The following is a 239,518-nucleotide window of genomic DNA, read 5'->3' on the forward strand; positions in this document are numbered from 1 at the left end:
GCTTGCCTGGAAAATCCCACGGAGGAGCCTAGTGGGCTGCAGCCCATGGGGTCGCAAAGAGTCGGACACGGCCGAGCGATAGGTTCTAAACCAGCTTTACCACAAAAGCTAAAGGAACTTGTCTAGGTGGAGAAGAAAAGGCCACAACTAGAAACAAAATTATGAGAGGGAAAAGTTTATATTCTTGCTTTGCTGGTAGAAAAAGGTGGGGAAGGGGGCCTTACACGGTAAATCACAGAGTGATGCAAAGGCGAGCTGGTAATCTTACTTATGAGGGTAATCAAAACATAGAAGAGGGTTCAGTGCGAAAAGCAGTAAGGCCTGGTGATTGCAACGATAGCAGGAGGCGATGCGAGGAGAAAGAGCTAGGCGAGCTGTGTCGCGCTGTGCTGCAACTACTGGGGGCCATCCGGGAGGTGAAGCCGGTGAGCTTGATTAGGCTACGACCTCCTCTTCTTCTTGGCTGTCTTGAGCCGGGGGCGTCATACTCGCCGAATGCAGGTCTACTTCGAAGCCTCGGTCTAGCCAACTGATAACCATGCTCCAAACTCACCTCTCTGGGGTGCCCACCGAAACCACGCAGTCCCGTACTTCAGGCAGGACTTCCAGCGCGCAGGTCCAGAGCTTAACACTGCCACCGCTTTCCGGAGCGCTGCGTCCTGCGCATGCGCAGCCCCTCGACACCACCCCCCCCCCCCCGACCCCGCGCCCTTCCCTACGACCTACCCCGCCCCCTCTCCGCCCTATGCCCCGCCCCGCGGCCTCCCGGCCGCGCCACGCTTCCCTTGCGAGAAAGGAGGGAAGCCGGCCTCCCGCGTTGCGTATTTTGGCCGGCGACCGCGTCGCGCCCTCTGACGCGCATGTCGCGTCATTTCCGCCCCCTCACGGGAGGCGGCGCTGGGCCGGTGGCAAGCCCCCGGAGGGAGCCGCAGGAGTACGACGGAAGATGGCGACGAGCGGCGGCGAAGAGGCGGCGGCTGTGGCGCCGGCGGTTGGCGCCCCAGCCCCGGCGGGAGACACGACCCCGGGCTGGGAGGTGGCGGTGCGGCCCTTGCTGTCCGCGTCCTATTCCGCCTTCGAGATGAAGGAGTTGCCGCAGCTGGTGGCCTCAGTCATCGAGAGGTACCGGGCGGCGGCGCCGGCGGGGCGGGTGCCGGGAGGGGGATGGGAGGTCGTGCCGGAGGGTGCGTGCCCCCCGCTTCCCGACTGCCTCCTGCGGCTCCGGGACGCCCCGGCCGCGGCCCCGACATCCGGGCTCCCCGGCCCCGCGAGTCGAAGGCTTGTCTGGCCTTCCTTCCGCCAGCCCGGGCGAGTACTCCGTGCCTCAGTTTCCCCCCCCGAGCAAAACTTCTGAGGACGACTTCTCGGGAGGGCGCGGCCGGCCGGGCTGGGAGTAATTTTGCGGGACGCGTCTCCCTGGGAGGGGTCTGCCTTCGGGGCTGCCCGCTCTGTTAAGGTCAAAGCTCCGATGAGTTTGCATTTCTCGTCCGCGCTCATCCCCCTGGCCTGGGCTGGAGCGGAGCCGCGGGGTTTAAATCTGGGACCTACCACACAATTTAGTAACGGTCTCCGTGCTGCAGTAATCACTCGGGGCACGTGCTGTTTGTGCTCTAGGTATTGATGACTCTTTTTTTTTTTTTTCCAGGTTGCATTTATGGTATATTATTACTGTAACGGTCTTTGATTAAAACCATGTTAGTGTTATTCTCAGAGGTCATTTCCTCCCTGACACCGCATACTCTCACTGCCTCTCAACTAAAGGATGTTCAGGCTCTTACCATCAGGACTGTTTATTGGTTAGCTGTTAACATGTTTGCCCTTTTGAGAGTCTTAGATTATGCGAGTTGTGTCATACAAGGCCAGGAATAACCAGAGTGCCTGGCTTTTCCTTTCTTAACCTTGCTCAGAGCGGTCTCTCGTTAGTTTAGTAGTAGACCTGCCTTTAAAGCCAGTCTCACTTTCATTTTTCTAGCCAAATGTGACTTCAGCAACTTTCCGCAGTTGCTTACTGGCTCATTTTAGCTTCCTGCCAACAAGAGGATTACCTACATGTTATCCAGAAGGTTAGAAATTGCTGTTTGTTTCTCAAGGGAGGCCCATGATTTGACAGGTGGTCTACTGCAGTGTTTATTGTTACCTTTGTGCTACTTTGGATGCGGTTTAAAAAATAAATTAGATTAAAATAATGGTTTGGTTTAGTAACTTCACAGTTACCTTTCAGATGGATTTTCCTGTCTAATTATTAAGCCAGGAAGGTTCAGAAGATGTAAACAGATATCAAAAATACTGCTCTCAAATTATGTAGCCTCTTTATATAACTGTTGTCAACATTTGGATTAATGGTATTTTCACAAATTATACTTGCCATGTTACTTAAAATGGACAGTGTTCCACTCTTTTTAGAGCACTTACTCTTATGTTTTTATGGACATAAGCTGTAAGTTATAAAGTCATTTGTTGACACACTCCCATACATCCAGTATTCGGGGCCTGTGTCTTTTAAACTGTAATAGTTAAGCAGCTCCCTTCCACCTGTAGAAGAAGCCAAAACGAAATACATCAAGGTAGGTTTGAATTTTGCCAAATAAGTGATAGGGGTCTCTCTTGCACTCTGTGTAGCTAAGATAATCAAGAGTTGCCTGTGTTTGCAGATGCTAGTGAGACCTCTCTTCATGGTTTAGAAGAGAAGTCCAAACTGATTGCTGTTGAGTAGCACATCTTTTTATTGGAAGGTGAGACCCTTGAAGTCTCTGTGCTGGTTTTTGTGGCTCAGTCAGCTTTGGAACACAGCAGTGTGTCCTCTTCAGGCTCTCTCAGAGCAATATGATCTTAAGGTTGCACTTATTGTCTGAGAGGTCCTTTTTCCACAGAAAGCAGCTACTCTCTCTCTTCCCCTCCCTCCCTCCATCTTTTCAGACTCTTGCACATGGGAGTGTCGATTGGTTTGCTGTCACGTGGTTCTGTAATTTCCAGAAGAAATATCTGGCTCACACGTTCTTTACGGTTAAACACAGCCTAAACGTATCAAGTGCTCAGTTTGGTGTAGAGCAGAGACCAGCACACTTCTTCTGTAAAGAGTCAGGGTAGATTTAATTTGTGGGCCGTAAGAGGGATGTATGCACTAGTCCACTGAGTCATTGTGTGACGAAGCTGCCATATGCGTTATGTAAATAAATGGGCGTGGCTGTGTCCAAAGTTTTATTTATGGGCTCACCTGTGAATTTCATATGACATGTACATATCACAAAATATTCTTTTCATCCCCCCCCCTCCCCGCCCCCAGCCATAAAGACACATGTAAAACTATTCTTAAATATGGCCTGAACAGAGCGGGGTGACTGGCTAGATTTGACCTGTGGGTGATAGTTTGCCAACCCCTGGTTTAGAGCATAACGATTAATACCCTGCTATCAATATCCTGTTTCTCAAAGGTTTTATTTGCCTTTCCAAAAAAAAAAAAAAAGGTCAGAATTGAGGAATTATTTCTTGAATGCCAAAGTACGGCTACTGAGTGTAGGACTAGGTCAGAGCCAGCCCTGCGCAGACACCGTGGGGCCCTTCCCTGGCTGCCTGGAGGTTTTGGAGCTTTTCTGCGCCGGTTGCTGCTTTGCTTTCACATCTGTGGTCCCTGCTCCCCCACAGTCCTGTGTTCCTTTCTATTGTTATGCCTCCCGAGTTTTTCTTCGTTGCCTCCAGGGACCTTCTATTTTCTGTTACAGCCTACTGCTCTCTGCTTCTCTCTCCACACCCCGCCCCCACCCCCTTTTGGTGTCCTAGCTCCATCATGTCAGCTCTTACTTCCTATCTGGTGGCTTGCTCATTCACTGAATTCCTCCCTTTTTAACTTTTGGGGATGATGAAACATGCTCTGAGATTCCTCAGTACTCCGCCATTCTACTATCTGTCTCTTTTTTCATACCTTTATTGTTGGAATTGGAGAAGGCAATGGCACCCCACTCCAGTACTCTTGCCTGGAAAATCCCATGGACGGAGGAGCCTGGTAGGCTGCAGACCATGGGGTCGAGAAGAGTCGGACATGACTAAGCAACTTCACTTTCACCTTTCCCTTTCATGCATTGGAGAAGGAAATGGCAGCCCACTCTAGTGTTCTTGCCTGAAGAATCCCAGGGACAGGGGAGCCTGGTGGGCCGCCGTCTATGGGGTCGCACAGAGTTGGACACGACTGAAGAGACTTAGCATAGTTGGAATTGACCTTTGGTTTGAAGAGAAGGCAGATGAAATATTCTGAGGTCCAGACCCTGTTTCGTTTTTGTTGTTTGGCTACACCACACGAGAGAACCTGGGTCCTTGGCGGTGAAATCACAGAGTCCTAACCACTGGACCTCCAGGGAATTCCCTGAACCCTGTTTGTTAAGTTTGACTTTGTAACCAAACTGAAACAAAGGAGGGATTAGCATGGATAAATTGGGAGGCATCAGTTCATTGCAAATAGATGGGGAAACGATGGAAACAGTGACAGACTTTATTTTCTTAGGTTCCAAAATCACTGCAGATGGTGACTGCAGCCATGAAATTAAAGGAGCTTGCTCCTTGGAAGTAAAGCTATGACAAACCTAGATAGTCGGTTATAAAGCTGAGACATTACTTTGCCAACAAAGGTCTGTCTGGTCAAAGCTATGGTTTTTCCAGTAGTCATGTATGGATGTGAGAGTTGGACTATGAAGAAAACTGAGCACCAAAGAATTGATTCTTTTGAACCGTGGTGTTTGAGAAGACTCTTGAGAGTCCCTTGGACTGCAAGGAGATCAAACCAGTCAATCCTAAAGGAAATCAGTCCTGAATATTCATTGCAAGGTCTGATGCTGAAGCTGAAGCTCTGATACTTTGGCCACCTGATGCAAAGAGCTGATTCATTAGAAAAGACCCTGAAGCTGGAAAAGACTGAAGGCAGGAGGAGCAGGGGACAACAGAGGATGAGATGGTTGGATGGCATCACCAATTCAATGGACCTGAGTTTGAGCAAACTCGTGGTGATGATGATGGACAGGGTGATGGTGATGGACAGGGAAGGCTGGCCTGCTACAGTCCGTGGGGTCACAAAGAGTCGGACAAGACTGAGCGACTGAACAACAACTCTCAAAAGTAGTTTTTTAAAAGAAAAAGATAATCTGAGTTTACTTAAAGCGGACTTCATTTCTGCTGCTTGTTGATAGCATGTCTTTTAGTAGTAAAGATTAAAAATCTTTTAAATACCTTTACTTTTCTAGACCAGAAATGAAACTAAAACTAGCTTAATGGAGCACATGCTGTATGTAGGCTTAATTAGTGTAATTAAAAATGTAACTGTTCAGTTCAGTCGCTCAGTCGTGTCCGACTCTTTGCGACTCCATGACTCGCAGCACACCAGGCCTCCCTGTCCATCATCAACTCCCGGACTTCACTCAGACTCAAGTCCATTGAGTCAGTGATGCCATCCAGCCATCTCATCCTCTGTCGTCCCCTTTTCCTGCCCCCAATCCCTCCCAGCATCAGAGTCTTTTCCAATGAGTCAACTCTTCACATGAGGTGGCCAAAGTACTGGAGTTTCAGCTTTAGCATCATTCCCTCCAAAGAAATCCCAGGGCTGATCTCCTTCAGAATGGACTGGTTGGATCTCCTTGCAGTCCAAGGGACTCTCAAGAGTCTTCTCCAACACCACAGTTCAAAAGCATCAGTTCTTCGGTGCTCAGCCTTCTTCACAGTCCAACTCTCACATCCATACATGACCACAGGAAAAACCATAGCCTTGACTAGATGAACCTTTGTTGGCAAAGTAATGTCTCTGCTTTTCAATATGCTATCTAGGTTGGTCATGACTTCCCTTCCAAGGAGTAAGCGTCTTTTAATTTCATGGCTGCAATAACCATCTGCAGTGATTTTGGAGCCCCCAAAAATAAAGTCTGACACTGTTTCCACTGTTTCCCCATCTATTTCCCATAAAGTGATGGGACCGGATGACAAGATCTTAGTTTTCTGAATGTTGAGCTTTAAGGCAACTTTTTCACTCTCCACTTTCACTTTCATCAAGAGGCTTTTGAGTTCCTCTTCACTTTCTGCCATAAGGGTGGTGTCATCTGCATATCTGAGGTTAATGATATTTCTCCCGGAAATCTTGATTCCAGCTTATGTTTCTTGCAGTCCAGCGTTTCTCATGATGTACTCTGCATATAAGTTAAATAAGCAGGGTAACAATATACAGCCTTGATGTACTCCTTTTCCTATTTGGAACCAGTCTGTTGTTCCATGTCCAGTTCTAACTGTTGCTTCCTGACCTTCATACAGATTTCTCAAGAGGCAGGTCAGGTGGTCTGGTATTCCCATCTCTTTTAGAATTTTCCACAGTTTATTGTGATCCACACAGTCAAAGGCTTTGGCATAGTCAATAAAGCAGAAATAGATGTTTTTCTGGAACTCTTGCTTTTTCCATGATCCAGCGGATGTTGGCAATTTGATCTCTGGTTCCTCTGCCTCTTCCAAAACCATCTTGAACATCAGGAAGTTCACGGTTCACGTATTGCTGAAGCCTGGCTTGGAGAATTTTGAGCACTATTTTGCTAGTATGTGAGATGATCGTAATTGTATGGCAGTTTGAACATTCTTTGGCATTGCCTTTCTTATGGATTGGAATGAAAACTGACCTTTTCCAGTCCTGTGACCACTGCTGAGTTTTCCAAATTTGCTGGCATATTGAGTACAGCACTTTCACAGCATCATCTTTCAGGATTTGAAATAGCTCAACTGGAATTCCATCACCTTCACCAGCTTTGTTCATAGTGATGCTTTCTAAGGCCCACTTGACTTCACATTCCAGGATGTCTGGCTCTAGGTGAGTGATCACACCATTGTGATTACCTGGGCCATGAAGATCTTTTTTGTACAGTTCTTCTGTGTATTCTTGCCACCTCTTCTTAATATCTTCTGCTTCTGTTCGGTCCCTACCATTTCTGACCTTTATTGAGCCTATCCTTGCATGAAGTGTTCCCTTTGTATCTCTAATTTTCCTGAAGAGATCTCTAGTCTTTCCCATTCTGTTGTTTTCCTCTATTTCTTTGCATTGATTGCTGAGGAAGGCTTTCTTATCTCTTCTTGATATTCTCTGGAACTCTGCATTCAGATGCTTATATCTTTCCTTTTCTCCTTTGCTTTTCACTTCTCTTCTTTTCACAGCTATTTGTAAGGCCTCCCCAGACAGCCATTTTGCTTTTTTGTAACTGTATGTGCTATCAAATACAGAATTCCTTTCTTAACTCTGTGCAGGATATGCTGGTGAGCATGGTTGTCATTGAATAATTTTATGAATCTTTGTAAATTTAAAAAGAAAAGTCCCTTTCTCTTGGGCTTCCCTTGTGGCTCAGCTGGTAAAGAATATGCCTTCAATGCGGGAGACCTGGGTTTGATCCCAGGGTTGGGAAATCCCCCGGAGAAGGGAAAGGCTACCCACTTCGATATTCTGGCCTGGAGCATTCCATGGACTGTACAGTCCATGGCGATGCAGAGAGTCAGACATGAATTAGCGACTTTCACTCACTGCCCTGAGCCAGTCCTTCCTAGGCTGTCCTGCCTTTCTTAATGATAAGCCTCCTCGAGTCTCTGCCTCCCAGCTATTTGATGAAACTTAGACCAAGAAGACCTACTTGGGAAGGCAGAAGCTGTTAGTAACATCCCCATTAGATAATGCACAGTCATTTTCTAAAAATCTTGAGAGGGAGAAAGGGGTACCTTGGTGCCATCATCAGCTGAGTTTGTGAATGACCTACAGAAGAGAAGCCAGCTCCCGAGTGAGAAGCCTGTAGTTAGTTGTGAGATTAGGTCATGTTTCCACGTCTCAGTATCCCGTTCGCTACAGGTTTGCTGAGAGTGTGAGAGAGGCATGTGAAAGTTTTCACTTGTGTGACACACAGTAGATGTTCATTAAACCTATATTTAAAAAAATGTTTCCTGTATCTCATTAATTTGTTGTGCTTGTTTATAAGTGTGTCTTGAAACAAACCCAGTGGACTCTATGCTTGGGAGTTGGTGATTCTGGTGAGGGGAAAGGGCTCCGAGTGTCCCCCGTTGACGGCAGAGACACAGCTAGCAGTGGCTCAGTGGTGAGGAGCCCGCCTGCCGGTGCGGGGGCGTGGGGAAGGTCCCCGGGAAGGAGATGGCAGCCGTTCCAGTAGTCTTGCCTGGGAAAATCCCAGAGGAGCCTGACAGGCTACAGTCCTTGGGGTCACAGAGTCAGACACAGCTTAGTGACGAGACAGCAAGAGGGAGAGCGGCAGTGAGCCTGCAGTCTGTATTTTGCCCATCACGCTTTTTCACTCTTCCTGGACCCTGGCTAGTTCTTTTTCACTTACATGTCAAGTTGGGTTTTTCCGACCCGGCTGCTTAAGTGCTATTTTCCTTTGTACTCTGCATTGCATTTATTTTTAATTGGTATGTAATTTTACTTTAAAATGGAATATAATTGCTTCAGATTCCTTGTCCTTTCAGCAGTTTTCAGGCTCTGTGGTACTTTGTTGCAGAGTTTGTTAGGCGAGGTACATGTTTAAGGAAAGTAGCATGACTGCCTGGAGGAGAAATATTTTCACCTTCATGTCCCTTGATTTTCTTTTGTGTCATAGTTGCCTTCAATTTCTGCATTCTTCGCCTTTCTTCTTAATGTCTTGCTCTCTGTTCCATTTTTACATTTCTTTGTCTCCTCTGGTGACCTGGTGTCTGTCAGGCTCTCAGGGAATGAGGGTGGGGTCAAAAAGGGAGACGACACTTCTTTGCTAGGTTCCTCACACACACACATTTCTTCAGGATCAGAAGATAGGACGTTGTCCTTTGGGCCACATGGCCACCTACCTACTCTCCCCTTTAAGTCTTTTAAAAACGAGTTTTCCCAGGTTTATCCTTCCTTGCCCTAAGCACATTGTGAGTGGAGCTCAAGAGCCCTCTGCTCATTTTTTCTCCTTTTGTCCACCTCCATCTTTCCCTAGAGGGTATTATTGTTTCTTGATTGGAATAAGGCAGTTGTATAACTAGGGCAGGAAGAAGTGAAGTGAAGTCGCTCAGCCATGTCCAACTCTTTTCGACCCTGTGGACTGTAGCCTGCCAGGCTCCTCTGTCCATGGGATTCTCCAGGCAAGAATACTGGAGTGGGTTACCATTTCCTTCTCCAGGGGATCTTCCCGACCCAGGGATCGAACCCGGGTCTCCCGCATTGCAGGCAGACGCTTTAACCTCTGAGCCACCAGGGAAACCCCTGGTGGCAAGAAGAAGGGTTTGTTTAATCATAATGTGGCAGCCTTGAACCACGCAATTAATGTGTTGACTCCTGTGTTTTGGATGTGTTTTATCATCAGAATGAGAAGGGAAGCGGCAGAGTGAGTTCCTTCTTTGGCTCAGCAGTGATTCTCTTGGTCGTGGTAAACCTGTCCAGTTGAAAAACATGGGGGGCGGGGGGTGGCAGTAAGCAGCTCTGAAGTTCTGAAGTAAAGCAGAGAAGGGAAGTTCTTCATAAAATCCATCAAATTACAGGGTGGGGGAACCTTAGAACTATGAATGCAGGGTGTCAGGATGGGAGTGAAGGAACAGCTCTTCCTAGGAGGTAGAAGCAGGGGTGGGGAGCTCTCTCTTCTGGGTGTGGTGGGACTCCCCCTGCTCCCACCAGTGTGATGGCCCCGTGAACTTTGAGGGTTGCTTGATGTTTTAAGGATTTTGTTTCCTTTCTTTTGTCCATCTGACAAGTAGGGAGAAATGATCCTTGCTGGGCAGGAAGATTCTTGCACATCATAGGTACGCCATAAATGTTTTTCTTAGTGAGGGAGTTATTCCAAGATAAGGAACCGATCTTTGATAATACCTATTTTTCCTTGATGAATTCCCAAATAGGGAAGTGCTGTTTGAGGTGATTCATCACTCACGTTAGCACCTTCAAGACATGGAACTTGCTTTTTGGCCCCCATGTCGATTTGGCAAGTGAACTGAGTCTAGACTCTGTTTACGTTTCCCTTCCTAGGCTGATAGTTCTTGTTGGAGAATTAACTGTGGAAGCTTTTAAAGCACATTGCTCTCTTTTTTCCATTTAAGAACATACATTTTAGTGTTTTTCTTTGCCGCCTTGTTTCATGGGTTGTGATTAGCATCTAATGCAGTAAAGAGAATGACATTAACGTATCCAGCTTTTAGACATAGCTGGGCTCCAGATTTTCACTGAAGAGGCCATTTCTTCTGGTAAAGATAAGGGAGTGGTTAAAAATCACTTTGTCGTGATCTAACTATATATCCTGTGGATGTGGCGAGTGGGGTGGAGGACTCTGGTACCTGAAGAATTTTGGATTTTAGCACCCATCAGATGATTTCTTCCCTTGAAATGTTTATTCTTTTTAAGTTGCTGTGTTGTGGACTGGCCTTGTTTGGTCTTCAAAAGGCGTTATTCCCACTAACAGTGTTTTGAGTACCCTGCCCTACCCTCTTTTGACCGGCTTGTGGCATTGTTAGCTTTTGGTCTTTGTTAAGTATCAATACAGGACACAATGGTATCCTATTGGATTTTTACTTGTATTTCTTTAATTCTAAGTGAGTGTAATGTGTTTCCTGTTTGTTAGCCTTTGCCACTTACTAAGTCTGGTACCTCTAAGCTCCACTTTCTCAGTTTGAATATAGGGATGGTAACAGGGCCTACCAAGTAGCATTGCTACGAGGAGTAAGTAAGGCCTGTAGAGGGGTGGAGCACCTGGCCTGTAGTAAGCACTGAGTAAATGTTGGTTTCGTTGCAGCGAATCCGAAATCCTGCAGCACGAGAAGCAGTACGAGCCCTTCTACTCCTCCTTTGTCGCGCTTTCCACACACTATATCACGACAGTTTGTAGCCTCAGTAAGTATTGCGCTCTTGCCATCCCCTTTTAAGGGCTGGTGAACGGGGAATTGTGTGTCCTCTTGCCTGAACAAGCTGTTAATGACGCCTGTATTTCCGTTCTAACCTGTTCATCCAAGAGTGGAGACAACTGTCAGTTTGATAAGGCTTTGGAAGGTCCTTTACCGAGGCCAGCCAAAAGGGATTTAAAAACTGTTTGGTTTGGACTTCTATTTCATAACCATTAAGTTAACTTCCCTTGCCTTCTTATCGATTTTACACATGTAATTACTAATGTGCTAATTTCGGGGGGATGGATGGGATTGGAAGGTTAGGTGGGGATGCTGAGCTGGGGTTAGCAGCCACTGACCAAGGCTGTCTTCCTTATTTGGTTTTGGTGAGGGATTAAATTCTCCTTTTGTGTTCTCTGGTATATGAAGGGATTTCAACTTCAGTTCCCCATCTTTTAAGCTTTTCTCCCCCTAAAGTAACCAGTCTCTTACTTTCCAATATTTCTGATACTTAGCATTTTCATTTTCTCCCCCAAGCCTGATTCATGTAGTTCTGAAGAATTCGAATTATTTGTTTACTTAAATAATCTGCTAAGCAAGCAAAGTGAAAGGAAGTTGGAGGGTTGCTGAGTAGTCTTTCGGTGTCCAGTGCTGTTTATTCTAGGCATTGGCCACCAGTGTAAGAGTCACTTCTAGCTTGGAGCACCTTTGAATGGGAAGCCCACTGCAGAAACAGAAAGGAGAGGTAGTATATTCTAGTGGGTAACAGCATGAACTTTAGAGCCAGACATCTGGATTTGATTCTAGCTGCATGACTTAGGCAAATCATTTAACCTTTCTATGGTTTACTTTTCCTATTTCTTTTTTTTAAAGAGAAGAGGTTAACAATATCTATCTCATAGCATCAGTTTGAGGATTAAATGGATTAACATATTTGAAGTGCTTGTTACTTCCTGTGATGTATTTCCTATTATAATTGTCTTAATTTCTAGTAAATACAGGATAAATGGATCTAGAAACGATTCATGATCATCAGTGCCAAGTTGCCTTTGTTTGCCTGATGGATTGTTGATTCTGAGAAAGATACTGGGAATGTTGGACATACGGAGCTCAAAACTTACTTGGTTCATTGACTGTGAGGCTGAAGTGCACTATAGCAGTCTGAGGTTAAGTAAAGCTTATTCCTTTCTCAGTTCCCCGGAATCAACTTCAGTCTGTGGCAGCAGCCTGTAAAGTCCTGATTGAATTTTCTCTCCTGCGTTTGGAGAATCCAGATGAGGCGTGCGCTGTGTCCCAGGTAAGAGTGGTGGGCCTGTTTCTGGCCCTTATTTTGAGGTAGGCTCGTGACTGACCCGTGGAATGATGGAGAAGGGATGGCATAGAGCAGGGATTGGTGACTTTCTCTGTAACAGGCTACACAGGAGATAATTTGCTGACCATCCAGGCTCTGTTAAACTCTGACTTTGCACTGTGAAAGCAGCCACAGACAGTATGTGAATGGATGCGCACAGCTGTGGTCCAGTCAGATTTATTCACAAATACAGTGGGCTGAATTGGGGCTATGGTTTATCAGCCTCTCGTATAGAGAGCTGCAGAGGTCTTTTCTAGGATTACAAAGATACATGACCATGGGGGCCAGGCAAGTAACATAAAATGAGTCAAGTATGCTGGTTGAGAAGGGTGTGTGACCCAGCTATAAAGGGATCAATCACTGGCTCCAGCTGATCTTGTGAATTATTGAAAGAGGTAGGAAATCTGGATTTGTATGATAAAGGGTCCGTGTTTTAAAAAGTTAGCCATGACTTCAAATGTAAACAACGACATCGCTGTGAGACCTGTGAGACGCCTGCAAGCAGGTGTGGCCTGAGGACCATCAGCTTGTGATCTCTGCTTCCTGAGTTTGCCGTTCTTGCTTTGAACCTAAATTTGGTTTTGTGCCTGCTACTGCTGCTGCTAAGTCGCTTCAGTCGTGTCCGACTCTGTGCGACCCCGTAGACGGCAGCCCATCAGGCTGCCCTGTCCCTGGGATTCTCCAGGCAAGAACACTGGAGTGGGTGCCATTTCCTTCTGCAATAAAAGTGGAAAGTGAAAGTGAAGTCGCTCAGTCGTGCCCGACTCCTAGCGACCCCATGGACTGCAGCCCACCAGGCTCCTCCGTCCGTGGGATTTTCCAGGCAGGAGTACTGGAGTGGGGTGCCATTGCCTTCTCCGTTGTGCCAGCTAGAAGTCCCTAAAGAATAGAACCCCTAAAAGGCATATTTGATGTAATCCAGAGGAGGCCTCTCTAAAAGGCATATTGGAATTTGTTTTCTTTGCAGAAACACTTGATTCTCCTCATCAAGGGCCTGTGCACTGGCTGCAGCCGACTAGACAGGACTGAAATCATCACGTTCACAGCGATGATGAAGTCGGCCAAGCTGCCCCAGACAGTGAAGACGCTCTCAGATGGTGAGCGCGCCTTCACCAGACTTGGTTTCTTGGCCACTCCCCTTGCCAGCTGTTTCCTCTTTTGTCCGCTAGTGACATTGCCCTCACCGCTCTCTTGTTTCATATTTTATAGTGGAAGATCAGAAAGAACTGGCCTCACCAGTAAGCCCAGAGCTGAAGCAGAAGGAGGTCCAGATGAATTTTTTGAACCAGCTAACGTCAGTTTTCAACCCTAGAACTGTAGCATCATCACCTGTAGGTCCACAGACTCAGGTGAGTTACTTCAGTCAAAGGACCTCGTCCTGTAGGATTTGTTAAGATGATAATACTAGAAAAAACAGCTAACAAATGCATTTTATATTTGTGATATAAAATGATGTACCTGCCAAGGGTAGAAAAAAAGTTGAAGAATACTAACTGAAAATGAGTAGCATTCACCCCAATTCCTTCTGTTCACAGTTATTACTATTTGTTTTAATAATACATTTATTTATATTTATATTTTTGACCACGCCTAATAGCATGTGGAATCTTAGTTCCCTGACCAGGGATCGAACCCGTGCCCCTTGCATTGGAAGCATGGAATCTTAATCACTGGACCACCAGGGAAGTCTCTAGTGGTTACTATTTTGATGACCATTCTTCTGACAGTTTCTCAGTGCAAGTAGACACAGAGCCTGTACTCCTACTGTAAAAGGCATCGCTCTGTGCTGGTTACAGAATATATTTAAAGCTGTGTATCCCACCACCTCCCACCCCCGCTGGGAGTCTGACGAGCATCCTCGGAGCAGCTCTAGTTTGTACAGTTGGTTCTACTCTGCACTTGAGGACGACAATCAGCAGATGACAGTATCTTTTTGTTTTTTAATTTATTTTTTGGTCACATCACCCATGGCATGTGGGATCTTAGTTCCCTGAATAGGGATTGAACTTGGGGCCCTTGCCTTGGGAACATGGAGTCTTAACCACTGGACCACCAGGTCGGTTCCAAGGTGCTAGTATCTTCAGAGGCTTTTCACAGCCTTTGTTTCTCTTCAGGCGGAAGGAGAAAGTGAAGAGCAGTCATCCACAGATCAAGCTTCTGCTATCAAAACCAAGAATGTGTTCATAGCTCAGAATGTGGCTAGTCTTCAGGAACTTGGTAAGACTCTGTTGTCAAAAAGCTAGTTTCTCTGCTTTCAGAAATTCCTTAAGTGGAAAAGAATCAAGCAGCAGAAGCCTGTTTGTATGGCTGAGCCTTTTCATTAATTCAGGTGGCTCAGAGAAGCTACTGCGTGTGTGTCTGAACCTGCCCTATTTCCTGCGCTACATCAATCGGTTTCAAGATGCAGTGCTGGCCAATTCTTTCTTTATCATGCCTGCCACAGTAGCAGATGCCACCGCTGTTCGTAATGGGTAAGGTGCTCCAGGGTGCGTATGCTCTATGTTTTAAAACTGTTCTCCAAAAGAGAGAACCCGGTTAGTTTTTATGGCCTGCCCGCTTTCTTTAACAGATTACAGAAGCAAGTGAATCAGAGACACTTGTGTTAATCTTGTTATGTTCCAGTTTTCATTCTTTGGTGATTGACGTAACCATGGCATTGGACACCCTTTCGCTACCTGTGCTGGAGCCTCTCAACCCTTCCCGTCTGCAGGACGTGACAGTGCTCAGCCTGAGCTGTCTGTATGCAGGTGAGACGTTGCATCTGATCATTTCCTCAGCCACACAGACTTCCTGGAAACTGTGAGACCCTTCTGCGTGCTCTCTCCCTCTTTGCTTAGTTCCTTCCCCAGGGGCCATCTAGCGTCTCATCTAGATGGAACGAGATCTAAGTAGGAGTTCTGTAAATTCCCTTATTGCTCAACTGCTGCTGTTGTGTTATGTGGATATTTGATTTCATAGTGTGTGCACATGTGAGTAAGTGTCTGCTGTGTGAGAAGCAAAATGCTAAGTGCTTTGGGGATATTGCAATGAGCAATATGTAATCCTTGCTCTCAAGGAGCCTATACCTGAGCAGTGAAGGACAGATTGGACCACAGAGTGTATGTAATGTGAAACAGGAGATGCTAAAGGCAGTAGAGATTCTAGGATATTACGGGCATACAGAGAAGGGAGCGATGGCGCTTTGCTGTGGGAGCAGATTTGAGGAAGCCTTCTGGAACAGGTGGTATCTTTATATTGATAAATACAATGAGTGTTTTTCTCCATGCTCCCACAAAATCCCCTCCCTTCCTGTTGATTATGCTGCCTTAGAAGTGAGGCCTGACAGCTGGTGTTTATGCTTTTTTAAGTTATTGTTTCGGTGACTTTTTAACCCAAATCACTGATCCTGGTTTTAAATACCATAGTCCTGGTATGTCTTGGGAGGCCTAACAATTTCCGATGTTTACTGGGTTCTGTGAGTGAGGGTTTGAACAGTCTTAGAAACCTGACCTTGGGAGCATGAAGAAATTGCTGAGGTTATCTCCCTACATTCTTTGAATGGCTTTATTATAAACATCTCTGTGTAAATAGGCATGTAAAGATAAAGGCACTTTTCATTGGGGAAGGCAGTAGTCACAAAGGGGTTCTGTCGACGTATCTTGCAGGGCAGGTAGGATTTCAGCTTGGCTATCCCTCGGCCAGAGGCAAAAGCAGGACCAAAAGTATCCTGGTATTTGGGGGAACATTTTGAGAGAGAGAGAGAGTGTGTGTGTGTGTGTGTGTGTGTGACTAGTTGGTGTTGTACAGCCAGAAAGAAGGTACAGCCTCCTCAAAGAGGGCTTCAAAATGCAGTCTCAGTCATTTGCACCATATCCTACAGACAGTGGAGGCCGTTGGAGATTTGAAGAGTGGCATGGTCTGAGCTGTGCTCTGGAAAGCACACTGGAGCCGTAGTGCACAGTGTCTGCTGTGGGGAGACCGGGGGGGCTGGGAGATCTGCTGGGAGGAAGTTTCGGTCGTTTGGGCCTGAGCGAGAGCAGAGCTGTGGGGGGAGCACCAAGGCTGCTGGGAGCAGGTGTGCTCTCCAAGCCCATTCGCAGTGTTCACTCTCAGTTCTCAGGCTTTGATTTTTGCATTTTTAAGTTTGGGGTTCATGAAGTTCAATTTTCAAGGAGTTTCTGAATATTCTATGCATCTCATTATGCTTCGTCGATAAGAATTAAGAGTCCTTAAAAATTCTTAGTTGTTAAGGGAACTCCCCGGTGGTCTAGTGGTTAAGACTCTGCTTTCACTGTCCGGGTGCTGGTTCAGTCGCTGGTTGGGGAACTATCCCACATGCCTTGTGGGCATGGCCAAAAAAAGTTCTTCATTGTTTTAAAGAGCCCCCAGATTTGGTTTGTTACTGAAATTTGATCACTTAGAATTTGAAATAAAGAAAGGGATTTGGCCTAGATGTTTTTGAGAAATACTAAGTGTGAGATTATTTTTTTAATCATTGTAAAGTTTTAAAAAAATATTTTAAAAGTAATTTCAGTTTTAAAAACTTACTTGTTTATTCACTTTTGACTGTGCTGGGTTTTGCTGCTCTGCAGGCTTTTTCTCTAGTTGTGGGGAGCGTGCTTCTCCTGGTGTCTCATGGAGCACGGCTTCAATAGCTGTGGCTCCTGGGCTCAGTAGTTGCAGCTCCCAGGCTCTTAGAGAGCAGGCTCGGTACCTGTGGTGCACAAGCTTAGTTGCTCTGCAGCATGTGGGATCTTCCGGACCAGGGATTGAGCCCGGGAACCTGCACTGGAAGGCAGATTCTTAACCACTGAGACACGAGCGACGTCCTAGATTTCATTTTTAAAGCAGCTTTAGGTTTGCAGAAAAATGCAGCGTTCCCAGACTCTGCATCTGGAACAGTACAGAGTTCTGTCCCCGTACGCTCTCACCCCTGTGTACAGTGCCCTTGTTAACATACTGCATTCATGGGTTGCCTTTGTTGTAATTGATGATCCAGTACTGACACATAATTAACTGAAGTCTGTGGTTCACTACATTAGGGCTCCTTTCTCACATATAGCTCTATGGTTTTTGGCGTTGATACAGAATCTTTTCACTGCCTTCCAGATCCCCGATGTTCCACCTGGAAGTCCCTCCCTCTACCTCGCCCGTAACCCCGGCCCCTAGAAACCACTGATCTTTTACTGTCTCCATAGTTCCCTTTTCCAGAAAGTCTATTGTTAGAATCATCACCTTTTCAGACTGGCTTCTTTTGCTTGTGGGTGGAGCAGGGGGTTTCAGGACCTCCCCGTGGGTACCAAAATCCATGAATGCTCAAGTCCCATGTGTGAAATGGTGTATACAGTTGGCCTTAGCATCTGCAGATGGCCCATGCACAGATTCTGCCAGCTGCGTCTCCGGATGCAGGACCTGTAGGTGTGGAGGGCCTGCTGTGTGCAGTTAAGCTTCCTCTTTGTCTTTTTGTGCCTTGATAGCAATCGCTTGAACTGTTGTTCAGTCGATAAGTCATGTCTGACTCTGCGACCCCATGGACTGCAGCATGCCAGGCCTCCCTGTCCTTCCCTGTCTCTTGGAGTTTGCTCAAACTCTTGTCCATTGAGTCAGTGATGCCATTCCTTGTATGGATACACCCCGGTTTATTGATTGATTTATTGATTTATTATTGAATATTAGAGGACATCTTGATTGTTTCCATCTGTTGGCAGTTGTGACTAAAGGTACCATAAATATTTGTGTACAGGTGTTTGGGTGGATGGAAGTTTTCAGCTCATTTGGGTAAATATATCTAGGAGTGTGCTTGTTGGATCATATGGTCACACATTTTTTTGTTGTTTAGTTGCACAGTCGTGTCCGACTCTTTGTGACCCCATGTCCTTCACTGTCTCCTGGAATTCGCTCAAAACTCATGTGCATTGAGTCGACCCCTGTTGGGATTTCAGTCACCAGATCCTGGAATTGCTTGTGGGTGGGTTATGTTTCTGAGTTCAGTCTCTTGGAGTGTGTGTCTCTTGTTTCCTCAGGTGTGAGTGTGGCAACTTGCACGGCCATCCTGCACGTGGGTGGTGCCCAGCAAGCGCGGACGGGCTGCACGAGCTCCAAAGAGGAGGACCACGAGGGTGACGCTGCCACGATCGTCCAGAAATGCGTAAGCTCTGCCTCTGCGACGGGAGCCCCGAGGATTCGCTTGAGGGAACATGGCGGCTTCCGCCTTGTTGCTCGTTAGAGGGAAGGCCATGGAGTGCTCTCCACACCCTCCCCCTTGAGAGCTTGGCCTGGGACGTAGGCGTCTTGCTCGCTTGGCGGTTTGGTTAGCTGCCGGAAGCACTGTGACTCTGTGGTGGTGGTGGACGTGGTGAAGGATGCGTCGTGCAGTCAGCACACGCACCGGAGGCTTACCGTAGGCGTCAGTGTGCTCTCAGCGCAGGCACACGTTGGAGACGAGGGCTTCTGAAGTGGCAAGTGCATTGGATGAACGGGTGTGATAGTGATTTGAGGTGTCCTGGGTATGTTGCTTTAGATGGGGTGGAGGGGACATGTTTCAGAAGCTGTCGTGAGCTGAGTGAAAAGACAGAGTCAGCGTCACGTGAGGATCAAGGAAATTGTGATGAATCGTACCATTGGAAGTGGCTTGAGGACATTGAAGTCTTCAAGCTAAATTGTTTTGGGTCGGATTTAGCGCTTATAATGAACTATGTCACTTTGCTCAGATTTTTGTGCATGTTTACTTTTGGACAGCTTGAAATCTATGACATGATTGGTCAAGCGATCAGCAGTTCCCGCCGCGCGGGTGGTGAGGTAAGACGTCGCTGCCTCCGTTTTGCCTGTAGTCTCTAAGACGTGTAGCCTGTAGACTCTCTGTCTGTATATTTACATTTCATGCCTTTTTCAACAGCACTATCAGAACTTCCAGTTGCTGGGTGCCTGGTGTTTGTTGAACAGCCTTTTCCTCATACTGAACCTCAGTCCTACTGCCTTGGCTGATAAGGGGAAAGAGAAAGATCCACTGGCCGCTCTCCGAGTCAGAGACATCCTTTCTCGCACCAAAGAGGGAGTGGGCTCTCCGAAGCTGGGGCCTGGAAAAGGGTATGTGTCCATTCGATGCTGTTCGTGCTGGTTTTCCTGCTGTTTCCTATTGATGGGGAGCTGGTGTCACGCCTCTCGTCTCCATAGCAGTAGCAAAGCTTGCCTCTATCCAGTACCTGTGAACAACGAAGATGGTGACCGTAGCTCACTGTCGCTGTATTGTAGCTATGTGGTTTTGGGTAATCGCTCATTCTTTCCAATCTTGTTTCCTTCTCTGTAAGAGGGAGAAAATACCTGTGTAATACACACGTTAGGCCTTCTGTGAGGTTCAAGTTAGGGAAGAAAAGGGCTTCTGTTTTGTAAAATGGACTCATTTGACTTGGAGTCGGTTATGCACTTGCACACTTAACCTGTAACATAAGGGTTCTGTCTGGGCTCATGGCTTGCTTCCTGAAACATTTGCTGCTGTTTTGATGAAGTCTGGACAGAAAGCCTTGCTTGTCAGGAAAAAGTTAGAAATGTGATTTCTGTGTTGTTGAGGTTTTATTTTTGAAGCCCAGGCTTATTTCTGGATTTCATTTATTTTTTTCAGTGCTCTTTCCAGGCATTGAGGTACTAATCAAAGCAATCTCCTTGACTTTATAGAATTTGTATTCTTTTTTTAAAAAATAATGTTATTTATCTGAGGCTGCGCTGGGTCTCCGCTGCTGTGGTGCGCAGGGTTCTCATTGCTGTGGCTTCTCTTTTTGCAGAGCACAGGCTCAGGAGTTGTGGTGCATGGGCTTAGTTGCCCCCCGGCATGTGGGATCTTCCTGAATCAGAAATCAAACCCGTGTCTCCTGCACTGGCAGGCACATTCTTTACCACTGAGTCACCAGGGAAGCCCTGGAGTTTATTCTTTAACTGGAGCAACAGTGAGCAAACAGTAGTTTTATAACAAACAGCAGGTTTATAATCGATTATCGTGTATGAGTGCTGGGAAGAAAAATAAGCCAGAACAGGGGGTTAGAGACTGTCAGGGCCTGTTAGTTTAGTTAGCATAGTCGGGAAAGGGCTCTAAAAACAAGATGTAGATGTGAAGTGACAGATAAACCTCGAAAATATTTGAGGTAGAATTATTCAGGTCTCGAGGTGCAAGTATGATTGGCATGTTTAAGGATCAGCAAGGTCATTGTGTCTAGAGCAGAGAAATTGAGGAGGAGAGTGGTAGAAAATCCAGTCAGAGAGGTTGCCAGGGCCAGATCACCTTGGGCCAAGTGTAAGCTGAAGATATCTGAGGGTTTGCAAGAGCGGAGTGATAAGATCTGAATTGTTAGTGACAGAGAACCCAGCCCCCTGTGGAGAATAGTCTGTATGTAGGGTTGTAAGGCAAGAAGAGGGAGCGAGAACAGGTGGGAGGCTCACGCCTTCCTCTGAGCGATCGATCGAGGCGGGGTTTGGAGTCTGGCGGTGCTGGGAAAGGCAGGGAGAACGAGTCATGTTGGAAAATGATAGGAGTAATCCAAGTCTGTGCCCCAGCCAGCAACGCTGAAGAAGTGGAAGCTGAATGGTTCTGTGAAGACCTACAAGACCGTCTAGAACTAACACCCAAAAAAAGATGTCCTTTTCATTATACGGGACTGGAATGCAAAAGTAGGAAGTCAAGAAACCCCTGGAGTAACAGGCAAATTTGGCCTTGGAGTACGGAATGAAGCAGGGCAAAGGCTAATAGAGTTTTGCCAAGAGAACGCACTGGTCATAGCAGACACCCTTTTCCAACAACACAAGAGAAGACTCTCCACATGGACATCACCAGATGGTCAGCACCGAAATCAGATTGATTATATTCTTTGCAGCCAAAGATGGAGAAGTTCTATACAGTCAGCAAAAACAAGACCGGGAGCTGACTGTGGCTCAGATCATGAACTCCTATTGCCAAGTTCAGACTTAAATTGAAGAAAGTAGGGAAAACCACTAGACCATTCAGGTATGACCTTAATCAAATCCCTTATGATTATTATACAGTGGAAGTGAGAAATAGATTTAAGGGCGTAGATCTGATACACAGAGTGCCTGATGAACTATGGAAAGAGGTTCGTGACATTGTGTAGGAGACAGGGATCAAGACCATCCCCATGGAAAAGAAATACAAAAAAGCAAAATGGCTGTCTGAGGAGGTCTTACAAATAGCTGTAAAAAGAAGAGAAGCGAAAAGCAAAGGAGAAGAGGAACGATATAAGCATCTGAATGCAGAGTTCCAAAGAATACCAAGGAGAGATAAGAAAGCCTTCCTCAGCAATCAATGCAAAGAAATAGAGGAAAACAACAGAATGGGAAAGACTAGAGATCTCTTCAAGAAAATTAGAGATACAAAGGGAACACTTCATGCAAGGATGGGCTTGATAAAGGACAGAAATGGTATGGACCTAACAGAAGCAGAAGATATTAAGAAGAGATGGCAAGAATACACAGAACTGTACAAAAAAGATCTTCACGACCCAGGTAATCACGATGGTGTGATCACTCACCTAGAGCCAGGCATCCTGGAATGTGAAGTCAAGTGGGCCTCAGAAAGCATCACTATGAACAAAGCTAGTGGACGTGATGGAATTGCAGTTGAGCTATTTCAAATCCTGAAAGATGATGCTGTGAAAGTGCTGTACTCAATATGCCAGCAAATTTGGAAGACTCAGCAGTGGCCACAGGACTGGAAAAGGTCAGTTTTCATTCCAATCCCAAAGAAAGGCAATGCCAAAGAATGCGGAAACTACCGCACAATTGCACTCATCTCACATGCTAGTAAAGTAATGCTCAAAATTCTCCAAGCCAGGCTTCAGCAATACGTGAACCGTGAACTTCCTGATGTTCAAGATGGTTTTGGAAGAGGCAGAGGAACCAGGGATCAAATTGCCAACATCCGCTGGATCATGGAAAAAGCAAGAGAGTTCTAGAAAAACATCTATTTCTGCTTTATTGACATGCCAAAGCCTTTGACTGTGTGGATCACAATAAACTATGGAAAATTCTGAAAGAGATGGGAATACCAGACCACCTGACCTGCCTCTTGAGAAACCTGTATGCAGGTCAGGAAGCAACAGTTAGAACTGGACACGGAACAACAGACTGGTTCCAAAAGGAGTACCTCAAGGCTGTATATCGTCACCCTGCTTATTTAACTTCTATGCAGAGTACATCATGAGAAACGCTGGACTGGAAGAAGCACAAGCTGGAATCAAGATTTCCGGGAGAAATATCATTAACCTCAGATATCCAGATGACACCACCCTTATGGCAGAAATTGAAGAAGAACTAGAGCCTCTTGATGAAAGTGAAAGAGGAGAGTGAAAAAGTTGGCTTAAAGCTCAACATTCAGAAAACTAAGATCATGGCATCTGGTCCCATCACTTCGTGGGAAATAGATGGGGAAACAGTGGAAACAGTGTCAGACTTTATTTTTCTGGGCTCCAAAATCAGTGCAGATGGTGACTGCAGCCATGAAATTAAAAGACGCTTACTCCTTGGAAGGAAAGTTATAACCAACCTAGTTAGCATATTGAAAAGCAGAGACATTACTTTGCCTTCAAAGATCTGTCTAGTCAAGGCTATGGTTTTTCCTGTGGTCATATATGGATGTGAGAGTTGGACTATAAAGAAAGCTGAGCGCAGAAGAATTGATGCTTTTGAACTGTGGTGTTGGAAAAGACTCTTGAGAGTCCCTTGGACTGCAAGGAGATCCAACCAGTACATCCCAAAGAAGATCAGTCCTGGGTGTTCATTGGAAGACTGATGTTGAAGCTGAAACTCCAATACTTTGGCCATCTTATGCGAAGAGCTGACTCATTTGAAAAGACCCTGATGCTGGGAAAGATTGGGGGCAGGAGGAGAAGAGGACGACAGAGGATGAGATGGCTGGATGGCATCACTGACTCGATGGACGTGACTCGGAGTGAACTCCGGGAGTTGGTGATGGACAGGGAGGCCTGGCGTGCTGCGATTCATGGGGTCGCAAAGAGTCGGACATGACTGAGCGACTGAACTGAACTGAAGTGAATGTTGAGTGTGAAAAATATATCAGAAGTTTCTGGCATGAGCATCTGGAATTGCGTAACTTACTGAGAGAGGGCACACTAGTTTTAGGAATAGATTGAGTGACAGGAAGGGGAAGAAATGAAGGATTTCGTCTGGGCCACGCTGCTTTTGAGAGGACCGGTAGGCCCCCTGTGAGAGCTGGGTAGGCACTTGGGTGTGTGCGTCTCAAGTTCAAGGAGAAGTCGAATTGTGGACCTTAGCAAATTATTCACTGCCTTCTGTCCCAGGCTCTGTATGAGTTGTGGAATGCTGCAGTGGAGAAACAAAATAGACGTTCTGAAGAGAGAAGAAGTTGATATTCATGCAAATATATGTCAGATTGTGTCTAGAGAATATTATAATAAGGGCATTTGACCTGGCTAGAGATATCAAGGCAGGCTTCCCCGAGGACGTGTACTGAGCTGAGATCTGAAATAGGCATTGAGGTAGTAGGCCATAGACACTAGGCAACGTAGGGAGGTAAGCATGTTCAGAGAGAACAACGGTTTGTCGTTTTTGAGTGTCTGTTGTTATAGTTGACATTGTAAAGGGAATAGATTGCCAATAGGTATATCCTTTGAAGTTGAAGAAACATATAAAAAGTAGTTGTAGTTTCCTGAGATTTAAAAGGAATGTATATACATTGTGTAGGTAGAAAGTCATGAGAAAGCAAAAAAAAGAAATCATCAAAAAATCATCTACCACCCAAATTGGTAAACATTCTTCCAGACATTTTTTTGTGCACATATGTTAAATAGATATCTTTAAGAAAATAGGATCACTCTTATTACATATTGTAGACATTTTCAGTGACACAATTACAGGTCTGTGTTTTAATGACTGATAGTATACCATTATATAAATATGCCATAGTTAACTGATTAACTTTTCAAACACTTGTTTAGGTTGTTCTGTATAGCTTGTTTTGATAAAGTGCACTTCAATAATCCTTCTGAAACAAATCTCTGTGCACTTGTCTAGTTGTCCCCTTGGGGTCAGTTTCTAAAAGTGTAATTGTGCGGACAAAGGACATGCTTACTTGGTAACTGCACTCTGCCATGCGCCCCTGGCTGTGGTGCGCTGTGCCGCCCTCCCCGTCCTCGCTGCTGGCGGGTGGCTTTGCTCTTCCCGTGCTGGTCTCACAGGAGCGAGGCTCCTGCAGCGCCCTCACTTGTGTTGCGCTGAGCCCTCCTGTGACTGTGGTCGTTTCCATACTGCCTGGGTCATTTGCCCCAGTTTTTCCTTGGTGTTTGTACTTTCTTCTCACTGATTTACCCGAGCTCTTTGTATATTAGGTATACTGACCCTTTGTCGTGTGGTCATTTGGACAGAGAGAGTAAGTTCTACTCAGATTTAATGTAAACCTTTGTTTTTATTCTCTCCTGTCCAGATATTTTGTAAGAATTGCTACTTTTTAGCCTTTTGTTCTCAAAAGAATGAGTTTGTAAAAAAGACTCCGTTATGTGTTTATTTTTGGCTGTGCTGGATCTCCTTGCTGCGTGGGCTTCGTCTGGCTGCGGCAGCCAGGGGCTCCTCATTGGTGGCGTCTCTTGTTGCAGAGCTTGGGCTCTAGGGCACAGGCTCACTAGTGGCACACAGACTCAGCTGCCCTTCGGCATATGGGGTCTTCCTGGACCAGGGATCTAACACGTGTCCCCTGCTTTGGCAGGTGGATTCTTATCCACTGTACCACCAGAGAAGTTCCCAAAAGAATGGCTTTTAAATGTCAGTGCTTTTTCACATGACCCAGTAGCTTTGAATTGACAGTTTAAATTCCAGAGTTTCTTCTAGTCCAGGAGTTCTTAGCCAGAGGCTCCCTAGGCAGTCTGTAGGTGGGCTTCCGGGAGAGTGAACTTCTGAAATTATATACAGATTTTATGTTTTTGCAATTTTTTCACCCCCTGGGGAAAGGTCAGTAGAATCTTAAAGGGCCTCAAAATGGCAAAATCCATGATTGTAATTTGTTGTGAGTTGTCTTAAAGTTTGTGTTTCCCTTTGGCTTTGTAGGCATCAGGGCTTTGGGGTACTCTCAGTGATACTGGCAAACCATGCCGTCAAGCTGTTGACATCTCTTTTTCAAGACCTGCAAGTGGAGGCTCTGCATAAGGTGAGGGCTGGTCCTCAGAATCAGCACGGTGGCTGCGGGCCCTTCTTCTGGCTTACGTGTGCTTGAACCATCAGACTGGGTGCTTACTTCCTGTTGAGACCTAACGTTAACTCTCTCTTTACCGTCAGGGTTGGGAAGCAGATGGTCCCCCTGCAGTCCTGAGCATCATGGCCCAGAGTACCTCCATACAGAGGATTCAGCGGCTGATCGACTCTGTCCCACTGACGAACCTGCTGTTGACACTGCTCTCAACGTCCTACAGAAAGGTGAGTGGGGTCACGCCGCTGAGAATCTGTAAGGTCTTCTTATGTAGCCTTCTTAAAACAAATGGGACGGACTGCATGCCTTACTCTTTGTAAACGTATCATTTGTGGTAATGGTTTTGAAGATGAGGAAAGCTCTTAATGATTCCAGAGATTTGAATTAGCTATTGATTATCAGGACTTTCCTGGTGGCTCAGACAGTAAAGCGTCTGTCTACAATGCGGGAGACCTGGGTTCAATCCCTGGGTTGGGAAGATCCCCTGGAGAAGGAAATGGCAATCCAGTACTATTGCCTGGAAAATCCCATGGTGGGCACTGGGCACTTTGTGACAATTGGCGTGCTGAAGCCTTTCCAGCTCTTGTCCAGAGTTAGGGTTTTGGAGTGCTTTCATAGCAGTGGTGCCCAGACTTTTTGTCACCAGGGGCCTGTTTTGTGGAAGACAGTTTTTCCACAGATCAGCGCTGGTGTTGAGGGTGGGGTGGGATCTTAGTTTGGGGATGATTCAAGCGCGTTACAGTTACTGTGCATTTTATTTCTATTACTATTACGTCACCTCCATCTCAGAGCATCAGGCTTTTAGATCCTGGGGGTTGGAGACTCCTGTTTTAGGATAAAGCTATGAGAGTCCTGAAGGGAAGCTATTAGGAGGAATACTTCACTTGGATTTAGAAAAAAGAGACGCAGAGAAGACCGTTCACGTGGTAAAAGGGCCGAAGTAGGATGGCTCATTTGGGGGTCACTGACTACAGACGCCTCGCTGTTTCCCCAGGCATGTGTCCTGCAGCGTCAGAGGAAGGGCTCCATGAGCAGCGACGCCAGCGCCTCTACTGACTCCAACACCTACTACGAGGACGACTTCAGCAGCACGGAGGAGGACAGCAGCCAAGGTAGGCACCCTGCCCTCTCCCGGGGGCCCAGAGCACGGCAGGGCACGCCCCCAGGAGCTGCCTGGCCACCGTCTTCTCTCACTGGCCCAGCCTGGGTCTTGACCGCATGTGCCCTTAAAGGTGACCTGGTGGAATAAGTGGCGGTTGACGACTGAGTGAGTGAAGCCACTGTCAGCAAAGCTCGGATGCTTTGGTTTCTTTTCCTCCACAATCAGGGTGCTTATCACTTGTTTTTTGTTTCTTTCTACACTGACTCATGTGGGGAACTCCCTCCTGCTTTCTGGGTCCTAGTAACAGGCCATTCAGCTCAGTTCTGCTCAGTCACTCAGTCGTGTCCGACTCTGTGACCCCATGGACTGCAGCACGCCAGGCCTCCCTGTGCATCACCAGCTCCCGGAGTTCACTCAAGCTCACGTCCGTCGAGTCGGTGATGCCATCCAGCCATCTCACCCTCTGTCGACCCCTTCTCCTTCTACCCTCAAACTTTCTCAACATTGGGGTCTTTTCCAATGACTCAGTTCTTTGCATCAGGTGGCCAGAGTATTGGAGCTTCAGCTTTAGCATCATTCCTTCCAAAGGACACCCAGGGCTGATCTCCTTCAGAATGGACTGGTTGCATCTCCTGGCTATTCGTAACTAGTAATTAGACCAGATTACTAGTAACATTCCCTCCTGCCTTGGTTTGGAGAGAGAGTAAAGAGAATAACCACATCAGATTGTTTCTATCCAGGTGTATCTAGTAGTGCAAAAAAGTGCGATTCTTATCTGGGAGCTTACAATTGATGACAAGTAAAAGTTTGCACTTGAGAACATTTGGCTTGTTGCCAGTAAAATAAAGTGAGGTGATTTCTATTCCTTCCTGGGGTTCTTTTAAAAAACTGTTGGTCTTGTCGATGTGTAACTTTACACACAATAAGGCACTCCATGTGCTGGCTGTGTACTTTTGTATGAGTTTTGACAAGTTTAGGCCACTGTGTATCTTCCACCATAATTTGGATACCTTGTATTCTTTTTGACTCAGGCACTTTTCCAAGGCAGATGTACAGAAACAATTTGAAAAGTGGGTAACTTCTGTTACTTTGTTAACTTTTCTCTTTCCCTGTTAGATGAGGACAGTGAACCTATCTTGGGGCAGTGGTTTGAAGAGACCATCTCCCCCAGCAAAGAGAAGGTGGCTCCTCCGCCTCCTCCCCCGTCTCCTCCCCTGGAAAGCTCACCTCGCGTCAAGAGCCCCAGCAAGCAGGCTCCTGGCGAGAAGGGCAACATCTTGGCCAGTCGCAAAGATCCTGAGTTGGTAAGAGTGCATTTCTGAGTGGGGAAGGAGAAATGGTTTGAAGGCATGTGAAAAGCAGATCATTGGAATAAAACCATTTTGTATGTTGAATCATTAATTTTCTGAAATTAATTTATTTTAATTGCAGGATAATTGCTTTACAATATTGTGATGGTTTTTGCCATTCATCGGCGTGGATCATTAATGTTTAAAGACATTTTTACTTAGGGCTTAAGTATATTGATTACGTTTCATTAATTAACTCTTGTACTCCTGATGATGTTTCTCTGATTGAGGGTTAGTAACATAGTGTTTAGGATTAGATAGGAGTGAATTGAATCCTACTTCTGCATTTACTGACTTTATGACTTCAGGCAAGAACCTGAATTTCTCTGAGCCTGTTTTGTCTCCTGTTGTGTGGGAGTGGTTGTGCCTCCTGAGAGTGTTGTGAAGAATTAACGGGCCCGTTGCCTACGTCCAGTATGTCATGATTGGTTGCTAACTATCCGTGCAGCCAGTATTTGTGGGTGGCACACTGCGTGTTATTCTCTCTCCCAAAGCCCTATCGGTTCAGATACGATCTTGGCTTTTATGCAGCTTAGTGTAGTCAAGGATATGGATTTAAAACATTTACATAATAATTCAGCTTGATTCAGTTCACTCTAGTTAAGTTATTACTATTCTTTTGGTCACTGCTGTGCAGCTTATTGGAGAAGGCAGTGGCACCCCACTCCAGTACTCTTGCCTGGAAAATCCCATGGACGGAGGAGCCTGGTGGGCTGCAGTCCATGGGGTCGCTAAGAGTCGGACACGACTGAGCAACTTCATTTTCACTTTTCACTTTTCACTTTCATGCATTGGAGGAGGAAACTGCAGCCCATTCCAGTGTTCTTGCCTGGAGAATCCCAGGGACGGGGGAGGCGGGTGGGCTGCCGTATATGGGGTCACACAGAGTCAGACACGACTGAAGAGACTTAGCAGTGCAGCTATGGTATCTTAGTTCCCTGACCAGGGATAGAACCCAGGCCCTTGGCAGTGAAAGTGCACAGTCCTCACCACTGGACCGTCAGGCAATTCCCCAACTGAATTTTAATAGAGAAGTGAAGAACTGGGCATTCCAAATGTGTATAGTGATAATATAGGCTTCAGAATTGAATATATCAGTTATATCTTAGAGCTGGACAAATACAGGACCTTAGAGGAATGAAGGAAATGAGTCTGTCTGTTTGCAAATCCTGTCTTCGTACAGTACTCTGTGAGGTCTGTTGTATTAAATTGATCCACCGTTGTTTGTAATTGGTACAATCACGTGAGAAAGGCTGTCATAATTAAACTTAGTCATACTGTCGGTGATTGAAAGTCTGAGTCTGAGTCACTGTGTTTTTCTCACGAGATCAACGGACATATTTTACTTGGTGTTTGCATTTAGGGTTTGTGGGAGCTCTGGGCTTATGAACCTGGTATAACCTTTATGTGTTCTTTTTAGTTCTTAGGCCTGGCTTCCAACATTTTGAACTTCATCACCTCTTCCATGCTGAACTCCCGGAGCAATTTTATCCGAAACTATCTGAGTGTCTCTCTTTCAGAGCACCATATGGCCACGTTGGCCAGTATCATTAAGGAGGTGGACAAGGATGGGCTCAAGGGTCAGTAGACAGGATATGTGCCTGGCGGGTGTTTTTCTAGCAGCATTTGGCTGCTGGCAGGGTGGTGCACTGCATCAGGCAGGTGCTTGAGTAATTGGTTTTCCCGCGTGTCTTCAAGGTGCGTCAGATGAGGAGTTCGCGGCCGCCCTCTACCACTTCAACCACTCCCTGGTGACCTCGGACCTCCAGCCGCCTAACCTGCAGGTGCGCGAGGCGACTGTTCTAGCCGGGAGCTCTCTGCGTCTGCACTCAGTAGGCTGCGCTTGTTTCTGTAGCTAGGGAACAGTTTGTCTTGGGATCCCCTCCCTGGAAAGAGTGTTGAGAGACTACTTTAGGATGTCCCTCTGCCTGAATTAAGATCATTTCAAGAATATGAGTCCTTGAGCCCCAACTCACTTAGTAAGTTTAAAGAAAAGCAAAAGCCACAAAACCCACTCCTGACAACTAAATAGACAAGGGGGCGTTTTATTACAAAATAAGAAACGGCCAACAATGTAGGAGATGTTGAGCGCCGTTAGTGATCTGAGAGATAAATTAAGGTGCTTGTCTTAAAAGAGGCCGGTTATAGGAGGTGGGTGTTCTTTTAGTTCTTAGGCCTAGCGTCCAGCATGTTGAACTTTATCACCTCTTCCATGCTAAACTCTCGGCACAGTTTTGTCTGAAACTATGCAAGTGTATCCTTTTCAGAGCACTGTATGGCCGTGTTGGCCAGTATCATCCAGGAGGTGAACAAGGATGGAATCAAGGTCCATGATATGCTCCCATAGACAACCCACCACTGAAATCAAGTCTAGGATCTTGATTGTGGACTTCTAAACCTTGTAGCTTTCTTTCCTCAGTGAAGTAGCTGATATCTGGAATCCTAAATCTTAAATTCCTCATTTCATTAGTTTCATATATGTATTTGCTTTTGGATTTAAGGAATATTTTAAAATTTAAAATTATTTGATTGCTTTTAGCAATGACATCACATTCTGTGCAGTTTTGTAGGCATTTTCCACTTAACATTATTTAGTCCTTTACTATCAGAATTCATTTCTGTAGCTTTTGTTTTGACTGCTGTGTGTATTTCACTGTGTTTGTGACTGCACCAGTTTATTTGTGTCCCTTCTGCTCCAACTGATGAACATTTGGGTTGTGTCAATCAGATACCATTGTTATTCCAGGTGTTATATGGTCTCTTTTTAAAAAGGTTAATTGCTTTGGCTGCACTGACTCTTGCTGAGTGGGGGCTGCTCTGGGTGCCTCACAGGCTGCTCATGGTGACCGCTTCTGTGGTGGAGCAAGCGCTCCCGGCGCGCGGGCCTAGTTGCTGTGCAGCACGTGGATCTTCCTGGACCAGGGATCGAACCCATGTCCCCTGCACCGGCAGGAGGATTCTCAGCCACTGGACCCCCAGGTGTCCTGCTGTCCTTGTGGGTGTCCCCTGTGTGTCCCCTGTTGCAAGTGAGTCTCTTGGGAATATAAGCTGAAGTAGGATCAACAGGCTATGGAGCCTGTGACCTTGAGCAGATAATGCAGTGCTCTGTGTTGTGGCACCGAGGTCTGCTCTCACCAACAGTGTGCCAGGGGCATGGGGATTCACATTCTCTCCCAAGATTTGGCAATGTCATGTCCTGATAATAACTTTATTAGCATAGTTAGAGTTAGTGTTTCTCAGTCTTAAGTGTGCATAAGGTTTCCTGGGGAATTTATTAAAAATTCAGATTCTCAGTTAATGTGACCCCCCTGAATATTCGCCCCCAACTTTCCCCAACCAGCCCCAGTAGAATTTCATTTAGGAGATCTCCAATAATTAGTTCTAAGGTTGTTTTTTTTTTTTATCACTCAGAATTTTATTTTTTAACTTTACAATATTGTATTGGTTTTGCCATATATCAACATGAATCCACCACAGGTATACATGTGTTCCCCATCCTGAACCCTCCTCCCTCCTCCCTCCGTGTACCATCCCTCTGGGTCGTCCCAGTGCACCAGCCCCAAGCATCCAGCATCGTGCATCGAACCTGGACTGGCAACTCGTTCCATATATGATATTATACATGTTTCAATGCCATTCTCCCAAATCATCCCACCCTCTCCCTCTCCCACAGAGTCCAAAAGACTCTTCTATACATCAGTGTCTCTTTTGCTGTCTTGTATACAGGGTTACTGTTACCATCTTTCTAAATTCCATATATACACGTTAGTATACTGTATTGGTGTTTTTCTTCCAACACCAAAAAAATTTCTTCTTTTTTTCTGGCTTACTTCGTTGTGTATAATAGGCTCCAGTTTCATCCACCTCAGAACTGATTCAAATGTATTCTTTTTAATGGCTGAGTAATACTCCATTGTGTATATGTACCATAGCTTTCTTATCCATTCATCTGCTGATGGACATCTAGGTTGCTTCCATGTCCTGGCTTCTAAGGTTGTTAATGAAAATATTTTTATTTCAGTGGTTTCTCAGAATCAAAACACAATTTAAGGACTTGTACTTGTCCCCAAAGGGGCAAAATCCAGGAACCTATTTCATGAAGTTAAAAAATTGATTCTCACAGGGAATTGGTCCAGTGGCTAGGACTCCGCGCTTGCCCTGCAAGGGGCATGGGTTCCCTGATCGGGGAACTCAGATGCCGCATTGTGCAGCCAAAAAAACAAAACAAAAAAATTCTCACAATCCCAAGCTATTTGAGAAATCCTGAAGCATTTCTTTTGTTGTTTAAAAAGGTAATTGTAAAACCTATTTACGCTTACTTACTGGTACATGGGAAAAAATTTTTTAGCGGGAAAGAGACTATATCAGTAAATAGAGTAGAAAAGCTATTGACCTGTTTAAGGTAAAGAGCAGAAAATGCTTCAGTTATGATATTGCCTGCAGTAACTTCTCAGAGTGAAGTTATTGCCAAAATTATCAGTGAAGTTATTGCCAAAATTATCAGCTCCTTGCCCAGATCTGACTTTATCAAGAGGTTTCAAAGGTCATAGATTTGCACTTTTCTTGGCTAAACTTTTATGTCCAAATAATGGGGAAGAAATATTTTTCTTTAGAGAATATGGGTTCTTAAGACTCCTGTGATGATACTGCTCTCTTAGCATTTTAAAAATAATTACAGACCTCGTGTGGATGTGTAGCTGGGCTGCCCATAGCTGCTGACGCTGCAGAGGAAGCCCTCAGATCTCCATTTTTCATTCCAGCGCCAGGCATGGAACTGTAAACTGTTTCCCATATTTCACTACTTGGAAGGATAGTCATTGTAGTCTGTCTGCTGTTGAGTCCCCTTCCCTTGGATATTATTTCTTTGGAGTAATGTGCAAAGTTCTCTTACTCAAGATGCCTGATTTAAGTTGCCAGATACACAGTGTCTTGTAAGGGACGTTAATAAAATGTATTGTTACTGTTACTGTCTAATACTATATTTAATATTGCATGTAAAATTATCATAACTGAATAATACTGTTACTATGGTGATCTAGGTTCATTTATAAGTATTCATTGAAAGTTATCCATGTTTCAGGTACTGTTACAGGAACTGAAGAAATAAAAATGACTTGAGTTAGTGTGGCTTCATGAGAAAGGGGAGACAGGGTAATTAAAGGACCTAGTGTAGAGATCCGGAGAAGGCAGTGGCACTCCACTCCAGTACTCTTGCCTGGAAAGTCCCATGGATGGAGGAGCCTGGTAGGCTGCAGTCATGGGGTCACTAAGAGTCGGACACGACTGAGCAACTTCACTTTCACTTTTCACTTTCATGAATTGGAGAAGAAAATGGCAACCCACTCCAGTGTTCTTGCCTGGAGGATCCCAGGGACGGGGCAGCCTGGTGGGCTGCCATCTATGGGGTCACACAGGGTTGGACATGACTGAAGCAACTTAGCAGTGTAGAGATCGTGGGAAATTGTTTGAATGAGGTGAAAGACAAGGAGAGTTTAAGAATTTAAGATGCTGCCAAATTTAAAATCCTTAAACCCCAAATGAGACCAGCAGGATGCTCTTGTCTTAATAGAAATAGGGAAATCAGGAAAGAGAGTTGGTTTGGGGATAAAAGGAGTGATATTGAGAACTCCGTGGCACGTTCTTTGGGTTTAAGTCGACTCAGATTGTGTTTCCTCACGCGTCACTTGTTTCTCCAGATTTCTGTTAAACGTTTTTTTATTGAGGTGCAGTTGGTTTACAGTGTTGTGTTAAGTACTGCTGTACAGCCGAGTGGTTCAGTCTTGCGTATACATTCTTTTTTAGTGTGTTCTTTTCCGTAACAGTTTATCACAGGATGTTGAGGATAGTTTCCTGTTCTGTACAGTTGGACCTTGTCTGTCCATCCTCTGTTAAAGCTCGCGTCCGGCAGCCCCGGCCTCGTGCTCCACCCGTCCTCCAGCCCTCTCCACCTTGGCAACCGCCAGTCTTTCTGCTGTGTCATGATTCTGTTTCTGCTTCATAGACAGGTTCATTTTTGTCGTATTTTAGGGTCTCCGTGAAAGTGGTGCCGTGGGGCATTGGCCGCTCTCTTTCTGGCCTCGCTTGGCACGGTGATCCCTGGTTGCGCCCCTGTCGCTGCAGGTGGCGCTGCTCCGTTCCTGCTTGCGGCTGAGCAGCGCCCCGCGCATGCGCACTGCTCTTGTTTTAGCCATCTGCCGACGGGTGTTGAGGTTGCTTCCATGTCTTGGCTGCTGTGATGCTGCTGCTGGGAGCCTAGGGCTGCGTGCGTCTTTTTGAGTTGTGTTTTGTCTGGATGTATGTGCAGGAGTGGGGCTGTTGGGTCCTAGTTCTGCTTGTAGTGTCCTGGGAAGCTCCATCCCGTTTCCCACAGTGACCGCACCAACTTACACGCTCACGGGTCACTTAGTCACAGTTACTCGGAATGAGCCTTTGGGTTCTTTAGGTGCAGGAGGCACGATTTGCCATTTTCTGTTTTTAAAAATGAGTCATGTCAGCCCTCCAAAGTGACTTTTAGGTCCTTGCAGTCGGCGAGCCTTGGAGTTGTTTGCAGTCAAGAAAATTGAATAGCTGAAGGTGAAGCTCTCCTTTACTAAAGGAGTAAGCTGAAGACAGCTAGCGGAGGCATCGTCTATGTGGTTGTATTATTTCCTTTGTCAGTATGTTAGATTCTGTAGTCCTCAATCAAATGAGAAAAACTGTATTATCAGTATTATAAATTTGAATAAAATAGTCACCATTACTGCTTTTGAAAAAAAAACCACCACTTTAAATAGTGAAATTTTGAGGTGCCAGAGGGATGATGATGTCTTAGAAAATAGTGGGAAATGTGAGTCTGAAATTCAGGAGTTAGAAACTGAAGACGGATGCTGCAGCTTTGGGGATGGCCCACTGGGCGGCCATCAGTGAAGTGTGAGAAACAGGGAGACGGTGGGCCCAGCAGGAGCGGTGAGGCCGAGGGTCCCCTCGGGTGCGGCGGGAGCGGCGGGGAAGGGCGCTTGGAAGGTGTCCAGGGGTGCGTCGGGCCGGGCTCCGCTCCGTCCTGACTCAGACTTGCTCCTTAGGAAGTCAGGTCTTCCTTGGAGCTCGTCAATGCGAGGGGTGGGGAAAGCCGGTTCCTGAGGAGCGTCGGCTTGTTTGTCACGGCTCTGAGCCCTAACCCATCTGACACGAGGCAGACAAGCTCCCTTAGCGGTGGTGAGTGGCAGAGTAGACGCAGCCACAGTCCTCTCGCCGAGCTCCTGGTTTCAGTGTTGCCGTGCTTCCTCTTGTTGCCGTCCACAGAGGCACAGCTTTACAGTCATCAGAACGTCGATGTGTCCCTTGTTTCTGCTTTTTCAACTTTATGATTTTGTATCTGTGTGTGACATAACATATACAGAGCATGTTTTTATGTTCACTGGTCTCTGTGGTTGCCACCACCATGGCTGCATGTGCCTTGATTTTACTTTTTATTACCAGTGGTGCTCCAGTGAAGACTTTGGCCATAGATCAGACATGTTTATTTATTTTTTGAATTGTTTTCTTGAGTCAGGAATGGAGAAGTTAGTCATCATGTCTTTGTTGAGCATAAGGATTAAGAATGTGGGTTTTAGAGAGAAACTTGGCTTGTCGCTTGGTGATCCTTTGGCTTTGGTCATGTTGCTAAGCCACCCTGAGCTCTGGCCCTGAGCAGTGCAGCGGAACACACTGCGTCTGACGTCACAGCTCGAGTGTTTAGTGTCACAGTCTCCATACAGCACTTACCCACGTAACCCGCCAGTACATGGGAGCTACGCTCGATATCCATGACTTTTTGAACATTATCGAGGGATAGGGTCCTCTCGGATGTTTTTTTACAAGAGTATAATTTAGTTTGGCAGACTTCAAAATTTATCCTGTGTCCTGAGGTAACCATGATTTGTGTTTTCTAAAGCCAAATGAGAAAGCAGGCATTTGTCTGGTTTTTCCACTGGCATCCTGCTCAGTTTGTGTGTGTGTTTGAGGAGATAAATTGCAGCTTAGATAACTGAGCTGAAAGTAAAGCTCATTTGAAAGCATGCTACAAGCTACAACTGGAGGCAGAGACAACGACCTGATTAATTCTAGATGCCGTGACATCTTAGAGGCAGAATTTCTCTGCTAATGCTATTAATACAAGTTGTTGGCCCTCTTAAGTTGTTGAAGCTCCCCCTTTGGAGTGTTATTTGTAGTACATAAGTGACTTGAAAGGAGAACTGTTAGCCATTACAGTTGAAGTTTTCTTTCAAAGACACTGCCCGTTGAAACTGACCCTGGCTCTGCTGTCTCGCGCGCGTCTCCTTTCGGGGACCTGGTTGCTGGCGCTAGTGACTGTCTTCGTCAGTGGGTTAGATAGTACTTTTGCCTGTGTATTTTTCTCATGTGTGGAATGACCTTTTGGGGCTGCTTCTGAATCTGAATTTCTGTGTCCTCCTTTCTCTAAAGGACTCTTTGTCAGTGTTAAAAAGCAACCTCCTTCCCTGCCTTTTCCCCTAATGGCCTCTTGTATGTCTTTCATGTTAGAACACACTGCTGCAGCAGCTGGGAGTTGCTCCTTTCTCTGAGGGCCCGTGGCCCTTGTACATTCACCCTCAGAGCCTCTCTGTGCTTTCACGCCTCCTGCTCATCTGGCAACATAAAGCCAGCGCTCAGGGTGACCCTGACGTCCCTGAATGCCTCAAAGTTTGGGACAGGTAAGATGACTCCAACAGAAGCCCTACAGAGAAGGCTGCTATTTAAAATTTGTTTGACTGATTTGTAGTTCATCTGCGGCCCTGAGATGGTACTCTGATGATAGGCTTAAAGTGGCAAGGGTGGAGGGGTATGTTTCCGATGGGGGGATTGGGGAGGAGCTGGGGGCTATTTAAAAAACAGATGTACGTAGACTAGGGTCTGGAAACAGAATCTTCCCTTCAGCACATGGAGGGTTTGATTGCAGTTATGAGAGAGAGCCTGAATCCGGAACATAAACAAGTTTCATCCTGACCTGGTTTTTTGGAAAGAGAGGGAGCAGGGACGCCAACTCTGTCTTGGTTATTTTGCTTTCGACACAAAACCACTTAGAGAGACTTGCAGTCTTTTTTGGACAACTTTTAAAGAATATTTTTACTTGGGGGAAGCTCAGATTAATCATCTAAATCCTCTTTAGATGGACCTGTATTTGCCGTTTTTGTTTACATGGTTGGGAGTCTTCAAAGCAGTTAGCTTTCCTAAAAGGCTTTGTTTTCCTCTTTCCCAGTCCATGATCAAATAGCTCTACTGCTGGATTTGAGAAATCATAAACCCCCGTGAATGCCAGACATGCACTCTATTTTTCCTGGTGGGATCTGGCAAGAAGGCCAGAAGGTGGAGGGTAGGGAAGTGCTGAGGGAGACCCTTATTAGAATACAAGCCTATCTCCTGGTGGCCAAAGGCAGGGAAAATAGCTGGCACATTTATTCCTTTTTTGCATGAAAGGTTTTCTCACAAGTTCTCTAAATAGTGTAAATTATGTGTTGCTTTTTAATGCATTGAGTTATTTTCAACTATTACCATGTTGTGATTTTTAACCTGTAGTATGAATTCTCAAAATGAGAAATAATCTGTAGAATCAGATGACAGAGAAAAAGGTAGTTGAAATGTTTCTGTCTACCTGGACTTATTAATTAAAGAAAAAAAAAAGCCACCTTTTGGAGAGCTTGTAGTTCTTTTTCATTGCCAGAAATGGCAGCGTGGGAGTTAACACTGCTGTGGCCACAGTTAATGTTGTTGAAGGGTTGTTGAAAATGCTTTTGTGGCCAAATCTAGCCTTTTTGTAGCCAAGATTTAATTTTTATCTTCACATTACATGTAGCTTCTTGTCTCCCTTAATTTGTTCTCTTCATGCCTAGGTTTAAGAAATCTGCCTTTTCTGGCACTGGACACTGTAACTCTTGGGGGGTGTTCTGACTTTTCCCTACCAGACATATTCTCCTCTCCTCTGTGGTAGGTTTTTGTCGACCATGAAGCAGAATGCCCTGCAAGGGGTGGTGCCCGCTGAGACGGAGGATTTGAACGTGGAGCACTTGCAGCTGCTGCTGCTCATTTTCCACAACTTCTCTGAGAAGGGCCGGCGGGACATCCTGACGCTCTTTGTGCAGATCACCCAGGAGCTGAGTGCCAGCATGGATGCCCAGATGCGCTCTGTGCCTCTCATCCTGGCTCGCCTGCTTTTGATCTTTGATTATCTGCTTCATCAGTACTCCAAAGCCCCCATGTATCTATTTGAGCAGGTACAGAGGAACACGTTCTTTTTGCTTTACAGCTGTTCCTGAGATCTTTGTTATTCTCAAATTATCACGTCCCAAACCAAAGTGACCTGTTCACTTGCGGTTTCGGGTGTCCATTGTGGTGTGTTTAAGCACCCTGAGGAGGACGCCTGGGACTTTGTCTCTCTAAACACTTTATGTTCAGCCAGAAGCGATACACGTGCATTTATTTCATTGGTTGTGTTTGCTGAGATTGGATCATAGGTTCTGTTCACAGGTGTCCTTCTTTGAACTGCCCCACTGTACGTGTGTCGAGCACAGCGCTGTGAGTGTCAGGCCTCAGTTAGTTTACTAGTGGTTCAGTGATGGTCGAGCAGTACATTTTATGGATTAGTAAATTGCTTTGTTTCAGGGAACCAAAATGAGAATGGGAGGGCCGTTTAAGGATTATTACAGGCAGTGTTTCTGACCGTGCTTCATTACACACTGTTCCCTTTATACTCTGGCAAAAAGGTGCTTCCCAAAAGAAGTCACAGAAAAATCTAAAATTTTATTTTGGTTAAGTTTCCCAGACTTTGCTGTGTCAATCTGATATCATGCCTGGAGTGAGAAGCAGAATGTTGACTGTGTCTCTTTCTTAATTTGAATCTTTGTGTTTTAAAAGGTGCAGCATAACCTGCTTAGTCCTCCTTTTGGGTGGGCAAGTGGATCCCAGGACAGCAGCAGCCGCCGGACGACCACCCCTCTCTATCATGGGTTCAAAGAAGTAGAAGAAAACTGGTCTAAGCATTTTTCATCAGGTCAGAAAGAAGACTGTCGATAAGAAACTTCCTGATTCTCATGGGAGGGGCTGAATTTGGAGGTTGGGGCATCCTTGAGAACTTTTGGTCATTGGTGTAGTCTGAGATACCTATGGATTCAAAACTCTTGGTGGAAACAGACCCTCACATATCCCACGTTTTTTTAAAAGCAAAAAAACATCTGAGATGTGAGGAGTTGGAATCCTCTGCTCCTAGTGTGCCGTATGTATATTCTTGCCACTCTGGGTGACAGCGTTCAGATTTCTCTTAGGGACATGGTTCTCACCGAGAGGCTGGTTTCTTTGGGTCATGGTCTTCAGACAGCGGGAGCTGTGGTTTCTCCCCAGTGTTTCGCACATGGCAGTGGTCCATGCTTTTAATAAGGCTCCTCTCACGCGCATTGCACGTGTTTGCTGCATCTGAGGGTCATTAAATGTAAAGTGTATTTGGTGGACGTGCTCATCAAGCCCTAACTGAGTTATCGTCTCTGGGGTCTCTTAGTGGTTGGCCCCTTTGATACGGGGAGGCAGCATTTAAGACTACCAGTCTCATGATAGTTCTGTCGATTCGTGTGATGATCATAGAACGGAAGTTAACTCCTGGAACAGAAGTTGTCAACTGGGGGAGACGTATTTGGTTGTCACAGCTGGGAGGCCGCTGCTGGCCATCGGGGGATGGGAGCCGGGATGGTGCTCAGCATCGTGTTGTGCAGAGGGTAGTTCCCCTCAGCAGAGAGTCCTCTGGCCCAGAGTGTCAGTGGGTCATGCCAAGCGTGGGAAACCCTGGTCCAAAGTGTCTTTTTGCTTTTCGTACTTGTTTGACTTGAGAGTGGAACCGTTCTTTCAGTAAGCACATTGCTTTTCAGATGCCGTCCCGCAACCCAGATTCTACTGTGTCCTGTCCCCAGAAGCCTCAGAGGATGATTTGAACCGACTTGATTCTGTGGTACCCAGAATTTAAAAATCCCATTTTGCATGTGGGTTAGGTGGTGTCCACCAAAATCAGGCTATTAGGAGGAAAGGGAATGATGTAACTTTCTGTAAGGAGTGAATTTAGTCTGTATTAGGATTTGAGCTTTTTCTAAAAGGAAAATGTTTTGAGATTTATTTGCTGGGCTCCAATTTGGCAGTAGGGGATGTCCTTCCTGGCAATTGACATCTCTGACAGATTATTTCTAAAGCTATCTGTGTTAGCGTTTTCACAGGCAGCTATTTTAATGGACAAAATAGTTGTTTCAGTCTAATGCCTGCACTTGTGTGCTCACAATATAATCCATAAGCTGAGTTGGTCCATGAGGGGGACTCTAGCTGCAGTGAGACATCAATAACTGTTTGGAACAAGCTGTTTGTCAGTCCTGAGGTTAAGTGGTAGTGTATGGGTAGTAGGAAAAAATATTTCACAAAATAAGAGAAAACGATTGTCTGTCTTGATATTAGGCCTGTGATGTCCTCTTCTCCAAGCTCGTCAAGTATGATGAGCTGTACACTGCATTGACGTCCCTGCTGGCAGCTGGGTCCCAGCTTGATACAGTCAGGAGGAAGGAAAACAAGAATGTAACAGCCCTGGTAAGACCATGGCAGCCTGGGCTAATTATGAAGGGTTTGGCATGTGTCTGACTATTGGGGAGCAGTCTACCAGGAATTTCCTTCTGGGATCTAGTCAGCCTTTTTGGCTTTTCTTTTTGGTTAACATTGAGAGGAATGTGACTTTGAGAGGAAGGGTCACCTCAGTTCTTATCTCCTGATGTACCGCCTGAGTGCTGGTTGATATATGATATTGGAAGTGGCCCCATGAATGTGTCTCGTACCTGTAGGATTCATAACAGCAGTTAAGACCACAGAAAGGGCCTGCTGAAGGCAGTGTCTTGCTCTCTTTCAGTCACTTGGTAAATTACTGGGGAGCCAGGGACTGAGAATTGCTTACTTGGCCTGTGAAATGTACAGAATGTGGGACAGATTTTATATGTATGTAAAAAGTGTGTTTTACCCTTTTCTGCTTTGGGTATATTCCCTGGGAAGACCCAGTGAGCTGACTTAAGAGCCAAATCTCAGTTGAAAATTGGGACTGCACCCTGTTCTGCTTTAAAAATTATATTGATATTTGGATCAGTTTTTATTGTTAGGGAGATCTTGAAAGAGTAAAGTCGCTTAGTGGTGTCCGCATCTTTGCAACCCCGTGGACTGTAGCCTACCAGGCTCCTCCATCCATGGGATCTCCATGGGAGATCTTGAGGCAGTACCAAAAGCTCCTGCCTCTGAGATTGCTGTTTTTGCTTCTTGTAGGAAGCCTGTGCCCTTCAATATTACTTCTTGATACTGTGGAGGATCCTGGGCATTTTGCCACCATCGAAAACTTACATGAACCAGTTGGCCATGAACTCGCCAGAGATGAGTGAATGTGACATCCTGCACACCCTGCGGTGGTCGTCCCGCCTCCGGATCAGTTCCTATGTCAACTGGATAAAGGTACCGCTGAGCCTGCTGCTGTGGGGTAGTCAGTCAGCAGGGTCTAATTCGGGAAACTTAATTTAAGTTTAAGGCTGAGGGGGACGCCTCAGACCCTGCCTGTTTTGCTCTCCTGAACACTTTTTTCTTGCTGTAAATAGGACCACCTTATCAAACAGGGAATGAAGGCTGAACATGCTGGTTCTCTCCTAGAACTGGCATCTAGCAAGTGCAGCTCCGTGAAATATGACGTTGACATTGTAGAGGAGTACTTTGCCCGACAGGTATGTGAGTTTGGGGTCCGTAACGACAGAACTTGGCTTATGCTGCAGGGTTTTTTTTTGCCACAACTAACTAAGATCTTGGGTATCTTTTAAAGATCTCGTCCTTCTGTAGCATCGACTGTACCACCATCTTGCAGCTGCATGAAATTCCCAGCCTGCAGTCCATCTACACCCTGGACGCTGCTGTCTCCAAGGTCCAGGTCTCTCTGGACGAGCACTTCTCTAAGGTGGCCGCCGAGACCGACCCGCAGAAGTCCTCTGAGGTCACCAAGAACCTGCTGCCCGCCACGCTGCAGCTCATTGACACCTACGCCTCTTTCACCAGGTGGGCGGGCCATCTGCCCAGAGATGTCGGAGATGGGGAAAGTAAATGCTTGGGTGGTTTACTTTCCTGTGTAAATATTTTCTAGCATTTTTCTTGTATGGTGCAGAGAGGTAATGCAGTTTTTCCAAACACTATATTTCCCGTTATTCACTGAGGTGAAGCTCTTTAAACCTCACGGGACATAGGCAGAGAAGACATTTTCTTACTATTTATCTGTTTGGCTGGGTCGGGTCGGGTCTTAGTTGCAGCCCTCGGGGTCGTCCTGTGTCATGGGGGGTCTTTTGCTGCAGCCTGCGGGCTCCCCACTTGCAGCGTGTGGGCTCTCTGGTTGTGGTGCAGGGCTTAGTTGCCCTTTGCCACGTGGGGTCTTAGTTCCCTGACCAGGGATCAAACCCTCGTCTCTTGCATTGCCAGGCAGATTCTTAACCACTAGACCACCAGGGACTTTGAAATCTTGAGAAAAACCTTTTCTTAATGAGTTAGAGAGTATTTTGAAACCCAGTCCTTCTATAATAAACATTGCAAATTGCACACCCTGTGGACTTCCTTTGTTTGTTTTGCGTAGTGTTTAAATATTTTAGAATTCACTTTCAGTGCATAAAAATCGGTAGTTTATTCTCCATTCACAAGACGTCTGGCTTTTCTTCCATTGGAAGGACTGGCAAAACTGCCTGTCTCCGTGTGATGGAGCACGCCGCTGCTGAGGACTGGCTCCTCCTCTGCTGTTCTGACCCGGCCCCTTTGCGCTCGCTTACTTTTTCTGGTCCCTGGAGGATTTCACTCTTCAGTTCCTGTTTTATGGGACGTTGTTGCTGAAAGGGACTTGGATCTTTGTAAAACTTAACGTGTCTTTTAGTGTGAATGCCTTGCAGTAGACAGAAGACTGTTGCTTGAGGCAAAATTTTTGGACGGATGTGAGCAGTAAACTTGAGTAGCAGCAATGCGTGCGCACTATGGGCCAGTTAGGTTTTCGGGCGTGGTGGGTTCAGCAGTTAGCAACGCTGTGAGTCACTGGCCTTTGAGAGTGTCTAGGCTGTAATCGGCCCATTCCTGATATTACACGTTCCCGGGCAGATAACTTTGGGAAGTGTTGTTTGTTTGTTTAAGAAAAAATAATACTTCTCAGAGCCTGTGATATGTACAGTGCCTGAGGCCAGGACAAGTAGGGTAGATAATGTTTTGTGAGCATTTCCAAGGATGGCATGTTCTTTGGGAAGTAATTACCCTTTGGCATTCTTAGGAGACCCAAAGGGGCAGGCACTGGCAGCTGCACTTAGAGGATCAGGAAACGGAGCTGCAGGTCTTCCATTTGCCTGGGGTTGCTTTTTTTCCCTAACCAGAATGTCACTAGGTTCCTTCAGCTTTGACATAGTTCCTTCTTTTTTTCTCCAGAGCCTATTTGCTACAGAACTTTAATGAGGAGGGATCCACTGAAAAGCCTTCCCAGGAGAAGTTGCACGGCTTTGCTGCTGTTTTGGCCATTGGCTCTAGTAGGTGCAAGGCGAACACTCTGGGTAAGTGAGCGAGCTTCTGAATAAGACTGCAGACCGCTGTGGCTGGCAGTGCTGTTTCTCCCTTGCTGCCTGTTGACTGCATCTACCATTTATTGGGATCTTCCTGTGTGTCGAGCACTGACATAGGTTTATCTGTTCTGATCTTTGCAGTAATCCTGTGAGGTAAGTTTTATCATCATCCTCCATTACTCATTAGGAAACTGAGACTTAGGTTATTTGCCCATATCCTACATTTTGCAAGTGGCAGAGCTGGAATCCAAGCCAAGATTAGTTGGTTCCAAGGTGTTAAGCTCTTTGACTGTTGGAAAGATCTTTGTTCTCCTTTCCATTTATAGAGATTAGGAAGACTATTGAGCTACTGCTTCATGCTTGGGAAAACTTCTTCCTTGTGTTAGGAATGGTCTGGTAGAAATTTGGGATGGGAAATCAGAAGGACTTGAGCGGGATTGGCGTTAAGTGTAATAGTTATCCTTTAAAATGTACAGGCATTTGTATATTCCTGCATTTCACGGTTTAAGTACCCTTTTAATGTTCAGATAGTCTCACTTGTAGAAATTTAATTTCATTACTTCGTTGACTACTGTTCTTGATGTGCATTAATGTTCCCTGCCCTCAATATCTGTTTCGGAGAAAAGAGATGGAAGTGCTGCCTGTCCGTAGAGGGTCTAGATGTTGAATAGTGACTTGCAGTGACTTGCTGTCCCTTTGCATCTTTTTTCAGTTGTCTTCTTTACTCGCAAGGTTAGAAAGTGAATATGATGGGGAGTGAAAATCTTATAATTGAGATCGTTAGTTGTTAAGCAGTTAGTAGTTTCTTGGACATGGTGCTGCTATTCAAATATGCTTCTAAGCTCTCTTACTAATTATTTTGACAACCTGGGCTGTAGTGTGTTTCTCTCTGCATTGGGGTTGGCTTTTAAAATGCTGTGTGGTGTTCTCTCTCTCTCTCTCTTGTGGTGATTCCTTGTCCTTTCTGTTGCCTCCAGGTCCAACGCTGGTTCAGAATCTACCATCATCAGTTCAGACTGTGTGTGAATCCTGGAACAACATCAGCACCAACGAGTTTCCCAACATTGGGTCCTGGGTGAGTGTCCATCTGCCCGGGAGTAGAACTTCGGAGCCCTGTTTGGTTTCTGTGTTCTGTTCGTATTCTTTAGGCTTAACTGGCTGCCAGGAGATCTTAACCTGCTGCAGTATTTTCTGTGGCTGAACCCGTAGTCAAGTCCTTGAATTACCCAAATGCTACTCGTGATCATTTTGCCAAGAATAAGAAGTATGTTATTGTGTTATAGGATAACCACTTCATCACAGTGGAGTCTTGAGCAGTACCGGGCTGTGAACGGCGTGTGCCCATGTACACACTGTTGTTTTCACTACGTCTGGGCTGCAGTACTGAATGATCTGTGGGTGGTTGAATCCACGGATGTGGAACTGCACGTATGGAGGGCTGACTGGAACGTTATACATGGATTTTTGACTGCATGGACGGTCAACACCCCAACCCCTGTGGTATTCGAGGGTCAACTGCTAGGACCTTCAGGTTCTTCATCTGTTAAATACTGGGAGGTGAAGATCAAGGATATTAAATATAAAGTGCCTAGCACATTCTCTGGCACGTGAATTGTCAGTAAATGTTAACTGTTTCCTTTCCCTTTTAGGTTATATGTCAAGAACCTGCTCCTTCTGTCATCATTTTATGGGGTAGCATTTAAGTTCTCTAGGCTTTCAGAAGACTGTTGTGTCTTCTGTCAGTTCCCTTGATCTTCCTGTGTGCTGCCCTCAGGTTAACCTCTGTTAACAGATTATTGTCTTATTACAGTTCTTGGGAAAAACAAGTGTTATAATCTTATTATCCTTGCTTTGTAATTGTGACCTTTATTTACATCACCCGGAGCTGTAGTGCAAGGATAATTAAGATATTTGTAATGGGGAACCAGATACATTGTGAAATCCTGATCTTTCCCAGTTATTAGAGGCAAACAAGCATAGTTTTAATATTAAATATAATATATCCTAATTATTTGACAAGTGGTATTGGGTGTCTTAAACTTTGTAGTAACTAAATTTTAGCTCAACTTTAACTTTTCTGTTTAAAAGACCTTATCTCCTTGTGGCCGTGCCGGCTGCCCCTTGCTGTGTGGGCTTCCTTCTAGTTGCAGCGAGGGGGACGGCCCTTTGTTGCGGCGCGCAGACTCCTCATTGCGGTCACTTTGATGGAGTGATGGAGCGGGCTCTAGGGCACGCGGGCCTCAGGAGCTGGGGTTCCCAGGCCCTCGAGCACAGGCTCAGTAGTGGCACCGCACGGGCCGAGCTGCTCCAGGGCGTGTGGGGCCCTCCTGGACTAGGGGTCGAACCAGTGTGCGCTGTACCGCGAGGCAGACACTAAGCCGCTGAGCCGCCAGTGGTTTAAGATTTTAACTCAACTTGTACTAACTAAAATTTGCTAACTGCTTCCTTCACTCCACTCCACTCTCCTTCCCGGGGTGACTCAGTGTATACTGAATAGAGTCCTAGTCTATGAACCCCAGTGGGGCCTTGGATTTTCTCTTTGCTCGTGTAAGCATCTGGAGACGGGTGGTCTCTCCATTTATGTCTGCTTTGCCTCCTTGCAGCGCAACGCCTTCGCCAATGACACCGTCCCTTCCGAGAGCTACATCAGTGCTGTGCAGGCTGCCCACCTGGGGACGCTCTGTGGCCAGAGTCTGCCCCTGGCTGCGTCCCTGAAGCACACGCTCCTCTCCCTGGTCAGGCTGACTGGAGACCTCATCGTGTGAGTACCAGCTGCATAGCCCTGCATGCTCTCCAGGCCTGTGCTCTGTCATAGCCGCAGGAAGACGGTGAGAGTTAGGTTAACTGCAGGATAGTGCTGCTTGTGCCTGCTTCTGCAGCAGAGAGCGCCTGGGCTTTAGAGTGTGAGTGTCTCCGTGGAAGGGTTTTGAACGTAGATGTGGAGGGCTCCAGAGGACCTCCCCCTCTTTATGTGTAGTGTGTTTCAGAAAAAGCACGCTGGCTTTAAATCATATTGTGACGTGGAGGTGCTCTGGGTTTAAGTTTCCAGATGACGGTGACGTATTTGAAGTCATGCTTCTCCAGGTTCATGTGGAACTTAGATACTGCCGCCGTGGGGACTAGGGCAGGCTTCCGGTACATAGATCACGAGTAAAGTCCTGTATCTCATTGCCTTAAAAGTGATCCAGATTCCTGCCAGTTCTTCTAGAAAGGTTGTCTTAGAGGGTTACTAGCTTAGGTTGCAGTAAATTTTCTTTTCTGAATATTACAGAATACATCTTATGTAATTAATTTAACATTTTAATAAGTTGATTTTGCAAATGGAAATGATTTTAACTTCTGATACAGTGATGAGAAAGGAGACCTTGAAGTTGCATGACTGTGCCTGTTTGAAAAACAACTGTCCAAGGAAAAAAGCCCTTCCCAATACATGATTGGCTTGCCCTCTCCGCCCCTTGCAGCTGTTCAGAGGAGTATATTCACTGATTTGATTCTGTTTTCTTTGCTGAAGTTGGTCCGATGAGATGAACCCGCCACAGGTAATCCGGACACTGCTCCCCCTTCTTCTGGAGTCGAGCACTGAGAGTGTGGCTGAGATCAGTAGCAACTCCCTGGAGCGTGTCCTGGGCCCCGCGGAGTCTGATGAGTTCTTGGCTCGTGTGTATGAGAAGCTCATCACTGGCTGCTACAACATTCTGGCCAACCACGCGGATCCCAATAGGTGAGCCCGCCTGGGGAGCAGCGTCCGCTTCCTGTGACCGCCTGCTGCTCTCAGTGAGATACACCAGCACTCGCTTCTCTCTCATTCATTAACAGCCTACGATTGTGCCTTTTTAAAAATTTAATTCTGGTTCTGCTGGTTGCACTGGGTCTTCGCTGCTGCGCATGGGCTTTGGTGTGAGGACTTCTGTTGCGGTGACGTCTCGCTGTGGAGCGCGGGGATTTCAGGAGCTGTGTCTCTCAGGCTTAGTTGGCCCGAGGGATGTGGGACCTTAGTGCCCAGACCAGGGACTGAGCACGTGCCCCCTGCGTTGGCAGGTGCCTCCTTACCCCGGGGCCACCAGCGAGGTCCCTGTTGTGCTTTTTAACAGAAAGTTCTGTGCTTGTGTGCGTCTTGCATTCTTGAGGACACATAGGAAGACTTGTTTGGAATCCTCTTCTGTGATTCATTCTTAGGGATGAGCGTGCTGTCCTGGATGTGGTACTGTCTGCAAAGGAGCTTGATGCAGTTTCTAACATTTTTGTGACTGTGCGTGTGAGATAGGTGTTCTGTGGCGTAAAGGTGATCTCATTGCGTTGTTTGACCATGCTGGCCATGTTGATGTAGGCGAGTCTTAAAAGAGCAGTTGAGTAAGTTAGTTTTATCCCACTGAGAACTATAAAGATGAAGGGTGCCAGGAATTGTGATTTCCCGCCTTCTTCTTGTCCAGCAGTCCAGGTTTTCGTGAGGGACTGTTTTTTTTTCTCTCTCCCCACTTCTCTTTTGTCACCCCTCCCCGCCTGCCAAGGCAGGAGATGTGGATTCGATCCCTGGGTCAGGAAGATCCCCTGGAGGAGGACATGGCAACCCACTCCAGTGCTCTTGCCTGGAGAATCCCCTGGACAGAGGAGCCCAGCGGGCTGCAGCCCATGGGCTCGCAGAGAAAAGTGACGTAGCATGCCTGCACGTCGCACTTCCTTTACGCCCTCTCTCCACCTCCAGTCCTCCCCTCCTTTCCCTCCTCTTCCTGATAGTTTGAGATAACAGCTCTGCTTCTTTGAACTCTTAGCTACTGACTACATCACTTATTTTAGATTTTAGGAATTTTTTGTTTTATTGCAGTTTTAATTCCTCATTTATTTAGCACCTGCTGTATGCTTACTCCTTGGAAGGAAAGTTATGACCAACCTAGATAGCATATTCAAAAGCAGAGACTACTTTGTCAACAAAGGTCCGTCTAGTCAAGGCTATGGTTTTTCCAGTAGTCATGTATGGATGTGAGAGTTGGACTATGAAGAAGGCTGAGCGCCGAAGAATTGATGCTTTTGAACTGTGGTGTTGGAGAAGACCCTTGAGAATCCCTTGGACTGCAAGGAGATCCAACCAGTCCATTCTGAAGGAGATCAGCCCTGGGATTTCTTTGGAAGGAATGATGCTAAAGCTGAAACTCCAGTACTTTGGCCACCTCATGCGAAGAGTTGACTCATTGGAAAAGACTCTGATGCTGGGAGGGATTGGGGGCAGGAGGAGAAGGGGACGACAGAGGATGAGATGGCTGGATGCCATCACCTACTCGATGGACCTGAGTTTGAGTGAACTCCGGGAGTTGGTGATGGACAGGGAGGCCTGGCGTGCTGCGGTTCATGGGGTCGCAAAGAATTGGACACGACTGAGCAACTGAACTGAACTGTATGCCAGGGTTTATGCCAAGCTTTGACAAAACAAAACTAAATATTGCCCTCAAGGTGTAGCCGTAAATAGACTTAGGACTTTTTTTTAATAGTTTAAAATTGGGTTTTTAAAAATACATTTTAAAACTGTATTTTCGGCTCTGCTGGGTCTTCACCGCTGCGTGGACTTCTCTGGTTGCGGGGGCAGGGCTGCTCCCTGCTTGTGGTGCGTGGGCTCCTCCGTGTGGCGGCTTCTCCTGTTGGGGCACAGGATCCAGGGTGCTCGGGCTTCAGCACTTGCGGCCTGTGGGCTTAGGAGTCGCAGCTGCTGGGCTCCAGAGCACAAGCTCAATGGTTGTTGCTCATGGGCTGAGTTGTCCCGTGGCAGGTGGGGTCTTCCCGGACCAGGGATTGAACCCGTGTCCCCTGCATCGGCAGGCAGGTTCTTTATCACTAAGCCACCAGGGAAAGCCGTAGACTTCTGAATTGTTAAAGGTAGTATTAGGACTTCGAAACAGCCCTTGTTTCTATAGTTGATTTTTCTTTTGGATTTTCAGTGGACTTGATGAATCCATCTTAGAGGAATGTCTCCAGTATTTGGAAAAGCAACTGGAAAGTAGCCAGGCTCGGAAAGCTATGGAGGACTTTTTCTCTGACAGGTGAGCTATGTTGCGTTCTCCTCAGTGCGGATTTCTGAATGCCTTCCAGAAGCAAGGACTGTGTTGACCTGGTTGTTCTCTCAGGAAATACAAAAGCTTGCTTAGATGTTTGTACTTCCAGGAGGACTGGTTAACTGCTGGCGCCTTGAGGTTATTGGTGAAGGGGGTTGGTTTTGATTCACTGGCATTGTTGACTCACAGGTGATCCGTTCTCCTAGAGGGGATGAGATTGTGAGGAAATAGAAAAGGACGCTTTTTATGTGACACTTAACATGATTCTTCGATTTTTGTCCCCTCCTGCCTTTCAGTGGAGAACTCGTGCAGATCATGATGGCAACAGCCAATGAGAACCTCTCTGCTAAATTCTGTAACCGAGTTTTGAAATTCTTCACCAAACTCTTCCAGCTGAGTGAGTGACAGCTTTTAATAATCTTCTTAGGGGAACTTTGATGTCCAGTTAATGACTGTGCCTATCTTCTTCCCGAGTGTAACTACAGCAGAGGAATGCTAACAAGTGGAGAGAATTCCTCAGAGAAAGTTTGGAAGGAAGTCGAAGGCTTGCTTGGAGCCTTTCCCCCTTCCCTGGCTCATGGTCTGGGCCTCTTGCCTCCCCTCGCCCTCCTTCACTGACCGTCGCCTCTCGCTCTGTCCCCAGCTGAGAAGAGCCCTAACCCAAGCCTTCTGCATCTCTGCGGCTCCCTGGCCCAGCTGGCTTGCGTGGAGCCTGCGCGTCTCCAGGCATGGCTCACCCGCATGACTGCATCGCCCCCCAAAGATTCCGATCAGCTGGACGTGATCCAAGAGAACAGGCAGCTGCTGCAGTTGCTGACCACCTACATTGTTCGGGAAAACAGGTAGAGCACCTGTGTTCATATCACGCGTTCCGACAGCCCCAGCAACAGGGCAAGAGCGTTTGCAGCTGTGTTTCCTTCAGCCTCAGTCCTGAAGCATTTGCAGCGATCCCGTAGCTCCCTCTCAGTAGACTTAAGGAATCTAGCATATCTCCTTGATTTTTCCCCTGAAAAAACTTTTGCAGTGGCTTCGTCTGTCAGTTGTAACACGTGTGATCGTTTTATGGTCTAGTAGTCCAAGTGCACAACTTGGCTTAGTGTGTATGATCATGCATTTAATGTTTAATTTTAAACGCCTCTTAGAAATTCTGAATTCTTACAAATTTAATACTGCTGATTCTTACTGAATATTTACCAGTGTGATGTTTCTTTTCTACCAGTCAAGTTGGGGAAGGTGTGTGTGCTGTGCTTTTGGGCACCTTGATCCCCATGGCAACAGAGATGCTGGCCAACGGTGATGGGACCGGTTTCCCTGAACTCATGGTTGTCATGGCCACCCTGGCCGGTGCAGGTCAAGGTGCTGGCCATCTTCAGCTTCATAATGCTGCTGTGGACTGGCTGAGTAGATGGTAAGAGGATGAAATGGGAGGATCGCATCTGTAGTTTACACCATTGCTCTTAAGGGGGATAATTAATTGCAGGCTATTTTTTTGTAGCTCAGAGTAAGTTTAAAAGAAACTTGAAGCTCTGTCTTTTTATTGGGATTATTCACTGTAGATTCAGTCAGTTCAAGTTCAGTTTGGATTTAATCTCTACTCTTTTATTAGTAGAGTTTCTTGTTCATTATTCCTAGGACAAGTCTTGGGAAAGTCTACCAACTATCTCTGATAGGAACAGAACCCCTTAATCACTGATGACCCACATAATTTCCAAAGAATGCCTTTTGTTCACTTTGTCTACAAATTGATGCAAGATACATGGAAATGCTTCCCTTCTTTGGTTCCTTAGATGATTTTGTGTCCCATCCCCCCCCTTTTTTATTTGACAGCAAGAAATATCTGTCACAGAAGAATGTGGTTGAAAAACTGAATGCCAATGTAATGCACGGAAAGGTAAGGAGAGTGAGGGGAGCGATGGGTCCTGTCTTGGTGGCCGGGTGGAGGGAAGTCCCTTTCCTGTTGGTTTCTGTCCCTGGCTCCCCTGCAGAGGGGAAGGCCTAGGATCTCAAAGACCTCGAAGCGTGTCATCACCAAGTGCACGCCCACAGGCCTCTTCCTGGGGGCAAGAAGTGGTCTGGAGGAAATGTTCTGCGAAACAGACATCCAACAGAATCCTTCTGAAAACAGTGAATTACTGCTGTGTTTAGCTATTGGTATTCTCTGGGAAATTGTCTGCTGCTCCTGCATTGGGATTGTGTGCTCTGAGTGTCAGACACAGGTTCCCGTTTACTTCCTCAGCGCCAGTCCAGATGCTAGAATCGTTTATGTTATTTGGAGGTTCAGGCCACTGTGCTGAGAAAAAGGGTGGCAACTGGCAGAAATCTTGCATTTGAACATTTTCTCCCTCTACCCAACCTGCGAGCCCGTCATTGTCGCTAATTTAAATGTTTTTCACTAATGGTTAAAAAAATGATTATGGCAGGGAAAAAAGCCAATGAGAGGTTACTCATACTTTAATACAATCTTTTTATCTTTTTTCTTGAGGTATAATTGACACAGATATTAGTTTCAGGTTTACAGCATAGTGATCTGACATTTGTCTGTATTGCAAAATGATCACAGTCTAGTTAATATCCATCACCATACATAGTTAAGTTTTTTTTCTTGTAATGAGGACTTTTAAGACCTGCTCTCTTGGCGACTTTCAGATGTGCATACATTAGTATTAACTCTGGTCACCATGCTTGACATTTCATCTCCATGGCTTACTTATTTTATAAGTGGAAGTTTGTATCTTTTGACTCACATCACCCACTTCACTGAATCACCCTCCTACCCCCTGCCTCTGGTACCACCACTCTGTTCTCTGTATCACTCTAGTTTTTTCTTGAGTGATTTTTGTGTCTATCTCAACTTTATTTTCCTGGTTTACACTGTACTTCATTTTCTAAGGTTTTTAAATATATACACATTTATTTCGCTGTGCTGGGCCCTTGCAGCTGCTTGGGCGTTCTCTCGTCACTGCGAGCAGGGGCTGTGCTCTAGTGCCGTTGGGCTCTCTTGTTGTGGAACCTGGGCCCCAGGGCTCGAGCTCTTCAGTAACTGCAGCTCCCAGGCTCTAGAGCGCAGGCTCAGTAGTTGTGGCCCATGGGCTTCATTGCCCCGTGGCTTGTGGGATCTTCCTGGATCAGGGATCAAACCCACGTCTGTTGTGTTGGCAGGTGGATTCTTTACCACTGAACCACCAGGGAAGCCCTATTTTATGATTTTTTAAAGAGTTGTCTTTAAAGGATGTCTTTAAAGTTGTGCTTAAAGGATGAATCATACTGATTCAGTACAGTTTCTTTAATTTTTAAAGTTTTTAAATTTTTTGGTTACCCCATGCAGCATATAGACTCTTAGTTCCCTGACCAGAGATCAGACCTGCATCCTTTGCATTGGAAGTGCTGAATCCTAAACCACTGGCCCCCAGGGAAGTCCCCATGCAGTTTATTGGCCAGCCACTTGCTGTTGTAGTGCGAAGAGCTAAGGAAATAGATAATTAAAACATGTTATTTTTCTTCTCTGCTTTTTGTGCTGTTCCTTTGATCTTGAGCTTTATCGGAAAAAGCGTGAGAAAACACAATTTGCATGATAATGGAATGTGGAGAACTGACCTTTCATGGTGTGGTGGTCTTCTTTATAGCACGTGATGGTCCTAGAGTGCACCTGCCATATTATGTCTTACTTGGCTGATGTCACCAATGCCCTGAGCCAGAGTAACGGGCAAGGCCCGAGTCACCTGTCTGTGGATGGGGAAGAGCGGGCGATCGAGGTGGACTCTGACTGGGTGGAGGAGCTGGCGGTGGAAGAGGAAGACTCCCAGGCCGAGGATTCAGTAAGTGAGGTCACCACCACAGTCATGGCTGACCGCCACTTGCAGAGCTCACGTTAACAGGCCTTTGGCCTTCTTTTTTAGCTCCTGTGAGCTTCAGGACTTTGCCCAGTCCTTGTTGCTTATTCATAGCTTTCATGATTAATGCCAGGCTGATTCTCCAGGCCTGCAGAACAAGTGGTAGGACTCTACCTCCTAGAGGAAGGACCCTTAAATAAGCCTGGGCCTTCTCCCATCTGGAGGCACGTGTCCTGCAGTTCCAACTGGCTGTTGCATCCAAAATGGAGTTTCAGAGACGAGAGTTTTTCAGGGGGATGGTGTGAGCTGCGTTGTAGAGAAAGCATAAGGTTTATTTTTTTTCTTAGCCACAAAACCTTAAGGTCTTATCTGAAATTACATCACATTTATAGCCTGCAAGCTCTCTCCAACTGGAATAGGTTTCTCCTAGTCATTTATGAAGTCAGTGGTTTATTTTCCATAGAGTGTGTTTTTGTGGGTGCCTGTGTGGAAGGATGTATTTCTGATTAAAAAAAATTTATTATCTTTGAAGGATGAAGATTCCCTTTGCAATAAACTCTGCACTTTTACCATCACTCAGAAAGAATTCATGAACCAGCATTGGTAAGAGGAGTTTTTCCTTTTTGGTGGGGCTTTCCAGGTTGGTGTTGGGGACTTCCGGACTCACTGCCTGGCTCTTATTCTTTCCAGGTACCACTGTCACACTTGCAAAATGGTCGATGGGGTGGGCGTGTGCACGGTATGTGCCAAGGTGTGCCACAAGGATCATGAGATTTCCTACGCCAAGTATGGATCTTTCTTCTGTGACTGTGGAGCCAAAGAAGATGGCAGCTGTTTGGTGAGAGATTAGGACATTCTCTTGGCTCTAAAGGGTGACTTGTTAGGGATACAGATGTGTAAGCCAAACTGGGAACTTCCCACGTCACCCTCATGGTGTCCTGGGTCAAGGACCAAGTTCTGATTCTGTCAATGATAGTTGCATAGTCATGGCCTAAACACTTCACTTAGAACTGGAACTTGCAGTATCCTTAGAGATCTTGCAGTTTTTTCAAAGACCTTACCCCTACCCCAATTTTAAGACCTGTCGTTAGGAGTGGGTGAAGTGTTAGCTATTAGGTGAATACCACAAAGATTAGAATTCAGGCTTTTGGATATTCTTTAAATGGTTAGCCAGTCTCCCCTCTGAGTCAGATTTTTCCTCTGAGATCTTAGGCAGTATTTCATCTGCGCTTGTGACAAGAAAGTGGGGGCCTGTGACATTTCCTGTCCCTAGGCTTTGGTGAAGCGAACTCCCAGCAGTGGCATGAGCTCCACCATGAAGGAGTCAGCATTTCAGACTGAACCCAGGGTTTCAGAGAGTCTCGTGCGCCACACCAGCACCTCCCCGGCGGACAAGGCCAAGGTCACCATCAGCGACGGAAAGGTTGCTGACGAAGAGAAGCCCAAGAAGAGCAGCCTGTGCCGCACTGTGGAGGGCTGCCGGGAGGAGCTGCAGAACCAGGTGGGCCCTGGTGGGAGGAGCTGCAGAACCAGGTGGGCCCTGGTGGAGGAGCCGCAGAGCTGGGTGGGCTCCGGTGGCGCACAGCGTGGGAGCAGAGCGTGGAGCCTGGCACGGCGCCCTCCTTCCCGCCCCACCAGTGGTGGCTTTGTCCTCCAAGGTTGCTGATGTCCAGCACGTGAATAGCAGGCGTGTGTGTGGTCCCTCCCTGCGTCATAGGGAGTGTGTGGCTGAGGAGTGTTTGGGGCTTTGTGTGAAGGTGGGTTTTAGTTGTGTGATGCCCCGGGGCAGCCTTTCTTGGTGCAGGCCCCTCATCTGCAGCACAGGGCACAGAAAGCGGTGGGTGGTTGTTGGGTGGGGGTCGTCTCAGCCTCCCGAGGGGTGCATGCCTGTACGCGCTCTGGATGTCTCACTGCGCTGTGGGTGTGTGGAAGCAGTGCTCATCAGCAGGGGGCCCCTGGTGTAGTGACCCAGTCTCATGCTGACTGGAACCAAATCCAGCGCTCGGACAGAGTGAAGTGAGGGCTGGAACACACACTTGCAGTGAGGAAGCCGGGTCCTGGGTTCTGTAGGTTGCTACTGGCAACATGATGATGAGTGTGACCCGTTCTTTTTCTTTTTTTTTCACTTGTGTATTTGGATTTTTCTCAGGCCAATTTCTCCTTCGCTCCTCTCGTGTTAGACATGCTCAGTTTCCTCATGGATGCCATTCAGACCAACTTCCAGCAGGCGTCCGCAGTGGGGAGTAGCAGCCGGGCCCAGCAGGCCCTCCGGGAGCTGCACACAGTGGACAAGGCGGTCGAGATGACGGACCAGCTGATGGTGAGTGGTCAGCGTCGGGGCCAGGGGCACGCGGGAGCCAGCACATCCGCTGGGAAGCCAGAGGCGCTCGATGCTCCAAGATGCATCCTTAGAAAGTCACCTGTGGGCGTTCAGAGCCTAGACTGTAAGAACCTGTGACATCCAATGTGAAAAACAGCATGTGGGGTACGTCTTCTCACGGAGGGAATCGGAGGTCACTTGGACCAACAGCGAATAAGTCTCCTTTTCAGTTCACGTAAATCTGTGAACCCCTGTGGGTGAGGAGTGACGTTTGGGGGCAATTTTAATAGCTAGGAATGTCTTCTGTATGTAAAATAGAAGACCTCCTTGTTGTGTCTTCTCCCTCGAGATTGACATTGCATGCAGAAGTGATGCTGTCCTCTTGGGCTTGGAGCCTGTTAGGTGTCTTCCTTTAGTTCTTGCTGTGACGTGGGTGCTGCATTCTAAGGCGTTGTCCACTGTACGCCTGCTGCCCGGCACTGACTGTAGGACTCCTGGGGTGGTCTGCTCGGCCTCTCAAGCAGCTGTGTAAAATCAGACGCTGGGACTTCTCTGGTGGACCAGTGAGTGAGAACCCGCCTGCCGAGGCAGTGAGCGTGGCTTTCATCTCTGGTCTGGGAACTGCCATCCCCCATGTGGGAGCTACTAAGCCCATGTGCTGCAGTTACCAAAGCCTGCAAGCCTAGAGCCCATGGTCTAGAACAGGAGAAGCCCTGTGGTGAGAAGCCCGAGCGCCGCAGTGGGAAGTAGCCCCTGTTCACAACTGGAGAAAGCCTGTGTGTGGCAGAGAAGATCCAGGGCAGCCAGCGTTAAAGGAGAAAGGAAACTTGCGCACTTCTGGAAGGATAGTATAACAATGAGTGAGGTGCACGGATGGATCTCACAGGGTGACTGCTTCTCAGGGAGACACGGGCACTTGGTAGCACACACACAGACAGACACACAGATATTATGACGTTTTACCGAAAATCAGTCACCGTTGGGAATTCCCTAGGTTCCAGTCATTCGGACTCTGTGCTTCCACTGCAGGGGGCCTGCGTTTAATCCCTGGTCAGGGAGCTAAGATTCTGCAGTGGCCAACCTCCCTCCCCTAAAAATCAGTCACAGTTTTAGAGCAGTGGTTTTAGACTTGCAGATATTAAAGATGAAGCTAGAAAAATATTGGGATGGTGTTGGTGATCCATAAGGTTGCTGACTTTTAATTTTATTGGGGTAAATCAATGAAAAAAAACACTATCATCATTATCATTTTATTTTTTGAAGGGCATTTTGGAATTCGTGGTGGTCCAGTGGTGAGGGTTCAGTGCTTTCCCTGTTGAGGGCCTGGGTTCCATCCCCGGTTGGGAAACCGAGATCCCACAAACTGTGTGGCTTGGCCTAAAAAGAAAGACAGAGGCGCTTGTTAACACTTAAAAAAACCCAGCACTCACGTTAATTTAGTTCTGTGCAGCACTTACTGCATTGTTCTTATTGCACTGACGGTAATTTTGATGAATTAACTCTCCATGGATTACGAATCGGAAACTATTGCTCTTTAGTGAGTAAATTGCACATTATTTCAGTCATATGAACAGTGTGTGTATGAATCCACTTGGTCTATTTTGCCTTACTACTGCCTACTCTCTCTGCGTCCGTCTTTGCCAGGTTCCCACGTTAGGCTCCCAGGAAGGTGCCTTTGAGAACGTTCGGATGAATTACAGCGGAGACCAGGGTCAGACCATTCGCCAGCTGATTAGCGCCCACGTGCTCAGGAGGGTGGCTATGTGTGTGCTCTCCTCCCCTCACGGGCGCCGCCAGCACTTGGCTGTCAGCCACGAGAAAGGCAAGGTGGGTCCTCCAGTCCCCTCCCTCTCGTTTGAGATCGTGCTTGTCTGAGGTGCCGAGCAGAACACATAGGGGACAACACTCAGATTGGCCCGCCAGGAAAACGTCTATTTTTCTGAATTCTAGCAAAGCTTCAGGGACAGATCTCAACAAGCTTTTCTGCTAGAACCCTGAGTTACTTTATTAGACTCAGAACTAGTATGACTGGAACAGAGACTAAAGAGTCAATTCCCACTCTGTGAGTCAAACCCCTAGGCAAGGTACGGACTGGAGGTTTCCTAGGACAGTGTGGCTTGCAGTCTTTCTCAGGTTAGCCACGCTGGAGGACACAGTGGAGAGAGGAGAGTCTTCCTAGGAGGGCTCAGTGGTCCTTATTTAGTTCTTCCCTGCGCTCCCAGCCCTCCTGAAGACCCAAGGAAGTTTATGGAATTTTATAGAACAGGAGAAGTTAGAGTGTCTTAAGCTGTTCTGTTTTCCAGCGTCTTCATTTGTTTTATCTTTACATTAAGTGAAAAAGAAACTAGAGATAAAAGTAGCTCTAACAGACTTTCAAAAACATTTTCGTAGAAAAACAAGAAGGGACAGTAGTATACGGGACCGTTGAGTGTCTTATGGACAGACTATGGAGTTGGCTTCTTTGGTCACCTCTAGAAAGAAGAAATGAAGGCATGCCATTCTTTAAGCCAGAGAAAATAGAGGCTGATACTGGTCTTGGGTTTTTGAAGAGACTTGCTCACAAAAACAGCCTCCAGATCAGTAGCTCTAGTGAAGGAGCTTTTGTTACTGCTGGTGTTCTCTGAGAGGAAGAGGGTTGAGAATAAATCGGTAATTATTCCCTGGCAGATCACTGTCCTCCAGCTCTCAGCTCTCCTGAAGCAAGCAGATTCCAGCAAAAGGAAGCTGACTCTGACCCGCCTGGCTTCTGCCCCGGTGCCCTTCACTGTGCTGAGCCTCACAGGGAATCCTTGCAAAGAGGACTACCTGGCCGTTTGTGGGCTGAAGGTAATCCTGATCCAGTTTGGTTCTGTTGAGCTATAGGTCACTGTGACCTTCTCTCCTGTTCTTAGCTCCACTTTCTCTTACTCATTGTTGAGATTGGAACTTAAAAGCCATTGGGAACACGAAAGAAGTCTCTTGAATTTCTTCCACGTCATCCAGATTTCTCTTCTATTGGAAATAAGCTTTGTGTGTTGACAGCTGAATGTGTTACTCGACAGTCTGAGTACTGTCTGGAGGCGGGGAATGCCGGGGAAGAAAAGGCAGTGTCAGACTCTGAAGTGAGTTAGCCTACTTTCCAGATCGCCTTTTAACCATTCTGTTCCTCCACCCATGTCCAGGACTGCCACGTGCTGACCTTCAGTAGCTCAGGCTCCGTTTCGGATCACTTGGTTTTGCACCCCCAGTTGGCCACAGGGAACTTCATCATCAAAGCCGTGTGGTTACCTGGTTCACAGACCGAGTTAGCGATCGTCACCGCAGACTTTGTCAAGGTATAGGTACAGCTCTTTGATTGTCTGGTCTTACGGTGGTTTTGCTTTTAAATTCAGAATGCATGGTCTCCATTACGTGTGCCAGCTTCTTTTAGACATGAAAAATTAAAAAACCCTAACGTTTCGTTACTTTCTGTCCTGTTGCTGAGCAGGAGCTGTGCGTGTATAGGTGATAGAGAATTGATTCTGGTTCAGTCTCTGCTGTACTCAGAACACCGCTCCTCATTGCTGTTCTCGGTATAGCGTTTGTTTATGTGTCTCCTCTGCTCATTCCTTAAGAGAGAGTGGAGAGAGACCTTGTTTATCTTTGTGTGCTCAGCGCCTAGCACTGACGGGCGTGTGCTGAGTGGAGGAGCGCCCTCCCTCAGCCCTGCCGCTCCCTGCACGCACCGGGAGCGTGTGGGCCTGGGGCTGAGGTCGACCTCCCTCATCTGACCTCTCTTCTCTCGCAGGTTTATGACCTGTCGGTGGATGCCTTGAGTCCAGCCTTCTACTTTCTCCTGCCTAGCTCAAAGATAAGAGACGTTACCTTCCTCTTCAACGAGGAGGGGAAGAACATCATTGTTATAATGTCCTCGGCGGGGTACATCTATACGCAGCTCATGGAGGAGGCCAGCAGTGCCCAGCAGGGGCCCTTCTATGTCACCAACGTGCTGGAAGTCAACCACGAGGACCTGAAGGTTAGGGCACGCGGCGCCGCTTCCCCCCGGGCCGGGGCTCATCAGCCAGCGGCTCTCTTAGTGTCTCTCCTTTAACTTCTACGTGACCGCAAAGCTCTAGTTCTTAAGGGTTAGACTTGACGCTCCTTTATTCTCATAGTGTTTTTAGGATTTACCACGGGGGTCTCACGCTTAGAGAATGAGAGCCCTTAATTACGGTCTAGAGTGAATGACCAGGGGCGTCCTGGTGGTCCAGTGGTTGAGAATCCACCTGCCTGTGCAGGGGGCGTGGGTTTGATCCCCGTCTGGAAAGATTCACACGCCGTGGGGGCGCCAAGCCCACGAGCTGCAGTACTGAGCCTGCCGCTGCAGCTACTGAAGCCCGAGTGTCCAGAGCCTGTGGTCTGCAGCGAGACCTCACACTGCAGCTAGAGAGCAGCCCGTGTTCACAGTTAGAGGAAGCCTGCATGTATCGTTGAGGACCCAGTGCAGCCGGAAATCAAGCAAAGCACCCGAGTACATTAAAAACAAACAAAATGAACGGCCGGCCGCAGTGAGCGCCAGCGCCCAGGCGGCCCGAGGACTTAACGCGAGTGTTGTGTCTGTTGTGACAGGACAGTAACAGCCAGGTGGCAGGCGGCGGCGTGTCCGTCTACTACTCGCACGTGTTGCAGATGCTGTTCTTCAGCTACTGCCAAGGCAGGTCGTTTGCGGCCACGGTCAGCAGGACGACTCTGGAGGTGTTGCAGCTCTTCTCCATCAACATCAAAAGGTGGGGCTCAGCACTTACCCTTGAACTTCCACAGCGCCCCTTGTTCAACAGGGGAGCTCGCCCTTCCCGGGGACTCTCCCCTCCCTGCCTGGGATCTCTAAACTGGGCAGCATCCGGCGTCGCTGGGTTGGCCAGTCTGCATGGTTTGTCCCCCCAAGCTGCTGGAGGTAGTTTGTGGGGGCCACTGTCACTCAGAAGGAAAAGCTGTACTCAAGGTAGCAAATGCGATTTTAATTTGATGAGAGAGTTTTCTCCTGGACATTCCTGCTGCCCTTGAAGTTTCCCTTCTGGTTGGGGTTGGGGTGGGGGTTGATCAGTAAATAGAACGTGACGTCAGAGCACAGGGCATGGTGGCAGTTTGGGGAAGCGGGGGCTGCCATCAGGCTTCCAGAAGATAGGGGTATGTGAGGTAGAGGGTGTTTTATTTAAGGAGGAGGCAGAAAAGGTTTACGGTTTCTTCCCCTCTTTTTCTTTTCTGCCACCGAAAAGCCATTACAGCACTTTCTCTCTGCTGTCTATTTTGTGAATCAGCCGGTTTGGGGTGAAATAAAATGGATGCCATTCATTCATAGCTTGATGTGCTTGGAAATTCTTAGAAGGACAATGGGTTGTCAGCCTTTGGCACCTCCGTGGGCCTGTGCACTTGTTAGCCTTAGGCCCGCAGGGCCACCGATCCCCTCAGACAGGGGAGAGCCTGAACCAGGACTCCCGCTGGGGCATGCATTGTGTGTGAGACTGCATGTGGCTCAGACTAAAACTGGGGCTCCTGGGTAATTTGAGTCCTCGGGTGGGTATATTTCTCTGAGAGTCCAGTAGTAGTGAGGGTGTCCTTCACTACTAACGAAAGTGCTGTTAGACGGTGAGTGACACCCTGCCCGGCCACTTCTGTCGTCCGCAGTCCCAACGGTGGTAGCAAGGCGCCTCCCGCTCTGTGTCAGTGGTCTGAGGTGATGAACCACCCTGGCCTGGTGTGCTGTGTCCAGCAGACTACAGGCGTGCCCCTGGTGGTGATGGTGAAACCAGACACTTTTCTCATCCAGGAGATTAAGACTCTTCCTGCCAAAGCAAAGGTGAGTGCCATGTTCCCCCGTCGCTTGAGTAGACCGTGACCCTGCCCTGTTTTTGTACGTGTATATCCCGTCCTTTCCCAGCTCTCCTGACAAGAGACCTGTAGAAGAATCTGCTCCTAGACGCCTTTTCTTTGCCAGCCTTTTGCACTCCCCCCGTTGACCGTGAAGCCAGTGGCTTCTCTGCCTCGTCTGTGTAGGTCTTGGGAACTTCGTTCCGTAGGTGTGGGAACTAACACGGCCTGTCCCCGCCTCCTAGATCCAGGACATGGTGGCCATCAGGCACACGGCCTGCAACGAGCAGCAGCGGACGACGATGATCCTGCTGTGTGAGGACGGCAGCCTGCGCATCTACATGGCCAACGTGGAGAACACCTCCTACTGGCTGCAGCCCTCCCTGCAGCCCAGCAGCGTCATCAGCATCATGAAGCCCGTCCGCAAGCGCAAGACAGCCACCATCAGTAAGGCCCCGCCGCCGCCGAGGCGTGCCCGGGGAGGGGACTCGGGGTAGACGGTCATGGTACCTGTGAGCAGTGGGGCTGGGCCTTCTTCAGTGCTAAGGGTCTGCACTTCCAGGGCAGGGGGCGTGAGTTCAGTCTCTGGTCGGCTCAGATCGCAGATGCCTTGTGGCGTGACAGAAGAAAGAAACGGGGACTGCCTTGCTTGTGTGGCTCATAAAGGTAGAGCTGGTGCCGGCTAGCTCGCCAGAAGCAGCGTCGAGGCTCCTGCAGCCGCCCCCTTTCTGTGCAGGCGAGCATTTGTTGGCACTCCTCTGCAGACAGCAGTTCCTAGGTGCCCAGGAAAGGATGCTCTCTTGGATCTGGTTTCAGATAGTTTTCTCTGGGTTTAGGGAAAGTGGCTTACTTGATGCAGCGGGCAGGACGGAACTGGCGGAGGAGTAGATCCTTCAGTTGGTTCATTCTCACCAAGTAGTGTGGAAGCCAGGTCTTCCCTGGTGGCTCAGCTTAAGAATCCACCTGCAGTGCAGGAGACATCAGTTCGATCCCTGGATTGAGAAGATCCCCTGGAGGGGAGGGCATGGCAACCCACTCCAGTACTCTTGCCAGAAAAATCCCATGGACAGAGCCTGGCGGGCTAGAGTCCACAGGGTCGCAGAGCGAAGAGACTGAGAGACGCGACTGAAGAGACTGAGCACGCACGCACGCCGTGCGGAAGCCGTCATAGGTGTCCGAGCTGGGAGTCTTGCTCCTGAGTGGTGAAGCAGGACTCTTCCAGGAGTGAACGCTTGAATTTAGGTCTGAGCGAAAAGATCATTACAGTGTTCTTCCCACTCCCTGGAGTCTGTTCTAGAGCCTGTGTTTTAGAAAATTGTGCAGCTCATCCTTTATAAAGAAATAGTTTCTCTTGTTTATTTTGGATAGGCCAGCTCTGAGAGAGCCTGTTGTGAGTGAGTGTTCCGGATCCTGACCCCAGATCTCTTTGCCCTGCAGGGTCATGTTGTGGTTGCGGGTGGTGACTGTTGGGCCGCTGACCATGTGTAGGCATCATAGTGATGCCAACTGTGTAATCCCGAGTTGGCCTAAGGTTGGAACGCACGTGTGTGAGCTCGGGCAGAGTTGGTGGGGCCGCACTAATGATGGTGCTCTCTGGCCCCCGGCACTGCCCTCCACAGCAGCCCGCACCTCCAGCCAGGTGGCCTTCCCCATCGACTTCTTCGAGCACAACCAGCAGCTGAGCGACGTGGAGTTCGGTGGGAATGACCTCCTGCAGGTGTACAACGCGCAGCAGATAAAGCACCGGCTGAATTCCACTGGCATGTATGTGGCCAACACCAAGGTGAGGCCCGGCTGCACAGCCCTGGGTGCAGTCCCTGGGAGGCAGGGCTCGCGAGCAGTATGGTTTGAGGAACACATCTCCTGTCAGGGTGCAAGACTCACAGTCACTAACCCTTGACCCTAGTCTAACGATCCCAGAATAAACAGATACTCTCAGCTCCATGCAGAAGGGGTCCTGCTCCCATGTTACCAGCAGGGTTACCGTGCACAGGGCTCAGGAGGCGGTTAATGCCGGGGAGAAAAGGAGCCTGAAATGGAAGGGTCTCCTCCCTGCCTGTGTTTCCTGTCCTTGGAAGCAAGGGAGTCATTGCCAAGGAACTAAAGGATAAAGGTCTTGTGTAGGGTCGCACGTGTGTCGCTGTCTTAGGGAGGCCCAGAAGTTGGCCCTTCAGAGCTTGTGTTCCTTTTGCCATGTGCGCCTCTCCCCCTCCAGCCCGGTGGCTTCACCATTGAGATCAGTAACAACAACAGCACCATGGTGATGACAGGCATGCGCATCCAGATTGGGACCCAGGCAATTGAGCGGGCCCCGTCGTACATTGAGATCTTCGGCAGAACCATGCAGCTTAACCTCAGTCGCTCACGCTGGTTCGACTTCCCCTTCACCAGAGAAGAAGCCCTGCAGGCTGATAAGAAGCTGAACCTCTTCAGTGAGTCCCCAGCTCCTGGCACAGATTGTATCCGTCTCTCGATTAATTCTGACCAAGGGGCCACTTCTCTGTGGCTCTCCAGGATTCTGGGGTCCCCCTGCTCTACTGATAGCTCTGTGATCTCTGCCATCAGGAAGCGTTGAGCTTCATTTGAGATATAAAGGAGGCAAGGGACATACTTGAGAATAGGAGGGGTAGAGACGGGGCAGCTACTTCAGGGCTCGTTTCTATAGGCTTGAGTGACCTTGCCGATGTGGCTGCCTGCCTGTCTAGGCAGAAAGGTGGCGAGACTAACGCTTGACATCACAAAGCGCTCTGAAAGTGCAGTTGAGGGCCTCAGGGCACACGTCACCGAGAGGTGTTTAGCAGTGCCCTTAAAGCCTCAGAGTAGACATCTCGGGGCCTTCCATGAGGTTGACAACTTTCCCTACCATTTACTGACTGGCCACCTGTCTCTTTCTTCCAGAAACAGTTACTGTTAGTAGGAATGAGGATGATCTGTGCTTTGAACAAAAGGAGTGTTCCCTGGGGGTAGAGTTGGGAAACATGGTATTCTGATAGCACCAGAGGATCCCTGCACTGGTATTTGGGGTCTCTTCTTCTGAGAGACTTCGCAGACTTTTGGTTCATGGAACTGTGTCTACACGTATTCAGCATCTGTACCAGGTGAAAGTGCTGCTGAAGTCTCAGGAGATAAAGTTCCTTTCTGACCGTGAACTGTATGTGGCTCACCACGTGGTCCACACCAGTCTGGTCTGCTCTGGAGGGGGTGGTGTCACCCGTCAGAGATCATGCTTCCTAATGGCTTCTCGTGCCTGTTGTAGTTGGGGCCTCGGTGGATCCAGCAGGCGTCACCATGATCGATGCTGTGAAAATCTATGGCAAGACTAAGGAGCAGTTTGGCTGGCCTGATGAGCCTCCGGAAGAATTCCCTGCTGCCTCCGTCAGCAACATCTGTCCTTCGAACCTGACCCAGAGCAACGGCACTGGAGACAGCGACTCGGCGGCCCCGGCCGTCACGGGTGGCACCGTCCTGGAGAGGTACCGTGCTGGCGGGGCAGCCCTTTGTTCTCGCCAGCTCCGCTCTCCCGGCGGAACCTGAGTCTTGAGAGACCCAGCCCCTCCTAAGTGTCCCAGGCCTGGCCTGTGATTTTCAGGATTTCAAACCGCCCGCACACACAGGGTCTCCTGATGAGCAGACAGGGCTTGGCGGTGTGCTCAGAGCCGGCTAACTCCCAGGGCTCTGCCCAGGGGCTGCTGTCCCTTCCCTTCTCTTACTGCTCAGGTGCCCTTGGGAGCAGTCAGAGGCTGTTGACCAGACTATGCTTGAGCCAGAATTAGAGATTAGGATCCAGTCTTGCTGAAATTATAGGGGAAAATCTTCCCTTTCATTGTGATCTCATCATCTTTTCATCTTTCTCTGCAGCAGTTACTTCTTGTGGTAATAACACTGCTGCCAAGAGGCTGTCCCAGGCTTCTTGTAGCAGAGTTCAGAGCCCCCTGGGGCTCCCCCCAGTGGCCTTCTTAAGCACTGCGCTTGGCTTCTCTGTGCTGGGGAGCTGCTGGTTTGCCGCTGTAGATGCGGTGACTCAGAATGTAAGATGTTCATTTCTTACATTGAAGGTATAAGAGTAGCCTGGCTTGGAAGCACTGCCTCCCACCAGCAGCCTCCCTGCCCCTCCTTTTCTCTGTCTCCCCACGCCCTTCCCACTCTATTCTTATATTGTTTGCTTAGGATGTGTTTCCAGGTTTCTCTGAGCTTCACATTTTTTTCCTTTTTTTTTCTTTTGCTTCTCCCCCAAGTTCTGAAACTGAGTCCCTAACCAAGCTGGACCGGTTAGTATGCCCTCTTTCATTTCTTTGCACGAGCGAGTGTGTGTTAGAGAGCCGTGTAACTGATGGCGTGGCTTTGCGTTGATTCTGCTTCTGTGGACGAGTCCTGCTGCTGCTTTCTGTCTCCATCGTTGCATGGCTGCAGAGCTGTCCCGCGTCCCCGTGGAGAATGCGGGGGGCTGGACGTGCGCGCCTGGTGTCGGCCGCCCCGCCTTCCCCCACCGCCTCTGCAGGGGTGAGGAGGGCGTGGGGCGCCGAGTCAGTGGAGAAGGCCGGTCGTCGGAACAGCCAGGGAGCTTGTTCTGCTCCTGGGTCTTGTGCCCCAGGTCCCTTCCTCCTGCTGCCCTCTGCCCCTGGACCTTTTTCTCACCAGCTGCCTTCTCCACACTTGGCCCTGTCTGTCCAGAGCCTCAGCCCTCCCGACGGTGGTCTTTTTCCTGTGCTGCCTTAAACGCACACGAGGGGCCCTGGGCAGTGTTTCCTTTGGTACCCTTCAGTGGTTGGGTTTCTCATCCTTCCCTGAGAGAAAATTGCCCAGTTTTCTAAAGGGGCTTCATCGTACCCTTTGAATGTTCGTGATTGGCATAAACCTAAAAATCCAGTTGGTTCTCTTCCCCATACTGGGCGACTCCTAGGAAGTGCTTTTGTGCATTTTCTTGGAGGTGTAAGTCAAGTATAGCTCTCCCAGTGTAGGAAGATGGCTTGAACCTCTCCCTTTGTGTATCCCCTTTGCCCACTGATCTCGGGGCACCTGAGCTTCGGGTCCTGTCACATCGAGACTGTTAAGCCTGTCTCCGTGATCCCTGCCACAGGCAGCAGAAGGAAGCGCCCTTATCCTCTTTGAGGAAGGAAAGCCCTGTCTTTGAGTAACGGATTATGCGCGTGGCCTCAGGTTGATCTGCAAGCAGGAGCCAGGCTCCTTCCGGCCTGTGACACAGGGAACCCCACGCGTGGTGCCGGTGGCAGGTCTTACCGTGCTTTGATTTCGTATTTGGCATCCACTAGCTGTCCCTGAGGGCCTCGGGACTAGTCTGCGCAGGCTAAAGCACCAGGCGGAGGGAAGGGGGGCTCTCGTACTCAAGCCAGCTTTTCTGTCTCCCCAGGCTGGTTGTGAGTTCTTTAGAAGCCCTGGAAAGCTGCTTTGCTGTTGGCCCAATCATCGAGAAGGCAAGTTACTTTTTTAAAGCACATGGAAGCTTTCTGAAGAGGCAGGAGGTCAGTGGAGTGGTCAGAGGCCCCAAAGCCTTTCAGCTCAAGTACATTTATAGCATGATCTTGATTTGCAAAGGTGATCCAGTGGAGTCTTCAGCTTAAGGCTTTATGTCCTACTTCCAGGGCCCCATGGAGGAGTGTTCTGTAAAACAGGACGAGTGCTAATTAAAGAGCACTGTTGCAGGAGTCCTGATCTTGGTCTCGATTGCTGGCGATGTCGTGGGAGGGTTGTGATCTCGAAGTTCTTTGTTTTGTTCCCTGCGGCCCATGGAGCCCACGCTAGTCCTGGTAGCCGGGAAGGGGGAGGGCAGAGTGTGGGCAGCTCATCCTGCATGGACGGTGTGGGGTCAGTGGCAACCCTGCTGTCTTCTGCATCAGGAGAGAAACAAGAACGCAGCTCAGGAGCTGGCCACGCTGCTGCTGTCCCTGCCAGCCCCTGCCAGCGTCCAGCAGCAGTCCAAGAGCCTTCTGGCGAGCCTGCATACCAGCCGCTCAGCCTACCACAGCCACAAGGTAATCAGGGGCGTCTCCTGTCAAGGCGGACGTGGTGGCACTGACGGGAGAGCAAGTAAGTTGGCCTTTTGGATGCCAGCAAGGGTGTCACGTAGTCAGGCGGAGAGAGGAGAGCATTGAGGTCAGACCCACGTAGCCTCTAGGTTCTCCTGAGAAAGGAGTACCACTCAGAATGAGGACAGGCCTCTAACAGGCCCCTGGTTTGCGTTTTTTTTTTTTTTTTTTCCCCTGTTATATCAGTAGAATCGACAAGATCTAAGGAAGGGAGGGGAGGGACATTTGAGTCGGGCTTCTCGCTGGAGGACGGGGAGGGATGTCTCTCGGGTCAGGACTGCTGGTGCTGTCACTCCTGGGGTCCCGTGCAGGCCTCAGGGAGGAGGGCTTACTTGTTTGGGAAGAATTTGGTGAGTGGGTGAAAGAGACTCCGGGAAGTCTGGGGAGAGGGAGTCTCACCTATTAAAGTAAGTAGCAATGGAAGACAGTAAGTTTGGCCAGTTTCTATGAATAGAAAAGAGTGTCAACATTTCAGATCCATGAGGAGGGAGCCACCAGCCTGAATGCCTTGGTTAGCTTTTCTGCCTCCAATGCAGAGAATTGAGAAACGCGAGTTTAACTTGCTGAACCTCTCAAGGAAAGGCAGTTTTGGAAACAGCTTTGGTATGAATCTGTAGAGAAATTACTTTGTAGGAAAGAAACCTGGGATGTTGCCATTCTGGAGAATTGGCTGGTTCTGGTTTTCCAATCAGACTTTGATACTGATTTCATGGCTTTCAAGTATTTTTAAGTGGCTTTAGCATTTTATGTTTAAGAAGTAGAACCGTGTTGGGCTGCCCTGAAGGTTTCTTTCAGGTAGTCGGTGGTAATTAACCTGTTCCCTTGAGAGGAAGTCGCCAGCCTGACAATCTGCCAGTTCCTCTCTCCTCTGGGCTTTAGTACCCAGGCCTTCTTTGCCTTTGGCTCATCCTCTGTGATTCTTTGGTTGTAGGATCAGGCCTTGCTGAGCAAAGCTGTGCAGTGTCTCAACACATCGAGCAAAGAAGGCAAGGATCTGGACCCTGAGGTCTTCCAGAGGCTGGTGGTCACGGCGCGCTCCATCGCCGTCACGCGCCCTAACAACCTGGTGCACTTCACGGAGTCCAGGCTGCCCCAGACGGAAACAGGTGAACTTGGCCTGTGTGGCCGCGGCCCTGAAGCCTGCCTGCTCATCTTCTTCACTCTCTCATCTTCTCGTAGTTCTCTCTGGCCTCTGATGGACTTCGTGCTCTGAGATAGGGATCTCACTGGCTCGTCTTTATAGCTTGTAGGGCTTCTGACATTAGAGTTGTACCATTTTAATAAATAGATACTGTTTCCAGTGCTTACCCCTTGGGTTACTCTTGAGTTTACTTAGTGTTCTGGACATCAGATGTAATCGGGCTCTGAAGTTACTGTCTCTTTAAAATCTTCAGGGGAAGGTTAAGCTTGTGCCCTGGTTGCTTTAAAGTAAGAGAATCAATCATATCTTCTGCTTTGGCGCTGTTCTTTTGCCAGTATTTTATGAACATGAGTAGCAGCCTGTCTCAGCGCTTGATGCTGTTTCCTCCTCTCCTCGTGCTGGCTGGGTACCGTACCTGCTTGGCTTTCATCAAATAGAGCTTATCAATGCCTTTACGGTTCTGTTATTCACATGCTCCCACAGGTTGTCGTCATCCTGTTCCTCCTCTAATACTATAATCCAGGAATCTTTTTAGAAAGTCTAAGATGTTCCCCTAGGTTTTAGAAGTCGAACAGTTGGACCTCAGATCTCTGACTCTGCTGTAAGATCCTGAATGCTCCCCCTGTTACTTAATTCTAACATCACTGTTTTCTGTGATATTCCTTTCCCAGACTGTTTTTTTCCTAGATGTGCCTGCTGGAATCTAGGGATAGTTGGCATATTGATTGGGGCCCCACTTGAAACTCCCTCCCCAGGCAAGCTTCCTTGACCTGAGTTAACCTTAAAACAAATTAAATTCCATCTTCAATTTACCGTCGTTAATAATTTTTTTTTCTCCTGCTTAGAAGGAGCAGATGAGGGGCGAGAACCTCAGAAGCAGTTGGAGGGAGACTCCTGTAGTTTCATCACGCAGCTGGTGAACCACTTCTGGAAACTCCATGCCTCCAAACCCAAGAATGCCTTCTTGGCGCCTGCCTGCCTGCCAGGTATCAAGTTAAAAGGGACATTTGATAGTGAAACCTGATGTAAGTTCTTTCTTTGAACAGATTGTACTCTTCACCTTGAGCCTTCATCATCCATCTCTTCCAGACTGAATATTTAGGAAATACAAGTCTGTGAGATCAATGTTCCTGATGGAGGAATTTAGCAGTGTAGCAGAGGGATGGAACTTTCTTGATCTCTCCATGTCGGGTTGCATACTTCACATAAAGATGTGTGTGTGTGTGTGTGTGCGCGCGCGCGTGCACGCATGCATGCCTCCTTAGTGGTGTTTATGATTGTTTTAAAAAATCTTGGAAAGCTTGATTCAAAGCCAGTTAAAAAGGTAAAAGTTAAACATCATCCTAGAGAATTACTGTATTTCTAAGCTATTGCTGCCTTTAGTGTCTAACTCTTCATACTGTCCAAGGGTTAGGTGGAAGAGCCAGCTCTGAAGAGCTGGAAGAGGAGAAGGGCCCCTGCTGCTCACTTGTGTTTGGGTGTTGCTTGGGCAGTAAACCCCAAACGCGTGTTCAGGACGTCTTATCATCTGAGGTCTGGGGATCATTGGGAACATTTGGACTCTGCTCACCTCTTCACACTTGTCTGCTCTGTATTTTGATATCTATAGAGAGTAGGTCTATTTATTTCTGTGATTCAGGGTATCTGGAAAAGCTTTTGGGGCAATTGGAGAGACTTAGGAGACTGTTAATGGAATAGATCATAAATAATGCTGACGGCCTGCATTCTGCGTGTGTGTGTTTCGTTTGTTTCTCCCTGTATGTGCTCTCCTTTAGGCCTGACTCACATTGAAGCTACCGTCAACGCTCTGGTGGACATTATCCACGGCTACTGTACCTGTGAGCTGGACTGCATTAACACAGCATCCAGGATCTACATGCAGATGCTCTTGTGTCCCGTACGTATCCTTACCACCCCGATAATCGTAACTATCCAGCCTAACATCTGGAAAAAAATTTTTTTATAACTTTGCTATCTAATGAAATAAAATAGACTTAAGGGAAGGCAGTGGGAATTAAGAATTTGCGGATCAGTAAACCCTGTAGCATCTTACTCATTCCACGGAAAGAAAGGTTGGAAAAGGGAATGGACTTGGTCTTGCTCATCCAGTTGCTGAGGAGTGTACTGATGGTTGTTTCACAGTTCATGCTAAGTAAGTATTGATTAAATGACCACCTGGATGAACACCATCAGGGTCTGCTTGCAGCGACTCTAGCGCAGAAGCGAGTGTTGAAAGGACTGGTTTTAGCACAGAGTTACGATGAGCCTGGTCCTCTGAGGAAAAGGCAAACCCCGTGTGTACAGAGCCGAGGGACTTCAGGGACAAGTGACCTGCCAGTCTCTTACCAGGAGCTAAGAGCAGGATGCAGTGTACAGGTCTTCTCTGTGCCAGGTCGGGGAGTGGACTTGGCTGCTGACCTGATGCAGCAGGTTACAGGTGAGAGTAGGCAGATTTTCCACAGGCGTGTAAGCAATGGTCCAAGAATGCAAAGTGTTTTATACAAGTGTCATAAATAACATTAAAACCTAAGAATGATGGTTTTTTTCAACCTCAGGATCCTGCTGTGAGCTTCTCTTGTAAACAAGCTCTAATTCGCGTCCTCAGGCCAAGGAACAAAAGGAGACACGTGACATTGCCCTCCTCCCCTCGAAGCAACACTCCAATGGGTAATGTGAGGTCTGAGTTTGGGCTCGTGTGAGCGTGGTGGGTAGGGGAGAAGGCAGACACAGCTTTAGGACATGCTGCTTGTGTGACCGAGGTCCTGGAGACTTCTGTTTCCGAGTCCATGGGCGCACTCTGCCTTATGCCTTGAAGGATTAAAGGTGGCATGGAAAAAGCTTACGGCAAGAAGAATGAGAGAAAGGCGAGTTGAAGCCGAGGGAGGATAAGGGTGCAACAATAAAATCAAGCCGAGGACATCAGACCTACACCACGGAGTCCCGCGTGGTAGTTAATGAGGCACTTGTGTTTGGCAGAAAGCTTCTAAAAAGCCATAGCAAAAACGAAATGAGAACAGTTCAAAAACCATAGTGACTAAAAAAACCCTCCATTTTTCAGGAACTGAAAAATTTCCTGGTATGAATACTCTTACGTTAAGGGTCCATTTTGTTGCCTAATGGGTAGTATGCTCAATGGTTTTGCCTCCAGTAAGACTGAAGGTAAATTTCACAAGAAAGTTCCCTCTTCATACACTTGGATACAAGTCAAGGACATACATTTAACATTTTTTAGTAAAAGCAGTTCTAAAAATTGTCCGAATCGTAGCCTTAGTATCTTGTGTAACTCTGGTTACTTGGTTTGGCTCAGGAGTAAAACTCCAATGAGAGTCACATAGGCAGTTTAAGGTTTTCTATTAGGCACTTGATAAAGAGTAAAAAGGAATACATGACATGAACTTACTAATAATCCAGTATATAAAAAATATCATTTTAACGTGTTAATCTAAAAAATAGTAGTAGTAAAACATTCTCCTTTCCTGAAACAATTTTCTGGAAGAGTTTTAAGCTTCTGGTGTGTGCTGTGTCCATCAGCACCCCTTCCCACGGGGACGTGCCGCACTGTAGCTCGTGGCTGTGGCTGTTTATGGTGCAGTGCAGGCCTGGAGGCGCTCGTGCAGCTTCATGACCTTCAGGTGACCCTCCTTGACCGTCATTCACCTTATCTAAGTCTTTGCTGCGTCAGGCAACGATTTGTGCATCTTTTGTCTGAGGAGAATCTCGAGTGCGTCAACAGTTTGTTTCCAATTAAGGCACATCCACGTGTGTTTTCAGCCCTTCAAGCAGAAGGCGAGGTCTCCGTCCTCTTCCGACAGTTAGGGGTCTAACCTAGGCGTCTCCGTTTCCAGGAGGCCTCTCCCCTCCACACCGGAGCTGGCCAGGGCAGTGCTGTCCTCAGTCTCATCCAGTGGTTTCACAGTTCAGTTGGCTCTTATAAGAATTATGCAGTGTGAAAACCTGACGGATGCAATTGTTTCTGGGGAGGAAAAAAGTATAACACTCCAAGCTGCCATGAGCGATAGCAGATAGGCAATCTCAATTGTAGTATTTTCCCTGTCTTGCCCAAGGACTCCTGAGGGTTGATGGGAGCTCTTGGGGTCTGCTGGTCTTAGATTTTTCTGCTTTATGGAATCCAAAATTCCACAAAGGATTTTGTTTTCCTTCATCGGCCAGAAAAGACTTATCCTAAGTGGGCCAGCTGTCACTGCCAGCCCCCGCTTCCCAGATCCTGCCGGGTCCAGGAAGCAAGAGGACAAGGCCAGACACGGCCCCCGGAGTTACCCTCGCGGCACAGGCCGCTAGCTGGTGGCTCGTGTCGGCTTCTGTTTGCTCTGTAGCTTGTTTTCCCACGCCCCGGGGGAGGGTCGAGCAGGCGCCTTCCGGTGACGGGGGTTTCTCTGACTCAGGAGACAAGGACGACGACGACGATGATGACGCAGATGAGAAAATGCAGTCATCGGGGATCCCGAATGGTGGTCACATCCGTCAGGAAAGCCAGGAGCAGAGTGAGGTGGACCACGGAGATTTTGAGATGGTGGTGAGTCTGGCAGCAGGCGGGCAGGAGGAGCCTCGGCACACTCCTCCAGCTCTTGTTTGGGGGCTTCCACGAGCTCCCGTAGCCACAGGACACTGACGGAGCTCTCTCTCTGCAGTCTGAGTCGATGGTCCTGGAGACGGCGGAAAATGTCAACAATGGCAACCCCTCTCCCCTGGAGGCCCTGCTGGCAGGTGCAGAGGGCTTCCCCCCCATGCTGGACATCCCGCCGGACGCAGACGACGAGACCATGGTTGAGCTAGCCATTGCCCTGAGCCTGCAGCAGGACCAGCAAGGTAGAAGGCAGTGTCAGGAACACAGCGGCCCCTTGGCCTGGCACAGGAAAGAGGGTCTGGCAGTTACTGATAACCAGCTGACTTAGCTTATCCCCAGACGTGGGGAGAGGGCGATCTGGGTGAGAGCTGTGCAGAGACACAGGTGGAGAGTGAGAGGGACTGAGCCGGGCTTCTCAGTGTGGGGGCCGATCTCATAGTGCTGGTGGTTTGGTCTTTAGGCTTGTTTCCTCCTGAATTGGATAGATTCCTCCAGCCTGTGTCCTGCCTGAGCTGAAGGAAGCTTCCGCCATCTCTGTAACTGGATTTGGTGGGTGGACAGCAGTGGCTGTTGAGTAGCTTCCTCTAGGCCAGAGTGGGTCACACGCTGGCGAGTGAAGGCTCTGAGGGCGGCAGGCGGCCGAGGCAGCGCTGTGGACGGGGTGTGGCGGGGACGCCGTGCTCACTCTCCACTTGTTTCCCAGGCAGCAGCAGCAGTGCCCTGGGCCTGCAGAGCCTGGGGCTGTCCGGCCAGGCACCCAGCTCTTCCTCTCTGGACGCAGGAACCCTCTCTGACACCACAGCATCAGGTAACTGTCCGCAGCAAGGAGCGCGGCTCAGGGCCCCAGGACCCTCGGGCCTCGTCTCCAGTGCTGTGAGAGTGTCACGGGCAGCTGCTTTGACAGGCCATTCTGGACTTCCTGCTTCTGCCTTGGCTTTAGAAATGCGGGCGCGGAAGGCCCAGCGCTGCGGCTCGGCAAAGTCGCTATGGCTCCGCTTCCCTCCACTTTGCATGCTGCCTGGCTTCAGCTGATTCCCCCAGAAAGGCCAGGAGCAGCTTGCAGGTTAACCAGCTTTAGGGCTGAAATCACAGCTTTCAGGCTTCTTCACCAGAGTTCTAACATTTTAGACGAGATCAAGAGGGAGACAAGAAACAGAGCGCATACCTTTTAACTTCTTTCTCTTGAACTACAAGAAGCAGAGTGAACGCTTCAGGTCAGCGTGGGTCACCACCAGGGATCTGAGCTTGGGGGTAGGGTTTTTATGGACAATTCAAACGCATAGGAAATCTTCAGACTTCATTTTGTGTTTACTTTCAATGTCTTTCCTAATTTGATTAAAAAAACCCTCAACATCCTGAGTGGAGAGTTGGACCGAATAGAGGAGGATGGAGCATCTCAACAGTCTCCTGGAAAGTCAGCCCCTGAGTAATCGAAGGGTTGATGGAGAGTCTTCAGACTGATGTGTCCCGTGTGTGTGTGTGTGTGTGTGTGTGTGTGTGTGTGTGTGTGTGTGTGTGTGTGTGTGTGTGTGTGTGTGTGTGTGTCTGTGTGTGTGTGTGTCTGTGTGTGTGTGTGTGTGTGTGTCTGTGTGTGTGTGTGTGTGTGTGTGTGTGTCTGTGTGTCTGTGTGTGTGTGTTTTCCTTTCTTTCCTGTTTGGCCTCTCATCCTCCGTAGCTGAGACAGGGAGAAGCTGGCTGCCCCTCACCTGCTGCCGTGCCTTGCTGCTTCCCTTGGGGCTCTTGAGTTGCTGTCACTTCAGGCTTGGCGGTCGCTGTGGTGCGGTGCGGTTGTGTTCCTGCTGTGCTCTGTGGCTGTCTTGGCTTTCCTCCCCCGTGTATCTCATCCAGCATTATCCTCCTGTCTCAGCTCCGCCCTGATCCTGGATGCTGTGGCTGTCTCTGGGGAATTTCCTTGCTTCATTATTAGCATCTGATGAGGAAGTTTGAAATTTCCCAGTGAGCTCCCCTCTGGACCGTCTGATTGAAAAAAAACAACCAGGGTTGATTCAAGAGCTCATGATAAGTGATTTCCTAGCATTAGCGTAAATTGATTACAAAACAAATCTCCTGAAAATTCAGAATCTGTGCTTTTGAGTGGTACTGGCTAGTTTCTGATCTCAGCAGGTGTCAGTAACACCTAGACGATGGTGACCGTGAAGCATTTTAGCTAGAACACTGTCCGTGTCACAGATTCTTGAATCTTGGCGCGGTTTCACTTACACTGTGCCGTGGCAGCGAAGGAAATGCCCAGTGAGCTGGGTTTCGCGTCTGTCTCAGTGCCGTGTGCGACACTCCATGTAGTGTCTGTTCCTGTTATGAGTAACCAGCAAAGCAGACCTTTCCCTTTTTCCTCGGACGACAGGGTGTCTAAACTGCATTGTGTCCACCACGCTGTGTGGTCTGCTGCCTTCGCCCTGAGAAGGGTTTTCCCTGTAACAGCTCTCGTTACTCTCTCAGCTCCAGCCTCAGACGATGAGGGCAGCACGGCCGCGACGGACGGCTCCACCCTGCGGACCTCCCCTGCCGACCATGGGGGCAGTGTGGGCTCGGAGAGCGGGGGCAGTGCCGTGGACTCGGTGGCTGGCGAGCACAGCGGTAATGTGGCTGGAGGCCCTGACCTCCTTGGGCAGAGGGTGGGGGCAAAGTAGGCATCCTGCCTGGGCCCTGGGGTTGGTCTCGGCAGAGGGAAGTTTAACAGTCTGTTAGTGGAAGAAAAAAATGATGTACGTAATTCCAAATCATGATTCATTTAAGACAACTATGGTATGACTTAGAAAGCAGTCATGCTGTGGTCTTTGCTTCTCTCGTTGTGGGGAGAGATTTGGGGCAGTCCTGCTGTTCACAGCCTGGTGTATCAGTAGAGCAGGCCATCTGTGCTCGCTGGTGGGGGCGGGGCTCTAAAATGAGGAAGCATGACAGAGCCATTTTGGTTTGTTCTTAAAAAATCAGTCTTTGTTTAAAAATTGGATATGAACTTTTTTTTGTGAAAGAGATACAGAGTAGCTGATAATTCTCTAGAGTCCCAAATCAGTATAGGCTTCCTCTGAAATACGAGATGGAAATACATCAGCAGCTGAGATTAAGATTAGTCTTATGGGTGGATCTTACATTCTTTGGGTACCCAGAAAGTCATTTTAGTCATCAGGTGTCACAGGGCTGAAATCGTGAATTCAATCCTTATTGAGCTTTACGTAAAAGAAAGCATTTTTCTAAAGCTATCACTCAGATAGCTTCAGAATGCATTGGATTTCACCAGGCTCTGCGAGTTTATTAGCCGTTTCTAAACCATTTCCCTCTAGTGTCTGGCCGGAGCAGTGCTTATGGTGATGCCACGGCGGAGGGGCATCCGGCTGGACCAGGAAGCGTCAGTTCAAGCACTGGCGCCATCAGCACCACCACCGGGCACCAGGAAGGAGACGGCTCCGAGGGCGAAGGAGAGGGGGATGGGGAAGCAGACGTCCACGCTAGCAACAGGTCAGGGCCGGGCCGCCGGCACGCGGGGTCTTTCCTGGGGGGCGTGTTTGGGGGTGAGGTTGATACATCAGTTGCTGGAGGTGGAGAGGTGACAGCAGTGTATTTCTTTTGAAATGTAAAGTTATAGACTCAGAAACAGTTTAAAAATGGGAAGAAGCGTGCTAGGTCTATCTCCTGGTCCTAACTGCAATTGGATCAAGTCAGTTGCAGACAAAGTATAAAGTGGTTTTTCTCGTAAGGCGTGCCTGTGTCCCTTAAAGTGATTGTCATAAAACCGTGTGTCCTTACTCAAATCTTTCTTCTTCCGTCATTAACCATAGACTCATCTTGTACCATTCTCCTTATAAGTGGCACTGTTCTGGGCTCAACAGTGACAGGTATGAGGTGATGCTAGCAGTGAGTCCTTGTTCAGTGTGTTAGGTGAGAGAATTAAGACAGCAAATACGTCTAGAAATACCCCTGGTGAGGCATTTGGCAATTGGAAAGTAATCCATAGAGTTCCTAATCCAGCCCCTTTAGAAAATTTTCGTGGATTTTGGTACTGGGTTGGTGGAGTGAATGTATTCTTAACCAAGAGGAGATTAGAGAAATAGAAGAGAAGGAAGGAAAAAACCCCAAGAACATACCCAGGTGGCACTAGTGGTAAAGAATCCACCCTCCAGGGCAGGGGGTGCAGGAGATGTGGTTTGGTCTCTGGTGAGGAAGATCTCCGGGAGGAGGAAATGGCAACCCGCTCCAGTATTCTCGTCTGGAAAACTGCAGGGACAGGGGAGCCCGGCTGGCTACAGTCCCTGGATTTGCAGAGTTGGATCCAACTGAGCACACACACTCGTGACACGGTGTTCGTTAGCTGCTGCTGCGGCCCATGGTGACCACCTTAGTGCGGGAATCAGCATTCTGAACTGAATGATTTCTATCAGGAAAAGAGTAACTGGAGCAGTCAGGTGTTGGAGGCATTTTGAGAGGGCATCAAAGAGTATCTCCTCCCTCCCTGTGTCCTGCGCTTCCACTTAACTCCTGCAGCACCCGTTTGGGGACGATGACCTCTAGTGGTTAACTGGGGTTAACCCCATCCCAGCCCTCGAGGCTGTTGCAGAGCCCCAGTGTGAGTTCCCTGAGTCATGCAGCAGATCCCCACCGGCTGGCTGTTTCACACAAGGTGGTGTGTGTGTCTCCATGTTACTCTGCATCCGCCCCACCCTCTCCCCCACTCCCACCCCTGCCTCCACAATCTTCTCTGCGTCTCCACTGCTGCCCCGCACGTAGGTTCATCGGTACTGTCTTTCTAGCTGCCATATATAAGTGTTAATAGATGATATTTGTTTTTCTTTTTCTGACTTACTCACTCTGTATAAGAGGCTCTAGGTTCAGCCACCTCATTAAAGCTGACTCAGTTGCGTTCATTTTTATGGCCGAGTAATACTCCATTGTATTTATGTACGCAGCTTCTTCGTCTGTTCATCTGCCAGTGTACATCTAGGTTGCGTCCGAGTCCTAGCTGTTGTAACCTGTGCTGCAGTGAACATTGGGATACGTGTGTCTTTTTCAGTTACGGTTCTCGCAGGCTGTATGCCTCATAGTGGGATTACCGTGTTGTATGGTGGTAGTATTCCTACTTTTTTAAGGAGTCTCCACTCTGTCTTCCACAGTGGCTGTATCAATTTACATTCCCACCAACAGTGCAGGAGAGTTCCCTTTTCCCCACATCCTCTCCAGCATTTATTGTTTATAGATTTTTTCTGATGAGGGCCATTCTGACTGGTGTGAGGTGATAGCTCACTGGTTTTGACTTGCGTTTCTCTAATAACGAGTGATGTTGAGCATCTTTTCACGTGTTTATTAGCCGTGTGTATTCTTCTTTGAAGAAGTGTCTGTTTGGATTTTTTGCCCACTTTTTGATTGGATTGTTTGTTTTCCGGGATTTGTTTTTTAACTGCTTCACCTAAAAGGCGTTTTCTATTTAATCTTTTGTTTTCCTCTTAATGTGATTTCTAGGTTAATTACGTGTGTTTAGATAATGTAATCTTTGTGATTTTTGGTTCTTTGAAGTTTATTTCTTTGAAGTCTTTTAAATCTCGGCTGTTGTTGCTTTTTATCGCTGCTTCACTTGTGAACAGCTAAGCTCGCTTCTAACTAACATTCGTCACTGATGTATTTGCGTTTGTTCTGCGCTTGTTTCTGAGTCTCTCTTTGTGGTCTTTGTAGGCCTCTTCTGCTTAATTTGCTCTCCAGCCCCACCTCCCCGCCTCTGCAAGTCTGAAAGTTGTTCGCTCAGTTTCCAGTCGTGTAATAGTTGTGCTAGTCATTTCAATATGCATACTTAACCCAAAACTCAAGTTAACAAGAGCTGTATATTCTTGTAGAAAATATATAAGACTTCTGCATTGAAGACTATGAAAACTAGTTGAGAGAAAATAAATGAGCGGATATACGGTATTTATGGATAGAAAGATTCATTGTATAAAGATAACAATTGTCTCTAAATTGATACAGGTTCAGTATAGTCCCAGTCAAAAATCTCAGCTGGCTTTATTGTACATGTAAGAATCGACAAGCTGATGCTAAAGTTTATTTGGACGAGTAAAAGACGAAGGTCAACCAAGGCAGTATCGAAGAAGACCACAGGGTTATGAGGACTGCACAGCCGTAGCCTGTGGTAAAGCTGTGTTCAGTAAGACAGTGGGATTTTGGTTCAAGGATAGACAAACTAGATTAGTGAAATAGACTAGAGTTCAGAAACGGATTCACACATACACAGTCACCTGATTTATGGCGCAGGTGACTTCTGTACAGTGGAGGGAAGGGTGGTCTTTCAGTCAGTGGCAGTGGGTTGGTGGGAAATTAATCTGGAATAAAATGAGTCTTTTTTTCGTTTTATGACCTGATCGTAGACAAAAATCAGTTGCACTCTGGATTTAACCACGTAAGATAATGCTTCCCGGGTGTTATGTTTTCATTTATTGTGTATTTTTATTGTGGTACAGTTGCTTTACAATGTTGTGTTAGTTTTTGCTGCACAATGAAATGAGTCAGTTATACGCATATATCTCCTCCCTCTTGAACCCTCTCCCCAAATCTCATCCATCTAGGTCACCACAGAAAACGTACTGGTTTTAGAAGACAAAATGTCTTCATAACTTAGGGTTGGCAAAGATTTCTTAAATAAGACACAAAAAGTATTAACTAAAAGGAAAAATAAACAGGACTGTGTTTCAGCAGCTAATGCTTTTTTCCTTTTTCTCTCAGCTACTTTTTCCCACAGGCTCCTGGGAGAGGTGGTGTATTTTTGTTACTTTTAGACTCAGGCTGCTGCTTCTGTGGATTTTCCCTGAGGTTCTCACAGAGGGCCCTCCCCACTTGGGGCAGACTCTGGCTGGCCTTTCCCTATTCCAGATGCCTTGTAAAGTCCTAGCAGCCTGGTGCCCAAATTGCTTTCAGAACATCATAGCCTCAACTTTTCAGATGTCCTAAAATCAGTGTCAGGGCTCTCTGCTTACCCTTCTGGGTTTTTCTCTCTACTCACCCCTGACCTAATAATTTCTTCATTGCTGGTAACGTCTTTATTGCTTTTATTTTAATTTTGTATTCAGTGATCTTTCTAAATTCACTTAAATTCTAATTATAGATTTTGATAATTAGACTAATCCTAATTATGAGTTTGTTTATTAGATTAATTCTTATCACAAATTCTGCATGAATAATCCTGTCTTCTCTAAATAATGACATTTAACTTTTTTCTCTCCAATCTTTATACCTTTTAATTGCCTTTTCTTGCTTTATTGTTTTGGGTCGGACAGAAGTACGGATGTGGAAAACCTTATCTCATTCCCAGAAAAAAGGTTTACCGTTTTACCATTAAGTATGATGTTAACTGGAGGGTTTTCTGGGATATTCTCTATGAAATTTTGTTTCTAGTTTGCTGGGAGATATTTTACCTTGGAGATAGTGAAGGACAGGGAAGCCTAGCCTGTTGCAGTCCTTGGGGTCACAAAGAGTCAGATACAATTTAGTTGACTGAACAACACAGTTTTATCTCAAATTGGTTTTTGAAGCTTTCCAGTTACTTTTGTTTGGAGAAGGCAATGGCACCCCACTCCAGTACTCTTGCCTGGAAAATCCCATGGATGGAGGAGCCTGGTGGGCTACAGTCCATGGGGTCGCACAGAGTCAGACACGACTGAGCGACTTCCCTTTCACTTTTCACTTTCATGCGTTGGAGAAGGAAATGGCAACCCACTCCAGTGTTCTTGCCTGGAGAATCCCAGGGACGGGGGAGCCTGGTGGGCTGCCGTCTCTGGGGTCGCACAGAGTCGAACACGACAGAAGCGACTTAGCAGTAGCAGCAGCAGTTGCTTTTGTTGCACTTAGTTGATTATATGTCTTTTTCCTTTATTCTTTTTAAGGTTGTAAATTACAGTAATTGATATTTTCCATTATTAAACCAACATTCTGGGGACACCTAATCATGGTATCTTATCCTTTGTATCACTGGATTTGATTTGCTAATATTTTATTTAGGCCTGTTCTTTTTCTTCTTTGAAACATTTTTGTCAGGTATCGATATTCATGTTATTCTGGCCTCATAAAGTAAGTGAGGATGTGTTTCCCCTTTTCTGTTCTCCACAAAACGTTGTATAAGATTGGTTTTATTTCCTCTATAAATTCTTAGAAAAATTGATCTGTTGAATCATCTGCATCTAGACTTCCTTTAAGAGAAGACTTAACTGTAGATTCATTCTTTAAATGATACAGAAGTATTTTTGTTCCTTCATGTGTCAATTTTTGTATGTTGTGCATTTCAAGGAGTTTGTTCATTTTATTGTCATGAAGTTGTTCATAATATATTTTATCATCCTTTTAATGCTTTTAGGAATTGTGATGATACCCCTTTTTTTTCATTTTAGCACTGGTAACATTTTTTTCCCCCAAAAGTCAGTCTTGCTAGAAATTACCAGCTTTATAAAGAACCAGTTTTTCTTAAGTTTTTGGCTTAGATTGTTCTCTGTTGTATACCTACTTTCTGTTTCATTTCTACCCTTTATTGTTTCCTTTTTCTCTTACTAGCTTTTTCGTTTTATTATCTTATTTTTGGTAGTGGGTTAATTTTCCTTTTTTTTTTAAAGCTTTTTAAGATGGTTAAATCATCCATTTTTAACCTTTCTTTTTCTATATTTATTTGAAGTTATATACTTCTTTCTAAAATTCCCTTTAAATATTATTTTGATGTGTTGTATTTTCATTGCTATTCAGTTCAAAATGGTCTCGAAAGTCTTTTGTGATTAAAGTTTTGATCCATGGGGTATTTAGAAATATGTTGCCAAATTTCCAAACATTTGAGGGTTTTCTAATTATTTTTTTGTTATTGATGTATAGTTTAATTTACTGTGGCTGGGGAATATACTGTGTAATTGTGATCATTTGAAATTTCTTGAGACTCATCACTTATACTATGATGTTATTATGTATTTTTACTGTTTTCAGTTACTTCTAGCTAGAGGGTCAATTTAGGTAACTTCCCCATATTGTTAATGGAATTTGCTAAAGTTGTTTTAAATTAACGTTTTTTTTTTCAGGAATAAGTTAATTAAGGAATTGTTAAGTGACGTTTAAAAATAATATAATAACTGAATTGCTTTTACTTGAAGTTGTGAGGAGGAAATTGTAATTTTTGGTACAGTGTGTAATTTTAAGCTCTATCTTAAGAGTTTGAAAAGTCAGTAGTCTGGCATGATCTTGGTCCAGGTCAAGACTCTGCTCGTTATGCTGATTTTTTTCCTCTGTGTGTATATTTCCATGCACACTTTCCAAACCTGAGGATTTTAGCCTTTCTCACAACTTGCGCGCTTCATCCTAAAACACCGAGCTGGTGCTGCCGTCTTGCCTTTTGTCACTGCTACCGCGCTGGTTCCTTAGCAGTTTTTATTCGTTTGTCTTCCCGCCAAGCTGGTCTAAATATTCAAAGATGCATGCTCGGGCTTTTGTGTATGACTGTATTCTGAAGGTCGTTTGGCTCATTCTTTCAAGTTCTTTTTAGGACGATTGCCATTTGTTATTCAAGACTCTATTTTTATTCAGGCTTTTATTATTTTGAAAATATTTTGGATACCGGTTAGGATATGTAATACACGATAATCACACTTTAAAAAAACTGTAGGCACATGGCTTCTTATGCACAGTCCGTAAAGTAAAATGAAGCAGAATGGTTAAGTGAAAGTAAATCCATTAATCGATTCAGCAAAGGCACTGGTGATCTGTGTAAGATTGTGTTAGGTGAGACTGCCACCCAGCTTGTTCACAGCCCCCTGATTAATTTTCACGGTGGTCCTCTTCACTCTTTTTTAAGGATCTTTCTCTTTCCGGCTGAACTGGGTCTTCGTTGCTGTGCATGAACCCTCTCTAGTTGTGGCCAGTGGGGGCGTGCTCCAGTTGTGGCGTGCTGGCTTCTCATTGGAGGGTGGCTTCTCTTGCTGCCAAGCGCCGGCCTTGGGGCCCATGGGCTCAGTGGTTGGAGCGCTCGGGCTTAGTTGCCACACAGCATATGGGGTCTTCCCAGACGAGGGACCACACTGCTGTGGCCCGCATTACAAGGTGAATTCTTACCAACTGGACCACCAGGACCGCCCCATATCGGTCCTCTTGAGCTGGTGTGTTCACTGGAGGTGCAGGCACACACGTTTACCACAGAAGCCCAGGTGTGCATCGGCAGATGAAGAAGGCAAGGCAGTGGCCAGCTGTGTATGTGGAAGGGCTCACGTTTCTTGTATTGATGTTGAGATTGAATTTTACACTAGGAAAGGATGGCTACGCTGTGAGAGGGCAGAGCAGTGACTAGCCTTCCTAATGACTTGGGAAGCAAGAGGAAAGGGTGGGTCACTGTGCAGCTGAGTGACATGAAATGTGTCGATGGGAGGATTCCAGAAAATGATGGCTGGAGGCAGAATAGGGCCACCTGTTGAAAAAAGCCATAAAGCCTACTGTGGAAGGTTTAAGTAGTGAGAACAACAAGGACCTGATTGCTTGAGCAATATTTTTTGGCTTTCCTGTAAGTAAGTTTTCAGTGCCATCAGTTGTATCTTGAAACAGTTTGGCTCCACTCTAGCAAAGTGAGGTTTTTCCTTCTGAGTTGCTATTAATAGTATTCCAAAGGCTTGTCTTAAATGCTAGGGTTGTTCCTAAGAAGTACGTTCTTTGTTTACCTTGCTGGCAGGAAGAAAGAACTATATATTCAGCTGGCTAGTGTTTGTGTATTAGCTCATGTTTTGTGCATCTTCCCTGGTCTTTTAGGCTGCACATGGTCCGTCTGATGCTGTTGGAGAGACTACTGCAAACTCTGCCCCAGTTACGAAGTGTCGGAGGTGTCCGGGCCATCCCGTACATGCAGGTATCCCGCAGTTCACCTGGGTCTGTCACATCGTAGGTGGATATCGTTAAGCATGCTCACACTTCTCCCGCCGAGCCTCTGAGAGACTTTGTTTGGTATTAGGTCATAGAATAATGGAATATAATTTTGAATTGCAGGTTACAGCCCTTCATTTTATAAATGAGAAGACCAAGGATCAGAGAATTAAAAATAATGTCTACAGCCACCCAGCTAGTTACTGACAGAGCCGGGAACAAAAGTCTGCTCCAGAGAGTCTTAGTGTCTGTCTAGTATGTCTTTCTTAATGTTCGTGATAGAGCGAGGTCTGCTAGCTGCCTTGCTCTGAGGCACAATTGTTCTTCAGCACAGCGCAGTGCTGTATCTTAAGCCACTTGGACTGGATATAATGTCGGCTAGTCAGTCAGATGTGCAGACTTCTTGCAGAACGTTTTCTGCGTTGCCAAGGGTAGCATATACCATCATTTGATTTCTCTGACTCTGGACCCTTCACTTTGGTTACCTTAGGATTTCGAACCTTTCCATGGGCTGTAGTTCAGTTGACAGGGCAGGCAGGAGGATTGGGATTTCATGTGAAACACTTGGTGTTTAGAGTTGTTGCTCTTTAGGGAATTGGCTTTCACGTTTTGCCTCTCTGTTGACCCGCAGGTCATTCTGATGCTCACTACAGATTTGGATGGGGAAGACGAGAAAGACAAGGGGGCCCTGGACAACCTGCTCTCCCAGCTGATTGCCGAACTGGGCATGGACAAGAAGGTGACATTTGAGAGTCATTGTTTGAGGAGCAGTAACTGAGATCAGTTTTTTTTCTTCCTCTCTCAGAGAAACTTCACCAAGTTACAGGGGTGACTCTCCACTGAGGCCCCCAGTTCTGCGGATCCATTAGAAATGTTTTCCGTGTGTACTTTGGCCCAGGCGTACTTTTGTGGATCTGGCTATAAATGAGGAGCCAGGTCACGGCCCTTGTGGCCCTTTTGTAGCTCCACGAGGTGAAAATGATAAATAGATTGTTTGTATCTTGGCCTCAGGCAGTGGCACCCCACTCCAGTACTCTTGCCTGGAAAATCCCATGGATGGAGGAGCCTGGTAGGCTGCGGTCCATGGGGTCGCTAAGAGTTGGACACGACTGAGCGACTTCCCTTTCACTTTTCACTGTCATGCACTGGAGAAGGAAATGGCAACCCACTCCAGTGTTCTTGCCTGGAGAATCCCAGGGACGGGGGAGCCTGGTGGGCTGCCGTCTATGGGGTCGCACAGAGTCGGACACGACTGAAGCGACTCAGCAGCAGCAGCAGCAGCAGCTCCACGGTGTGTCAGGCTCCAGGGTGGCCAGGCACATAGACCGCAGGTGCATTGGGGCTCGTGTGGTCTGTGATTCCACGTGAGAACCATTTAGCGTTGATAGGAGGGCCGGCGTCTCGTTGAGAGGGTGCCTCAGGGTCAACGCCAACGTGGTCCCCTGGCCCCCCACTTGCAGGACGTCTCCAGGAAGAGTGAGCGCAGCGCCCTGAACGAGGTGCACTTAGTGCTGATGCGGCTCCTGAGCGTCTTCATGTCCAGGACCAAGTCCGGATCCAAGGCTTCCGTATGCGAGGTGTGTTGCTCTGGGCTAATGGCTGTGGGGAAGCAAAGGGGATTGTGTGTTTGGTGCCAGGGTGGCGGGCAGAGGCGACCTCTCTCACCGAGTAAGGCTGTTGGCACTCGGGAGGAGTGAGAGTCTAAGCTGTCACCTCTTCAGGAGCAAAGCTTCCACCTTTTTCAGAATCCCGTCCAAGCTCTGATCTTTTCCAACAATCCCTCCAATGGAGGGGGTTAAAGGGTTTGGAAGTTCCATTATTGAAAAGCAGGAGACTGTTCTGCAAGCTGCAGAGTGGCTAAGAGGATTCCTCTGCTGTATGTTGCTATAAGGTATGGTAATAAAGCAGAGAGAAAGCAGTGCGTGCGTGGTGGAAAGGAGATTAACACAAAGCAGAGAAGGTAGAAATGGAGGCTGAACTGCATCCAATCTTAATGAGCTTATGAGCTGTGGGGGCTGCTGGGATTTGCAAGGCTCTCCTAATGGTTTTATTTACAGTAGCTTTTCCCCTGCCTTTTTATTTGTGTCATCACTCACCCCATCTCCTTTGGAAGGTAGTTCTGTGGGAAGAGCCCCTACTGGGAGGCTGGGGTTGTTGAGAAATGCCTGTAGTGGAAAGTTTTCTCTCTTCTTAAAATAAATAGGCTTCTTTTCTAGATGCCCAAGGAGCAAGAGAAAAACCTCTCCCCTCCAGGTGGAAGGGTTATCAAATTCTTGCCGCCTTGGCCTCTGGCACATATGTGTTCAGAGATTAGATTTGGGAACTGGTGTGTCTTTATTTTCTCTTACCATGCTGTTGTGCAGAAGAGTTGGGGAAACGTTTGAGCTGTTGGGAAACTTTTAAATTAAGAGATGGACTCACTTTCACGACAGCTAGTTCTCAGAGTGTCATGAGCGCGTTCCTGCTCTCAGGCTCAGCTGGACTGCACTCCGGTCTGCCGGCCATTCTTACCTTCTCCCTGCTTCTCCGCAGTCGTCTTCCCTCATCTCGAGCGCCACGGCCGCTGCCCTGCTGAGCTCCGGGGCTGTGGACTACTGCCTGCACGTGCTCAAGTCCCTGCTGGAGCACTGGAAGAGCCAGCAGAGCGACGAGGAGCCCGTGGCCACCAGCCAGTTGCTGAAACCACACACCACATCTTCCCCGCCTGACATGAGCCCGTTCTTCCTCCGCCAGTACGTGAAGGTGAGGGCCATCCCCGGGCAGGGAGCCCCTCCTTCCCCCCCTGGGCTCTGTGTCATCGCTCCCCCGTAGTAGCACCACAGGAGCCAAGGATGTCCCGTACTGCCCCTGCTGTCACCAGAGGCCCTTTGGCACTCTGGTTTAGAAGACGGGCTTTTTCTGGTTGGATGAGTCTGGGAACACATCCCTGGGAATATGCGTTCCCACCTACCACTGTGAAGCTTCCAGAAGTCCTATCTAACTTTTACTAAGCCTCAATTTGTACTTCTGGAAGATGAGCACACACAGAGTATCTGCTTTATAGAGCTGTTGGGAGCCTCGGATGTTTGGAAAGCACAGTGCCCAGCACATCCCAGAGCTCGCTAGATGTTAATTATCATCCCCATTCTGTCCCATTGAAATCCACACAGCAGAGCAGGATGGCCTGGGCTGGGTGTGCTGCTCACTGCATGCTCAGAACTGCCTTAAAGAGTATGGAAGTAAAACAGGACAGAAAATGTGAACCTGAGCACGTCCTTCTCTTTTTGTATAATCCTTTGATGGTTTTCCATAGCTCTTTGGCCAAAAAGTTCTTGGTGGATCCAGCTATCTGCTTAACTCTTTGTCGTCTGCAACACTCCTGCATGTGGCGCCACTGATCTCTGCGCCTCCCCCAGGGTATATGCCCTTCTGAAGTTCTTTCCTCTCCTTCTGCATCCCTTCTGTCCCCCGGTCAGTTCCAAGGCATTCCCTGGTGGCTCAGGTGGTAAAGAATCTGCCTGCCATGCAAGAGACGTCGGTTTGATACCTGAGTCGGGAAGACCCCCTGGAGAAGGGATAGGCTACCCACTCCAGTATTCTTGGGCTTCCCTGGTAGCTCAGCTGGTAAAGAATCCACCTCTAATGCGGGAGACCTGAGTTTGATCCCTGGGTTGGGAAGATCCTCTGGAGAAGGGAAAGGCTACCCACTCCAGTATTCTGGCCTGGAGAATTCCATGGACTGTGTATGGTCCATGGGGCCGCAAAGAGTCAGACACGACTGAGTGACATTCACTTTTCACTTTTTAAGACGCAGCTCACACACTGGGTCCTTCCACAGCATACACTTTGCCACCCTCCAGTCTGAGCCTTTCCCTGGGTCCCAGAGCACCCTGACCACACATGTGGGGTCTTCCCCTCCAGGCTCACATCACGACCCTGTTGTATTCCTCTTCACACTTCCAGTGTTTGATACAGATCTGATAACAGCTGGGGTTGACTGCAGGGTGCACTGACTGCAGACTGTTGGGGAGCACACAGTTTGCAGGGCAGCTGTGGTTCCCCCGTCCACGAATCTCCCAGGGATCTTTGACACCCTGTTTCTTACAGAAGTACGATCATCATCGTATTTGGTTTGTGTTTGGAAAGCTTTGGTTCTAGGGAATGGAATACATCTCTCATAGAAAGTCAGACATCCTTTTCCTTTACTCTTTCTTCAGTTTTTTCCTGTTCTGGCTCTGATTTTTGTGTAAGCAAAGTAAAATCAATCCAGTGTCAAAAACCAGAGTGCAGTGTTAGAACTTTTAAGCGTGGTGAGATCTGTCGCCGCTATAAGCTCTGCACGTGATGGAATTGCCCCAGAGCCCAGGGTCTTCCTGGGTTTGTGAACTGAACTGTCAGTCAGTGATGGCTCCAGCTTTGGAGGACGCCGTTTACTGCCTCCATCATAACGTGTTCCTATGTATGATGCAGACCAGCCTTTCTCCTGGCTGCGGTCACGGAAGAGCCTCAATCATGGCTCTTCCACACGTGTTCTTCCCCAGGGCCATGCTGCTGATGTGTTTGAGGCCTATACTCAGCTTCTGACGGAGATGGTGCTGAGACTGCCGTACCAAATCAAAAAGATTGCCGACACCAACTCGCGAATCCCACCTCCTGTCTTTGATCACTCATGGTTTTACTTTCTCTCGGAGGTAGGTGAGGGTCCCAGTCGAGGAGGGGACATGGACTGTGACGGCCTCTGTGGGCCCCTTGCACCCCAACTCGCACGTGGTGTTTCCCCAGCAGAGCCCCTCCCACCACTGAGGTCTTGCTCCTCCCGAGTGTACCATATGGTGACGCCGTGGGAGCTGTGTGTCAGAGCAGGCCATCCACTTTAGCGTCTGATTCTGTACCTTTAACATCCCCCACACGTGACGATGGCCATGTTTAATAGCTGGGACTCTGTCTGGAAAACAAAGTATACTAGTTAAATGAACTGAGATTTTAATGTAGAGAGCTGGTTAAACAGCCATTGAAGAACCAAGAAGATAACAAGGGAACACTGAGGTAACACAGAGGTAGTAACTGTGGGAAGCAGCTGCCGCAGTCCTGCCAGTGAAGAGAGCCCTGGTGGATCTGGCGGGGGCTGCTTTGGGACCGCAGGAGCTCTGAAGGGGAGTGAGGTGGCTGACTCTGGGAGTTCTGAAAGAAGCCCAGGAGCAGGACCGCCTGGACTTGGCCTGTCCTTGGCTGCGGAGACGCTGGAGGTTGCAAGGTGCAGGGCTGCCTCGGGGACAGCGGGTGGACGGGCAGGTGCAGGCGCCTTCTCTCCTCCCGCTCTCTGGTGTCCTCATCCCGTGCTCCCCCCTGGCAGGGCCTCAGAGGGGGCTGCTGCAGAGCAGCGGCACAGGCAGCCTGGTTCTGGACCGCACACCGCAGAGCAGGCTGGAGCCTGAAGAACGTGGCTAAGTAACCCACAGAGCCCGCCTGGGGTTAACTCCACAAGAATAATGTTAGCAAACCCCAAATGACCAGTTCAAATTGTAGAGGTACACCAACCCAACTTTTTTCCCCTCTATTTAACCTGAAAGATTCTGAAAGTTTTTTCCTTGTAGTTTCACTCTGGGCGGACTGGAGTGGAGACCAGCTTCCTTGTAGATTCCTAAGTACTACCACGAGGAATAGCAGGAATATTGCCGGTTTTCCCTTTTTAATGTTTTTCTTTCTCCTAGTCCTTGTAAGGAATACAAAAGCTAGCTCAACTGTGAGGAAGTAGCTTGGTTCATGGCTTTTTTTTTTTTGAAGTCCAGGGTGCCATGGCCGGTATGGATACAGTCCCCGAGTCCCTGACTCTGTGTTGTTTCTCCTCTCAAGTACCTGATGATCCAGCAGACTCCATTTGTGCGCCGGCAAGTCCGCAAACTTCTGCTCTTCATCTGTGGGTCAAAGGAGAAGTACCGCCAGCTCCGCGATCTGCACACCCTGGACTCCCACGTGCGAGGGATCAAGAAGCTGCTGGAGGAGCAGGGCATCTTCCTCCGGGCGAGCGTGGTCACGGCCAGCTCCGGCTCCGCCCTGCAGTATGACACACTCATCAGCCTGGTACGGCCGTGCCGGGGGTGGGGGGACAGGGAGAGGCTTGGCCAGGTGGTCAAAGGATGGAGCCGTGCACACAGGGCTTCCCAGATCAGGGTCGATCCATCGTACCCGACTGCTGTACCACACGTAATTGATTTCAGGGTCTGCAGTTTGCCCTCCCTGTCCCCGCCCTTGCTGGGCAGTGGTTCCTCTGTCATGAGAAGGGTTGACTAACTGTCATTTGGTCACATTGTGGGCAGGATCAACCCATGGTTTGTGCATCTCTCGTTTTTGTCCTGGAATACTACAGAAATGATGTATTACCACCTAAAATCAGTTGTTTGACTTTGGGGTATAGATTGCATGATTGCATAGGAAAATCTAGAAAGAACGTCTTCAGTATTAAAGACTCCTAAGGCAATGGCAACCCACCCCAGTACTCTTGCCTGGAAAATCCCATGGGTGGAGGAGCCTGGTGGGCTGCAGTCCATGGGATCGCTAAGAGTTGGACACGACTGAGCGACTTCACTTTCACTTTTCACTTTCATGCATTGGAGAAGGCAATGGCAACCCACTCCAGTGTTCTTGCCTGGAGAATCCCAGGGACGGGGGAGCCTGGTGGGCTGCCATCTGTGGGGTCGCACAGAGTCGGACACGACTGAAGCGACTTAGCAGCAGCAGCAGTTCAGGGCTCTTACTATAGTGCTCTTAGCAAGAAAAAAATAAACTAGATTATAGTGTTTTTGGTCCAAGCCTACCTTTGCTGCTGTGTTATTTCAGGGGTTGAAGGACCCCTGAAAACAAAGGGCCTTTGTGTGGTGGGGCGTTAAATGAAGGAGGCTCAGTAGGGGCCGGAGTGTGCGGGCCTCGGTCCTAGGTTTACTAGGGCACCGGTCAGCCTCGCACAGAGGACAAGGGTCTGTAATCCAAAGCCGGGGAGGGGACCCTGAAGGCAGCAGGTGTGGGTCATCGCTTCTGCTCGGTTTCCGTTACAGATGGAGCACCTGAAGGCCTGTGCCGAGATCGCTGCCCAGCGCACCGTCAACTGGCAGAGGTTCTGCATCAAGGACGACTGTAAGCGATGCTCTCACTCGGTTGCCCTTCGTCCGTTCCTTCCTTCAGGAGCTGCTCACCGAGGCCCCTGTAGGCCCAGCATTGAACTGGGCGTTAAGAGATAGAGCCGTGAGCAGCCTGACAGACAGCACTCTGCCCAGCAAAGACAAGCCCTCCGAGACTGAGAAGGGCCTGTAGAGAGAATGGGGGTGCTGTGGGGGCACAGGGTGGGTATCTGCTGGAAGGTCAGCAGTATCTGCTGTAGGTATCTGGTGATCCGCTGATGAGGAGAATCACTGTCTTCGTAGAATTTGGGGCTGGGAGCCAGTTTCTGAGTCGTTGCTGCAGGACTTGTCAGGGTCTCCACAGTAGTGAACCCTTCTGGGTGACCCCCCGCACAGCCTTTGGGCAGGCAGCCAGGAGGAGGGGAGCAGCCGCCCCGTGCCTGCGTGAGCTGCGTGGAGCTGAGCCCCCGTCTCCTCTGCCCGCAGCCGTCCTGTACTTCCTCCTGCAAGTCAGCTTCCTGGTGGATGAGGGGGTGTCCCCCGTGCTGCTGCAGCTGCTCTCCTGTGCCCTGTGTGGCAGCAAGGTGCTTGCTGCGCTGGCGGCCTCAGCAGGCTCCTCCAGCACCTCCTCGTCCTCTGCCCCCGCGGCCGCCAGCTCTGGACAAGCCACGGCACAGCCCAAGTCATCCACGAAGAAGAGCAAGAAGGAGGAGAAGGAGAAGGAGAAAGAGGGTAAGGGCCACCTCCTTGGTGATGAGGGTGATGTGTTCTCATCTCTCTGGGAGCACACCATTTATCCCCTTCCTCTGAAAGGGTTTTCACCCTCATCTATAGAGACCTAAGACCCACGTGCCCCCCGGGGCCTGCTCTTGGTCTCATTTTCAGTTAGGTTCAAGGTGACCCCGTAAAGAGTGTGACTTCCCATAGCAAGTGTCTGTAACGGGAAAGGCCAGAGGTGCACTGAATATTTTTACTAGCCCAGGGTGGAGCGATTGTCAGCATTAAATAAAGCTGTGTTAGTTAGTAAATGTGCCTTGTAAGCTGCTAGGTGCTTTATAGATGGATGCTGTAGTCATCTTTAGCCGACTCCTTGCCATCAGAAAGGCGAAAGCTTTGCTGTGTCCCTGCTTTTCATGATCCTTGGAGGCCTGAGACAGGTGTGGAGATGGTTCACATTCCCCCGTTAATTATTCAGATACCTCTGTGCAGGTCTGTAGGAATGTTGACTGCATTAGGTGGCAGACTTTTGAAAGGAAATCCTTCTCCAGCGTGACTGCCTTTGTTCAGTGCCAGGTTTGTATAGGCACTTTATCCTCTGCTTTTATTGGCAGCAGCATTTTATTTGGGGCTGACTGTTTGTCCCCTAGTAAACAAAGGTGAAAGTCTCTCAGTTGTGTCCGACTCTTTGTTGCCCCATGGAGTATACAGTCCATGGAGTTCTCCAGGCCCGGATACTGGAGTGGGTAGCCTTTCCCTTCTCCAGGAGATCTTCCCAACCCAGGGATCGAACCCAGGTCTCCCGTACTGCAGGTGGATTCTTTACCAACTGAGCTACCAGGGGAGCCCGAGAATACTGGAGTGGGTAGCCTATCCCTTCTCCAGGGGATCCAAAGTTGTTTTCAAATTATAACCATTTTGGCGAAAACTTTTAAGAGACCGTATCCCCTCTCACTCCACTTGAGGACCCTAGACCACTTCTTCCTCAGCCCTCAGTCCTGCTCTCATCTTGCAGGTGAGAGCTCAGGCAGCCAAGAGGACCAGCTGTGCACAGCTTTGGTGAACCAGCTGAACAAATTTGCGGACAAGGAGACCTTGGTCCAGTTCCTGCGTTGCTTCCTCCTGGAGTCTAACTCCTCCTCGGTGCGCTGGCAGGCCCACTGCCTGACTCTGCACATCTACAGGTGGGGCCTGGGGCTTGGCTTCAGCAGGCCGCGTGGGGCTGGGGCCAGAGCGCGTGGCGAGGTTCTGTCTTGTCTCCATGGTGCGTGCCTACGGTTGCAGTATCAGCATTTACACCAGTCAGAATCCTCTTGACTATTGGCAGATTTCTTCATCAGGTTGTCTCCTTCTTAGCTATTAAACTGATGTCAGAAGGAAGAGGTGAACTGTTGTCCACCAAGAAGACTATGTTTAAAAGTCTGTTAAAAGACCAGACTTGGGTCTTTAGGCTAACAGTACTCAGTTTCTGCCCTTGAGTGCTGTTGGAAGATGGGAGTAAACCACCTTCTGAAGACAGGAAAGGGTTGTGCTGGATCTGTTAGGGTGGACTGTCCAAAGAGCGGTAGCACTGTTCAGACTTAACCCATAGCTGTGGGGAAAGAGGTGCATCACCAAAACAGTGCTTGGGTCTTGTTGATTAAAATGAAGGAGCCCCTCAGGCTTTTTTGCTACTGATAAAATGAACTGTCATTTATCTCCAGAAACTCTAGCAAATCTCAACAGGAGCTGCTGCTAGACCTGATGTGGTCCATATGGCCAGAACTCGCAGCCTACGGTCGCAAGGCTGCCCAGTTTGTGGACCTACTGGGATATTTCTCCTTGAAAACCCCACAGACAGAGAAGAAGGTAACAGATAATTGATGGTCCAAAAGGCTTACTTGCCACATTTAACTTTTTTTGCTCTTGAATTAAGAATGTTAGGACTAACCTACAAGGGGCATATGGGTGAAATCTCTTTTAAGTATGTATGAGCAGTCCCAACATGTATGTCACCCAGAAGATGCACACTAATAAAAAAGCACAATCTGAATTTGGCTTAGCCAGTAGACGTAGAGAAAGTGGGGAAGAAAATGCATCTCGTTAAAGTTGCTTGGGGAGAAAAGTGGTCCTCTGGTTGTCCTGGCTATCCTGATCACACACCCAAAAGTATTTCTGCAACAAGATAATCATTTCATAGCTTCTCCATAGTAACAACATTTCTCTTTCTCCACAAGCTGTAAAAAGATGGCTCCTACTAAGACTGTGGAAACGTCTAAAGAAGATAGAATCCTTTACACGATTAGGAATTAAGCTCAGCTTTGCATGATTCTGAATGAGGGCTGGTACTTCCAGGGCAGTAGCAGCTGGAAAGCAGAGGAGAAAAGTCTTTTCTAGTAAGACTTTCCCTTGGGCTTTAACTCTGGTCCTCTGTTGACTTCTGTTTTCAGTTGAAAGAATATTCACAGAAGGCTGTGGAGATTCTTCGGACTCAAAACCATATTCTTACCAACCATCCCAACTCCAACATTTACAAGTGGGTTCTGTTCTGCTTTCTTTCTGTTTGAGGCTCAGTCAACAGTGCAGTTGCTGTTTCCACGCTGATTGGCTTGTTACGAAGGTCTCTAGTTTCAGGGGTCTAAGTCTGAATCACATGGTTTACAGGAAATAGCTGCATTTAAAAGAAAAAAAAACCTTTGGAAGACAGTGCTGATTAAAATCTTTTATTGTTTCCCTGGTGTGTTAGCAACTGTTCTTTTTTCCCCTATAAATTTTATTGAGATACAATTTACACACAACAATATGTACCCTTTTCAAGTATACAATTTAATGATTTTTAGTAAATTTAGTTGTGGCTCTTGAGTCAAATTTTAATGTAACATTTCGGATTCCCCTGACCTCAGAACAGATCAGAAATAGGGATATCTCACATTTCCTTGTGTTTTCACTGGGATGGGGCTTGCCTTGGGGAACAGTGAGCCATGATTTTCTTCTGACTTCTTTGTGAAGCTCCGTGCGCTCTAAACTGAACATCTAACGCTGAGACTGCTTTCTCCCTCAGCGCCTTGTCTGGCCTGGTGGAGTTCGACGGCTGCTACCTGGAGAGCGGCCCCTGCCTGGTGTGCAACAACCCGGAAGTGCCGCTCTGTGTGAGTCGCCTCCCGCGTGGCGGCCTGCTCCCGGGGCCGGCGGCCTCTGCTTTCTAGAGACTGCTGTTACTGCTCCGTGTCCCTCTCCCAGTGGTGGCTCAGAGTGGTGTCAGTTCTTACCTGGCCAGCTACCTTAAATCAGAATTTCACCCATGGACAAAGAGTGGGTTACAGTGATAGTTTTGAAGAGGACAGATGAGCTGTTACCTTGCGCTAACACAGTGTTCTGTGCGTGCCTTTGCATTTAGTACATCAAGCTGTCTTCCATTAAAGTGGACACGCGGTACACCACCACCCAGCAGGTCGTGAAGCTCATCGGCAGCCACACCATCAGCAAAGTGACAGTGAAAATCGGGGACCTGAAACGGACCAAGATGGTGCGCACTATCAACCTCTACTACAACAACCGGACCGTGCAGGCCATCGTGGAGCTGAAAAACAAGTACGGGCTTCTCAGTCTTGCAGAGGGGCAGCAGGCCCGCGCGGCTCGGCGCCTGGTGTCGGCTCTGATGGCCGGGGTCCCGTCAGGCGGCACATTCCCGGGGGCCTAGTATGTCCTCTTGCGACTCTGGTCGTGGCTGGGGTCAAGTGCAGCGCCAGCTCTTAAGGGTGCTGACAGAGGTTGTTTTGAAATCATGTCCGTGGAGCCCTCGACGTCTGAGCTCTGCGGCAGCCTGAAGGGACGTTGAGCACTGGGGCCCCAGGCTTCTCACACCCGTGCCAGCAGAGCGGCTCTGCCTTCACGCAGGCTCTGCTGCAGGGAAGTAGTTGTTTGTTAGGTTGAGACACTTTCTCTCGCTCACTGAGCGGCAGCAGTTCTCAAGGAGCTTCTCTAGTATGAAGTCCTTCCGTTTCTGCGTGGTGCCTTTTGCCTACATGTGCTGACGCTGTAGACACAGGTAGCTACGTATGCTACCTGTCTTTCTAGCTCACCTGTCCTCTGACGTCTGAAACGAGGCCTGGTGTGTGGGGGCCAAAGAAGGCACTAGCTTGGGCTCGTGCCGACCTTCACTGAGACAGACCACGTGAGGACACAGGCGTGCGCGCGGGCAGAGGATACGGGTAGAGACTGCTGGAGTGCCAGGACTTGCAGTGAGTGCTGCTCCGTGCTCAGCATGGAAGGATTAGTATTACTCCGAAGGCAGAATAAAGCTAGCATGTACCGCGTGAACAAACGGCCTCCGGGAGCTCTGCTTTTTAAAGCAGGTTTTGTCCTTTGAAAAGCATGATTAACACTGGTGACCTGCAGGTAGAAGCTGCTCACCGGGATGACCCAGTCCCCTCTGGAGCAGGTGGATTTGGTTTGTGTTGTGCAGAGTTAGCTCAGCTGCTAGTAAAGCCCTCACACTCTGGAATGAGACTGGTTCACATCCGTTGGAGAATTTGTATAGCCTCTCTTTCCTTATTTGTAAAATGCAGAGAAGTCTACTTTCAGGGTGTTCTTTTAAGGATTAAATGTGTTAGCATATGTGAAATGCTGAGAACGGAGCCTGACACATAGTAAAATTTCAGTAAACATTAACTCTTAACTGTATCAATATAATTACCTCTGAATTACCACACGTCTTTACTCTCTCTGACTCTTCTCGGCGCGTGGTCTGGACCCTGGTGTGCCCTCTGCCTCTCAAGCACCCTGAGCTTTACCCTTCCAAGGTGGTTGCCACGATAGGAACTTACAGCAGCCAACTTACGGCATCATGGACCTCTCGGAAGTCCAGGCTCCAGTGTGGCATGCTTTCAGAGGAACGTCTTCCCTTGATGTACATTCCCTTGTTTTTCTGGAATCTCAGAAATTATCATATATGATGTCTTAAAGCGCCTGTATGTTCTAGCCTTTTTTTCAAGAGAGAATAGTGGAAATGTATCTTTAAAATTAAGTTGCTTTTATTTGTCAGAGTCCCTTGCCTTAGAATAACCATTTCACTGTCTTAGGAGAACACGCAGGGACAGTCTTCTTTCCCTCTCATCAGATGGTCGTTGCTGTGGGTCTTGTGAGAGTCTCTCAGGCCCTCTAACCATCTATCTGACACCGTTTCTCCTAGGCCGGCACGCTGGCACAAAGCCAAGAAGGTTCAGCTGACACCTGGGCAGACAGAGGTGAAGATTGACCTGCCTTTGCCCATCGTGGCCTCCAACCTGATGATTGAGTTCGCAGACTTCTACGAGAACTACCAGGCCTCCACGGAGACCCTGCAGTGCCCGCGCTGTAGTGCCTCGGTTCCCGCCAACCCCGGGGTCTGCGGCAACTGTGGGGAGAACGTCTACCAGTGTCACAAATGCAGGTGAGTGAGTGGTTGTCTCCCAGGTCAGGTGCATCCCTTGTATTTCTCAGGAAGAGTCTCAGTGTGGGCACTTCCGCCGTGTGGTGCCCTCACGGTGGAGGATCACGGGCATCTAGAGCATGGAGTTCACAGATACAGGAGGACAGGGCCGGGGAGAGTTGTGGGGTGGTGGGTGGGGGGTGGGGTTCCCGAGTTTGGCTCTGGGTCCCTGTTATGGTTGCCTGGTTGCCTCAGTCGTCCTCGCCCGTTTGCTGCTGCCCCTCCGAGAGCCCTGCAGAGTTCCCAGCGTCTGCAGAAGTGGCTCATGTGTTCCGTCTCCCCTCCGTCCTCTGCTGCCCCCTGACCTATACTCTGGGGTTTCAGATCCATCAACTATGACGAAAAGGACCCCTTCCTGTGCAACGCCTGTGGCTTCTGTAAATACGCTCGCTTCGACTTCATGCTCTACGCCAAGCCCTGCTGCGCAGTGGACCCCATTGAGAATGAGGAGGACAGGAAGAAGGTGAGGCCGAGTCCGTGCGAGGCCCACGCCGAGCTCTGTTCGGAGCTTGGGGGCCGAGCTGGTGTGGGCAGCGTGCTTTTCCTTCTCACCCAAGTCTTCTTGGCTCAGCGTGTTTTCAGGGCTAAGCTTTTGAGTGGCAACAAATAAGATGGATTGGAACACGTGTTTTGGGTAGAATTTTGGAGACGTGTTGGTAATGGAAGTAGAGTATCTCAAGGGGCAAGTGACGTGGTGGGGCTGGAGATGGGAGGACAGGGCAGAGGGGTCTGTCAGAACAGTCACCAGCAGCAGCAGCCCAGCAAAGCGGAGTGGCGTCTAGCTCCAGAGTCAGAAGGAGGAACGTTCCCGTTCCCCCTGTGCTTTTAACACTGTGTGACCTGGCGAAAGTCCCTGCCCTCAGCGTGGTTTATTTGGATGTGTGTCATACACCTTGCATGCCCACCTCACAGGATTATTGCCATGAGTAGAAACACCGTGTGAAACACGGTGCTCAACCGGGTCACTGAGGGGAAGGAACCTTCAGTGTTGACGAGCCCACGTGCACTCCCCGCCTCTTCCTGTCTAGGCCGTGTCCAACATCAACACGCTTCTGGACAAAGCTGACCGAGTGTATCACCAGCTGATGGGACATCGGCCGCAGCTGGAGAACCTGCTGTGCAAAGTGAATGAGGCAGCTCCTGAGAAGCCGCAGGTAATCCTTTCTGGGTCAGAGGCAGAGACTGGCCCCGGGCGAGGCCATCTCCCGGGGGAAGGCTGACCGCGTCCCTCTGGGTTGCAGGACGACTCGGGAACCTCCGGGGGTATCAGCTCCACTTCGGCCAGCGTGAACCGGTACATCCTGCAGCTGGCGCAGGAGTACTGCGGAGACTGCAAGAGCTCTTTTGACGAACTCTCCAAAATCATCCAGGTACAGGCGGGAGCGGCTGGAGTGCGTTTTGTTGTGTGTTATCAACATTGTTTTCAAAGCAGTTCTTTGCTCTCCCCCTGCGGTTAAGCGCCAGCCACACAGCTGCTCACCTACTGCAGTTTCGGGTGCTCGGTAGAAAGCTGAGTTCATACCAGAACGCTGAGAATCAAATGGAGATTATTGTAGATAAGGTTTTCTTGATCGGTCACATCGGTGGGTGGTATGTTACAGACCTCACCCCTGTGGGATGGAAGACTGGCTGCAGACAAGAGCAGCCAGGGTCCTTGTCCCCAAAGTGGCTGGTAGGCCATCTTCACTCCATGTGCCTGTATTCCTGATTTTATTCTTTAAAGAAAGCGTTATGTGGGTGTTAAGGACATATGCCTGTGATCAGACTCTGAGGTCTAACTCTGCCCCTTACCTTGGTCAAGCCAGCCTCTCTAAGCTGTTTCCTCCTCTGTAAAATGGGGATAAAGTATCTTAGCTGCTAAGGTTATTGAAAAAAAGTTCGTTGCACAGCCGTGTCCAATGCTTTGTGATCCCGTAGACTGTAGCCCACCAGGCTCCTCTGTCCATAGAATTCTCCAGGCAAGAGTAATGGAGTGGGTTGCCATTTCCTTCTCCAGGGTACTTCCCGACCCAGGGATCAAACTCAGGTCTCCTGCACTTGCAGGCACATACTTTACCAACTGAGCTACTAGGCTAAGGTCATCGAGAGGGTTAAATTAGGTAATACCGGTAAAGTGTTCTTCAAACCAAAGCTGATTTCCAATTAGCTTCCTTTTTCTTCCTCCTCATTTTAATTGCTGATTTTTTTTTTCTCCTTTGTCTTTTTTTTTCTCCCCCTCAGAAAGTTTTCGCTTCACGAAAAGAGTTGTTGGAATACGACCTGCAGCAGAGGGAAGCGGCCACCAAGTCCTCCCGGACCTCAGTGCAGCCCACCTTCACGGCCAGCCAGTACCGCGCCTTGTCCGTGCTGGGCTGCGGCCACACGTCCTCCACCAAGTGCTACGGCTGCGCTTCGGCCGTCACGGAGCACTGTATCACCCTGCTCCGGGCCCTGGCCACCAACCCCGCCCTGCGCCACATCCTTGTCTCCCAGGGCCTCATCCGGGAGCTCTTTGACTACAACCTCCGCCGAGGCTCTGCGGCCATGCGGGAGGAGGTCCGCCAGCTCATGTGCCTCCTGACTCGGTCAGAGCCTGCGCCAGGGGCATGGGCCGGGACCCTGCAAGTGGGGCCGGGGGGCGGGGCGGTGCTGGGAGCGCTGGAGGGTGCAGGGAACTGTCCAGGGTGCAGCTGAGCGGACGGAGGAGCACGTGAAGCCCAGGTTCCCTTGTATCAATAGGCCGTGTGTTTGGCTTGTACCTGGTTGGTTCCAGGGGGTTTTCCTGAGGAAGCGGTTTTTGAGTTCCAGTGCTGGGAGGAGGGAGTGACCGGGCACCTGGACTCAGGACTCCCCCAGAAGAAGACAGCTGGAGCGGTGGAGCCTAGGGCTTCGGAGCTTAGATCTGGCTCAGAAGGACCCCGGTGTCTGATCCTCTATGCCGTGTGCCGTGGACACATTTCTCAGTGTTCTCTGAGCATAAGGTTTCCTCATCTGAGAAATAAGGATAGTAGCCAATACTGTAATGGCTTGTGGTGAGAATGGAATGACATAATTCACGTGAGTAGTGGCTCATACTTGTGGAGTCCTTAGTCCATGCTCACACAATACCCACAGCTGGATTTGCATTGTTTCCCGAGTGTGGGCGTAAGTCCTAGAACATGTTAGCTGGATGCTAAATATGATTTGCTGTACAATGTATTCACTCATTTAACAAGTACTTACTGAGCATCGGCTAAATGCTAGGCTTTGTTCTGGACTCTGAGGATGCAGTGGGCGATGAAGCAGCATCCCTGCACTCATGTGGCCTTCGCTCTAGAGCGGAGAAGGGCAGTGAGTGGATGAACGTGGCCTTCGCTCTGGCCTTCACTCTAGAGGGGAGAAGGGCAGTGAGCGGATGAATGTGGCCTACAATCTAGAGGGGAGAAGGGCAGTGAGTGGATGATGGCCCCGTACAGCATCAGGAGGTCAGGTGTGAAGAGCAGTGCAGCTGGGATGGCAGCTCTGGTTGCAGGCAGGGTCACTGCAGAGGACAGGGTGGGCAGGGGCGACTGCTGAGGAGGTCAGGGAGTGAGGCAGGCAGGTATGGAAGGCGTGGGCCACATGCCGATACTAATAGCAAGTGGTGGGCAGAGAGGTGGGATGTACCAGCCGTGTGAAGCCGGGGCCACGGGGAAGCCCGTGTGGCTGGAGTGGAGGATGCAGTGGGGACAGAGTGGAGGGGTTCAGTGAGACCAGGGGCCAGGTCCCGTAGGGTCTTTAGGGCACTGCGAGGTTGGGAAGCCTGAGACTGACTTGACGCGATTCGTGGTTTTTAAATTATTAATACATACATTATTACAAAGGGACATGGATGGGAAATGTGGATGCCTTGTGGGAAATGAAGCGGGGGCAGTTGGAGAAGCTAAGGAAGGAGACGGAGAGTGGACCCCTGGGTTCTGGAGACTGACGTACTGGGCGGGGTCCGGGGGCCTGGCAGCCCAGGCTGTGGAGGAACCCTGCATACCGTCTTCCCTCCATCAGCCTCTCCGCTGGGCAGCCCCTTCTCATCACACAGCAGGGTTCTGTGGGGCTCGTGAGTCGTCTTGCCCCTGGGAAGGCCGGTGGCACTAGACGTTGATTTCCTTTTACCTGGGCGCTCTCACGTGCAGAGGAGGGACACACCCAGCGGTGTAACAGGACTCTCTTCTCTGCCTCCCTAGGGACAATCCAGAGGCCACCCAGCAAATGAACGATCTGATTATTGGCAAAGTCTCCACAGCCCTGAAGGGCCACTGGGCCAACCCTGATCTGGTGAGCAGGCGGCCGTGCCCTCTGACTGCCCCCTTCTCCCTTTTCCTTCATTCCCGCGGTCCCCCCGCCGGCGTCTCGTTGTGATGACCAGGGCAGGCGCGGTGGGGGTGGGGGGAGCGGCACGTCGACAGGGCTCACATCCCAGGAAGACCTTGCTGAGTCAGCGTCAGGCTCAGAGAGCAGAGACGGGCAGCGACCGTGCTGAGGGGCTCCGTCTCCCTTCTGACGGTCCGCTTGACCACACGGGTTAGCTCTGAGTCTCTGGGCCAAAGCGTGGATGTGCACCCTCATCCGGGACTGACCCTGCAGACCCTCCTCTGCTCACGTCTCCTCTGTTGGCCCTCCAGGCAAGTAGCCTTCAGTATGAAATGCTGCTGTTGACAGACTCCATCTCCAAGGAGGACAGCTGCTGGGAGCTCCGCTTGCGCTGTGGTGAGTTTAGGGGATGTCTGGTTGGCGGCCGGCCAGCGAGAGGAACGCAGCTCGATGCAGGGCCCGTGAGGCCAGGAAGCTGCCCTCGGGTGGTCACACAGCGGCTGGCGAGGCACGTTTGTGACTGTGCCTCCGCCCTGCCTTCCTCTCCCAGCGCTCAGCCTTTTCCTCATGGCCGTGAACATCAAGACCCCCGTGGTGGTTGAGAACATCACCCTCATGTGCCTGCGGATCTTGCAGAAGCTGATTAAGCCACCTGCTCCCACCAGCAAGAAGAACAAGGTACGGGCCTGAGAAGGCAGTCCGGGGCAGGCTCCAGCCAGCGCCCACCCTGCTCTAAGGTCTCTGCTCACCTGAGCTCGCTCTCCCTGGGGCGCCAGTGCTTCCTTGGCGGCAGTCAGCGAGATGGGTTAGGGTTTCTGAGAAGGAGAGTTTCTCAGAGGGCTCTCGAGTGACACAGGCAGGCAAAGGCAAACGCCTGCAGCAGTGGTCTGCCGTGGAGGATCGCCCCTTCCTCCAGTCCCCTCGGACAGCTCGCGGCTCCCAGAGGCTGTGGTGTTCTTCCCTACCCCGTGCCTTTGCACAGTGCTGGAAGCCCTTCCATTCCCTCGCACCGTGACTTGGGCAGGGATTGAACCTGTGTCCCCTGCATTGGCAGGTGAATTTTCACCACCGAGCCCCCTGGGAGGCTCCTGGCCTTCGGTAGTCCTTTGTAACTGTTCTGTGTGGCTGTGCGGTGTCTCCTCTGCCTGCCATGCCCGCCTTCCCTTTGTCAGCTGCTGCTTCAGTGATCCAGTTCTCTGCCAGGCTGGCCATGAGCTCCTCCAATCCAGGGACTGTTTTACTAAGGTTTTTTTTGGTCCAGTACATAGCGTGGTATCTCGTGTTATAATAGCGACTCGGTAAGTCATTCTTAAATGAGTGAGTAAAGCCGAGTTTTTAGTTCTGAAGGTGGCCTAGCCGCAGATGGACTTGCTCATACTGGTGTGAGAGTGTGTGGGCCATAGTGCTTTCCCTCGGCCCTGCCAGAGGCCGCCGTCTTTGTAGTCCTGGGGCCCTTCTGATGCCTGCTTCATCCTGGTGGAGTCTCTTGGTGGGAAATGGGGTCTTCTTTGCAGGACGCTGAGCGGCAGGCACTACAGGGGAAGCTGGACAGGGAACAGTTTATGCTGTTTCCCTTTCTTGGTCTGCCTCGACCGTCCTCAGAAAAGACCCCCCTTCCTTCGCTTTGATGAAGGCTTTCTTCCCCTCAGAGCACATTCTCAGCAAATGAAAATCGGCTCTTGATTGAAAAGAGGAACTTCATCCCCACATAACTGTCCTTTTTCCCACAGCGTGAGGTCACAGATTCCCACTCGAGAGGGCTCTTAGCCTCTGAGCACTGAAGCCTCACATTTGGCTGAGTTTTAGCCTAGAGAGAGCAGCAGGTCTCAGAGTCTAGCTCATGGATCTGTGGGTGTTCCCAGGACGACTGGGATATCTGCGAGGCCAATGTTATTTCCGTAATTACCTGGGACACGACTGGGAATCTGTGAGGCCGACGTTATTTCCGTAATTACCCTGAGATCTGTGGGTGTTCCCAGGACGACTGGGATATCTGCGAGGCCGACGTCATTTCCGTAATCACCTGGGCCACGATCTGCCCTTTTCTTCTTTGTGCCACTTGTGCAGATGGCACACAGTCAGTGATGCGAGACCGACCGGGCCTCCGCACCACGAGCCACGCCCCTCACTTGCAGCTTCACCCAGGAGCGTCCCGGGTGAAGCCCTGCAGAGGAGTTTAGTAAATCAGTCGTCTCACTGTTCAGGGAGACAGTGCGGGAGGGAGGCGCACCGCAGGGCGGAGGCCGCCGGGGGAAGCGCTGGGGACGGCTGAACCAGCTGCTGTTTTCACGGAGCCTCATCTGTGCTTGAAAGGAGGGCTAGTGAGCCAATTGTGGTTCTTCAGAATCAGGTGTTTGGCAGATTTTCTTGAAAAGTGAACAAAACGAGCCTGTCACTTAAAGAGGAATGGGGTCTGTGCGTGAACCAGTATTTTCCAGCTGACCAGTGCATGTTCATGTGTGAGTAAAAGATGAATTTTAGTGCAATGGAATAAGAAATGTTTTTTGATTGGTTTCGGATTCCACATTACAACCAATCTTTAAGAACCTGTAATCCGTTGAATTTTGGTTTAGTATTAATGTAAAATCCACGATTAATTGAAAAAGCTATTAAAATATTTTTTCTTTCCAACTATATACATCTGAGTGCTTCAGCAAAACAACGTATTGCAACAGTTTGAACTTAGAAGCAGTATAAGAATCTAGCTGTCTTATTAAGGTAGCCATTAAACAATTTTAAAAATGTATAGCAGTATAGCTCCTTTGTCTAGTTTATTTTTGTTTTGGGAAATAAAAAATGCTGTTTAGATTGACAGATAATGTATTTGTTTTTATTTGTAAGTGAGTTAATATTTTAGGAATTGCTAAACTTTAATTTTTAATAGATCCGTATCGATGGATAGAGCTACATCATACACAAGAACTCTTTGGAGTCAGTAATTTTCAAGAGTGTAATGGGGTCCTGTGGCTGAAAAGTTGGAGAATTGCTGGTTTAGAATCCTACTGGGGGCTCCCCTATGCAGGCCACTTGGGATTAGTAATGGTTCTGTAAATTTTAGAGGCTGTTTAGTGACCTCTTGAAGATTTATGTTTGGGGAAACTACAGATCAGGCTTGGGATAGGAATTAGTGTATGTAGCTGTAGGAGTGTCTGTAGGAAGCCAGTCACACCTCATCCTGCGCAGGCAGCGCCAGTGACCCTCAGCTCAGCGTGGTGCTGCTCCTGCTGAGTTGAGTCGAATGCTTGAAAGGAGCGCAGACGGGGCGTAGGAGATGTGAGCGCTGGCCTTCCGGCCTTGCCTGCGCGCTCGTCCCCGGGGCAGCCCCACTGTGCTGCAGCGGCAGCTCGGGCGTGCCCGGGCCTGCTCACCCGTCCACCTTCCTCCTGCAGGACGTCCCTGTCGAGGCCCTCACCACCGTGAGGCCATACTGCAACGAGATCCACGCCCAGGCCCAGCTCTGGCTCAAGAGGGACCCCAAGGCATCCTATGACGCCTGGAAGAAGTGTCTTCCCATCCGAGGTGTGTGTGTGTCTTTCAGGACTTGAGAAGCGGGCCCTCCCTGCCCCGACTGACTGCCCCACCGTCTCCCCCTTACCTCTCCCTGCACCCCTCTGCCTGCCAGGGGTCGATGGCAACGGGAAGTCTCCCAGCAAGGCGGAGCTCCGCCACCTCTACCTGACCGAGAAGTACGTGTGGCGGTGGAAGCAGTTCCTGAGCCGGCGGGGGAAACGGACCCCCCCGCTGGACCTCCAGCTGGGCCACAACAACTGGCTGCGGCAGGTGGGTGGCGTCGTCCCCGGCTCCATGGCCGCGCGCCCCAGGTCCCAGGCGCGGCGTTTCCGAGCCTCACGGCGTGTCTCCTCTGCTCTCTGTTAATCCTGCTTCCTTTCTAATAGGTGGAGGCTCTCGGTTGCAGCCGCCCGCGTGGTGGGTGGGCCACATCAGAACTCCTTCTGCCCTTTGATCAAGCTCGTGCTCTCTGCTCTCCTCCCTGACCACTGAGCAGGCGGAGCCTCCGCGCCTGCACTGCTTTTACCGTCCACCTTTCATGTCTTCTGTCCTTTTCCTTTCTCCAGCTAATGCTTTTAAAGATTAGAGCAGTGATATTTTAGAGAATTCATTTGCCCGTTGGTTATAACGTGAGCACTTGGTCTACATTTAACATAAGTGCTCAGCCTGTCGTTACTGTTCAGTTGCTAAGTTGTGTCCAACTCTTTGGGACACCGTGGACTGCAGCACGCCAGGCCTCCCTGTCCTTCCCTATCTCCCAGAGTTTGCTCAAACCCGTGTCCGTTGAGTCGGTGATGCCATCCAACCATCTCATCTTCTGTCGTCCCCTTCTCCTCCTGCCCCCAATCCCTCCCAGCATCAGGGTCTTTTCCAGTGAGTCAGCTCTTCACATCAGGTGGCCAAAGTATTGGAGCTTCAGTATCAGTCCTTCCTCTGAATATTTAGGGTTAGTTTCCTTTAGGATTGACTGGTTTGATCTTGCTGTCCAAGGTAGCTGTCTCCAAAATAGAATCATAGACGTCTTTGCTAAGGAGAACACCCGCCTGTCTTTTTTCCTGGTTCTGTATGTCCTCCAAAGTACTTGTTGGAGAAAAGCTCCACGAAGATGGGACTCTTAGCCTTTTTGCCCACCTGTAGCAGCCGGATCTTGAGTTAGCTGGTGATTTTTCCTTTACCCTTTTGCTCGTGAGGAGCTCAGAGCATTTCCCCTCGATGGGTGGCGGTGGACTGTGCCTGGCGGGGCCGGATGAGACGCTGTCCGCTGAGCCAGGCGCTTCTCCCCACCCCCTGCAGGTACTCTTTACTCCGGCCACACAGGCTGCACGGCAGGCGGCCTGCACCATTGTGGAGGCGCTGGCCACCATCCCCAGCCGCAAGCAGCAGGTCCTGGACCTCCTCACCAGGTACCATCTGAGAGCGGGGTGGGCAGGGTGGCGGGACTTCATCCAGGGAGCCCTCCCGCTCTCCCGGGGGAGTCCTCAGACCAGGGCGACGGGAGGCACGCCTGTGCTGTAGCCACCTCGCTCCTTGTGGAAGACCACAGAAACCAGGAAGCGCTGGGCAGCCGCGTGCAGTGGGTATAATAGCAGTGGTGGTGGTCACAGAGTCGGCAGCTAATGTCTTGAGGTCTTACAGAGCTTACAAAAACTTGGCATGCATTATCTCATTTAATGTTCACCTGGGCTTTCAGTGCTTAGTTAACTTGTCCCCAGGAAGGCAAGGTTTCAGTCCAGGCAGTCTGATTCCAAAGTTATTGGCCACTGGACTCTGGTAAACTCGCCTTGTGAGCGATTCAGTCACAGCACTCTCTCTCTGCCCCAGTAACCACCATTCACGTATTAGTGCTTTATTGTCCAAATGTGTACAGTGTGAGGCAATGCATTACCTGCTGGGTGCTCTCGAGCTTTTCCCAGGTCTGAGGAGTTCCCAAGTGGGGGTCTGGGGTGTTCTCAGCCCTGGTCCTCCGCAGCGAGGCAGGGGGAGTGGAGGACCGCAGAGGGGCAGAGCCGGGGGCCGTTGGGGCTGTGGGGCGGTGTGGGCTCGCTGTCATTGCCCGGCTCTGCGGCAGTTACCTGGACGAGCTGAGTGTTGCTGGCGAGTGTGCCGCCGAGTACCTGGCTCTCTACCAGAAGCTCATCACTTCAGCTCACTGGAAAGTCTACCTGGCAGCCCGAGGAGTCCTGCCCTACGTGGGCAACCTCATCACCAAGGTATGTCGTCCCGGCCCAGCCTAGGGGAGCCCCTTTGCCGAGCCCCGCTCTCCTTGTTCTCTTTCTCTAGATAAACTTTGTGGTGGTCTTTTGCGCCAGGAAGAAATATTTGTTCAAAATGCAGGCATACCTCGCTTTATTGTGCTTTTCTTTAAAAATAAAGGTTGTGGCAACCCTGTGTCAAGTAAGCCATTTTTCCAACAGCGTTATTTAAGTAAAGTGTATATACATTGTTTTCTAGACATAATGCTGCTGTACACTTACTGATTTAAACTAGAGTGTGGACATAAGTTCTACATTCATGGGAAAAAATGGATTTGTGTGGCTCGCTTTATTGCCATGACCACTTTATTACAGCGCTCTGAAACTGAGCCTGCAGTACTCCTGAAGTCTGCCGGGGGGCACTTCCGTGACTTCACTGTGTTCCTCATGAGGGTATAGCAGTCTGTTGGGGACATTTAAACTGTCCTCCATTTCTAAGCAGTCCCTTAACGTCTTTATAGCTCTCCTTGGCTTCTTAGAAAAGAGTTCTGCAAGGGTTCAGGGTGAGAGAGCATTCCTGGGCCAGTGGGGGAGCTGACCGGTGTCGCTGGCGGTGCCGTCACACTGACCTCGCTTGTCTTCCTGTTTAGGAAATAGCCCGCTTGCTGGCCCTGGAGGAGGCCACCCTGAGCACCGATCTGCAGCAGGGCTATGCCCTCAAGAGTCTCACAGGTAGAGGGAGCCTCCTGGGCCTTCCGTTGGACACCCTGGGGATAGTTTGGGGGCTGCCCTTTGGCTCCCTGGGTGCTGAGGCTGACCTCCTCTCTCGTGCTGACCACACTGCGCTTTTTAAGCTCTGTGTGCGTTCCCCTGAGGACGGGTTTACGTCTTTGAGCACCTGTTGTCTGTTGACCAGTTCACGTCATGGAGCACGTGCTCCATGTCAGGCACAAACGTGGCGTTTCCTGCTTTTGAGTTGCTCGTCGTCTTTTGAAAACATGGACCTTCTTTGTTTACTTCTCGTTCTGAACTCGTGCAACTTTCTCCTGTCCCCACAGGCCTGCTTTCCTCCTTTGTGGAGGTGGAGTCCATCAAAAGGCACTTTAAGAGCCGCTTGGTGGGTACCGTGCTGAACGGGTACCTGTGCTTGCGGAAGCTGGTGGTGCAGAGGACCAAGCTGATCGATGAGACGCAGGACATGCTGCTGGAGATGCTGGAGGACATGACCACAGGTAGCCCCGGCCAGCGGCCCGCAGCCTACAGGCCTGTGTCCCTTCTGGCTCCACTTAGGTGCATGGTCTGAGTTCCCCGGTTCCTTAGACCCAGATCACGGGCAGCAAACATCTCCTCACGTTTGAGTAAAGGAGAAGACATTTCTCTCAAGACTGTTGGTGCTTAGAGTTGTAAAATTCCAGATCTGGCCTCAGTAAATTTGGACTTGTTTTTTTAAAATATTTTACTTATTTATTTTTGACTGTGCTGGTTCTTTGTTAGTGCACACAGGCTTCAGTAGTTGGGGCACACAGGCTAAGCCCTGTGGCATGTGGAGTCTTCCAGACCAGGGATTGAACCCTTGACCCCTGCCCTGTCCGTCAGATTCTTAACCACTGGACTACCAGGAAGGTCCTGGACTTTCTGTGTTGAGCTCACAGGGCAGGAAGAGGTCAAGAGTTCTCAGACTGGTGTCCTTCATTGGTTCTAGAAGATTCTCAGCCATTGTGGCGTCAGTTGCCTCTATTCTGTTCTCGCTCCTTGTCCCCGTGGGACTCCACCTCTCACTGTCCTCCGTGTCTCCACCTCCCTCTTTCGTAGTGTCCGTCTCATTGTATCTTTATGTTGATTTTGGATAATTTCTTCCATCCTTTATTTTTCTTCACTCTGTGTTATCTGTTTAATATACCCATCAAATTCTTGCAATTTTATGTAGATTTTATCGTCTCTAGTCTTTTGCAGACATTTTCTGTCCCTTTTATTGTCTTTCAACATAACAAACTTATTTCTGTATCTGCTAATTCTAAAACTTAAACTATCTATTAATCTGCTTCTGTTGTTGTTCTGGCTCTTGCCTTTGGTGCTTTGCTTTAAATCTTGCATTTCATGTTTTTTTGTCTTTTGGTACTGCGAGCTTGTGTTTTGGGAGTTTTTTTGTGGAAACTCTTCGGGACCTGAGTCAAAGATGGGTTTTTCTGGAGATGATTTGTAGCTGCCTCTGTGAAGCAGCTCAGGGCATGGCCATCCCAGGGCCACCTTCAACAGAGTTCTGAACTTAGAGTTTTCAGCTCTCCTAGGTAGTTTGAGCCACAGACCTCTGTGAGGGACAGCTTGTTATGAGTGCTCAGAGGAGATTTTTCCCCTCTGTTCAGTGCTACATTTTAAGGGGAGACAGTGTTCTTTCATTGATTTGCTTGGGGGAAAGGAATAGTTGTTTTTAATTGATGCTTATACCAAAGAGGACTTCCCAGGTGGCATAGTGGTAAAGAATCTGCCTGCCATTGCAGGAGATGCGGGTTCCATCCTTGGCTCGAAAAGATGCCCTGGATTGGGGTGTTCTTGCCTGGAAAATCCCATGGACAGGGGAGCCTGGTAGGGCTATACTCCGTGGGGTCACAGAGAGTCAGGCGCGACTGAACACAGCATACCTATACCAAGGATGTAGCTCTGGGGGACCAGATTTGCGTGTGTGCAGGCGGTGGTTCCTGCCAGACTCTCTCTCTTGGGAGATTTGGGGCTTTGTATCCAGCTCTCAAATCCTGGCAGGTTTTGGAAACCAAAGCTCATGGCAGAAAATCGCCGGAGTGCTCTGCTGACCCCCCCTGGAGTCCTGCTTTCCCAACCTTGGAGCTCTGGCTTTCTTTGCTGGTGTAGCAGTCCACTGATACTTTTTTCCCCACTATTTTAAATCGTTTTTAAGTAAAGGAGTGGAAAGTAGGTCAGGGGAGGTAGTCTGCTTTATTGCCAGATGGGGACGTCCTTCTGGTGCCATTTTTAGCTGCCATGCTGAGCTGGTTTGTGACCTTGTCAGCTGGACCCTTTGCAGGAATGTATGGCTTGAAGTTATCTGTTTGGCTTCTGGAGGACCGTCTACCTAATTTTTTTGAAACTGAAAACTGTAGCTTCCTTTTGCTTTGACAGAGTGCAGTTAGGATCACTGTTTCACGTTCTTGAGTACCTATTTTGGGCAAGAGGATGCAAGATTATAATTCCCAGAGGGAGGGAGACATGTGCACAGCCAAGTGTGGTGCTCTGTGTCGCCTTGGGTGTGAAGGCCTTCAGATGGAATGAGGTCTCCGTGTAAGAATCCATCAGCTTCAGGTTTCCAGTTGAAATATTGATGTTGCCACGTAGGATATTATAGACTCACCAGGCAGAGAGGATCTGCCGGTGATGAGTCTCATCTCAGCTTCTGTGTGTGCAGCTCCTTCCTGACTGACTTGGCCACATTGACTTCCGGCAGGTACAGAATCCGAAACCAAGGCCTTTATGGCCGTGTGCATTGAGACAGCCAAGCGCTACAATCTGGACGACTCCCGGACCCCTGTCTTCATCTTCGAGAGGCTCTGCAGCATCATCTACCCCGTGAGCACAAGCTGTGGTGACTCATCGTAGTCGTGGGTCATCATCCCAGCGGTGGCCCGTTCAGTCTATGTTTTAGGAATCTCCACACGTAAAGCAGAAGCAACCTCATGAGTTTCCCATTCCTAATGACGGGAAGAAACCTAAAACCCTTCCTTGTCCCATTTCCTAGATTGAAAGTCAAAATCAATCTTTTTCTTTTGAGCCAGGTCTCACCTCCCGTTACCCAAATCCTGGTGTTTGTCAGTCCACGATCCTGTGAAACAAGCAGCCCTGAGCAGGCAGATGGGCCTTTTCACTCTCTTGCTTTTTTCCCTGCCCGCATTTTGTGCACACATGCACGCATGAAGGTGTATCTGTAGCCTGAACTGCATAGATCCCCTTCTGTTACTGAGGAAGGGTGGAGAGCATCAGTCTCATCAGTTAACGATGAGAGACCCCTGAGTATCATGTGATACACAGAAGACCGTTTTCTTGACCAGAGGGCCACCAGTCACAGAGTCATCTGGCCCCGGACTGGTTAGCGTCACGTGGGACGAGCAGGAGGGGAGCCCCTCTCCCCTCATGTCAGTGATCCAGCTTTCATGGGGCACTCCTCATCTGCTTATTTGGTTAGGCTTTCTCCTAACCCACCCTTGAGTTTCAGAGAAGATGCCTGCTCTTTAAGGCTATTTGAGTTATATTTGGGGTTTTTGAATCACCTCTGAGCTTCCTTTAGTCTTTAAGTGTATAAGGGGCTGGATGAGTCTGGTGTGTCTCCCTGAGTGTCCGTGAACAAGGCAGTGTGGTCTGAATGTGAGCAGTCTCTGCACACGTACTCATGCCATCCCTCTGCTTCCTTCTCTCTGTCCTTCAGGAAGAGAATGAAGTCACTGAGTTCTTTGTGACCCTGGAGAAGGATCCCCAGCAGGAAGACTTCTTACAGGGCAGAATGCCTGGGAACCCATATAGCAGCAACGAGCCAGGCATCGGGCCCCTCATGCGGGACATAAAGAACAAGATCTGCCAGGACTGTGACTTGGTGGCTCTGCTGGAGGATGACAGCGGGATGGAGGTAATGAGTGTAGCACAGCCCTGCCGGGGTTAGGCTTCCTGTCCCGTAGGGGCTGGTCCATCCTGGGCATCTTTTCAACGCAGCTCCATGATTCCCGCCTGCCTGCCTCACCTGCCACAGGGTCTGCCCCCTGCCTGGCATGTGGTAATAAGCAGATGGCTGTAGCTTGTCAGGGCACAGGCTTTCGTTGTTCTTGTTGCTGTGGCAGAGGCCTCCAGTGATTCCGGGTTAATCAAGCTCCCTGCTACTGCTAAGTCGCTGCAGTCGTGTCCGACTCTTTGCGACCCCACAGACAGCAGCCCAGAAGGCTGCCCTGTCCCTGGGATTCTCCAGGCAAGAACACTGAAGTGGGTTGCCATTTCCTTCTCCAGTGAATGAAAGTGAAAAGTAAAAGTGAAGTCTCTCAGTCATGTCTGACTCTTAGCGACCCCATGGACCGCAGCCCACCAGGCTCCTCTGTCCTTGGGACTTTCCAGGCAAGAGTACTGGAGTGGGGTGCCATTAGCCCTGGTGCAGGTTTCTGGCCCTGTATCTGGTACCTTCTGGCAGACAACGCTAGGATCTGCTGTTACCATATACATGGTGAAAAACGCGTTGGGTGAAACAGAGAAAACTGCCCTTTTTGGTGCTAAGCTGAAATGGACTTGGAATAGAAGGTACCCAGCAGGGCTTTTAAACCTGGGAGTCCATGGTTTGGGTTAAAGCTATTTGGAACCCCTGAAATTGTGCACAAAATTCTGTGTGATGTTCACACACGTGCATTTTTTAGAGAGGGAGAGTCAGTAGGTCTGTAATGCATAGACAATATGCGGTAAAGCACCCTTTGATCGTAAAATGTGCTTGCGTGATGATTCTTTGGAGTAACAGCCTCATCTTCTTTTCCGCTCAGCTTCTAGTGAACAATAAAATCATTAGTTTGGACCTCCCCGTGGCTGAGGTTTACAAGAAGGTCTGGTGTACCACAAATGAGGTACGTGCTTATTTTCTTGCCTGAGGTGTGGGTTGACTTCCAGACTTGTTAGCGATCGCGTGCCCAGCTTGTAGTAGCACTGAAGGATCTGAACTTCCTGGTCGTGTTAGCGTGGGAAAAGCCGTCGCCTTGCCCTCCTCCTGGGGCCGCTGCCTGGGGAAGGGCAGGGAGCTGCAGGAAGGGGTGAGCAGCCTGGCTTCGCAGCCGGGCGGCCAGCAGAGTGAGGAAGCCCTGTGATGGGGGGCACCTGCCGTTGGGTTCCCTTTCCATGTGGGCACCGAGGTTGATTCTCAGCTTTCGATGGACTTGCTCACCTTTCAGAACATGTTTCAGCGTGGTGTCGAGGAGCATAGTTTCTGTTTTACCAGGAACTGAGACTCGAAAGGCAGTTGTTGTGAAGGAGTGAGAGTGGGAAATGAAGGGAGCACAGCGCGTTGCCCTTCCGGCCCCTCGGTTCTGTCTGTCCTGTCGGAACAGTCAGACGGTCCTCTTCCCCACTCCCTCCTCTTTTCTTAGTCTCATCTCTATTTCCTGTCTCGCTCCTCTTCTTTTCTTTCTTCTCTTTTCTTCTCTTAGGGGGATATTTAATAAATGAATCATGTAATTGAATTACAGCAAACTAGTGTGCCAGTGAAGTACAGTGAATTTTTCCTGTCCTTAGTCCTGAATATTTCTGTAGAGTCTATGAAGCTAAATCGGTAGTACTAACGGTACACTTGGGCCTTCCACTTGATACATACTTGGCTTTTCTCTCTTCTGTTCTCCCACTGTGCTGGGGGTCCTGGTCATTGTGTACTGCTGGTCCACCGCCCACTGGGTTGGTGCAGCACAGGTAAATACACAGAAGACTGCTCCATCCGCCGCATCACACCGTGACACGTCAGCCTCAAAGCAGAATGCAACAGGTGTAGGCCCTGGCGCACCTAAAAGTTAAGACCAAGCTTCTACGGGCACGCTCCTAAATGGTGTATAGGACTCAAAGAATGCACATGGGCAGCCTCCCATTTTGAACCAGGAGGCAAGAAGTTGGGGATCATTTGTTTCTCATATTAATGCTTCATCCACCAAGGGTTTCTTGTGGCGAAGTCCAGAGTTGGGAGCGTGCTTTTTATCCTGGCTTTCATCAGTTTCTTTTCTTACTTTATCCCTTATTTCCCTGATAAATAGCCCACCTCTTCAGCTGCTGACCAGGGCCTGTTTCACGTGTTTCTCTCTCTTTCTGTCCATGGTCTGTGGCTGTTCCCTCTCTTAGTTCTCACTGGGCTTCCACAGCTAGAAATGCTCTGAGACCTGGCCCGACAAGTTCTTTCCCTCCAAGATTTTCTCTCCTGAGGCTGAGCATGGCTTAGCGGCAGGCAGCGTGGACCAGTGTGGTACCTGCTCGCCCTTAATTTCCTGGAGTGTGACTTCAGTCCCCCATTTCTCACCTCCAAAATGAGGGTAATTCCTAAGAGTGTATAGGCTGGAGTGCCTACTCAGTACCTGGCGGATAGTGAAGTCTCATGATCCCTCAGTTCAGGAAGGTTGCTGTAATCTTGTAATTCATGACTTATTTCCAATCATTCTATTAAGTTGTAGGTTTTAGCTTGAGATTTGGATGAATCCAGCCCTTGTTGTGTGGTTATATGAAGGTCTCAGGATCTCCATAGGCAAAGATGGATGTATTATGTTTTCTTGTTTTGATTTCTGAGACTTGAGTCAAAGCGTTTTGATCTTATTGACTTCCTTTGACCTGATTCTTTGAGTAGTGGTCCCTGTTGATCAGAGAGATTTTATAATTCTGAAGGAGGCACAGGCTTGGAATTAGTACCTGGCTTATAGCTGAATAACTTTGAACAAGCTGTGTAACCTTGTGTAAAAGGATAACATTAAGTGCCTAATTAGTGTAGGGCTTGCGTGGGTGTCTACTGGCTAAGCTGCTTCAGTCATGCCCAGTTCTTTGTGAACCTATGGATTGCAGCCTGCCAGACTCCCATGTCCGTGGGATTCTCCAGACAAGAATACTGGAGTGGGTTGCCATGCCCTTCTCCAGGGGATCTTCCTGACCCAGGGATTGAACCCTGTCTTTTATGTCTCCTGCTTTGGTAGGCGGGTTCTTCACCACTGGCACCACCCGGGAAGCCTTAGCATAGGGCTTCAGTTCAGTTCAGTTCAGTCGCTCAGTCGTGTCCGACTCTTTGCGACCCCATGAGTCGCAGCACGCCAGGCTTCCCTGTCCATCACCAACTCTCCCAGAGTTCACTCAGACTCACGTCCATCGAGTCAGTGATGCCATCCAGCCATCTCATCCTCTGTCGTCCCCTTCTCCTCCTATCCCCAATCCCTCCCAGCATCAGAGTCGTTTCCAATGAGTCAACTCTTCACATGAGGTGGCCAAAGTACTGGAATTTCAGCTTTAGCATCATTCCTTCCAAAGAAATCCCAGGGCTGATCTCCTTCAGAATGGACTGGTTGGACCTCCTTGCAGTCCAGGGGACTCTCAAGAGTCTTCTCCAACACCACAGTTCAAAAGCATCAATTCTTTGGCACTCAGCCTTCTTCACAGTCCAACTCTCACATCCATACATGACCACAGGAAAAACCATAGCCTTGACTAGACGGACCTTTGTTGGCAAAGTAATGTCTCTGCTTTTGAATATGCTATCTAGGTTGGTTATAACTTTCCTTGCAAGGAGTAAGCGTCTTTTAATTTCATGGCTGCAGTCACCATCTGCAGTGATTTTGGAGCCAAAAAATATATAAAAGTCTGACACTGTTTCCACTGTTTCCCATCTATTTCCCATGAAGTGATGGGACCAGATGCCATGATCTTCGTTTTCTCAATGTTGAGCTTTAAGCCAACTTTTTCACTCTCTTTCACTTTCATCAAGAGACTTTTTAGTTCCTCTTCACTTTCTGCCATTAGGGTGTGCCGTCTGCATATCTGAGGTTATTGATATTTCTCCTGGCAATCTTGATTCCAGCTTGTGCTTCTTCCAGCCTAGCATTTCTCATGATGTACTCTGCATATAAGTTAAATAAGCAGGGTGACAATATACAGCCTTGATGTACTTTTTCCTATTTGGAACCAGTCTGTTGTTCCATGTCCAGTTCTAACTGTTGCTTCCTGACCTGCATATAGGTTTCTGAAGAGGCAGGTCAAGTGGTCTGGTATTCCCATCTCTTTCAGAATTTTCCACAGTTGATTGTGATCCACACAGTCAAAGGCTTTGGCGTAGTCAATAAAGCAGAAATAGATGTTTTTCTGGGGCTTAGCACAGAGTAAGACAATAAATCACGGTTGTTAATGGCTGTTATATATATTTAATGAAACTAAATGAAGTAGTGTCTATAAAGTGCTTCACACAATTCTGGGCCTATGGTAGACCCTACATAAAATGAGCTTCCTTTCCCCTAACTGAGTTGTAGGGCATTTGGATTCTATATTCTGTGGTTAAGACCTCGCGAAGAATAGAAGTTGTCTACACTGCTGAAGTGTTCGTTGAATTAAGCAGACCAGGTGTCGGGTCCTTTGCATTTTCTGGACCCGTTTACAAGTCTTTCTCCAACCTCCTCCCCTTAGGGAGAGCCCATGAGGATTGTTTATCGGATGCGGGGGCTGCTGGGGGATGCCACCGAGGAGTTTATTGAGTCCCTGGACTCCACCACAGGTACAGCCTTCCACAGACGTCTGAGGTTTGGGACCGGTGGCGGTTCACGTTTTGAGGCTTCAGAGGTGTTCGGGGCAGGTACTCTAGGAATTCTCTTCAGAAGTGGGGGCATTGTTTCTTCTCTGAGGAGAAATACAGTCATTTACAGCCTCGTTTGGATACCTCTGGTATTGAGGGTGGGTGGGAACTTAGGGAGGAAATGAAATTAGCACCAAACAAGCTCAGGTTTATTTATTTAGGGCTTTTTTTTTTAAGATGGTTGTAGTGCTTATTTTCACGTATTTGAATAAGCAATTTTAATTAACTTGAAATTTGAAAAAGAGCTGTCAGGAGCAAGACAGTGTAGTTTAATACCCACTATTGACCCCCTTTATTGGAAAAGAGAAGAGCTGTCAGCCTGGATGAGGGCTGTGCTTTATTCTGGGCTTCACTTCCGTTTTCACTTGGCTTCCCTTCTGTGTCAGATGAAGAAGAGGATGAAGAAGAAGTGTACAAGATGGCTGGTGTGATGGCCCAGTGTGGGGGCCTGGAGTGCATGCTTAACAGGCTGGCAGGGATCAAAGATTTCAAGCAGGGACGCCATCTTCTAACGGTGAGTCGGAGGCAGCAAGACGGGAGCAGCCCTCCTCTTCTGGAGGGGCCCCTGCGAACGGCCCGGCCGCTGCCATTAAGCCCTAGGGGGCAGCATGGCGCTGCGGAGCGCTGCACGCCAGGGACCCACCTGGCCGTTGCCCTGGCCCTCCATACCTCAGGCTCCCTCCCCCAGTGCTCTCTTCCCGACCACTCCCCCCCCGAACACCAGTGTGATAGCAAGCCTCTGCTGTGCCTCTCCAGTCACCTGTGGACACCAGTGTCTAATTGTCTGTCCACCCAAAATTGCACTGTGTCAGTTATTCTTATCATTATTTAAGTGGATTTTGTAAGTAACTGTAGTGTTTTGGTAGGATTTTGTTTGGTCATTTATCCAGCTGTCTCGTGAGAAGTAGATGATCTGAAGGCACCATGCATATTGCACTATCATTTTCCACCTCCAGGGCACATGAGAACGTGTATTAACTATTACACCCATGCCTTAGATGCCATACATGGTTGTGAGCTCCCGTGGGTCATGAGCTTTGGGATCTTTTTGGTTACTGTTAGTTCAGGGTCTGAGTTAGTACTGGAGTTTCCCCCGAGGCAACAGAGCTCCATCACCTATTCCGGTAGGAATTGGTGTCACTGCCCTGTCTGAGAGGTGGTAGAGACAGACCCAGCCCACAGGAGCTACTGCTGGGAACCCTGCCGTTTAAATGCCAGCCCGATAGGCGACCCCAGCCACTGTATCGTATCTCCCTCCAGAAACTTCACCTTCCTGTGTCCTTCAGGAGGAGTGTCTGCTGACGGTGACACGGCCCCTCCGCCCTTCTTAGGATATTTCTCTCCCGCTTGTCCCCACCCCTTCACTGTCCGGTGGCCTCATGGACTTCGGCTTCTCTTGTCAGGTACTGCTGAAATTGTTCAGTTACTGCGTGAAGGTGAAAGTCAACCGGCAACAGCTGGTCAAGCTGGAGATGAACACTCTGAACGTCATGCTGGGGACTCTCAACCTGGTAAGGAGTGTGGGCTGCAAGAGCTGAGGAGTGTGCAGGGCTGGGGGAAGGCAGCTCACCTCTGCCCTCAGATGAAGCGGGTTTGTGACCTTTGCAAACCTCTCATCTGTCTGACTGATGGGCACAGAGGCTTGAATTATGCAAGCTGCCCCTTATCCCCCTGCTGGCTCACCCCTGCTGCTGCCACAGCACACGGGAGCATCCTTGTTTCTTTCCTGAACTCAGAAGCAGGAGGCAGTCCCTGCAGCAGTCCTGACTGCACCCCAGTGGGAAATGGGTGCCACTCACCTCTGGGCGACCAGAAACAGATCACACACACACACACACTCACGGCGACCAGAGAGAGGCCAAAATGTTTCCACTGTCCTCAAAAACCCACACGCTGTCTCTCTCTCCACGCATGCCCATGCACGCGCACCACACACACACACAGCAACACATGCACACACACACGCGTAGACACACACACATGCAGCAACACACCCAAACACAACGCACACACCCACACACACACGCAGACACACGCAGCGACACACACGTGCGTGCTGTGTGTGCAGATTGCTGGGAACACGAGGTCGTGAGGGCGCCCTTGAGGAGGAGGCCGCGTTAGCAGTGTGTGGGCGCGGCCGCCGCCTCCGTGTGACTGGCCCCTCCTGCAGGCACTGGTGGCCGAACAGGAGAGCAAGGACAGCGGTGGTGCCGCAGTGGCCGAGCAGGTGCTGAGCATCATGGAGATCATCCTGGACGAGTCCAACGCTGAGCCCCTGAGCGAGGACAAGGTGGGTGGGGCCAGCCTGTGCATCCACAGGCACTGTCTTGTCGCCAGCCACTGACTTACTTGGGTCTAGCTGTGTCAGCCAGGAATGATCGAACCTTCTCAGCTGGTAGGAATGGCAACCATTCCTGATGGTGATGTCATTGCATCAAAGCCTGAAATCCACAAATTCAGAGGAAACAAAGCGGCTGGTCCAGCTCACAGACGGGGGCCTTAGTGCAGCCCCTCATTTCACAGCTGAGGATGCTCCAAGCCTAGAGGAATGAAGCGAGCCGTTTGGTATCATATAGTTGGTATCTTACTGTATAGTTAGACGCCTAGAACTCAGGTCTCCAGCTCCCAGTTCAGTTTCTCTCCACTTGGTGCCCCTGTGTATTCCTGTGGTCTTGTTGGTGCTGATTTTTGGCTAGAGATATGACCAAATGAATACCAGGGAGCCTACACTGTCTTGGGGAAGGGAAAGCCTGTGTGGTATTTTGACCACCTGTATGGGTATATTTGACCACTAAGAATAGAACCAGCGCCGAAACTTAGAAACTGATTTTTGAGGTGGAGCTCCCACTGCTGATTGTCCCCAGGAAGTGCTGAGACCCTGCTCTTCTGAGGCTACTTCTGGTGGCTCTGATGGAAGTGGATAACCTTTCAGGGCCAGTTGTTGGCTGCAGCCAAAGTCCCGGCCGTATTAGCAGGACTTCCATCCTTTCTTCTTGTAGGGCAACCTCCTCCTGACGGGTGACAAAGACCAGCTCGTGATGCTCTTGGACCAGATCAACAGCACCTTTGTCCGCTCCAACCCTAGTGTGCTCCAGGGCCTGCTGCGCATCATCCCATACCTTTCCTTCGGGGAGGTGGAGAAAATGCAGATCTTGGTGGAGCGGTTCAAACCCTACTGCAGCTTTGATAAGTATGTGGCTTAGATTCAGACAGCTAACTGAGAGTCGCCGTGAAAGCCCTGAACCAGTTCTGGGAGACTAAGGAAGAATCACCTGAGTTTCTATTAGATTTTTGTGTACCAGTCTGGCCTTTTAGGGGATTGGTCTAACTGGGGAGGCAGAAAGTGAAAATATATTGTGTTAAAGCAGCAGTTGGTGAGGCAGAGAAGGCGAGCTGGTTGGAGGGACTCAGGTGTGCAAAAGCAGAAAATGCGAGAGAAGGTTGGGAATTTGGGGAACGTGGCAGAGAAGAGGGACTATGGCAGGAGGCAGGTGGGAAGGGTCTTCTGTTAGGCTCAGGAGTCGGTACTCTAGGACTTTGAGGCTTGTGAGCCAGGAGAATGACACGATCAGCTCTTGTTGCTCCTTTCACACTCTCAGGGTCTTTGCTCTTTCGTCCAGGTATGATGAAGATCACAGTGGCGATGATAAGGTCTTCCTGGACTGCTTCTGTAAAATTGCAGCTGGCATCAAGAACAACAGCAACGGGCATCAGCTGAAGGATCTGATTCTGCAGAAGGGAATCACCCAGAGTGCCCTGGACTACATGAAGAAGCACATCCCCAGCGCCAAGAAGTAAGCAGCGCCGCCCTCCTTCCCGCTTCCTGCTTCCTTCTCTTCTTCATCGTCTGGGCATCCCTCAGCCTTCCTTGGGGTCGCCCTCCCCTCTGGAAACTGTCCAGGCGACCATGCAGCCCTTGGGGCTGTGGGAAAGGGTGGCAGTTTGTTGGCTTCTGTTTCAAGCACTCATTTCTCTTTTAAAGACTTACTTGTTTGGCTGTGCTGGGATTAGCTGCAGTGCGCAAGATCTTTAGTTGCTGCATGTGGGATGTAGTTCCCTGACCAGGGGTCGAACCTGGGCCCCCTGCTTGGGGAGCTCAGAGTCTTAGCCAGTGGCCCATCAGGGAAGTCCCTCAGGTCCTCCTTCTCCCTGGTTTCTCAGCTGAGCTGGGTGGTCCGCTGTGACTCTACGGTGCGCTGGAAGGTGCGGTAGCGTCTAAACAAGCCAGGACCACCGGCCGGTTTCTAGGTGGCCTTTGCCTCTCTGGCCTGCTCATAAGCCTCTCTTTGCTTTGCAGTCTGGATGCTGACATCTGGAAAAAGTTTTTGTCTCGCCCAGCCCTGCCGTTCATCTTGAGGCTTCTTCGGGGGCTAGCCATCCAGCACCCTGCCACCCAGGTGAGTGACCAGCATGCACGGGGGCCTTTCTCTGGAGCAGGACACGTCATGTGAGGGAACCACACCCTCTCTGCTCTTCTCCCACGACTGAGTGAAGGTGACCACCTCAATTAGCCTTGAGCTGGAAACTGCCCTAGTGTATAAGAGTCCCAGAGTAGACGGACTCTCAGAAGTCACCTGGTTCATCTCTCGGTGTGCAGAGAGGATTAAGTTACACTTGTGTTTTCCTCATTCAGTTCATTCTTATGTGGGGCTTTGTTACCTCACGGCTCAGCTGAGCAGCATCTGTGAGGATGTGGCTGGCCAGGGAGGTGAAAGCTGCCTTCTGGCCACAGTCCCTGGGACATTTGTAACACCATCACCGCCAGCTTCTGCTCTGTGCAGGCAGCTGAAAACCCGGTTTGCAGGGGGGCCCACCCTGTGCGCCGTGTTGCTCATTCCTGATAGTCACTGGGTCGAGATATCTGTTACCCTCACGAATAGTAATTGACCCAGACAGGTGGCCAGTCTGGATTACTTTGTTTTAATTAACCTATTATTTTGAGATAACTAGATTCAGATGCAGTTGTTGAGAAATGTTACAGAGACGTCGTGTGTCGCCTTCACTTAGCTTCTCTCAGTACTGCATCTTGCAAAACTGTAGTAAATCATCATAGCCCGGGCGTCGGCACCCAAGCCGTCAAGCTTCAGGACCGCTCCATCACCACAGGGCTCCCTCCTGTGGTCCCTCACAGCCGCATCCGCCTCTCCGGGCAGCTGCTGACCTGGCCTCCATCTCCCTAGATCTGGCCTGTCTAGGATGCTGAGCACAAAGTGGAATTAAGTGGCGTGTGACTTTGGCCTTTCTCACTCAGCGTACTGTCTGGCGTCCACCCTGACTGCCGTGGGTGCCAGTGGTTTGTTGCTTCTCGTTGCTGAGTAGTCCCCGGTGGGGATGCCCTGTAGCCTGTTTAACCGTCACCAGCTAAAGGGCATCTGGGTCGTTGATTGTGAATCGAGTGGACTAACTTCACGTGCAGGATTCTGTGTGAACACGTGCTCATTTCTCTGGGTCGAGTGCCCAAGACTGCGGTTGCAGTGGCTTGTGTAGTGGTCGCGTTACTTTGTTTTACAAGAAGCTGCCAGGCTGCTGTCTGGAGGGGCTGCGCTGCTCCACCCTCCCCTCGGCAGAATCTGAGCGACCCTGCCTTATCCATCCTCGCCCGCATTTGGGGGTGCCAGCGTTCTTCGTTTCAGCCGTGCCGATAGATGGAGGGTGGTCTCGTGGTTTAATCTGTGTTTCTCTGGCGGCTGATGACGCTCGTTGCGCATCTTTGCGTATCCCTCCTCTGTCTTCAGCGACAAGCGTTTCTGTATTTCTTGCCCTATTTCTAGTAGTAGCATGTTTTTGACGTTGGGTTTTGAGAGTCCTCAGGGCTGCCTTTTTTGTTGTTGTTTCCACATTCTCATTTAGTGATGTTTTCTGAAAACTCATTCTAAAAATGTGTTTAGCTGGCCACAATAAAGATCTTCCATATGTCTCGCTCAAATAGCTGTTGTTTTCAACTTTTTTTCAGTTCAGTAGTAATAGTCATAATCAGTGCATCTTTATGGGTAATTCTTCCTGCATAATGGTTTTCACTATTTTCCCCCCGTCTTTGTAGCATCGTTATTTTGAATGTGGATAAATCAAGGGACAGAATTGTAATTTGACCAGTGGCAACACATTGACTTGAAAACTCTGGTCAGTGGGTTCCAGGCTTATTCTTAGTTACTAATTGGGTTCTTTTTTAAAATAAGGCTTCATCTAGGTAGATGCTTGGCATTCCTGCTCCCGACCACTCACTCACTCACCACGAGTGTGTGTAGTGCCCGTCACGCACCTGAGCTGTGCTAGGCTGAAGCAACGCTGGCGAGTGAAACAGTCCCTGTGTGAGTCCTCCAGAGCTCGCTCTCTGGTGGAAGATAGGGCTCAGGACATGGGGTATCAGAGCACGGGGTACATATGCAGTGTGGAAGGGGTCAAAGGAAAGGGGATTTCTAAGAGGAGAATATGGTGCCTGCAAAGGCTCAGAGGTGAGAGAGCTATAAACGTTCGAGGAACTGAGAGCAGTTCCAGTTGGGGGAGGCCTGGCAAGAGTTGGTGCTGGAGACATCAGTGCGGGTCCACATCACGTTCCCCAAGGAGAGCAGTGTGTGGTGTCTCCCAAGGGTGGTGCCCCTGGCTATTCCCTGGAGGATGAATTGCGGGACGGTGACATGGGAGGCGGGAAGGACAGTTTATTAGAATCTGGGTGAGAGCCCCTGGTGGCTGAACTCCAGTTAGTGAGGTGGACAGTGAATGGATTCCACAGAGATCTCGGGGGTGGAGTAAACGGGGTTTGGAGATTTAGTGCTCATGGGCAGTGAAGAAGCTGGGTGAATCAAGAACTCTGCTCAGTGTCTGGACTGAGCGACAGGAGGTGCCACTGAAAGAGATGAGAACTCGGGGGTTTGGAAGTGAGTGAAGGGAGGCAGTCCGTGATACTCGATTATTAGTGTGTGGTCTGTCCTCCTGACCAGAGTGTGAGCTTCGGGCGGGCAGGGGCATCACGTGCATGGGTGTGCATGCACACTTGGACAGTAAGCACCCCGCATGCACCGTTCAGTCGGCCGTTCAGCTCTGAGTTCAGCGTTCAGAGTTGTTGAGACGTGAGCTACCGTGTCGTTGTGCTGAAGAACAAAGTGGACACGTACGTACCTGCTGTGAAGCTCGATTGATGAGCTAGTGACTCAAGTTGATTGCTGAACTTTAAGGTCACAGGTTGACTTAGATTTCGATGGAGTGTCGGCTCTGTAGTGATTGGTGACCTGGGATGTGGCAAGGCCTCACAGCCGGCAGACCCATCTGCCCTCAGCGGGGCGATGCGCTCACACCCCTGCAGGTGGTGGGCTGCTGTCATGCAGCAGCTGCCAGCATTTTTAAGCACGGGGTCTTCTGGTTTGTATTCGTTTCTTTCTAAGCTCTTTCTGTTTCCTACTCCCACGTGTGCTTGTGAGTCTGGAATACTCCAGTTGAGAAAACGCCCATGCTCCTGGGCTTGGAGGGCCTGGGGGCCCCAGATGCAGCACGCAGCACAGCCCCTGTCGGTGTCGGGGGCCAGCCCTCCTCGGTGCGGTCACTGAGTTCACCACTGAGGCCTTATCAGGCGCCGCTTCTCTGGAGCGTCTGACCTGAGCCCCGTTCACGTTCACTGTGCTGGGTGCTCTACCTGATTCAGTCATCACAGCGACCCTGGCCTGCCCCCGTTTTATAGCCGGGGGTATTGAGGACTGCAGAGCGTGGTGACTACTCGGGTCAGTGGCAGAGTCTAACCTCCATTTGTCCAAATCTCTCGAAGTGTAAAATCAAAGGATCCGATCAAAACCAAGCAGATGACGTGAGACTGTGCACATTGTTTTTGTTTTCTTCCAACCTGGAAGCTCCTGAGAAGAACACGTGCCCGTGCACTTGGTGGCCTGCAGCTCTCTGGTCCTTTCTTGGCAGGTTCTGATTGGAACTGACTCCATCACAAACCTGCATAAACTGGAGCAGGTGTCCAGCGACGAGGGCATTGGGACCCTGGCTGAGAACCTGCTGGAGGCGCTGCGGGAGCACCCCGACGTGAACAAGAAGATCGATGCAGCCCGCAGGGAGACCCGGGCCGAGAAGAAGCGCATGGCCATGGCCATGCGGCAGAAAGCGCTGGGCACGCTGGGCATGACGGTACCACCTGCCCGGGGCCCCTGCCTGTTGACAGGGGGGTTTAGGAGCTGGGGTCGGGCATGTGAAGATGCAGGCTGGGAGGTGGGTGGGGGGTGGGGTGTGAGGCGCCGTGCCCGACGCTTTGCTTAGAGATGTGACTGTCACTGCTCTGCTCTGAGCTGCAGAGGTCAGACGGCTCAGATTTACAGAGACTTTAGAAATGGTGATGGCTCTTGTAAGATTTTGTTTAAGCCCCTCATGTGTGTCTGTGAGGTTGACATTACACCCATTGTTCAGATGAACTAGTTGGGGCTGAGAGGTGCAGTAAGCAGGCCAGGGCACATAGCTAATACGTGGCTGGCAGGCATTTGAACCCAGGTCTGTGTGTCACAGGGGGCTCTGGGCTCTCTTCACTGCCCCACCTTGGAAGAGGCCGCAATCCTGTGAGACCGAACTCTGTGTCAGCAGATTTAAAACTCTCATGGGAACAGTAAATGAATCGTGTGCTGCAGCCCTCAGCAGCCGAGGCCTGGGCTTGCTGGCACAAGGAGGGGGACCTTACTGGTGGCAGGTGGCCACTGGCCGGGGTTCCAGCCAGATGGTTTCCTCTGCTTCAGTGGTTCCTGTAGGGAGAGAAGAGCAGGCGGATCTGGGTCTGCACCCTCATTAGAAGCCAACTGAAGAGGTTTCCTTTCAGCGCAACCGTCCTTTCCCCATATGTAGAGGGTCAGCGTGTGCCTGCGTGTCCTGGGCCCGCGGGGAGGGTGGGTAGCAGCCCCATCTGACCCGACCCCCGGGCCCCCCTTGCAGACCAACGAGAAGGGCCAGGTGGTGACGAAGACGGCACTGCTGAAGCAGATGGAGGAGCTGATCGAGGAGCCGGGCCTCACGTGCTGCATCTGCAGGGAGGGCTACAAGTTCCAGGTGCGCTGCCGGGCCCGCCGGGGCTCACGCCCGGGGCCAGCCGTCCTCTTCAGAGGCGGAAGGGGCTCACGCCCGGGGCCAGCCGTCCTCTTCAGAGGCGGAAGGGGCTCACGCCCGGGGCCAGCCGTCCTCTTCAGAGGCGGAAGGGGCTCACGCCCGGGGCCAGCCGTCCTCTTCAGAGGCGGAAGGGGCTCACGCCCGGGGCCAGCCGTCCTCTTCAGAGGCGGAAGGGGCTCACGCCCGGGGCCAGCCGTCCTCTTCAGAGGCGGAAGGGGCTCACGCCCGGGGCCAGCCGTCCTCTTCAGAGGCGGAAGGGGCTCACGCCCGGGGCCAGCCGTCCTCTTCAGAGGCGGAAGGGGCTCACGCCCGGGGCCAGCCGTCCTCTTCAGAGGCGACAGGCAGGCTGACCTGAACAGGCGCAGCAGCAGCAACTGCCGCTCACGGAGTCAGGCCCTGTGCCCACAGCCTTTATGTCAGCTGAGTAACTTTATCTTTAAACGTGTAATGAAGAGCCCTCATCTGTGGATGAGAAAACAGTACCCGTAGCAAAGGCAGAGTTCTAGGCCAGTTCAGAGCCGGGGCTGTTAAAAGACACCATGCTGCCCCCGTTCAGGTAACCTGGCGAGAAGGGCAGGACCTCAGCTTTTTCGGCGCCACCGGACTCGCTTTACCACCTGGGAGCAGAGCAGCAGGCGGCCAGTTTGCTGCCCTGAGGCCTCAGGCGCCCTTTTCCTCTCCAGCTCGAGTTGACTTCCTCACTCCTCAGCCTGCTGACTGGCAGGCGGCTGGGGCTCAAGGCCTGTAAGTCCCGAGGTGACACAGGCTCCTTGGGGCTTTCTGGTCAGTTTTGAAAAACAAGCGACTTAACAAGAAGGTGCTTTTTTCTTCATTTTCAGATGAATGCAGCAGAAAGAAAAGGACAGTTCAATCTTGGATTCCTGCCCCTCTGTCTGCAACCAAAACCTTATTTTGGTTGCTCCCCACAACCCTCATTTTACCAGGGCTGTGCCCCGCCAAGTGCTAAACCAAGTGGCTGCAGGGCTCACTGTCCCGTACTCGTGAACATAGCCCCTCGTAGGCATACAGCCCCCAGGGTTCCCTCTGCTCTGCTTCCCGTCCTCCCAGAGCCTGCCGTGGCACTGCTCCTCACCTGTCCTCCTCTTCCCTCGTCTTTGCAGCCCACCAAGGTCCTGGGCATCTACACCTTCACCAAGCGGGTGGCCCTGGAAGAGATGGAGAGCAAGCCCCGGAAGCAGCAGGGCTACAGCACGGTGTCTCACTTCAACATCGTGCATTATGACTGCCACCTGGCGGCCGTCAGGTGGGCCTGCTTCCTGCAGCGTGGCCCCCACAGGCCTCCCCCGGCGTGTACTTCTTTCCCAGACCTGGGGGGCGGCACGGAGCAGGCAGCTTGCGGGAGGCCCTGGCCTGGGAGGGGTTGGGGATGCCAGCCCTGAAGTTTTAATTGTGTTCCTTAGGTTTTGGGAAGTAGGGTGTCCTGCCTTCAGCCATGTAGGTCCCAGAACCATTCCTGGGAAAATGCACTTGACTTCTGGCCCAGGGTTGGTGAGAGCAGCCTTGCCTACTGGAGGCTGTGGGGCCGGCGTTTACCATCTCGTAGTTAGAAGCGGCTGCTCCTCTGTAGAGTCAGTAGTCACTTGTCCCTGCCCTCCTCCCAATCCAGGCTGGCTCGAGGCCGGGAAGAGTGGGAAAGCGCGGCCCTACAGAACGCCAACACCAAGTGCAACGGGCTCCTTCCGGTCTGGGGGCCCCACGTCCCCGAGTCAGCTTTTGCCACCTGCCTGGCGAGGTGAGCGTGGGGCGTGGGGCGTGGTGGAAAAGAGGAGGTCGGACCTCCCTGGTGGCCCAGTGCTTAGGGCCTGTGCTTTCACTGCAAGGGCACAGGTTCAGTCCCTGGCTGGGGTACACAGATCCCCCACGCTGTGTGGTGTGGGCAAAGAAAGGTGGAGGGGGGTTCCCAGGAGGCGGAGGAAGATCAGCCATCAGCTCAGCCCCCTCATCGGAGACCCACGTCCATCCTCACTTGCTCACAGGAGCAGCCTGGAGCAGGAGTGAGTCTGCTGAGAGAAGCCTGCACCCTCAGCACTTGGGCCCCGGGAGGAATCTCTGGTTTTCTGCTGCCTGCCCTTCTTTCCTGATCTTAGGACTCAAGACACAGGACCCCTGACTTGATCCTCGAGGCCAGAATTTCCCAGAGTTGACTTCCGTTCCTCTGAGGTTTAAATAATGAAAATAGCTTAACGGCTCGGGGAACATTGGTCTCCTTTCAAAGCTGCCCTTGTCCTAAAATCCAAAGTGGAGCAGTGGAGCCCTCTTTGAGGTCCTCATCCCCTACCGATGCCTAGGACAATGGTGCGTGTCCTGAGTCCTGCTGTTGAGCTCAGGGATCTGGTCCTTGGCAGGGATGACGATGCAGGTCACACTAGACCACGTTGAGCTTTTCACCGTGTGTCAGAAACGAGGTCCAGGGTGAATCGGGCAGAGCCCATGGAGATGGCGACGCATATTGATGTAGAAAAGCCTTTTTTCTTTTTTATGGAGGTTGAATGGATGATTCTCATGGATAGATCACCTTGGCAGAGTGGATAAGTCCTACTTTTCTTCTTCCGAAATGTAGTTCCAGTTGTCACAATACGTTCTATGACGTTAGTCTATCAAGGAGTGGGTCCCCAGACCAGTGCGTTCTCATCAGAGCTCGCAGAACATCTCATTTAGCGAGAGCAGAAATGAGAGGGTGCCGTGCTCGTCCCCAGCCCTGCCCCGTCCTCTCCTCTCCCTGTCGCTGCCTGTCTGTGGGTGTAACCTTCGCACCCATCTGGCCGGCGGGGGCCCTGCCTTCCCAGCGGGTCTTCGCCGTGAAGCTGGCTTCCACTTCGCCATCTGTCCCCTTCTCCCAGGCACAACACTTACCTCCAGGAGTGCACGGGCCAGCGGGAGCCCACGTACCAGCTCAACATCCACGACATCAAGCTGCTCTTCCTGCGCTTCGCCATGGAGCAGTCCTTCAGCGCGGACACGGGCGGGGGCGGCCGGGAGAGCAACATCCACCTGATCCCGTACATCGTGCACACCGTGCTCTACGTGCTGAACACGTGCGTACCCGCCCGGGCCCCACGCGCCGCAGTCTGTCCCAGAGCGAGCGCTGGACCCCGGGCGGCATTTACTGAAGTAGGGACGTTTGCCTTTTTGGAGTCACTCAGGATGAAGCGGTAGACGCTTCCTTTTCCAGAGCAGTCTCATCTCCCTCCGAGGGCTGCATCCTAGGACTGACCTTGGGCCAGAGCGGGAGCAGGGAGCGGGAGAGGCCAAACCATCGAAGCTTCTGCTTCAGCATAGCCCCAGCTTGCAAGACTGTTCCCTCGGGTCAGGGCCAAAACAGACCGGCTGTTCCCGGTGAGGTGTCATGGCTGGAGGGCGCGGCAGGACCGAGGGCCTGGTATCCGTAAGTGCAGACTGGACTTGCTGTCCCCGCTTCCTCTCCAGTGAGTGAGGCTCTGGCGGCTGTGAGGGGGAGGGCGGCTGAGGAGGAAGATGGCGTCCCTGAGAGGGCAGAGAGTAGTCAGTCGTTCTGCCTCGCTTTAAAAAGCCAGCTGAAAGATGGATAGTGCTTAGCTCCTTGATTTGATTGAAATGGTTTTACGCCTTCTAGTGAGAGTCTCCCGTCCGTGGGGCAGGTGCCGACAGGTGGAGAGGCTGAGTCCAGCCCACCCGAGGCTGTTGCACTCAGTTCAGGCAACAGAGCGATCATTCTCTTACCCTTCCTGGTCTTCAGCAGAGTGATTTTCTCCTTCCCTCCCGTTTCCCCATGAGGTAGAAGGCCGCTCTGGAGATGGCAGTCTTCATTGTTAGAGAGGCGCTGGCGGGTCTCCACCCATCATGACCTCACCCGCTCAGCTGTTTAGACCAAGGAAACAGCCTGCGTTGTTGACAGCCTGAGCATTCCCATCGCCCTCGAGGTGCCTCAGGCCCGAGCAGCGCTCCCCGCCCCGGCCGTGGACCTCTAAGGGGCCCTTGTGTCTTCTTGGCAGCCGTGAGGTGGCAGGGGCTGCCCTGTTCTCTGGGAAGCGAAGCGGGCCTGGAGAGGCCGTGTGCTTTGCCTGGTGGAACAGAGCCCACGGCCTCAGGCGTCTCTGCGTCTCCCACGCCAGACGTGCATAACTCAGCTCTGGCCCCTTAGCTGGGGCGGCATGGCCTCCCGTTGTCTCGGTCCCCGAGGGCCCCGCCTCCTTCCTTCAGCGGCTCACGGCGTGTGAGCTTGGTCACGGGGGCTGGTTGAGCAGGGCTCACGGCCTTTGTATGTGAGGGCGAGTGTGTCACACGCACCGTGGGCCAGCGGAGTTGAGTGCATCCTGCGATGGCACGAAGCTTCTGGTTCCTGATTCTGAGTCTGGCGGCCCCTCCTGCCCCACTGCATCCCACCTGTGGAGCAGGAGAGGGCGTACTGTCCCTGTGCCCCCCCCCCCCCCCCAGCAGTGTCCGCAGCGCCATCCGCGGGCCTGGTGGCCTGGCGTGCGTGCCCACTTGTGTTGCGTTTTTACTTCCCTCCAGAGAATTAGGCCAGGGCGGCAAGCACTCTGGGTCTGAGAGCGCCATCCCGGTCTTAAGGGGAGAGTGGCCTCCCAGGGCCCACCCAAGGGCTTGCGGAAGCTTCCTGGCCAAGAGAGTGGGGATCCACGCTGGGGAGGCCGGGCCAGGCAGCCTGGTCGGAGCCCGGTCCCTCCCTTAACACGAGGTGGTAGCTGTCCCCCTGGGTTGCTGCGAGGATCGAACGCGATAACCTTAGCACACACCAGGCGGTGAAGTATGGTCACCGTTGTTACTGCAGTTCAGACGGGCGCGAGAACAAGAGGTAGGGCTCGCTGGAAGAATCTAGTCTAATGAAGGAGACAGGACAGGAGAGCCTTAAGAGAGCGAACCAGAAAGGCCTAGGAGAGACACCGGGGGCAAATGCCGTGTGGACAGTTAGCGTACTGAGACTCGTGGGGTTGGGGGCTGTGGTCCATGGGCTCAGTCAGAGACTCCAAACCAGTGACTTGAATCACATCACCTCATCCCCCAGGCCTTCAGATACCCTGATAAAGCGGTGCTGGCTGTCACGTTCCAGGGTCATTAGAACACTGAGATGGTGGAGGGTTTGTGAAAGTGCTGGTCACGTGCATATTGGAGTTGTGTGGAGCTGGACTGGGGGTGGGCAAGGAGGATACTGCCAAGCAGGACTTGGGGGGCGGGCTGCTCCGCTTGGAGAGGGGCGGGAGGGGCCGCCCGTTCAGGAAGCTTCCCAGCGGGAAGCCGAGCACACCCTCACCCCTCTTGCGGCTCGGGCCTGTGTCTGCCCTGCTCTCAGGGTGACCCCTTTCTTCCAGAACCCGAGCAACATCCCGAGAGGAGAAGAACCTCCAGGGCTTTCTGGAGCAGCCCAAGGAGAAGTGGGTGGAGAGTGCCTTCGAAGTGGACGGGCCCCACTATTTCACGGTCCTGGCCCTGCACGTCCTGCCCCCGGAGAAGTGGCGAGCCGTCCGTGTGGAGATCCTGCGGAGGCTGCTGGTGACCTCCCAGGCTCGGGCAGTCTCTCCAGGTGGAGCCACCAGGTTGGTACTTGCTTCGGGAAGCATCTGCTTGGGAGGTTGTTGCCTGGGCTCTGAAACCCACTCTGCAGGACTGGCTGAATGTCGGGTGCTGAGAGGAGGCCGCTCGTCAGCCTTTGGTTGACCCTCACCCCGCTCAGACTGTCTCACCGAGAGTCTCGGCCTGATGGCGGACAGATGCCGGCTGCCTCTGGGGCAGGTGTTCAGCCTCTAGAAGTGGAGCTGGGCTCACCTCTGGGAAATACCTCAGGGAGGAAGCCACCCAGGCACCGTGTGAAGCCTCTCAGGAGAAGAATTCGGGCCGGCAGGTGGCTGGGACAGGCAGTCCGGTTTTCCGAATCTTGCTAGTCCCGGCTTAAACTAGCCAAGCCTCAGGGCTGTGCTCGGGAGCTTCTTTTCTGACACTGAGTGTGGCATCTCTCTCCTTGCTCACGTTCCTCTCCCGTCTGCCCCGCGTTCCGTGAGCCTGTCCTCTGTCTCTGCTGTTGGACACCTCCCGAAGAAGGGGGGCATTTCAGGAAGGAAGCGGTCTTCATTTTCATGACCCTGTGTTGTGATTTGGGTCATCAGGGAGGTGTCTTGAGGGAAACAGCTGCAAATGATAACATGGACTGTTGGGCCTGCATGGATTGCCGCACTCCAGGTGGGGCCCGTCACGCGGCTCTCGGCCTGGGGTGGCCCCAGCCATCTGCATTCTCAGGCTGCAGAGTAGGGTGTGGGTTGGTGGCTTGCTTCTGCCCCTTGAGGGAAACCTGCTTCGCTGTGGGGAGTGCCTAGGGTTCAAGGGGACATTTCCAACAGGGGCACAGAGGAGGAGCTTTAGGCCCCAGTGGTGACAAGCCAAGTGGAAACACCCGTGGGCCTGCATTTCGCACCTGGTGTCTCCACTCCGTCAGCTCGTTTATCACGCCGGTAGTTGTGGGCACCTCCTGGCCCAGAGAGCAGGTTGGAGCTCTGCTGGTGGATCCCCCTGCCCCCATTCCAGACCAAGCACTTCCCAGGGTTTCCCAAGAGCCTGAAGCATTATTAGTTAGCTTGTTTTATTGTTGTCGAAGGATAGCTCAGGAATCAGCCCGTAGCTCACTCCTAGGAATCAGAAAGTTAGACATGGGAGGTACTGAGTTGTGGATGAGCAGAGTTGGCCTGCGTCCACAGCGCAGAGCGGCTGCTCACTGGGCGCAGGGCCTCGGTGACAGGTGTGAAACCCGTGCCCACAGGAGCTGTGCGGCGTTCACTTAGGAGACTGGAATTCATTACTGTCCCGGGCAGTTCAGGAAAAGCCGATCTGGTCACAGCTTAATTAGGAGATCCAGCGTGAGCTGGCCCGTGAGCTGCCGTTTTCTCTGCAGCAATTTGGTCACCTTCACTGATGAGCCTTAAGTAATTAAGTCAGGCAGGGCCACCCTGGATTCCTGCCACCAAAGCATAAGAGCAGCGCAGGCAGGGCGTGGGGGTGTGAGCGGGGCGGCGGGGCAGTGGGACTCCAACGAGGAGGGCGCGCGAGCGGCCCCTGGAGGGCGGGGCGGTGGGGGTGTGAGAGGGACGGCCGGGCAGCGGGACTCCTCCAAGGAGGGCGCGCGAGCGGCCCCTGGAGGGCGGGGCAGTGCTGCCCAGCAGCTTCCTGCTGAGTCTATTGTGCGGGAAGGTGGCAGATACACGGAATCTGGGAATTTGCATAAAGTTGCTTTCTCCTGCGGGTTTCACATTCAGGAAAGAGTCTTCTGCGAGGAACTTGCCAGCATTTAAGCCTGGGACGTTCCTAGACGTCCGTCAGAGCCTCCCTGTTGCCGCCTGCCAGCACGCAGACCTGCAGGGACAGAGCTCCCGCCCTGCCTCCAGGCCCACCCCGCAGCAGGCCTCCCTTTAGACCACGTGTGTGCACGCGCTGTGGGAGGGGAGGAGGCGGGCGCTCTGGAGAGGCTGGGGGCGGCGGGGTACAGGTAGCATGCTTTAGCAAGCGGCGCCGTCCCCGTTGTCCTTTTACTTTGGTTAAGAGCTTAAACGTTTACTGAGTGCAGGTGTGGATGGCTTGTCCTGTGCTCAGTCCCTTCACTCGAGGCCCATACGGACAGCGTGCTTTTAGCCTCTTAAATGAATGACGTCTGTGCTTGTCTTAGAGTCTCGCGGTTATAAACACCTGTGCTGTGCGTGCACACACATTTTAGTACCAAGTCTGGTCCCTTTGGTTGCAAGCTCTGTTTCAAGGGGTAGAATCTCCATGACAAGGGTTTCTCTAGCCTTTCCAGACAACACCTACCCTAGATCTTGGGTCGTAGAGATGGAACCCTGGCACCAGCACTTCACCCCCTGTGTGGAGAGGACTGGCCTTCCTGGCTTTCACGCTGGCTGTGCCTTCTGTAACCATTCCTGAGGCCCAGAGTGTCTGCCAAGAAGGCAGTGGACACTGCTGCCACCAGGACCCCTGGGTATTCCTGGCCGGTCTCTAACCCTGAACTGAATCACTGGATGAGGTGACAGTGATGCAGGTCAGGAGCCCAGGGGTGTGGCGAGCAGTTCCGGGATTATGCGGGGATTTAGGAGGTGTCGGGTGTTTGCAGCTCCCGTCCCAGTCGTCACTGTTGCTCAAAACCAGCTTTCCACCAGCTTCTGTTTTTCAACACGGCACGTGGTTGATAAGTTACTGTGCGTGGCTAGTTGAGGTAAAATTCCCCTGGTGGGAACGTGAGGACCAAAGCAGAGCCTTTGTTTCCTCCTGCACTTACTAGATCCCGTCAAGTTTGAGAGCGTGTGTGGGGCTGAACCCAGGGAAGCGCGGGCTCCGCCTCGTCTCCTGGGGGCAGTAGTAGCCTTTTGGCTGCCGCGCCTGTAGCTTCTCTCCCCCTCTCCCCGACTCGGCAGGGTCACGGCTGAGGTGCCATGCACGGGACATCTGGTCTTGTGGTGAATAAGCCACGGGCCCTAGTGCCTCAGGAGCTCTCGCCCCGGCTGCTTTCCTCTGAGAAGATGGCTGAGGGGGCTGGATTGAGGGGCGTGACTCCCAGGGTCCTTTCCGCTCCCGGAGCACGGGGCTTGACTCTTTTCCAGAAGATGGCTGAGGGGGCTGGATTGAGGGCGCGTGACTCCCAGGGTCCTTCCCGCTCCCAGAGCACGGGGCTTGACTCTTTTCCAGAAGATGGCTGAGGGGGCTGGATTGAGGGGCGTGACTCCCAGGGTCCTTCCCGCTCCCGGAGCACGGGGCTTGACTCTTTTCCAGGCTGACAGACAAGGCGTTGAAGGACTACTCAGCGTACCGCTCTTCCCTTCTCTTTTGGGCCCTCGTTGATCTCATTTACAACATGTTTAAGGTAAGGCGGCCCTGGGAGCGTGGCTGGGCTTGGCAGGCACGTGGACGTCCGTGTGGCAGCTCTGGCCCTGCCTCGGCCTCCGGCTCCACCAGCTCCCCCGGGAGACAGGCTGCGCCCGCCCGCCGTGGGAGGGTTTCCCGTGGCTTAGACCCTGCCGTGAGTGCATTTGTGTCCACGGCCATTCCATCCCTGTGCCCCCGTCTGCTGCTGCTGCGGACCCTCCCCTTCAGGCGGGTGCCGCCGCCCCACCCCCACAGTCACCCTTCAGTGGTCGCTCTCGTACCTTTCTTGGAGCAAGTCCGTGGCCTTGTGTGAGCGTAACTTCTTCCAGCACAGCTTATATTAGCTTGGCCAAAAGGTTTGTTCCGTGAGATGGTGCGGAAAAACCCGAACGCACTTTTGGTCACCCTTAAGATAGGGTTCCTCCTCTCTGCCTGGAGAGAGGGTTTACGGCCGGCTCCTTCCATCATCTGGGAGAAACAGCTCCGTTAAAGCGTGTTGGCGAGCCCCTCTCCTGGGGACGTGCTGGTGTGGAAGGTGTGGGAGGAGAGGGCGTGTGCCTGTCGAGGCGCGTAGCTTCCCAGGACTCGAGCCTGAGCGGGGCTGCGCGAGGGGTGGCCGGAAGCTGTGCTGCTCCGGGAAGCAGGGCACATGCCCCCGGGAGAACGCGGGTGTGACGGGCGGGCGCGCTCCCTCCCTCCTCGGCTGGGGCCCCGGTGACCGCCCGGTCCGTCTCCTGCTGCTTGTAGAAGGTGCCGACCAGCAACACGGAGGGAGGCTGGTCCTGCTCTCTGGCCGAGTACATCCGCCACAACGACATGCCCATCCACGAGGCCGCGGACAAGGCCCTGAAGGCCTTCCAGGAGGAGTTCATGCCGGCGGAGACCTTCTCAGAGTTCCTCGACGCCGCCGGTCAGTGTCAAGGGTTTTCATCTTCACAGACCATAGTGGGGCTGGCCGTTGCTTTCATCTTCGTACGCGGGGAGAAACAGGCGAGAACCAGCCTGTGGGTGACCAGCAGGAGGTCTGGGGGAGCTGTGTGCCTGCCAGCTCACTGGCTAACAAGATGCAGCCGTGACGTGGGGCTCCGTTCAGCCCAGGCACTGTGTCCATCGCGCACGCGTTTCCGCGGTACGCAGGGCAGCCGGTGTGAGGTGGAGCTGTGGTTATCCCCATTTTACAAGGTGGGATAACCGAGGCTTTGATGATTGAACAGGTTCCCAGTGGGAATGCCTGGAAAAATCACTGGAGCCCCTTTGACTTCCGACTGTTACAGCAGTTCACAGAGTTAACATGGAGCTTGCCTGTCTTCCTCCTGCCTCTTGGGGATCCAGACATCGTGTGTCACAGCTGCCCCGGGGAGGTGTGGGCAATACCAGCTCTGCTTCCTGAGATAAATAGGGTCGAAGGAGAGCAGAGAGCATCTCTGCTCATAGGCGCAGGGCAGCACCTCGACCTGCCGTCACACGAGGTGTCCCCAGACAGGTCCTCACCCCCTGCTGGGAAAACTGAAGTCCAGTGTTGACTCTGGAGTACAGGTTCTGTGGGCAACAAACCTGCCATCCTAATTGCGAGCATGAAAATGTGTTTGATTTCATGACGCAGCAGGTGACAGCAGGGGGAGGGCCTTGGGCCGGTGCTGAGGACACCCACCCGGAGTGAAGGCCCCGTGCGGGCTGTGGGCACGGCCGGCCTTTGCATGGTGGGGCTCCCAGAGCCAGAGCGCAGGGCTGTGCCTGCCTCACTCCTGTGAGCTGCTTCCTTTTTTGCCTGGCATTTATAATGGGAATCTTGTCAAGTGTAAGAGAAGGAAAAACATCTCTCCACACTGCCCTGTCTAAGCGCAGGCCTCCGCCGGCATTTGCCAGGCTGTCTTCCGGGAGGGAAACGCTCAAGCATTGGAGGGTGCTCCGTGTGAATTCCTCTCTCTGCCCGCATGAAGTTCCCCGGCCTGGGCCCGCCTTCCGGGTCAGCCGTGTGTTGCAACGGCCCCGGGGCAGCCCTGCTGGACACGCCTCTGTGGGTCTGCTGCCCCCTGAGTCGTCTGGTCATCAGGGCTTGGCACTGCTCACCTCCGTTTCTTTGTTAACTTCACTCGATGCTCTCAGGAGAGTCTTTTCAGCCTAGACACTTTACCTTGGCTGCTCTCTTTGCTTTTCATCAGGAATCAATCCTGAACGAGAGCAGGTAGCCTCGTGTCTGTGTCCTTAGGGCCCAGTGCCATGCCTGTTGTCCAGGGATCTGGGGAGCATCAACAGAATGGCAGTCTGAGCCAGAGGAGGAGGGGGTGGGCACGGGAAGGAGGGGCTTCGCGTCAGCCCCGGGCAGGGAGAGCAAGGCCCGGTCAGGCGGGGCGGGAGCCTCTGCCCCTTCCACTCCGAGCGCAAGCGTTCATAGTCCCCTTTATTGCTTTGTTCAAACTGGTAGAAAATTTCAGAACATCAGACACACCCTCTTGAAACGCAAGGACAGGAGCATCTTCCAAAACCAACAAGAACCGGTGGGAGCCGCTGTCCCTCCGTTAGTGGGGCTGCTGGGAGACACCTCCGGGTTGACAGCCCACGTTGGTCAAACGTGAACCCTGTTTGTGAGGGACAGGCAGGGCTGTGGGGGGCCCGATGCTGTGCCTACCGTGCTTTCCTGAAGTGGCCTTGTCTGACCCCTGGCCCCTGATCTGGCGGTGGAGGGAACGGGGCTCCCCTGGCTCCCTCTGGCACCAGGCCCTAGACCCGGGCTTGGGTCCCACCCCCGAGGGCAGTGGGCTCGGCCTTTCTTGGCCCTCGGTCCCCCTCCGAAGCTGAAGGCCGCAGACACGCTCTCCAGAGGCCCCTCCATCGTGCTCTGCGTCACAGTGGACTTGCAGGCTCCCTGCAGGGTCCAGGGACCCAGCTTTAGCGTCTCCACTCTTGGGAGATCATGAGTGCGGCGCCCCTGACCGGCGAGCGAGAGTTTGCTCGGTGACCGTCTCCCGGCGTCTCTGGGCTCCAGGGAGCAGCCGGTCGGAGCTCGTCGGAGCCCTGTGTGTTCTCCACAAGGACGCGGCCGCCGTGACTCTGGCTGGGCCATGCGTGCCACGGCTAAGCAGCCCCCGCCTGTTTTCCAGGTCTCTTGTCAGAAGTCACGGATGCAGAGAGCTTCCTGAAGGACCTGTTGAACTCAGTGCCCTGAGCCCCACGCGGAGAGCGGTCGACAGAGACGGAAGCTGCCTGCCTGCGCCCTCGGTGTCCCTCCTCCCGCGCCATCCCCTGGGGCGCCACGTCACTGCTCCCCGCTCCCTCCCTCCTCCCGGAGCGGCTTGGGGTCTTAGGCTTCCCGTTGTGTCTCCTGTGTGTGGTGCGCTAGCTCTGAAATTGTCTGTAACCCAAGCTGTCGAAGGACTTGCACATACCTGGGCGCCACGCTGTGTCCTGGCCCACTGAGCCCTGCGTGTGCACATGTTGAGAAATAAACGAGTGACTTCATACCCGTTGGAAGGAAGGTGCTGCTGTGCTCGAGCCCCTCCTCGGTGACACAGGCCGAGTGCGTCTCCTTGCCTGCGTGGCCCTTGCCGGCGTCGGCAGGGAGCTCCGCGTGCGTCACGTTTGCGGCCTCTTCTTGGCTCCAAATGGAGCCTGTCTGTCCTCAGCCAGCAAGTTGGGGCACCTCGTTTGACGGCTGTGATCGTCCCTGAAATAAATGCCTTGGCTTCTCTTTCCGTTGTTTGGGCCTGAAGAGCTGAAGCCCAGAGACACGTGATTTTCTAGTCCCCGGCCGAAGGTGGTCTCTGCACAGTCGGGCGCTGGTCTTTCTGCAGCAGAGGGTGTATGGCATTCGAATTGAGAACCCTTCGGCCACGTCTCTGCAGGGTCGCCATGTTGGGGAGAGGCCTGAGGCAGACTCAGGGTGATGAGGAGCCGCCCTTTATGAGCACCGTCTCTGCCAGGCGTGTGTGTGTGTGTGTGTGTGTGTGTGTGTGTGGCAGACTCAGGGTGATGAGGAGCCGCCCTTTATGAGCACCGTCTCTGCCAGGCGTGTGTGTGTGTGTGTGTGTGTGTGTGTGTGTGTGTGTGTGTGGCTGAGGCAGACTCAGGGTGATGAGGAGCCGCCCTTTATGAGCACCGTCTCTGCCAGGTGTGTGTGTGTGTGTGTGTGTGTGTGTGTGTGTGTGTGTGTGGCAGACTCAGGGTGATGAGGAGCCGCCCTTTATGAGCACCGTCTCTGCCAGGTGTGTGTGTGTGTGTGTGTGTGTGTGTGTGTGTGTGTGTGTGGCAGACTCAGGGTGATGAGGAGCCGCCCTTTATGAGCACCGTCTCTGCCAGGCGTGTGTGTGTGTGTGTGTGTGTGTGTGTGTGTGTGTGTGTGTGTGTGTGTGGCAGACTCAGGGTGATGAGGAGCCGCCCTTTATGAGCACCGTCTCTGCCAGGTGTGTGTGTGTGTGTGTGTGTGTGTGTGTGTGTGTGTGTGTGTGGCCTGAGGCAGACTCAGGGTGATGAGGAGCCGCCCTTTATGAGCACCGTCTCTGCCAGGCGTGTGTGTGTGTGTGTGTGTGTGTGTGCGTGCGCGCGTGTGTGTGTGTGTGTGTGTGCGCGTGCGCGTGTGTGTGTGTGTGTGTGTGTTTATTTCTAGTCTTTTCTAGCAGCCCTGCAGGAGGGCGCTGTGAGCCCACGTCACTCACTTAAAGCTCCCGGCCGGTTGCTGCTGCAGCGGATGCCTGTGCCTCTGAGGCCGTGTCCTGAACCGCTGTGGCAGTTGCCTCCGGGGGCTGGGAGCCCTGCTTCCCCACGTCGGTGGGCAGCAGCGCTCTCTCGGGGCAGCAGCGCTCCCGTGAGCTTCTCCCCAGATCTCAGAGCAAGGCCAGTGTGACCGCGGGCTTGCGGGGAGGGAGGGCTTGCAGTGGCTGCCTCCTTCAGCTCCCTGTGGGCCGCTCTGCCTCCTGCCTCCCCGGGCTCGATGTCCGCTTTGTGTGGCTCCCCGCTCAGGCCAGACCGTTTGGGACAGAAGGCTTACCTAGGCATCTTCAGAGGACTCCCAGAGCCAGGACTTCGGCCCCCGCCCGAGCCCCCGACCACACACCACAGGCAGGCGTGAGTGTCCCCAGGGAGACAAAGGCGATTTGTTGCAAGAGCTGGGCTGGAGGCCCTGGCAGGCGGGCACGAGTGTGTGCTGAGTGCATGGGGGGGCCCAGGGGTGGGAACGGTGTCAGCTTGGCCCTGGGCACCCGCCCCTTCATTCACATCTCAGCTCTGCCCCCTGGAGTCTCCACACTCTCCCCGCCTGAAATGCAGTGTCGGTCTCCACGGGGTAGGCTGGTTGCCCGGTTCACGTCAGCTTACTTGCTGCCCTGTAGTAAGGAAATGCCTGTCCTTGTCACTGATGAACTCATCTGCAGTCTGTGGAACTTTGGCTTTAACAGACTCCGCGTCTCAGGTGGGGTCCACATACGTCGGGCTTTGGAGGTGGATGACGGGCCTTGGTCACTTGAGAACACTCGCTTCTCACCCCAAGCACAGCGATTTCGTTCCCTCTGGCAGGTCCATCGTCTCCTGCTCCCTGGTCTGTCCCGAGAGGCCTCCCGGGTCCACACTGCTATGCGGAGCTGCTCTTACGTAACCTCCTAGCAGGGAGTGAGCTGGAGCAGCCACATCTGGGCCAGCACGCCCCCGGGAGCGCGGGGGAGGGTGCGGGGTGAACAGACAGACTGGACCTGTACGCCGGGCACCATCGGAGGCTGAGCCGTGCACCTGGCCATGCCTCAGGGCCACAGGCTGACAGAGCACCTTCAGGAGCTCAGCCATGGCTTGGTTCCTTGGGCCGGCAGAGCCGGGGTCCCCAGAGCTCTTGAGGAGATGTTCGTTTCTTTTTCTCTGCCTTTTATTTTTTCACTTCTTGCAAAGGCCTCAGAACCTTGGCCCAGGCCATCAGTTGGCATCGAGCCCCTTGTTTGATGGTCACAGCTTTTCCTGGTTTCTTCCCAGGGTGCTTTCCAGCGGCCGCCTCAGTCACGGATGGCTGGCTGGCACGGAGGCCGTCCTGGTCTGTGACGGGTCCCAGGTGGGGCCCCTGGCGGAGCTTGGGCCGGGGTGGAGACTGGCCGAGGGTGAGACCTCGGCTCCCCCAGCCTGCGTCTCTCAAGGGCAGCGAAGGACGTGAGGTACCGGAGGAGCTGGTCCCCTCCCGTCCTGAGCCGTTTTCTGGGCTGACTGCTTCGTGGGTCCTTGTCTTTCTCAACAGGAGACCCCAGTGAGGGGGTCAGAGGACCCCAGGCTGGCCCTGCCTGATGGCTGCAGTGTTTAAGGCACTGGAGTCCACCTTCAGCAATAAAGCCTGAGACGGGGTGTCAGCCCCTTCTTCTAGAGCGAACGGCTAAGGCCTCGGGGCTCCTCAGCCGGGTTGCGTCTTTCCTGGCCCCCGGCCTTCCGAGTTCAGTGCTCTGCTCTGTGGGGGGCCGTATGGGGGTCAGGTGCCCCCTGCCACGAGGCCCCTCTGTCTGCCCCCACCCTCGGTTCCATTGGCCGAGACGCCGGGACTCTTCCCATTGGCGTTCCTGCGTCAGCCTCACGGGTTGGGGCAGGCAATCCACTTCTTCCCGCTCCCAGGTGAGGAGACGGCCAGGAAGTGGTCTGCCTGCTGGGAATCGGGGCAGGCGGGGGTGGGACTCCAAGCCCGTGTCTGCCTCGCTTGCCCATGTGCCCTCCGGTCTGGACTGTCCCCTTGGTGCGGGGTGCCGTGCAGGATGCTGAGGGCCCAGGGCCATGCCGACCGTCCGAGCGGTGGAGCTGAGACCCCCGTGAGCACGGGGGCGGTGGACACGGGGCGGCGGGTCAGTGCAGCTCCCCGCTGACCCGCCGAGTTGTCACAGCTGTCCTGCTGGTCTTGCAGCGAACCCCGGTGGAGCCTGGCCCCGGGTGCGTCCTGCTGCTTTGGCCGGGCGGGCCCGGGGGGACTGGGGCCAGCCAGAAAGGGAGATTGCTTCTGCCGTCTGGCTTTGAGTTGCAGCCTGGCTCTGGCCTTTGCTGTCCCTCTGCCTGCAGCCCTCAACCTGCCTCCTCCCTGACCCCACGTGGCCTGGCTCCTGCCGCCCCTCCACCCAGCCCTCCACCATCCTGGCTGCCAGGACAGGTGCTCAGCAGCACGCGTGTGGCCATGCATGTGCCATCTGCCCTCATGCCAGCCCCGTGCTTCGGTGATCGCTGTCTGCTCCAGGTCACTTGTGTCTCTGCAGCTCGCGGTCCTTGCCCGGCTGCTCCCTTCCTGCCCGTCCTTGTCTGCCGCCCGATCGTGACCTCAGAGCCTGGCGCGGGCTTGTGTGCTGCCAGCTGGCCCCCTTTGCTCCCACGCGAGCCTGGAACCTCCCGGCAAGGCATGTGCCGGCAGGGCTCTTCCCCCGGGGCTCAGCATGTGGGTGCTCCCCTGCCCTCCAGAGCCCAGGGCTGTACCTGGTGGCATGGGCCAGGCCGGAGCCCTCTGCCGCTTAGCTGTGCCCCTCTGCTGGCTTCAGAGCTGGGAAAGGTGCCCTCTGGCCCCTCGGCCAGGACAGTGGGGCACACGGGATGGAGGCCTGCCCGAGGCCCGCAGCCTCAGTCCTTGTCCTCCCGTATCCCGGGCTGACAGAGTCAGGCACTTAGGCGGTCACCCCGGGTGTGTGAAGGCTTTCCACAGTCTGGCCGACTCTGAAGAGAGGATAAAGGGGGCAGCTCTCCAGGGAGAGGGTGGCGGTTGGAGGGTGGTGCCTGCTGAGCACTGCCCACGTGTGCCCACAAGCCTCCGCATCCAAAGCAGGCCCCGCGCTTCCTGCCTCTCAGGGGAGAGGGTGGTTGCTGGGGTGCCCTGGGCAGGAGAGCTGCAGTCCCTGCTGCTGAGAGAGCCTGATGGGGGCTGCTGGACGGGGCCAGAGTCCACCCCAGGGTTTACGGGGGCATCAGTGAGGGGCCCAGGGGAAGTGCTGTCCCTGGGGTAGGCACCCTGGGCGTTGGCAGGGCGGGGGAGACTGGGCCCTCTAGTTGCTCTGTTTTTATTTGGTTTTTGGCCACCCTGCGTGGTGCCAGGGATCTCAGTTCCCCAACCAGGGATTGAACCCACACCCCGTGTGTTGGAAGCACAGTCTTTTTTTTTTTTTTTGGAAGCACAGTTTTAACCACTGGACCACAAGGGAAGTCCTCTAGTGGCTGTTCTTGAGACTCTGTCCGGTCCCTCCGCCATCTCTGCCCCAGGAGGACCTTGTTAACCCAGCTCCAGCTGTCCCCTTGCCTGCCCCAGCCTCCAAGGGGGGCTGCTTGCCCCCCGTCAAACTGTTAACGGGCTTAGATACTTGGGGACTGGAGAAGGCTCTTGAGAGTCCCTTGGACTGCACAGAGATCCAACTGGTCCATCCTAAACGAGATCAGTCCTGAATATTCATTGGAAGGACTGATGCTGAAGCTGAAACTGCAGTACTTTGGCCACCTCATGCGAAGAACTGACTGATTTGAGAAGACCCTGATGCTGGGAAAGATTGAAGGCGGGAGGAGAAGGGGATGACAGAGGATGAGATGCTTGGATGGCATCACTGACTCAATGGACGTGAGTTTGAGTGAACTCTGGGAGTTGGTGATGGACAGGGAGCCCTGGCGTGCTGCAGTCCATGGGGTCGCAAAGACTCGGACACGACTGAGCAACAACACTTGTTTACTGAGCCCCTGCACTGTGCCGGGCCTGACTCCTGGGCTCCTGTGTACTTCTGCCTCCCAGATGAGGCACCTGAGGCTCAGAGAGGCGAGCTCGCCTGCCCAAGGCCGCCTGGCCTGTAAGTGGGGTCTGCTGCCATGTAGTCCGCCTGAGCCCCACTCGGTCACCTGGTCCCGTTCCCCATCCGGTCTGGGCACGGATGTGATTGGGTGGGCCCTGCTCCCAGCTGGAGGCCCCGGCCTGGCCCCGCGCTCCCGGGGGCAGCCGCCTGCTCGTTCAGGGGCTGGGGTCCCAGCCGCGGAGGCAGGGTGCCTGCACGCAGCCCAACGGCACCACTCCGTGCCTCTGCTGGCTCCGGAAGTGGTGGGTCCTTCACCCCGTGCGGACACCGGGCCTCCTCCCCTCCTGCTCCCGGCAGCTGAAAGGGCCCGGCTGCCTCAGGAGTGGACTCGGGGTCCCCGCCCGCAGGTAGCGGCCCCTCTACCCTTCACCCTTCCCTTCCTCTGCTCTCAGCCCTGCTGTTCGGGACTCTGCCCACACCTGACCGTCACTTCCCTTCTCCTGACTTGAGGAGGTGGGCATTGTTAGTTCTGTTACAAAGAGGACATTCAGGCTCAATGATGGGAGTCCTCACCCAAGGCAGGTGTTCTGATTAGGGTTGCCGAATGAAATTCTGGGTGCTGAGCCAAATTTAAATTTCAGATAAACCACAAAAAAATTTTTTTTTTTATAAATAGCCCCCCAGTGACTGCACAGAACAGGTTTTGTTTGTTTTAGTTTAAGGATAGCCCATGCCATACTTGGGATATAGTTATACTGAAAAAAAAAAAATTGCTCATCATTTATCTGAAATTCAAATTTAACTGCACCGCCTGCATTTTTCTTTGCTGTGTCTGACAACCCTAGCTCACGTGGTTGTTGAACACACAGTTTAAGCAAACTCAGGCCCTGATCACAAGGAAGCCCCCCTCCACTTCCATGGAAGAGACATGACCCATGGCAGGGGCTTCAAGGGAGCAGGCTGAAAGCTGGGAAGAGCCTGGCGTGTCGGGGGGACTCCTGGGGCCAAGGGGAGCCTGCAGTGGTGCGCAGGCGAGGCAGGCTCCAGCAGCCTCAGCTCCGGGGCGTCTGCAGTGGCTTCCCCATCACAGGAGGCTGCAGAGACACTGTGGGCTGGCCCAAGGCCCTCCCCAAGCTGCTCAGCGTGGCAGTGGGGTGAGGGCCTGCGGGGGGAGGGTTGGGGGGAAGGGCTTGGGGTCAGAACTGGCTGTGCAACCTCAGGCCAAGCCCTTTAGCTCTCTGGGTCTCAGTTTCTCCACATCTGAGGTGAACACGCCTCTTTGGGTTAAGCACGAGAGTGCTTGTGCAGCCCCAGGCTCGGGAGGCTCTGGAAGTGCGAGTTGGTAGAGTCACCCCCAGAAAGGCTTTCACAGACCTGGGTGGGTTCCCTCCACAGCAGGGCTCCTACAATGACGAGAGCTGTTTGGAGGTAGCCTCCCATCACAGGAGACATCCAGGAAGAGGTCGCGTATGCTACGTGGAGGCAGGGAATGGGAGCGTGAGGATGCCAAAGGTCATTTCCGACTCTAAAGCCAGGACAGCAGGTGGGAACTTTAGGGGCTTCGGAGTCAGACCATCATGGGTTTTCATTCTGGCTCCTCTGCCTCTTAAAACTCAATATTAAAAAAACTAAGATCATGGCATCTGATCCCATCACTTCATGGTAAATAGGAGGGGAAAAAGTGGAATCATTGACAGATTTTATTTACTCAGGCTCCAAAATCACTGCAGATGGTGACTGCAGCCATGAAATTCAAAGACGCTTTCTCCTTGGAAGGGAAGTTATGACCGACCTAAACAGCATGTAAAAAAGCAGAGACACCTATTTGCTGACAAAGGTCTGTCTAGTCAAGGCGTCATGTATGGATGTGAGAGTTGGACTATAAAGAAAGCTGAGTGCCAAAGAACTGATGCTTTTGAACTGTGGTGTTGGAGAAGACTCTTGAGAGTCCCTTGGACTGCAAGGAGATCCAACCAGTCCATCCTAAAGGGGATCAGTCCTGGGTGTTCACTGGAAGGACTGATGTTGACGATGAAACTCCAGTACTTCCACTTGATGCAAAGAGCTGACTCATCGGAAAAGACCCTGATGCTGGAAAAGATTGAGGGCAGGAGGAGAAGGGGACGACAGAGATAAGATGGTTGGATGGCATCACCGAGTCAATGGACTTGAGTTTGGGAACGTCCGGGAGATGGTGAAGGACAGAGAGGCCTGGCGTGCTGCGGTTCATGGGGTCACAAAGAGTCAGACACGACTGAGCAAGCGAACAGCGGCCTCTGTCCCTGGCAGGCAGCTTCTCCCCACGGTCGTCAGGCCCCTTTAAAGACCGTGAGCAGGTCACACTTGTGACCATGGTTGTAAAGTGCCTAGTTCAGCGTATCTGCCAAAGAACTGTGAGTTCTTAAGAAGTGCCAGCCCGAGGTGGGATCGAGGCTTCTGAGGCGCGATTCTCAGGGCCCTCCTGGCTGTGCCTTGCTGCCCGCCCTCGAGTGGGGCAGGGCTGCGGACAGAGGGGCTCTCAGGCTTCTCAGGGTCCGAGGGGTTCGTGGGGAGGCGGTAGAGCAGGCACCCCAGGGCCCCAGCCCTGGCTCACGGCGTCCGGTCACTGCAAACACGGGCCTGCCTGTGCCCCGCGGCCGGGGCCACCTCTGCCGACCCACAAATCCGTCCCACACTCATTCTCTTTTCTTGGCATTCCTGGCTCTGCTTTCAGAGTCTGGGCAACCGGGCAGGGAGGCTGGGGAAGCAAAGGCCTTGGCAGCCTTCATGGAGAGTGAGGCAAGGCCCGCAGGACTTACAGGTGAGGACCCGAGGCCACAAACCAGGACAGCTCTCTCTGCCTGTCTTATCCGGCTTGGGAGCTGGGGAACGGGAACTATGGGGAAGTTTGGCCTCTGTCCACGCAAGGTCTCGTCCCAGCCCCGCCTCTCAACACCCCTGGGGGAAGATGGCGTCACAGCCCTGGGCCTCGGTCTCCTCATCCATAAAAAGGCACCACTCATCCCGAGAGCAGAATTAAACGATTATGACCATGAAGCCCATGGCACAGCGCTGCCCCTGAAGAGCACGTGGCCGCTTTGGGGAGCTGCCCCAAGCCCGTCACAGAGCAGGGTCAGCAGACACATCCACCGGGCCCCCCGCCGTGTCCGAGCCAGGCCTCCAGGAGAGCAGAGAGGCCCGAGTCCTCGTGCACAGGTGGGGCCCTGAGAGAGGGAGAAGCCACCTCCGGTTAGGGGTGGTGTCCCGGCATCAGGGGAGGGCTGCTTGGAGGGGTGGCCTTTGAGACAGGTTCCTGAGTGGACAGGGCAGAATCTCCAGGGGGTGGGGCAGCTGTGGGGGGTGGGTGGAGGCCAGCCCCTGAGGGCCCGGGCATTCTCACAGCCAGCGGGGGCACTAACCGGGGCCAGGCCTGGTGCCGGGCGTGCGGGCGATGGGACCCGGATATGCTGCCGGTGTGGGGTGCCTGAAGGTGGGGGGCGTGCAGGGCAGGGGGCAGGTGGCCTGGCTGTGGCAGACAGGACCTCTGCGGGACCAGGGCACGCCTCAGGCCCTGCTGGGCTCTCTCTCTCTTGTGTGGGAGGATTGGACGAAACCAGGCCTTCCCTCGGTGCTCCTGGAAGCTCCTAGACAGGCCTTAACCCTCCTTCCCCAAGGGCCATTAGGGAGCTGGGCGATGAAGCAGATCCCGGGCCAGCCCCCCACATGACGTGGGCGTGAGGACGGTCCCGGAGTGGCAGGCGGCCCGCTCCCCCAGCGGGCCTCCTTCCGCCCCTCTCCCCGCCCAGCTCAAGCAGGCTCACCCCCACACTCCCTCCCGAGCCCTCCTCCTCCTCCCCGCTTCTGAGCCTTACATGCCTCCACCCACTCAGCCACTTACTACCCATTTACAGATGGGAACGTGGAGGCCTGGGTCACGGTGATACGAGGACCTTGCAGGGCAGGCCCTGGCTTCCAGAGGCTGACGGCTGCCTTTTTCTTTGGTAGTCTTTGTATTCTAGGAGGTCTCCACCACCCATCTTTTCCCCACAGCAATGGGGTTGTGCAGAGCCCAGGTCGGTGGTCTTCTAGAATGTTCCTCAGCAGGATCCGTCTGTTTCACTGAAGTGTTGTTGAACTGGTTCCTCTACCTGCTCCTGTCCTGTTACCAGAAGTCAGGTCGATGGACTGGATGAGGGTCCCGTAATAACCTCCCAGCACGCGAGGCTGAGCCTGGGACCATGCCAGACCCTCATGTCCAAGTGCCGATGCTGTTCATCTGACCGCCGGCTGCTCAGCTTCTGTCCCCTCCTTGGCCTCTCAGCACCTCCTCTGTGCCAGGCCTGGGGGATGGGGACAGTCATGGGTCATGTCCCTCCTGACGTCGGCCCCGAAGGAGCACGGTCAGCCCCGAGCCCCCGAGTGGATGGGAGGGTGGACCCGGTGATAGGACGGACATGGCCTGGTAGGGAGAGGAGGCTGGGCCAACGGCAATGGGAGGAGATGCCTGGGCTGAGTCCTAACAACCAGAGAGACAGACTGCGAGTTGGGGGGCAGGGGTTGCATGGCAGGGGCAGCCGGGGAAGAAGGTTCCAGGCAGGAGAGCAGAGAAGAGGCGTGAGGCCAGGGCAGGAGGAGTCCTTGTGGGGGAATCCGGGTGAGAGGGAGCCTCGGGCTTGCCCCTCGGGAGGGAAGTGCTGCCCGAAGCCTAGACGCTCTGAGACCTGGGTGGCTGTGAATGCACCCCCAGCCCTTCCCAAGGTTGATGCGAGGCCTCCTCCCGGGTGAGGACAGCTCAGCTGCCCCCCGGCACCCCCCGCCCCGTCCTGTCTCCTCTGTGACATCTCTGTCTAGCATGCCTGCCAACCCAGCCGGCATAAAACTTGCTCAAAACGGCCCTCCTCCTCCCCCTTCCTCTCTCCTCCCAGCTCAGCCCCTCTCCAGGAAAGCCCCGCTGGTAAAACAGGAGTCTTTCCAGGCTCCCGGTGTCTTGGCAGAAGGCATGTGGCCCCAGAAATGGCCTCTCAGGGTCCACAGACCGGTGCGGGGAGGGCGGGCAGGCCTGGGAGCTCTGACACCTCGCACCCTGCCTTCAATGGAAGTCAGGAAACCCACCCCGCCCTACCCCCAGGACCGCTGCCCCATCTCTCCCCCTAGAGCCAGCCCCCTGGCCAGAAGGCAGTAACCTCATCTCTTGTTGGGCAAGCTCGGTCCGCCAGGGTGGGGCCCCACGAGGTGGAGGCTGGCATGTGTCTGGGCACCTGAGCCCAGGCAGACAGGTGGGCTGGGACCCTCAGGTCCCTCCCTGTCTCTTGGGATTTTCCCAGCCTGCCCCGGGGCAGGCACTGGTCCTCTTCTGATGGCCTGGGGTCTGGTCTCCCCAAGGCAGAAATTCTCATCTGTGACTCTGCATTCAACACAGAGGTAAGGACAGCTGAGTTTTAGGAGATGGAAGAAGCAGAGAATTTGCCGTGTGCATGCTCCTAGGGGCCAGGGTGGGGCTGCGGCAGGTGCCCCCAGGAGGCCATGGGGCTGCATGGCCTGTGAGGGAACAGCTGAACCCACACCTACCTGGACTCCCCCAACAAGCCGGGCCCTTTCCAGCCAGGGCCTTTGCTCGTGGAGAACGCTCTTCCCTCAGATTCTCCTAGGATCCCGTGCCACCTCCCCCAAGGGGCCTTTCCCGGGATCTCTCCAACACCGTCCACATCGCTGTCTACCGTCTTGCCCATTTCATTGTCTCCGCGGTACCTGTCGTGCACTGAAGTCGCGGGACTTACCCGCCGGATGGTGTGTTCACAGCTGGTCCCCCGAGTGCCCATCCCTGGGTCACAGCCCGTGCTGGCTTGGCGGGCATCGCTTCTGTAAGCATCAGCTCCCTGGCTCCTTGAGACCCCCAGGGGCAGGCATACAGTCCTGTTCTGCCTGTACCCCTGGTGCTGAACTAGGCAACCTGGAGGACTTTGCCACCGGCAGCCTTGCCCTTTCAAGGACGGGCACCTGAGGGACACTGGGACAACCCTCAGCTCGTTTCTGTCCGCAGCCCCATCTGCTGGGCCTGGACTCGCTCCTGCCTGCTCACAGGCTGCAGGAACCAGGGGTTCGTTATGCCTGCGGACGCCCAGTGCCCTGCGCTCGGTGGGGCTATGCCGTCCGGGTGCTGAATGAGCTTAACACGAGGGCGAGGGAAGGAGACTGGGGCACAGCCGTGCGGAGGGCTCCCAGGCTCCTCTGGGTCAGTCATGGTCACAACCTGATTGTTTTCCACCCAGACCCTAAAGGCCAGCCCCTGCCCCCAACCATCTGCCCCCACCCCACAGATGAAGAGGAGCCCCAGGTCTGGGGACATAGTCCCAGTGGAAGCTGAGGTCCCATCTGGTTGGTGTGTCCAGCCCTGCGCCAATGGGCCGCAGCTCCTTGGAGAACAGAGCAGAGACCATCAGAATCAATGGGCTCGGGGCTCCCCTGGCCGTCCAGTGGCTAATACGCCACACTTGCAACTGCAGGGGGAGACCGGAGCTTGATTCCTGGTTGGAGAACTAAGACCCCACATGCTGTGCAGCACAACGGCCCCCCACAAATAGAAAGGGCAAAACCCCAATGAAAACCAAGCAGAAATTCAGTTGAAGTTGGAAAGACAAAAATACCATTACATTTGAAAAAAAAAGAAACGCCCCATTTTACAGACAGGAGAGCTGAGGCAGCGTTGTGAGCTGGGGACCAGCCGGCCGGTGCCCAGCAGCGACCCTCCCACTTGCGGTGGGCTCACCATGCCTGGGTGACGTGCACCCTCTGCCCACGGCAGCAGGCATCTGGCCTGGCCCAGCCTTCCCCAGGGCCAGAGAAGGCTTGCAGTGTCCAGGTCCGGGCTCTGACGGCCCCTCTTCTGGCTATGACTTTCTCCTTGATCCTGGGGGAGAGGGTGGCCCCCTGGAATCCATACGAGAGGGTAAGGGGGCTCCTTCACTGGGGTGGGTGGAGGCCCACTGGCCGGGCATTCGTCCACTCACCCCAGCAGGTGTCACGGAGCCGGGGCCACGGCCGTGCGGGGACTCGGGTCCCCTTCTGGGGAATCTGGGGAGCAGAGACTGTTCCCACCATGGGGAGTGGCACCCTGGCGGGCCGGGGAAGCAGCTCCGTGCTGAGCTCAGCTCAGGGCTGAGTCACGCAGGTGCCCCTCCTGGGCCCTGGAGGAGTGGCCCAGACTCCCTGGGGCTCCCACGCGGCGGCTCTGGGCCCCGGACACGTGCCTGCTAATGACTGTGCCACCTGCCTGCCCGGCTGGCCTGCCTGCAACAGGGCTGAGCACAGTCCCGAGCGCCTGCAGGGAGCCGCCCGCACGGTGGGGGCAGGGGGCCCTGGCCCCACGCCTGCTGACCCCGTGTTTGTCCCCCGACCGGGCTGGACTGGCACATCTAGGGCACTGGCCGTCCGGGGCGCCCGTGGGATTCACTGGGGACAACGTGGCAGATGAGTACTGACCCCGCACAGCGCAGACCACCCCGAGCGTGCTGGTGCCCGTGAAAGCGAGTGGGTGGCCGGGTTCGCAGGAAGGGAGGGTGTGGGCACAGCCTGCCCCGCCATTGGCACCGCAGCCGCCCATAGTGTCTGCCCCGGACCGTGGCTCCGAGAGACAGACGTGGGAGTGCCCAGCCCTGCCGCCTGTGACCCGAGCCAGGCCCTGCGGGGTCCTCAGGAGCAGCCCAGGCTGGGGGCGGCGGGGGACCTTCTGCGCTGAGCCATTTCCCGAAGAGGAAAGCGAGGCAGTGGGGGCTGAGGCAGGGTGGGGCAGGGAGGCAGAGGATCGGGCCTGAGTGCAGCTCTGATTCTGACACCCCTGGCGTCTGATACGGGCGTCAGTCGAATCTCTTCCCCAGCCTGAGCCTCAGTTTCACTGACTGTAAGATGGGTTTAAGGATCTCTACCTCCCAGGGCCGTGCTGAAGACTCAGCAGATTGTCAAGGCCTTCTGTAAACTGTCAAGTGCTGAGAGAATGGTGAGCTGTTGTGAGTATCTGCCTCGGGCAGGCCGGTCACTCCCAATTCCTGATTGCCCCCCTGGACAGACCAGAGCGCCTGGGGCTTCAGGAGCAGAGGGGCTGATGTATAGCCCTGCAGGGTTGGGGGGTGGCCGATGGGGTCCCCGTCCTCCCCACCCAGCAGAACCAGTCCTGCCTGAGGCTGCACGCTCCCTCAGCTCCCTTGAGTTGGGCAAATTCAGGCGGGAGACAAAGTGTGCTCCTTCCTGGGCCTGTTTAGAGAACCAGCGACGAAGAGATGAGAGTCTGTCAGACAGCCCGGGTTTGAACCTGGGCTTGGCTGCCTCCTTGGGTGAGGTGAGTGTCCACGGGGCAGCAGTGTCCCAGAGGACGGACAGTCAGAGCTGGGCAAGGGTGTAAGGCTGCCCCCCGGAAGGGTGGCCTCGTGTGGGTACCAGAGCCCAAGAGGGCAACACGGTCATCCGCGAGGGGGCAGTGGGCTGTCAGAGCCCCCCAGAATGTAGAAGGTGGCCAGGCGAGGGGCGCCGGAGTCGGGCGAGTGAGGGGCCGAGGAGGGCATCCCGTGGGGGGTGGGGGAGTGGGAGACGGCCCACACACAAGGTGGTTCAGCGACCTGGCAGATGTGCTCAGGATCAGGGAAGCCCAGGCTTGCACAGCAGAGAAGGGAGTACAGACATGGAAAGGGAGAACGTGAAAACGAATCCTGGGGCATCGCGCTGGGAGTTGAGGGATCGGTGGGTACACACAGCTTTCAGTATGAGAGAGAGCTAGAGCTACAGATGCGGAAGTGTGCGTTATGCGCCTACCCTGCAGCGTACCTGTGTGTGTAAATAGAGGTGTTTCCTGCCCCTGCCCCCCGCTCTGCTGCTCAGTTGCGATGAGCACGTTCGCACCCACAAGCTGGCGTCCGTGTACCACTCTCCACTAAAGGAACCCGGATTCCTTAGCGACATGGCTGATTCCAGGTGAGGAAAGTACGAGATGAAGCCGCAACAGCTTGTGGTGCCAGCAGTGAAGGAACCACTCAAACAACGGTGGCCATGTGCCCAAATGCCCTGGGACCCACTCGAGGGGTAACCGCTGGCCAGCTCTGGGGCAATTTGAGCATTAGCATAAGCATGGATTAGGCCAAACGGCTGAATGCAATAGGAAACATGAGTCCACCCTGCTATAAATAAGTGAATAATTGGACACTTTGGTGATAAGGACCCAGTCTCACAGCGTCTCCTCACAAAATACTCCTTAATCACAAAGTGGGGAAGACTCGCTCGATGGTGGAAACCAGGCAGATACCACCTCCATCAAGGGACCCCAGCTGACACGGGGACGTGTCATGATGGAACAAATTCAAAACCAAGCAGGTGCCACCTGGGAGAGGCCTGGCACAGATGCACCCAGCCGTGAGCAAACAGCAGCCAAACCCAAACTCTACAAACCAGCTGACCTGAAATCTTGAACGATGTCAGGGCTGTGAAAGGGAGCGTGAGTAACTCGTCCAGAATGAGAAAACTGACGACTCAGGTCTGTGAACTGGGTGCTTTGGCTGCAAAGGGCATCGCCAGGACTGTTGACGACCCAGCACGGGGCCTGGTGAGCAGAAGATACAGTGTTTCGGAAGCTAACTTCCTGATCGATGGTTTTGCCGTGGCTGTGTAGGGAGACGTCCTAGTAGAAAGTAGACGCCAGTGAGCTTGGGCTGATGTGGTATCAGGTCAGCAGCTTACTTTCCAAAGGAGCCAGAAAACAAGATCTTAGTATTACATGGGCAAATCTACAAGTTTGACATTGTTTCAAAGCTTTAAAACTATTAGTATGCTGCTGCTGCTGCTAAGTTGCCACAGTCGTGTCCGACTCTGTGCGACCCCATAGACGGCAGCCCGCCAGGCTCCTCTGTCCATGGGATTCTCCAGGCAAGAACACTGGAGTGGGTTGCCATCTCCTCCTCCAATGAATGAAAGTGAAAAGTCAAAGTTAAGTCACTCAGTCGTGTCTGACTCTTAGCGACCCCATGGACTGCAGCCCACCAGGCTCCTCCATCCATGGGATTTAAAGCAAATAAACAAACAGAAGACAAGAACTCCCCACATGAGACCATCTGGGCTCAGCGCTTGGGCAACTCCTGACACAGGATGTGCTCACCTAATGTCCACAGCGACGCTGATGACACTCGGGCGTCCCGTGTCTCCTGGCTTGCACTTCTTTCTGCCCTTCCCTGTCACTTCCCTCCCTCAAAAGTCGCCTCCTCCAGGAAGTCCTCCATGAAAATGTCATTCATGATTGCTGGTAGAACCGGGAGTACAGGAGCGGGGTTGCCCTGGATGAAACTCCGGCCCCCAGCCCTCCTCCTGTTCTAGCCTTCCAGCCTCCTCTGATCCAGGTGTCTTCCCAGAAACCACTGGCCAAAGGTCCAGGCTTTTCTGTCGCTCTTGTCCTGACCTACAGGAAATCTGGGTCGCTGAGCCCAGCCCCCTGCCCCTTGGCAGGCCGGTTCTTAGACTGGCTTGGCGAAAGGGGGTCTCAGCGTCTTTGTGCGTTTCCGGGGAACAGGGTTCCACACGCATCACGTGTCCCTCGCGAGCTGGCCTGCTCGCTTGCTCACACACTCGCTGGGTCCCACGGTTGCTCGTCGGCGGGTCACGCCTGGCCAGGCGTGCAGAGCACTTGCCCTGCTCCAGGGGCTGAGCTGGGCGCTTCGTCTGTATTCACCCATCGGACGCTTGCACGGCGTCAGGAGGGAGCCGCGGCCCCACGGCCCTCTCACGGGTGAGGACGCGGAGGCGCTCTCTCCCTGAGCGCTTGGTGGCCGGGCTCTGGGCTGCAGCTTGATCTACATCTGCCCCTTCCATCCCCGCAGCACCCTGTGATGGCTCTTGCAATTCTAGGCGAGCCCAAAGCCTACGCAATTTGGAGAGACTCTAAGAAGACCAAAGCATCTTACTTCTGTAAATGGCCCAACACACGCCAGCTGGGTGGACCCCCTGGTGAACTCCCTCTCGGATTCTCGGGGGGCTCTGCGAGCCTACGCTCCCTTGGCTTCCGGGAAAATCAGCCTGTGCTCAGAGGGGCGAGCTGACCCTCCCCGGGTCCCCCAGCTCATGTGGAAGAGATCTGACCCGAGTTCCCGGGGAAACCGCCCTCTCCATGCCCTCCCCCGCAGCCACTCTCTCAGCCTTGCCTCATTCTCCAGGTGAACTGGGCCAGTGAGGCGGGCCTCCATCTGGCTCTGGGGTGGGGCAGTCAGAAACCCAGGCTTGGACCTTCAGAATCACCTTGGGAGCTTGTCAAGAATCCATGGTCCTGGGCCTGCCCCCGCAGATACAGCGTTAGTGGGTCTGAGCCAGGGCCTGGAAATCTGTATTTTCAGTGGGGCCCCCCAGTGAGGCTGCTCAGCCACTCCCTTTGGGGACATGCTGCTTCTGGGACACCCCCTTCTGCCCTGTCGCCTGGCTGTGTCTGGCTCCCTGCCAGGCTGGGCCTGGCACCACGGCTGAGCAGGCCTCATTTCTCAGGTATGCAATTAGCAGCCCCAAGAACAATACGCTGTTTTAATCATTACAGCTCCCAGCCCGTCTGGTAATTTGCTGCCTCTTTTACTGCAATAACAAGCTCTGGCTTGGGAACAGGGGCGGAGCGCCGGGCTTTCATCCCAGCCTTCCCACACGCCTGCAGTGGGGCCTGCGGGAGAGCCGGAGACACACCTCACACGTGGACAACCCGGGAAGGCTTCCCGGGGGAAGTGGCTGTGGGCTGTCCATCAGCAGGACCCAGAAAGGGGCTGGAATTTGGCCCAGTGCTGGGGAGATAGTGGTAGACACGTGGTGAACACCATTCACGCCCTCGTGGGGCCCACCCTCTTATTAGAGATCGCAGAGTAGAGAAGCCGCTGCACCCAGCAGGTCACATGTGGCTGTGGTCGAAAGGGGGCCCCATCTCGGCTGCGGTGGGGGCAGGGTTCAGGGCAGGCTTCCTGGGAGGAGGTGGTGTCCCTGCTGAGCCGTGGAGGGCAAGTAGGGCTGGGCCAGGCAAAGGGGGGCGTGGATTGGGATGGTGGATGAGTTTTCTAGTCCCAAGGAAGTGCGTGTGCAGAGACCAGTGAGGCGTAAGTGGGACCCCATCATCCAGGCTGAGGGCTGGAACCCCATCCGAAGGGGCCTGTGTCGCGGGTTTTTTTCTTTTTTCCGAAGACGGCTATAGCATGCTCTCCAATCTCGCTTGCTCTTCTTTCAACGTGATTTGACATTCCTCCCCTCCAGTGCTGGGGTCTCTGTCCGCTTCCTTGGGCCCGGGAGGGGCTTCCTAGGTACACGGTGGAGCTTTGTGGATGACACTCTGTGATCTCCAAAGTCAGTTCATAAAAATGCTTTGCCACCTTGCTCTCTCAGGATATTTGTTCTTTGAACCCGCCTGCCATGCTGGGAGGAAGCCCAAACTCATCTGCTTGGAGAGACCCTGGGTAAGTGGTCCAGCCAACAGCCCTGCTGAGGTCCTGCTGATGGCCCGCATCAGCAACCAGGCATGTGAGCGAAGACCTCTCCAGATGGTTCCAGCCCCACCCACAGAGGCACTCAGCATTGAGTTTTCCCAGCTGAGGCCCCAAACATCACAGAGCGGGGTCAGGGCATCCCCGATGGGCTCTGTCCACTCTTGACCAACAAGACTCTGAGCGTAATAAGGTGGCGGTTGTATGCGGCTAAGTTTCGGGTAGTTTGGTGAAGACGGTGGAGGGATGTTCTCTGGAGAGTGGGTGGGGAGGGCTGAGGCCGGAGACGGGGTCTGCTAGTGAAATACATAAAACTTCTAACTCCAGCATTGGGACCGTGTTTGCCCAGCCCCCAGCAGTGTGGGAACCCCAGGTACACGGTGCCATCCAGCCTCCGCCCGCACGCGGCCTCACCAGGCTGCCCTCCCCTTGGTCTCAGCTCTGGGTGTCACCGTGTTCTTTCTCAGGTCCAGTCAGCATCTGTGTCCCTGCAGCATCCTGGTGTTGGCATCGCTCTGTCCTCAGAATTCCCACGCACTCCTTCTCTCCTATTCTGTCCTTTGAGGACTTGCCGAAGGTGACAGTCTATTCTTCCACAGAAACAGCAGCTGTGGTTGCGTCAACTGCTCCTCGTATGGTTTGAGTTGAAGACACGGGTTCAGGAGGAAGCTTCGCCATGTCCAGCTGAGTGGCTTGGGCTCACCTACCCAAGTCTCTGCAGAGTTCTCTTCGGAGACAGGGATAACAACAGTGCCTGCCTGCCTCCTCTCAGTACTGAGGGTGACATGAGTCGACAAGGTATTTAGCGCAGGGCAGGGGCTCCCTGGTGGCTCAGATGGTAAAGAATCCGCCTGTAATGCAGAAGACCTGGGTTTGATCCCTGGGTCGGGAAGATCTCTTGGAGAAGGGAATGGCGCCCCACTTTAGTATTCTTGCCTGGAGAATCCTGTGGACAGAGCAGCCCGGGGGGCTGCAGTCCATGGGGTCACAAAGAGTCGGACACGACTGAGTGACTAACATTTTAACAGGGGCTCAGTCAATGTCAGCTCACACAATGGGACCTAACCCTTGTCTCGCTGCCTCTTGTGGCTGTTGTCAAAAACAGTTGAGCTGGGACTTCCTGGTGGACTCCACACTCCCAGTGCAGGGGCCCGGGTTCGATCTCTGGTCGAGGAACAAGATCCCACATGCTGCAACTACAGATCCCTCAGGCTGCAACGAAGATCAAAGGTCCTATTTGCTTCAAGATGTGGTGCAACCCCCCAATGCATTTTTTAAACAAAAAAAAAAATTGAGCCAAAGAGCAGGAAAGGATTTTATGCACTGCGAATTGCCAGGGTAGGAGAGGAGCTTGGCTGTCACTCTTTATGATCATCTTGAAACAACTCAGTATTGACCTAACCTGCTCTGGGGACCAGGAAGGGGTTATGGGGACACTGGGAGGGCATTGTCCTCCAGAGTCAAAGGTGGCTCTGTTCACAGCTGTCACCCTCTCTCCCCCAGCCTGGCTTCTGGCCCAGCCGCCCACAGAGATAAAGTCTCTGCCTGTACCGTCCCACGCCCACCATTTCCTTGTCAGGGTGAGGTCATGGTCAGGGACAGGGACTTTCTGAAACAGCTGAGGGTGCTGAGGGGCTGGGCCTTGGTGGGAGTGGGGTTCACAAATCCCTAGCCTCCCCTTTGGACACTGAGACCCTGCGGCTGCCACCTCGCCGTGTCCAGGGTTCCCTGGATGGTGTGCAGGAGAGGTGCAGGGCTCATGCTGACTCAGGTGGCCGTGGGCTGCCAGGGTGGCGGGGACAGTGGGAATCCTGGGGCCCCCACGGGGCAAGGAAGGGGGCCTGGAGGCCGAGGGGCCTCGCCCTTCCCCCACCTCCAGGACAGACTGTCCGGTTGGACCTGACTCACACAGTGCACTTCCATGTAAGAGTTTGAAAAAAAGTTAAAAAAAAAAAAAAAATGAAGTCAAGATTTTAAATCATTTACTGTAGTCCACTGAGCCTATAAAGGGGAATGGATGGCCCAGGTCACATGACCAGGCAGCGGCAGAAATGGAACCAGAGCCTGAGGGAATAGAGACTTGCTCTCTGCTTCTCCAAGCATCCATCTCCCCTTTCCCATTTCTCTTACCAGAGCAGGGACCAAGGACTGGAGCCCGTGATTCAAACTAAGCCAATTGGTGCGTTCTGTTTCTCTGGCCACAGGGATTGGCTCAGAGGTGAACATGTGACCAAAGCAGGACCAATCAGAGTGAATCCCAGGACTTGGAGCTGGGAATGCTGGGAGTGACAGGCTTTCTCCTTTCTACTCCAAGTGATGGAGGTGAGCCCCCTTGGGCCAGGGCCGGGCCAGCCGGTGAGAGGGACCAGCCCTGCAAGAGGTTGAGAGAAGGTGCAGAGCACTTGTATCCAGCCTCACTTGCTGCCAGAGATTTTGACCTCTTCATTGATGTGATGCTTTTGAACTGAGGTGTTGTAAAGACTCTTGAGAGTCCCTTGGACTGCAAGGAGATCCAACCAGTCCGTCCTAAAGGAGATCAGTCCGGAGTTTTCACTGGAAGGACTGATGCTGAAGCTGAAACTCCAATACTTTGGCCATCTGATGCGAAGAGCTGACTTGTTTGAAAAGACCCTGATGCTGGGAAAGATTGAGGGCAAGAGGAGAAGGGGATGACAGAGGATGAGATGGTTGGATGGCATCGCCCACTCAATGGACATGAGTTTGAGCCAGCTCTGGGAGTTGGTGATGGACAGAGAAGCCTGGCGTGCTGCAAAGAGTCAGACATGACTGAGCGACTGAACTGAACTGAACTGAAGTTTAAATCAGAGGCCAAGTTCAGCTACACAGCGCTCTAACTGAAAGGATCTTCCTGTGCAGCTATCTCTTGTTCCCAGGCCTGGGAGACTGCCATGGCCAACAGGGCACTTGCGAGGTCACGGCCCTTTGACCTCTGCGCCTCTTCTCCAGGTTGCTCTCATCCCCCACCCTCTGAAGCTCGCTGTAGAACCCAGACAGGCACCCAGGGGCTCCTCGCTTGTCCCTTGAAACCAGCGGGGCTGCCTTTCTCACTGGGGCCATCCCGCCACAGCCCACCCACCATCCACAAGCCCCAGGCGCTTCTGACCCTGAATCATCCACCTTCAGAGGCCTCCGCACCTGAGCTATCAGGAAGACGCCTTCCCAGCCGAATTCCCCTCTCACCCTCTGGCTGGGAGTGGCACGAGGAAAGCTTAGAGGGGGCTGCCTCCTAGCTGGTCATGAGCCAGCTGTGTCCCAGGCGTCTGGAGGCCGCCCAGGGGCTCTTCTCCAGGTAAGGGCAGCGGCAACAGTTTAGCACACACTTACTGGTTCCAGTGCCGTGGCCGTCTCTTTCAGGGCAGTCTTTCGCTTCATCTTCACCGCTTCCTGGGGGGGCCAGGAGTGTGGACGTGGCGTTCAGCGTAGGGCCGCTGGAGCCAGGCGGTCCAGGTTTGAATCCTAGCATTTCTACACACTCGCTATGTGACCTTGGAAAAGTTACTTAACCTCCCTGTACCCCAGCTCTTCTCCTATAAAATGGGGATGCTGCCTGCTAGACTCTTGAATGAGAAGTTAATACACATAATGGTCTTAGAACAACAATGCCTGGCTCATGGTGTGCTATATGATGTTAGCTATTATTATTATTCCATTTTATAGATGGCAAAACTGAGGCTCAAAGAGGTGCCTCAGAGCACACAGCTGAGTAAGCCAGGTCTGTGTCATTCCAGAATCAATGACCCATTTTATTGCCCCTTGAAGTAACCCCATAAGTGTGTAACTTGAATGGTTTTCTGCCACTGGGACCAGCCAGGGCCCTGAGGCTCAACAGCGGGCAAGTGTATAAGGAACCTAGCCGGGTCCTTTACTCCAGCCACATAGGTTTAGAGGAGACCCTAGAGCTTATCTATATCTAAGCTGTCCACCATGGTAGCCACTAACCATGGGGCTGTTGAGCCCTGGATATAGCTGGGCTAAGTGGAGATCTGCGGTGAGGGTGAAATACACAAAGGCATAGCTTCCAAAGGCTGAGCACAAAGAATGTGAAATCTCCTTATTGCCTTTTCTGGCCTCACCTTGCAGCATGCTGGCTCTTAGTTTCCCGACCAGGCATGGAACCTGAGCGCCCTGCGGTAGAAGCTCAGAGTCCTAATCACTGAACCACCAGCGAATTCCCCCCTTAATACTTTTTTATATTGAATACAGCTTGAAGATGTTTTGGGTATGTTAGGTTAAATAACATTATTGAAACTAGTTTCACTTATTCATTTTCACTTTTTTATGTGGCTGCTACAACACTTATGACTCCCATTGTATTTCCATTGGACTCTGCTGATCCAGGCCATTATTCCATTTTACAGATGAGGAAAGTGAGGCTCACGGGTGTGATTTGCTTTCGGGTTTTTGTTGGCTGAGCTGGGCCTCCTAAATCCCACTCCAGGGTTCTTCCCGGGAACGCCTGTTGCTTCAGGAGGTAAGAGGTGAGCTGGGCTGCCCAAGGAGACTTGCCACCGTGGCTCTGCTCTGTCTCCCACGATCAGTGCCCTTTCCCGCCCGCACCTCCTCCCACACACTCACAGCCTGCCACAGCCCTCTGCCCAAACCACGAGGTTGAAGAATCACCCAATGCAGGGATTTCCGAGACCCCATCATTCACCTCGTCTGCCTGCAGAAAACAGCGGCCGAGCTGCTCTAGATGGAAAACCAGCCTCTGCTTTGCAGGCCCACCAGGGGGCTTCGCTGGCGGCTCACGGGTAAGGAATCCGCCTGCCAGTGTAGGAGACACGGGCTCGGTCCGTGGTCCGGGAGGATCCTGCAGGCCATGGACCAACCAAGCCCTTGAGCCACAACTATTGAGCCTGTGCTCTAGAGCCCCGGGACTGTATCTACTGAGCACATAAACCGCAGCTACTGAAGCCCATGAGCCCTGGAGCCCACGTTCCCCAGCAAGAGACGCTATTGCCATGAGAAGCCCCTGCTCACCGCAACTGGAGAAAAGACCATGCAGCCAAAAACCCAGCAGAACCCCAAAATAAATAAATTAATTTAAAAAAGGACCTCCTACGTACTCACAGGATTCTCTCTCAAATAGTTGTGAGCAGGACTGAGGAGACAGTGGGCTGAGATGCAGGATCACCCAGCGGCAGGAAGAGCAGCACAGCAAAACTCGCTCTCAGCTTTCTGCCAGGTGAGTTTAATAGCCTTTATTGTTTCGACTGAGAGGTCCATTAATCTCCCAAGTGTTACCTGACAGTAATTAACAATCGGCAGCAGCGAAGTAGCAGTAAGCGTGCAGAACAACAGAGGGTTTTGGCTCGATGGATCACGTGGTCTGCTTGCGTTCTCTGTCCACGTGCCGTTGAAAAAGGAGCCACGGACACGTCATCTTTCCTTTTACGGCTTCATTCATGATTTTCACCTTCAAGGATGGGTTAAAAAAAATAAAGAAATTTTAAAAACGACTTCCGGGATGCAGGCTGTATCGTCACGCCTCTCGCTCTGCTCCCTGTGGACTCCAGCACTCTCTCGTGGAAGTCTTCCTGGTGTGTGACCTTCATCCCTCAGCCTGCCGTGTAGCCTCCTTCCCCTGGGGCTGGCCTCCGGGATCAGCTGGGAGGTGGGGGTTGTGGAAAACCAGCCTGGAACATCTGAACGGGATGAGCTCCTGGTGGAGGGCGACGGCGGCTTCTTGCCCCCGCTCTTGCTCTGAGTGTCCTGGAGGAGTACCCCATGCGCTCAGTCCTCCCAGGAAGAAAGGAAGCCACTTTCCAGCAGCAGCCAGGAGACAACAGTGTGAGGCAATGACTTTTGAACGTTTCGATTAAACTCACTGTGAGAAATGTATTTTCATCCCCATTTTCCAACAACACGCACACATACCCACCTGAAGCCACAGCTTTATGACAGCAGCCTTCCATGACGGTGTGAACTGCTTTTTGTTTTTTTTTTTAAGCTCTCTTCCACCTTATTCTATTAAAAAGTTGTGCTCAGGATCCACTGCACTGATTTCACACCCCACGAGTGGGTGACAGCCTGCAGACTGAACAACGTGGATGTAAGTGAGCAGGAACGCAGGCTCTGGGGACAGGCTTGCCTGTGCCTTGCTGCTATTAGTAAAGCAAGCGCAAAGCTCCCGAGTTCGCAGGGCTGCCGTGAAGGCTGGAAATACAGCGGGGAAGGCACGTGGCGTTCGGCAACGGCACAGGGAGCAGGGCCCGGTGGCTCTTGCTGCACGGATGTGCCCATTATGGGGTTAGGGAAGGCGGGCTGTCGCCTCTGGGCTGTGATTCGGGGGCACCCTGCCTGAGTGTGTCTCTCCACCCAGCAGGATCTCACTGAATCGCGTTAGAGAGTCGTTCCTTTACACTGAGCGTCGCCCTGCCCAGCTTGGGTGCCTTTCTGTGTAAATTTACCCGGCTGCAGGTTGTGACCTGGGTCCCCAGTACTTTGGACAAATGAGTTTGCCATACTCTCCCAGCCCTGAAGGATAAGAGGGAAGGAAAACCGGGGCAGAGAACGTGTCTGGGATGTGGTGGGAGGGACTTCACTGGCGGTCCAGTGGTTACGAGTCTGCCTTCCAATGCGGGGGATGGGGGTTCAGTTCCTGGAAGGGACGTAAGATCCCACGGGCTGCAATTAAGACCCAGCACGGCCAAATAAACAAACATATTTTAAAAGAAGAAGTTGATGGGAGACCTGGAAGGTCTTTCCAGACACCTGGACTTAGAGCCTAGCCTGTGCCCACCCCGCCGCACCCCACCCCACCCTGCCCACCAGCCCCCGTCTCCCTTAAACAAGAGACACTCTGTGGTGTGGGTCTGGCCTCCCCAGCCACAGGCTGAGTTGTGGGGTCAGTCCCTTCACTTCCCGGAGCCCCAGGTTCCCCTCGGTCATGCTGTGGTGAGATTTCAATGAAACGGTGCCTGTGAAGTAGCTCACACCACTGCTGGCGCACAGTAGGACCCCACGCGTCTTCGTTTCCTCTTTCCAACTCATCTTCCCTCCCGACATACTCCCTAAAAACCAGCTCTTGGGAACAGATCTGCCTTGCGAGGAGTGGGCTCCCCATCACTGGAAGAATCTCCCTAAAAAAGGCTCGAGAACGAACAGCCATGGTAGGAGAGATTGAGACTGTTCTGATTTGGGGCACTGAATAGGTGCTTCCTACGTGTCTGTGGAATAAATAACTGTGACTCCTGTATTGGGAAGGTTTTTCTAGAACACTGCTGAAACCTGGCTACACATTAGAATCCCTGGGGAATTTCAAACACATGGATGCCTGGATCTCAGTGCCATGAATTCTGACTTAACTGTTCTGAAATGCAGTATGGGCATTAATATTTTTAAAAGTTTTCCAGGTGATTCCATGCGCAGCGCCTGCATTTGAGAACTGGAACACCAAGTTTCCTTCTAGGTCCAAGATGATAAGTACGTGTTATAAAGTCATTTACACGCTAGTATAAATTTCAGTCAGAGGTATTTCGTGCACTGTGTGATATATGATTTGTGGCTGAATAAGCGGTTTTAAAAATGTCATCTCAGAGTTCAGCCACGTTTCCTTTATAAGCAGCAGAAAGTGTTCGGGTGAGTCAGTGAAGCCTTTCTGCTGAGGGTGAATGATCCAGCAGCATCCGTGGAAGCGGGGCAGGTGGGTTGAGTAAGCCCAGCCCGGGTGCAGAAACTTCTGGGGCTTCAGAATTAAAACAGGAGCGGAAGCGGGGCAAGTGGGTTCACTAAGCCCAGCCCAGGTGCAGAAACTTCTGGGGCTTCAGAATTAAAACAGGAGCGGAAGCGGGGCAAGTGGGTTCACTAAGCCCAGCCCGGGTGCAGAAACTTCTGGGGCTTCAGAATTAAAACAGGAACGTCCATTGGATGGGAGAGGCCTAGCCCCGGACTCAGGGGGTTCCAGTCTGATGAGGGAGGCACAGCCCGTGCTCCCAGGAGGATCCTAGTCTAGAGAGAGCCCTCGCCACTCTCAGCCTCAGCCAGGGTTTCAGAGAGCGCCCTCTCTGCTCTCAGCTTCACCCAGGGTTTCAGAGAGAGCCCTCGCCGCTCTCAGCCTCAGCCAGGGTTTCAGAGAGAGCCCTTGCCGCTCTCAGCCTCAGCCAGGGTTTCAGAGAGAGCCCTCGCCGCTCTCAGCTTCACCCAGGGTTTTCCAATTTACAGCATGCTTTTCTCATCCTCAGCAAGTGATTGGTCTAATGAGGTGCAGCCCTTCCACTCTTGGGGAACTCTGTAGAATTCTCTCCAGGATTCCCAGGCCGATGGAAGATGTGATTCCAGAGTGTCCTTGGGGAGTCGTTGCTCTGATGCCTCCCACAGTCCCCACCCTCTGGTGTCTGAGCAGGGGGCAGGGAGGCCTAGTCCCTGTTCCCTGGGAGCCCCTGGGGCTACTGTGGGAGTCAGCAACCGCACGCTCCTCTCGCACACCCAGCTGTAATCATCTCCTTGGTTGTCTGTCTCCTTCCCTGGAACACGCGTTCCTAATGTGCAGGGACTCTGTGTTCCCTTTCTCTGGATCCCCAGAAGGTTTGCTGACTGACCGATGGACCAACTCAGTAAATGAATGGATGACCTGGTCTGACGGTGGGAGCTGCATTCAGACCTGCAGGGTGGCAATGCCCCGCTCCTTTGGACAGCCTCAGAGCCCTCCCGCCCCCTCCTGAGAGTCCCTGAGTTTCTGAAGAGGATTGCACACACTCTTGCAGGTGTGGGTTGTTCCAGCAGCCAGAGAACAGGAGGAGCCTGAGGCCCACAGGGAAGGCCTGCAAACAGGGGTGCCAGGCACTTCTCGGGGACTCGTGCGGAACCCAAGAATGGGAGGGGTGACGGGCATCTCCTCTCCTCTCATGGGGGGCGGTGCTGCCTGTCCTCTCCTCTCTGTGCAGAAAACCACACCTAGAAAGAGCTGGAAGGAAAGGCGTCCAAATAGAACAGTTGTCCCGGGAAGGCATGGGGGTGGGGTTTACATGACTGCTCTCTGCAGTTTCCGAAATTCCTAGGCCTGGTCTTGATAACGAAGCGAAAACTGCAGACTCGCCCTGGTTGTCCCTCCATGGCCCTGCCTGTCCCCTGGGGCTTCATAAGTTCATGGGAACTTATTCTAGCCGCTGCCAGCGAGCTGCCCATGGTGCCTGTTTGGCATGAGCTTTTCCTCTCATGGTGGGGTGGGAGTGGGGAGTCTAGGCTTTTCCCTGTTTGCTGGCACAGGGTCCAGGTCGGGAATCAGCCCAAGAGAGCCTCAGGGGTTACCTAATAAATGTCTCTATCTGATTGCTCCTCCCAAGGAGGGCTACAGCGATTCCAGTTTGCTGAGATCCTGGTGAAAGGAAAAGAGGGCAGAAGTCTCCCGCCCATTTGCATCTTGCAGATTTTCTCACCAGCAAAGTGGGTTTGGGCATGTGCCTCCACTGGGCCCAGGATCCGTTTCTCCTTTGATTCATTCATCGCGCGTGTGTGCGTGTGTCTGTGTGTGTGTTTGGCTGCGTCTTGCTGTGGCATGCAGGATCTTTCGGGATCTTTCACTGTAGCACATGGGCTTCTCTGACACCGTGCGAAGGCTCCAGAGCGCACAGGCTCAGAGGTTGCAGCGCAGGCTTAGCTGCCCCAGGGCATGTGGGATCTTACTTTCCCACCCAGGGATGGAGCCCATGGCCCCTGCATTGGCAGGCAGATTCTTAACCCCTGGGCCACGGGGGAGGTGCCCATTCATTCTCTCGTTTTCCCATGTCTCCAGTGTCTGACCACACTCACCAGATCCGCAGTGACGATCCAGTGTAACCATGGCCGGCTCTTGCCTGGCCTGGCCTTCCACACTGTCTTGCCTCCTTGGACTGTTCTCTCCCAGAAGGATTCGGCGTATACCTCCACCTCTGTGCCAGGTCCCATACAAGGCCAAATATTAGATCAAAAACCTCCAGCTTGAAGGAATGCATTATATGGGTCAGGAAGAGAGATGGGCAGACAGGTAATCCAGGTGAAACGTGTTCGGTAAAGGGACAGAACAGGAGAGCAGGGAGGCAGAGCCTGCCAGCGTCTGCTGGGTGCTCAGGACAACCGGCCTGGGGAGGGAGCGGGGGGAAGTCTGGACTGGGGGCCTCGGGGCTGGTGGGCGGTTCTCAGGCCCCTGCCACCCCTGGGCTATTCTCCTGTCTCCCCCCTCCTCCCGCCCCTCACCTTCTCCCAGGCCCACTCTTCCAGGTCATCAGGTATGGGCAAAGCGAGAAGGGGGATCTCAGCCGGCCTCGTGGGTGAAGGCCCACTGTGTCCTGAAGCTTGGAGCTGAAGTTGGACGCGGGGGTCACCGGGGAGCTGCAGTGACCCCGGCGTCATTGTTGTCTAGGTCTCATCCCAGCTGTGTCGCCGGCGGTCGATGTGATGTCCACGATGACGCTGCGGGCAGGACCTCAGCATCCCAGTGGAACGGACCCCTGTCCTCCACTCCCATCCCCTGCTGCCCCCAGGCTAAGGGAGAGCATCCCGGACCCGGCGAGGGACGAAACGCATTAGCTCTCTGCAAAAGTGGCTGAGAGATCCTCCACCGTGAGGTGACCTGCTTCCAGGAGGATCTGTTTGTCCTTCAGAGTAGAAATAAATAGAAACTGACTCTTATACCCGGCGGCAGGCTCCGGCTCCCAGAAGGCACTGCCTGAGTGTTCTGTGCTCAATGGTGGTCTTGTGCTCTGGGCGGGGGGTCTGGAAACCCTGGTTGATGTGACCTGAGTCGGGACAAAGTCGGACGAGGTCACAGCGCGTCAGGGAGGGGCTGTGACGGTGGCCAAGCCTCTCGGCTCCTGGCAGCTGCCTGTTGGCAGAGTCTAACATTTAGCCGGATTTGGCTCACAGTTGGAAGGACGTAGGGTTGGCAAGAGAACCCAGGAGTCCTGATCCAAGTTATCCTTTTTTCTTTTTTTTTTTTTTAAGTTTTGGGCCTCACCTCATGGTGCGTGAGGGGCTTCCCTGGTGGCTCGGGCAGTAAAGAATCCGCCTGCCCACGCAGAAGACACAGGCTGCATCCCTGGGTCGGGAAGATCCCTTGGAGGAAGGCATGGCAACCCACTGCAGTATTCTTACCTGGAGAATCCCATGGACAAGAGGAGCCTGGCGGGCTGCAGTCCATGGGGTTGGGGGGTCGGACAGGACTGAGCGACGAGCACGCGTGCACAGCATATGAGATCTTAGCGCTCCGACCAGGAATCAGCCCCCACCCCCCGCGGTGGACCCCCAGGGGAGTCACGACCCGGGCTGTACTGGGGGTTCCCACCCTGAGCTGGTCTTTAGGGAAACAAGGTGGTGGGAAGGCCCGCCCACTGCCCTGGGACCCCCATGAGGCCAGGCCTCGGGTCCACCAAGTAGTTGGCCTCGGACTGCGCGGGGCCCTGGCTGCCTGGGAGGTGTCTGGGCTCGTGGTGGGGTCTTGCCAGAGAGTTCTGAAAACAGGAAGGCCTGTGTGATGATCAGGGCCTAGTGCAAAGTGAGAGCGTGGGCCCCTCTCCAGAAGTTACTAAGAATGTCAGGACGACGGGCACAGGACGTGATTCCAGGCAAGGGCTCTGTGCACACTTCCCACGCTCCCCAAAAACCACTGTCTTCTTTTCTCGGGGCTCCTGGAACAAAGTCTCACAAGCCAGGTGGCTCTCAGTAACAGATTCGTATCGTCTCCCCATCTGGAGGCTGGATGTGTCGGGAGGGTCGGTCCCTTCCAGGGCTTTGGGGGAGTGTCTGTCCCAGGCCTTGTTCCCAGCTCCCGAGGTCTGGCTGGCAGTCTGTGGGTCCCCTTGGCTTGGAGCAGCAGCGCCCCGGTCTCTGCCTTCGCACGCTGTCCTCTCCCTGAGGATTTATGTGTCAGTGTCCCCTCTTGAGAGGACCCCCGGTCGTGTTGGGTTAGGGCCCACCCTAACGACCCCATTCTAACTTGATTACCTCTGTCAACACCCTGCTTTCAAAGACGATCACGTTCTGAGATACCGAGGGTCAGGACTTCAAATATTTGGGGGGAAGGTGCAATTCTGCCGGTGGTCCTGGCCCGGCTGGAAGGCTGCCTCTATTCCGGCTCAGCTGGCGGGGTTTACTGACTTGTCCGTGCCTGGCTCCCCCGGGGCAGGTGAAGAGGCCCTGGGTGAACCCCCTGTCCCCACGGAACCTCCTGGTGGGAGACAGGGTGGCCCTCAGGTCCTGGTGGCTGGCGGCCTCTGCTCAGCCTTGGGAGGGCTGGGGGATCCGCCTTGGGGGGCAGAGACCCTGTGTATCCCCCCGCTCTGTCTGTGGGGCCCAGTTGTCACGTGACGGCCACCAGGTCCCTGCCTGCTGTGGTGCCCTCCCTTCCCGTCCCGTGAGGGGGCTCTGGGGAGTGACCACTGACGTGTCCGTGCAGGACCGGGCCCCGTGCAGCCGCTCACTAGTGTCGAGTTCCCCCCCGTCCCCAGTCTCATGTCTCCATCCTACAGTCGGGCGGCCAGGACCTGCCCACCCCGTCCCCAGTCTCAGTGTCCTCACCCTACAGTCGGGCGGCCAGGACCGGCCTCGGGCTCTGCTGGGAGCTCTGGCGACCCCGCGTCTTGGGTGCCCCCAGCAGAGCCTGGAATGCCGTGGAACCCAGCTCGGAGCCCTGGTCTCGGGTGTAATGCCTTGGTGGGAAAGCGGAAGTCTGCCTTGGAGGACCAGAGGGCTGCAAATGCCCCCCGCCCCTGGAAGGGGCTGACGCATGTGGGGTGTGACTGGTCTGGGGGGTGAGAGGACAACCCAAGGGGAGCTGGTGTCGCGGGCGCGGGAGGAGGGCCGGGTCCAGGGCCGTCGGTGCCGCACACCTGGGGCGCTTGTATTTGGCGCAAACCAGGGATGGCGTCATCCATTCTTTCCGAATGATCGTTAATTACGGCCGAGAAGAAGTGCCAGCTCTGGGCTTTGAGCCTTTTCCCCTCCTATTTCTTTTCTTTCTCTTAATGAGTGTGATGGGATCAGCAGAGACCTGCGAGAGGAAAGCTCTTCCCTTTTTAGGGCAAGGCGGCTCCCCTTGGCTGACTCACCCGCCCCGCTTTCTGGCCCCCAAGCCTGCACCTTGCCTGTTAAAACTGTCCTGGGAGCCGCCCCTCCTGAGAAGGGCGGCCCCAACCTTCGTGTTTGCGGGGCTGAGTCAGCAGTGAAGTCACCCCTTGGCTTGGTTCTCAGACAAGCACCTTCTTGCCTGGGCCGCTCTGCACTGGCACGCGGGCTGCACCCCGGCTGCACCCCGGCCGGCACGTGGGCTGGGGACTTGGCCCCTGGGCCGGTGGTCAGTGATTGGAGCTGGGCCCCGGGTCCGTCTGCCTGCCCCCCGCCAGCTTTCATTTGCCCCTAACCCAGCTGTTGTTGGCCAAAGGCTGCCCCTGAGCTGGGCATGGCGTAGGCAGTGGGGTCTGAAGATGGGCAGCCCTCATGCCTGCGGGGCCGAGGGAAAGGTGTACACAGATTCCCACTCCCCAGACTGTTTGTGCCCGACTCTGTGGGTATGCTGAGGGGGCAGCCCCTGACTGCCCTGGTGGTCAGGGACAGTGATCCTGGAAACGAGTCTTGGAAGCCGCCAAGCCTTCTAACACGCCAAGCCACCAGAAAAGGCGGGGGGGCACACGATCAGAGGGAACAGCATCAGTCGGAGGGAGCAGCATGTGCGGAGGCTCAGTTCAGTTCAGTCGCTCAGTCGTGTCTGACTCTGTGCGACCCCATGGACTGTAGCCCGCCAGGCTCCTCTGTCCATAGGGATTCCCCAGACAAGAATACTGGAGTAGGTTGCCATGCCCTCCTCCAGGGGATCTTCCTGCCCCAGAGATCGAACCTGGGTCTCCTGCATTGCAGGTGGATTCTTTACCGTCTGAGTCACCAGGGAAGCCCCCCAGACCACTTTCCAGCCTACAGTTATTGGAGGGTCTTAGGTTGCATGGAGGACCCCCCTCTCCTGCCCTCCAGGACCTTCATGTCTGCTGGGCCATCCAGCGCCCATCTGGAAAGTGAGGAGCTGCGTCTGTGGGAGGTTCTCCTGCGGGGCAGACGGCTGGTGACTGGCCCAGCCAGTGTCTCCTGCCTGAAGACCGGCCCTGGATGCTCCGCTAAGGGCTGCTGTATTGCCTGCATTCGGGCCCCAACGCGGGCTCCCTGTTGACTGCGGCTGCGTCTGCTGTGAGATCAGCCCTGGGGTCAAAGCAGGCGCCTGTCTGCGCTTCCCTTTCTCTGCTCCACCAGCCCTCACTGGAGAGAAATGAGGCAAATATGTGATAAAATCATCACATTCTCTGTGTCTGCTATAGGAGCGGTGCTTTGGACCCAGGGCACTGAGATCCATCCCCTCACAGCCTTTTTCATCTCTTTAATAAACCAACCAAGGATTTGGAGGCAGCAACCCATCTGCCCTCAATAGATATACCAAAGCTCGTTAGCCTCACGGTAAGCAGTGTGACGTGGCCACAATAGTGAAGTCTGCCGGCCGCATTCAGCAGCGTGGACTTAGACCCACGTCATTTTATCAACTGAAAAAGCCCGTTACTACACAGTATGCAGAACATAGTCCTATTTTGGCAAATATACACAATACGCGTGGAGGAGGGCATGGCAGCCCACTCCAGCATTCTTGCCTGGAGAATCCCATGGACAGAGGAGCCTGGCGGGCTGTATTCCATGGGGTTGCAGGGAGTCGTACACGACTGAGCGACTAACACACACACACACACAATACACATGCCCAAAAGGAGCCTAGCGAGAAAAACACCAAAATGCTGGCAGTGGTTACTTCCGGATGGGGGTTTAAGGTGATTTCCACATTCTCATCTGTAACTCTGTGGCTCATCTAGAATCAGCGTTTTCGTACAGCCTGTGAGCTGAGAATGACTCTTTAGAGAGAATTAAAAGCAAACCAAGGTCAGAAGACTATGCTGTGGAGAACATAGGTGGGCCCCCAAACCTAAATTATTTAGGGAGATCAGTCCTGGGTGTTTTTTGGAAGGAATGATGCTAAAGCTGAAACTGCGGTACTTTGGCCACCTCATGTGAAGAGTCGACTCATTGGAAAAGACTCTGATGCTGGGAGGGATTGGGGGCAGGAGGAGAAGGGGACGACAGAGGATGAGATGGCTGGATGGCATCACCTACTCGATGGACGTGAGTCTGAGTGAACTCTGGGAGTTGGTGATGGACAGGGAGGCCTGGCGTGCTGCAGTCCATGGGGTCGCAAAGAGTCGGACACAACTGAGTGACTGAACTGAACTGAACTGAATTGATAGAAAAAGTTCACCAGCTTCTGGTCTAGGAAAAAAAAAACTCAGCACGTGCATGAAAACAACTCAGTGCGCGCATGTTATCACCGCCAACATAAGAAAAACAGCAGAGGCTTTCCTTTCTGGAAGGCGGTAAATTTCCCCTTAGCAAGCAGATATATCTCGAATCATTTCTTTCTGTTCAACAACACATCTGAGGAGCGGGCACCAGGCTGGGCTCGTCCTTCCCTTTCTTACCTGTTTATTTCTTTTGGCTGCGCTTTATTTCTCCAGCTGGGGTGATCAGGGCTTCGACCAGGGAGGGAACCTGTGTCTCCTACATCGGAAGATAGATTCTTTACTGCTGAGCCACCAGGGAAGCACCCCCTCCCTCCTTCCCTTTCTTCTCTCCCTGCTCCCTCTCTTCCATCTCCCAGCTTCTCCTGGGCACCTTCTATGTGCCAAAGGCTCCCAGTGGGGAAACAGGCCTGGGCTCAAGGCACCATGACGCGCTGGCCTGAGCTGCACTGCACATGCGCCTTGGGGGCTGGGGTCGCAGGCTTTGCCAGGGAGGGTGAAGGGTGCTTCAAGGGGAGCTTAGCTGGGGGTCTCCTGGGATCACCCAGGAGCCAGGACAGGTCCCCAGAAGGGCGATTCAAGACCCCAGGCTACCTTGGCTAGAGTCCCCTGGATTGAGCCAGGTAACCATGGGTGGCTTGGGGACGAAGAAGCTGGTTTGGGCATTTCAAGAATCAAAGGTCAACATTCCTGGACAACAGAAGTGGAATCTTGAGGAGGTAGGAGACCTGCCCGGCCAAAGGGCAGATGAGATGGGGCCTGGAAAGGCAGTTTGGAGGAGCAGAAGGTTGGAGGATGAACCTGGGGAGCCGCCTGCAGACACCAGGCGAGAGGCTGGGCTTCGTCGTGGAGTGGGGGAGCCCCCAAGGGCCTGAGGAGCGAGGCCAGATGCGGGCAGCCCCATGTGGGCCGGGGGGCGTGGGGCAGGGCAGGAGGCTGTCACAGTCACGCCCGGCTCCCGGCCCAGCCTGCTTCCTGCCGCCGCTCCTGTGCGCCCACACGTCCCTCCACCCTCTGTCCCATCAACTTGGTCACACCAGTAGAGGGATTGGGAAATGGCCGCGCGGGGCAGGGGTGGGACGGCGCGGGGACACCCTTCCTTCCTCTTAGTCACTCGTCTAACTTTCAGCACATGTTTGCAGCCTTAGTCACCCCGAGACGATCGTGCCTGTCCTTACTGCCAGGGGAATGGGGCAGCGAGCCAGCTGCCCACCTGCTGCCCCCTGTCCTGGTTTCAAGGTTTAGGGAATGAGCCCAACAAGCTGGCCAGGCCCAGCCTCACTGCCCCGGGACATCTGACAGCTCTTGGCTCTTGGTACCGAACTAGATGTGGTGTGGGGCTCGGGCAAGGCAGACTGTGTTTTGAATCCCAGCTCTGCCTTGCTGTGTGACTTTGAGTAAGTCACTCGCCCTCTCTGGACCTTAGTCGCCTTATCCTTAAACGGGGATGATGCAATCACTTACCATGTAAGAACTGAAGGCTGTAACACCCACAAATTACAGAGGAGACTTGCGGTAAACATTCCTCCCCTCCTTTGTAGGCTTATAAGGCAACTATGTGAAGCACAGGCTCTACCCTTGGGGGGTTACCCATGGAGCCGGGACAAAGCGACTCTGAGACGATTAGACACGGTAATGGAGCTGAATAACTTCGCAAGACATTGCCCTGCCCTAGGACACAGCAGTCTGTACCCCAGACCTCTGTGCCTCCTTTCTGGCATTGCTCACACAGGCTTCTGCTCAGTTCCCAGAACACAGCAGGTCCTGCCACAGGGCCTTTGCACAGGTGGTCTCTTTGCTGGCAGTGTTCTCCTTGCTACCTACTCCCTCCCCGACCGCACCGAGAGTGACTCAGCGTCTAGGAGGCTGGTCACCACAGCTGCCCTCAGAATAGAGATGCCCCAACCCGGTGTTTTAGAATTATTATTGAAAGGAAGAGTGCTCCCTTTTTATTCCTTCTTTGTGGCCGTGCTGTGTCTCCGTTGCTGCGCAGCCTTCTCTAGCTGCGGCACATGTGGGTCGCTCTCCAGTTGTGGCACACGGGCTTAGTTGCCCCTGCAACCCCCTGATACGTGGAATCTTCCCGGACCAGGGATCGAACCCACGTCCCCTGCATTGGCAGGTGGGTTCTCAAACACCGGACCACCAGGGAAGTCCCCAACCCAGTTTTTGCAACACCCTGCAGAGACTAATGATTCTGAGAGGTATCAGGGAACTCTCTAGGCAAGGTTACGTTTTAATACTTTAAGGAAAAGAGAAATGAGAGCCGTCCGGCACTTGGGTGGGCAGGAAGAGGAGGGAGAGCACCAGCCTGACGTTCCCACTGTCCCAGCTCTGAGGACGCCCTGTGCTCCCCCGGAGGGCTCCCCTCTCCCAGAAAGGCTGATGCTTCTCTCCTCTGCGCGTCTGTGGATCTTAGAGCTCCGGTGAAGCCTTGCCGCATTGCTTTGAAATGACGCAGTCACATGCCTTTCTGCCCCACTGGATGGGGCACCGTCTCCATGGCAGCTCATCTTCTCAGCCAACCTTGACCAGGAAGCTGGCGATTCGTAGCACACAAATGTCAACCCAGATGTGACAATGGGTCAGAGCGTTGCTCCTGGTTCCCACAGTTCTTCATTCCATCACAAATTTCTTGTCTCCTGTTTTCTCACGGGCTTACTGAGGTTCTAACTTGCATTCCATACATTTCACCCACTTTAAGCAGACAGTCAATGAATTTCAGTACGTGTTCGTATCCACACCCACAGGCAAGGTTCAGCGCGCTTCTGGCACTGCCCGAATCCCCTTGCATCTCTTTATGGGGCATCTCCAGCCCCAGGTCACCACTCATGTGATTTCTGTCCCTGGAGTTTTGCTTTTCTTTGCGATCCCATGGCTCCTCCCTCCATGCAATTTTCCAGGCAACAGTCCTGGAGTCAGCTGCCATTTCCTTCTCCAGGGGACCTTCCCAACCTGGGGATTGAACCCAGGTCTCCCACATTGCAGGCAGACACTTCACGCTCTGAACCGCCAGGGAAGCCCTTTCATAGCAATTCCTGTCAGTGAGGTCAGACAGTATGTGGTCTTTGTTGTCTGGCTTTCTTTGCCAACTATAACATTTTTGAGGTTCAGAGATTTTTTTCCTTTTTTAAAAGAATTTTATTTTATATTGAAGTACGACAGAGGACGAGATGGTTGGATGGTTGGATGGCATCACCAACTCAGTGGACATGAGCAAGCTCTGGGAGTTGGTGATGGACAGGGAAGCCTGGCGTGCTGCAGTGCATGGGGTCACAGAGTTGGACACGGCTGAGCGACTGAACTGATTGAAGTGCAGTTGATTAACAAGGCTGTGTGAGTTTCAGGTATGTTGAAAAGTGATTCCATTATACATATTCCTGTATCTATTTTTTTTTCTAATTCTTTTCTCATTTAGGTTATTGCAGAGTACTGAGCTGAGCTACTTTTGATAGGCAGTAGAGCCTGGGTTATCTGTCTTTAAATGTAGCAGTGTGTATACGTCAATCCCAAAGCCCCAGTCTATTCTTACTTCCCCAACCACAAATTCACTCCTAAGCCTGTGAGTCTGTTTCTGTTTTGTAAATAAGTTTCGTTTTTGTAACTTTTAGATTCTGCATATAAGTGATATCATATGATATTTGTCTTTCTCTAACTTACTTCACTTGGTGTGATCATCTCTAGGTCCATTCACGATGCAGCAAATGGCATCACTTCACTCTTTTCCGGCTGAATCGTATTCCACCGGTACCACATCTTGTTTATCCTTTCACTTGTTGATGGATACGTAGCTCATTTTCCTGTCTTTGTTGTTGGGAATCGTGCTGCTATGAACACAGGGGTGTGTGTATCTTTTTTAATTCTAGTTTATGGTTTATGCCCAGGAGTAGGGTTTATGGGTCCCATGGTAATTCTATTTTCCGTGTTTTGAGGAGCCTCCATACTGTTTTCCATGGCAGCTGCACCAACCTACATTCCCACCAGCAGTGTAGGCGGGCTCCCTGTTCTCCACACCCTCTCCAGCATTTGGTGTTTACAGACATTTTAATCGTGGCCACTCTGACCATGTCAGGCAGCACCTCATTCTAGTTTAGATTTGCGTTTTTCTAATAACTAGCGATGTGGAGCATGGTTTCACGTGCGCGTTGGCTATCTGTATGTCTTCTTTGGAGAAACGTCTGTTTCGGGCTTCTCCCCGTTTTTTGATTGGCGTGTTTCTTCTTCTGCTTTGAGTCGCACGTGCTGTTTACGTATTTTTGAAATTACGCCCACGTTGGGCCCATCATTGGCAAGTATTTTCTCTCATTCTGCGGGTTTTCTGTTTGTTTTGTTTATGGTTTCCCTTGCTGAGCAAAAGCTTGTATGCTTGATCAAGTCCCATTTGTTTGCTTTTATTTCTATTGCCCTGGGAGACGGACCCAAGGAAACATTGGTACAATTTATGGCATGGAATGTTTTGCATATGAGCTCCTGTGGAGTTTCATGGTGTCATGTCACATGTTTAACTCTTTAAGCCATTTGAGCTTATTTTTACATATGATACGAGGGTGTGTTCTAACTTCTTTGATTTATATGCGGTTGTCCGACTTTCCCAACACCACTTGTTGAAGAGATTGTCTTTTCCCCATTGTATAATCTTCCTCTTTGTCAAAGATTAGTTGTCCGCAGGTGTGGGGTTGTTCCTGGACTCTTCCTTCTGTCCATTGATTCACATGCATGTTTTTGTGCCAACACCATGCTGTTTTGATTACCGCAGTTTTGTAGCATTTTCTGAAGTCTAGGAGGATTGTGCCTCTTGCTTTGTTTTTCCTCCTCAGGATTGCTTTGGCAATTCTGCATCTTTTATGATGCTATATAAATTTTAGGATAACTTGTTCTAGTTCTGTGGAAAATATTATGGGTAATTTGATCAGTTCAGTTCAGTTTAGTTGCTCAGTCGTGTCTAACTCTTTGTGACCCCATGGAATGCAGCACTCCAGGCTTCTCTGTCCATTGCCAACTCCCAGAGTTTACTCAAATTCATGTCCATTGAGTTGGTGATGCCATCGAACCATCTCATCCTCTGTGGTCCCCTTCTCCTCCCGCCTTCAATCTTTCCCAGCATCAGGGTCTTTTCCAGTGAGTCAGTTCTTTGCATCAGCTGGCCAAAGTATTGGAGTTTCAGCTTCAGCATCAGTCCCTCCAATGAATATTCAGGACTGATTTCCTTTAGGATGGACTGGTTGGATCTCTTTGCAGTCCAAGTGACTCTCAAGAGTCTTCTCCAATACCACAGTTCAGAAGCATCAGTTCTTCGGTCCTCAGCTTTCTTTATAGTCCAACTCTTACATCCATGCATGACTACTGGAAAAATCATAGCCTTGACTAGATGGACCTTTGTTGGCAAAGTGATGTCTCTGCTTTTTACTATGCTGTCTAGTTTGGTCATAGGTTTTCTTCCAAGGAGCAAGCGTCTTTTAATTTCATGGCTGCAGTCACCATCTGCAGTAATTTTGGAGCCCCCCAAAATAAAGTCAGCCACTGTTTCCACTGTTTCCCCACCTATTTGCCATGAAGTGATGGGACCAGATGCCATGATCTTAGTTTTCTGAATGTTGAGCTTTAAGCCAACTTTTTCACTTTCCTCTTTCACTTTCATCCACAGGCTCTTTAGTTCCTCTTCACTTTCTGCCATAAGGGTGGTGTCATCTGCATATCTGAGGTTACTGATATTTCTCCCAGCAATCTTGATTCCAGCTTGTGCTTCATCCAGCCCAGCATTTCCCATGATGTACTCTGCATATAAGTTAAATAAGCAGGGTGACAATATACAGCCTTGACGTACTCCTTTTCCTATTTGAAACCAGTCTGTTGTTCCATGTCCAGTTCTAACTATTGCTTCCTGACCTGTATACAGGTTTCTCAAGAGGCAGGTCAGGTGGTCTGGTATTCCCATCTCTTGAAGAATTTTCCACAGTTTATTGTAATCCACACAGTCAAAGGCTTTGGCATAGTCAATAAAGCAGAAAGAGATGTTTTTCTGGAACTCTCTTGCTTTTTCAGTGATCCAGCAGATGTTGGCAATTTGATCTCTGGTTCCTCTGCCTTTTGTAAAACCAGCTTGAACATCTGGAAGTTCACGGTTCACATATTGCTGAAGCCTGCCTTGGGGAATTTTGAGCATTACTTTACTAGCATGTGAGATGAGTGCAATTGTGCAGTAGTTTGAACATTCTTTGGCATTGCCTTTCTTTGGGATTGGAATGAAAACTGACCTTTTCCAGTCCTGTGGCCACTGCTGAGTTTTCCAAATTTGCTGGCACATTGAGTGCAGCACTTTCACAGCATCATCTTCCAGGATTAGAAATAGCTCAACTGGAATTCCATCATCTCCACTAGCTTTGTTCGTAGTGATGCTTTCTAAGGCCCACTTGACTTCACATTCCAGGATGTCTGGCTCTAGGTGAGTGATCACACCATCGTGATTATCTGGGTCCTGAAGATCTTTTTTGTATAGTTCTTCTGTGTATTCTTGCCACCTCTTCTTAATATCTTCTGCTTCTGTTAGGTCCATACCATTTCTGTCCTTTATTGTGCCCATCTTTGCATGAAATGTTCCCTTGGTATCTCTAATTTTCTTGAAGAGATCGCTAGTCTTTCCCATTCTGTTGTTTTCCTCTATTTCTTTGCACTGATCACTGAGGAAGGCTTTCTTGTCTCTTCTTGCTATTCTTTGGAACTCTGCATTCAGATGCTTATATCTTCCCTTCTCTCCTTTGCTTTTCGCTTATTTTCTTTTCACAGCTATTTGTAAGGCCTCCCCAGACAGCCATTTTGCTGTTTTGCATTTCTTTTCCACGGGGATGGTCTTGATCCCTGTCTCCTGTACAATGTCACAAACCTCCGTCCATAGTTCATCAGGCACTCTGTCTATCAGATCTAGTCCCTTAAATCTATTTCTCAATTTCACTGTATAATCATAAGGGATTTGATTTAGGTCATACCTGAATGGTCTAGTGGTTTTCCCCACTTTCTTCAATTTAAGTCTGAGTTTGGTAATAAGGAGTTCATGGTCTGACCACAGTGATTTCTCTAGGCATTGCAATATGCATGTTTCACCTTATCACAATCTAATTCAAATTAATAATGGCTAACTTTCACCAAATTTGTAGTACTGTAGTTCAATTACCTCCTTTCTCTGTGCTATTATTATCATAGATATTATATCTACCTGGGTTTCCCAGGTGGCTGAGTGGTAAAGAATCCGCCTGCTGATGCAGGAGACGCAGGTTCGATCCTTGGGTCAGGAATTTCTCCTGGAGGAGGAAATGGCAATCCACTCCAGTATTCTTGCCTGGGAAATCCGATGGACAGAGGAGCCTGGTGGGCTACAGTCCACGGGGTTGCAAAGAGTCGGACACGACTGAGCCCGTGCGTGTGCATGCGCGCGCACACACATCTATACGTGTTATAAACCTAGCTGCTGAGCCCGTGCGTGTGCGTGCGCGCGCACACACATCTGTACGTGTTGCAAACCTAGCTGCACGGTGTAATAACCTCTGCCTTGAACAGTCATATATCTTCGAAGGAAATTAATGAAACAAAAGAGAGATTGCATCACACCGCTACCAGCTTCAGTGGTCTTTGTTCCAACGTGTGTGTTTGGATTATTTCATGTATTGTTTCCCTTCGGTTAGACGTTTTTATTCAGTTTTCCTGTAGTTTTTAATATAATGCAGATCTTCTAGGAGCCAATTTGTTCAGTATTTATTTATCTGTAAATGTCTTTATTTCACCCTAATTTGAAGGACAGTTTACTGCATAGATTATTCTTTGTTGACAGGAGTTCTCTTTCAGCGCTGTGAATATGTCATTCCAGTGTTTTCTGGCCTCCATTATTTCCGGTGAGAGCTCAGCTGCCTGTCACGTCATTGTGGTGTGTGTCTTATCAATATGTGGTGTGTCTTTTTCTCTTGCTGCTTCCAGAGTTTTTATCTTTGTCTCTGAGCAGTTTGACTATGATGTATGTGATTCTCTATGTTTATCCTTCTTGCTGATATTCTTGGATCTTTTAGCCAATGTATTTCACCAAATTTAGGAAGATCTGGGCCATTATACGTCAAATATTTTTCTCCCCACTTCTCTCTTTTCTCTCTTGGGGCTGTAATGAAACATATGTTGCAGTGTTTGATATTGTTCTAAAGATTTCTGAGACTCTGTTGATGTTTCCTCAGTCTTTCCCCTCAAGCTGTGCTTTTCAGTTTGGAGAATTTCTACTGATACATCTTCCAAGTTCATTGTTTCTTTCTTCCATTATCTCACATTTCATATGGCGCCCAGCTGGTGTATTTAAACATTTTTCTCCAGTTACTGCACTTTTTAGCTCTAGAATTTCTATTTGATTTTAAACTACTTTTTAGTTCTGTGTTCAGTTTCTATTTATTCACTCTCACTCAGCATATTTTTCTTTACTTTTTTGAATACATATTCTTGCAATTTTTTGAACATATGTGTATTATTTTTCAGCTTTTGAAAATCTATTAGTATAGTCAACATCTAGGTCCACTTTGAATGAGTCTCTAGTGACTGCTTCCCTCCCCCACCCCCTCCCCGCCCACCCCTGATGTGGGTCACCTTCCCTGTTTCTTTGCCTGGATAGTAGTTTTTGGTTGAAAACCTGAGGTTGTGGATAATACACTGTGGCAACTCTAGATTATTTTGTTTTTCTGAAGTTGTTGATTTTTCTGTTTCGGTAGGCAATTAACTTGCCTGGACCCAAGCTGCAACCTCTGTCTCTCCCACAGCATGAACCTGCTAATCTTTTTTCTCACTTTCATTTTTTTTTTTTTCTATTTTAGCTTGGCTCTCTAGGGCCCTTCCCTATGTCTGAGTAGTTCAAGGAGCCAGTGAGTGGGCGTAGGTTATACGCAGACACCTCGAGCCAATAAGGGTTTAATCTTTTGAAACCTGAGCTCTGGGTGGGTTGAGGAGCTCATTCAAAGGTTCCAGGTTCAGGCTAGGAAGAAGAGGGAGGACGTTTTCAAGTGTCCCTGGGCTTCCCTTTTCTCTGGGTTGCCCCCACTGATGCTTAGTTTACTATTCAGCTGAAGATGAGTGAAGAATTTGTTGTCTTAGCCTTCTGTGGTGTATTAGGGTTCATCAGAGAAATAGAAAAGTGGGATATATAGATATAAATACAGATAAAGAGAAGATTTGATCTAGGAGTTGGCTCACCCCAGAACGGCCGCTGAGAAGCCCCACGGTCTGTCATCTGCAACCTGGAGAGCCAGGAAAGCCAGTGTGATTCAGCCCAAGTCTGAAGGCCTGAGCATCAGGGGGCGAATGGTTGAAGTCCCGATCTAAGCCCAAAGGCCTAAGAACGTGGAATGCTGGTGTCTGAAGGCCGAAGATGCATGTCCCAGCTCGAGCACAGAGAGCGAACTCCCTCTCCCTCTGCCTTTTTGTTCTATTCAGGCCCTCAAAGGGCTGGATGGTGCCCACCTGCATTGGCAAGGGTTATCTTCTTTACTTAGTCTACTGACTCTCTTCTGGAAACACTCTCATAGACACATTCAGAAACAATGGTTTACTAGCTATCCAGTACGAAAAGGCAGAAAGATATGACACCAGAAGAATAGCCCCCCAGGTTGAAAGGTGCCGAGAATGCTACTGGGGGAAGAGCATAGAACAATTACTAATAGCTCCAGAAAGGATGAAGCGGAGGGGCCCAAGCAGCTGGGCCAAAGTGGAAACCATGCTCAGCTGTGGATGTGTCTGGTGGTGAAAGTAAAGTCCGATGCTGTAAAGAACAGTATTGCATAGGAACCTGGAATGTTAGAGCCACGAATCGAGGCAAATTGGATGTGATCAATCAGGAGATGGCAAGAGTGAATATCAACATCTTAGGAATCAGTGAACTGAAATGGATGAGAATGAGTGAAATTTAATTACAGATACTGAAGCTGAAGCTTCAATTCTGTGGCCACCTGATGTGAAGAGCCGACTCATTGGGAAAGATCCTGATACTGGGAAAGACTGAAGGCAAAAGGAGAATGGGTGGCGGAGGACGAGATGGTGAGACAGCATCACCGACTCAGTGGACATGAACCTGGGCAAACTCCGGCAGATGGTGAGGGACAGGGGAGCCTGGTGTGCTCCAGTCCACGAGGTTGCAAAGAGTCGGACACGACTTGGCAACGGAACAGCTACAAGCTACCTGGGTATCCCTGAGCCCAGTCAAGTTGAAATAAAGTAATCATCACATATGACTCATTTTCAGATCTCCCTGTTAAATACGCCACCCTTGAACCATGCCCACCATCTTTGCCCAGTGAAGCTGTGCGTTTTTGTTGCCCTTGCTTGGAGAGATCTGGCCTCCCCAGGATAAAGGCCAAAAATTCAGTTCCTGGCCTCTGTGAGCAGCCTTTCCTGAATAATGATTTTTCAAGTTGTTACCTGCCTTTGGTCATTTTCCAGTACTCTGTTAGAAGAATGACTTTGTCTCGTTTTATACTTGTTTTCTGTGAAGAAAAATTGCTCTATCTTCTCATGAAGACATTACTAGAAATCTTGCCCTTTGTAATTTTGCAGGACTGTATTTTATTATACAGCTCACCAAGTTTAAACATTTAGAAAATAAGATAACTTTCTCAAATCACTCATAATGAATTGCCAGAGATAGTTATTGGTAACATTATAGATATATCCTTTTATATCTTTTCAGCCATATACATTTTAAAATGGAATACTTTGATATATACTTTAATTATGGTACAATGCACATAACACAAAGGTTTCCATTTTAACCATTTTTACGCATACAGTTCTGTGGCATTAAGTACTTTCGTATTTTTGTGCAACCATCTCCATAACCCACCTCTAGAAACTTCATCTTCCCCAACTGTAACTGTGTACGCAGGGAATTCTCTGGCAGTCTGGTGGTTAGCATTTCACCAAGTCCTGGGTTCAGTCTCTGGTTGGGGAACTAAGCTCTCACACACCACCAGCTTGGCCATAAAACCCCACACAAAACAAAGCAAGACAAAACGACTGTGTACCCGTTCAACAGCAACTCTCCACCTCCTCCTACCTCAAGTAAATACCCTTCTACTTTCTGACTCTCTGAATTTTACTACGATATCTAAGTAGGGTCATACAGTATCTGTCTTTGTCACCAGCTTATTTCACTTAGCGTGACGTCCTCGCAGTTCATTCGCATCGTAGATGTGTTAGAGTTTCCATCCTGTTCAGGCTGAATAATAATGTCCCATTGTTTTGCTGTTTGTTGTTCAGCCGCTCAGTCGTGTCCGACTCTTTGTGACCCCATGGACTGCAGCCCGCCAGAATTCCCTGTCCTCCTCTATCTCCCGGAGGTTGCTCAAACTCATGTCCGTCGAGTCAGTGATGCCATCCCACCATCTCCACTGTATGTATGGACGGCATTTGGCTTATCCATTCATCTTGGATTCTTTCACACTGAGGTGGTTTCTTCTTTTGGCTCTTGTGGATAATGCTGCTGTGAATACGGTATGCATATATGCATCCCATTTCTTTTGGATATATACGCAAAGAGGAATTGCTGGATCACATGATCATCTGGTTGATTTTTTGAAGAATTGCTGTAATGTTTTCCACAGCAGCTGTTCCAGCAACGTACAAGGGTTCCGATTTCTCTGCATCCTCGCCAACATTTGTTATCTTTAGTTTTTCATAACATCCTAATGAGTGTGCAATGGTATCTCATTTCAGTTTTGACTGGAATTTCCCTAACGACGAGTGATGTCGAGCACTCTCCATGTGCTTATTGGTCACTTGTATGTCTTCTTTGGAGACATAGCTATTTGAGTTCTTTGTCCATTGAAAACTCAGGCTGACGTTTTGTTGTTGTTGCTGCTGCTGAGATGTAGGGGTTATTTATTTATTTTAAATTGAGGTATCATTGATATGCAACATTAATTAGTTTTGGTTGTGCAATACGATGGTTTGATATTTATATACATTACGATGATCACCACAGTAAGTCTACTTAACATCTGTCGCCTTATATGGTAACAGATATTTTTCTTGTGATGAGAGCTTTTTACTCTCTTAGCGATTTTCAAATCTGCAATACAGTGTTATTAACAATAGTCATTGTGCTGTACATAACATCCCCATGACTTTAGCTTGTGCTTTTTTGACCCATCTCACTCACTTATTCCATCTTCTGCCCTCACCTCTGGCAACCACCAGTCTGTTCTGTCTATGAGTTTCTTTTTTTGTTTCTGTTTTAGATCCCACATATACGTGATGTCATATGGCATGTCTTTCTCTGACTTATTTTGCTTAGCATAATGCCCTCGGGGCCCACCCATGTCGCAAACGGCAGGATTTCGTTCTTTTTTAGGGCTGTATAGTATTCCACCCCACACCACATTTCCTCTATTCGTCCACTGATGGACGCTGAAGTTGCTTCTGTGTCTTGGCTGTTGTGAATAATGCTACAATGAACGTGGAGGTGCATATATCCTTTCAAGTTAGTGTTTTAATTTTCTTCACATAAATACCCAGAAGTGAGATTGCTGGATCATATGGTAGTTCTATTGTTAATTTCATGAGGAAACTTCATAATATTTTCCTTAATGGCTGCACCAATTTACATCCCACCAACATTACATAAAGATTCCCTTTTCTCCACGTCCTCACAGACACTTGTTATTTCTTGCCTTTTTGATTATGACCATTCTACCAGGTATGAGGTGAAATCCATTGTGGTTTTGATTTGCATTTCCCTAATGATTATTGATGTTGAGCATCTTTTCATGTACCTATCGGTCATCTGTATGTCTTCTTTGGAAAAATATCTATTTGGTTCCTCTTCCCATTTTTAAATTGGATGGTTTGCTTTTTATGCTATTGAGTTGCATGAGTTCCTTATTTATTTTAGATACTAACTTCTTATCAGATATGCGATTTACAAATATTTTATCCCTTGCAGTACGTTATCTTCTCATTTGTTGATGGTTTACTTTTTAAAAAAGTTTTAAAAGTTTTAAGTTTATTGGCTGCGCTGGGTTTTCAGTCTGTGCACAGGCTTCCCCAGTTGCAGCCAGCAGGGCTTCTCCTGGGTGCGGTCAAGGGCTGCTCATGGCGGCGGCTTCTCCTGTCGCGGAGCTCGGGCTCCAGGCCCCAGGCTCTGCAGTTGTGGTGCACGGGCTTGGTTGCCTCTTGGCACATGGGATCTTCCCAGAGCAGTGATCAAACCCACATGCCCGGCATTGGCAGGGGATCCTTAACCACCGGACTGCCAGGAAAATCCTGATGATTTCCTTTGAGAGGCTTTTATTTTTGGCTTCTGTTGCTTTTGGCATCAGTTTTTAAAAAAACCATCACCCAGACCTATGTCAAGGAGCTCCCTGAGGAGTTCTCTGTATATTCCAGGTATTAATCCCTTATTAAATATATAATTTGGAAATATTTATTTTTCCAATCTATGCATTGTCTTTCTACTCTGATAATAGTGTTCATTGATGCAGGAAAGTTTTTACTTTTGATAAAGTTCAACTTATCCATTTTTTTCTTTTGTTATCAATGCTTTTGGTGTCATATCCAAGAAATCATTGCAAATCCAACACCATAAAGGTTTTCCCCCTGTATTTTCTAGTAAGACTCTAATAGTTTGAGCTCTGACGGTTAGAGCTTTGGTCCATTTTCAGTTAATTTTAGTACATATAGTGTAGAGGGTAAGATAAGGGTCCAACTTAATCAATTATTTTGCACGTGGATATTCATTTTTCCCAATACCACTTGCTGAAAAGACCATCCTTTCTTATTGGATGGTTCTGACACCCTTGTTCAAAATTATTTACCCATATATGCAAGGGTTTGTTTGGGGGCTCTCTAGCCTTCCCGTTGGTCTGTGTGTCTGTCTTCATGCCAGCATCATGCTATTTTGATTGCAGTAGCTGTGTGGCAAGCTTCGAAACCAGGACGCGTGAGACCTACACCTCTGTACTTCTTTTTCAAGACTGTTTTGGCTACTATGGATCTCCAGATTTCATGTGAACTTCAGGATAGATTTTTCTATTTCTGCAAAAAATGTTTGGATTTTGATAGGAATTGTGTTGAACCTGTAGATGATATGCACGTTTTTAAACTATCTTTTTTCAATGAAATGTTATGAGTATATGAACTGTACATCAGGAATATCTTTTTTGTTCATGGCTTACTTCGACAACATCGTTTTAAGGGCTGCATAGTGTTCCACTATATGAATATATCCTAATCTACTTAGTCACACTCTGTGCTGTGCTGTGCTTCGTCGCTCAGTTGTGTCCAACTCTTTTCGACCCCACAGACTGTAACTCTCTGTCTGAGGGGATTCTCCAGGCAAGAATACTGGAGTGGGTTGTCATGCCCTCCTCCAGGGGATCTTCCCAACCCAGGGATCGAACCCAGGTCTCCCGCATTGTGGGCAGATTCTTTACCATCTGAGCCAAGAATACTGGAGTGGGTGGCCTATCCCTTCTCCAGGGAATCCTCCTGACCCAGGAATTGAACCGGGGTCTCCTGCGTTGCAGGCGGATTCTTTACCAGCTACCAGGGAAGCCCCAATCACACTCTATTGTTTGGTATTTAGGTATTTCCCATTTTTTATTTTCTAAAGAACACATGGTAACTACCTTTGTAGCATTATCTTTCCAAACATGAACTTTTCCTGGAGAGGGTGGTCACCACTGAGTTTTAAATACAGAGAGAATGTTGACCTGGGAAAGAACTTTAAAAACTATTTTCTTGGAACCTCTTCATTTTTTAGAAGTCTTTCTTGATTTTGTTACAATATTGCTTCTGTTTTGTGTTTGGTTTTTTAGCCATGAGGCATGTGGGATCTTAGCTTCCCAACCAGGGGTCGAACCTGCAGCCCCTGCCTTGGGAAGCAAAGCCATAACAATCGGACCACCAGGCAAGTCCCGGGACCCCTCCATTTTACAAGTGAAAAACGAAAGGTTCCTGAAGCATCGGTGGTTTATGAAGTCTCAGGCTCTTAGCTATGGCTGGGCTTGAACCCTGACTCCATCACTAACAGGCTAGATGAGTTTGAAAGTTGTCTGCCTGCCAGGCTCTTCTGTCCATGGGATTCTCTAGGCAAGAATACTGCAGTGGGTAGCCATTCCCTTCTCCAGGGAATCTTCTCAACCCAGGGATTGAACCCTAGTCTCCTGAATTATAGGCAGATTCTTTACCACCTGAGCCTCCAGGGAAACCCCTAGATGAGTGTAGGTAGCTACCTTAATCTTCCTTCATGGGTAAAATGGGAATAACAAAAAAAGAGAGAGAGAAAGAGTAACAATGCTCAGCTTATAGGGCAGATGAATTAGCTCAGAGCCCAGTATAAATTACACATTCGATAAACACTTCTCCCACTCTTTATCCCCAGGATGCCTGAAGTTAGAACTCAGGATCTTTCTTAATCTAGTCTTTCTGTTACTAGAACAGAGACTGCAGATACTTTTTAGGATTTTTTGGCTGTGTGGCATCCGAGATCTTAGTTTCCCTCACCAGGAATCTCACTCAAACCCCCTGGAGTGACAGCGTGGAGTCTTAACCACTGGACCACCAGGGAAGTCCCCTGAGATACTTTTTCATTCCATAGTCTCATTGGAAAGAAAGGAAAAGACACCCTTCTCCTCTTTCTATCTAACCACTATCCTTATTAATTAACTAATTCATATTTATATTAATTATATAATCTTATATATGTTATATGTACTTACATTAATTTATATTGTATACAATATAAAATTAGAGTTTATATTCATTATTTGCCAGGCAGTGTTCTAGGCACTTTACGCGTGATAATGCGTTGAACACTTCCCAGCAGGGAAAGTGGAAACCGGCGTGGACTGAGAAGGCGCAAATCCGGCCGGCCGCCTGTGGGTCTGGAATGACAGAAGCAGAGCCAGCTGCGGAGGAACCGGGAAGCCATTCTCCTGCAGCCAGAGACCCTGCAGTTGTAAGACGCCATAACTCACTTTTTTCCTACTGAGACACAGCTCTGTGAAAACCAGTGGCGACCCTTTGCTGCGTTAGAGGCTATCAGTAGGAATCTTGGAGAAGGCGGGAATGAATGAAGCACCCTCGTTCTTGCCCCAGGGTCTGAGTCACTGACACACGGGAGCAGCCCGGCTCTCCAGCCCTGGTGCAGGGCCACAGCACACCCCGTCTATCTGCACCGCGTGGTTTCCATGGGAACAGGGCTCTGCGTCCACGTTGCCACCTAGACCTGAGGTCAGTCCCTTCAAACACAGCCCTGCTTGGTTGTGATGCTATCAAAACATTTCATCTCAATTCCACCTGAACGCCGCCCTTCTCCAGAGTTCTCCGGAAGCCTTATCTTTTCCTGTTTGGTTCATTTGCTGTGTCTTCTCCCTCACTGCAGTGGGTTGAAAAGCCTGCCTTTGTCACATTATAGACCTGCTATCGATCAGGCCTTAGCTGGATTGGTTTGGGGCATAACTTTTTTAAAACTTTATTTTGATTTGGAGGATAATTTTTTACAATATTGTGTTGGCTTATCCCATACAAAAACGCCAATCAGCCGCAAGTATATGTATATTCCCTCCCTCTTGAACCTCCCCCTCAACCCTCCACCCCATCCCACCATCGAGGCTGTCACAGGGTGCCGACTGAGCTCCCCGTGTGACTCAGCAACTTGGGACCTAACTTTTAAGCCTCAACTCTGAGGATGCCCTTGAGAAACCGGGGCGCGTGTCACCTCAGTTCAGGGCTTGGATATCAGAATCACCCTCAGAATCACCCTCAGAACTTGGTAAAGCACAGATGGCTGGCCCCCATGGGGGTGCTGACCTCCCAGGGTCTCTGATCTGGAACGTCCTGGTGGGAACCCTAGAAGCTGCATTTCTAGCAAATTTCCAGATCATGCTGATGCTGCTGATTCCAAGGGACCACACTTTGGAAACACTGCCCTAATCAACTGGCATCAACTTCACATAATAGCATTGTAAGGATCAACTGATGAGTATATGAAGAACTCGATTCAAGATTTGGCATATAATAAGTGCTCAAAAAGTGTAAGCTAGCACTAGGATCCAACCAGTCCATCCTATAGGAAACCAGTCCTGAATATTCACTGGAAGGACTGATGCTGAAGCTGAAGCTCCAACACTTTGGCAACCTCATGCGAACTGACTCATTGGAAAAGACTCTGATGCTGGGAAAATTGTAAGTGGGAGGAGAAATGGACGACAGAGGATGAGATGGTTGGATGGCATCACCGGCGTGACGGACATGAGTTTGAGTAAACTCTGGGAGTTGGTGATGGGCAGGGAAGCCTGGCGTGCTGCGGTCCGTGGGGTTGCAAAGAGTCGGACACGACTGAGCAACTGAACTGAACTGAATAAGTTCACGCCATTTGTCTTTCTCTGTCTGACTTCATTTAATACGATAATCTCCAGGCCCATCCATATTGCTGCAAATCCTGCCCATTTCTTAATCAGATCGTTTGGGTTTTTTTGGCGTATTTGTTTTTTGCTATTGAGTTGCATGAGTTCTTAACATATTTTACATGTTGATCTCTTAACAGATACATGATTTGCAAATATTTCCTTCTGTTCCGTTGGTTGTCTTTTCATTCTGTGGGTAGTTTCCTTTGCTGTGCAGAAGCTTTTTATTTTGATGTAGAGACTCTTATTTATTTTCGGTTTTGTGGCCTTTGTTTTTGGCGTCATATCCAAAAACATCATTCCCACGATCGACATCAAGGAGCTTACCGTGTTTCCTTGTAGATAACGTATACTTTGTAAGACAAATATTGCCGAGACCTGGACCTGAATCTCCTTCTGCGCTCAGAATGGAAGGACGGGAACCACGGCCAGTGTGATTTCCTCTTTGGCAGCCACCCAGGGCTCCTCCTGGCCCCCTTCAGCCGCTCCTGCTGCCCCAGGCGCACTGGGCCCTGTGACTCAGGACCAACTTTAGCTGGGCTCACACGGGCCTCCTATGGAAAACTGCTCTCCTGTCCCCTGGGCTGACACAGTCTATCACTAAAATCAAATCGTGGCAGTGCTTTTTCGAATCACAGAAAAATAAAAGGAAGGGGAGAGAAGGTTTTCGGTTGTAAGTTCTTCCATACCCTTTGCCTTTGGGCCACATTATCATCAAATAGATGGTGATGTCTGATTTTGCCCCAAGTTTAATCTCACCCATTGATATTTCAGAACGTCTCTGCAAAGCCAGTGCGACGCTCTGGGGGAAGAGCTGGCCTGGACCGTCCAGGCCGGAAGCTGCCTGCTGGGCGCTGGCTCCACCCTCCCCGACCAGTGGCCCGTAAGGCACCCGCCCGCACTTCAGGCCTGCGGGCCTTCTGCCTTGCTGGGGACGACCACCGCGTCTTCCTCTCTCTGCGGGCTCTGCTCCCACCTGCCCTCCAGCTGGGGGATGCCAGGGCATGTTTTCCATATCCATCATCGCTTCTCCGGAGGCCTCCTCTGTCCTGCCCTGCACACTGCAGACTGGGTCACCGCAGGGCTCAGCTCCCATCATGGCCGCATTGTAACATGCATTTATAGGATTGTGTGATTCCCATCTGTCTTCACCAGAATGTGAATCTTCCCAGGGCAGACAGTGGGAACCGTGTATGTGTGTGTGTGTGAGACAGAACACATGTATGTGTGCACACGTATGTGAACACACGCATGTGAACACACGCATGTGCGCACGTGTGTGCTGTTGTTGCTGTCTAGTTGCTAATTCAGTTCAGTTCAGTTGCTCAGTCGTGTCCGACTCTTTGCAACCCCATGAATCGCAGCACGCCAGGCCTCCCTGTCCATCACCAACTCCCGGAGTTCACTCAGATTCACGTCCATCGAGTCGGTGATGCCATCCAGCCATCTCATCCTCTGTCATCCCCTTCTCCTCCTGCCCCCAATCCCTTCCAGCATCAGAGTCTTTTCCAATGAGTCAACTCTTCGCATGAGGTGGCCAAAGTACTGGAGTTTCAGCTTTAGCATCATTCCTTCCAAAGAAATCCCAGGGCTGATCTCCTTCAGAATGGACTGGTTGGATCTCCTTGCAGTCCAAGGGACTCTCAAGAGTCTTCTCCAACACCACAGTTCAAAAGCATCAATCTTCGGTGCTCAGCCTTCTTCACAGTCCAACTCTCACATTCATACATGACCACAGGAAAAACCATAGCCTGGACTAGACGGACCTTTGTTGGCAAAGTAATGTCTCTGCTTTTCAATATGCTATCTAGGTTGGTCATAACTTTCCTTCCAAGGAGTAAGCGTCTTTTAATTTCATGGCTGCAGTCATCATCTGCAGTGATTTTGGAGCCTCAAAAAATAAAGTCTGACACTGTTTCCCCATCTATTTCCCATGAAGTGATGGGACCGGATGCCATGATCTTTGTTTTCTGAACGTTGAGCTTTACGCCAACTTTTTCACTCTCCTCTTTCACTTTCATCAAGAGGCTCTTTAGTTCCTTTTCACTTTCTGCCATAAGGGTGGTGTTATCTGCATATCTGAGGTTATTGATATTTCTCCCGGCATAGGGTGGTGTTATCTGCATATCTGAGGTTATTGATATTTCTCCCAGCAATCTTGATTCCAGCTTGTGCTTCCTCCAGCCCAGCATTTCTCATGATGTACTCTGCATAGAAGTTAAATAAGCAGGGTGACAATATACAGCCTTGACATACTCCTTTTCCTATTTGGAACCAGTCTGTTGTTCCATGTCCACTTCTAACTGTTGCTTCCTGATCTGCATATAGGTTTCTCAAGAGGCAGGTCAGGTGGTCTGGTATTCCCATCTCTTGAAGAATTTTCCACAGTTTATTGTGATCCACACAGTCAAAGGCTTTGGCATAGTCAATAAAGCAGAAATAGATGTTTTCCTGGAGCTCTCTTGCTTTTTCGATGATCCAGTGGATGTTGGCAACTTGATCTCTGGTTCCTCTGCCTTTTCTAAAATCAGCTTGAACATCTGGAAGTTCACGGTTCACGTATTGCTGAAGCCTGGCTTGGAGAATTTTGAGCATTACTTTATTAGCGTGTGAAATGAATGCAATTGTGCAGTAGTTTGAGCATCTTTGGCATTGCCTTTCTTTGGGATTGGAATGAAAACTGACCTTTTCCAGTCCTGTGGCCACTGCTGAGTTTTCCAAATTTGCTGGCACATTGAGTGCAGCACTTTCACAGCATCATCTTCCAGGATTAGAAATAGCTCAACTGGAATTCCATCACCTCCACTAGCTTTGTTCGTAGTGATGCTTCCCAAGGCCCACTTGACTTCACATTCCAGAATGTCTGGCTCTAGGTGAGTGATCACACCATTGTGATTATCTTGGTCCTGAAGATCTTTTTTGTATAGTTCTTCTGTGTATTCTTGCCACCTCTTCTTAATATCTTCTGCTTCTGTTAGGTCCATACCATTTCTGTCTTTTATAGAGCCCATCTTTGCATGAAATGTTCCCTTGGTATCTCTAATTTTCTTGAAGAGATCTCTAGTCTTTCCCATTCTGTTGTTTTCGTCTATTTCTTTGCATTGATCACTGAGGAAGGCTTTCTTATCTCTCCTTGGCATTCTTTGGAACTCTGCATTCAGATGCTTATATCTTTCCTTTTCTCCTTCGCTTTTTGCTTCTCTTCTTTTCACAGCTATTTGTAAGTTGCTAAGTTGTGTCCAACTCTTTCACAACCCCATGGACTGTAGCCCGCCAGGCTCCTTTGTCTATAGGGCTTCCCAGGCAAGAACTCTGCAGTGGGTGGCCGTTTCCTCCTTCAGGGGATCTTCCCGACCCAGGGGCTGAGGCCCCTTCTCCCGCCTTGGCAGGCGGGTTCTTTGCCACTGAGCCACCAGGGAAGCCCCACGTGTGTTACCTCACCTTGATTCCCATGGTCCTTACCACAGAGTTTGCACACGTGAGCACTCAGTAGACATGTGTTGACTGGATGAGCGTGTGGCGCTGAGTACTTCTTTAGACTCCTTCCAGGAGCAGTGACTTCATTTTATCAACAGAGGCATGGAGGCCCAGAGACGGGCCTTGCATTGGCCAAATTCTCACAGCTAGAAAGGGGCTGAGCTGGGACTCAGAGCCAGGCCTCCGACTCAGCCCCGTGCCCTTTGTCCAACTCTGAGCTGCCAGCTTCCCTTGAGGTTTGGCGTGTTAAACAGAAGCAGAGCGTTCAGAGGAAATTCACCGCAAGGCAGAGTGTTTACTAGCGATGACCTCACCTCCCCAGCAGTGAAAGGGCAGAAAAGAGCTGGAAAGAGAATACCTTTCCAGTGAACGCACTGGGCCGGCCAGGCCCCGGCTGACTCAGGGAGAAGGTTTCACTTTATAAGGGCTTCTTGGGGGCACCCCCTGGGTGTGCCTTTCACCCCGAGTCCAGGTCTGGGAGGGGGCAGCTGGCACGGCTCTCGACTTGAAGCCCCGGCTCTGCCAGCTGGGCATCCAGGGGCCCTTCCCTCCCGCTCTTGAGTACAAGTCCTTCTTTATCTGGAACCTGTCTCTCCAGCCTCGTGGACGAGCAGGCTTGTGTTAATAGCACACACCCAAGTTTCAGTGGGTCCGGCTGCCCACTGCCCTTCGGATACCTGGCCCTCACCAGACTTTACCTGGTTGGGTCTGGGAGTCCGAGGGTGCCTCCTGGGCCCCCAGGGCTCACAAATCCTGGTTGCATTCATCAGCAGCCCATGTATCTCGTTCTTGAAGTCACCGAGGCCCCAGTGGCCAGGGCCATCTGAAGGAATGGGGGAAGTCACGCCAAGAGCTGGTTTCCAAGGCTCCCGGCCCCCGCGGGGTCCACTGGGTCCGCAGGTGCTGTTTCTGCAGAAGGTGAGGAAAGGCTGCCCTTAGCACTCTGCTCACACCTTGGTGCCTGCAGCCAGCGCTGCCTGCCCCACCCCGGGCACCCCCGGGCACCCCTCCACAGGGCACGCACACAGTGCCACCGCGGGAGGCCACGTCCCGCGTCTTCTTCTAAACGACGCTTCTGCCCTCGCGCCCTCCCTGCGGCTCCAGGCCTGCACTGCTACACTCACCAGCTAACCCCGCAGACGGTCCTGAGCCCTGTTTTGATTCTTGGTGCGTGTGTGTGTGTGTGGGGGGGGTTCCCTGAGGGCTCAGCGGTGAAGAATCCACTTGTAATAAGCCCGTGCAACTGGTGAGTCCTGGAGCCGCAACAAAAGATCCTGCAGGATGTAACTAAGACCTGACTCAGCCAAATAAATGAATAAATACAAAAAAGAACCCACTGTCAGGGCCAGAGTCACAGAAGATACATGTTCGATTCCTGGATCGGGAAGATCCCCTGGAGAAGGGAATGGCTACCTCCTCTAGTATTCTTGTCTGAAAAATCCCATGGACAGAGGAGCCTGGTGGGCTGCCGTCTATGGGGTCACGCAGAGTCGGACATGACTGAAGCAACTTAGCAGCAGCAGCAGCAACATTTCATATATATATATATATACAGATACACATACCACATCTTCTTTATCCATTCATCTGTCAATGGACATCCAGGTCGCTTCCATGTCCCAGCTGCTGTAAAAGGTGCTGCAGTGAACACTGGGGTGCGTGTGTCTTTTGAATTATGGTTTTCTCAGGGTGTGTGCGCAGGAGTGGGACTGCTGGGTTGTACGGCAGTTCTACTTTCAGCTTCTTTAGGAACCTCCATACTTCTCCACAGTGGCTGAATCAATTCACATTCCCACCAACAGAGCAAGGGAGTTAGTTCCCTTTTTCTCGCACCCTTTCCAGCACTTACTGTTTGTAGACTATTTTGGCGATGGCCATTCTGAGCTCGTGAGGCGACACCTCATCGTAGTTTTGGTTTGCTTTCCTCTAACAGCTAGTGGTGTTGGACATCTTTTCATGTGCCCCTTGGGCATCTGTCTGTCTTCTTTGGGGAAATGTCTATTTAGGTCTTGGGTCCATTCTTTTGATTGGGCTGTTTGTTGGATAATGAGCTGCATGAACTGTTTGTATATTTGGGAGATCACCTGCTCATTTTAGTGATGGAGAAGCTGAAGCTGAGAAATCTGCCCAAATCTCAGCAGTGAGAGGGACGGGGCTGCCGCGGGAAGGGGTGTCTCAGGTCGCACCCCTGTGTTCATCCCCCTGTGAGCTGTCTGCTGCGGAGACGCACATCCAGGAGCACACAGAAGGGCCTGCAAGGTGAGCCCCAGGCACGCACGAGGGCGATCCCAGGGATTCCCGGCACTGCCGGCAGCTGATGGAAATGGCTGGTGGTGACGTCATACACCGGGACTGACCAATTGCCCCGATAGGCAGGTGTTTTCGCTCTGTTGGAAGTGGTTAACAATTTAGCTGAAGGCAGAGAGTCAGAAAGGGGAAGGAAGTGTGAATTTTGACCCAAGGCCACAGGCTCTCCACAGTGGAAGAGGACGGGAAGGAGCTGGAGCAGGGAACCAGCAGCGCCCCCTCTCCACAGCCCTGTCTGCGGCTCCGCTCCTCTGGGTCAGGAACAGGCTGCGTGCTGGCTTCAGGTAAACAGAACTGGGTTCCACCCGTGTACTGCCCTTTCCTGGCTGTGGTCCTCAAGCAAGTTCCCCCCTGCCCGCCTGAGTCTTGTATTCTTGTCTGTAAAATGAGACTGCCTACCCCCCTACTTCATAAAGGGGTCGGGAAGATCACAAGAGATGAGCCAGGCAAAGGGCTTTGCAAGGAGTGCATGCTTGATAGACGGAGATTTCCTATCTCTTTCCACCATGTGGAATATCAGCACTAACTTCCATCAGCTTGAGAGAGCCACGAACCCTAGGTTTGAAACCCGCGTCTATCATGTCCTGGCTGTTAAACCTGGAGAAAGTCATTTCCCCTCCATGAAGCCCAGCTCCCCAACTAGGAATGGGCATGATGGGTGCTACATAGTAGGCTTTAGAGCAAGGTTCCAATCCTATAACAAGAGCTGATGTTAATGAAGCCCTGCTTTGTGCCGGGGGTCTGGGTTGTCTGAGCTTCTGCCTTTCCAACAAGCCCTTGGTACTGACGCTGCTGATCCAGGGACCACACTGAGTCACGAGGTGACAGATGAAGGTCAAGGGGTCATGGGGCTGTGGGGAGTGGGTGAAGCAGAGGCGCCTGCTAGAAGACTTTTTTAGTGGGCTCTTGCCTGCAGGATGCCACTGTTTTGGGAGCAGTTACAGATGATCTTGCAATTTATTAAATCTATTTATTTTTTCTGGGGCGGGGTGGCCATCAGTTCTTGGCCCCTGGGCGCCCTAGTGCAGGAGGAGACTGACAAGGATCTGCTACAACCTGAAGCGTAAGAACCCTGGTTGCCCAAGCACAGGCCCCCGGGGGTTCTGAAACAGGCTGGAGATCAGGCAGACTGCCTGCAGGCGAGGGCCCTCAAGCTGGGTGTCCAAGGACGGCGAGGAGTCAGCCAGGTAGAGGAGGGGGCGGAGGTGTGGTGTGGGGACGGGATCGCACAGACCCGCTCCCGGGACATAGTCCACCTTCATGTCATCACTTTACAGCCTTGTGCCGAGAAAGGCACCAAGGCTGGGAGGCAGGGAGGGCCGGGGTTTGCTGGCACGCGGCGTCACTGCCGTGCTGGGTGACTGGATGTCGCAGCTTCTGAGCCTCTGCATCCTGTTCTGTCGGGTGGAGGTGATGCGGACCGAGAGGGTAGCAAGAGGCAGCACCCGGCGTGTCTGGCTTCCAGCCGCTGGTCCGCAACCACAACGCCTTTTTCCTGGCAACACAGAGATCCAGTATCTGAGCAGAGAGGTCCTGGTCTCCCGGGGGCCCCCTTGGGTGGGGAGCCCCTGCCCTTTTGCGCTCTACTTGCCCCCCTCCCGCCCCAACAAGCAGGCTCTCAGGCGAGGACGGGGAGCCTGCCAGGGTGCCAGGGAGATGGGTTTTGTCACAACCTCAGATCTTAACCCTGTCGTCACTGTCTGGCAAGAACCCAGAGACCTGGCCGAGATAACAGGGCTGTTATCGTGGTCAACAGACTCCTCCTGGAATACAGAGGGAGGAATTGAACGTCCTCTGTTTGTCCTGGCCTGGCAGGTCAGCCAGCAGCCTCTGACCTCCCAGACGGCCTAACTCAGCTACGGCGACCCAGGGCTGACCTGCCTTTGGAGCTGCCCCTCCTCCGTACCCACCCACCTCCAGCCCACTTCCCGCTCCATCCCGACTTGCTTGCCTTTGTGCTTATTTCTTCCTCTTGGGTTTATCTATTTACCCAGAGGCTTAGCACAGCGTGATAGCCTGAGACCTGGCGTCAGGTCTGGGCTGGAATCTCTGGGATCCAATTCTTTGGGTGGGCTACTGACCCCACAGGTGACCAAACGTTCTAGTTTGCCTGGGACAGAGGGGTTCCTGTGACATGGGATTTTCAGTTGTAAAAAGGGACGGTTCCAGAAAAATTGGAGTCAGTCACTCTGTTTACCTCTCTGAGCCTCAATTTGCTTGTAAACTGGGGGTGATTATCTCTGTTGAGGGGATTAAGTGGGATAACGCAAGGAAGCACATTGCGCCTAGCACGCGGTGAGCTGTCAGTGATGGTGTCAGTTACTTCTCTGCCTGGAGGAAATCGCAGGACTTCTGCCCTGAATTTCTCACCTCCCTTATTCCCATGACCTTTTCAAATGGACACAGAAGCAGATCTGGGGTCGTGTCTGCACTTAAGAAATCGTTAAACCTCTCTGCAGTGCTTTTGCTCAAAATGCCGTTTGACTGACAAGCCGAAAGCAGATGAACAGAGGCGGTTTAGTAAAGAGGGACAGACTGGAAACCACGGGGCCAGGTCCACTTCGACTCTGAGATTAACTTGCTGTGCGACCTTTTACAAGTTGCTTTGCCACTCTGAGCTTCAGTTTTCCCATCTACAGAATAAAGGGTTCTCAGCGCAGCCCCAGCTCTAACACTACAGTCCTACACGCTGTGGGGGAGGAAGTACTGGGGATTGGACAGCTTGGTTGGAGCCAGTAAAAGGCTGAGGAGGAAGTGAAACTGCCCTCCTCGGTGGGACCTGAACCCAGACACACCTCACGGTGGGACTTGACCCCACAGTCCCTGACTTGGGGGGATTCGAAAGCACTGTTTTTTAATTAAAACCCCTCACCTGGTGCCAGGACTTACTGAAGCTCAGGTTCTTTTGTCTCATCACAGAAAGAGCTCAGTGTGAGGCAAAGAGGTGGAGAGTGAGTTTATTGCCATAGGATGCTTGTGAGAGATTCAAGCGGGCCGCCAAGGGAGTGCAGCCCCGAGAACAATCGAAGAAAAAGTGGGGAGGGGATAAGGCCACCCTCTTCCTCACTCTTGGCAGACACCAAGGCTTTCGTCATTCGTTCTCCTTTGAGCCTATATGGTCTAAGCAGGACTGTCATGGTGTGATTGAAATCATATGTATATTAGCAAAAGGGCGGTAACATATAATAAAATATGGTAATTCACCTCGGGTTTCAGGGTAATTTCCCCTTTCCCCTAGTTTTTTCACCTTTCTCTTGTATTCCTGTATTAACTATACGCAGAAATGCTGCTTTTCAAGGACCCTTAACTCCCTGACTTCATGTAGCAAGATTCAGACCCCACAGCTACCGGCTCGTGCTTTAAGGATCAGGGCTCGCGGCCTGAGTGTGCCTGGCGCTTACATGCACCTGGTCTTCCTTCAAAGTAGTGTAAACTGTTGCTAGGTTACTGGATTCTTTTCCTGAGTAGTCATTGGCCTACAACAGTCTCCCAAGCTCCCTTAAAATCCCCGCTCTGTCTTTGATCCCATAGTGGGACTCCTAAATGATCTGTTTAATTATCCTACACTATCCTTTTCTTTAGGAACCAAGATTTGGGTTCCTTCTTAAGCACTGACTAAAATTTTGAAAATAGTGCAAAGTGGAAAATGACTAAGCATCTTACTGATAGAGCAGTTGATTGATGTCTGCACAGCAGGCTGGACATGGTCTTGTGATGCCAGGTCACTGGACATTCATTTACTCCCTCCTGTATTTAGCCGTTCATTCATTTCTTCCTTCATTCCTCCCTTTGTTCACTCATTCACTGAGTGATTCACACAGTGATTGATAGCACGGGTTCTGAAACCGATCCACCTGGGTTCAAATTCAAGCTCTGCCAATTATTATGTGAACTCAGCAGGTTACTCAACTTTTTGGTGCCTCTGTTTCCCCATCTATAAAATGGACACAACAGAAATACCTGGCTCTTGGGGGTGGAATTCACGTTAAAGGTCTTAAGCCAGTGCCTGGCAGTAGCAAAGCACAGTGTATACCATGCTGTTACTGTTCATTCTGCCGCCTTTTACCAGGAGATGGCTCTGTGGCAGGCACTGGGCTGGGCCCACTAGGAATCCAGATCCGAGGGCAGTCCCCTACCTTGAGAAAGTCATAAAGGGATAAACCGGCAATTGTGAACTCATACGGTTAGTGTTGTGGTGTTGTGTGGGTAAGCACAGGGTGCTATGGGAACAGAGAGCAGGGACACCCAGTCTGGGTGGGTTGGGCTCACACGGGGGTGTGTACCCAGGAAGGCTTCCTGGCAGAGATGTCACTTGATCTGAGTCTTGAGATACAGGTTCACGTTAGCCAGGAAGTGAAGAGGGTGGGGTGGTGGGAAATTCTGGCAGAGGAAACAGCTTGTGCAAAGACTCGGAGGGGAGAATATGGATATTTAGGGAACAGAAGTGGTTTGCTATGACTCGCTGGGGTGTGGGTAGGTGGTCTATGAAGCCAGAGGAACAGTAAAGCTTTAACTACGCTGGATATTCCAGAACTGCTAAAAAGTTAATATTTTATCAGCTAGGCCAGTGTCCCCAACTTTTAAGATCATGCTGTAAAATACACACACAAAAAAGGTCCATTATATGGAGATTTATTCATGAATAAATTATATACGCATACACACAAATGTATCATGTATAAGACACAAAAATACAAGCATTTAATTGGATTGTGGTTTGTTTTTTTTTTTTGGCTATTGAATTGTGTGAGTTCTTTATACATTTTGGATATCAGCCTCTTATCAGGTATATGACTTGCAAACCTTTTCTCCCATTTGGTAGGTTGCCTTCTAATCTTGCAGATGGTTTCGTTTGCTAAGCAAAAGCTTGTGAGTTTGACGTAGCCCCACTTGTGTTTTTTTGCTTTTGTGGCCTTTGCTTTTGGTGCCAAATCATCACCAAGACTGATGCCAAGAAACTCACCCCTGTATTTTCTTCTAGGAGTTTTATGGCTTTAGGTCTCACATTCGAGTCTTTTCTTCCCTTGCGAATACTTATTTAATATAATTTAGGTGATTATGGTATTTTGAAAAGAACTGCCAGCAAAGATCGTTTTTAAATTTCATTTATTTTATCTTTGGCTGTGCTGGGTCTCCGCCGCCGCGTGTGCGCTTTCTCTCGTCGCGGTTCACAGGGGCTGCTCTTCTTCGGGTCGCGTGGGCTTCTCACGGCGGTGGCTTCTCTGTTGTGGAGCACGGGCTCTGGAGTGTGGGCTCGGTAGCTGTGCGCCACGGGCTCAGCTGCCTGTAGTGTGTGCAATCTTCCCAGACCAGGGATCGAACCCACGTCTCCTACACTGGCAGGTGGATTCTTAACCACTGGACCACCTAGAAGTCCACTTTTTAAGGTAGCTAACTTAAAAAAAGTCTAAGGCAGCATGAGAATCATGTAACAAAGCACGTGAAGTTAAAACCAGAACTTGAACTGTTCATTCTGTGTTGGAATCTATAGTCCACTTTGAGTTAATTTTTGTGTAAGACAGTGGTCCTGTTCCATTCATTTGTATGTGGTAATTCAGTTTCCCCAATAGAAATGAAAATAATACATATAAACAGAAATCCTAGGACTTTCTCTCTTTTGTACCCAGTGGCTCTTCTTGTGTATCTCCTGAAATGCATCTCCCATCTCCCACTTTCGAACTCACTACTCTGTGCTGTGGGGTGCCTCAAAAGCTGGCACATGGAAGAGACGTGGGTTTTTACCTTTAAAAGGTCCTTTTGACATTGACACATGCTGGAATCCCTACAGTCATGAAAATGAAGATAAAGTTGTATATTACTAACATTGCAAGCTGTTACTATATTAAAATAATATGTTAAAGAAAAGAAAGTGAAGTCACTCAGTTGTGTCCGACTCTTTGGGACCCCATGGACTGTAGCCTGCCAGGGTCCTCTATCCATGGGGTTTTCCAGGCAAGGATACTGGAGTGGGAAGCCATTTCCTTCTCCAGGGGATTTTCCCAACCCAAGGATCAAACCCAGTTCTCTCGCTCTGCAGGCAGACCCTTTACCGTCTGAGCCACCAGGGAAGCCCTAAAATAATATATTGCAGAGTTGCAATTGCACTTTGCCCGGGAGAGTGCTTTCCCGGGGTGCAGGATCTTCAGTGCTGAAACGGGGACTGTCCTGAGCAAACCGGGTTACCCTAATGGCACATCTACTGCAATCCTATTGTGTAAGGAATATAAATGAATGTTTAGACAAAAGTTGGAAGGTAGCTCGTCCAAAACATTTGCAATGGTTTGATAATGGTGGGAAATTACAATTTGCCTTTACTTCTTTTTATGAAGTAACGTATTTTGGGTTTTGCTTCCCTGTATTAGACATTTTCTGTTGAGAAATACGCATTATTGTGTGACTGGAAAAAGAAAATGGCCACACTGGGTCTTCTCTGCGATCCTCACATTTAGTTGCCCCACAGCGAGTGGGCTCTTAGTTCTCTGACCACGATCTAACCCACATCCCCTGCACTGGAGACTGGATTCTCAACCGCTGGATCGCCAGGGAAGGCCCCTCTTGTGTGACTTTTAGAATACGAAGCTCATGAAAGTTAGGATTCCACTGGCAAGCAGGGCAGAGCAGAACAAGGAGAAGGTCTGGGGCGAGTTGGAGGCAGTCAGAGAATAAGGTGAGACGTGAGACGGCTTGGACTTGGCCTTGGGGATGATCGGGGGGGGAGAAAATACAGTTCAAGTGATTAGTGGGAGAAAAAGACTCACGAGGACTGTGATTAATTAACTCTGGGGACTGAAAAAGAAAGCAGGAGTTTCGACTACCTGCAGATTTCTGAGTGGTGCCACTGACTAAGACGAATATTTCAAGAGAGATAAAGCTTTGAGAAGGAGGGATAAAGATAGGAGCTCTAGGGGCCGGTGTTGCTCTCTTGGCTCGATTATGGACATACAGATAAGCCGTGGACACCCAAGAGGAAGTGTAGGAGTGGGGTTTATCACAGGAGCTCAGGGCACCAGCTATCTGCAGGCCTGTTTCTTGACTCAAGTCATTATCACCAGCAACCTCCCTTTGAAAAGTTGTCCAGACCTCCAACAACATGCTCTACTGGCCTGGAAGTCCCTTCTGACACATGGCCTGATTTGAAAGGAGTTAAGTTTTAAAATACACTGCAGTAATCCACAGCTATCACTTGTAAGCGGTGAAAAGATGACTCATTTGCGTTATATGGAAAGTTTCTCTTCTCTTTTAGTAAAAAAACAAAACCAAGAAAAACCCTGTACATCCCTTTATCTTTATCTCCCCCTCCAGCATCAGTGCAGTGATTTCATCTCTTAAATGTGCTGATATTTATCGTGTGGTCCAATATTTGGTGTACCTCGGTTTTGCTCTTAAAAACAAAGCGTACTTCATTATCGGGTGGAGTGTTGTACAAACGGAAATTAGGTCAAGCTGTTTGACAGTGCTGTTCAAGTCTTCTGTATCCTTGCTGACCTTCTGTCTACTTCTTCTACTTCTTCTTAATTATAAGAGTATTGAAATGTCCAGCTCTCGCTGTGGATTTGTCTATTCTCCTTTTGGTTTTTGCTTCATGTATTTTTGAAGCTCTGTTATTAGGCACATGTATATTTCGGAGTAATATATTCTCTTGATTAGTTGGTCCATTTCTCATTCATTAATCTCTGGTAAAATTCCTTGTTCTGAAGGCCTATGTTGTCTGAGTTTAGATAATTTACATTTAATGTAGGTATCAATATAATTGAGTTTAAACCTACTGTTCTGCTATGAGCTTTCTATTTTTCCCATCTCTTTTTTCTTCCTTAATTTTCTTCCCCTTGCCTGGTTATATATCTTTTATCATCCATTTTATTTTCATTCTTTCTTTTCCTTTTTTGTTTTTTGGTTACACTGCACAGCTTGTGGGATCTCAGCTCCCCAACTAGGGATAGAACCAGGGCCACCTCAGTGAAAGCCTGGAATCCTAACCACTAGGCCACCAGGGAAATCCCTGTTTTCTTTTTCAGTGGCTGCTTTGGGGTTAATCATATGCATCTTTAACTAATCACATAACACTTGAACACTTTGCATATTTATTAGTCAGTGTTCAAACAGAGAAACAAAACCACTGGGAGTGATACTTAGCAAGGGATTTATTATAGAAATTTGATCTTATGCAATGATAGGGAGCTGGCTAAACAGTTTCTAAAAGGCTGGTTTCTTTGTGCCTGGTGCTGGTATATTACTGGCTGTGAAGGGAAAGAAATTGGGAGCTGGAGACGGATTTGAAGTCGGGGAAGAGCAGGGGGAGCAGGAACGAAGCAGCGCCCACACGTCCTCTCTCACTGCCTGCAAGAGGCCATCTTCGATGCTGTGAATGACCTAGAGGGGAGACTGGGGCTTCTCATCTTGAAGCTGCAGCACGCCTGGACCAGGGATCGGAGAAACTGCAGGATGATCCAGCAGGACCTGGAGGGCTGTGGGCTCAGCTGCTGCCTCGTGATGACAAGGTGGCCCAGCAGTTAAGTTACAGCATGTGCGCTCTGCACCTGGCGTCCCTGCACCAATTTTTAGAGTGACAAAAAAAAAAGCAAGTGGTTGCTGCTTCACTGTACCTACCAGATGTTGTAGTGTCTCTCGTGACCCGTGCCGACTTGGAACTGTACAGGGAGAGAAACTCTGGGAATACAGTTCCAGCTTGGCTGAGCTGACACAATGCAAACCCACTGAAGCAGAGAGAGTGAGACGCTGTCTTTAACAGTGTTTCCACTCCCATTCTGTCCAGTGGGTGCTGTTGCCACGCCTCTTGCTCTTACACATATTGCAAACACCACCGTCCTCTGTTATCGTTGTCTATCTTTCAAAGAAGTCAACAGATGAGAAGTCACGCGTACATCATCTCTCTGTCCTTTACTCCTCAGTTTCGTTCAGGTTTCCATCCAGAGTAATCGCCTGTCACTTCAAGAGATTCCTTTACTATTTTCTTGTAGCACAGGTCTGCTGGTGACAGATTCTCTCCGCTTCTGTTTTTCTTTTGTGAAGAAGTTATTTCCTTTTCATTGTTTAAAGGGTATTGTTGCTGGCCATAAAATCTTAGGTTGACAGTTTTTTTCTTTTTCTTTCAGTGCTTTGGAGAGGTTCCACTGTCTCCTGCTCACATAGTTTCTGATGAGGATGCTTTGAATTCTTATCATCGTTTCTCTGTATATGACCCGTCCTTTTTTCTTTGTTTGCTTTTAAAACTGTCTTGTTATCACTTGTTTTCAGCAATTTGACTATGATGTATCTTGGTGTGGGGTTTTTATGTTAATCCTGACTGGAGTTTTTTTGACATTCTTGAATCTCTGTGTTTATAATTTTTCTCAAATTTAGAAAATTTCCAGCCATCATTTCTTCAAATGTATTCTTTTTGCCTATCTTTTTGTCTCTTTCTCTGTCTTTCTCTCTCCTCTCCTTTCCTTCTTGGACTTCAATTACACTTATGTTAGACTATTGGATGTCATATCACAGATCATTAAGCTCTGTTAATTTTCTTCCCATCTATTTTTCTCCCTGGGCTTCAGTTTAGGTAGATTATATTACTGTATTGAACATTTGGTCAATTATCTTTTCTTCTTCAATGTTGATCTCATTTAATAAAATTCTCATTTTACATAGTCTATTTTTCATTTTAGAAGTTCTACTTGATTCTTTTTATATCTTCCATTCCTCTACTTATTATGATTATATATATATATTTAAAATATTTGTAACTATAATAACTCTTTAACATCTTTGTATCTAGCTCCTCATCTCTGTGCCCATTTTTATGGATTGATTTTTCTGCTATCTATGGGTCACAATCTCCTGCTTTGGGGCATATCCAGCAGTTTCTGACTGGACGCTGGACATGATGGCTGTTACATAGTTGAGTGTCTCAGTTTTGTTGTCTTTTAAATAATGTTGGGCTTTGTTGTAACACGCGGCTAGGTTACTTGCACACTATCTTTATCCCTTTGAAGCCTGTTTTCAAACTTTGCTGTGGCTGGTCTGGACTAGCCTTCACTCTAGGGATGGCTTAGCCCATGGCTAACATGTGACTTCTGTGAACTTTCCACTGAATATTTGAGGTTTTTACTGAGTTTTCATCACTCTGGCTGGTCGCAACTCAAATGTTTTCTGACCTGTGTGAGCTCTGGGAATTGTTCAATTTGTCTTTGCTGTGTCTCAGGGACTTTTACTCTAGTACTCAACAACAACTCTAGAAGGTCCTATGCAGATTTCTGGAGCTCGTTTGCTGCCCAGCTCCCTCCTTTCTGGAACTTTGCCATACAACTTCTAGCTGTGTCTCTGGACACCAAACTCCAAATGCTCAGCTCAGCAAGATTGGTATGTTCTTCTTGGGATTCCCTCTCCTTGGACCATGGTCTGGAGTATGACTCCAGGCGGAAAACCAGGACAATCAGCCCTCTCCCCCAACCCCCATTATATTTATCTCTCTCCTCTTATGGATCACATTCTGCCACACTTGCTTTTCATTGCTTGAAAGCAGTTGTTTCGTATATTTTGGTCGGTTCTCTAGCTGTTTAGAGTGGCAAGGCAAGCCTAATTCTTGTTCCTGCATCATAGTCTGATGCAGAAGTCAGGAACTGACATAAGGAAAAGCTCTCTAAAAGGCTCCTGTTAGATGTTACCCCTCTCTCAAAAAGCTTTTCTAAGTTTCTGCCTCTTTTGTGATTATTGCTATCACATTCTGCCTTGACATATAATCAAAAATACATGTGACTATCTCCGTGGACTATGAGGGCCTCAAAGGTGGGCACAGAGTCTTTATTATCTTAGCAACTTCTCTGAGCCTAGCATGTAATGGGGAAGTGAGACAGGATTACCCTGTATGGCTTGACAATGAACTGAAGTGACTCCGATGAGGCAGTGGCAACCCAGTCTGAAAACCTAGGAGGACCGGCTCTCTCCCCTGCATGATCACCATTGGGCATCATCCCAGGCAAAATCATGAGGGTGCACAATTCTCCCGTATTAGGCAGGGGACTGAGGGATTGGTTAAGAGAGTCCAAGCCTGCCCAGACTTGCCAAACACATCATCCTGACCCTAGAGCTCACAAAGCCTCAGATCTTGACACAACAGAAGGGCTTGACCATAGGTGCCCTGACAGTGTCAGATGATCTCCCAGAATGAGGCCAGACCAATTCCCAGGGGCCAAGTGTCCAGGAGCTCAGGCTGCCACTTCCCTGGGCAAGGAGCTAGGATGGGAAGTGGCGAGGTCTGGGTCCCAGCCCTAGATCTGTGACCATGATCAGTGAACTTAATTTCCCCACCTGCAAAATGAAGCTTCAGACAGCACAGCCTTTTCCTGCTCTGAAGACCGGGTTCTGGGTCTTCCCTGGTGGCTCAGTGGTAGAGTCCGCCTGACAATGCAAGAGACACGGGTTCGATCCCTGGGCTGGGAAGATCTCATGTGCCACGGATCAACTCGGCCCGTGTGCCAGTAGTGCTGAGCCTGTGCTTGAGAGCGCAGGGGCTGCAACTTCCGAGCCCACGTCCCACAGCTGCTGCGGCCCCCGTGCCCAGAGAACGTGCTCCATAGCAAGAGAAGCCACGGCAACAGGAGAGCCCTGCACTGTGGCTGGAGAGGAGCCCTCTCTCCCAACCCCACCGCTTGCCGCAACTAGACAAAAAGCCTGTGCAACCATGAAGACCCAGCACAGCCCTAAGTAAATAAATAAAATTATGTTTTTATAAAAAGAGCTGGGTTCTGACAACTGATGGGTTGAAGGTCCTGAAAGTCTCTGGTTCCCCAAGGTGGTCATTCTGGGCTTCCAATAATCGATGGTTCTGGGACATTGGCTTTTGATGGTTCTGTGATCAGAACAACTTGTAAATCTCGAACTATCTGTGATGCTCCGGCCCTACCCTTCCATGGTGTCGATTCTGTGACTCTCTGTTTGTGGCTCTGTGACCCTGGGGGATCCACAGCATGGATCTTCATCAGCAGACCCAGCTTTCCGTCCACTCAAGAACTTGAACCAGCTCCTCGCTCACTGTTCCCAGAGTCATTAACTCCTAGTGATTCACTCACAGGAGCTAGGGAGAAACAGAGGTGCGGGGAACGCTGGCCAGGCTGCCCTGGGACTGAAAGGGCTGATTGTCTGCCTGCCTGAGAGGGGCCTTGTGCTTGGCTGTCTGGTGAGGGCCTGGCAGGGCCGGGCCGGGCACCCCTGCGCCGGGCACCCCCGCACCAGGCCCAGACCAGAGAGAGGTCTGCCCTCCCAGCCCATTACCTGGCATGCGGCTTCCCCGGCAACGCGCCTATGTCCCAGCAGAAGGGGTGAGCGGGAGGGCAGGCAGGGGCCCGCTGCTAGTTCCTGGGGCCGCCTGAGCCTGGGCTTGAGCCTGTCTGGCTGTCCCTGGGCGGGGCCCCTGGTTCTCTGCCCAGTTTCCCGTCAGAGCCCGTCTGGGGCCGCCGTGCGGCTCTCAGAAGTCCTCCGGGCCTGGTTATCTGGCCGAGACCTCTGAGCACATCCGGGGGAACGTCTGTTTCCGTTTCACTTCCCTCTAAACGAGGGTCCACATGCTGCTCCCTGACCATCAGCCTGTGGACTGGGGACACACCCTCGATAAGCCTTCATCTCATCCCTGACCCATGGCTGCTCTAAGGCCAGATCCTGACACGCGGGCACAGGCTGGAGAGAAGGGCGAGGGGTCTCAAGTGACCCCTGCTCTGCTCCTTGTTCCTGGGTGACGCCTCAAGTGCCCTCTCTGGGCTTTGAGCTCTTTAACCTGTAAAACGGGAGTGTGATGCCGCCCTCACAGTGGCTGTGGAGAGAAATCCCCGAGCACGTGCGGGCCAAGTGCTGATTGTTGTGCTTCCCTGGTGGCTCAGCTGGTACAGGATCCACCTGCCAGTGCAGCAAACTCGGGTTCGATCCCTGGGTGGGGAAGATCCCCTGGAGGAGGGCATGGCTACCCGCTCCAGTGTTCTTGCCAGGAGAATCCCACGGACAGAGGAGCCTGGAGGGCTACAGTCCACGGCGTCGCAAAGAGTCAGACACGACTGAGCAACGAAGCACATTGCTGTGCAGACAACAGGGTTAGTTCTCCAGGCTCTCCAGCCTCTGGGGAGATGGTCCTGCGCGCCAGCCTCTCCCGGGGGGAGCACAGACACACGCACGTGGGTGGAGGCAGGACAAACGGGGGCCGGGCGGGCACGGCCGCTGTGGGATTTACTTACAAAGGTGCCCTTAAATTTTCTGGCTGGAAAGCTCGCACGTTTCCATTTCCTGAGAGGTAAGTCAGTGGCAAAGCCAGCAGGGATGAGCCCGAGAGCATGTTTTTCCATTCCACTGCTCATGCCCTTGCTTGTTGTCCCGCAGGGTCCGGCAGGAAAGGGTGTACTTCTGTGCAGCTGCCATTCCTGCTCGAGTCCTCTTTTGACCTCTAGGGTCAAATACTCACTGTTAGTTGCTAAAAATGCATCCCTTTTTACATGTTATTATGAGGGATTACACACACACCCCCACGTCTCCCTCTCTCTGACGTTGATGAGCAGGGTGAAGGCCAGCTCTGCAGGCTCCTCCCAGAACCCCCTGTTTGGCTGATACTCATGGCGGTCTTGCTGGTTCCCTTGACAACATGTACATTGCTTTTTTGACTTTCATCATAGTCAGGACTACACATTTTCTGTTTGACAGTGTTGTAACTTTGTGGCATTTTGGCTAATGTTGTGTTTGCACTGTTGTGGAGAGTGAAAGGACTGTGTTGGATAAACCTGGATCAGAGTGCGAAAATGGAATAATAACGCATTTGCAGCAGCGTGAATGGGCCCAGAGGTTATCGCACCGAGTGAAGCAAGCCCGACAAAGACAAACACCATACGATGCCACTTGTACACGCAGACTCTAAAGAAAATGATACGAATGGACTGACTTACAAAGCAGAAACAGACTCACGGAGTTCGGAGCCAAACGTACGGTGACCAAAAGGGAAATGTTGGGGGAAGGGATAAGTTAGGAGTTTGGCATTAACAGATGCACTCCTGTATATAAAATCCGCCATCAACACGGACCTCCCGTACTCAACACTCTACAACAACCTACGTGGGAAAAGACTCTGAAAAGAAGGGATGTCTGTACACGTGAAACTGAATCGCTTGGCGGTACACCTGAGATGAGCACGTGGTAAATCAGCCAGGGCTGCTGTTGAGTCGCTCAGTCATGTCCAGCTCTTTTGAGACCCCACGCACTGTCGCCCGCCAGGCTCCTCTGTCCACTGGATTTCCCAGGCAAGGATACTGGAGGGGGTTGCCATTTCCTCTCCAGAGGATCTTCCTGACCCACGGATTGAACCTGTGTCTCCTGCATTTGGCAGGTTCTCTACCACTGAGCCACCAGGGAAGCCAAAATCAATTATACTCCAAAATAAAATAAAAATTAATTTAAAAAATAGAATAAAATAAGGGAAATGATGGTGATTCCCCTAGCCAGGGCTGCTGGGAGGCCTGAGCGTAATCAGGTGTAGCCCCAAGTGACCAGCTTTAGAGACGGCAGCTCTAGGGTTTAGCTGAAGGTCACGGGACTCACATGACCTGTTTGAATCTCGCCTTAGCCACTCATTGGCCAAGGGGCCTTGGGCCAACCACTTGGCCTTTTCTGCCTCAGTTTCCTCTTCTGTCAAATGGGGCTGATACAGACATAGTGAGGATTAAATTTTTCAAAATGTAGGTCATGTCACCCAAGGCCTGGCACACGGTTGACCTCAGTCAATGGAGCCAACAGCATTAAATATTCCTCCTGATGACCTGAGGACCCAGCCTGCCTGGACTTCATTCATGAACGTCTCAGGGAAATGCGTACCTGGGGGGTGTGCGGGCGGCCCTGGGGAAGGACCCTGGCCCCCGAGAGGACGGCACGGGCGTTGGAGCGTGGGGTTTCTTTATATGGAGGGAGGCGGGCATCCCACAGCCCTGGCCCAGGTGGCCCCACCGGAATGCCTGGATTCCTAAGTCGTTGGTGGAGAGGCGCCCCTCCTCACCCCTGGAGTTTTCTGGGCTGGGTTTGGTCTCTGTTTTGGTGCCTTGTTGTGGGGTTTCCATGGGGCTGCCTGAGCTTGGCGATTGCCTTGGCCTTGGCTGCAACACCCTTGGTACCAAAGCTGGTTCATCTTGCGGGGTGAGGAGGAGAGAGGAGGGTGCAGCCAGCTCCGGGTCAAGGATGGAAAAACCTGTAACGGATCAGCGTGGTTGGGCCCAGGTGAGCAAGAGGAGAGGCCAGGCCAGGATGCTGTCCTGAGAGGCTCACCTGCCCAGCTCTGGGGCCAGCGTTCTGTCTCTTCTCTGTCCCAGAACCAAGGTCCAGCCTCCCAAAGGGACTGGGAGTGGATACGGACCCGGTACCTATCAACAACCTTAGATTTGCAGATGATACTGCTGTAATGGCAGGAAGTGAAGAGGAACTAAAGAGCCTCTTGATGAAGATGAAAGAGAAGCGTGAGAAAGTTGGCTTAAAACTCAGTCTTAAAAAAATCAAGATCCTGGCACCAAGTCCCATCACTTCATGGCAAATAGAAGCAGAAAATGTGGAAGCAGTGACAGATTTTCTTTTCTTGGGCTCCAAAATCACTGTGGATAGTAACCACGGTCATAAAATTAAAAGATGCTTGCTCCTTGGAAGGAAAGCTGTGACAAACCTAGACAGCATATTAAAAAGCAGAGACATCATTTTGAAGACAAAGATCCGTATAGCCAAAGCTAATGATTTTCCAGTAGTCATGTACAAACGTGAGAGTTGGACTGTAAAGAAGGCTGAGCACTGAAGAGTGATGCTTTCAAATTGTGATGCTGGAGAAGACTCTTGAGAGTCCCTTGGACAGCAAGGAGATCCAGTCAATCCTAAAGGAAATCAATCCTGACTATTCATTGGAAGGACTGATGCTGAAGCTGAAACTCCAATACTTTGACCACCTGATGCAAAGAGCTGACTTTTTGGAAAAGATCCTGATGCTGGGAAGACTGAAGGCAAAAGAAGAAGGGAGTGTCAGAGGATGAGATGGTTAGATAATATCACCAACTCACATACCTGAATTTGAGTGACCTCTGGGAGATAGTTGGAGAAGAAAATGGCAACCCACTCCAGTGTTCTTGCCTGGAGAATCCCAGGGACGTGGGAGCCTGGTAGGCTGCCCTCTATGGGGTCGCGCAGAGTCGGACACGACTGAAATGACTTAGCAGCAGCAGCAGCAGCTGGGAGATAGTGGAGGACAAGGAGTTTGGCTGCAGTCCCTGGCGTTGCAGAGACTAGGACACGACTTAGCAACTAACCACAACCACCCAGACTCTGAAAACATGCATTTATTCCTTTATTCATTCACTCAAGGTTTCACTGAAATTCATCTATTACACATCAGGCCCTTCTCTGGCGTTTGGGAAAACAGTGGTTGACTTGCCCTCAAGCAGCCAACAATCTGGAGGACCTGGTCAAACGGTAATGCAAGTGAGACACCCATGTTGTGAAGACTTTCCTGTGCGTTTGTGGCATAGACCCTTTAAAGAGTATGATGGAAGCAAAGAACCTTCTCCCAGAAGATGTAATAAGCACATGCATATGAAATTTGATCCAGAGTTTAGGATGTTCACAGGTTCCCCTGACAGCCAGTCTAGAACCCAGATCAAGAGATGCTGAGTCATAATGGGAAAAGCTGAGCGGGCCAAGCAGGAAGCTGTTGAAGGGCAAAGTGAAGGAATGTTTCTTGGTCTAGGAATGCAGGAAAGACTTCCCAAAGGAATTCACAACGACTCATTCAACAAGCATTTATTGAACACCTACAAAATGCCATGCATTCATGTTATACCAGTGAACAACAGAAGCAAGCTTCTTACTCTTTTGGAGATCATGGTCTGGTGGGGTCGGACAGAGGTATAAACAAATAGGTAAACACAGTGTCTGGAGGTGAGGAGCCTGCTTTAGGGGGAGTGCCAGCGAGAGGGAACAGTTTATGGAAGGGCTCTAAGGTGGGCACGAAAATGCAGTGCTTGAAGAACGCTTGAAAACAGCATTCTCTTTGGACATATCCCTTGTCTATGCTGGAGCTAAGCAAGTGGGATGAGATGGAATTAGAGAGGCAAGAGACAGAGGACACAGGCCTTGTGGTCCTGGGTAGGAATTCACTGTTAGGGGAATGGGAAACCATTTTTCTCTTGAAGTTTAAATTTTTAAATCTTCGTAAATGGAAGCATGCAGTCTTTTTCTGCCTTCCGCGACAGCTCAGTGGTAAAGAATCCACCTGCCAATGCAGGAGATATGGGTTCAGTCCCTGGGTCGGGAAGATCCCCTGGCTAAGGAAATGGCAACCCACTCCAGTATTCTTGTCTGGAGAATCCCACGGATGGAGGGGTCTGGTGGGTTACAGTCCATGGGGTTGAAAAGAGTTGGACACGACTGAGCACCTGAGCAAATTTTATGGGTGCCTTTTTTCATCCAAAAATGCTTGAGAGATGTTGAGTGAACTTAGCTAATTTGTTTTCAGTGCTATATAGAATTACTTGGGCACATGAATATCATATTTTATTTATTCATTCTCATATTGATAGACATTTAGGTTTCATCCTGGTTTTTACTATTTCAACTGATTTTGAAATGGGAGAATTAATGGGTTTGTGCATTTCTAACATTATAAGAAGTTACCAGATGGCTGTTTAAAGTTGGCATCATAATTTATATTCCCATAAACAGCATCTGAAAGTTCCCACTTCTTTATATCCTTGCCAACTGTTGATATTGTCAGCCTTTTAAAATTTTGACAGTGTTTTGGGTGTAAAACTGTAACTCGCTTTAATTTGTGTTTTCAGGATTACTAGTGAGGTTAAACATGTAATTTTGTGTTTATTAGCTCTTAGAGTTTCTTGTGAATTGGCTGTTCATATCCCTTGTCCATTTTTTTGACAAGGCTGTCTCTCTTTTTTAAATTTCTTTGTTTATATATTAGAGTTACTAATCCATTGTCTTTCATAAATGTTGCAAATGTCTTCTCCCATGCTGTTTGATGGAAGGTTTTAAGAAGAGGAATGATGTGATCTGATTGACATTTTTAAAAGATCGCTCCGGCTGCAGGCTGAAGAAGGGGAGATGAGGGTGATGGGTAAGAGTGGATACAGCAAAACCAGTGAAGAGGTCATCACAATACTGGTCCAGGGATGGAGGAGGGTGACCTGGAGTAGGAGAGGAAATGGAGAAAAGTGGGCAGTTCCAGAGTCCATTCTGGAGGCAGAGCTGGATGGGGAGCAGGGTGAGAAGAAAAGATAGGAATCAGAATGACTCCTAGGCTTCTTCAGCAACTGGGTAGGTGATGGTGCCATTGACTGTGGTGGAGAAACAGGTTCAGGCTGAGAGCTGAGGAATAAACATTTCTGTTTTCAACACGTTAATCTTGAGGCAATCTGTAGATATCTAAGTGTAAATCAAGTAGGTAGTTGGATGCATTAGTCTGGAGTTCAGGGCAAATAGCCAGGGCTAGGGATAAATATTTGGGAGTCATCAACACATTGATGGAATTTAAAGCCACAAGACTGGATAAGATGGAAATGACAAGAGATCCCTGGTGGCTCAGACGGTAAAGAATCTGCCTACAACGCAGGAGACTGGGGTTCGATCCCTGGGTCAGGAAGATCCCCTGGAGAAGGGAATGGCAACCTACTCCAGTATTCTTGCCTGGGAAATCCCATGGACAAGGAGCCTGGTGGCAGGCTATAGTCTAAGGGTCACAAAGAATCGGACACGACTGAGCAACTAATACACACACACACACACACACGACCAATATTTGGAGATTGAGCAGAAGTGGACAATCAATAAAGGAGAGTTGCCCTAGAATATAAACTCCACGGGGCAGGGCTTTGTTCTGTGACTGCCTAGGACCTGGCATAGGGCTCAGCAAGTAGTAGGCTGAGTAAATATTTGTTGAAGGAGAGCATGAAAGAATAAAGGAACGAATGAAGAGATTGAGGAGTGGTCAGCGACGTAGGAGGAGGAGAATAAGGTATCACAGAAGCCAAGAGAAAAGTTTCAAGAAGATGGGAACAGTTGTGTGGAATGTGGTCAAAGTTGCATAAGAGGTAGACAGAGAAGTGACCACTGGGTTTGGCAACACAGAGGTCATCAGTGACCTTGATAAGAGTAGCTCAGACCTGAAAGATGAAGAGTTTGCCAGAGCCTAGGAGGCAGGGGGTAGAGTGGGGGTGGAGACTGAGAGAGAGGAGATCTCCCAAGCAGTGGGAAATGCAGGGATGTGAAAATGCAGGAAGACAAGTGGGACTGGTTCCTGTCACTACAAGTTATTCCAGCTGACGGGAAGGTGAGAGAGTGGCCAGGAGAGAAGAGGCTGCAAGCATGAGAAGGCAGGGTTTGGGAGAGGATTGAGGACAGCCTCAACTGAGGAGCCTCTTGATGAAAGTGAAAGAAGAGAGTGAAAAAGTTGGCTTAAAACTCGACATTCAGTAAACTAAGATCTTGTTATCTGGTCCCATCACTTCATGGCAGATAGATGGGGAAACAGTGGCTGACTTTATTTTGGGGGGCTCCAAAATCACTGCAGATGGTAACTGCAGCCATGGAATTAAAAGATGCTTGCTCCTTGGCAGGAAAGTTATGACCAACCTAGACAGCATATTAAAAAGCAGAGACATTACTTTGACAACAAGGGTCCGTCTAGTCAAGGCTACGGTTTTTCCAGTAGTCATGTATGGATGTGAGAGTTGGACTACAAAGAAAGCTCAGTACCAAAGAATTGATGCTTTTTAACTGTGGTGTTGGAGAAGACTCTTGAGAGTCCCTTGGACTGCAAGGAGATCCAACCAGTCCATCTTAAAGGAGATCAGTCCTGAGTATTCAATGGAAGGAGTGATGTTGAAGCTGAAACTCCAATTCTTTGGCCTCCTGATGTGAAGAGCTGACTCATTAGAAAAGACCCTGATGCTGGGAAAGATTGAAGGCAGGAGGAGAAGGGGACGACAGAGGATGAGATGGTTGGATGGCATCACTGATTTGATGGACACAAGTTTGAGCAAACTCCAGGAGTTGGTGATGAACAGGGAAGCCTGGCGTGCTGCAGTCCATGGGGTCACAAAGAGTTGGACATGACTGAGACACTGAACTGAACTGAACTGAGGACGGCATCCCATGGTTTTATTTATTTTTAAAAAACTTTATTATGTATTTATTTTATTTCATTTTAGGCTGCATAGTGTCCTCCTTCTGCATGGGCTACTCTAGCTGTGGTGTGTGGGCTTCTCATTGAGGTGGGGTCTCTTGTCGTGGAGCACTGACTCTGGGAGGCTGGGTCTCAGCAGTTGGGGCTGGCAGGCTCTAGAGCCTGGGTTCGGCAGTTGCGGTGCAAGGGTTCAGCAGGCCCGCAGCAAGTGGAATCTTCCCTGACTGAACCCAGGTACCCTTCTCTGGTAGGCAGACTCCCAACCAGAGGGCCACCTGGGGAGTCCCTAGCCCAGCAGTTTTAGAAGACAGTCACTTGAGCCTGAGTTAAGGGGAATCATCAACTGTCTAGGTGGTGTTCATGATTCCAGGGTCAGAATTACGATCCAAACTGCTTTAAACAAAAAGGAATTGTTTTTTCCCAGGGATAGATCCTGACTTGCGATGTAAGACTTGGCCTCTCTCTGGTCCTCCTTTCTTTGTGCTGCCTTCCTTGTAAGGCAGGCTGGTCTCTCCTGAGGGGCAGGAGGGCTGCCTTCAGACCTAGGCTTCCATTTTACGCCCTCCATAATCCCAGGGAGGACGCCAGACTCGCTGTCAATCTTGCAATCAAACGGGCGTCTCATTGATGCTGCCTGGTGATCATGTGTCATATCTGAGCCAATCACTGTGGTCAAAGGGAGGGTGCTCTTTTCTGATTGGCCAGGCCTGGTCATGCCCATCCCTATAGTTGGAGATGAGTCTAGAGGAGGCAGTTTTCCTTTGGAACGTCGAGGTACAAACCTAAGAACGCGATAAGACCTGCGATGCTGAAGAAGCAAACCTAAAATTCAGTAATTACCCAGCACTGTTGCATTGTCGAATGTCAGAATATTTTTTAAAAGGAAGTACTTTTAGAGATTCCCTAATCCAGTGTTGTCCGGTAGAAGGAGGCTCTGAGCTGCAGATGTAACTTTTAAGTTTTCTAGTGCCCACGTTAAAAATGGAACCGAGAAACAGGTGAAATTAATTTTCATAATGTCTTTTAACTCATTCAGTTCAATTCAGTCGCTCAGTCATGTCCAACTCTTTGCGACCCCATGAACCACAGCACGCCAGGCCTCCCTGTCCGTTACTAAGTTATGGAGTCCACCCAAACTCATGTCCATTGAGTTGGTGATGCCATCCACCCATCTCATCCTCTGTCATCCCCTTGTCCTCCTGCCCTCAATCTTTCCCAGCATCAGGGTCTTTTCCAATGAGTCAGCTCTTCGCATCAGGTGGCCAAAGTTCAGTTCAGTTCAGTTCAGTTCAGTCAGTCGCTCGGTCATATCTGACTCTTTGCGACTCCATGAATCGCAGCATGCCAGGCCTCCCTGTCCATCACCAACTCCCGGAGTTCACTCAGACTCACCTCCATCGAGTCAGTGATGCCATCCAGCGTCTCATCCTCTGTCGTCCCCTTCTCCTCCTGCCCCCAATCCCTCCCAGCATCAGAGTCTTTTCTAATGAGTCAACTCTTCGCATGAGGTGGCCAAGGTACTGGAGTTTCAGCTTTAGCATCATTCCTTCCAAAGAAATCCCAGGGCTGATCTCCTTCAGAATGGACTGGTTGGATCTCCTTGCAGTCCAAGGGACTCTCAAGAGTCTTCTCCAACACCACAGTTCAAAAGCATCAATTCTTCGGTGCTCAGCCTTCTTCACAGTCCAACTATCACATCCATACATGACCACAGGAAAAACCATAGCCTTGACTAGACGGGCCTTTGTTGGCTCATCCTATTATCTTATCAATGCAAAAAGTGTTAATGAGATACTTTGCATTCTTTCTTCATACTAAGTCTTCAAAATCTGTATTTTACACTATCACACCTCTTCAAATGCTAAAATTTCTTCAGAAACATTTCATCTGTGTTTAGATTTTTATCAAATTTACAATGAAGGTGGGACATCAGCTCCAACTCTAGCTGTGACCCTGACCAGAGACATTATTTATAATTCAGCCATTTAAGATAACACCTGTACTCAGAAAGTCCGATATTTTTTTTTTGAAGGTTTTTTTTTGAGGGGGGCGGTGAACAAAAATAAATTCTAAAACCTCTGTGTCAAAACCAAAACCTGAAGTTTGTTTGTTCCAAATGATTCTAATTCTCCAATGACTGATTGTATATCAGTTTTAAAATTCATGTTAATTAAAAACAAACAAAATCTTAAATTCAGTGTCTCAGTCTCACTAGTGGCATTTCAAGTGAGCGGCTGCCGTATTGGACAGCCAGTGCAGCCCTAATCCAGTAAGCTCGCCTGATGGAGGGGACGGGGGGTCCAGGGAGGGAGTAGTCTGGCCAAGGGCACTGAGCTGAGTGGGATCAGGGCCAGGGTCTGCTGACGCTGTCAGGGGCCTCTCACTCCTCTTCACCAAATGCCCTGTTTGGAGCAGGCGTTGAACACTGAAGCAGCAACGTAGAAGTGGATTTAGAAGGAGAAGCCCTTCCTTGTTCCCACTTCTCAGCAGTGAGTCCCAGACTGCAGAAGGCACAGCCTCTGCTAGTAAGAGTCCAAATACTTGCTCAGACTGTAATTTTTTTCTTAATTAAAAAAAATACTTATTCATTTAGGCTGTGCCAGGTCCTAGCTGCGACTCACAGGATCTTTAGCTGTGGCGTGCGAACTCTCAGCTGTGGCACGTGGAATCTAGTTCCCTGACCAGGGATCACCCCAAGCCTGCTGCACTGGGAGTGCGAGTCTTAGCCTCCGGACCAGCAGGGGTGTCCTCAGACTGCAGACTTCTCTGTATTCCTTTGTCTTACGTTCCTCTTGCCTGTGGCCGCCACCACTGTCAGATGATAAGTGTCTGTGGAACGACATGCGTGACGCCAGTGTGTGTTTCCCGAGCACCCACTGAGTTCCAAGCGCAGCAACCAGCCTCAGCAACACCGAGGAGATGCCGGCCCAGCTCCTGCCCTCAGGGAGCTCACCATCTCGTCCAGTGGTGAGCTCAGCATTTGGGCTGCCCACAGGTAGTTCAGGCAGCGCTTGTGGGAGCGAGCACATTGCGAGCCTCTTGTTCAGAAACCAGCAAACAGCCTCCAGCGCTGGTTGAGTCCTCGGGAAGATTCGCAGGGAGCCCACACCTGGCACGGCTGGGCGTTGGGCCTCAGCCTGCGGGTGTGGGGTGTTTGGGTACCAGCCCAAAGTCTAGGAGGGGTTGTTTTGGTTGTTAATGATTAGAACTGAGGGGGCTATTGTTAGGTGATGTCTCAGTTTGCTGGTGTGTGGTGCTGGCTTGGTCCCATAGGGTGGGTGTTACCATCAATTAGCATCGCTTCGTTGATGAGACCATCACTTCATCTCTCTGCTGATCACTCACAGCAGCATTCTTCTCTCTCTGTCTCTCTTTCTTATACACGCGTGCACACACACGTGCGACATAATCTAATATGCAGAGCCCAGTGCACAATGAAAGTGCAAGGTCCCTTGTTCAAAAATGACGGATTTCAAGCTGTCAAGATTAAAGCAGAGCATTAAGCCAGAAGTGAGTTTGCATGGGGGGAGGGTTGGCTGCCGGGCCTCATGACCTGTGCAGTCACCCGGGTTTCACACTCACAGGGTCCCTGCTCTTGGCATTGGGCTTGTGCCTTCCCTTCCCCTCACCTGCTGTGAACGAAGTCAAAAGTGCATCAATCAGAGCCAAGATTTGAAGTCTGTTATGTTGTGTCATCTGTCGACACCTGGATGAAGGCAGTGACTGTCCTGCCCACTGTATAGATGCAGAGGAGGGTCTGGCACTGGAACCCAGAACTCAGCTGAGGCCAAGGCTCGGGCTCACTTCCCTTGAACACCCACCTCTAAGAGGAATAAGCCCACTTCATTCTTGCTGTCCTTCCTGTTTTTTACCTTAATATTCTTTTCCCTTGAAGGAAATGGGGAACCTGGTGGAATAATGGAATCACCAAATTCCTCTAGCCGTGTGGGGGTCACTGTTCCCTTCAGTGAGTCTCCACCATGGGGACCCATGGTGTCCCCACCTGGACTGAACCACTAAGGATTCCCAGGGGTGTGTGTCTCTGACTTGCCTCCTGCAGCTGTCCTTGTCTCTCTAGCCCCACCTGGACTCAGAAGCAACTCATCTTCCTTTAAATTCTTCCCAAGGCGCCACTCATCTGAGCAGCACAGGCTTTTACTGAGATTTGGGGTCACAGAGGGAACTGCATCCCAGAAAAGCAGACAGCCGGAAGGTGCCATCGAATGCTCATCCTCTTAGCCACCTCCAGGCCTCCTTCCTCCCGGGCTCCTTCCTGATCAAGGGTTCCCTTGAGCACCTCCTGACTTCCCCCCCTTTCCTCCCCAGCTCCTAGGATGCCTCCCCTCCCCCTTTCTTGTGCATCCTTCCATCCGTGCATTCGCTGCTCATCAAGCCATCTATTAATAGAATGTGCCAGGCACTGCGTTAGGTGCTGAGATACAGGAAAGAAACAGTGGACAAGACTCTACCCCCACGGACCTGAAATATCGGAAACGAGCACACAGATAGCTTCTGCATTTTGGTTGTGATGGGTGCCATGAAAGCAAAAGGTGGGAAATTAGAGCAAGCTGGGAAGACCCACTGTAGACCACATGGCATTTAAGCTGAGATCTGAAAGGTGAGTGGGCGTCAGCTTGGGAAGCGTGTCCCTGATAGAGGGAGCAAGGTGGACAGGGACCCTGGAGTCCCTGGGGAAGTTGGGAGGTTTTTGTGGAGTAGGAGGGCAACCCAGGTGTCTGGTCGGTAGTGAGTAAGGGGGAGAGCAGAGAAGAAGCCAGTGGGTGGGGGGCAGGGCAGAGGGTGCAGGGTTCTGCAGCCCTGGAAAAGGGCTGGGGTATAATTCCCGGTTCAGCAGGAAGCGATCGGAAGCCTCTGAGCATGGGAGTGACAGGATCTGAAGTGCATTTCCGGAAAGCTTCATCTGGCTGTCGGGTGGGAAATGAACAGGACTGAAAGGGCAAGAGTGGGAGAGGGGGACAATGGCAGAGAGTTTCAGGGTTTATGTGATGGATGAGGATGCCTGGGTCTCGAATGGGGGTGACAAAGTCAGAAGAGGCAGACAGAGCTGACGTTTATTCTGGAGGTAGACCAGTGGTCCGTGTGTGGTGCTTGGTGCTGGGAAATGATTCCTGCATTTCTGGGACTTCCCCTCTCACCTACCTCCCACTCGCACTCCTTGCCCAGCCTTCAGACACATGACCCCAGCCACCCAGGGCACTGAGCACAGAACTGTGAGGGAGAAAGCCTGCTGGACCCTTGGAGGACAGTAAAGACCCAGTCAAGTGTCAGAGGTGGAGGCCAAACAGGACGACCTTTAATAATCCTATTTTCTTACAAAAAATTTAAAAGATTGATGATGAGATCGTGTATTGGCAAGGAGCAGGTATCTTAAATACCATTAGTGGGAAAATCCAGGCAAATCTTATTTTTGGAATGTACTTTAGGGTTACCTATTTAAATTTAAAATGTGCATGACTATAGCTTTGGTTCCTTAGAAATCTCTAGAGGGAGGTGGGAGGGGGGATCAGGATGGGGAACACATGTACACCCATGGCTGATTCATGTCAATGTACGGCAAAAACTACTACAATATTGTAAAGTAATCAGCCTCCAATTAAAATAAACTAAAAAAAAAAAAAAGAAATCTCTAGAGAAGTGAGTATGTACCTGCAGTATATCAGCTTGAGTGAGGATTTCAAGGCTCCAGTGTCTGTACGTTGGAGACTGTAAACAACCTACGTATCCATCAGTTATGGATGGGTAGACAAACTGCGATCCACCATGGAGATACTATGTAGCAGTTAAAATAACTACACAGATCTCCTTATACCAACCAGAAGATCTCCTAGGTCTGTGGGTAAGTGAAAAAGCAAAACAAGTTACGTATCAGCACAGTGCATACATTATAGCATCTAATCTGTGAAAGCAAAACCCTGAAAGAATGCTGCCCTTTTCTAAATGTGTTAAATGCATATACACCTGTGCAAAATGCATAGGAAAAAGATTCAAAGGAAGGATACTAAACTCCTCACGTGGTCACTGATGGAACAGGATGGGCCCTGGGGCGGGTGGTGGTTAGAGATCTGCTGACCTTACATGTTTCGTTCGAAGACGTCACCCCGAATTCCACATTTGTGCATTACTTGTATAATTAAAAAGTTAAAACTAATCTGTATTCATTGCAAAGCCTCTGAAAGTACAGCTATGCAAGTGAAGGGTAAAATACCTATATTACCTCCCAAAGACAGCCGTTATTAAGATCTTACTAAACATGCTTCTCATCTTTTCTATAAATAAAAAATTGACTATTAAACATTCTATTTTATGAGATGCTTTATGTTTTCAGTGTCTCTCCATGTCATCAATATTCTCTCAAGCCAAGTTTTTTTCCACTTTTTACATAGTTTTATTTTCATTAATTAATACCAAAGTATAACTGATTGACAATATTGTGTTAGTTTCAGGCGTTAGGTGATTTAGCATACATACATATATACTTTTTTTAATATTCTTTTCCCTTATAGGTTATTACAAAATATTGACTATTGTTTCCTGTTCTGCACAATAGGTTCTTGCTGGTTATCCACCTTATGTTCAGTAGTGTGTATATGTTAATCTGAAACTCCTGATTTATCCCTCCCCCTCTTTTCCCCCATGAGTTGCTTTTCAATGTCTGTGGGTCTGTTTCTGTTTTGTAAAATAATTTATTTGTATCGCTTTAAGATTCTATATGTAGATGATATCATATGATATTTGTGTTTCTCTGTCAAACCAAGTTTTTTTTTTTTCTTTTTTTTCAAGTTTTTTTTAATGGGTGTATTTACTGGTCTGTGCCGCTTGCATTTACCGCCATGCATTTAAATCCTCACATAGCTCATTTATATTCTTTCTTTGTAAGAATATAAGTGCATCTTAATTCAGCTGTCCGGTTGTTTATTTAGGATCGTTTTATTCGGAAACTATGCAGGCTGAAGCTGTTTTTAAAGCCTTTGATTTGCAGTGCCCGTCGCCTTCCATAAATGGGAACCCACTGCAGGCTGCCCAAGGCAGGATGTTTCCGACTGGTCCCCTTTGCCTCAAGGCGTTGTAAGAGCAGCTTCTTATCCAGAGAGCATCAGCAGCGTTTCCCTCATAGGAACCTTCAGAGACAGCGGAGATGTGTCTGGTCCAGGTTGCTCTTCAGAGGCAGAGCTGCCCAGATGATCTTTTGAAGTCCCTTCCAGAACTGATCTACGGTTCCAGTAACAGGAAGACAAACCATAAGACTATGCTTTCAGGCATCACGGCTATAGTTGGTTACTGGAGAAGTTTCTCTGACCATGTAGACCACCCGAAGCCACGAGGAGGAGACACAGCGTTCTCTCCCAAGCGTGCAGCGGCTCTTGGTGTTGCCTCTTCAGCGGCCACTGGCCTTTGATGATCATTTCTTCTCTTCCTTTGGGAGGGTAGGAGGGAGGGAATGCTGTCTGAGTGGGGGTGGGTGGGGGAAGGGACGGACCGTGCAGCCTGCGTCAAGGTTAGCTTTGACGTGTGGCTGGGAGGGCCAAGGCCCCTGGGAGCATCTTCAAAGACCCCGTCCTCGGAGATCCCAGTTCAGGAGTCAGGTTCCCCTGAGGCCCACAGAGACAGGGTTCTGACACAAATGTGCTTAGACGCTTTAACCGCTGAGAATCTCACTTCCAAGGGTAGCCACCTCAAAAGCTATGTTGTTGTTTAGTCGCTAAGCTAAGCTGTGTCCAACTCTGCAACCACATGGGCTGTACCCGCCAGGCTCCTCGGTCTGTGCAATTCTCCAGGCAAGCATACTGGACTGTGTTGTCATTTCCTTCTCCAGGGGATCTTCCCAGACCAGGGATTGAACTCTCATCTCCTGCATTGGCAGGTGGATTCTTTACCACTGAGTGACCTGGAAAGCCCCCAAAGATGTGTATACCTCCCCAAATAAGGGAGGGCCATTTTGAAGGGGCAGGGAGGAAGGGTTCTGCAGCGAGCCCCAAAGAGGACTACTTAGACTCTGAGTTTTCCCGAGGGCTGGAGCAGCCTTGACCATGAGCTCTGGCATCTGCCCCTGGCTCCAAGGACAGGCTTGGGGAAGGCGCCTCCAGCAAATCCTTGATTTCCCATCCTTTAGACGACCTTTCCAATCTACTTCTCTCAGGGCAGTGCACACACACATAACCATCGGACTTCCCTGGTGGTCCAGTGGTTGAGGATCCGCCTGCCAATGCAGGGGACACCGGTTCAATCCCTGGATCGGGAAGATTTCACATGTTGTGGATCAACTAAGCCTGAGCACCGCGACTGCGGTACACGCACACCCTAGAGTGCACGCTCTGCCGCGGGAAGGGCCCTGGAGTGAGAAGCTCACGCCCTGCCGCCAGAGAGGAGCCCCAGCTTATTGTAGTGAGAGAAAGTCCACACGCAGCAGTGAAGACCCAGGGCAGCCAAAACAGAAGGACTCACCCATGTGACCCAGTCACGGCATGAGCAACAGCCACCAGGTCTGCAAGCCCCCTCTGCTTCTCCTCTATCGGTCTCTGTGTGGCTTTCTGCAAATACTAAGTGTATTAAGAAATACAACAAGGGAATGCCCTGGCAGTTCAGCGGTTAGGACTCAGAGCTCTTACTGCCATGAAAGACACATAATGAAATAATAAAGTCATTACTGACCCTCACCCCTCCCCCGGTTCAATCACCCCAAGCTGCACAGATCTCTCAATACATTCCTTTCCTCCTGTCCCCACGACCGTCGTCCCCCACCAAGCCCTCATCACTGCGATAAGAGCGAACACTTACACAGACCGTGTTATCGTGGGCTAGGCACCATTCTTCAGCATTTTAACACTCTTGATTTTGTTTGATACTCACAAGCCCCCAGAGAGGCAAAGCCTCGTGGCCGGGCTCCCCTCTCCAGTCTCTCTCTCTGGACTCCACACCATCCTCACGGTTGCCAGAGAGTATGGGTGTCTGTGTGTGGTAGTCGCATTTCCTGTTTTATTTTTTTACAGTTTTGTTTGTTTGTTTTGGCTGTGTTGTTTGGCATGTAGCATCTTAGTTGCCTGACCAGGGATTGAACCCATGTCCTTTGCAGTAGAAGCGAGGAGCCCTAACCAATGGGCTGCCAGGGAATACCCTGTGTTTCCTTTTTCAAATTGAAGGACATTCAGCCATGTAAATCAAATCCCTTACGATTATACAGTAGAAGTGACAAATAGATTCAAGGGATTAGATCTGATAGAGTACCTGAAGAACTATGGACGGAAGTTCATGACATTGTACAGGAGGCTGTGATGTGAAGACCATCCCCAAGAAAAAAAATGCAAAAAAGCAAAATGGTTGTTTGAGGAGAACTTATAAATAGCTGAGAAAAGAAGAGACACTAAAGGCAAAGGGGAAAAGGAAAGATACATCCATTTGAATGCAGAGTTCCAAAGAATAATAAGGAGAGATAAGAAAGCCTTCCTCAACAATCAATGCAAAGAAATAGAAGAAAACAATAGAATGGGAAAAATTAGAGATCTCTTCAAGAAAATTAGGGATACCAAGGGAACACTTCATGCAAAGATGGGCACAATAAAGGACAGAAACATTATGGACCTAACAGAAGCAGAAGATACTAAGAAGAGATGGCAAGAATACACAGAAGAACTGTACAAAAAAGATCTTCATGACTCAGATAACCACGATGGTGTGATCACTCACCTAGAGCCAGACATCCTGGAATGTGAAGTCAAGTGGGCCTTAGGAAGCATCACTATGAACAAAGCTAGTGGAGGTGATGGAGTTTCAGTTGAGCTATTTCAAATCCTGAAAGATGATGCTGTGAAAGTGCTGCACTCAATGTGCCAGCAAATTTGGAAAACTCAGCAGTGGCCACAGGACTGGAAAAGGTCAGTTTTCATTCCAATCCCAAAGAAAGGCAATGCCAAAGAATGCTCAAACTACCACACAATTGCACTCATCTCACATGCTAGTAAAGTAATGCTCAAAATTCTCCAAGCCAGGCTTCAGTAATATATGAACCATGAACTTCCAGATGTTCAAGCTGGTTTTAGAAAAGGCAGAGGAACCAGAGATCAAATTGCCAACATCTGTTGTATCATTGAAAGAGCAAGAGAGTTCCAGAAAAGCATTTACTTCTGCTTTATTGACTATGCCAAAGCCTTTGACTGTGTGGATCACAACAAACTGTGGAAAATTCTTCAAGAGATTGGAATACCAGACCACCTGACCTGCCTCCTGAGAAATCTGTATGCAGGTCAAGAAGCAACAGTTAGAACTGGACATAGAACAACAGACTGGTTCCAAATAGGAAAAGGGGTACGTCAAGGCTGTATATTGTCACCCTGCTTATTTAACTTATATGCAGAGTACATCATGAGAAATGCTGGGCTGGAAGAAGCACAAGCTGGAATCAAGATTGCTGGGAGAAATATCAATAACCTCAGATATGCAGATGACACCACCCTTATGGCACAAAGTGAAGAGGAACTAAAGAGCCTCTTGATGAAAGTGAAAGAGGAGAGTGAAAAAATTGGCTTAAAGCTCAACATTCAGAAAACTAAGATCATGGCATCTGGTCCCATCACTTCATGGCAAATAGATGGGGAAACAGTGGAAACTGTGAGAAACTTTGTTTTTGGGCTCCAAAATCACTGCAGATGGTGACTGCAGGCTTGAAATCAAAAGACGTTTGCTTCTTGGAAGAAAAGTTATGACCAACCTAGACAGCATATTAAAAAGCAGAGACATTACTTTGCCAACAAAGGTGTGTCTAGTCAAAGTTATGGTTTTTCCAGTGGTCATGTATAGATGTTGGACTCTCACGTATGAGAGTTGGACTATAAAGAAAGCTCAGCACCGAAGAATTGATGCTTTTGAACTGTGGTGTTGGAGAAGACTCTTGAGAGTCCCTTGGACTGCAAGGAGATCCAACCAGTCCATCCTAAAGGAAATCAGTCCTGAATATTCATTGGAAGGACTGATGCTGAAGCTGAAATTCCAATACTTTGGCCACCTGATGCGAAGAACTGACTCATTAGAAAAAACCCTGATGCTGGGAAAGATTGAAGGCAGGAGGAGAAGGGGACAACAGAGGATGAGATGGTTGGATGGACATGAGTCTGAGTGAACTCTGGGAGTTGGTGATGGGCAGGGAGGCCTGGCGTGCTGCCGTCCATGGTGTTGCAGAGAGTCGGACGTAGCGACTGAACTGAACTGAGCCATGTAAACATGTAAATTAAATAATAATAATAAATGCATATACCCGCCTTGCAACTTAGGAGAGCTGACATTGTTAACTCCTGAAGCTTGCCCATGTCTCTCCTTGATCTGCCTCTTCCTCTCATCCAGAGGCAATAACTACCCTGAGTTTTGGATTCGTCACCCCTTTGCCCCTTTCTTTATAGTCTTCTCACAGCTGGATGCAGTCCTAAGAAACATATTGTCTAGTTTTGCTTGCCTTTGAACTTTGCAGAAACAGAATTGGGCTGTCTGCATTTTCCTACAGCACGCATGTTTTTGATCTACGTTTTGTTTATGAAACTCATTCGTACGGTTGAGTAGAGCTGTCATGCGTGCATTTTCACCCCCGTAATGCACTCTACTGTACAAACAAACCACAGGTCATGACTCCGTCCTTCTCTTGGTGGACATAGGGCTGCTGCCAGTAATATTTATTGCACCCCCGATGCACATGTGTAAGAGTTTCTAGGTGAGGCACACGGAATAGAAATGCTGGGTTGGAAGATACGCGCATCTGAACTTGACCAGACAACGCCAAGCTTCTCTCTAAAGTGGTTGCATGAATGAACACTCCCACAGCGGTGCACAGAGCTTGCATTGTCCCACAACCCTGACAACACTTGGCATTGTCAGACTTTGGTGCAGGTGCCAACCTGGTGGGTGTAAATTGGCATACGGTGGAGCTTTCGGGTTTGCATTTCCCTGATTCGTGGTGAGATCGAATGCTTATTGGCAGTGCTCGTCTCCTTGTCTGTGCAATGCTAGCTTACATTTCTAGTCTTCTTCCGCTGTGTCATCTTTTTCTTATTGATTCTTTAGGAGCTTTTCATATATTCTGATCCTGATCTTTTGTAAAGTACATGCATTTCTACTAGTCATTTCGCAGTCTGTGGCTTACCTGTTTGCTTTCTAAATGGTGTGTCTTAGTGAATAGGAATTCTTGTTCTTAACGTAGTGGAACTTATTGATGAGGTCTGTGCTTTTGGTGTGCTTTTAAAAAAGTCCTTTCCTCCCCTGAGAACATAGTTTCCTCTACTTTCTTCTAAAACTTTGCCTTGCATGTTTAGGTCTTTAGCCAAAGGAATTGATGTTATATAAATAAGGATCTAATTTCCGTTTTTCCCTTTTGGATACGCAGCCATTCTAGCTCTCTGTATTGAACAGTTCATCTTCTGCATTATTTTTGAAAACCACAGCTTCTCTAGATCACATTTCCATTATGCTTGAGCTTGTTTCTGGACGCGCTCGTCTGATCCCTGGCCTGTGTGTCTGTCTCTGAGCCAAGGCCACGCTACTCCAATGACTAGGGCTTTAAACCAAGGCTTAGAGGCCCCTGGATGTTGTGTGTGCTGATGCCTGGGAGGCCAAGTCCTCCTCCTGGTAATTCTTCAGGAATGTCTCAGCTCCTTTCGGCCCTGTGTCCTTCTTTGTAAATTATAGAAAGAGATTGTTCCATGTCATGAACATCTGGTTGGGAGTTTATTTGAAACTGCGTTGAGTGATAAATTAATTTGTGCAGGTATTATATTTTATTTAGTTAACATTGGTTTATATTTCCCTGCATGGTTGCCCTTTTTCCCATTGTTCTATTTTATATTTCCAACCTTACATCTAGGATCATTTTCCTTCAACCTGATGTACATTTTTTAAAGTTCCCTGGGTGAAAGTTGCTTTAAAATTTTTAATTGGTGCGTAGTTGATTTACTATGTTGTGTTAGTTTCAGATATACGGAAAAGTGAATCAGTTATACGTATATATTTTTTCATTCTTTTCAGGTTCTTTTCCCATATAAATTATGACAGAGTACTGAGTAGAATCGTAGAAGGCAATGGCACCCCACTCCAGTACTCTTGCCTGGAAACTCCCATGGACGGAGGAGCCTGGTGGGCTGCAGTCCATGGGGTCGCTAAGAGTCGGACACGACTGAGCGACTTCACATTCACTTTCCACTTTCATGCATTGGAGAAGGAAATGGCAACCCACTCCAGTGTTCTTGCCTGGAGAATCCCAGGGACGGGGGAGCCTGGTGGGCTGCCATCTATGGGGTCGCACAGAGTCGGACACGACTGAAGCGACTTAGCAATTGAGCAGAATCCCGTGTGCTATATAGTACGTCCATATTAGTTACTTACTGTATGCATATATTGTATGTATGTATTGTAAGTATCCATGGTGGGGCTTCCCAGGCAGTGCTAGTGGCAAAGAGCCTGCCTGCCAATGCGGGACATGCAGGTGTGACCCCTGGGTCAGAAAGATCTCCTGGAGGTAGGATACCACAACCTGCCCCAGTATGCTTGCCTGGAGGATCCCATGAGCAGAGGAGCCTGGCAGGCTATAGCCCAGAGGGTTGCCGAGTCAGACACGACTGAAATGACTTAGCACAGCATAGCACAGGAAAGCTCAGTGTGTATGTTAATCTCAAACTTCTAATTTATCATGTCCCCCGACTTTTCCCTTTTGGTAACCATAAATTTGATTTTGAGATCTGTGAGTCTATTTCTGTTTCGTAAATACATTCATTTGTGTCGTTTTTTATTCGATTCCACAAGTGATGTCTTATATTTGTCTTTCTCTGTCTAACTTACTCTTGATGAAAAGTTTATTGGTGGTCAGGATGCCCAATTTATTTGTTTGAAGATTTTGTCTTTGTTCTTGAAAGAGTTTTTCTGGGTATACAATCTTAGGGACAATTATTTTCACTATAGGACAATTATTTGACCCTTTGAAAACGTTATTCCACTGTCTTCTGGCTATAGGTGTAAATACTGAAAAGTTAGCTGTCCAAGCATCCGTGTTTCTTGGTTAATCATCTATGGTTTCCCCCCTGACTGTATCTTCTCTTTGACAATGGTATTCTGCAGGTGCATTATGTTATGCGTACGTGTGAATTTAAACTTTGACCTTTATTTAGGTTTACTGTGCTTCATGTATTACAATACATATCATTCATGTATTTCATCAATTGTAAAAAATTCTTAGCTGTTATCTTTTCAGCTAGGCTTCTCTCCCACTGTATGAGTGTTCTCCGGCTGCTGTTAACAAGTGACCACAAACTTGGTGACTTAAAACAACAGACATTTATTCGTTCACAGTTCTGGAGACCAAAAGTCCTAACTAACATGATTGGGCTGACACCAAGGTGTCGGTGGGGCCATGCTTTCTCTGGAGGCTGCAGGGGGAATACGTTCCTTGTCACTTACAGGTCCTGGTGGCTGCCGGCCCTCTTGGCTTGTAGCAGCATCTCTCCAGTCTTCAAGGGCGGTGTCTTCAAACCGCTCTCTGTTTTGTCTTCCTGTAGACTTGCCTGTGTGTTTTCCAATCTCCCTCTGCCTCCGTCTCATAAGAATGCAAGTGATAACATGCAGGGGCTCAGGATAGTCTGTGCTAACCTCCCTGTCCTCTGGCTCTTCATCGCATCTGCAGAGATTCCCCTACATGGTAACGTGTACAAGTCCCAGGCCTTAGGAAGTGGATATCTTTTGCAGGACTGCTTTTCATCCTCTTCATTGAACTCCAAAGAGATGCGTGTCATGCCCTCTCATTCTATCCTCCATGTCTTTAGTTTTTTTTTTTCCTGTAGTTTATAATACATTCAGAAAATGAAGATCATGGCATCTGGTCCCATCACTTCATGGGAAATAGATGGGGAAACAGTGGAAACAGTGTCAGACTTTATTTTTCTGGGCTCCAAAATCACTACAGATGGTGACTGCAGCCATGAAATTAAAAGACGCTTACTCCTTGGAAGGAAAGTTGTGACCAACCTAGATAGCATATTCAAAAGCAGAGACATTACTTTGCCAACAAAGGTCTGTCTAGTCAAGGCTATGGTTTTTCCTGTGGTCATGTATGGATGTTGGACTGTGAAGAAGGCTGAGCACCGAAGAATTGATGCTTTTGAACTGTGGTGTTGGAGAAGACTCTTGAGAGTCCCTTGGACTGCAAGGAGATCCAACCAGTCCATTCTGAAGGAGATCAGCCCTGGGATTTCTTTGGAAGGAATGATGCTAAAGCTGAAACTCCAGTACTTTGGCCACCTCATGCGAAGAGTTGACTCACTGGAAAAGACTCTGATGCTGGGAGGGATTGGGGGCAGGAGGAGAAGGGGACGACAGAGGATGAGATGGCTGGATGGCATCACTGACTCTATGGACATGAGTCTGAGTGAACTCCGGGAGTTGGTGATGGACAGGGAGGCCTGGCGTGCTACGATTCATGGGGTCGCAAAGAGTCGGACACGACTGAGCGACTGATCTGATCTGATAGTTGTCTCTCTCTGTTCCACATTCTAGATAAGCTTCTTCAAATGTATCTTTAATTTTCCCAATTATCTGTTCAGTTCTACATGATCTGCTATTTCGTCCAGCCATTGATTTTTAAATTTCACTTGATATATTTTTCACTCCTAGGAGTTCTGTTTGGTTCTTTTTCAAACGTCCATGGTCATTTTTATTATTATTATTATTTTTAGGCGGCGTGGCGGAGGCGGCTGGTGTCGGATGAACCCGGATTCGGGACGACCGAAGAAAGGTGCACCTTTGCCTCCTCCGAGCCGAGAGCTGAGAGCCACGGTACTTTTATAATCTCCCGCTCCATGTTCAGTGTGATTCTTTGAATTGATTCCGTTCTTTAAACTGAATGTGTCTAGAGAAACATCCAAAACTCTTTTGAGAAATTGTACCATGAAAATGATCAGAGAAATGGGCCCACTGCTGGAGGGGATGCAGGGTCAAAAAAAAAAATAAACTGTTGAAAAATGACTTTATGGTGAGATAGAGATTTGTATGGTGATGAGAATGACCCAGCAGACAGGGGCCAGCTGACGGGCTATGTCCTTGTATAGGGAGGACAGACAGCTCCCTTGCACAGATGGAGGAAAGGGACTCAGGTGCAAGCTGGAGAGTTCACTTAACACCACGGTGGGAGTGCGGAGCAGAGTCACCTAGATTGGAAGGAAGTGACGGATGGATGTGAGCCGTCTCTTCTGGTTGCTTCTGCTTCCTTAGCGTATAGGAAGGAAGGCCATTAGCTGAGGAGGAGGATGGGGAAGAGGTGTCTGAGCTTTGAGAGAGAGGAGGTGTGAAATGCTCTTCTAGGAGAGCAGGAGAGTGAACAGGCTGGGAAGTGGGATGGGATGAGCTGGCAGCCACAGAATACCTCGTGGAGAGTTGTGGGTTGCACTTGATGACATCGATCACCAGCTGGTATTTTCCTAAAGCACAGATTTGACCAAGTCCATCCCCATCTTAAAACCCTTATTCACTCCCACCGCTCCAAATTCCTGTGTATGGCAAGGTCCTCCATGACTCCAGCTTTACCAGATCCCGGGTACGAACTTCACACCCACAGCCCGAGCTGCTTGCAGTTCCGCAAATTTCGCACCTCTCCGCCATGGCTCTTGCTGTTCCTGCTGCCCGGCACACCCTTCCTGCCTCTGCCCTCCGATGCGGAGTCTGTCCATGTTTCCCTCTGCCTCCCGGCCCTCACCCTGTGATTCCTTGTACGGACTTTTCTCATCCGTTACGGCTCCTGTAAAACGTCACTGGCAGCACTTCCCTGGTGGTGCAGGGGTTAAGAATCTGCCTGCCAGCGCAGGGGACCTGGGTTCAGTCCCTGCTCTGGGAAGATCCTACGTGCTGTGGGGCAGCTGAGCCCGTGTGCCCCAACTGCTAGGCCCGTGCACCATAGAGCCTCTGCCCCACGACAGGAGGAGCCACCGTAACGAGGAGCTTTTGCATTGCGACCGGAGAGTAGTGGCCCCTGCTCACCACGACCAGAGAAAAGCCCTCGAGCAGCAGTGAAGACCCAGCACAGCCAAAACAAACTAAAAAGCAAAACCGTCACTGGCTGTCAACCTTTATGATTCTGCCTCATCCGCCTGTCAAGGGCACAGACCATATCCCGTCTGTTCCGGGCCCCTGCTGTCCTGCTCTGAGCAGGCGCCCAGACGCTGTCTGCTGAGAGGACTGATCGAGGGGGCTTCTGGAGGAGAGTTGGCTCAGGCCGGTGGGCTGGGCCCCAGCACCATCAGGGGAGTCACGGGACCATGGAGAAAAAACCAGAACAGGGGCCAGGAAGCCGAGCCAAGGCCTGAGGTCAGGAGAAAGCAGGCCGGGCTCCCAAGTGCAGGGCAGAGAGGGAGGCGGATGGAGAGGCTTTAGGAGCCAGGGGAGAGGGCAGGGTGCAGCCACGTGGTCCAAGACACGCGTCCTCCGACACCGAGGGCCTGAGAGAGTGACGCTGCTATCACCGGGTCCTGGTGCTGCGGAGGGGCGCAGGCTGCTGGGCAGGGGCCAAGTGCTTTTCTCTCTGGGCATCACAGACTTCTAAAGGTAGAGGGATGTCCCCCAGACCCCCTCAAGTTCCCCAGTTCCAAAAAGCCATTCAACTCCTAACAAGCTCCAAACATGCCCACAGGGAATAAGGTCAAATGGGGACCTGCAGGTGGCCTGCAGTGGTGCCAAGGGCAGCACTTAGGGGTCAGGCTCCCGGCCCCCCCACAAGCTGTGGTGCTGTGGGCTAGCTGCTCTGCCTCTTTGAGCCTCAGTCCTTTAATCTGTAAAAGGGGACTGATGAAGAAGACACATAACCCAATTAAAACATGGGCAAAGGAATCTGAATAGATATGCGTCCGAAGAAGATAGACAGATGGCCAATAAGCAAACGAAAAGCTGCCCTACATCCTTAGTCGTTACGGAAATGCAGGTCACGACCACAGTGAGACACGACTCACACCCACCAGACAGTAACAAGTGTCAACAAGGGTGTGCAGAGATGGCATCCGCGTGCACGGCTGGTGGGAAGGTGAGACGGTGCCGTTGCTTTGGAAAAGCAATTTCTCAAAATTGTAGACATAGCGCGAGCCTATGACCCAGTGATTCCACCCTTGGTTACCCACTTCAGAAAAATGAGAGCCTGTATCCACCCCAAACTCACACGCAAATGTTCATCGAAGGGTTATTCATGATGGTCCCAAATGGAAACAATACAAACGTCCATCAGCTGGCGGATGGAGAAGCAAAACCTGGTATTTTCACTCCATAGAATACAAACAAGATGGAAATATTGAAACCTCTACAAAATGAATGAATTCAAAAGCATGCTAAATGCAAGAAGCTAGCCTCAGACGACCACATGTTGTATGATTCCATTTACATGAAACGTCCAGAATAGACAAATCTATACCAACGTGAAACAGTTCCAAGAATGCCTGGGGCTGTGGGGCAGGCTGTGGGGAAACGGAGAGTGACTGCAAACGGGCAACATTCTAACGTTGGATTGTGGTGACGGGGGCCCGACTCTGTAAAATATAATAAAGCACACTGAATTACTCCCTATGCATGGGTGAATCCTGTGGTATGTAAATTACATCTCAGTTCAGTTCAGTCGCTCAGTCGTGTCCGACTCTTTGCAACCCCATGGACTGCAGCACGCCAGGCCTCCCTGTCCATCACCACCTCCTGGAGCTTACTCAAACTCATGTCCATTGAGTCGGTGATGCCATCCAACCATCTCATCCTCTGTCCTCCCTTTCTCCTCCCACCTTCAATCTTTCCCAGCATCAGGGGCTTTTCCAATGAGTCAGTTCTTCACATTGGGTGGCCAAAGTATTGGAGTTTCAGCTTCAGCATCAGTCCTTCCAATGAATATTCAGGACTGATCTCCTTTAGGATGGACTGGTTGGATCTCCTTGCAGTCCAAGGGACTCTCAAGAGCCTTCTCCAACACCACAGTTCAAAAGCATCAATTCTTCGGTGCTCAGTTTTCTTTATAGTCCAACTCTCACATCTATACATGACCACTGGAAAAACCATAGCTTTGATTAGATGGACCTTTGTTGGCAAAGAAATGACTCTACTTTTTAGCATGCTGTCTAGGTTGGTCATAACTTTTCTTCCAAGGAGTAAGCGTCTTTTAATTTCATGGCTGCAGTCACCATCTGCACTGATTTTGGAGCCAAAAAAATAAAGTCTCTCACTGTTTCCATTGTTACCCATCTAGTTGCCATGAAGTTATGGGACCAGAAGCCATGATCTTAGTTTTTCTGAATGTTGAGTTTTAAGCCAACTTTTTCACTTTCCTCTTTAATTTTCATCAAGAGGCTCTTTAGTTCCTCTTCACTTTCTGCCATAAGGGTGGTGTCATCTGCATATCTGAGGTTATGATATTTCTCCCGGCAATCTTGATTCCAGCTTGTGCTTCATCCAGCCCAGCGTTTCTCATGATGTACTCTGCATATAAGTTAAATAAGCTGGGTGACGATATACAGCCTTGACATACTTCTTTCCCAATTTGGAACCAGTCTGTTGTTCCACGTCCAGTTCTGTTACTTCCTGATCTGCATACAGATTTCTCAAGAGACAGGTCAGGTGGTCTGGTTTTCCCATCTCTTGAAGAATTTTCCACAGTTTGTTGTGATCCACAAGGTCAAAGGCTTTGGAATAATCAATTAAGCAGAAGTAGATGCTTTTCTGGAACTCTCTTGCTTTTTCAATGATCCAACAGATGTTGGCAATTTGATCTCTGGTTCCTCTGCCTTTTCTAAAACCAGCTTGAACATCTGGAAGTTCATGGTTCATGTATTGCTGAAGCCTGGCTTGGAGAACTTTGAGCATTACTTTGCTATCATGTGAGATGAGCACAATTATGCGGTAGTTTGAACATTCTTTGGCATTGCCTTTCTTTGGGATTGGAATAAAAACTGACCTTTCCCAGTCCTGTGGCCACTGCTGAGTTTTCCAAATTTGCTGGCATATTGAGTGCAGCACTTTCACAGCATCATCTTGTAGGATTTGAAAATAGCTCAACTGGAATTCCATCCCCTCCACTAGCTTTGTTCGTAGTGATGCTTCTAAGGCCCACTTGACTTCTCATTCCAGGATGTCTGACTCTAGGTGAGTGATCGCACCATCATGGTTATCTGGGTCATTAAGATCAGCCAGGCAGCTGACCTGCCTCCTTTGCTTTAGGTTTATGGGGACTCTGGTTTGGGGAAGCTTTGGTTTGCTCTGCCTGCTGCCATACTGGCCCTGAGCCCAGCTGTTAAGGACAGCATTTAGGTGTGTCTTTGGCTAGGCAGTTTTTTTTTTTTTTTTTTTTTACTGATTTATGGGGTTGGGGGGGATCCACTCTCAGGAGAGGGCCTGGTGGCTGGACAGGGAACAAGGACGCTGGTGTGGCCTTCTTTGAGGTCTTAGTGACTCAGGAACAAGGCAGGCATCTTGATCTTTTTCCTGGCTCATAAACCAAGTTTATGGGGAACTCTCTTCGGATTTGCAATAGGCTGGAAGGGCTGCTGTGGAGGCAGCTCTCAGGGTGGCCCTGGGGAGCCTGGAACCTGCAGCCCTGGATTTGTGCTGGGGACCCCCGTGAGAAAGTGCGCTTGTACTTGGGCGGGCTGATGCCACCCTGGGGCCCGTTTGCTTTGTCCAGAGGGCAGTAGGGGTGGGGGTGGAGCTGAGGAGGAGGAAGGGGAGGGAAATCGTTCCTGAGCATCTCACCCCAATCTGCTGCACGGGGCACCCCAATCTTCTGCATGGGGCACGGGGGAGTCGTGGAGACAAGAGCCATTTCCCGGCCCTCGCAGAGCCCCCAGCACTTGGAGGGCTGACAGTCAGAATCTGACAGTCAGAATCACGGTGCAGCAGTAACAGGAGAGGCTGGACTTCCCTGGTGGTCCAGCGGTTAAGACTCCGTGCCCCCAATTCCGGGGCCCAGGTTCCATCCCTGGTCAGGGAACTAGATCCCACAGGCCACGGTGAAGCCTGAAAATCCTGTGTGCCCCAACTGAGGCCTGGCGCAGCCAGATAAAAGAAAAGAAGTGAGGAAAAGAATGAAACAGCGGGCAGTAATGGAGCCTCTCCAGGTACGGGCTTCCCAGGCGTCCTTGCCTCCAAGCCTCACAGTGATCCCAGGGGCAGCCTTCTGTTAGCACCCCCGTTTTATAGGCAAAGCAGCTGAGGCAGAGCAAGGTCAGTCACTGGGGCAATGACAGAGAACTAGGGCTGAGAAGAGCCAGACTGGACCCCAGACTGTCTGGAGCCCACAGGCTAAGCCTCCCTTTCTGCGGCCTCACCAGGGCCGGGGTCATGGGAGAGCCAAGGGGAGGGAAGGGTCTGCTCTGTTGGGGTGGGAGTGGGGTATGCAGCAGCCTCCATACTGATGCCTGGTTGGGGCTTTGAAGGATGCGTAGGAGTTAGTTAGGTGCAGAAGGGGCAGGGAGGATGTTCCAGCAGAAGGAACAGCCGTGCATAGGCAGAGAGGCCTGAGCTAACTCGAAGGGTTTGGGGAATTACAGGTGGTTCAGTCCTGCAGGAGCAGAAAGCAGAAGCAGGGGAGAGGTGAGGTGACCAGAGACGAGGTGCAAGGCGAGGAAGGCCTGTCTTGTTCTGCTAAATTATTAGGACTCTGTGCTTGACACCATCTCCACCCTCCAGGGCGTTTCCTGAGCTGTGCAGATGAGCCATGTCATCAAGAAATGACGATGGGAACTTCTCTGGCAGCCCAGTGATTAAGACTCTGCCTTCCAATGCAGGAGGCACAGATTCAATCCCTGGTCGGGGAACTAAGATCCCATATGCTGTGCAATGAGGCGAAAAAAAGAAAAAAGAATAATGATGAAAAATCCACCGACACGCAGGTACCAGTGTTGGGAGGGGAGAGGAGGGAGGTCTGCCCTGGGTCCAGGAGGGATGGGCCATAGCAGAGACTTCCTGGAGGAGGGGCTATCCTGCTGGAGTTAACAGGAAGAAGAGGTGTCTGAACAAAGGTATAGAGGTTTGAAAGAAAGTACTAGGTGTATTTGAGGCACATGAAGAAAATGAATGGGTGGCAAGAAAGATCAGCAAAGCATACGTGATGTTCAACCCTGCCCACCAAATGCCCCTTTGGAGTCTGACCTTGGTTCAAATTCTGACTTTCTGCTGACTGGCTGTGTGACCTTGTGCAAGTCACTAAACCTCTCTGAGCCATGGTTTCCTTCTCACCTGTAAACTGGTGGAAACAAATGATGAGAATCTCCTAGAGTTCTGACGAGGGATTGACTCACTCTGGTACCATCACAAGATCTTGGCCATGTCAGCCAACCACCTTAACCAGGGGTCAGAAAACTTTTTCTGTAAAGGATCAAGTAATAAATACTTTAAACATTGTGGGCTACTTGGTCTCTGTTGCAACTACTTAACTCCGCCACTGTGGCAGGAGGCTGCTGTAGGTAAAACGTAAATCAATAAACACGGATGTGTGCAATTCAAGGGTTGGTTTCTGGAGCCTGCAGTTTGAATTTCGTGTATTTGTCACGTATCACAAAATATTCTTCATGTTTTATGCTCCACTCCCTTCCCCCAGACTGGGCTCCCTATGTTACAGAGCGGCTTCTACATTTATTAAAAACATTTGTAGTTCATGAACTATACAAAGACGGGCAGTGCAACAGATTTGGCATGCAGGCCAGTTTGCTGACCTCTGACCCAGATTATTATTTCTTTAATATTTTCTTTAGTATCATTGACACATATACAGTAATAGATAGCTAGTGGGTAGCTGCTATATAACACAGGGTGCCCAGTCTGGGGCTCTGTGATGACCTAGAGGGGTGGAATTGGGAGGGGGGCAGGGAGGCTCAAGAGGAAGGGGATATATATATATATATATATATATAATTATGACTGATTTTGAGTTGTTGTGTGGCAGAAACCAACACAGCATTATAAAGCAATTCTCCTCTAACTAAAAAAAAATCTTTTCTTTAGATTCACCTTGTATGACTTAAATAAATTCATTTGAAAAGGAAATTTTACATCCCTTAATAGAAGATGACCGTGAAAATAACCTAGAAAAGCAAACTGGCTTCATTAAATTTTCACCAGGTCCAGCCCAAGGGTCCAAGCCTGGGGTCTGTTCTGTCTGTACTAAAGACACACGGAAAAATTCCAGGGACAAATAGAGTGAGGTAGACTTTCTCCTGGTCAAATGCAAAGAAAACATGTGGGAAAAGAATGAATAAGAGGTCATCTCACTGTTGAATGCCGCATCCTGCATGGCCTAACATCCTCTTGTGGGAGGCGCCATCGGAAGTGCCATCACTGCGCCCGGCCCTGGTCGTGGAGACCACTCATGGCGTGTGCTGAGTTCTAATCATGGAGGCAAAACGCTGCCTCTGACCTGCTGTGAGCCGGCCTCGACAAGTGTTTTGAAATCGCCTAATGACAAGTTGATGGCTTGTGCAGGGAATTATTACCGTTAATAAAATACTAATCACAGTAATGGGGGTGAATTTGGGCTGATGAGACCTTAGTGCCTGAAGGCCGCCAAGGATCTTTGAAAAGCATCGTTAAAATAATAATTAAAATTGCAGCAAGAGTGAGTCAAGGTCATGAAAGCAACTGAGGCCCCGTGGAGGAGGCCGCAGAGAAAGTCTTGGGATCCCACCTGCCCTGCTCCAGGCAGAGGCCTGCAGGAGGCTCTTGAAGATGAGATAAACAGAGTTGGAAATTTGTTGGAGGTGCTGAGGCCCCTAGTGAGATGATGACTTTTAAAGATTAATTAACTGTGGCGCTCGGTCTTCGTTGCTGTGCTTGGACTCTCTCTAGTTATGGGGAGCAGGGGCTGCTCTTGATGCCACGTCTGGGCTTTGCATTTCAGGGGCTTCCCTTGTTGCGGAGAATAGGCTCTAGGGCGCCCCGTTCCCTTGTTCTGGAGAACAGGCTCTCTACAATTTCCGTAGTTGTGGCACGTGGTCTACAGTGCGGGCTCAGTAGCCGTGGTGCACAGACTTCATTGCTCCGTGGCACGTAGGATCTTCCTGGACCAGGGACTGAACTCACTGCCCACGGCACTGGCAGGCAGATCCCTAACCGCCGGGCCACCGGGGAAGTCCCAGGATGATGACTTGATGCGGGGCCTCTCGTCGGGGGCTCATCTGAGTAATGCGGATAACGACACCTATGTGCAGGAGGAGGGGCTGGACCATAAGAGCCCTGGCGGTCCTTGTCCCCTGCTGCCAGCTCTTCTCAGCTGGGAGACGGATCCTGGCACCCTGGTCATTTCGCTGGCCGGGTGCTCTCCATCTGGGAGAAAACACTTAACTCAGGGGTTGCGAACTTGCTCCCTGGGGGCCAGATCTAGCCCTGAGATGTGTTTTTTTTCTCACCGGTAAAGTTAAAATTTAGAAAACAACCTTTGGGATTTATTACATATTATGAAGTAACAATAGCAGGCAGAATCATACACGGCACTTACCTTTATAGCTCATGAACTGTCACACAGCAGACAGCTGCAAGCGCTGGCTAGGCTGAGAGCAAAAGCCCTGCAGGCGCCCTGGACGCCCCTGGGTCCCCTCCAATCGCTTGGCACCATTTTAAAAAATTCTTTAAATGACTGTGTGATACTGTTTTTTTCTGACACCAAACTGTGTGCTTTTCTGCCATACCCATTATACAATTCTTCAACACCAGCTAAGTGTCCCACAGACTGCGCAAGTTCAGGGCACGGACCGCGCAAGACTGCCCCCATTTCAGAGAACAATCACGAGTTCCAGGCCCACCTGCACTTCTCCCCAACCAGGTATGAATCTGGGTTTAAATCCACAGCCTCCTCCTTGGGGTGGAAGTCACACATCTGTGGGGTGGGGTCGTGAGGGGAGTGGGACCTGCTTGACTCCTGGGGGAGAAGCTTTGTATTGTGGGGGCGGCACGGATCTGGGGGCCATATTAGCCTGGGTTTCAACCTTTAGGCCGCCACCCCGGACAAGTGCAGTCTTCCGGGCCTCAGGTTCCCTCTCTCTAACTTGG

At 50.4% G+C, this 239,518-nt stretch overlaps 1 protein-coding gene and 1 non-coding gene across 6 annotated transcripts; both read left to right on the top strand.

Annotated features, from left to right (window-relative positions):
* Positions 1-910: 910 nt before the first annotated feature.
* UBR4 (ubiquitin protein ligase E3 component n-recognin 4) lies at positions 911-138,308 on the top strand. 5 transcript variants are annotated; one of them, XM_059893321.1, is made up of 108 exons: positions 911-1,122; positions 10,749-10,846; positions 12,030-12,133; positions 13,155-13,284; positions 13,397-13,536; positions 14,302-14,404; positions 14,517-14,658; positions 14,810-14,934; positions 18,190-18,314; positions 18,905-18,964; positions 19,062-19,252; positions 25,247-25,346; positions 25,475-25,612; positions 26,380-26,497; positions 27,604-27,791; positions 29,257-29,416; positions 29,535-29,620; positions 36,357-36,526; positions 37,801-38,083; positions 38,724-38,859; positions 39,725-39,804; positions 40,296-40,424; positions 41,142-41,324; positions 41,465-41,587; positions 41,683-41,912; positions 43,305-43,426; positions 44,413-44,510; positions 46,039-46,196; positions 46,947-47,156; positions 49,363-49,464; positions 49,773-49,873; positions 50,120-50,318; positions 50,696-50,884; positions 51,304-51,367; positions 53,100-53,291; positions 53,839-53,909; positions 53,997-54,144; positions 54,580-54,807; positions 55,456-55,626; positions 57,271-57,453; positions 58,294-58,452; positions 58,788-58,940; positions 59,393-59,620; positions 60,214-60,371; positions 61,270-61,441; positions 61,698-61,899; positions 63,072-63,235; positions 63,668-63,884; positions 64,709-64,925; positions 65,688-65,720; positions 66,821-66,884; positions 67,308-67,442; positions 68,428-68,602; positions 69,309-69,392; positions 69,483-69,623; positions 70,413-70,534; positions 71,193-71,304; positions 73,041-73,171; positions 73,287-73,464; positions 73,926-74,030; positions 75,680-75,817; positions 76,522-76,696; positions 83,981-84,077; positions 84,723-84,830; positions 85,552-85,668; positions 86,624-86,833; positions 88,612-88,761; positions 89,924-90,151; positions 91,123-91,201; positions 91,672-91,917; positions 92,918-93,086; positions 93,606-93,750; positions 94,332-94,417; positions 94,943-95,030; positions 95,279-95,472; positions 97,073-97,312; positions 97,676-97,814; positions 98,380-98,505; positions 98,593-98,721; positions 99,572-99,915; positions 101,530-101,620; positions 101,968-102,052; positions 102,207-102,334; positions 105,046-105,175; positions 105,279-105,436; positions 106,460-106,569; positions 107,235-107,376; positions 108,009-108,090; positions 108,417-108,590; positions 110,813-110,934; positions 111,788-111,985; positions 112,875-112,955; positions 116,518-116,605; positions 117,070-117,197; positions 118,087-118,194; positions 118,854-118,973; positions 119,683-119,873; positions 120,304-120,477; positions 120,981-121,080; positions 124,586-124,804; positions 125,594-125,707; positions 126,886-127,028; positions 127,392-127,517; positions 128,626-128,820; positions 131,092-131,316; positions 134,528-134,618; positions 135,368-135,530; positions 137,722-138,308. In XM_059893321.1, exons 1-108 carry the CDS (start codon positions 947-949, stop codon positions 137,784-137,786), a joined length of 15,663 nt encoding a protein of 5,220 aa, XP_059749304.1. In that variant the 5' UTR covers positions 911-946; the 3' UTR covers positions 137,787-138,308. The 5 variants fall into 5 exon arrangements, with proteins under 5 accessions (XP_059749304.1, XP_059749311.1, XP_059749308.1 ...); XM_059893328.1 differs by lacking the exon at positions 73,926-74,030; XM_059893325.1 differs by lacking the exon at positions 69,309-69,392.
* Positions 138,309-221,744: 83,436 nt separating this feature from the next.
* LOC112443683 (small nucleolar RNA U3) lies at positions 221,745-221,958 on the top strand. Its single transcript, XR_003032091.1, has one exon. It is a non-coding gene; the product is annotated as a small nucleolar RNA U3 (small nucleolar RNA).
* The last annotated feature ends 17,560 nt before the right edge of the window (positions 221,959-239,518 follow it).

This window comes from Bos taurus, chromosome 2 (genome assembly GCF_002263795.3).
Source record: "Bos taurus isolate L1 Dominette 01449 registration number 42190680 breed Hereford chromosome 2, ARS-UCD2.0, whole genome shotgun sequence".
Classification (NCBI taxonomy): Eukaryota; Metazoa; Chordata; class Mammalia; order Artiodactyla; family Bovidae; genus Bos; species Bos taurus.

Excerpts from the sequence above, each read along its gene's own strand:
- UBR4 (XM_059893321.1), top strand. The coding sequence starts at position 947 with ATGGCGACGAGCGGCGGCGAAGAGGCGGCGGCTGTGGCGCCGGCGGTT. Across the intron at positions 120,478-120,980 it reads CACATCCCCAGCGCCAAGAA|TCTGGATGCTGACATCTGGA; the intron begins GTAAGCAGCGCC and ends TTTGCTTTGCAG. Across the intron at positions 135,531-137,721 it reads AGAGTTCCTCGACGCCGCCG|GTCTCTTGTCAGAAGTCACG; the intron begins GTCAGTGTCAAG and ends CCTGTTTTCCAG.